The sequence below is a fragment of the Ammodytes marinus genome (genome assembly GCF_949987685.1).
Source record: "Ammodytes marinus genome assembly, chromosome: 11".
Taxonomy (NCBI): domain Eukaryota; kingdom Metazoa; phylum Chordata; class Actinopteri; order Uranoscopiformes; family Ammodytidae; genus Ammodytes; species Ammodytes marinus.
Window position 1 is genome coordinate 23,153,921 of NC_137215.1, and position 288,358 is coordinate 23,442,278.

Below are 288,358 nucleotides of genomic sequence, written 5' to 3' on the forward strand. Positions count from 1 at the left end.
GATGTCTGATCCACTGTCAGTGTGGGCAGCTGAGGATTTATATGATGCCACTTGTTTTGTGCACTGAATAGACTGATTAAATCAAATATACTGAGGTGGTACTTAACAAATTAGCCAGAGTGATTCCACTACACACCAGGCCAGCCATTATGAGCCCGTTGCCATGGCCACTCCTTCCTTTTCAGTGTGTGCGCGTGTGCCGGTACCATCTGCTGTCCGAGAGACAGTACTTTAATAGGGGTCAAGATGCCCGGTGCACAAAGGAGTGTCATTAATGGGACCGACACCTCTCGCACTCATTGTATTAGAAAATCAGGGAAATTACACAAATCCAATTCATCAGAGAGTTACGACGACCCCTCCCCTCCCCACCACCCTCCATTTTACATATTTAACACACACAGCTCCTTCCCTTATGAAACAGGGTTATTTTTACTCCAGGGTTGATGATATTTCCGCATGGTTGACAATCTCATTGATTTATGGATATTTTTGCAGAATGTAAACATGACACAGTATTGAAGATCATTGTGCCCGCAGCATCAGGTCAGGTGTGTAGATCATAAAATGACCATCTACTTAATGAAATGAAACAGCATGGTGCTCTTCTTTCAGAGGGAAATCATATTACACACTCCTCAGAAGCCATAACAGCATTGCGTGATATGGCGCAGTGGTTTCGGTAATTGTCTTTATGAACAGAAGTTGTTGTCTGAATCCCCGTGGGTACATCCTGCTTTCTTGAACAGGACTCTCAAGTCCATAATTGCTTTCCAAAACAACTGTGCCAGCAATGGAAACGCATTGCTGCATCTTTATGAGATGAAAATGGAATCGATACAGACTCATCACGGAGGTCTAAAGATATCTTTTGTCTATTTGCATGCAACGATAAAGCATTGTATTTAAGCATTTAGCTGACTCATTCTGAGTGATTACAGTAACTGCAGCAGCATGGTGAGCTCCAAGAAAAACTTAAACATCAAAAGTAGCTGTTGAGAAAAGGTTAAAAGGGTCAAATTTCAGAATGTCCACACTGTGGAGGTGATGCATATTGTGCTTATATTTCAGAGTGCTTTAAACTTCTTATTGCACAGAAGGAGCCCAGCAGATATAGCACTATGGCTCCACATATATCAGGACCATACCACCACATTCCCTTGCCTTTATTGATCCTCGTTGTGCCAATGTCTCAGGATACTTATGGTCTGTCATATGGAAACTATATCCCAGATACAATGTTCTCATGCCGACCGCTTGGCCTCTTATATTGCATAATGATCCACACGCGCTCCCTCGATGCAGCATTTACCCTCCTATAAAGTCTAAGTGAACATTTGAGTACAGTATCTGATAACGTATTAACATCAATTTCACATGTGCAGACAACAGGAAATCTTTAAGAACGTGACCATTTTCGGGTCTTTTTCTTGGATAATTTTAAGCAATATCATTTGTAAATATACAGATGAAAGTTAAATGAGTGTTGGGCATCTGAGACGACCAAAGAAATTGCATATAATGGCTAATATTTAGGCTTTCAAAGAGTATTTTTAACATAAGAGCATGTCCCAAATAAGCATGTATTAAGCAAGATAACCGGTAGAAAGTTACTAAGAACATGTATAAAGTATGGTATTTAAGTACTGTTTTGAGGTATGTGTACGTTGATTGTTTCAATTTTCTGCTAAATAATACTTTAAAACAACTCCACTTCAGAGAAAAGCATTGTACTTTTTACTCCAATACATGTATTTAAAACCTTTGCTTAGCAGTTATCATTTTGTACTTTTATCCTAGTAAAAATGGAATGTATGACTTTGACTTGTACCAGATTATCTATAGCCTACTGTTGAATTTGTACTTTTACTTCCTGTTGGTAAAATGTCTGAATAGTTATTCCACCATTGTTCAAGAATTTTACCAATAAACAAACTGACAAATGAATTCAAAATGTAGTTATTTCTTTCAGTTCTTGTTCATTTCTCCTTTTGGACTTCTTCCTCTTGGTAATCATTCTATGGTTCCCTCTAGCATGCTTCAGTCATGAACTGTAGCAAACTATTTTGTTTTAATCCATTTGATACAAATGAGTCAGACGGAGTAAACCAGTGACAGTAGGTACAAATCTAATAGCAGTGTTAATGTTTTCCTCCTCTTAATGAGAGTTCCTGGAGCCCTGTGAGAAGCCCCGCTGCCCCCTCTGCAGCCCACTGAGCCCCTGTGTTTTGGCTCCATGCGGAGACATTGATTGGAGAGAGATTGCTGTGTGAGTGACTGGTGTCCTGCCCCGAGGCTGCAGCAATGCATCACTCCACACTATCCAGTCACACAGAGATCCCTCACTGGAACGCAAGCCTTCAGAGCGGAAAGGTTCCATAGAGTTTGACCAGCTTCACATGGCTGCTCTTACAGTAGTGAGCTGATTTAGGTTCTGGCACTCAAAGTGTAACTCATGAGCAGATAGACTCATGTACAGTAGAACTCTGCTAGTTGGTAGTGCAGTGTCATTAATACATTGGCTATGATGTCTAGGGCTGTAGCTCAGAATTGAAATAGTTCATAATTTATCCAAATTTCAAACCCTGCTACCTCTTCACTGGCAGGTGTTTGTTTGATGCTGGGCCACTTCCTGGAACCTTGTTCTGAAAGGTTGTTAAACTAATATGATAAATGCTACTGGATGTGAAATAATGATTATTTCAAAATAAAATGATGCATAATATAAAAGTAGTGATTAAAATGAGCACACCTGGCACCCTTAAAAAAAACAGTGCCTGTAGCTTTAAAGTTCACCATTACATGTATAGCCTAATGATAATTGCTAATAATTTCCCCCCCGCAGAGTGTTAATGAGATGACTGACCTGCTGGTAAATTATGCTCTTAAATTTCCTGTAGATGCTGTGCTGCCTGCTGCTGCCGCGGAAGCAGCGGGGCAGTGAGCAGTGAAGCAGTGAACCTCCTCCCCCCGGTCAGCCAGTCAGCCCAGCAGCGTTCACCAGAGCCGCACACTGCACCCCGTCTATGGGACGCTGAGGACTTCATCCATCGCGCGCGCACAGGACACGCACACGGGCTTTATACATCGCCTTCGTTCATTTGATCGGTTTGACTTTTTTTCTCTCTTTTTTTTGAAATCGTCATTCGAAGGAACTTTTATTTTTTTATTTTTTGAACCACATTTTCATCCAGAAACTTTCACTTATGGTTCGCGAATATGGGGTCAAGTTGTGGTTTCTCTCGGGGAAACATCGTTGTGGTGGTGGTGATGATGATGATGATGCTGCTGTCGGAAGGTAAGGTTCATCACTAGCTTTACTGTTGCAGGAGGGGACTCAAATTGATTCTGATGAACATATGTTGCACTATGTCTCTGACCTATTCTAAAAGGATAAGGATATGTTGGCTAGGCTATGCAAAAATAAAAAAAAATAAGAAATTAAGAAATTCAAAATAGTCTTATGCACAACAGCACTAATTTCAATTGTGTGTTTTCTTTAAAGTTCTTCTCCTCTGCTCTGTTTGAGACATTATCTGTGAACCCGCATCGGTTTTTGTTTAAAGCATCATCCTCATCTCTTGCTCCCCCCACCAAGAACTAACCATTGTTTGGTTTGGGAAGCACTTAAAATTCAAAATTATTCATGATTCCCTGACCATCATTGTAAAAAAAAAAAAAAGATGAAGAGAAAAAGGAAGAGAGAGGAAAGATTGCTCCAAAACAAAGCCACTAGACCTGAAGTCTAGATGAGAAATGACACATACACATGGAATTGGCCGCTCATGTATAAAAGCTCAAATTGCTCTGCTAAATTGCAACATTTTGTTTGTTTGAGTGAGTTTTAAGGCTTTTGCAAGGACTATGTCTGAAATGGCATGAACACAATGCCGGCACTGTTCCATGCTGCAGAAAGTGATACTTGCATTGTGTGCCGCCGGTTGTTATGCGTGGTATGGCACATTGAAACCTAGAGGCAAATATCAGCCATATATCATAATATTATAATCCCATTCACAATCCCACAGCCCAACTGTACCAACACTGTCCTCACATGCAGGCTATATTTAAAGTGTCTCTCATTGCTCGGGAGAGTGCAAATCTCTGCGTGCAGCAAGCATGTCAGATGTGATGCTCGGACAAATATAGGGCCGTTGTGTGTGTGGAATTCCTGAATTTGTTTTTGGGACTTACAACGGGGTCTTAGCAGAGGTCACCGTCAGTGCTTTCATCCAGGGATGTCTAATGTAAAAGTGAGATCATCATCACAGCCTTTGAGAGGAATTGAGATGTGAAAAAGGTGTTAATTCTCGTATCAAAGGGTCAGTGCTATTTTATGCCTGCAAAAGTAGCAGGGAACTACAGAATTACGTCATTGCCACAAGGGAGCAGTTTTTCCTGCAGTGTTGTTAAATTGATTAATGAAAATGTTAAAGGTGACACAGTTGTATGTAATGCTCTCCAGTTATTGTTCATTGTGACAGACTATACAGTGTAGATCTCAGCAGTGCACAAGGCCTGAGAGCTCCACATCACTCCCCACAGTGGATGTGTTGCCGTTACATGCATTAACATCTCACTTCTGCTTTGTTCCACACATACTGCCCCACAAGCAGGCATTTCTCCTGATATTTATAGATGAACACGAATGTCAAGGTCGTGATGGTAATCAAGCGGGTGCTGAAATGTACACCCGTACGTAAACACAGAGCCCCCTCACCTGCCTGTTGGTTGCAACAAAAGACCTACACTTGATCAGGAAGGGAGGAGAGGCGAGCCGTGGGCAGGTGTGTAGCAGCTGCTCCTATCTCTGGGCAAACACTGGCTGTTTGTTTTCTTTAGGAAAATATCGCCTGTTATACAAGTGCACACAGCCAGCGCTCAGATTGCAGCTCGGACGCTAACTGCCCTCAACATGACACATCAGATTGATTTTGCTGTGCAAGTTCAAGCTGAGGCTTTTGTCTCACTTTTTGGAGGATGTTCTGTTGACATCTTGAGCTGAAAACCATTTTATTTTTATTTTTTAAAGTAATTAAATCAGCAAAAGTGAGTCAGACGGATTTTCCGATGTTATAGTGTCATGATGCACTTTTTGTATCTGTGTGAGTTTTCATCATCATACAAGTCATTTAATGTTTGTCAGAATCTAAGGAAAGGCTGCATTCTTTGTCTAAATGGTTTTAAATGGTAGCAAAACGATTTCATAGTTAGTGTTTGGTCATTCACAGCATCACTGCTCCAGGTTACAGGTTACTGGTTCGTTTAGTGTTTCTTGCTGAGGTAATCAGACAAAGGAAATTGGCAATCAGTGCTCACTATAAGAGTAATCAGCATTTCTAAATGTAGCTGCACTTCTGAGTAGAGTTAAGTAGAAAAAGTAAAGCAGTTCAAGACATGAGTTAGAGTGAATTCGAGGCTTCAGCTCCTCTTTGTGTAGTTAGATAGTGTGGCTGTTTGGATGTAAAAATGTTTTTGGGCGATCCTGTTTGAGATGATCTAAGGCACTGAGTTCATCCCTTCAGTTTTTGATGTGAAGGAGAAGAACACATACTTTGTTTAGCATCTTATTCTAGACGGCATTTTGAAATGACTTTTGTTTGTTATCATTTATTTACTTAAAGGTATGGCTAATGATATCTCATAAACTGGCAGCTCTGTGGTTGTGAACAAAACGTGCAGGGTTGAAACTCTAGAAGTACCTTTTGTGACTAAACCTGGTGAAAGCCTTTATCTAAATTAACCAAATCCTCTTAACAGACACTTCTGTGTAATCCATCAAGAGGAGCCACAGATGTTTTCACATAAAAGCATCGACCGGTTTATCTTCCACCGTGACCCTGCTACTGTAGCTTTGACCCCTCTTTGCCTTCTGACCTTAGAAACCTTAACCTAGAGCTAATGTCCAGCAATGACCCCGCCATCCCAGGGGAAGCCATGTTTGCAGCCTCTTCAGCTGCGTCTGCTTTCCATTGCATTTGAACGATCGTTTACTTTTTCAGCATCTTTTGCTTTTTGAGAAGGACCAGACCAATAAATCTCGTGCATTCTGCTATTTGATTTAGCCCCTTATTACATTATGTGATATAGTAAAGCTTCGGTCTTGTGCTGCTGCCTATATGGACGCGCTGTAAATCCTGTCAATTTTCCACTCTTGCTGTCACTGCCTCTCTTTTAGTATAATTGGGGGGAAAAACATCATAAAAACAAGTCGTTTGCTGCAGAGTTGATCTTATAAATGAAATTGTGTAAACAGTGACACTTCTCTTTGTGTTTTAGGAAGAAAAACTCTCATTCTCCGTGGCTTTGGGTCAAAGCTGTTATATGAGGAAAAGGAACAATTTGATTACTTGTGCGTGGCAAAGGCACAGGGGATGTGTTTATTGATTTGTTTTTTAAAATGTGCCTTACAACACATGTCTCAGCATGACGTGATCTAAAACTACAACCATCTGTCCTTAGTTTTCCTCCTCCAGTCACACCCCCCCCTCCCTCCCCCAGTCTCTGAAAGGACAAAAAGCCACAAATGGGAAGAAAATGTAAAGTTATTATATAACACAAATGCTGCTGATGCCTTTTTGGACACAATAAAAAAGTTGCTGCGTCTTCCAGGTTTCATTAGCATTAGAGCAGTGAGGCAGCAATTCCGTCTTCTCCAGGTCTGACATTTTGACTTTCAATTATAGCCCCTGCTTTTGCCAGCTTGTGCAATTTTTTAACGACCAAAACGTTGGCAAAGATGCATCATCCCATTAGGTTTCTGACCAAATTGAACCAACATTTTTTAAATATAATTTCTGATGTAGGGACACAACCACTTTATTATTGCTTCCATTGCTGATACTTTTTGTCCCAGGCTCCAGACTGTTGCTTCTGCTGCTACTGGCATTGCATAGATGGTGCTCCTACCTGTCAAAGCTCTCTGCCTGATCCTCTAGTCAGTTCAGGGTCACACTTCCCTCTCATGCACAGGATTGAATCTAATTTGCTGTGGTGAAAGGACAAGGAGACATTGATTGAAATGTCGCCCTCGGGGCATTTAGCCCTTTCGTTTCACATGGGTCTTGACAAGTTATTTTCCGGTCGCCCAGCCGCGCGCGCTGTGTTTGACCCATCATTTACAACAATAAACCAAACCAAGAACAAGCTCGTTTGACTCCACGTGGTCCTCCAGTGACAGAACTGGATGTGGGGGAAATGTTGTATTTTGCAGTTTCCAAGGTGTTAAAGCGTATCAGCTTTAGACATTATACTAGTTTGCAAATTCATTATAATTAGCCTACATGAAAAATTACACATTAGACTCAAAATTTAAACCCCATTTGAACCCTGCTGCATCTCTTCAGGAAGGAAATGCGCCAATCCCCAACCTTACATCACTGTTTCCATTAGTTTGATCCTTCTTCAAGACTGAAGTGGGCAAACATGTTGGAAATAGTTTTTCCTATACCAGAGGCTGCCAGTGGCAGAAACGTTAAACGCTGCACTTCCATTTGTACTCAAAGATCCGTGCCCTCCATTCTTTGCCATAAAGCAACGTCCCTCCCTATGTTTCCATAATCTAATCCATCATATTCATCAGTCTGAAGCTAATAGCTGGCCTATACCAGTAACCTCAACAGTGCTCTTTTAAGGTTACTGGCTGATAGCTCATTTTTTTAAATGGTAAAGATGGACTTATGTTCACATACAATACTAGCAGTGGGCCCTTGGGTTTCTCTGTTTGTCTGTCTATCGGTTGTCACTTTGGTCAGGACCAAAAATATCTCAATTAATATTGGATGAACCATCATTTTTCCTTTTATGATCCCTTGACTTTATATCTAGCACCATCATTTGACTTGTCCAACACTTTGGTTTTGTGATGGATACAAACTGACTATGATTCCATGAGCCCCAGGTGTAGGCTACTTTGCGTTTAGTTCTCATTAGCAAATGTTAGCATGCTACCACGCCAAGCTATTATTGTGGACATGGTAAACAATAAACCTGTCAAACATCATGGTGTTAGCATTATCATTTTGAGCTTGTTAGCATAATGCCGCCGACATTACCACAAAGTGATGCACACAAAGCACTGCTGGGCTTAAGTGCAGCCTCACAGTGCCACTGGCATGACTGCAGCCTTGTGAGAGGCCTGTTTCTCTTGGCAATGGTTAGTGCAGAATACTGTGTTTGGATGATGTCAGTGGGAGCGAAGATTTGAAAAGTAAATATTGTTCAGAAAGCAGTTAATTCTCTAAATCCGTCATGTAGTGATGAATATTTAATGAAACCCGTGAACGAAGCAAATACAACTATAACTTTGCAGTTTGGCCACAGGCAGGTCTAATGTTTTTGCCTGCTTCTGTGTAGGCATTGTTAGTGAGGCTAATGGCTTTTTACCACCAGACTGATAAGGATGGAGATGTTTTCTCAAAGCAGTCTAATGACCGCAGCATTAAAAACCCAGTCTGGAGCTCGATGAGGAACCACGTGGTCCATTTTTGATGCTACTGTCCTTCCCATAGGAATACTCCAACTGGATTTGTACTCACAGCTGATCCCTAAGGAGATGTTCTATTAGATTCCTTGATGACTGATGAACATGGTTCATTGGATCTCAGCTCTTGTATTCTCTGTGTGCTAATTGGATTACACTATGGGGGTAATTGATTATTATGTTACGGTATGCATCAAGTGAGTCATTTACCTGCAGCCCGACTAGCTCCTAAAAACTGAGATCAGATATCGTATTACTCTGATGAAAAGTCAGATGACTGTGCCTTCATGACAGGAAATGACTTTCTTTCAATTCCCAATTTCCCAAACAAATTCCCAATTGTTTTGAGATTTAAAGCATCACGTTTGGGACTATATTACTCAATACAGTATGATTTGACGAAGCAATCTTACGTATACCGACACAGGAAGCCGAGAGGGAGAGATTTTAAAACATTATTATCAATAATGGCTTTCAAAAGTGGAATTATAGCTCAACGTGCAGCTTTTAGTTAATTGAATCCTCGAAGAGAACCATTCCCATAACTGTTCCATCTTTGGAGTGTGATAGGGTTCAGGGGGGATTACGATATTAATGTACTTATACTACCATGATATAACCGGGCGAAATGCTCCTTAACGCCACTGGCTACAGCTACTTTGTAATAGAGACGATGGATTAATGGGGAAATGTGGATATTGATGGACTAAACTGTGGATTTGGCTGTGAAATTAATGTGTAATATGTATGTGGCACACGTAACACAGGAAAAAAACATTTGAGTCCATATTACGTGCGACGGAGATGATTGCACACATGTAGCCATCGGCCCTATTCTCCCCGTCGGTCTCATCAGTGAAAAACAATCAGCATCACTGTTGATTAGTACGGTTATTGATTGTTCTGCTGCCAGACACACAGCCTTTTCCAATGGGTCGTTACCAGGGACAGATGCAGCGCACGTTGACCTTGGGAGAGAAGAGGGCACCGGGGCTGAGCTCTCTCACTGCAGAAGCTCCAGTCTACGGACAATTCTAGTGAGGGAATAAATCACAGAGTTTTCTTGATCTGCCATGCTGTCGACAAGGATGCTCTCAGTAAGGATGTCTGGGTTGGTGGGGGGGAATCCAGATTTAGTCACGTTGAGACTGAGCGGCAGATCCACACACAGAGGTGGATTAGTAAGCCTGTGGGTCAGTGTAGCGCATGAGCTCATAGCTGGTAAATCTATCAGCCCAAGCACGCATTGAGCTAATTGAGTTCCTGTCTTTGTCTGGGACGACGGAGAAGGGCGTCCCATCCTATCCGCTCCTCCCGAGCAGTCCTAGACACTGGCTGTGATCTGTGGCTGACTGAGCACATGGTTTCAGATTCTGTGATGAGCTCGTGTCCTGTGTGTCCTTCCCCGGTTAAAATATGAGACGAAACGGACACACAGGCCATACTAGACTCAAGGCATCAACAAAAGGCTGCCAGGAAGAGCATACGTGTTTTTTCCATTGTTTTTCTCGTCAAATAAGTGACGTATGGGTTCAATTTGGCTATCCACTCAGCAGTACGTGATATCTTTAGTAAACACGGATTGCTACACGAGTCCTCCTGTTCAAACACTGGCTATGTTTGCAAATTTATTTACTCCAGCTTTTGAAGAAATGGTGGCATGTGTGGCAGCTCAGCATCAGTTTTATGGGCGTGTGAGGGCTGTAAAAAGCTCTGCTTATGATGGTAATGTTTACACACTTTGAGTTGTGGGAGGTCAAGTCCGCTTCAAAAACAGATTATTGTCCATATTTATATCATTATCTGAGGGGAACCATTTTCCAGTCCTACCAAGACAGAGACCTGCACCACATCTTTTATTTTGAAAATCATCAGCAGGCATGGCCATAAGAGGTGAAATGTCATTACTATCAGTGTTTTCATCATTTTTGTGCATCATTTAGGGAAGGTAATGAGTCATGCTTTTGGAAAAATCATCATCATGGCTTCACAGACCAAAAATGCCATTTGCTAAGAGAGGCCTGCTTGATCCATTCAATTAATTAGTTTTGATATAAACTGCTTGCTTTCTGTTGGCTTCAGTCCTAGAAAGAAATTGAATTTTGAATGTTATAAACAAATTGTGTTGCAGGTGGTCCAGCCATCGTGGCTTGGAGCCAAGGCCAGCATTCGTAAATGCTCCCACTGGTTAGCACGTTGTATTTTGTTGAGCTGCTGTCATCTGCTCTGTTTGATTCATGACACTGTCATGTGTAAGATATCTGTAGATTAAATTAATATTTGTTTATTCATCTAATTAAGGCCTGTGAAAAGTCAGAGTATTTTTCCAGCTCATTACAGATACAAATGAATCAAGGATCTTTAGCTTCTTAACAAATGAGTACAGGCACTAGTCTAATAATGTGGTATGACGATGATTAAGCTTCAATTGCGGCTCTTTTTGCGCCTGTCAGTAAGATAATAGCTCCCTCTAATGGCCGTATTAAGTATAAAAATTACACTTACATAAATTACATGAATTTCTACCATTGCACTTACTGTTTTTTCTCACACAAAAAGAGAGACAAGAAACAACTTGTTTAAACGGGTAGTTATCTTGCGTTAATCATGTCTCTTTCCTTGTTTTCTTCAAGTGTCTATTCTCAGAAATATTCCAGTGCCTGCTTTTGAAGTAAATTATAATTTTTTACATCCCTCTTCATTTGTCAATCATTCTTATGCCTTTAAGTTTTTGTTTATTGTTTCATTTTATGACGTTGCTGCCTGCCATTATTGCAATTTTTGAAACACTTTAATAATAAACTAAATGTGTGGCAAGCAGTTGTGAACTATGTTTGTGTTAGCGGCCAGTTAGGAAACCCATTTTGAGTGGAATCCAATAGATATCCAACAATGCTCCAATAGACTGGAAGATAAAAAGATATAACACATCTAGAATCCATTTTTTTGTTTGTGATAGATAGAGGAAATGGAAAATCCTCCATAAATCTAAGTCATGAAACTGACTCCCGACATCCCAACAGGATTAACAAACAAAGTGGCCCGCTGTTTGTTTTTGTCATTGGAACACTTTTAATAAAAGGGCCGCAGCCTCCCTGAGTGTATCTCCATCCGTCAGGAAGGAGGCCACATTTTATCCATCAGGCCGTCCTCCTGTCATCCAACCCCCGCGAAATTAAATCAATGTCTGAAACCAGAGCCGAGGCCCTCAACTGCACCACCAGAAATAGAAAATCTAGTTTTGCTGTCTGCTAATGACATTAGTGCGTTCCCTAAATGGTCGCCTGCCGTCGTCAAAGAGGAACACAACGGGGATATAATTACAGGAGGAACACTCACATCTCCATTTTCCTGTAAAACACACAGCCCCGCTATAGCTCTTTATGGATTGACCCAACACACACACACACACACACACACACACACACACACACACACACACACACACACACACACACACACACACACACAGCCCTCTGGCAGCTAATGATTCATTTCTGTAGCATATCATGTTCTCATCCCTTGTAATTAAACTTCTCAAGGTGAACACAAGGAGAATCGGAAACCACATGTTATTGACCATATGAGAAATTCATTAAAGGCCTGAATAAGTGTCATTTGAGCCCTCCTTTCAATTTCCGCTAGCAGGAGAGATGAGATGTATCAGACAATGGGGGGAAAAAATCCGGAACCTGTCCTGTTCCATGTATGTGTTAATTACATTCAGTGGCCGGACGGCATTGTCAGTGGAAATTGTTCCCACTGTTAAATATCAAGATAGAGATCTCTGATAACTGCTGTTTTCCTGCTCTGTAATAAGACAGGGACTCATCAGTAATGTCAGCCGGTATTTCTCAGTCTTCACAGGGTTGTAGGGGAGACCGGGGTAAGTAGGCACACTTTTTACTCTAGTGAGAATTGCTCATCACCTAAACATCTTTCAATAGTCATTCCTACATTAAATTTAAGCTTAAGGTGTTGGCTTGAAATGTGAACCCCTCACTTTTTCTAACGTATTGTAATAAAGAAGAAATTTACCATCAAAGACACTCTTAACACATTGTGACAACCAACCCCATCAAGGGGTCGGTTGTCTCACACTATAGGGTTGTTTGTCACAATTTTATCTTTATGGGAAAAATCTTAAAAAGAAGGCAAGAAAGCAGAACTACATTTGAAAGTTTAATTTCATTGTCAAGTTGAAAAATAGGCCTATAACTTTATGCATCTTAACACAAAATGAGCAAGGAATTAACAAAAAGGAAATCCATATTAAGACCAACCTACTGTATGTAACAACATAAAGAACAAAACAAATAGGTCTAACAATAATAGCCTACTCAACTAGGATACACACATTCACTATCTGAGTTACAGTGATGGCAAATGTAGAGTTTGCTCACTCTTAACTAAGCAGAGATTGTGTGCCCACTGGTTGCACATACAACACTTCTCCCTTACCTCCCCTGAACGGGTGCTGGAGAACGTTTCCATACAAACCAAACACAAACTATCCTCTTCATCTGATGAAGATTCCTCCTCCTACTGTCTCTTTCTCTTCTGTTTCTCTACTGCACCCCAGAGTGCACTGGGGTGCAGTAGCCTTGGCAACTGGTCTAGTTTGGGATGCACTGGGTCGTTTTGATTTTGTTGCCCTTTTTCTCTTTTGCATGCTCGCTGCCTTTCCTGCTCAATTATCTCCTTCTCTGGGGTGTCAGTGAGGATACAGCTTGACATTTTCTTTTGTTATTGGGTTCCTTTCCTGGCTGCACCATTTGGATAACATGTGACAACCAACCCCCCAAATAATGTGACGACCAACCCCAACTGGAATTTATTGCTAGCATCAAGGCCAACAACCATCTGACAACTAATTAGCTTGCTAACCACAATCCAAACTATAGTTTACCCTTCACACTTTTTTTGGGTAACAAGTGTTTTGTTATAAACCCATTGTGTAAAAGCCTAGAAGAAAAATACTGAGGAGCTAAATATTAACAGTCCTCTCACCTCAAATGCAGCAGTCTAACTCCAAGGAAGACTATGTAGGTGACCTCTGATCCCAGTTGTGGATATTTACATACCAAAATTTTACAGACAGCGCCTTCTGGTTCCGAGATATAACGATTGTGACAACCTACCCGTGTGACAAATTACCCCGTTCTCCCCTATCTAAACGGCAGTCTGCCGTATTGAGCTGGCAGGCAGTGCCTTTGCCCCCACGTGGCGTCTTAGCCAATGATTTAGCTAAAATGGAGCGTTTCAGACATAGGCTGAAAAGAGGAGATTCAGCAATGGCACTATGAGAAATATAAAGGGTTTTTTGGACGCTACAACATGAAAACTGTTTAAATTAGAAATCCAAATTACAGTTTTAACCTGGAAATGAGCATCATATGTGACTTTTAAAAGTGAATTTGACTAAATCCCCCTGTGACTTACTTAGCTGCCTGTTTTTTCTGCAGGAGCGACAGGGCTGTACTTCCCTCAGAATGAGTACATGGAGACGGTGTACGTGGGCCAGCCAGCAGGCACCCCGGTCCTCCAGGTCCACGCCATGCTGGACAGCGCCTCTGAGCGGCCTCACTTCTACCTGTGCTGGAACGTTATCAGACGGCCAGCCTACAGCTCCTGGTTCAGCCTGGACATCAGGACCGGCATCCTGTCCCTAAACAAAACCCTGGAGGAGAGCGACTTCGCCTTGCTACGTGAGTTGGATACGAGCGTTTTACTGTAATGGTAATGTAAAGTCCCGTTTCAGTGCCAGGTATCCTCGACACAAGAGAGTAAATGAGTCTCTTGACGTTCATGCTCCTTGCATACTAATAAGGGTTCTGCCTTCTGGATGATAATGTAATTGCATGCAGGCCAAACGAAAAAAACAGCACAGTCATCAAAAAGAGCACTGTCTGAGATTAAAATGCCTTTTGTTTTTGTTTTGGCTGTCTCAACAGTTCAAAAGTCGTGGTCTGTGAAGAAGCTATACCTGCATGCCATGGTGCTGCCTAGCTCCAAACAGTCCCCCTGCATCATCCGAAACTCCCCCCGGATCAGCCTGGACTTCGTCAACACCACCATGCCCCAGTGTGCTCAGACGGATATGAAGGAACTATGCTTCCCACACAGAGACACATCCAACCCACACATAATGGAGAACAGGTTCCCCGGTGCCCTGCGGCAACTCCGGCGTCTCACCAGACTCAACCTCTGCCCCAACTACACCATCTCTTACAATGTGGAATCAGGTTAGACATACAGTATTAATAAAGACAGACTTGAAAACAGTTTTAGGAAGAAATAACAAGTTCTTCCTCTTACATAATTATAACAAGTTCAATTCATAAACAATAAAATGCAACACTGCTGAATTAAATATATGCAGGGCTTATGCCACTAGCCTTTGTTGCTCTAGTATGACCATCGTGGGCTAATATTTACTCTGGGTAAATATTGTTGTAAAACCCACTATCTTGAGGCACTTTATAGAATGTATGACACTTTACTATTTTTGCTACTGTTACTTTAGTTTAGCATTTTAGTTAAAGTTGGTGTCAGCAAAAGCAGTTTTTGTCAAAATCGGTGAAAATAATTCAGTATTAATACATATAAACAGACATGAAGCTATTGCTACAGTGGGCACTTTTGTTTACACACCCTTTGTTTAAATACCCGTTTACAGAGCTTAGGATGTGAATTAACTCTACATTTTATCTTCAGTACACACACAGAACAGACAGATAGTGGATCGGTAGGAGATATTTTACTCATTTTGACAAAAGTGATTTTGGCAACAAGCATTTTTGAAAATCGCTTACTCCACCTTTAACTGATATTATTCCAGCACCGCCGCTTGTAGCCACAGTGACAGATATTTAGCAAAAGTTATTAGTCATGGACACCTGATTCATAATAAATCCTCTTGTCTACAGACACCCCAGCACCATTTGCTGTAAATGAGAGCACCACAGAGCTGGTGGTGACCGCTCCGTTGGACCGTGAGGAGAGTGAAAGCTACAGACTGCTGCTGGTGTGCACAGTCCGGACAGAAACACTCATCACCAAGGTGGAAACCTCACTGGATGTGTTTGTCAACGATGAGGACGATAACGCACCGTTTGTGAATGGAACAGACACGGCTGATATTATCATCAGCTTCAATCGGACAAAGGTGAGGAACACACTACTGTAACACTGATCTGATAGGCCTGAATGTTTTATAGACACAATGTTGCTTATTTGCTCCATACATTTGTTTCTTCTCTAGGGTGGATCTTTTGGCACTTTGTTCATCTTTGACAGGGATTTGACCCCCATCTATCCCATTGACAAAAGTCACAATAAGTATGTGGGAACCTTGCTCAGCAGTGACCCATGGATAAAGGAGACATTCGACATAAAAGGCACCTTCAGTGAAAAGAAAGCTGCTCATGGCATTCGAGAGACCGTCCACGACTACCGTAAGTACCACAAGACAGACTTAAATTCATACGTTTTTTTGTGAACCTTGTTATTTCTAAGCTAAATTTTCATGTCGTCGTCGTCGTCCCCCCCTTGGTTGTAGAGCTTGTCCTGAAGAGGAACCTGGTTGTGACCGAGAATCGCACCGTACAGATGGACTACCTGGTCAATGACACAACCTACCCCGGTCTAGAGGGAACAGTGTTGCTGCACTTCAACGTCACCATCTTGCCGGTCCACATTCGCTTCGCCAACGTCACACATATGTTCACGTTGGCACGCAGAGCTTCTGTTTATGCACAGGTACTCATGACTACCAACCGTAAAAATCTCCAACTCTATTAAGTCCGCTTTTGTCGTTAATAAAAAGTTTAGATGTTTTTTTCGATAACATTATTCACATGTCCATGTGTATTTTGAAAGATAAACAACAACAAACCTTCTACAAATTCTCCAGCCTAACACAATTTCTTTGTATTTTTTTTTATCTACACACTTTACCCCATCACAAACAACCCATTTACTCCCAAGATTAGCTCATACCAGCTTGTTTTGAGGGTGTGTCCCTGTCTGTAGAAAAATAAAGGGGAGGGGGGGGGGTGAATTTGTTGTCCTGGGTAAGTGAGTGGGTGCAAAATCCACGGTCCTTCTTCTGTGCATATTACATTTATCCTAAAGTTCAGGCAAAGCTGTTATAAGGCTTCAGCACTCACAGAAAATCATTGAGAAATCGACCAAAGTAACAGATGACTGTGTTCTTATTGTTGAACTGTGGTGGAAGCATAGTTAGAGAGAATATGTCATTCTTATAACAATTCAATTGTAGGTATTTGCTGCAATGTGGTGCCATACATTATGGAAATACCCACTTGTTTTGCTTAACTCTGCCATGGCCATGCACACAGTATAGATACAAAATACCATTTCTCATTAAAATACACTCAAGTTAAGCAGCACATGATCAAGCAAAACTGTTAAGACCACACATAAACATGACTTCACTTGAAAACATTACTTACTGACAATATAATAAATAATACGAATGAAGTTTTAAGCATTGAAGTGCACACAGTATCATCAAACGATCTCTGCTGGATGAGCCACATCAGCAATGGCATTGTGAAAGATTTTAAACCAGTCATTTCAGCAACATCTGGGCTAAGGCGCACCATGCTTCAGAGTTTTGATGCTGCAATGATTTTATGACTTATTGGGATAAATAAATTCTGAAATGATATACAATGTTTAATACATTCACTAAAGAAACCATTTTAATGGCTTAAAATATGACTTAGTGCTGACTCACTCTGAAATACACTGAGAGACTGCCATCTGCTGGCTCAGTAAAAAAAAACAAAAAAAAAACAATAACTCAATTCATTAATGAGTATCCCTATAATTATTACAGCAATCCATAATGGTGCTTGCATTATATCATCCTTCCACTTTAATTTCCTACTGTCGTTCAGATGTTCAATTGTCAATCCTTCTCAGGTTGGCAGAGTCTGTTTGGAGAACTGCCAGCAGTTCGATGGCTTCAGTGTCACATACCGGCTGGAGGTGCCAGATAGGAACGTGTCCGCTGAAGTGCAGTCGTGCTATGCGGCCGTCAGCATAGCCCAGGCCCCGGACGAGAATTGGGGACTTCTCTATGTGAACGACACAGAGGCACTGCGCAGGCCCGAGTGCCAGGACCTGCTGTACCTTGTGGTAGCCCAGGAGGAGCACACACAGCTGGAGGCAAGCACGCAGATTCACATCATACTAGATGGTGAAGGTGAGTCACCCCTAAAGTCGACCATACCATCTTAACCCATGCCTACCTCCCACCATTGCAGTGACTTTCTTGAACTCAGATTAAATAGATTAAAAGGCACAAATGGGTGCATACAAATTCACCAAACTGCAAAATGCAGGAAATGAAGTATTTGACACTCACGCATTTCTGGGGGAGAATCATCAGACCAAACCCCCCCCCCCCCCATTTAATATGTCCTCCCCCTAATGTTGAAATGAAACCTACGTCCGTGTCTCCATATCACACAAGGTTTTAGAAAGAAAGTGAGTTTAATTCTTTGCATCTGGACTTCAGTTTTTTTTAGTTTTCTCTGGATACATTTGATCATTTGCTGCTTTTTCTAAAACAGTTTGAGTTTCATTTCCTAACTAATTCCTCGCCACTGGACGAACACATGTGCAGACTCCTTTCAACAGTTTCCTTGTGTTTCTAACATCTGGTTGTGTGTGTGTCTTTGGCACTGTCGTATTAAGCAAAAAAGTCCAGTCGGGAGAGCCAGCAGTTCCTGTCCTGTGCGGAAAACAGACGGCGAGGAGACTGTGAGTCTGTCAGAGGCCTGGGAGCCACAACAGGGAGATGCCAGTGGAGGCAAGGCACTGAGAAAAGTAAGTTTTACTAAATGAACACTTAACATAAAGTGATATTAACTTTTTTTGTATTCTTAATCATATAACATTTTAACATTTGACAATGAATCATGTCCATATTGATAATAAGACCGTATAGTTGTTTAACTGGGACCAAACTCATCAAAGAGAACGTGTTTTCCCAACTAATGGTGGTACTGGAACAACTTAAAGGACCAGAACCAGCATATGAATTCATAGTGACATCCTGTTCGCATGTAAAAAAAAATGTGCTCCATTCTATTTTTTGGATAAGTAACGAATGGCACCATATGATAGCTAAGGCAATTCAACATAGTGATGTATTGTTGTTGAACTATTGATATATTTTTCACCTTTAATCAATCTAGTTTTCCCCCTTTTTCATTTTTCTCTTCTTTGTGTTTACGTTCCAGGAATATCTGAGAATTACTCCACCTGCTCCCCTGACCTGCAGACATGTCCGGATAGCTTTTGTGATGCAGTTGAAAGCAAAGATGCAACAATATGCCCACAAGACTGTACAAGTAAGAACAACACATGCTTTGTTTTCGTTTTTCGTTTTATCACGCTGAGGTTTTTCTGCAAAACATTTACAGATGTCAAACACATTCTGTATCACACATCTATAAATAAGAACATTCTGTGTCCACTTTTTTGCCTCTTGAAGAGGAGATTATCGGAGGTCACGAACGGGGCTTGAGGAGCGGGATCCAGGCTGGCTATGGAACCTGCTACTGCTACTCTGAGAGATGCTTCTGTGAGAAGGAAGACGTGGAGGGTGAGTCAAGTTGTCATAAATCGCCTGTCAACGGTCGGTACTGAAGTGAAACTACTGTCTCCATGAGGTCCTATACGTTATGTCTTCTCTGTAATGAAACCAAAAAATCGATCGCTGCTTTCTTGAAAAATGACTGTATCCTGCAACATTTTGTACTTCTCCTTCAGAGACGTTTTGCGACGACATGTGCAAGACCATCATTGCCACGGCCCTGCTCCTCTCCTTCATCGTGTCCATCCTCCTGTCCTCATACTTCATCCACCGCTACCACAAGAACTCTCCCAAGCCCCCGATAGCCTCCGCTGAGATGACTTTCCGCAGGCCGGCTCAGGCTTACCCCATCAGCTTCCCCGCCAACTTACGCCGGGGCTCGCAGGATTCCATCGAGCCCGACAACTTCAAAATACCCGTAAGCTGCTTCGTTCAGTCTGCAGAGTTTGTTGAACGGGTTAAAGGTGGAGTCAGCGATTCTGGAGAATGCTTGTTGTCAAAAAAAATTCCAAATTCAGTGGATATCTCCTCACAATCCACTATCTGTAGTTGAAGTGTGTAAACTGAAAAAAAAATCCAGCGTTAATACACAGCTTAGGCTCTGTAAACTGGCATGTTGCTAGCTACAGTGGGCCCGCTTGGTTTCCATATTACTTTGTTTGCATACCAGTTTACAGAGCCTAGGCTGTGTATTTACACTGGATTTCTTTTTCAGTGCACACATAGGAGAAACAGGTGGCAAATCTTGAGGAGATTTTCAGTGATTTTGACAAAAAGTGATTTTGACAACAAAACATTCTTCAGAATCGCTGACTCCACCTTGAACGAGTCAAAAACTGTTCATACCTTTGTGTTCTACAGGAGGATCCTAAATGGGAGTTTCCTCGTAAAAACCTTGTACTGGGCAAGACGTTGGGAGAAGGAGAGTTTGGGAAAGTTGTCAAGGCAACTGCTTTCAGGCTGAAAGGAAAGGCCGGTTACACCACTGTGGCTGTGAAAATGCTCAAAGGTAAGACAAGCCAGACAGGGAACAGATGAGTCGGGGTATTAATAGTGACACACACATTAGGAGTGAACTGTCTGAAGAGATGAATGGTTTCATCATGGCTCTTTTCTTCCATAACAGAAAACGCCTCGCACAGTGAGCTGCGAGACCTGCTGTCAGAATTCACCTTACTGAAGCAAGTCAACCATCCGCACGTCATAAAGATGTATGGAGCATGCAGCCAGGACGGTAAGGACCCCAGCACTCCGGACATCATTTCTCAGGGCATGTGTGTTACCCAGTAGAGTGTAAGTCATGCATTTGTTTTGCTCTGAATAGGTCCATTGCATCTGATCGTGGAGTACGCCAAGTTCGGCTCGCTCCGTAACTTCCTGCGTGAGAGTCGGAAAGTTGGCCCCAGCTACATGGGCAGGGACGCCAACCGAAACTCCAGCTACCTGGAGAACCCCGACGACAGGGCCCTCACCATGGGCGACCTCATCTCCTTCGCCTGGCAGATCTCCAGAGGCATGCAATACCTGGCTGAAATGAAGGTATTGTACAATAGTAGAAAAGGCTGCATATTCTAACGGAACTTGATGTAAAAGTAAGCAGTTTAACGTTTGAAAAAATACTTAATCAGTTATAGCAGCAGTCAAGTTATACAACCTGAAAGAAACTGGAATAGCAGTTTAAATGAAATGGATGAAATTATTGGTAGATCCAGTGGAAGTCTAGGCGTTAAAAGCAGGTAAATCAAGACAAAGAGAAAAATAAAGTCAAAATCCAAGTTGAAGAATAAGAAAAAATTAAAGAGTGACATGTCAGTTGAGGAGTAAAAGATGAATGTAGCTGATGTGGAAGAGCTGAAGCCATTTCAAGTGTGCACTGTAAGCAGTTGAAATGTGTCATTCGGTTGTGTAAGCAACACAAAAGGCGCTTTAAATGAGCACTTTGTTCTGACAGCTCGTGCACAGGGACCTTGCAGCACGAAATGTCCTTGTAGCTGAAGGACGGAAGATGAAGATCTCAGACTTTGGCCTTTCCAGAGATGTGTACGAAGAGGACTCGTATGTAAAGAGGAGCAAGGTAAAGAATTTTTTTTTTTTTTTAAAGTGTATTTACAACACTCTTTAAAATATGTAAATTAACAAGGTCTCTCTCTGTTTTCCAGGGCCGTATACCTGTTAAATGGATGGCTATAGAGTCCTTGTTCGATCACATTTACACAACACAAAGCGACGTGTGAGTACAATGGTCATTTGAAGGGAATACCTTGTCATGTTGGGAAATACACTCTTTCACTTTGCCAATTTATGATATCTTAGCTTAGCATAAAGAATGGAAACAATGGGAAACAGCTAGCCTTGCCCTGTCCAAAGAAAGCACAATCTGCTTTCACATCGAAAGCTTAACAAACATTTTGTCTCGTTTCTTGAATCTCCACAATAGGCGAAGTGTACAATACGTGTTCAGTTTTTGAGAAGTTACTGCTCTTGTTAAATCGCAATGTTTCCTTTAAAAAAAATTAAATGGTTAGATTATAGCTTAAGAGATGCTTGTATACAGTTTTTGTTATGCTCAGACAAAGACGGGTTAGCTGTTTCCTCTTGTTTCTGGTCTATATGCTAAGCTAAACTAAGCGCTTGTTGCCCGTGTATTCATATTCAACAGACAGATACTAGACTGGAATCCATCTTCTTCTCCAACTCTCATCAAGAAAGCAAATACGATTATGTCCCAAAATATTGAACTACTCCTCCAAGCAATTACCCGATAATTCCTTTCGTTTAATTGACATCTTCTTATGAGCTCCTGCATGTGTTTTTTCCTCCAGCTGGTCCTTTGGTGTGCTGTTATGGGAGATAGTGACACTGGGAGGAAACCCATACCCAGGTATCGCTCCTGAACGCCTCTTCAACCTGCTCAAGACTGGCTACAGGATGGAAAGACCAGAGAACTGCTCCGAGGAAATGTGAGCGCTCCACTCTCTTACTCCACACAGCATCACCTCATTTCTACCGGGTGCAATAAGTCCCTTCCACCTCATTTATGAACCAGTCATGGATGAAATAATACTGATTTCACCCACTGTAAAACTATTCCCCCCCCTCTGCAGGTATAACCTAATGCTTCGATGCTGGAAACAGGAAGCAGAGAAGAGGCAGACATTCTCAGACATCAGCAAAGAACTGGAAAAGATGATGGTGAAAAGTCGGGTATGGTGAAGCTATATCGTACATTATAATAAGTTATTGATATTCCTCCACAGGAAAGAAGTGAGGGGGAGCTATTAATCAGCATCCTTCCGTGCATTACTGGCGCAATTTTGACAAAACTTCCGTAATGCATCATTGAGTTCTGACAGTCAGGAGTTAGTATTTTGCTTTCCACTGCTTTTGGACTGGCTATAGCTGGCCCCAGAATGAGCACTATATATCATCTGTGCTGGACAACATGTACTGTTGGCTTGCCCTTAGAGTCACATACACACCGATGCATGCTGTCTTACACTGCTTCACTGTATTATCCTTAACTATGCCCCAAATGCTTTGGATACCATAATTAGTGTTCCAAGAGCAATCCTAAAATGTGGTCTCGTAATCACAGAGCATACCAGTCAGGCTCCTGCTGTTTACTTGAGGCTAAATATAGAGCATTTAAGGCGAGGCACTGCAGGCAATATTGTTTTTATAACATATCTTTGTTCATACTAGTATTAATAAAAGTTCCATAATTTACATTTACGTGTTTATTTTACCAAACCTTAAAGCACTTATACCAGTAAAGATTTTAACTCTGGCTTTATTCAACCCCTAGATTTTAGTGGTGCAAATGTACATACAACATTAGAATATGTATTCAAACATTTCTGAACATTTCTGTACAAGAACATGTTGTGTTAATGTAAGGAATCGACTGGCAAAGTTTCATGATGATATCTATAAGTTCAAAATGTTTACCCTATTCATCTGCAGTGTCTCGCCTTAAGGACAAGGCAGTGCAGGCAAACCAGGATACAGCAGGCTAGTTCTTTACTGCTATCAGAAAAGGGCAGTGGATCAACTCAATTGATAGTAAGCGTTTCCCTAAGATCTATTTCAGTAGACGTAACGGCACTGTGTGTGACTGACGTTTATGTTGAGCACTCTTGGCCTTAAGGCTCCTCCCTCAGTAATCGGCCTAATCTCACCTTCATCTGCTCCTGTCAGGATTACCTGGACCTGGCTGCGTCCACGCCAGCCGATGCCCTGCTGTATGACGACGCCCTCTCTGAAGAGGACACGCCTCTAGTGGACTGTAATAACGCCCCTCTCCCTCGAACCCTCCCCTCCACATGGATTGAAAACAAGCTCTATGGTAGAATCTCCCACGCATTTACTCGATTTTAGAAACAGGACACACAACACAAGCTCTCTTTTTTTGGCAATGTGGTGATTGGCTTTCTTTCCGTAGTCAAGTGATGTGTGACTGTGATCTAGGCATGCCTTTGGCTGATTGACGCTGACACATCTCCCATTTCATCGTAAATGAGAGGCTCAGTGAAAAAAAGATCTTGTGTCTTTCTTGACTTTTTCCGTCTTACTTGGACCTGCTTCTAATGTACATGAAAGCTGACCACCAAAATGCAACATTTGTAAATACTGAATATATATAGTATATACCCTCCATTCTCATTTATATGGCAGCGCTCATACTCATGCTTCATCAGCATTTCTTTTGTAGATAGTTCATCGTTTCATTCCATGACATTTTCCATTGTCATTGTCATTTATTGGTTTGCATTGGAAGAGACAGTGTGTCACATTTGAAACAGGTCCTCGCTCAGTCAATCACTCGCTGTGTGTTTTTTTTAAATTCCAGATTGTCATACATTTCTTGACTTTCTAATGTATAGTAGCTTTTCATGTATGATTTCACAATGCTTAACAGAGAAACAGTGAGGCTCTCGAACTCAACTCTCCAGTGACACTGAAGTGAAGAACAACGTTAATTGTTGTCCATCTGTATTTCTGAACTGTTACAGAAAGGCAGCGATGGGTCAAATTTTTAAATTAAAACATTATAGCCCATTATAAAGAATTAATTGTGTGATATTTCCATTGATGTAGCATATGCAAATGAAGGAGTCAATCAGGACTTGTTTCAGAGACTGGCCCTACAGAATTTGACTTGAGAGCCTTACTGTCTGCACGCTGTCTATCTTTCACTGAGTGCAGAAAAATGATTTGTTCTCGTTTTTAGGCATGTCATACCCCAACTGGCCTGAGAAGAGCCCGGTACCACTCAGCAGACATGATGCCACTAATCCAGTCTTTACAAGATATGCCAATGATAGTGTTTATGCAAACTGGATGGCTTTGCCTTCACCCGCAAAAGCTGTGGACAAGCTTGATAGCTAAAGACAAACCAACACTGTAGAAAAGATGACAAATTGGTAGATGTGTATATTTCTATATGACTGTACATATACAATCTGATGCTAAAGTTGGTTCCCTTTTATTTCTGTTGCACGGGTATTCAGCATCTAAAACTGGGGTCTTTCTTTGCTGCAAAAGCACCTGGATCAATATAGACCATGCTTCATTCAGCTCTTCAGTATGTTATAATTACCTCACGGGTCATGTTGGCCAAGTTGTACCACTGCATGACTATTGTACCAGATTGTATGCCAGTGTCAATGTCTTTTAAGTGCCTGTGCCGCTTCTACAATAGCCTCCAATTATTAGTGTGCGACTGTGAAGATCTTATTCCAGCCCAGGAATTAAAGGGGACGTCTTTACCATCACCTGTTGTAGACAGCTGGGATTGGAGTGGACGAAAGCAAAAAATGCTGAAAATGTAAATTTTCTACTTTAGGGGATTGTGCTCCCCAAAATGTCCATTTTGTGTTACTCCCACAAGATGCTTCAAAACTGTTCTTGCCAAAGAAAAGTGACACAGACATGTTCAGTGAACAGTTCTCTTGCTTTTGTTCTTATTCTGTTTTTTTTTACATGGAAAATATCAACTAGTGAGCGCTCGTCCAGTGTAATGACATGAGACTTAATGTAGATTGTGACCATGTCCATGTCCCGTGTCAGCCTACAGTTCACTTTTTTGATTCACTGTAATGGCAATCTTTGTGGAAAAAGTACGATTATGTAAACTAATGAGTGTTATCATTGTTATGTTGATATGATTTGATTATGTTTCAATTATTAATAAACATAAAAAATGTGCAGTATGTCTGGTCACCTCATGTCTTTAAAAAGAGCATTTGTATATAGATGACCTTAATGTGATTGTTCCTTTTACAATATTCAAAATGCAATTATCTGTGGTGGTTCACATAAAATGATTACTTGCTATAACATCACACTATAATTTTAAGTCTCAGTCCGACTCCAGACATTTTGTTCATCATACACTGTAGCTTTAAGATATTTACACTGAATTTCAACTCTGCACCACCCTTGTTTTGATTGTACGCACATGATTAATATTGAGAAAGTGATGAAGGAGAGCAGGGAAGGAGAAAGCAAATATTTGTCTTTCTGTTGTTTAAATGAGACAAACTAGAGATTAAATTTGAAAAGATTTCTTAAGTAGGCTGGTAACTCTTTTGGGTTGACATATTGTTTTTAGGATGTAGCCTACGATTCAAGATTAAAATATACACAACACAAATGATACCTGTCACCCCCTCCTCCCTCATCTCTTCCAGCAGGACTTTCACCATGCCCTGTCATTTTTAATGTTCCCACAGCATATTTTAACTTTCAATCAAGTTAACAGAGGTTAAATCAACAGTGCACACATTTATAACATCAGTGTCTGGCAAAAAGAAACCCTGAAAAAGACAGATTATTTTGGTATTGATTAAAATATCTCAGTGACAGATTGGTGAGCTGTCTCTTGTGTGTCAGTCCTTTCCGCATAATGTGTGCTGGGATCAGAGTGGCTGTCACCAGACGCCTTAATGGGACTTAATAAAGGAAATAAATTAATGGCTAAAATAGAGCTTCATGGAAACTCTGTGCACCATGGTGATAATAACAGATCCCATGTTTAAACATTAAACAAATGATTTGTGTCTAGTAACAGCGGTAATTTAATTTACAGTTGTCAGCTAGTGTATCATCACTGATAAGAAGGTTTGTTTTATCTGATGGCACTGAGAAATACAAATCAGAATACAACTTGATAAAGCTTTCTTTCTCTCTTTTTTTACAATAGAATATAGATTGGCTATAATTTCGTTTGGTATTACGTTGTATGCATTTATGAAGACGTGGCATTGAAATATGGAGATTATAATGAATAATGTCGTTTTAATTATAATATAAACACGTTATTATTATAAACAAGAATCTTCAGCGTGTTTGATGACGAGACTCGTTAACAAAGCTCCTATTGGTTAGTTGTTCACCGGAAGCAGACTACAACCCACTCTTTTCTCTTTGCTCCGTGGCATTTTGCAACAGAAGCTGCGAGCGGCTGGTGGTTTCCTACCAAGACCACGACTGAAAACAAAGACAGGGATGGTCAAAGGCGGGAATAGGTGAGTAGTTGTTTTTTAAACTATTATAAATGCTTAGTAGGCTCTCTAACGGATATAAAATAACCTTAAAGCGTAGCGGAGCTCAGAATTTCGCTAAGCTAGCGGCACAACCGTGTCAATATCCGGTTTTGATGTTTCAAAGTAAGTGTGTGCGAAATGCATGATATCACAATTTCCACAGGGACACTGACAGAATATGTGAATGACACAATTTAAATGCTAAATCTCAATTATAACTCATAACGCTGCACTTTAGAAAAGTTAGGCTTACGTTTTTATTTAAAAAAATAAATCATCATTTTAATGCCATGTTGAAATATATCAGGCAGATATATATATAGAGATAGATCTATCTATCTATCTATCTATCTATCTATCTATCTATCTATCTATCTATCTATCTATCTATCTATCTATCTATATCACTGCCTATGAGTTCCTTGGAGATTTATGAATGTGTTGAGGCCTATACGTCAGACAATTTGATGGTGATATTGTGAAACTTGAGCTGACGGCTTCAGGCCATATTGTCTTTATCTTTATCCAAGTCCTTGACAGCTGGAAAGCAGACAATTTGAGGCAATGTTTGCAAAGCCTTGAGCTTATGTCAAGGTTTAGACTAGCAGTAGTCTTGTGTGAATTTTTCTTTGTTTGTGAGTGTTATTACACACAAACCAAGTTGTATTGTTGAGTGAGCCGATCCTACAAATTTACAAATTATCTTTTTACCTTTTATAAGTGGCCAGCCAAATACACCTTTAAGGAGGAAGGGGACCCATTGTCTAGCAAGCCGTAAAGGAAACACAGAATACTCCCTATTTGCAGTATATTGGATCCTCATTATACGTGCCGCAGACCAGCGCCTGCCATCTTAACGTATACAGAAAACTAGATAAAGCCTTGGCACTCTGTAGTGTCTCCTCCACTGCTAAAGGCAAACCCTTGCCTAGCGAGCAGTGCTCCTGTTCAGGAACCAAGCCACCAGCTTCCACTTATGCGTGGAAGGGTGGAAAGTCTCCCCTTCCTGCCTGGGTTAATAGGTCTGCGCGCATCGGTAGTGCCCAACGAGTCCCATTGTTATTGTGCACAGGTCGGCGAACCACGTCCAGGATGGCCAATACTGAGCTGAATCTGCTGGATCAGCAATATGGGGGAAACGAGTCTAGCCTGTCACATATCATTAACCTTCCAGCAATGATTAATTCGGATACTGCCCAGATTATTTAAATTGGTAAAATGGGGGCCTCACGTTTGAGCCTTGGGGGCCATATTTTGCCCTTGGCTGGGTCCCCTCAGTAACCATCAGTACACCCTGGGCCATTGGTCATGGGTCAGAGACCTGACATGCTGTGCTTTTTCTTTCTCATGACACACTGAGGGAATGTCTGCATGACCATACATACGGACACATATACACATCTCGCAAAATATGACATGAAGTGAAAAGGCAGTTGTCAAAGTATATATTTGTATTCAGCGGAATCGCTCCTTGGTAAATAGTTTAATGCCAAGTTATGTTTCTGAAAACGTCCTTGTCAGTTTTAATTAAAAAATTTACATTTGCTGCCTGCCTGGCAAGTTATGATTAAACTGCCGGATATCAGTGTTTATTTTCTCTCTCATTTTAAAAAGGGAAATAAAAAAGTGACAACCAGAAGGAAAACACTTCTGTACTTTGGACAAAAAAGGGAAGTGGTGGTAAAGGGAGGGGGGGGGGACTGTTGGACTGGGAAGCCTGCTGGTTTTCATTAAAGTGATTTACACCTGCCAGGCCAGGTGAAGAGCATGGCTGTCTGGATTGAAAAACAGCATTGCTTAGTGAGCCGAGGGCTGGAGCTGCAGGTTTGACTGCTGTGACCTTCAAGAAACAATTGTGCCTGGCATGTGGGAGATGATATGAGGTGTAAAAGCACCACAAGGCGAGATACTGGATGTCCTGCCTGGTATCAGAACTGAAGCAGCCTCTCAGAACACAGATGTTCACAAGACTTCAGACTGGCTGGCCTTGTATTATAAGATCTTTTTAGTCGCAAGATAATCAGGAGAAACAAACTTGAATACTTTGGTTGTTTAATAATACGATGGACTGTTAAAGCCACGCAGAGGGAAAAATAAATACATAAAATGACCAGAAATGAATAATAATTCGGTTAAACAAAATCCTGGTTACCTACAAAACGATTCGGAAACAGTCTAGTGGCGGCATACATGTGTTGGGCAGTGCAAAATCAACAGAAATGTATGATAACATAACATGGTGCTGATTTGCCAAAAGATTAAGCATTTCCTTATTTCTGAAGGAAGATGCTCCAAGTAACGCACAAAGACTATGACTTTGTTCCAATGTAACTACTTTGTTCATATAATATTGAGATTTGACTTTTATATTACGACTATACAATTACTGCTTTATTATTATTATTATTTTTCCCTTAACATGGCCCTGTATCTTGTCCCCTTGTTGCATGTTTATCATAGATAGTACATAAAATGATGATTTATACAGTTGATTGTATATATGCTTTTATTTTGAAGAGAAAGCAATTGTACCGGAAGTCGCTCTTTAGTAGTTTACTGTACAGCTCATCCACCACTTTACCTCTCGTCTGTTGTTGCCGTGAGAGCTAGCTGCCGTGTGCTAGCTCTCCAGGTGTAGCTAATTCCCCGATAATTCAGGTTGAAAGAAAATCCTTAAAATGTCAAATCCTCGTACAATTTGGACACACAAATGATGATGTTGATGAGGAAAAATATTGTATTCATTGACTGTATTAAATCGTCCCTGGCAGGTTGGTACATTACCATGGCTGCATGAGTGTGTGTTGTATTATCATGTGTTCTTGTCGGATTATCTGCTGATCCCCATTTTTTAAATCTGAACCATTACTTTTTATTGTAAAGTAGCCTATTCTCAAATTGTTCCCTGTATAGTAAACTGTCTATGTCTTATTGTTTATCTGTGATTATTCCTAGGTGATCATCGGATGGATTTACTCAGGTCCAATGTATGAAGACACTGAAACGTTGGAGCCAAGAAACAAGACCTTCACAGCACAATGACATAATCTCCCATGCAGAACTCTAAAGAAGACGTGCAGGTGCATATTGCAACTTGAGTAATGTGATCTGAGGGGGGGGGGAAAGGTAATGCAGACCTGCCAGCTCTAGCTTGTGTGTGAGCGCCATGGCCAGGCGGGGGTTGCCGCTGCAGGGCCGGGTCCGCTGGCTCTTCCTGGGCCTCTTCCTGCTGCTGGTGCTGCTGCTGTTTGCCTACCTGCTGGAGTGCACCCCTCCAGCAGACGCCAGCCTGCCTCTGCCCGGCGTAGTGGGGGAGGCCTACGGGAAGGAATACTACCAGGCCCTGATGCAGGAGCAGGAGGAGCGCCACCTCAGCCGCGCCGCCAGCCTCAAGCGGCAGATCGCCCAGCTCAAGCAGGAGCTGCAGGAGATGAACGAGAAGCTGAAGCTCCTGCAGGACAAGAAGGAGCCGCCCGGGGTGCAGGGCCTGGCCGAGACTAAAGACCAGGAGCCGGGGGATCTGCTGGAGTACCTGCACTCTCAGATAGACAAGGCGGAGGTCAACACGGGGGCGCGTCTACCCAGCGAGTACGCCCTGGTGCCCTTTGAGAGCTTCACCTCCTCCAAGGTGTACCAGCTGGAGATGGGGCTGACACGCCACCCGGAGGAGAAACCTGTCCGCAAAGACCGCAGGGACGAGCTGGTGGAGGTGATGGAGGCAGCGCTGGACATCATCAACAACCCAGACGAGGAGGACGGTGTGGAGGAAGACGTGCCCATGCAGAGGCAAACATACACGGAGGGTCACTTTTCTGAAGGTAAGACTGATGACTGTAACCAGGCCAGCCCACACAAATGTCTGGACCCCAAACACACTGTACATGAAAGACTAACATAAAAACGGCATTTAATCAACAATGCAAGCTTTACCTGAAAAAAACTGTCTGCATGTATAGTACAGGTTGAAGTCACATTTATATTAGAAGCATTAGCAAGGCACCAGACGCACATACATAGCGATAGAATGCTAGTTTGGTTGACATTTTGACTTTACACGAAAATGCTACGAGGGGAAAAAACAACTCATGCTATTTTTAGGTTTTCAAGAGGAAATAGGATATATTTTACTCAAGTAATAATAGACCATGGGCCCCCCTCTATTGGCTGGGCCCTACAAAGCTTTCTCCCCTTATGGGCAGCCTTGACTGTAACTGACAGTAATTCTCAGCTTTTGGTTTTTAATGTTCATTTCTTTTGCAGGACTGTACAGGACGGAGCGGGACAAGGGGACACTGTACGAGCTCTTCTTTGCCAAAGAGGATTCCAGCAGCTTCCGCCACGTCACGCTCTTCAGGCCTTTTGGTCCGCTAATGAAAGTCAGGAGCACATCTGTGGAAACATCAGGACTGATTATTAACATCATTGTGCCACTGGCGGGCCGAGTAGAAACCTTCTATCAGTTCTTACACAATTTCAGGTGAGAATAAAGCGCCTGCCCAACACGCCTCAGCACGTTTAATTCAAATGTGCATTCAGTAGACATGTTGGTCCGGTTTTCAGGATTGTTGTGACATAAGGTAATACCTTACTGTTATTGTTTTAATTTCACAAATTCAACAATTGATCTTTTTTAAGGGAGGTGTGCATACAGCAGGACAGACGAGTACATCTCACAGTGGTTTATTTTGGGAAGGAAGGCCTTGAGGAGGTGCAGTCTTCTTTGGAAAAATTGTCAAGGTTTGTCCTTCCACTCTCTTTGATTGTCTTGTGCTAGTGTTGCGTATAATCAGGGGTATTTAAATCTAATGCCTTTGTTTTGTTCCAGGGAGGAGAGCTTCTCCAATTACACCCTGATCCCAGTGGACGAGGAGTTTTCCAGAGGGCGGGGTCTGGATATCGGAGCCCACGCCTGGAAGAGAGGCGACGTCTTAATGTTCTTCTGTGACGTGGACATCCACTTCACTCTGGAGTTCCTCAACACCTGTCGTCTCCACTCTGCTCCAAGTAGGCCATTACATGATTCACTGTATTAACTGTTTGGTTTCAGGTTAAGTGTAACACAATATACTAAGTTGTACTTAACTGTTTGTATTATAGATAAGAAAGTCTTCTATCCAGTGGTGTTCAGTTTGTACAATCCTGCCATAGTCTATGGAAATTTGGAGCTGGCTCCAGCTGTCGAACTCCAACTGGTAAGGGCTGAAAGTTCACATTTAGCTCCCTCAAATGTATTATTTGTAGAAAGATCATTTTAATCTGTGTACTTTTAAGACCTCCTCCAGACATGTTTTAAGAACAAAAAAGCAAATCACCTGATTTAAGGGGAAAATTTAATTTCAAAGTGAACAGCGTCCGTACGACCAGGAAAACGTTTTGCATTTCAATATGTGGGGTGAGACTATGGAACAGTTTGAGTGGGGAGATCAAGGAATGTCCAAACATTAACCAGTTTAAAATAAAATACAAAGAATTGATTTTCACAAGGTACAGGGATGAAGATTAACATAGTGTATATGTTTACATGTATGTATATTTGTATATATTTGACGGTATTTATATAATATTGAATGTTTAATCAGATATTATTATTATTATTATAAGATTACTTGACAATATTATTAGATAAATACGACGATATTATTAGATAAATATGCAATTGGTAACAAATTGTATCATATTGAAAATTAATATATATTAATATGTATTATTATTTTTGAAATATTATTATATCACTAATAAGGAAGCCAATAGTCATTATAGATATATAAATCAGGGAGAAGGGGTGAGATTAAATAAGTTTTCTTCTTCTCACCCCTTTTCGAACAGGTAAAGCAAGTGTAAGACAGTTTATTTTCATTTGTGGTTTTCATTGTGTGTAAATATTACTTTATTGTAACTGTCCACTTGTTTAATTTATTTTATTGTTTATTATTGCTTTTTTGTCTTTTATTGTTTACTTGTTCGAAATAAAAACATTTTCAATTCAATTCAATTCAATTTAAAGTAGCCACGAGGAACTTTTAAATATTTTTTAAAATGTCAAATTCTTCCTCTGATGATCATAAATGACATTTTACAGCAAACGAGACCATCAGTGCAAAACATGCTATTTATCTATAGTTTTTCTTAATGCCTTTTGTCCAGGTACACTCACCCAATGCCTTTGTCCAGGTTAGGTCCAGGCTAGAATTAACACAAACTAAAAGTTCCTTATAGCCACTTTAAGTGACTTATAAACAAAACACAGTTTTGAGTGGATGGGGACTTCATAACATTATTTATATGACCTATAAAAAATGTCAATTCAACTAATGTGCCTTTCCCTTTATTTGTAAATGAAAATCTCTATTCCAATAGATTCACAAAAAAGATGCTGGATTCTGGAGAGATTTTGGTTTTGGAATGACATGTCAGTATCGCTCAGATTTCCTTAATATTGGTAAGCACAGACCACTTCATATGTAATATTTAATATATCAACTGGATGACGTTGATATCAATTTAAGATATTGATACATGTATCAAAATGTTACAACTTGTAAATTGACACCTTATAAATGTATTGTTATTGTTGCAGGTGGATTTGATCTTGAGGTCAAAGGCTGGGGCGTGGAAGATGTCCACTTGTACAGGAAGTATCTTCGGAGTGAGCTGATTGTGATCCGGACACCAGTGTCAGGTCTCTTCCACATGTGGCACGAGAAACGGTGTGCAGACGAGCTGACCCCAGAGCAGTACCGCATGTGTATCCAGTCCAAAGCCATGAACGAGGCCTCACACTCTCACCTGGGCATGTTGGTGTTCCGCGAGGAGATCGAGTCTCACCTACGCAAGCAGGCCTTCAAGACTCAGAGCAAAACCGAGGCTTGAAGGCCTCCACCTATCCAACGTCATTCCAACATTAAGACTGTGAGGTGCTGATATTATTCAAACGCTACTGCAGCAAAGACTTGTTTACATGGATCCTCCTGCATTTCACCGCACAGCTGTAGACAAATGAATGTACAAAAACAAACAGTGAACAATGTGAAACTGGGATCAACTTTTATCGAAGAGCTACAGCAGTATCAGAAACATACAAACAATTAATATTTAAACTATTCAAGGTACACAGAACAAGTTATGGAACTCATGGGTTTAGGTTGTATTTGACGTGTGGAAAACTATTTGAAAAGCATGCCTTTAGTATCTTGGGAAACCTCATTTAGCCATCGGACCTGCTTCTAACTCCACAGCTGACTTGCAAACAGTTTCTTCACCACTGTACCTGCTGCTTAAATACCTTTCATTGCTGAATGTGACATTGGCCTGTAGATTTCAGCTGATCTCTGCATTCCAGAGAGGTTTTATTTTTAATAAAAAAGCAGTTACAAAAGGGTAACAAGTCCAGCTATGAAGCTATTTATTTAATGTTGACAAAAGCAAAAATAGGAAATGGCTTCTTCTTAAAATAGAAGGTAAGATAAAAAAATGCAGGTGGACTACACAAGAACCAGCAAGTTCTTCCTGATACCAACTGTAAGGATCAAAGCAATTTACAATCTGTCACTTTTGACAGTGATGTATGGAGCCATACTGCTCCGATAGTATTATATTTATAGGTTTGTTTGAGACTGGCCATGTGGTACAAAAGGGACCTTTTTGTGTTTTATGTGACAGCGTGTCACAATCTTCCTTTGCTGTTGACAGCTTCCGAGTAATCACTTTAACAGGGAGGCAAGTTGAATAAATACTTCAAGAGCCATGAGCAAAGATGTGCTTATAGCATGCATAGCTATAATACCAGGTCAGTGTGGACCAGTATGACTGTATAAGTAACAAAGATTTGTCATTGATGTCCAGTGAGAATCACTCACAGCACTATGATTCCTATGACTGGACTGCGATTGAATGTTACGGTCACTCTTGTAAAAAGTTTTGTAACGTTTCCTTGTTGAATACCTTTGTCGTTCGTGCCTACATATGCTTAGTGATATGAAATATTGAAGTGATTGTATTGAAGCTGTGTCAACAGCTGTTGACCTGATCATTTTACTCCATCTCATAATGAGAGGACGTTACAGCTAAACTGCTCAGTCAGAGGTTAGCGATAACCCTAAGTAGAGCCTGCAATAAGTGCTTTATTTTTCTCACAATGACAGCAGGTCATTCTCGCATCTCATCCTGTAATTATTTTTAATCCCATGTTTTTGCAAATATAACAGCTTTTTGTAGATAGTTATGTCTCCTTGCCCTGCAGGAGAAATGTTACAGATCATCCTCTCAGCGGTTCACAACAATTCAAACAGACTGAAGCTGTGCAAGGAAATGATTTATTTTGAATTTTGGCAATGGAATAAAACTTACAGAAAGCTACATTAACAGCTGCTATGTCATTTCCTTCCACTGTTAGCATTTGATTGAACGATACATGTTTTCAGTAAACTTGACCAGTCCTATAATTTATACTATAAAAATGTAATAACAAACATGTCAAGTGTCTCTGAATCTACAGGCTCATTTGTATGTTTCTTAATTTAAGACAAATGGCATAATACAATTGTATTATTCATCTGGATACAATAAACTACATTAATAGAAAATGAGAGAAAAAAAGCATATTCAATATCCAGGAGAGAATGTAAACTGCCAAGATAAAAACTAAATGGCAAAAGTTTCCATCAGGCTTTTTTTCATCTCGGGTACTTCATTGTATTAATGTGCTATTTGCTCTGGATGGATCCCCGTGGTCTTGTAGATCTCTTTGAGAAGAAGCAGAGCCGTGTCTTCAGATTGCCTAGAAAACAACAGCAGTGTTAATAGAAAGTATCTTACCTTCATATGCTCACAGGTCCTTTAAAAAGGGTCGATATTTAGTTTATTATGTAAGATGAGGAATAACAGCAGTTCCTTATTTTAGAAGCTGGAACCATTACATTTAGCTTGAAAAATAATTTGTATGATGACTTGATCGTCAAAATGGTCCGTCGGCCTGTAGTCTGATTTGAACTGTTAGATGAAGGAACAACATCATTAACTTGAACATGAATGAAATGTAGTATTGTGTACCAGTAGCAGAGATGACTCTGGAGGGCAAACAGATACTCGTTGAAGCTTTCGATGGGCTTCTCCTGCAGGACGTAGTCGATGCGGTTCCCTCCGTTCAGCATCCCGATCTTCACCTGCGGCTCCTCTTCTTTTGGTGGCTCGGGGCTCTCTGGGATCTTGTGTTCTTTGAGGAAAAAGCAGTGGGATTTTTTTTTAAAACCTCAGTCAAAGCAGAAATGACTTGATTGAAGCGTCACAAAAAGGAGAGATACTCACCCTCCTGTGCTCGCTTCTCCTGCTCTTCGATCTGATTGGCTACCATGGCCAGCTCGGCCTGTAGCTGGGCGGTCGTCGTGTGAGCGCGAGCAAAGTCGTTGAGTGTCTGCCAGGCGCTCCTCAGGGAGCTGATGAAACCATGCTTCAGGTCAGAGCCCATCCTGGTCAGACTTTCCTTCAGTTCTGAAACACAGAAAGAAATATCAATTACTCAACCCAGACATGGGATTATTTAAGCTTTTTTTACAATCAGAAATTGGTTTTGGTTCATAAGGGGCAGAGAGGCCTGAGTTAAGGACACAACATACGGTGACACTAAACAACAAGGTCAGTCTAGTCACTTGCAGTTGTGACAGCTTTTAGTATTTATATATAAAAAAATGTAGTATGGTAGTCAAAACAGTAGTCTAGTAATCTGGGGTGATGAAAGAAACCCAAATGTAGGAGCACATAATCAGTGAAGGTCGTACCGAGATGAAGCCTCTTCCTCCCTTTGTGATGTGGGATCAGAACAGGCTTCAAGTCCATGTCTGGAAGTATCAGGGGCTCAATCCTGTATGCCACTGGGTCCAACTGAAAGAAAATAAATTAATTGATGAAGCCTTCGGATAAGTTAGCAAGCAAGCAAATCCATTTTGATGAACTGTATCTTAATTAACAGTAATCTCTTCAGGGTGTACAGGTTGGGAGAGCAGCATACCGGATGGTAAATATTGAAGAATCCCTTGCACGTGGGCAGCTGGTACGTCTCTTCGATCTTCTCCAGACCTCGGACTGTCAGGAACATGCCGATTGGAGAACCCAAGGCAAAGAAATTCACTGGCTCAAAGTTCAGAGAGCGGTAGATCACTGACACCTGCGGAACAAAACAGTAATAAAGATGTTTTTATTGAATGTCAAGTCAAAATCAGCTTTCCACAGCTTGAGCACTATCCCTCAGTCCCATTCACCTGTCCGGTGCCAACTTCAAAGTAATTGTAGTCGACGTGGATGGAGGAGACGGTGTTGCCCGCTGAGAGCGTCTTCATAGAGGGATGAGGGAGAGCTTCAGCTGCTGGTGGGGGCGCCTCCTCTTTGACCTCTGATCTCTGCTCCTGGGCGGCCTGCCGTGCTGCCTGAGCACACAAAACCAAGACAAAGAGTGAGTCAGTCTTCGCCATCTGTTTGCATGTCCATGCAGGTCCTCGGGAGACAACACGTACCTGCTTGTTCAGCCTTTCCTTGACAAACTTGGCGATCTTCTTCCTGGGACCCAGTGGGATTCCCATCTCTTTCAGGTCCTCGATTGTGCACATAAGCTGAAAAAACGTGAGAGGGAGAGAGTTATCAACTAGCAACATATGGTAAATGTGCCTGCAGGACCTTTACCATATCTATTTCTCAGTCCATTGACTTTTTGTTTTTGTTGACCTTTTTGTACACTGCGCAGACCCTTCTGGACTTGCTGATTTTAAGCAACATTTCTGATTAGCAAAGGAGTCTTGTTGACTTACAAAAGATTCTATGTCGATCCTCTCCTCATCAAAGGTGCTCTTGTACTCAGACAAGCCCAGATGTTCCAGCATAGCAGACAGATCCTCAAACTCCTCCCCGTCCTCCTCTTCCACAGCTGGAGGGGGGGCCGCATTATTTCCCTGTGTGACCGGGGCCGTCACCTGATGCGAGAGGCAGAATTTACAATTATGTCTTGCAACATTATTTTTGAAAATACTTACATCATTCAGCAAAAGCAGGACAATAGATGTCACGTTAATGTATATGTTTGATTAACTGGTGTATGACCTGTTTGGTGTCTCCATTAGTAGTGGGTTTGATTGGCATGGCCAGTGGGGAAGAGCCATTCTTCTGATTTGACAAAAGGTCAAAAAGAATCAGGGAACCTGCAAATATTAAAGAACAAACGATACAATATAGGTGAATAACAGAAGGAAAAACAAAGCCAGTGGCCAATGTTTTTTTTTTTTTTTTTTTTTTTTTAAAGTTTGTTTATTTATCATATGCACAACAAATACATTGGCATTGGTCGTTGGCAATGATATTCCTAAATATTTTGCTCCCTCCAACACTGCAACATACAAAAAGAATAAAACACAAAAGAGAATCGAAGACATAATAAAATGACTTATTATTTTATTACCTAAGCTATGTCCGGACACTGATGAGCCCCCTCTGTAGTCTGGGTTCCTCTCCATGAACAGGGCATGAAGTCGGTTAATCTCCTGGGCAACTGTGTCCATGATGGTCTGGCAGTAAGTGGGACTGTTGTAGAAAAGCACGTCTAACAAAGTCTCATTTGTAAAGTGACGTAAGCGTCCAGTGCTGGGCAAGGTGATCTTCTTTATCCTCCTACCATGAGAAATAAGAAAGGATAAGTCTGGTGATATATTTTAACAATAATAACAAGAGGTTTGGCTTCTAACAAGTACTGCCTGTGTAGCAAAAGCCTGATATATCTTATTATTCTGTCTCCATTGTGTCGCTAGTGGTGTAGTGGTTAGATCGTCGCCCACGTGTGCCAATGGGCTTTATAAATATAAATCCACTTTATTAAGCTTGAATAAGTCTAACGTTTCCATAAAATACCCTTCTTTTTCTGTAACATTAATGGATAACGGAATTGGGATGCCTGGACCCAAGTGGACGACACTGACATTTTCAAACAGTATTTCAATCATTGTGAGGTTGAAGTTCAATGCATTTCTAATTTTGAGCTCAGAATCATTTCCATCACAGTCCTTCATTATCTGGATAGACTGTGATGGAAAGCTCCCACGGTCCAGGGGTAAAGCTGCCTCTCCTCACCTGTCCACCCCTGTGGCATCTCCATGCAGAGCCGTGTGCCACTGCACAGGGAGGAACTCCACCCTGCTGATGGCATGCTCATCCACCGGCTTCTTAAAGTGACTGTGCAGCAGTTTCAGTGACACGCTGCGGAAGTCGTCCACTGAAAAACACAACCATTTGTACAGTTTTATTTCATAGATAGCGTCACCATGGATGGAGGGTACAACAATACCGTCAAATGGCCCGATTGTGTGGTACTCACCACACTCCACCATGCTCCTAAACCTCAGGTCACACACGGGACCGATTCCATGAACCATGAACACCAGATGATCCACCGTAGGAAGCTCACCTGGAAAAGGGGAACAGGATGGAAATGTTGGATTCTACTTTTTAATTGTATCTTAAGAAGAGGAGAAAGTCTTATCTGTGCTGAATTGTAATCAAGCTGCATTACATTTACAACCAGCTATTATAATATGAATATTGTATTTAAAGATATAATTTCCCCTCATAAATCAGATTATGATGGCTAATTCTTCCTGTATTGCCCTTTGACATGACTCATCTGACTTTATAGAGTCATAAAAATACTCAGGGACTATCAGAGTTTCCAGACACGCCTACACCTTTTAAATGATTAATTACAACAGATTAAATGAACTTGGGTACAGAGGAGCTTGCCTACCATCGGGCACTTCGTCATGGTCATCATCGATCCCTCTCTTCACCACCCTAGGCCTGGTCTGCCCGTCCTGAGTCGTGCCCCACTCATCTGGTATGGAGGAGGGCTGAAACTGCACAATCACCTGCAGGGGGAGACAGAACTCATTAAATCAAACTAATAGGATTAATCATCAATAGAGCACCACCTCACAAATCGGACAAGAGTGTGTACCTTTGGATTGTGCATGACAATGGTCTCTCCTGAGGGGAACTCCAGTCTACGGTGCCACTGGTTGGTGGACACGGCTTTCTTATATTCGGCCTGTTAGTTAGAGACACAAGTTTACACACTGCTTTACAATACAAACATTGCAAGTCATGGTCAATGCTTAACTAGTTTAAAGATATATTTTTTTTGTGGAAGTGCTACAAAATAAATCTAATCTGTAAACCCAGGAGTGAGACAAACCTCCAGCTTGTCACTAAACTCCTCGGAGTAAGGAGTAAAGCGACTGTCTGTGTCCCCTTTGTAGAACCAGGAGCAGCGGCGGACCTCTGTGGGCTCCTCCTCCCAGTAGACTGCGGTGCGTATGCGGTCATATAGCTGCACGTCGTAGCGCCCTCCATCTGTACGCACGATCACATTTTCTGGGTCTGGTTGAACTGGGAAAAACAAAAAGCTCCAGGTAAACGTTGGAACGGATCAGAGTTTTCACCATGTTTCAAAATGATTTATGAGCGTGTGCAGTGTGTCGTCGCACCTGAGTTATAGGTCTCCTCTAGCTGGAGGGAGTCAATGAAGCTGAAAGGAAGCCACACGCTCTTTGATTCCACTTGCTTGCAGTAGAACCAGTGAGGATGCACGGCCTCATAGACGTTGTAGTTGTACGGCATCATGGGACCAGCAGGAACTACGGCTCCAGCAGTGGAGGCTTGAGGTGGAGGCCCATGAATGTGCATAGGTGGAGGCTGAAGGGAGAAGGGGAACAAATCCCAATTATAAATACCACTTCATCAGTGATGATTGCATTAAAAAGACATTTAGCTGGTGCACTCAATTGTCATTTCTTTAACTTAAAAGGTGGAGTCAGCCATTCTGGAGAATGCTTGTTGTCAAAATCACTTTTTGTCAAAATAAGTGGATATCTGCCACACAATCAGCTACCTGTCCTTACTATGTGTGTTAATACACAGCCTGGGCTCTGTAAACGGGCATGTTGCTAGCTTTGTTGAAAACACCCTTTGTTTAAATACCAGTTTACATAGCCTAGGCTGTGTATTATCAGGTTCTTTTCAGCACGTACACAGTGCATACAGGTAGTGGGTCATGAGGAGACATTCCCTGTTTTGGGCAAAAAGTGATTTTGACAACCAGTTTTCTCCAGAATCACTGACACCTTTAGTGAGTTAAACACAGTCACTCTACCATTGTGTATGCGGGTCCTGGCGGTGGGAATGTCTGTGGCGGAGAGTTGAGGGAGTATGGGTTGTGCTGAGGTGTGTGCGTGGTTGGTGGCAGGACCTCTGGAGCTGGCATATAAGGGCTGGCTCTGCTGCTGAGGGGGGTGTGCCGGTATGGGTTATGGCTCTGTTGCTGCATCTGGGGAGGAGGAGGCGGGGTCATTGTGGCGGGGGGAGGAGTGTGACGCCCCATAGGGCTCTGGTAAAGTGCGCCGCCAAACGCAGGGGGAGCAGCGTTCATTTGTGAGGCCGGATGTGGCGGTGGGGGCGGAGCCATGCTGACACAGCTGGGGACAGAAACCGGGCCCGTTGTCATAGAGGCTGCTGACAGGGCCGGCGGCGGGCATGGCGACTGGCCGATGGAGGCGAACGGGTCACTGCTGGTTACGGGGCTGGAGAAGTAACTGAATGTAGAGGGGGCTGGCCCGTTCCCAGCCGTCTGACCTAGAAAGCTGTCTTCTTCTCCAACATCAGTGGAATCCTCTAACCAAATGGAAACAAGAGGAAAACAGTGAGAACTTTGGTTGGTGACTCTGCAAGAGACGACAGATAACACTTGACATGTTGGATCATAACAGGGGAAGCGGGCATGTGTAATTTATCTAAAAGAGTTAGCATGCAGCTAGACTCAAGATTGTTTATTCGTCATAAGCACAGCAATTACAGGAGCAGTCATTGTCAATGAAATTCTTGAGTGTCAGGGCTCCATTCAAAAATGTAAAGTGAAAGAAGAAAAACATCAAGAGGAACAAACAAGTGAGAGCCACCTGAGAAATAAATAAACACAAAAATGCTGCAAAGACATAGCGCAAATACAACTTCAAGGTATAATATTATATATGAAGTTAACTGTAAAAATCGTTGTAAATGAAATAAAAAACCAACATGGAAATGTGTTTGCACCTCTATTACCAAATACTAAATCTCTAAAATGTCAAAACATATGGGAAATGGCCATCAATAATACACCAGAGCCAAAGGTGACATTCTAAACATCTAGGTGTGTCCTTCTAATACACAAAGGTGATAAATGGTATAAAACAGAGAAGCAACAAATCATTTGTGAAACTGAAATCCAAGATTCATTACAAAAATTAATCATTGTTTTTCTGTCAACAAACTGAGAATAAACCAATAATTTCAGCTCAGTGTCAGTATTCAGTACAAGAAACACCAGCGATAGAGGCTGACATGAAAGTGGAAATACTACAGCTCCGTTTGAACTACAACCCAGATTACAGAAATATGCACCTTTTTAAAGGGACTCATTTGTCAGCTAACTCGGACAGCAGGATGTGGACATGTTTTGAATACGAGTCGTCAAACTAACTTTACATTCTCTTCCAGTATAGTAAGGGACAGTCTGACCAAAACACATTGTAGATATCATTAACTTGTCTGACAGACGTCTCACAGCTCACAGACCGTTTTCCTTTTCTTTTCAAATGTCTTTTTACACTAAATATCAGCTGACAGCAGCACAGTGAACCAGTTAGCCTGCTAGCTTAGCCTACTAAGGACACCGCTAATGTTCAGACGTTTCCTCAGTCGGTTTTAGTCTTACCTCCTGACAGCACCGCCGGACCAGTGGCCTGACTCACTGGCATGAAGGGCAGGTTGAAGTTAAACTCCGGAGCGCCACTAAACAGCAAATTTGCACTGCTGTTTTGGGCATTATTATTTTTTCTATCTGCCATTTTCCCCTAGAATTACACGTAGCCACAACCGGAGCAGGCAGGGGTGTGCAAGCGCAGGTCTCCGCCACATCGATTTCCCTGCCCTCAAAGGAATAATGATCTCTAAAACATCAACAGTAGGTCAACAGACAGCGAGACCGTTCAGCACATTGTTTGTAGATCTGCTGAAACCACGCAGGCCATCTGAGTGTATACCCTATGAGCGAAGCTCGTTGGTTGTAGAAAAACAGACACGTTCTCTCACTACCGCCGCCTTTAGACCATATAGATTACTTACACCGAGTCATTTAATTATTTCATATTCAAATAAAAATGCACACCTTTTAATGGACTCTGGAAAGTAATTTTATACGGATAGTGAATCTATTTTAATCCTCACTAGACCATTAACCTCAAATTAAAAAGCATGCAGCCAGCCGGTTATTACCATATGTTATGGTTTTAATATCCAGTAGCCAGCAAGATAGCTCCGAGCTCCGGGTCGTCTCTGTGGCCAAAACAATCCAACCCCACTCTTCGACTGGTGACGACACTTTCCCGCCCTCACTTCTGCCAGCCTGACTGTGCCTGTGCGAAAGTTACCAAAATAGTGTTTTCGCAGGGATTTTAATTTGATATATTTTACATACTTTGGACCTCTGTCGCCGGCTAATGATGCCTTCCACACACGACTGGATTAACAACCCTCTAGGAGTTGTTGAAGGGATGTTCGGTAAGACTCACCGGAACTTCACTCTTTGACAGCAGCAGCTAACGCGTGAACCTAGCCTGTTAGCTTCACGGCTACGGGAAATGCTAACTATCGCTCATCACTTGTCACTTTGCTCTTTCCAATCTATCAGGAAAAAGGGCACATGAGTTTATGAAGTGTCTATGGGCTGTCATTTCCAACTCAGCATATCTACTTTTAGTTCAAGAAAGAAGCACCGGGTGTGCAGTTTGGTCTGAACACCAAACTTAAAACCCACCACATGGGGCATTCACGTCTCCTCAATGCGTTTCAATATAGACTTTTCTGAATCCACTGAATCAGCATTTATGTCATCAGCTGTGCCATTTCTATGTAAACAAAACACATAAATGATTTTCATTTTTACATAAACACATTTCTTTTTTAAAGTAGGGAGTAGTTTAGGAGGTACTTTAAGATGCAAAGATCTGTTCTCTAAAAATCACCAATATGGAGTGTTTTCTTGCTTAAAAAAAAGTAACTACTGATAAGTTAGTCAGTTGTAGGCTAGTGTCAAAGCGTTTAAGGTAGCTCGAAGAGAGCAACTCTACATATATGACTCATGGAATACATATTTTTACTTATTTTATTTCTGTTTGTGATTGACACATAGGCTACACAAAGACAAAGTTATAATTCACATTACAAACAATTATTGGGCTGATTTTTTTCTTTATGATTTTTAAGTTAATGTATCTCTTGTTAGAAACTCCTTCCCCTGAAATGCTTTTTTTATCCTATTCTTACTTTATATGTGACCTATAATCTAATGATTGGAATTCTGAAAGCCAAAAGTCTTGCTATAAAATGACCAATGTATTTTTCTGTTACTTTTAAATGAAAAAAAAAACAATCACACTTTTTTTCTCTTGTTGGTATTTTAGCTGCTTCCCATAACAATCCAAACTCTGGCTGGGAGGCGAAGGCAACTGAGTTCTTTAAGGACAAGCTGAGGGAGAAGGATGCTCATACCTGGGTAATGTTAATGCCTGTAAACGCCAACATCGCGGCTTGCTTCCGCACACTTGCCATTTTAAATGACTTTCTGCCTTTGGTTTTTGGTGCAGATCCCGTCTTTAAACGACGTCCCTCTGCACTACCTGAAGCCAAACAGCCTGGTGAAGTTTCGCTGTTTAATCCAAGACATGTTCGATCCCGAGTTCTACATGGGGGTGTACGAGACTGTGGATCCATCTACACAGGCTAAAGTAAGAGCCTCCTTGTCCTCTCCTGTGCTGCTATTTGCATGCACAGCCCTCTCATTTGATTAGTGCATGCTCTTTGCATTCGATAAAGTGTTTCATTTCATCGTGTTATCATCTTATTTGACTGTCCTCAGGTGTTACGATGTGGGAAATACAAAGATGTGACAGAATGTGGGGTAAGTCTGCCTCTCCATAAAATGCTTAAAAGTGCACCATGCAATTTCAGAGCATTTGTTAAATACATTTATTCTACATCAATTCTTAGTATTGAATAATTCTATCATCGTAAATTAAATGAAAGTACGTTCGAACACCTTGAACCAAATGTATAAGACTAGACGTATGTCTGTATACAAAACTGTGGACCCTGCTGCTGTAAACAACAATAGTGAAACGGTAATGTTTCAGGTAGCTTTCTAACTTCAAACAGTGTTCCAGGGATCCATTTCTGCTGTGAGGAAAGCTTGTTTATTCAGTTATGAGAATACCATTTCTCTGACACACCCTCAAGTTATACAGTGCACCCTTTTAATTAAGCTTCAGCTCTGTTAATTGCGATGTGTGTTTACCTCCCAGGTGAATTTTGACTCCAGAAACACCGTGCCTGCAGACAGACAGACTTTCTACTGTGTGCCAATCCCTGGAGAAAACCCCTGGGTCAAAGTCATATCCTCTTCTCGTCCACAATATGTCATAGTACCTACCCGACCCGGAAATGCTCCTCAAACAGGATTTTTTTTGCAGTCGTCCTTTTTGTTGTTGAACACTGCTCCCTAGTTCTCCTTAATTCTGTCACACAGCTATGCCGGCTCCAGCCAAGCCAGGGTGGTCCCCTCAACCTCCTACACACCCACCAGACAGAAACGAAGCTATGAAGAAGACGATGACATGGACGCCATGGATACGCAGCCACTGAAGCAGAGGGAGCCACACACTGGTATGAGAGATGATGGACTTGGTTTATTCATCTTGATAATAAAAAATAAAAAAAAATCTGTAATAGAGAATTACTGCAGAACATTTTTAAAAGATCCATCTTTCAACAAGAAATAGTTTAACTTTGTTGGTCAGAATCCATTTGGAGATTATGTTTGCGCTGGAGAGATCTTGGTGCTGCTGGGATTATTTTCTCGACAGCTGTTTCCAAGGACAGGAATGAACTGTTTGTATCAGTTCAATAGTAACTCATAGAGAAAATTCCTCCACAGACGCCCAATGTAGCGTTTTGACGAAGCAGTTTGACTTTACCGCACAGTTGAATGCAAGAATGTCTGTTGAATGCACATTCTGTTTGAGTGGACACTGGGCCCTCTGTTAAATGTAGGAAGCCACTAACTATTTACAGACAGGCTGATATAAAGTTGTAAAAGTTGGTGAAATGCATTTTTAAAACACCTGGGAAGTATTTGACAGCGTAGATTCTCTGGTGGCAGGTTGTCAAGGTGCCACCGAGCAGCACGGCAATGGTGACTGTAAGCGCCAGGAGACCGAAGCTCCTTCCAGCCAGACCACATCTGCCTCCCACCTGGACCTCAACTTCCCCCTCCCAGGAGAGAAAGGCCCCTCCTGCCTCGTCAAGGTGTGTTACTATATATTATTACTGGATGATTCAGAGATGACAACACCACTTACGTTACAGTCTGTCAGCTGAGCAGGAGACAATTAACTCCTGTGTTTTGGCCGCTATGTTACATCAGCTACATTTATAAATGCAACTTTAATAATTGAACTTCTGCACGACATCACTACCCACAATATCTGTCCAGTGTGAAGAACGTCAGGTACAAGCTAAATGGGGCTGTATATCGTAACTATACCCATTGTTATTGATATCATTGAATTGAATCATGTTTCAATTTCAGATGAGTGAAATTTGTGAAAGAAAAGAGGACGATGAATCATCTGAATCCGAATCAATTCTTCTCGTGTATATATTTTTTGCACCAAGTTATGTAAAGCAGTATCGAAACAAATACCCGAAAAGTATCGCCAGTACTGGTGTCGGAAAAAAAAAATCCTAACAATACCCAACATCCCTGTTTATCAGTGTAGAGCAGAAGCTGAAAGGTGCGTGTTGTCTGCAGGTGTACGAGAACGGGGCCGGCTTCAAACTGAACGACACGCTAGAAGTCTACGGGATCCTCTCCGTCAGCCCTGCTCTCAGCGCTCTGGCAGACCAAAAGTAAGACACTTGGTTTTGTGAGTTTAGTATCAAGTACTATATGTTTTTTATTTTTTTTCTCTATTACATAATGAACATATTAAAAATATCTAGGCAGAGGCTTCAAATAAGCCCGCTGTTTTTTTTGTCCCCTCCCTCTTGTTATCTATGTCGTTCTGTACATTTTAAATTGTGCAAATAAAAAAAAAAACTATTAAAAACCATTAAAAAATAAATACAATAAAAAACTATTTGAAAGCCCCACCGGTAGGGATTTGCTCATTGGTTATTCATTGCTGGCATGTCTATCCACACAGAGAAGCCTCTTCGTCCCTCCTGGACCCAGCAGAGTGTATGGAGACAGCGGAGGAGCAGAGAGTGCACAGTCCGCCGGCCTCACTCGTCCCTCGCCTCCACATGCTCTACGCCAAGCCACTGCCACACTACAACCCCCTGCTGCCCTCCGATACCTTGCAAGACAACAGTGCCTGTAAGGACAACCGTAAAACAGCGCGAATGCTACTAAATAACCAAATCTTTTCTTTTCTCCGTGTGTCTCTGTGTGCAATTATAAATCCGTCAGCACTGCTATGGAGTTATTTCCCCCATCTTTACTCAAAAGCGTGGGTTTGAGAGCATGATTAATTGATTTCATAAAAAATTTTTTTGCAGAAGTGTAGTAAATCTAATACTGTAGCAAGCTGGAGTCATTTGAGTACAAGGGCAGAGTTTGAGGGAAATAATTACAAAATCTGAACGTGAAATCAATAAATCATGCACTCAGACCGAAAGAACACTCTCCACAATGAAGATTGGAAAATAAAATAACAACATACACTGGGGACACCAGGGACAAAGACTGCAAATTAGCTGAAGCTAGACGTCTTGTATGCATCACATTTTCCCATTTTTTTGTGGCAATGTTGTATGTATTGTCCCTGTCAAATAAAATTTTATTATTATTACTGTAAAAAAAAATTTAGGAAATATCAGCTGAGTCAATGTTAATTGTCTATCTCTTGCTGTATTACACACTGAAGGTGGTAAACAAAAAAAACAAGCTTGTCATCTTCAGCAAAATACATTACACTACAAATAAATTAATAACCGGCAGTTGTTGACAAAACAATCGTCTTGTATGTCATTTGATACTAATGTTAACTGTGCACAGTTTGAGTTCAGCTCTTGACATATTTAAAAAGCAGAGACATCCATTTTAGCCAATTGCATAGTCTGTCTGGAGAAAATGCAGATGAGTGCAAGTAGTTTAATTTATTAACCAACATTGCTAAATATTTACTGTTTTTTTTTTTGTGAAAATGTCCCTTTTTTCACTTGTATATAAATGAAATACCTTTTGATACTATCAGACTGTTGGTCAAATACAAAAAGAAATCTTCAAATTGCTGTCGGAATGATTGTAAACAAACATTGAAAGTAATCATTGGTTGCAAGTCTGATTGATTGTATGTCTTATGTGCTGCCTTTTCCGCTCTTGTGCTTTCTGTGTGTCACTCTGAATGCAGTGGTTTTGAAATACGTAGGCATTTGTGACCTTTGTTACAGTCACATTATCCTGTCAGTCTGGGGGGGGGGGGGAAGCAGTAAAAAGGAGACGTAGTGTTCCAGTTCAATCTGTCTTGTAAAGATTTTAAAGGGCACATGTCTTGTCTTTAACTCTTTGTCCCTTTCTCCTCAGTTTTATCTTCCACCCTGAGCGAGATGGCCTCCGTCAGGGAGGAGCTGCTGGCATACTTCACTCACGTTCTCCTTGGAGATGCCCTGGCTGCTGAGTTCCTCATTCTGCATCTCATTTCAAACGTGTATGTCCAGTTCAGTCCATAGCAGGAGCCTTCCTGTCTTTGTTTGTGTTGTTGTCTGATGCTAAAGCCAAATGAGCTCCTTTCTTTAATAATTAAAGGTGCACTATGCAGTTTCAGGGGATTGGGGTTTGTTAACATTTGCAGAGTGAGCTTACAAAACATAATTTCTCTACACATGACTCATGCACATGGAACCAAACGTAAGACTAGAGTGTGTTTGTAAACAACTGTGGGCACTGCTGCTGGAAATATTTTCCTGTGAGTTATTAGAACATACCTTTAGAAAATGTTCACTTCTCTGACACACCCAAAGTCACAAAATGCACCTTTTAAGAATGTGGTGGATTGTCTTGCAGGTACACTAGACGGGATGTTCTCCCTCTGGGCAAGTTCACATTGAACCTGAGTGGCTGTCCCACTGTCGCCTCGTACACTGAACGCCTCTACCAGATCATCCAGCAGCTAGTGCCTTCTGTGAGTGACAAAAGCAACTGTTTTCGCTGTATTTATTTACTTATCTTTGGCTAAAATGAAAGGCACTGACCAGCATTCCCCTCCTGCAGTCGTACTATCTGGGCATGAGCCTCCAGAACATGAACCAGATGCGGTTGGTGCCAAAGAAGGACTACGTGGCCAATCGGCTACTGAGTGGAGCCCTGCAGCTGGCCAAAAACACTTCCCTCTTCCTGGATGAAATCCAGCTGGAGCAGGGACAACTGGACCCAACAGGTGAGGCTTCTACATAACCACGAGGAGACGACAAACTCCACAGTTAATGCCCTCCCTGCGGCCTGATTTGACAGTGCTGACACTAACTAGGTTTTTGATCTCCCTGTGTGTGTGTGTGTGTGTGTGTGTGTGTGTGTGTGTGTGTGTGTGTGTGTGTGTGTGTGTGTGTGTGTGTGTGTGTGTGTGTGTGTGTGTGTGTGTGTGTGTGTGTGTGTGTGTGTGTGTGTGTGTGTGTGTGTGTGTGTGTGTGTGTGTGTGTGTGTGTGTGTGTGGTGTAGGCGTGCGGAACGTAACGGCCCTGGGGAACGTGATCTCGTGGCAGAAGGTTGATTATGACTTTAACTACCACCAGATGGAATTCCCCTGCAATATTAACGTGCTGGTCGCGTCGGAGGCCCGCTCGCTGCTACCGGTGAGGACAATGAGTGATGAGGCGTGAAACTCAGCCCTAGCCCACTGCCCTCCCTCCCCTAGCACGGCCAGGGAGGGGTTAGGTTTCCTTTAGCCTCTCGTGAGACCGGCCCCGTGTCTGACGCCGGAGGTTGTTTCCAGCCGGCGTTAGCGCTGTCATCTCAGCTGCCATTGGTCAGCCAGCAGCTTTAGCCCCCGGGTCTCGCTCTGTTGCGAACTGCCCCGAGGAATGTGCCGTGTGCTATTCCTGTGCGTTGGTCTAACGGGTTGCCATGGCGGCAGCTGTGTGCCACAGGAACAATCCAGGGAGAGGCGTCAGGCTCGGGCCATCTATTAGTCCTGTAGCAGGGGAAGGGCAGCGCCTTGTAAACAAGTCCCCCAGTTGACCACAAGTCAGGGGAGCACACAGCTATCGGCTGACCAGCAGCTGGAGAGGGCTGGGCTGATCAGATTGCTCACAGTCAGCTCGCCAAGGCCTCGCTCCTCTCTGGCGTGCTTTGGGGTTTTGACAATATGCCAAACTGGGCATGCACACAGCAGGCAGAGGCCACTTCTGCATAGTAACACCTGTGAAAGAAACTACATATAGATTAAGTGTTTTTATGTTCCAAAGTTCTTCACTGAATCGGCATCAATATTCCTCTCTCTCTCTCTCTCTCTGTAATTCCACAGTCAGACTGTCAGATACACATAGAGTCTCAGGTCAACCCAGCAAACCTGGAGGAGTATCTGGGCATCCACCTGCATCCACAGGCTTCATCACAGCTCAACAAGTTCAGGATCTACCTGAGTGTGGCTCGCCTGCTAGACTACAGTATCTCTGAAGAAATGACAAAGGTCAGACATGATGTCCTAATTCATTTAATTACAGACTTTCGGTCAACATCAATGAATCACTCCTCATGATCAACTACCTGTCTGTTTCGTGTCTGAAAAGAATCCAGTGTTTTTAACACAGCCTAGGCTCTGTAAACTGGCATGTAGCTAGCTACGGTGAGTCCCTTTTGTTTACATACCGATTTACAGAGCCGAGGCTGTGTATTAACAACAGCAGATTTTCTTTCAGTGCACACAGTACAGACAGGTAGGGGATCGTGGGGAGATATTCATATTTTTTCAAAAAGCGTTGTTCAGAATGTGACTCCACCTGGAATCACATGTTGAGCTTTGATGTAAAATATAATCAGTGTAATAACTTTGAAGTATTTGCTTGAAGAGAAGTTGTTAAACCCCATGTTTAATGAGCAGGGTGTCTGTCTAGTGTGTGTTTGTGAACTGATTGTTCTCTCCTTGTGTCCTCAGTCAGTTGAGGATGACTTTGTAGACATGAGGAAGGACGACCCCCAGAGTGTGTCTGCCGAGGATCTCCACAGGATGCTCGTTGTGGCCAGGTGGGCTGCCATTCAGTTTATAGATTTCTTTTACTTGGCATTTCTGTCTTTTTCTCCACTCTTTAAAAGTGTTAATTTAACACAAGATTACAAATGCCAGATATATCTGGAGTATTGATTTATCCAGGCTATGTTGTTTTGAGTGGGATGTCTGACTGTCTGCAGGTTGCTGTCTCTGAGCCTGGGACAGACGTCTCTGTGCACTGACAGCTGGTTGAGAGCCAAACACATTGAGACTCTGCGGAGGAGCCGGATGGAGCAGCACAAGACTGTCAATGGCAATGAGCCGTGATCACACAGACACATGAGGGGGACCATAGTTTTTCTTTTTTGATACCTTAAAAGTTTGTAATAAAGATGTTTTTCATATGTCAAATAGTTAACGTGTTCAAATTTTTTTTTACCACGCAGTTACAGATAAGATTAAGATATGTTTACTTAATGGGGTTCAGTTTGTTCTTACAGTAACACCATTATGTGTATAACTCCTCTCATCTTTCAGACCAAAAAATCAGTTTACAAAACCCTCAACCTCATATGTAAATAAAGCAACAAGGTCTTGAGGATTATATCTTGAGTTTTTACCTATGGTTTTACACATGAAGCTAGTTACCAGCGTGTATAAAGCCCAAAGTGTTGGATGTGCTGGCATGGAGACTTCCTGTTCATGGAATTGTCAATAAACCTCATGCAACACTCGTTCACGCATATACTTTTTATTCCAATGGAATATCTTCCTAAACAAAGTCTACAGTGCACTTTGTTATCAAGTAACACACCCAAAGAGGATAAGAATAAATAGGATACTTTAATATACAATACAATCTCAGTACACCTTGGAAAACAAACAGGTCAGTTGGAAAGGAGGGAAGAGAGGACCACAGACATTCAGGTGGAATGGTGCTAATGCCAGAAAATGTGTTTAAACCAGTGCAAATCAAATGCTTTAAGACCTCTAGGCGTGTGATAACGTGTCATGTTCTTGGGTCTTAATGGGACGGTGGAGGACAACCACAGATGACAAACCAAGACGTGGTTGCAAAAGCACTTGGTGTAAAACAAGGGGAAAGGAGAAAAATCTCACCCAGAATATATAGGATCAAATATAACTGCCAGCATTTGCATATAAAAACCAGACACATTGTGGTCTCTTAAGAGGAATGTGGAGGATTACTGGTACTTTGAGCTTCATACAGCCAGTGTAGGACAATAAGTGTCTGCTCTGCTTGACAACTAACGTTGAAAGTTAAAAAAAAAACACCCCTTACCCTCTGCATTAAAACTTTGCATTACAGCGCTTTCCTCAAGGCTTTGGCAGCACCGCTTGCTATCGGCAGGTTCAATAACTAGAATGTAGCACATACGGCCACGGTCTCTCTTAACATAGTTACAGTCAGATCAAATATACAAGTAAATCCCACACGTCTTATCTGCTGATGAGCAAGCTAAATGCAGAAAACAGGCAAACGTAAAATATGAAATGTGAAATGAGTGACCGTTTATCTTGGGATATTTCAGATTGAAGCAAACCAGATTATTGTTTTATCATAAATAGACCCCGATATACACAGCAGCGGGACATGACTTGGTTCATTGTAATGTCTTCTGGAGGCTGATGACATGGTTGGCTTCCACTGAATGACAATAAAAGTAAAAACAGGTGACTAATGAGGCAAAACCTCATTTCTGTAGGTTAACGCTAGACAAAAATAAAATGTACGATATGACAATGTTTACAGCTTCCTAACAAATAAATAGAACTTGGGCTCTGAGACGAGCACTCCTTAATACCAGCAGCAGCAGGGATACTCTGACACGCAAACTCACACATACTAAGTAGTACACAGACACACAGAGCCAGCACACGGGTTTACAAAACCTGCTCATTTCCATGGAGAACAGCAGGAGAATGAGATATCCCAAGATAAAGCCTAATGAAATACAGTAACCCTGAACACGATTGTTTATACAGTACACCAAATGTAACATGTTAAAATGGATTTTAAAAAGGTAGATTTTGCCATAAATACCTGATATACATAATCCCACTTCCATTCCCTGTTAAGGCAAATATGCTTTCAGTTTAGGGAGTGCATAAAGCGTCAGTGTTTCTTATTATAATTGGATGGGTGCAATTGCATATATACCTTACTATATGCTACTCTCCTATCTTTGTCAAACATGCAACGTCAATGTACAACGCCGGACAAACCCTCATTAGTTCTTTAGAACCACCATTAGCACAATAGCTGATGCGATACATATATCTTTCAAAAACAAACTCCAACCAGTAGTTTTCTGGTTATTCATGGTTAGCAATGACAGTACTGGGCATTCTTTTTCAAAATATAATGCTCATATCTCGTTGAGCTGCCACCCTAACATCAATATAAAAAGCTTAAGGGAAGGCTGTACTTAGGAAACGGATGAACATAACAATACTCACTGTACATATCGACAACCAGGATACTCTCACCAACGTATTGTGTAGGCATTATTTCTAAAACGGTATATCTTCTACGTTACACTTGACAACGTTGATATTACATAGGTTAACTACGTACGAACAGTTTGTCGCCTGGCTAGTTTCTGACAGCTACTCAATAGTTTTCAACAACCACAGTATCGTCCTTTTGGAATCAGAAAAGATATTTGGTCGGATTCTACAACAACTGTTGGAAATTAAAGGGACATAAAGAGGTCTGTATCACAAACGCCAATAAGTGGCCTGCATGTACAGGAGGAGGTACAGTACAAGTACATGCTGGAGTCATAGTTGGACTTTCAACGTGCAGTTGATGTTTACCTGCCCTATCCTTTTGAGTTGTTGTCATTACACTCACAGGCAAGCACTTTGGGTCCAGTCACTTTTCAGAAGGATAGTGACGTGTTTACATGCACACACTACTCCGCACACCACTCTGGCAGTACATGAGTTCAAAAAAAGTATTTTTGTTCCTTAATCATTTCTCTCTTAAGATAAGAAAACTGTACATATAGAATACATTACTTCAACTGCAGAAGTATTCTTGGGGTTGTTTAGGATTTTACACTCACATGTTTGTACTAACACAACAGGAACTATACCAGATTCCCCAAATAGCCTCGGAACCATGGACCCATAAAGAGCTAGGTACTAAGTATTGGTATTCTTAGACATTTACATCACAAATGTCATGGCATCAACATTATTGCAATTTCCATAGGGAGAGATTAAACTGATGACAACTGATTATTAAAGGAAGGAAGCTAAACATCCCTTGTTAAAACTAAAGTGAACCAGACAATCAGATCTTTCTTAAGAGTAAGTGAATTCACAATTATGTGCATGTAAACATGGTCAGTCATGTTGGGCTTAAGTATATATTTGTAAATTCTGTACAAATTAACAAGTTTAACTAAAGGGGCAAATTTAAGAGTGCGTTTCTTGGCCGAGTGGTGGCGCTATGTGCAAGCTTTTGCTACAGCTACCAAAACAGGACATTTTTCTACACAACGTACGACTACAAAATCCTGCTACAAGGTAAGCACTAGATCTGGATGATCCTGGTCTGGCACTGTGTAAACATTGCCTTCAGCTCGCTCTCTTGGGCCTCATTGGTGACAGTATCTGGTTCCGGGCTCTTCTGTACCTTAGCCACTGCAAAGTTGATGCCCTGGGTGAGTCCCGCCTGGGTGAGGCTGGCCACCTGGACCATGGAGCTCTTGATCTTGGCAAAGGGGGACACCACTCGGCTGCCGTTGCTGTCGGCAGGCGAAGGGCCCAGGCTGCCCTCCAACTGTGAGCCCAGACTCCTCATGGAGCCTCCTGAGGCTGCAGAGCTGGCCTTCTGGACGGTGAGGAGGTTGGTACTGGAGGTAGTGGACTCCACGTCTAGCTGGGACGGCCTGGGAAGCTGGGGCTCCTCCTGCTGAGGCTCAGAGCTTGGCCCCTTGTCCGAGTCTGCTGGGGTCTTATTCTGCACAGGCACCACAGGGTTGAGCTTAGGGACAGCAGCTGGAAGCGGCTGCTCTCCAAACACCTCAACAGGTTTGGTCTGTGCGTCTTGAACAAACTGGTGGCAGTAGGCATCAATGGGAGTTCCAAAGTCTATCAGAATGGCTTCTTCGGCCACCGAGGCGGACCCTGGGGATTTGTCGTCACTGATTTGAGAGGGGCTTTCCTGCTTCCCATCACAGCCAGTCACCCGGATAACAGAGGGGATATTTAGCTCCACGCTACCAATAGACTGGGAGCGACTTCCTAGTCGCGGGTTTGATGCTACAATGCCGCAGCTTGGCAGCACATAGTCCACGTTTTCTAAAGAACCAGAACACAGGTTCTCCGGGTCAGAATTATAGGAGTCAGAGTCGGACATTTCAGAGTGCTCGTCACAAATATTTTTCAGGGCCCCTGTGCCGGGGTTGTTCTCCAGGCTACTGTCAGACTTCCACATGTTGACATGCATAGTTGGCTTTAGGAAATTGACCGTTACATCAGGCTTGGAGAAGTTGCCTAGCCTCCCGAGGGGCTTGAAGTTGTTTACGTTGGTCTTGGTCTGTTTCACTTTCTGATTGAGAGAGGAGAACTTGTTGAGGAGGAAACTTTTGCCCTGTGCCAGACCAGAGCTTTCCTGCACCTGGTCTGCAGGTTTGTTCTGGATGCCCATTATATCCTCATGAGGTTTACTCTGCCTCCTGCAACACAGAGACAAACAACATAAGTGGTTGACACACTAATCCTTTCATTGGTTAAAAACACTCCTATGATGGCAGCATAGTTTTATTAGGATGAATGGTAATTATCTTAGTGACGACAAATTAGTACTCACCTCTCCAGTTTCTTTTCAACCACAAGCAGGTCCAGCCCTGTGGCCTGTTTAGTTATACGTAGCATCTCGGCTATGCATTGTAATGTGTCTGAAAGGTAACACAATGTAAGTCATAACCAGCATAAGCAGTTTTGAGAGTTTATGAACTAAAAAGTTTTAGTTTTCTGTAGGGCTGTCAAATGTAAAAATTAAATGAAAATAAGGTTTTATAACGATTAATTGCTGAATTTCAATTGTTATTCACGATTAATCGAATTGTTTTATATAGTTACATAAAATATGATCTGGCTTCAACACGAGTGTTTTATTCTGAAAATGTACTGGATGTTTAAATGTTGTGTTGGTATCTGACTTCCTGTCTCGCTTGATCTGTTCTGTGCTCCGGCATATGGCAAAATAGAAGCCTTGTATCTGCTGCAGAGGGCTCCGGACTGCCAGAGCTGCAAAGAAGTAGATACTTTTATATACAGTCTATGGTGGAATTACACACATTGACTACAGTTAAACTTATCAGATTCACTGCCGTGGGTGGCGGAGACAGATCGGTAAGGGAGCGTTGAATGGACAAAACACGTGATCAACACGTTAGGCCCTGACTTTAATTAACCACGATTAACGCATTAACGCTGACAGCCCTAGTTTTTTAGCCATTTGAAGACTTAAAGAGCAACATCTTACCTTTTCCATCATCCTCAGGATTGCGTGTTGCTGCTCTTAGCGTGTGGAAGTATCCACTCGTCTCTTCGTTCTTGTAATGCAAACGCATACAGCAGAACTTTGGCTTCCCAAACAGAGTAGGCTCTGGACCTGCAAAAGGAAACACAACCTATAACTTCCAGTTTCAGTGATGTACTTTCTCTGCATGAATCATTCTCAGTGCAGATATTGCTGAGAGGTAACTCAGAAACTGTTAAGCACACTTTTAGGAAGCGTTGAGTGACTCAGAACTGTCACTTCTCCTTTGAGTCTTGCTTCTTCTTACCAATTTCGATCTTTTCCAAACCCTCTAAATTGAGGCGCTGGTATTGGTCGACTTTATCTGCTTCCTCATCGTAGCTACAAGAAAATGAATGCAAACATAAGTGAATCTTGAAGACCAATTTTTGAATCCATACGACCAATTCCTAAATAACTTTTTGGGGAGAATTTAAAATCAGACTTACTAAGCAATGTAATAGGCTTTTTCAGAGAGAAGCAGCAGCACGTCCACGTCTTTGTTGGATGCATCGACAAGGCTTGAGGGAAACAAGAGAATGGTATCATGAAAAGAGAACAGAAACTGGTATAAATAGCCCAAAAGCGGATCATCATCTATACACCTGATGGCATAAAGATAACAAATAATAAGACAAGACAGCTAGCCACTAACCTCATGTCACAATTGATGAGGGCCCAACCTCCGTGAAACTTCTCGTCATCCGGCAGCAGAAGCTGCATGTAGGTCTGCAGCAGGAGGCTGACCTGCTCCTGCGCTCCCCTCTGGCTCTCTATCTCTTTCTCTTCGTGCTCCTTCTCCTTACTGAAGATGGAGTAGAGGTCCTCTGTCACTGGATGGCCCATCATCAAGTCTGCAGGCAGAGGCACAGGGTTCACAAGGGTCAATCCAGGAGTGGTTTTCAGGACACCGGTACAAAAACACACACACACACACACACACACACACACACACACACACACACACACACACACACACACACACACACACACAAAGCTGCAATATCTTTATTTCTTTCCATACCAATGACTGCTTGTCTGTAAGCATCCCTAAAGCGGTTCAGATAGTAGCGGTTGGCTGAGTTCACCCCGTCCTTCATAACACCAGCCAGTTTCCTCTCCCCCGTCCTGGTGAAATCTCCCTAAAATAGATCAAACCGTTTTTTGTTGTTGTTAAAGATACATTTTGACTTACCTTTGAATTTTAAGTTTTTACAAGTCCAAAAGACTTGGTCAATATAAGCTATTCTGATGTGTTAATCTAGGAAATACTGGGTGCTTTGTTGATTCATGAGAAGGCTTATGTATCGATAGCTTAAACTATTCACCAAACAACTGTCTGTGACAAAAGAAAATGACACACTTCACTACTGTTTGCAGCAAAGCTAAGCTGACTCAGACGTGACCGGTGTCAAAACACATGTTGTTACCTTAAGCGCCGCCGTGCCTGCGTACTGTCTGCTGATGGTGTCTCCATTGTTGGCCCACATGATCTGATAAATCCTGTAGCATTTGGCAGGCAGAGGCTGCTCTGGAGGCATCACGCCCAATTTCTTCAGCTGCAGGAAGAGAAGAGGTACATTTGTCCATAAGTGTTTGTCCACTGCTCATTTGATATCTGTATTTACGTGTAATACATGTAATCCAAGATGAATATGGTACAGTAACTGGATTTGTTTCAAAGATGTTAGATGTATAACATGTGATTGTGTTTGTGCGCACTGAAGATCTGTCCCTCTAACTTTGCTGTCTAGTGATATAAGAACATCAAAGGTCTGCCACTAGTGTCTGTGATCGTATGAGCAAATACATGTAGACGTCTCAGTTATCTCTTGTACAAACACAGAGTAAATTGCCGGAAAACAAGAGACAAGATTTGTGTTGAATCAGTTTATAATGCAATAACAAAATAAGTCTATGAAGATTTTGACAATGTTGGTTATGCCGTTTTATGACTGCCTGTATTATTAATAGAGCATACTATATTCACACAGCATACTTTAAAATAAAAAAAACGCATTGATCAGGTCGTAATCGTTTGCTGTGTATTTCCACCAAATAGCTATTTTACTATTGCAATCCCTTACATTCTTGATCAGGGTATCTGCAGGTTTCAGCAAGTCAAATTTAAGACTTTTTAAGACTCCGCGGACACCCTGTTGATGAGCTCCCGGGTGAATGAAGTTTCTTTTTACGGACACTATAGAGCAGTTCCGTTTATTTAGTCACACACACGTTTTATAAGGAACAATGTCACTTTCAATTTAAGAAGGACACTGCTACAGGAAATAGTCAATTCAATTGAGAAAGCACCACCTACACGAGGCATATAGCAGACCAGACCTACATAATAATAACAAATGTTTTTTTCATTTGCCTGAGTCAAGATCTCACCTGTGATTCCATCACCACCCGACCAACAGCAGCCTGGACCACATTGGTCCTGTCCAGACAGTCCATACAGTTGACTCTGAAGATGTACTCCTGCTGGCAAATGACTCCAGCCTGGTCCACCCTGTTGGAGGAAGATACATGCATGACAGGGTGCCTTCATACAATTACAACCTTTAATGCCAATAATTCAAAGGGGTCCCTAACATAAAAGGATAAGGATAACATTATAAGGATAATATTTTTTATCAGCGTTTCTCTGAAAATGACAAATAATGAAATGACACTTACCAAGCCCATTTCATGTCAGTGATGATATCAGAGATGGCATCCGTCAGTATTTGCACATTCTCAAACTTCATACCTCGGCTGTGAAACAGGACATAAGAAGCATAGTGGGGAAGTCAACGTATTGTGGTGCAAAATAGTTTTGTTACGACATTATCTATGAGTAGTAAGTTACACTGCTGAGCAAAGCGTTTCTCTCACCAGTGCTCGTGGAAGTCGAATGAAACATATGTGAGGTTGGGGTTGTTGTAAAGCAGAACTTGCTTTAGGAATGCGTCGCCAATTATCTTTTCCCGTCCACCTTGATCCACTAAGTTGATGATGACCTGAAAAGGAAAATACAAGATTTTAAAATGCCTCTATAAGCCTTTCCTGTTGTGCATTCTTTAAAATGGCAATAGTGTAGCTCATGCATACCAGCATCAACCTTCTCTTGGAACCTCAACAGCAACAATTTTTAAAACACAACCCTAAAACTTGTCTAAATACATTTTCAAGCTGACTCCTAAGTATGGTAAAAGATGATTCCGCCAGGCTGGTTGCAAAAATGACACCAAATCTAGTCAGTAATAACTACAAAATAAATACAGCCACAGAATAGCCACAATCATTTACAATAACAATCCTAACACAATGACAAACGGTTACAAGTATTTAATAGCAATGCTGAGCATGCCATATAGCTAAGCAAACCCACCTGCTTCTTGTAGAGTTTAAGCTGTTCATCAAAATGAGAAGCAAAGTAAGACATGGTCTCCTTCTCTCCTGAAACACCAGAAAAAAGTTGACACAAATTACTTCCATATAACTGAATCTGGCTAAAAGACATAAAGAGATATAGACTACATTTTTACATAGTTGTAACAGGAGTGCTGTTTCCTAGAGAACGGTTTTAAAATCACCTGAAGAAGCAGCAAATGCCCTGTGTCCAATTTATAATTTTTCCAAATCCCAGTTGAAAATTAAAATGTTTACAGACAACTGGAGTAGAGACCAATGACTATATTAAGTTAATAGACAAGAAATAACTATAGAAAAAACCTGGAAGTAAAAGGCCCACTACACCCAAAGACAAAGCCTCTGAAGAACCCTGTATGTAAGATAATGCAGCTGTAGTGACCTTTCTCCAAGCGTGGCCGGGGATTGTAGCGGTATCCCGCCTGGCTCCAAAAGACGGGAACGGAGCCACGAGTCTGCACAAAGGACAGAGTGTGGCTGTGCACGTGGATCAACTGCTCCGTCTCCACATAGTTGGCCACATGGCCGTCGGTATCCACTCCTCTGCGTTTGTACCGCATCCCTTCAGGCAAGGAGAATGGAGAATCAACTCTATCCACATTATTTATATCACACATTATGCTTCCCTGGAGGGGCCTAACAAACAGCAAGTTATTTAAATCCTTCTGTGCAAGAAACCCTATTTAGAGGTACAGAGGTACAGAGGAGCAGTTCAGGCATGACCTTCATTTAAAGGTGAAGTCAGTGAGAATGTTCAAAATCAGTGAACAGCACCTCAAAATCAGCTACCTGTCCGTAACATGTGTGCGCTGAAAATAAATCCAGTGTTAATACACAGCCTAGGCTCTGTAAACGGGCATGTTGGTAGCTATGGTGGGCCCCCTTTGTTTAAATACCTGTTTACAGAGCCTAGGCTGTGTATTAACACCAGATTTCTTTCAGCGCAGACACACAGCATGTTCAGGTAGCGACAACAAGCGCTCTCCAGAATCACTAACTTTAAAGCAAGAGGACAGTAACCAGAGCTAGCTCTACCTGCGCGGTGGCGGCTACGTCTGGAGATCAGCGCCACAGTGAAGCGGGGATGGATGTCATCGACACAGGTGACTTCCTGTGGTGGGGTCTCAGGGCTGCTCCTCTCATCATCCGGTGTCTCGTTGTAGTTTACCACCAGTTCCTCCACCTGTACAAAGCCCTGGATGATGGGTATTACCCAGAAATCCACCTCTGGCACCTGGAGCATTAAAAAAAAAAAAAAAGATTAAAATAATACAATAGGTTTGCCAGCTTGATAAGGAAGCACTTTGCATTCACAAAGTATTCAAAGTAGATTATATTTCATAACTGAGAGCCGTTACTCCTTTTATCCACCGACTATTTGCATACCTATCTGATGATGCTCTGGTTATTACCCAGCAACTTACAACTGCCATAGTTACGCACAAGGGTCAGCTACGCAATTTTAGCTGACAACCTGATAAAACACACTAGGATTATGTCAGCAGTTGTGAAAGAATTAAATCTAAATGTGAAAAAAAACATAGTGCTATATGGACAAATCTTTTACCTGAAGGTCAATAAGGTCTTGGATCATGTGTTTGTTCCAGAAGAAACGGTCATCCACCTTTGACAAATAAGGAAAAAAATGACTTTTAACCAAATGTATGTTTTTTTTAACCCCTGATATACATATGTAAAAAAAAATAGGACAACAAGCTATGAGACATGTTTCTCTACAAACCTTTTTCCAGAGGGGTAGGCCGGACTTCTCTGCGTCTCCCTGCCGCTGCACACTGTTGGTCAGGTCGTAGGTCATGCTGTAGTAGAAGGAGTCCGAGTCCATGAATACCTTGTACAGCTCATCCAGCAGCCGCCTCTCCAGACGCTCCTTCTCTTTGTTTTCCTTGACCTGGAAGGCAGGGGAATACTGGATTGGGCGGGTGGATAGAAAGGAGCGATAAGCTGACAAAATAAAAGAAAGGCAAAATCATATGAGAACTGCAAAGAGATAGGAAGTTGTAAAACAAAACAAAACAAAAAACCTTTTTCTTGATGGGCACAGCCACGTTAGATTTGATCTGACTGAAAGTTTTCATCAAGAACTTGGACTCGTCGGGAGACTGGGTCACTTTCTCCGGTTTGTCGATTCCAAAGTGATGCTTCTTGCACAGCTGAAAAAGAGGGTCCTATGTCAAATGTGTGCACTTTTACAAATCTCATAAACGTGACATTAAACAACTACCCACTACAAACAACCAACAACAACAAAAAGGACAACAATACAGTACTCTATATGTTATTAATTTACCTTAACTAACTCACTAACGAGTCTAACAGCTTTGTTCTTCTAGGTAATGGGGGGGTCGGGGGATACTCCTTCTGCAGTACAAACACACTGTACAACAGGATGGGCTCTAAATGTCTATACACAAACAATCCTCCTCTGTATTTACTCACTTGAAAAAATTCTGTCTCATCGTCCATGAAGCTCCCCTGAAAGACTGAAAACTTAGCAATATTCAACCTCCTTGGCAACCTATTACACTGATTTTATGTCTGCATTTCATTTTCACTGCAAAAAATGTGTGGTTTAAAATAAAACTGATCCTTTCATAAAAATTAAAATAAACATTCACAGCTCATTTCGCAGCACTGTCATCCCTTGAGAGAGATGAATCATAAGCTGACGCGCACGGGGTATTCTAAGGTACGTCAAATAAACAATGACGGGCGGTCATAATGGATTATCAAGGGGGTGGGGGGGTGAATGCAATAATTGAAACACAATACACAAGCATGTTTCATTACAGTATTAATAGCAACACACCTCCAACTCTAGCTCCAGAGGCTCTTCGTCAGATAAGGGAATGACAGCTATCTTGGTGATTTTGTAGACAGTGTGGTTGCCGGGTAAATGGCCCACCACCGCTTTCTGGCGGATTAACACGAGGCCGAGAGGAAGATCTGCCGAGAGGAGAGAGAAGAAGGGGGGGAGCTGCGTCATGGGTGCAGAATTCCTCACATTCTGAAAGGTGTGAAGACAGCAACTGCGCGCCAATCATTACAGTAACTGTAGATTTTGCTTGAATAAAGGTAACACAAGACATCTGGCAAATAAATATTTAAAGTATATTATCATAGGCCTACATCTGAATTCCTGAGATATATCTATGTTGTTATGTTGTTTTCTACCCTGCTAGGGCCCACAGAGGCACGCCATCAACAAAATCTGATTTATCATCAATTGAATCATCACCATCAGCTCACTCCTCCCTTCATAGCTGTGCACACATTCCAAAGTGCTTGGACACACTCATTTTTCACACCATTCCTTGTGAGTAAAACACCTACCGAGCCCTAGATGATTTGGTAACTCCAGTGTGTAGTGCGCGCAGATGGAAAATACTGGAAAATTGGAGAACGGTTGAAAGACAATTGTTCAAATGTTTTTCATTCTGCACTCACCTGTGTGAAGTTGTATCTTTCCAATGACACCTTCCACCAGACCCAGACACACTGGATTCCAAGCTAACAACAGGTCTGTTGCTGAAACAAAAACATGAAGATGAAACTTTAGAACCTAAGGATGTTGTTAGACAGCACAGCGGAGGGTGTTATAGGCCGGAGTCAGTGCCAAATGTATTCACACTGAGATTAGATCTTAAACTATGACTCAACCAAACAGAAAGTAGCTCAAAACAGTCACAGTTGTGTGATTTCCTGTTACCACGCTATAACTGGTTTATAAAACCCATTAAACATTAGTCCAAAACCTCAAAGACTTTGACACTTGGTCTACAGATTGCTTTGGTAATTGCAGTAAAACCACATACATCAATGCAGGGATAATCTGATAATCTCGCTAAAGCTCTACCAATCTTGTAGGTCTCTGTGTCTGGCTTCATTTGAGTGGAGAGGGTGTAATGTTATCGAAGAAAAGATGAAGAATAGCTACCGTTTACTTTCAGATTTTCTAACACAGGGCCAAGTTTGAAGTCAGTTATTATGGCTGAGTACAAACTCTGTGACTAAAAGGAAAGGCGGAATGCCTAGCATTGGTGACGGATAAAACATCATAGTATGGAAAATTGGAAAAATGTGACGGGTGTGGCTAAGCGTGGGGTAACATCCACACAATGACTCTTCCTGTTCCACCAGCCAGAGCACTTCATGTACAGGGGAGCAGGTTGTGAGTGGAAAAGGTCTGGCAGAAATAATGATAATATGAGGACAAAAAACTGACTGAGAATGTGTTACTTTGTGGAAATACATCACAGTGTGCTTGACAGTGGAGTGGAAACACAGTGAGGAGAGGAAAGCCTTTTTCCAATTAAATAATGAAACAGCGGTGCAACTGAAAACCTGTTCAGGATGGCTGCACACTCACAGCCATACCTCTTCAACACACAGAGCGTAACAGGCACAGCCTTCTGGAGAATAGTGAAACTTTTATTTCACTTTGGCTGGGAATGTGTCATTCTCAAAGTCCACAGGATGTCATTCAACACCAAAGAGTGACATTTAATTGTTGTCACAGCTATGAGCCACAGCAGCAGTATTCATCCCTTCTGCACAATGTGACCAAAGTGTAATGCCAGGGGCTGCTACACAGACTACAATGGTTTGGACTGGTTTTGAGCTTCCATGTTCTTATACATAACGTTATGGCTCTTAAAAAAGTACATCTGTTCGGCTGTAATTCCAGCCCATCAAATAGAAGCAACAATTATTTTAATATCAGCTTCTCAAAGTCCTGTAGTAGCCTTTGTCTGTTTGCTCTAAAGAACAACTCAAGAGTCACATAGCCTTTAGTGTGTAGCCTACTGTGTACATTAGAAGCAAATTGTTCTGTATGGGGTGTTGGCACTCCAGGAAAGAAAAGCAAGGCGATGTTTATAAGACGTAGGAGTGGCACATCCAACCATTTCTATATTTTCTATAACAAACGCCAGTTTTGCTGAAGCCAGTTCAGAGCGCAGAAATGATCACGGTAACGTTGACTTCAGAGACGAACGAGAATAAGGCTAGAGAGACCCATAGAGAGAGAAAACACAGTTATATTGGCTAATGTTCGTCATGTCCGGACAAGCCATGAAATACGTAGTTTACATTTGTCTCTAGGCTACTACTACGTAATAATACAACATTAGTTAGTGTCGCTAAATGGCTCGGCTACAACCGAGAAAGCTGTCATTCAGTACTGTACGTAACGTACCAGGTCTGATTGTCATGGTCCCGTCTTTTCGGCTGCACCACAGAGCACGGTCCCCACTCTGAAGAATGTATTCGTCTTTGGCTTGGAACAGCTCCATCTTGTCCCTTTATGGTACACAACAACAGTGGGTAACTAGCTGGCTCGGCAGCCAGGTACAGGTTATTAAAAACTTCCACGTTTCGGAGGTGAACTGACTGGCTAGCTGCGGTTATGGTTAGCTCGTCCCCCCTCAGGCAGGCTGCTGTGCTGCGGTAGCTAGCTTCCTAGCGAGCTAGCACGGGCAGCTGGATGCGTGTCGGATTTGTTTATTCCGCTTCTAATCATACTGATAATCGATTTCCCTTTCTGCCAGAGAAGCATCCCATTCCCGCCCCACGGTCATGCCGGACACAGTAGAGAGAGGCAAAGACACATCAATGGGTGAGAATGAGCAGCTGATGACTGCCGTTCAGGAACACCTAACCGACAGTTTCCTGTTCTAAACAATAGCACGTGATCTGTGCCGTCATCACCGGTGTACAGGTGATGTGCATAATGACGAAAGTAGCCTAATTATTGACGCTTAATAAATCATATTGACATGTGGACTTATTCTGACAGTGAAAACTTGTCAGAATTAAGAATGGCTTTCTTTGACCAGCCATTATAGGCATAGCCATTATTTTTTATATTAGCCTAATTAATTGATCATGTGATATTATGGCAATAAGTAACAGTCCATCACAGCTAAAGCACATCTTGTTTAGTGACAACCCATAAGAGTGATGTTATGGGAAAGGGTCATACATAAGCACAATACGCACCACTTACACACATTTCGGGTGTCCCCACCCTTCTTGGAATATGGGGCAACATGTTCTTATATGACTCACTGAGCCAGGCAGCAGCTGACCTCAGACTGAAAACAGCTGAAGTCTGGATCAGACAGGGACAGCCTTCAGATCCTTGGAAGGAAAAAATAACAACTCCTTCTATCCAGTATAAGGTATAATGTACACAATTACAGAAAGTATCATACCAATGTGGTAGAGAAAGATACAGAAAAGAGCTGTCATAATACAGTAACAGGAATACTCATATGCTCTTAATATATTCGAAAATAAATCAGTCTCTGATTTTGCAGAATCAGTGGGGATCAATGTCAAATACATTTTATTTTAAAACATACTAACGTGACTTGCTTTCAACAATACAACAGCCTCCTACTCATTAACTGTGATCAACACTAAACCACAATCCATCATTTGTTCAAAAGTGTTAAGCAGCGGCTCTGCCTTACAGATGGCACATGATCATCTTATAGCGACAGGCTACTACACAAACAATTGTGTTGTCCAAAAAGTCATCATGAACCTTTTTGAATAACAGACTGGAGATGATCTGTTTATGAAGTTGGTATTTTAAAGGCCTTTTACGGCCGTTTCTCTCGCAGTGTTTTTACAGATTGTGGCTTTGGTGTTAATAGAAGAACATTCTGACAAATTTAAATTGTGATTCCTTATTCGCACCAAGTGCTGATTGTCTCACATCTCAAGTAAGATCGGCATCTCACTGCATTTGTCATTACACATTCATAAATGTACCAAAATACTATTTAGTGATATAAATACTGATATAATGTTTTGAAATAAACAAGTAAACCAACACACATACAAACACTCAAACACATCAATCAAAACGTGTGTAACTTATACATTTCAGATGAAGTGTTGCTGATCTTTCAGCATGATACATTTCAATGATGGCAGAGTGCAAAGACGGCAAAAACAGTAATGCACCAAAAAAGCAGCATCTAACGGACATAATCACTGTGTTCTGTGACAAATCAGCTCCAACATGGCTATGTGGCTACAAAGGGAAAAATACTTTTTTCTGTTGACTGAGTTTTGCAGTGTATTATGCTAGCCCCGATATTTGCACTTGTGCACTAGCTAATGTGCTGACTGGATTAAGAAAAGATTCATAAAATATTCGGTCAAGACGGGAAGGCAACTACATAGAACACCTCTTAAGAAAATACTTTTCTTCCATTTATTGATAAAGGCCTCTTATTCAAACTTTAATATGACTAGATATTGTTGTCAACAGCTTGATCATGACATCTGTCTTATTATGAAGACATTGGCACAACATAGAAGGCAACAACATTGGCTTGGAAAACATGATTGCACTGAGTTACCATCAATAATGTGCTTAATGGCAGAAAATACCAAACACTGTTTATCAATGCATGCAACTTCCACATATGCTGTAGATACAGGAGGCGTGTTAGCCGGAGCAGACTTGTTCACTATCAGAAAATACAGCAGTTAATCCTTCCTTCCCTTTGATTATGAGGTGTGCAGTCATTACGATATCTCCTTTGCCAGCTGAACATTCTCTTTGGCGATCATGGTGGGCTCTCCTTTCTGTGTCAGGCTGTCTCCCTCCATGGAGGTCTCACTGGTAGGCCTGGACGGCCGCTCCTCCATTTGCTCCAATTCATCCAGTATGTTCTGAACACGGCGGACTCCATCCCGCCTCGCCTGTCGTACGTCTACGCAGCCGTCTGGGTCTACCGAGTCCAGGGCTAAGAGCTCTTTGGTCAGCAGCTCCTCCAATAGCAAGTATCTCTTATCATTCTTCTTTCCATCGAAACATTTGACCTCCCGTTCCAGTTTAGTGACCCGTTCCACTATCCTGTGTACCTTAGCCAAGCCTGGGTGGGTTGGGCACTGAGATGCCGGTTCGGCCTCTACCTTTGCAGGTTGGACCTCTTCTGGGGGAACAACCGTCATGTCCTCCTGGGCCTCTGGTTTTGGAGGTATTTGAACAGTGATATCTGCAGTATGTTGTGGTGGTTGCTCTGGTTTCTGGGGCTGCGGAAAGTGCATGGACTCTTCGTGAGGCTGAGGCTGCGGAGATGTTTGAGGTGGGGACTGCTGGAACTGTTGAGGGTGCTGCTGTGGAGAAGGTTGGAACATTTGAGTGTGCTGAGGTGGAGCCTGTGGGAACTGTTGAGGCTGCTGTGGTGGGGGCTGTTGGAACTGTTGAGGCTGCTGTGGTGGGGGCTGTTGGAACGGTTGAGGCTGCTGTGGTGGGGGCTGTTGGAACGGTTGAGGGTGCTGTGGTGGGGGCTGTTGGGACGGTTGAGGGTGCTGCGGTAGAGGTGGAGGTTGTTGAAACGGTTGAGGGTGCTGCGATTGGGTCTGTGGGATCTGTTGACTTTGCTGCAAATGAGGTTGATGGAACATTTGAGGGTGCTGCAGTGGAGGTTGTTGGAACGGTTGAGGGTGCTGCTGCGTTGGTGACTGTTGGATCTGTTGAGGTTGCAGAGGCTTTTGGACAACAACTTCTGCGTGCAATGGCTGAGGGATCTGCACATTCTCAGGTTTCTGCTGGATGCTAGGTTGTTCCTGCTCCGTTCTCTGGGGCGGGTCTCTTGTGAGGACGTGCTGCTGAGTCTTAGAAGTAAAAAAGAAGGGATTAGGATCCATCACAATCCAGTCCAACACATACTCATCGTTGTCAAGACACTAATGTTAAGAAAAGCTGTGTTTGAAAACCCCAGTAAGATTTCTCTCCCTATATGATACCAATATACAGTAACATAGTACTACCTCCAAAATTGATAAGCACATTCCTAGATACCCCTGAATCTAACTGCCAGTAAGCGAATCAGAGCAGACTGGGCTTTTTGGAAGGTGGGGCTTTAAGAGACAGGCGCTTAAACGGAGCATTTCAGACTGAGGCTTAAAAGAGGAGATTTAGCAATGGCAATGTCAAGAATATAAGGGATTTGTGGACACTACACCATGAAAAGAGTTTCTAGTAGAAACCCAAATTACAATGTTGAACCTAAAAATTAGCATAATATTGGACATTTAAGAATCCAAGTGAAAATACACAAAAATAAAACATTACCTGTGGCCTTTCTCCCAGCACCTGCGTAACGATGGGTGACTGGCTTCTAATATGAGGTGGGAGGTGAATGGAAGAGGAGTCACGATGCTGGGGAAATGTTGTTGGAGAAGCCCTTTCCCGGGGAGTCTGCATTACTGCAGAGTAGCCAGGCCATTCGTCAGTCTGGACACGATAGTAGGGCTGCTGGTGCTCTGCGTAGGGGACGCGCTGAGCGTAGACGGAGGGATTCAACTGGGCCTGTGATTGTGTTTGTGTTTGGCCTCCTCCACCCTCATGGATCACCGGGATGGGGATGTACCCTGCTTGAAGACCAGTGCCGCTAGACCGTCTGGGTTGGTGATGCGGGATAGTGTAAACCTTGAAAAATAGATCAAATTCAAACTTAAGTTAAAAAAATCAATATTGGTACTTTAACTTAACTTAAAAACATAACTTATCAGTTACTGGCAAATTAGACAGTGTTGTAGCATGCGTAGACTTATGTTATTACATGTATCACTTAAGTCCCACCTCTGCTGTTTGAGAAACAGGTGAGTTGGCCTTTCCAGGCTCAGGGGAGCAGCTGTCAGGAGGTGCATGTAAAGGCGACCTGGGCCTGCAGTGCAGTCCTGGCGTCGGGGAAGGTGTACGACCATCCGTCCGGATATTCTGTGCAGTGCTAGGCTGGATGTAGGAATAACACGGATGCTGTTGCTGCCTCAGTTCTGTGCCGTCATGGAAGACAGGGATAGGAACATAACCTGGGCGAAGAATGGGGTGCTTCATCTCCCTCAAAAAGGTCTTCTGTGTCTCCTGAGGGCTTGGTTCTGGTGGTATGTTGGGTCCATTCGCTGACACATCTCTGACCTGGGACACAAAAGCCAAAAGTGGATAGATATTATTCTAAATGTTGAATTGCCACTAATTATTTATTCAAAACCATAATCATCACAAATCCTGTAATTTATTCTATTGCATGTTCCAGCAAAGGTGACAAACAACTGTACTTAGAAAACCTTTCTATAACACTATTTAAGGCAACATTGATGTTGGTTCCTTTTACTTATTTAACAACAAAAAATTGTTGAGACATTATTCACGAGTAAGACTAAAGACATTGGCAGACATTATGATCCCTAAACCTTAAAATAAATATTAATTGTATTGTATCAACAGACTTTTTCTATAGTGATTGTATTTTTAACCAAGTTATTCTAGCTATCATGACTTGTATGTACTAAATCATTAAGGTTCTTACTCCTCCACTAAGAGTTTTCAATCTTACATTCTTATCCGAATATCGGCAGCTAAACATGTAGTCTTAAAAAATTTATAAAAGACAATCGAAGAGGTATTTCTCACAGGAAAGTGCTCTATGTCCTGAGGTTACTGCAAAGGTAACAGGTTAAAATGTGACATTTCCACAGGGGGATGTCAAAAGTATCACCTCTTTGAGTATTTGATAAACCAAATTAACTTTAGCCAAATTCCAGCCGGACAACTGCTGTGTTTGTGTTTGATTTCAGAGTGCCATCATTCACCTGGCTGAATCGCTAACATTATTCCACTCATAATAGATTGGCACACCCTCTAAACTAACATGTTATTCGCTAGTCATCATTATGTCATACAGACACAAAGAAGAAAGACAATATTTTACAACTACTGTATAATTTTGCAGCCATTTGCCATGAACCTCCTGCGACCACACCTACTGGTCTAGTCTTAAGAAGAAGAACACAAATCGTCCAATAATACATTTGTACGCAAACAATAGTCCTGCTATTAAACAATAATAAGTAGGACCTTGTTGGGGACATACTATGGCATGAAAACAATTATAAAATCTAAATTGTACAAAGAAAGTGCAAAAACACCACCCACACAATTTTGGATGTTGGAAAATTGAAACAATGTTATAAAGTTCAATAGTCAAGGTTGTATTTTTTTCCTTCTCTCTTTCTTTTTTAAATTATTTTAGAATAAGTGAAATCCTGACAGCTATGGAGGAATAAAAGCAACAGGTAGGCTACCCTATAGTTTACTCTGTCAATGATATAATATAGGCCTAAATAATGAGTAACGCTTTACCAAACTACATATCACAGAACTACAAAGAAAATTTCATAAATGTGTAAGCCATTGGCCTTTTTTCCTTGAACACAAACGTTAGAAAATAGCTGTGAACGACCCTTTGCCCTCTGCCATTTCAGTATAGGACACAGCACACTGCCAGCACCAATGCACCAATTTTATCCCCGGCCGACAGCTGTGTCTTTCTAGCAGATTCTTCGGGACACTAACTTTGGACAACAGCGTCTATCTCCGAGACGAAAGATCACCAACTGGCAGCCGGTGAAGCTCCCTTCAGCCCACGGGTTTTCTCTGCAGACCTGAATGTTTCCACAACACGTTATTAAATAGGCTAGCCTACTGCCGAATATGATATGCAGGGCAGCCAGCGCCTCTTTCACACATGTAGCCTACTCCACAGGCCAAAGTGAACTGGACCTGCCTCAATCCTTGTAAGGGAAAAAGTTTAATAGCAGGCGAGCTGGACGTCGCAGCGTTTTCCAGCATGAAAGAAACCTTATCAAAACACTGGAGGCTCATCATAGGTGGCCTTAACATACTGCAGGGTGAGTCATCGGGTAAGAATAGGGTTAGATCATGGCACAGGGACATCACAGGGGTTGATCACCCGTTATAATAGGCGTATGATCTGTCTTTGAGGGGGAGGCGGCGGTGCCAAACAAGGCCTACGGTCATCAAGATTAATATAGCATAACAGTGATGTAGCAATACGCGTTTGCTGATCGGACAGCGTACCGAACCGAGGCACGCGCCGACAACGAAAACATGTCTTTACACGGATTTAACCAACTTTATCCCTCCGCTCTTAATTAATTGATTAGGCTGTTTACCTTTTTCGTGTCGTGCCTCGGGTCATTCCAGGTTGTCGTGCGGTTATTGTGATCCACAAAAAAGGGCCATCCAGTCTGAGGGTCAATTTTGACTTCCCATCCGAGGGGGAGAGGGTCGCTGTCATTATTTGCCATTGCCGGCGAGTGCGTCTTCATGCCGTTCATGCTGCCGTCTGTCGGGTTACTGAAACATTTTATGCGGGCGACGGACGCTTTAAAGATTCCTTGAAGTGACGTGGAAAAGTGGGCTGGAAGTTTCTCGAAATAGCAGGGTTAACGTCGGGGGCGGACAGCGCTAGATAGATACGAGTGGCATCATGGGTTCCCAAAACCTGTTGTGTCGCTCGCAGCCAGACACCCCCTCAATAGACATAAAGTGGGCTATAGGCTATCTCTAATCTGTTTACTTTTTTTGCTGCAGCTGTGGAGATAGTGGCTGCTGTGATCATGGCAGCCATCTCTCCTGCTGACTGGGAAATCACCATCACCTTATTATTCTAGGGATTTCCGGAGGCACCACCCTCGGGGACACCTGTGCGACTTGAGAACAATTATCTATGCCTGCTAAACAAGGGAATCCCAAGATAAAACAAATAAAAAAATAGCCTACATGTAGCCTAAGCCTACTCAAAACTCCCACCCGCGAAATCATGTCTGTGGGAACTCAGTCTGGGTTTGCTATGATTTGATACACAATTAGGCTACATAACTGTGGTGGTGTGAGAGAGTTGGGGCACAGTGACACTGCCATTGACATATGTTCTCCAATCCAGCCTCATAGCCTATGAGGGAAATACTTTGCCAGGAAATCCAGACCCTAGCTGAGCAGCCACAGGTCTGGATTTCCAGGCTAGGAAATAGGCTACTAGTAAATCAAAAAACAAAACAAAACAAAAAACAAACAAACAAAAAACAGAAGAAATGTATCCTCACTTTGCTGGAGATTGTCTGAAACCCTCACATGGATTTTTGTGTTTATTTATATAGATGCTAAAACACAGTTTGGACCCAGCAATTATATTAGGCTTATTGGTTTCTGTATTACTGAAAACAGTGAGAAGACTGTCCCTAACAAAATAAGTATAGCCTGTGGACGTGGACCCAGTTCCTCTAAATGGTCGTTTAGCAGTGCGAACAATTAGGCCTGCATTATCTTTCAAATATCAGGAATTTGTAAACATTTTAATATGAATATTATCATATTATATTGACACAATATAGAACTCCTTTATTGTGTCAATATAATAACCTAATTTTTTTTTTAAAGTATTCCTATTAAATTTTTTCTTTACAAATTCCTGATAAATGATATAAATGTAGCCATTTAATCTGTGTATAGTGCAGATCCTCTCTAGAATCCCACTGTGTTTTTGCTATAGTGGCACACACATAGGCCTATCATATCTTTTTGTTGGTTTGTTTGCTAGGGTAAAAAGTTCAGTACTACATTGTTCATCTGTGCGTGCCAAAATAACTACAATATCTGATGCATTGAGTCAGCGGAATCATTCATACACACAGTGATACATCACATTGACAAATGATTATCAGATTCTTCATCAGTGATGTTGTCTCCAGAACATTCCTTGACATGTTTACAGAATATATTAATGGTTGAATAAAGGGGCATCTCGGAATTTACCAAGTCCAAATACCAAATATGTTGGCCTATCTGGTAACTGACCACCACTTGTCCTGTCTTGACCTCCCTCTGAGCTGGCTTAATGGAATATATCTCAGTGTTGCTCAATACAAGTTGAACCTGCAAACCTTCATACGAGGAGTAACTGAAGAGAAACCTTCAGTGTTTTGGATGGAAAACATTGTCTGTTAATAATGTCACAGGAGAAATCATAGCTATGTTGGACATTTGATAAAATTACTTCACAATACAAGCACTGCCAGAAACTAATTGAAGCCATTCTTGAAAAAATATGTTTCTTTAGCTACATAGGCTAGACGGTAATAGGCCGCCTACTATCGACTCTACTTCTCCTTTGTAGCATTTAGAGTTAGAATCACTGATATACTTTATCAAACATGATTGTGTCATTCAAAATATGCTCAAGCCGTCTATTGCTCACACAGCCAATTAATCCTCCACGCTGAAACTTCAGCCTAGATTCCAGAAAGGTCTCGGAGGTTCGAGCCACTGGTGATTAAAACGAACGCATCCTTGCGTCCAGCTTCAAAATAAAAGTGTCAGAATTTGTGATACAATACAAAACTGAATGTGTTCGCTGTTAGGGTTTTTTGTCAATGAATGACCTCGAGAAACAACACTATATCAAAGACATGTATATTTGTCACTGTTTAAATGTAACAACTGTGTCCTCCCGTAAATCCCGTTACTTCATACTGACCTCGGGGCGCTTCACGAGCACGCACGCACGCTATCTGGAGAACCGTGGAGAACCAGCGTGACGTATGTTCTGGCACCCCCTGTCAGCTAGCTTCTAAGCTAGTTAGCTAGCTGCAGTAAACGACGTACACTGGTGTCGGTAAATTAACCAAGAACCGTACGTTCTCTGTCCTGGTAAATGTCGGCGTCGGACATGGACGACGAAAGCCACCCAAAAACCCTGTAAGTAATATTAGGTGTCAAACAGGACCGCTAAATATGGTTAGCTTCGTTGACGTCGGGAACCGGGGACCAATTTATCTACCCGCTGTCTCATGAAACCATGTGATTTCTGCCTACTACACAACTTGAACACGTAATGTTCACAAACACAAGTGATTTAATATATGGCTGAATAAAATAATAACATACGTGTGTGCCGTATGTAAGTGTTAATGGCGGAAACTGTTATGTCGCTTGAAACGCTGGGCTAGCTTGTAGGTTAAGCTAATGTAAATAACGTCACATTAGCAACTCCCCATCACTATTCACACACGGTTACACAGAAATAAGCTCTCGTTGCTCTCTCAGAACCACTATCACTATAGTTGTCTGCATTCCCTTACTGTTACCCGGGGTAAACTAACACCTTTTTTGTTTCCCTTCAGGTACGTGGGAAACCTCTCCAGGGATGTAACCGAAATTTTGATTCTGCAACTCTTCACTCAGATAGGGCCTTGCAAGAGTTGCAAAATGATCACAGAGGTAAGCAGGCAATAGGCTATTGCTTGGTTTTTGTTTATCTTCCTAACTTTAGGTTCCCTGTCATTCATAAACGTTATGAAGAATTTCAACCCAAACTTAAAAGTAATTTCATTTGTGGTCTCTTACTGTGGACATATGCCTCCCATGTTGGACAGTAGATCACAGTTTTCTACAAAGTAGCGGAACCAACGATTTGTCCTTGTTCCTTGCAGCATACAAGCAATGACCCTTATTGCTTTGTGGAGTTCTTTGAACACAGAGATGCTGCTGCAGCCCTCGCAGCCATGAACGGGAGGAAGATATTAGGAAAGGTAGGACAATGTGGATGGCCTAAAACGGACAGCAAGGGTAGGCAGCTCAATTGTTTCTGAATTCCCCTGTGGTCCTTGTGTGGAAAATATAAAATGTTCAGCTTCTCTTAAAGTCATGCCATAGTTTATAGTAATGCACTCTGTGAACTTTCTTCTTTTAGGAGGTCAAAGTAAACTGGGCCACCACTCCAACTAGCCAGAAGAAAGACACTTCCAGTAAGTGTCCACCAATGCATTTTTTTATCTGCTGAAATCAAAATTCACCGGAGAATAGTAAATGGTTTAATTCCTTTGTTGTTTTAAAAATAAAAATCTAGATCACTTCCATGTTTTTGTGGGCGATTTGAGTCCCGAGATTACCACCGAGGATGTCAAGGCTGCATTTGGACCGTTTGGGAAAATCTCGTAAGTTTTCACTGTGAAGGGTCTTTCTTTTAAATGGTTTATCTGAAATTGGGCAATATTTAGGGACTTGATGAGAAACCTCTTTAAGATTGTGTTTTGAACCATCTATAGCCATGTTTACATGCATACAACAATCCAATAGGTATAAACACCCCAACCAAAATAAACAATAGATCGATATACAAAGCACCAAAGAAATCAGAAGAATGAAAATTAAGAAACCGACTCACACTGTAAAAGCAATACTAAAGGGAATTGTATGCTTTTACTCTACAAGTGAAAAGCCAAATTATCTGTTGTGCTATGTTTAGGAGTCAACGATCTGTAGGAGGGACATAATGAGTAAAAGACACCAAATCCATGCATGTAAACATAGTTGATGAGGAGATGACATCATTTCAAGTTCAAACAAAAGTAAATATCGGAATATTCAATATACTCACATCATATGTATTGTTTTGTGGTGAGATGCAGTCCTATCCGTACAGCCTCATTTAAGTTATTTTTTACCGAAAGTATTTCTTCAAGATGTCTAAAGTACTAGATTGGAGTTTTGTCCTTGTGGTCTGTGTATTGTCTCTTTGTTTTTTATGACTGAAGTGTCAGCTTTTAGCCCACTCTTGTTTTTCTTTGCATATTTAGGGTGTGGTAAGTAAACTGTATGTCAGCAAAATGTAAGCTGTTTGTATGAACCTTAACCGCTTTTAGTTGTGGGTCTCAGTGAAGTAATAGCACTTTGGTTATTTTACAGAAATGCTCATAGGATTGGACAGGAGCTTGAAGGCTAACAGCAAGGAACTGTGCACTCTGGAGACTCAGATGTAGTTTTTTTTCTCTATTTATTCCATTCTTTCCATATGTCTTTATTTGTAGATGCTATGTGTTAAAATGATCTAGCATAGATGAACAAATTCCAATACTCAATGTATTCCTTTAAATCCATGTTTAAATTGTCTCAGTTTGATTTGCATAGTGTTGTTTGTGGTGCAATGATCCTCTTCCAAAATCTCTGAAATTGTCAATTTCTCAAAATTTGCAGCTCCCCAATCTCCATACTCCATATTGGCGGTAAAGAATTGACCAGGAAAAATAAAGAAATCTGTTAACAGGCCATGTATGCCTTTTAATTCCTTTTCTCTGTTAATATTTTCTATATATTTCTATTTGTAGGTAGAGCATCAAAAGCAGATTTAAAGAATGCATGGTAATCCATATATTCTGTTCCTTATTGTAAATTAAAATCAGTAACCTACTGTTGAGAAAACGGAAAGGTGGTGCTGTAGTGGCAAGGATCCATTTATACATCTTAAATGATTTAAATCGATACTGTAGGCTGCATGTATCTGTATCTGTTGTTCTGTTTTCAATTGTTGCTTTGAAGTTTTATTAGGAGTCAGTGGTCAAGGTCTTGATAGCTAATGTACATTAATATAGGACAGAGTAGAGGATTCACAGTTCAGTGTGTTTTGCGTGGTTCCTTTTTAGTTTGAAGCATTTAATGTGGAAATTGTACTAAAGTTGTTTTCACATTTCCCTCCAGGGATGCCCGTGTTGTGAAGGACATGACGACAGGCAAATCAAAGGGGTATGGATTTGTGTCCTTCTACAACAAACTGGTAAGGCTCCAGTGCAAGAACACAGACTGAAGGTTATTTCTATTTTCTGTTTATTATCCCACCTAAATGCATATACAGTAATTCAAATATAATAAATCATAGTTAAAACATTTGTCACAACATTTAAACAAATCTAACATAACATAGTTTCTTGTTTACTGTCACCAGTTTAAATGTTACTTAGATTAAAACCTCTAATTATATATATTGTATATTTTGAGAACTGATCATGGTCACTAATAAACTCTACACGACCATCACTTCCAAATGGGTAACTGTCTTTGATTTGTATTTCTAGGATGCAGAGAATGCCATCATTAACATGGGGGGACAGTGGCTTGGAGGACGCCAAATCAGGACAAACTGGGCAACACGTAAACCACCAGCTCCAAAGAGTGTCCTGGACAGTAAGTTTTTCATTAGTACATTTTGCCAGGCAGGTCTATGTCTGATTTTAGGTTATCTTCTTATCAATTTCATAAATCACATCTGAAATTGGTTTAATTTTAAGCATACACCTTTTCTTTTAAAATGTTTTTATTCCAGATGGCTCAAAGCAGTTGAGGTTCGATGATGTAGTATCTCAGTCCAGTCCACAGAACTGCACAGTGTACTGTGGAGGGATCCAGTCAGGACTATCAGGCATGTTATATGTTCTCTAATATTGCGTTGTTACATCCCTAAGCCACTCGGCAATACAACTCTTATTACTTACCATGCACTTTCCTCAGATCACCCAAGACCAACTCCTTTAACATCTTTTCTGATTGATTCTTTCAGAACACCTAATGCGACAGACCTTCTCACCGTTTGGTCAAATAATGGAAGTCAGAGTTTTCCCAGAGAAGGGATACTCCTTCATCAGGTAGTGCCTCCATCCATTGCAGCATTTGGCCTCTAGATGTCAATACAAGCACACCACATGATTCAATGGCAGGCCAGTCAGTACTTGACTCACTATCAGTGGCCTTTTCTGTTATGTTGTGACCCCCTTAATTGCTATTGGATATTTTAAGTATTATTACGTTTTAATACTGTGCATTTTCTGAATTGACTGATATTATGAGATTATGTGTGATATTTTTGATTGCTAACCTGCTGTTTTTCTTTTAAAGGTTTTCCTCTCATGACAGCGCTGCCCATGCCATTGTTTCAGTAAATGGCACCGCCATTGAAGGACACCTGGTGAAGTGTTTCTGGGGCAAAGAATCTCCCGACATGGCAAAAAGTCCACAGCAGGTAGGGAAAACGTCACTGAGAATTATATTTATTATTTAATAATTATATTTTTTAATAAAAAACTAAAAACGTATTGATGGTAGAACTATGACAGGAATTGAGGGGAGTGATCAGAAGAATTACGTGCAAACAAATCCTGTCAGACTGAAATGTCAATGGTGAAAAGGGTACATTTCTTTTTCTTTTACCCTTTTCTTGTAATATCTAATTGGGCAGTTCAGACATTGATTCACTTTCTCTCTCTGTTGGTGTCATTCAGGTTGAGTACAGTCAGTGGGGGCAGTGGAACCAGCTCTATGGGAATCCACAACAGCAATATGGACAGCAGCAGTATGTGACCAATGGGTGGCAAGTTCCCTCCTACAGCATGTACGGCCAGACGTTTAACCAGCAGGGATTTGGAGTAGAGTGAGTTTTACTCCATAGTATTTATTCAATTCATTCCTAAACCTTTTGTATGTTCAAACAAAAAAAACTAAAAAACTTACCACAGTCATTAGATACCTCTGAATTGTGATAAATTGTTATTAGACTTTCTGTCTAGGACAATTTTTCTTCAAGCCTAGGGTTGCGTTTATTTTATTTTACATTACTGATGCTCTTTTTACGATGTCCTAGTCACTGAGTATTTGTGGCGTCTTTGCAGGCAGTCCCAGTCACCAGCTTGGGTGGGAGGATTTGGATCTCCGTCAGCCCAGGCTTCAGCCGCGCCTGGCCCAGTCATGTCCAACCTGGCCAACTTCAACATGGCTGGCTATCAATCACAGTGAGCTGGATCTAACCTAAGTGTAATACCAAGAGGATTCTGTCAACCCTTTTAGACCACACAGCACTCTTTCATTTGGACAGCTGCTGTGGTAGGAGAAGGGCAGGGGCCATATTCACAAAGCCTTTGTAGCTTATAGTTGCTCCTAAAAAAAACTGTGTAACATATGTATTTTAATTTGTGTTCATTTCACCCAAATCTTTTTAAAAGTTTATTTGATGATATCCATATTTCTGTTATAAAAAAGTGCTCCTGATGCCTTTCCTCTTATCCCACACAGAGTAAGTTTACCATTGGGCCAAACCATCAAAAAATCCAGGGTAGTCCTTCAAAACCAATTGTTTCCCTCTCCAAATTCCAAATTGGAGCAAAAAGTATTGAGCTGTACAATAGCAGCTAAGTTATTTGTTATATTAGCTAGATAAGTGGAGCAAAAAGCACACTTACTACAAGCCATCATGTCACTGCAGCAGCTCACTGGAACATGGTAAAGAATACAATACTTTAACATTAATATTGAATTATCAAACTTTGCCAATATATCTTTTTAATATTTCAGTGAAAAATTGTTTGTTACAGACTTGTCAAAGATATTTACTTTTCATACTCTGGGCATTTTTCTGTCATTTTATACAACAGACAGAACTCCTCCCAAGTTTTCATGTATTGATTAAGTTAAGTTAAATTTGTCATATGGGTCAGTTTTTTAAAATGGCATAGAGTGATCTAAACATTTGACCGGGCTTAACTTCAGCTTATAGCTAGAGTTGTAGTGCTACTTTGATATAATATAGAAAAATGCTTTGTGAATAGAGGCCTTGGAATGTTAGGTAGTTTACCTTTTACAGTATATGTGAAGCAACCGTTTGTATAAACGACTGGCTTTCAAGGAAATTAAAGTGGGATGTGGTATCTCTTGGGCAAATTTGGTGTACGAAGTCAAGGTCACCTAAAGAGCTGTAAAAGCAAAAAAAATAGAAAAAAAAAAGTTTTTCATGTTTTGTATCTGAGTGAAAGCATGTTCTTTGCAGACTTTTGATTTACTTTATTTTAAAACTTAATGTTACCTAGAGTGGACAAATTTATAATCTTGTGTCTCAAAGGAAAGGCTAAATAGCACACGTGCGCACTATCCAATGAAAATGTTGTAAAATCCGCTTGAACCCCCAAACTTTGTGAAGTTAACTGATTCTGGGGCTGGTTTCCTAGAAAATATATGGAATCTTGTTTTCTCCCTTCATCCTTCCTCTTGATAACCTCAACTGATTTATAGTCATTTATTTGTAATGTTTGTTAGAGTTTTCGCGAGGTATTCAGAAGACTTAATCTAGCACAAAAAACCAGCCCCTAATCATATTGCATCATGTTTTGGTTCATTCAAATTGGAAGGTTTCCTAAATATGTCATTGATGTGTCAGGGCATCGAGAACCTTTTCTGACCTTAAAGGCCTTCTTCACCGGTTGGAATATGAAGGTGTATTGAACTCGGAGATCCTATGAAGTATAAATGTGCAAAAAAATATTTAATCGGATCATCCTAGCCTGAGAAAGGGCAGAAAGAGTGTTTTATGGTCTCACTGTCTAACCCTACATTTCTCTTTCTGTGACATCACAGCGCATTCTCACTATTTGCATATTATTATTTTAAAATATTCCAGGTAAACTATTAAAAAAATCACCGACAAATTGTGACATGAGGATCTCTCAAATACGTCCTGCCATTTGGATTTTATTCGCAAATGTGCCATTCTGTACAGTGAATTACACTCATTGTGAGCTCACTTTTTTTTCCTGTTGTACTACCCAACGACTTGATAATGTTTTTGTTTATGTGTGCTGAGAGTGTAAATATATATACCTTGATCACAAACCTTCATGAAACTTCAGAAATAATGTACATACTGTAGGTAGAATGTTGTCAAAAGAAATGCCATTTAAATTGAAGCAATATAATTTATAAATAAGCCTTAATTGGTGTGCCAGTAAAATTCAAACTTTGTTACCTACAGAGGCTACATTACAAATGTATATTATGTTCCACTGTAGATCTTTCCCATTTTTAAGTTTTGTGTGCCATTTTCAGGAAGTAGCAGGAAACGGGTGATGTTTCAGCTTAAACTGCACGCTTATGAAATGTAATATATTTGTTGCTTAAAATTATGAATGTAACTGCAGTTTGCTTTTAAGACATGTAAGTTGAACAATAGAGGTGATGTTTGATGATAAAGGTTGACATACATTTTCCATTTAAAGGGAAAAACTCAATAGTCACTTCAAATAAAGAAACAATTGAAGCTGGTCATTCAGTACATTTATTAGACACCAATAAGTTGTGCTTTACACAGAAATTCTGACAGCAGAACATGTATAAGCTTGAAAATAGTTTATTTTTAGTTATTTTACCAGACACAGTAAAATACTTGCTATTAAACTGAGGTTCTTAATTTGTTCTTAATTTTAAATGCAATATGCAACTAGAGCTGCAACGATTAATCGATGAATCGATTATTAAAATAATCGCCAACTATTTTGATAATCGATTAATCGTTTTGAGAAATTTTTGAATAAAAAATGTCCAAATTCTGATTTCAGCTTCTCAAATGTGAATATTTTCTGGTTTCTTTAATCCTATTATGACAGAAAACTGAAATATCCGTATGTGTTGGACATTACAATACATTTGAGGACGTCAACATGGGCTTTGGAAAATGTATCAAAATTTTTCTCCATTTTCTGACATTTTACGGACCAAAACATTAATCGATTAATAATCGATCAATCGAAAAAATAATCGACAGATTAATCGATTATCAAAATAATCATTAGTTGCAGCCCTATATGCAACATGTATTTTCTATTAATTTGCTCAAAAAAGTTTTACCCTTTTGATTCCAGTAATGGAAGTATGAAACCTGAATAACGACATCAATAATTTAAAAACATTTTTTTTCATAAACATATAGTCCACTTGGACAATATGCCCCAAATCCAAATATTTTGTATTTAATGGAAATGTTGTTTTAATGAATGGCTGTGGCCATACCATCACTCATCACATGTTTATTACAACAGGAAGGTTCGGCAACTCAGGAGGTGGACAAGGGTGATAAATAATTATTGAAACATGTATCACTTAACATAAAGATATCCATATTTTTTTAAGATACATCTCACCAAACTGTGCAAACAAGGCCAGAGGTCAATAAACATTAATCAACATTAAATGACTTAAGCAAAGCAAACATTGATTTCGTCAGATGTTGACATTTACACTGATTATTCTCAGATTATATTGCATTACGGTACTTCATTTGTCTAACATACTTTTGAAATAGATGTTACATTTCAGGTCTCATCTACAACATACATTGTATATATGTGAGCTTGAACTTTAATCAGTTTATCATTTTAGCTCTAGTTCAGTTTCCTAGTAAGCAAATAATTTCAAAACATATTTATACAGTATTTACACATTTCCATAAAATGAGTGGATGCTATGTAAGGAAAGCTGAAGCAAAGCGTTTAATATCGCCATATAATTTTGTCAGTAGTGTATTGTTGATCTGTCTAATTTCTGTATTCCACGTTGAATAATTCCTTTCATTGAACAGACTCTGAACATTGGAACGCACCAACAATTGTTGGCGTGTGACCTGTTCATCCTCACCTGTCAAGTGGCTTCCAGATAACCCATGATTCTGTTTCTCCAAGGATATTCACATATGACAGTCGTACTTGGCGTTGGTGCGAACACTCCTTGATGAAATCTCCGCCTTCATCCCTCTGTCCACACAAAGCACGACACTCCCATCTGAGGCAGTCTCGGCACTCTGGGTAATCAAGAAAAGAAACATTTTGTATTTATAAGGATAAATCTAAGAAAGTCGAGTCTTATTTGCTAGAATTCTTTGATACAAAATATATTAAAGATACACTATGCAGTTGCAAGGGATGGGGATTATTTTTACATTTGTATAGCCTTCAGTAGGTTACAAAAACACATTTTCAGAAACACTGCGGTTACATAGCATCATATATCTTTCAGTCTACTCCATGAGTTGATAATATTGATGCACAAAATAATCCATACTCACATCTTTATTGGTCACATTAAGTTTCCCTGCCATTTTGTTCCCTTTAGCATTCTCTTGTAATCCCAGTTTCTCCATAATCAACTCAATCCTGGATGTGATGCCAGCCACAGAGCTTTCGAGGTGGAGAACCTGTTTGGCCAGTCTTTAATGTGAGGAGAAAGTAATTCAGTTATTGGTTAACGTCCATTGTAATAAAAGTAATTTCCAGTGCAAAGACAATTGGAGACATTTCATAGGTTAAATCTGACCTTTGAAACTGTTCCTGACCCACAGAGGTATGACTAGAGTGATTATTTTGCTCATTGGATGTAGCAGGAGGCTTCTCCAGTAAGTCTTTCCCATAAGTCATTCCAAGATTGTTGAGTTCGGCGCAAAGAGCATCCTGAGAAGAATGGGAAATCAGTCATGAAAACAGCCTTTGTTTTTATATTGTTGTATGTTAAGCAGTAGAGACTTAAAGGTTGGCAACATTTTCATTAACTGAAATTATAGTCGCACAAAAGTAATCTGACTCAACGATCACTTCTGCCTCAATTGAATGTGTGGTGGTGTGTTTACCTGCACAGCTCTCCCAGCTCTCTCTCTCTCCCTTCTGTTTGTGCCCCCCCTCCCCCCACATATTCTTATGGGGCAGAGGTGATCATTGAGTGGGATTATTTTTGTTTGACTCTATATTTTTTTTTTCATTAAAATGTTGCATAGTGTGCCTTTAATAAACAAACCCTCTTTTCCTCCAGCTCCTTTTTCATCCTCTCTTGTTCATCTTCATCAAGAATTTGGTTCCCGTCACAGTCAAACCGTGAAAATGCAGCAGAAATTTCATGATCAGCATGTCCCATCCTACAAGATCATCAGATTGGTGAGGGTTACAGTATGTTTAAGACTAAAATTAGCGTATGCTTTTCTCTTTGATGTTTTTCCACTTACTCTTTGAGTGTTTCCCTGAAGTCCTTGAATTCAATTTCTCCTGATCCAGATCGCAGCGCCTTTTGAACATCTGATATCTTCTCCTTTTTAAGTTTCAACTTTGTAAATGTCCTCATGTAGCTCTGAGTTACAAGAGAAAATCATTCTGTCTGTAAAACTTTATCCATAGATTTATTTACATTATTTTTTACATGAATATGACTGCCTTTACCTGTTTGATTATATCAGTAATCTGTAGCTCATCTTTCTGGGATGAGAGCTCCTCCTTAACCTCAGAATATGTGTCGTTTATGATAGCCAGAAACATGTTCTGAGACCAGACAAAAAGAAAAGGAGAATGCTAATCTTGATCCTTTAAAAATGAAACATCCAGTGTGTGGCAGCATGACTCACCAGTAAAACAAAGAACACAAAGAATACATAGGTGACAAAGTAGATCGGCCCAAGAACTCTGTTAGCACGGTCGATGGCATTGTAATCGAAGTCTCCGAGAATAATCCTGAACTGTGTGAAGCTGAAGGAAGAAGGAAGCACAGGGAAAAAGATAATTTTATTCATTTTCAATCACACTTTTAAAATATTTCCTGCAGAGACACTTCTTACATGCACTTGACGAAGGTGCTGAAAGATTCAACCTCTGTCCCGAAAAGCAAATATCCAAGTTGAGCATAGGCGAAGAACACGATGAAGAACATTATGGCGAAGCCCAAGATATCTTTAGCACACCGGCCCAGTGTAGAGGACAGTTGAGTCATGGTTTTGTTAAAACTGATGTACTTGAAAACCTAAATCACAAGAAGAAACATACAATATTTTGGATGAAGCTAGCACTAAATAGTTAGTTATTAAAACGAGTAATGTGTTGGAGTGGAAAGTGTCAGTGCTTTACCTTGATCCACGCAAAGAACAAGTTCACCGCGTTCATGTTGTTGTACTGTGTTTGCCAGAAGGCCAGAAATTCAAAATCAGCGTATATTTCAGGTTGTTCCAGGAGTTTGCCAAGCAATTTGTCCACTTTGACGGTTCGGAAAACGTTGAATACAATGGCGACGATGGCCAGCTGGGAAGGAGAATAGTTTTACTTCTTTAACCAGGCAAAATGACACCATCAGACATGTTTGAATCAAATAAGAGGTTAATCTTCTTACCATGATGACAATAATATCCAGTATGTTCCAGATACTGTTGAAATAGGAGAACTTGTGAATCCGCAGCTCAAGAATCTCCTCCACCACATAGTAGAGGATGAATAAACAGAAAACCATCTCGCAGCCGAGGATGAAGTAGTCCCAGTTGGTGATGTAGCGAATCAGTTTGACTGTTCTGATCTGGTAGGAAGAGATTGCTCCGCCCGTCGCTGGGAATTCAACAACCAACCTGAAAGAAGCAGTCAAAACTTTGGTCAACCAAAATATGAGTACCAACTAACGGGTAACATTACTAATGTCATTGGTTCTCCTTACCTGATGACACAGAACATGTTTATGTTAGCATTGTAAGTGGAGAAGTCGACAAAGGCTGCTCTAGTGCCTCGGTCGAGCCATAGGCTGTTGACCAGTTCCGTTAGTATGATGCTGCTCTCCTCTTTGGTCCGGGCCAAGTCCTGGAAGTATCCTGCTCCACTGTATGTGGTCAGCAAACCCCAGTGAGAGGACCCCTTGATTTCTTTCTCTGTGTGGTAGGTCCAGCTGCAAAGGAAGAAGAACAATTTGCTGTAGTTCTTTAATCAAACTGAATGCCTAAAGTAACACTAAGGAAAACGCAGAGCAGCTTACGCTGTGCCATTGATGAGGCCGAAGTTTAGGTCATCCTCCTTTTTCTCGTCGTAAACATCGAAACATCCCTGGATTTCATCTTGAAAGTCTCCGTGGACCTTGCACGAGTTGTTCATGACCTTAATCTGCCTCATTCTGGGGACTCCCAGCAGCATGTTCTCATAGTAGATGAAGGACTGCTCTCCGCTGTCAAGGGATTGGTTATTGTACCATTTAGTCCAGTAGAGGCCGTCCAGTAATGGGCCCTGGGTGTACTTGTCATATAAAGAAAGGAGAGGGTAGATGAAGTTGGAATTGCGAACAGAATACATTTCATACTCTCATTTCCAAGTGATTTAGCAAACATTCAGGAAATGTATATGGATCTGAACTTACTGTCCAGAAGTCAGCCATGGTGCCAATGGACTGAAACCTAACCCCACTTTCACCGGCCGTGTTCACAAACAGGTCCGTCATGGCTTTAGTGTAGTAGTAGGTGCTTGAGCTGGTCATCCCGTATGTCACTGAAAGGCAACGTCATCAAATTGTTAACGCCCAATCATTAATTCCTATCTGGCATTGCCCAGCTTGGGCTCTAAATGTCGCTCTATTCAACAGTCTAAGATAAGACCACTTTCAAGCAGACACGCAAGGCCTGATTGAGGATTCGTGTTTTTTGTTTGTGTTTATGTCACTGCGGTCAAATGGATCCAGATTGGAGGCAGTAATTTGTTTGAAGAGAGAGCACGCTGGCCTGACTCAAATAGCATCACCAAACAATGTAAATCTACCCCAGACAATGCAACAATGGATGAGGCCAAATGCTCTTATCTCATAAGAGAGCGGTGCCCATGTCCCTTTCACTCCTAATGCTCAAGCTGGACAATGACTTCCAGGCAGAGGGATGGGGAAGGCATTTGTGATATGCATTCAAGCAGGGGAAAAGCTTTTGATGGTAAATCAACAATACCCTTTACAGTAACATCCTGCCAAATGGCGAGCACTTCCAATAGGTGATCATCATTACTCAAACTAATAGTTGAATGAAATATGCTTGCCAACCTCGAACATAAGGCACAAGAATACAGGAACACCATTGTGTGAAAATCATATATTGGTTTAACAAGTTTTAGAAGGAAATGACATGCATGCACTTGAAATTCAATTTAACAGGTTTCATTACATGTATAAATCTGTGCAAGTAGGTGTAAACAATTTATAATACATTTTTAATTTTTAAGTTTGATCCTATAAGAGAAGTGCTAAGTATTACTTGCAAATAATATTTGACTATGTATTATTTTTTTATTAGAATTTTGAGACTAGTGCCACAAGTGCCAGGAATAGGAATTCATATTGTAAATACAAAAATCTGGGCGGTAGAAAAAGTCAAATAAGATACTCACAGAGGCATATGTCCACCAGGAACACCAGATAAACCATTAACTCCCGTAGTGTGGTGCGGACAAAGAGTTCTCTGTTGTTTGAGGTGTTTTCAGTCAATGTTGTACCCCACAAACCTAGAGAGAAATTACAGTGTAAGATTCATTGTATGTCATTATCTATCATGCAACATTTTTTAGAGAGACAAGGACTGTTTTGAGAGACCTTTCATGCAGATGGTGTATTAACTTTGATCCTGCATTGAGATGATGTAGCTGACGTTCCAAAGTTGAAAATATTGAGACATACCAGCAGATTGTACAGGCCCAGACTGAATCCCCCCCAAAACAAACCCCCAGTGAGATAGATATTTTTGTTGAGATCTTGTGCAAGGTTTCTTCCATACTAAACTAGCTGTACAGATGACAGTAAGAGAAGAAATTTGCTTTTACTCAGCTCAATAGGTTCCTACCTTTGATAAAAGAGCAGCAGCCTCTTTGTTTCTTCACCGAGTTTTGTTTGGTGGATGGCGGTTGCTCTGGGAAAGGGCCGGGGGTATCCAGTCTGTACATGTCGTTCATGGACATGGAGCTCTGGAAGACGGGCTGGGGGTTGTAGATGGTGCTGACAGCTCGGGGCAGGGGCGGAGGGGAGCCACAGAATCCCTGGTTTACCCAGGCACCGTTACCCACGGCATCCAACTCGCATTCCACCTGTCCAGTCAGGTGGCTCTCGGCCCGGTTGTTGAGGCGTTTCATGCTGCAGTTCTCGTATGGACTGCTGACGTTTAGAAGACAGAGGAAAGTGAAGAAGAGCAGTGAAGGCAGCACTGCAACACCTGCTGGAGAGGTGATTATAAAGAGTGGATGACATCAGCTTTGCTGAGGGAGGAGCTGCTGGTCCTTTGCTGGGGCTTTTGTTGACAACCACTTAATACGAACCGAGGTTATACAACTGTTGCACTCACGCAACATTGATACTTGTCTCCGGTTTTCCATGGATACTTGAGCAAGTTTCAAACACTTATGATTTAACCATTGGTCTGTAGTATGATACACTAATAAGAGCTCATGTGGGTTTTTCTACATTTAATTATACTTGTAGTTGTAGTAAGCCTGTGATACTAATAAATAATAATTATGATGTTTTCAAAAGCAGTGCATTTGGTCAAAATTTAATTATATCATGTAAAATTAGCGTAAGGCACCTCCCTCCCTTTCACTTAAAACCTTCCTTCAAACTGCCAGTGAAGAGCTGAAATAATATAAATACCTTTTCAAAATGAATTCATATTATAATCAGAATCTCTACAGTACGACATCCCCCACCTATTAATTAGCTGGAAATCTTTTCTTAAAAAAATAAAAGAACATTCAGCCATCAGAAAGGCTAAATAATTAAGTAGTTAAAAGACAGTTTCATTTGTTTTGCCCTCTCAATTACTTCCATGCTGAGCACATTGTTGTCACTATTGATATACAACTCATCCAATAACGTGCTCCAATTGACAAAATCAATTCATTTCCCTTCGATTATTTCTTTTGTCACCAGCTGTGACTGAATTAATGATGAGCGTAATTGCAGTGTCACTGATGGTAGCGGCTTCATTAACGCCACGCACTTTTGACTATGCCTTCTATTCATTTTTGACATGCTTATTGCTAGAATGCATTTTATTAGATATGCATGCATTCAACATGTCATATTAATGATTATGACCATCTGTTTGGCAACTTATCTGTCAGCCAAGTTCCCTCTGCAAACCCAACAAAACCCCCTGAAACATATAGGCCTATTTAAGAGTTATTGGTCAAATTAAATAATTAGTTTAAACTATTGAATACTTTAGCTATATTTTACATTTGGTTTGTATAATTGTGTGTGCAATGACTATCGTAATTTTGTATGTCGTGTGTTTATTTTGTGCAGTTAAAGGCATTAAACCACCCATAATATGCGATAAACAACACATAATTCACAATATTACAACCCGTATCAGCTGCAAGCTTATAACGTCTATAATATGTCAGCAGTTGGAAAGTACAGTTATGCTTAATGCAGCTAGAGTTTGGGTCCAGCTACGGGTGTTCATGCCTCAGTGGCTCTGAACAGAGCGATTACACACAGCCATTATCACACAATAGAGTTTAATTTCTGCTCCCCCGCTGAAGCCGTGGCAGGTTCTGGCACACAGGCTTCCTTAATTTGCTGTGGCTTGTGCCACCATTCAAACTTTTTAAAATCTGGAACAATAACTTTTCAGTGGACGTTGATTGCCATTTAAATCTGTAGCTGTGGGCCTCCAGCAATGGGCAGTTGTTGATCATATGGTAACCTGGTTTCTCTCTGCATACATTAAACTATCCTCTAGCAGAGTTGAATCAGAATAATATTTTTGAACTCAGAGGGTGTTATTTTTATATAGAAAACAAAATGAGAATTTTAAAATTTAAAGGATTTTACGTAGTCTCCTCAAAATGAGTTTATTTTAAATGTTTAGATTTTGATTCCCCACTGACGTAAAAAGTGTCTTATCTCGGAACACAGGAGCTCAGGACAAAAGAATGATTTGTTCCCCGGGGTGCAGAGCGAGGCAGTGAGCGGACATGACCTGCCATTACTCCTACTGAGAACTTGACACACACAAAACAAAGGAGGTGCTGTAAATTAGTTCTCCTTGACAACCCTTGTTTTATTGCCTCACAAAGGAGACACAGTGATATTATTATTATAGATTATTTTAATATAACTACGTTTTTTTTTAATTAGAAAATTATGCAGTGAAACTTAAGTCTGTGTGAGTGAGTGTACTATTTAGGTTGCCAGTATGTCAGAGTAATTTTTTGCATTATATGAACCAACTCTATAGATGCGGTAGATAGTCTTATTTCACACTGAATTATTTTACGACTGAACCTTAGGGGAGAATACAATAAAGAAGAAGAGGAACATTTCATACAAAATAGTTTTTTTTATTTTTGATCAAAAAGTATAATTCAGCAAAATAGAGGTCTGCATGTGAAAAATAACAAATATTTTTCAACTCTACAAACATGTACGTAAACATTAACAAAACAGTTACATATTGACTTCAACAATGACCAATGATTTTCTCAGAATCCATTGAACATTGCACAAACATTTTAGGGCCATATCAAAACAAATGATACAAAAATATAGCATTGCCTGTGTCTTCAGTGCAATCTAGTTGTCATTGTAATGACTCTACATTTCTCTCATTGCTACACTTGAACAAAAGATGCTTTCTGATCTGGTCTTACAAAAGGTAGATAAATAAATAAACAAATTTAATGCAATACAAATGTATTTACGTTCTCCTAGATGGAAGGAAAAATATTCACATTGTCACTCACTCCCAACAACATGACTGATTGTCTACCGAGTGGCAGCCGTTTATGCGTGGACCTGATGGCTATCGAACTGATAGGAAAATGGCGACTGGATGTACTCCTGTCCAGTGGGAGAGTCGTACCTCATGAGGCAGGGGTAGTTTTCAGGCTGTGAACAGTCAAACTGCAGGTCCAGCCACTGCCTGTGAGGAGCGTTGTGCCTCCTTGCGTCGGTCAGGATCCGGTTAAGGGCCATGATGTAGCTGAGGGCCATCTGCAGTGTTTCGTACTTGGACAGTTGTTTGTCCTGGCCCCACTGGGGGACCACTTTACGTAAGCAATCAAAGGCTGTGTTCAAACCCTGCATCCTCTTCCTCTCTCTGGCATTGGCAGCGTTCCGTCGCCTGGTGACAGTCTCATATTTCTCTGGGCTCTTGCAGTCTGCTTCTGAGGACTCGGATCCAGAGTCAGTGCAGCTGGGTCGGCGCGACTTCATGACGTTTGGTTGAAGAATCAAAAAAAGATGCAAGTTCTCAGATGAGAGAGATTCAACCACCGGTCAAGTGTTTCAAGCTTCAAGGTCCCTCAGAGGTCTGCTGGCTGATGTCCAAGCCGTGTGTCCTTTGTGCGGAAATGGTTTGTAAGTCCAGATAGTGGCAGGCCTGAAGAGTCCAAGGTGTCTGTGATCCTGGAGACAGTGAGGGAGCAGCTTTTATAAGATGGAGGAGATAAACAGGTGGCAGCAGGTGGGGTCCCTGCCCCTCTCCCCCTCAATCTTCAATATTGCTCATATAGAGAAACACACCCATGCGGACTCATAAACACCCACACCCACTCTCAGCACACGCACACATGCACACACAAACAAAACCTTAATGAAATTCCAATTATCTTGGGCTGGGCTGGGCTCTCCGACCGTGGCTTCACTCAGAGCCATGTGTCCCAAACACCAAAAGTCTACCATCTGGTAGCACAACTCACCACAGCAAAACACACAACAAACTTTTAAAAGGCAAACATTGTGGTTATTTCCCAGTTACATTTCCAGCAGTTAATACAAATCTCATAAAAATAGCCATAATGGATTTAATTATTATACAGAATATTGACAAAATATTGTATATTACAACCGACAGGTATGCAGATGAATATAACTACATCACAAATAATGCTAAAACGGCAAGAGAACATGTGAGATATTTTAAGTATTCACTCTGCTGTGTCAGGATTTCAGAATTTCCTAAATTGTGCTATATAAATAAACTTGCCTTGACTTGCCTTGTATGACAACTTTTATATTTCTGATTCTATCATTATTTTAATTCAAATGTTTTCTCTTCCTAAAATGTAACATTTATGTTTGGAATTTGAAATACATCATTGATTGAGTATTTATTATATTTAGCCGCAGTGTATCTTAAAAATTAGTATGTAGGTATCACAATTTAAATCTAATTTATTTACTGAATTAAAATGGATCTTTGGAAGCACCTTGGACATAAATGAATTTGCATAAGCCCCCTTTCACTTCTCATGTATCTGGTCATTTGATAATAACCATAATCTGAGATTAGCCTGAGGCAACAGAAGTGGAAGTGTGGTTTGTAACCTGAGGGGTTTTTAACAGCATATCAGGGGATTATGTCTCTCAAACAATATGGGCCAAGATGGTGTACAGATTGCTGGACCATATGAGATTTGTTGTGCAGTTTTTGAACAGGTGAAATGCTGACATTTTCCAGAAGATTCTTCTGCTTTATGAATTAAATTGACATCAGTGGGACCGGTGTGCTGCGGTCTTAATGAATCGCAGTATGTGGGATGCATTAATGTCGCTTATGTACTTGGGACCACATGAGAAATAAATAATTGATCTGTGTAGTGGTCCGAGAAAATTGGACCGACAGAATAATTTGTCTGTCTGTCCTTCCCATCTGCCAACATTGTATTCTGTAACTCAGGAGGATAGTTCAGAGCACGTTCCTCCAATACAAGGATTCACCCAAACACACTGTTGACTGTCACAGAAAATACTAAAAATGATCCACTCTACTTTAACAGTACGCACTTTTTACGCTACATTATATTCAAATCATTGTTATGTCACACTTTAAATTGCATTGAACTGTGTGTTTATCTGAAAAAATCATGTGATTCGTTTCTAGTAAACAATAAAGTACAATTCTGGGTATTTAAATGTTATTTAACTTTCTGCTTCTATTCTACTCTTTGTTATTTTATTTTACAATACAATTATCTGTCATCTGCATCACTGTTACAATGCAGATTAATATTGTTATGCTTACAAAATAATGAGCTAGTAAAATATGATACCTTTTTGTAAACTACAAGTTCAAATTATTTTTAGTTTTTTTTTCACTTCAAAATGCCTCAATGATAGTTAATATTTATTTTACACAGTAAAAAGAAGCCATTATTCTTAATGAGTACTTTTGATACTAACAATCATTTTAGGTAATACCTATGTACTTTTAATTTAAGTACAATGGGAATCCAGCACTTTACTTCTAGTATAGTATTTAAACACAAGGGTATTGTAACTTTTACTTAAGTAAAGAATCAGAATATTTCTTCCGACTCTGCTGCTTTATGTTCTGGTGTCATCCTTTTGTCAGGAAGGACGTGTAGCTCCTGTCACTGTATTGACCAACTCAAAGCTTGGGTGTGAGGTAGGTTATGAATGATTAATCACTGTCAGAGGCCTGGAATAATGCCTCGTCTCTGGTTTTGGGTCATGGACACAAGCTGATGCTGTCTGGTCACTTTGGGATGGACTGGTTAGCTGTGCAATTAGGCATATAATCCTATCTACCAGTTGGTTCATTGATTACAGATTGAGGTAGTTTGCCAGCTGCTGCTTGTCTTGTCTGAGGGCCTCGTCTCAGACCCGGCCCGGCCCTTCCGTGTCTTCTCCTTCTTCTTTTTTTTTTTTGGTACAGCCTCTCACATGATTGGCTCATCCGAGCACCAAGGGCTGAGCCATGCCCTCTGTCAAAAGCCATATGTCACCACTGAGGAGAAACCCGTCTGCTCTTACAGAAACATGCACCCTCATAAATCCACCTCTCCTTATGGAGAAAATGGAGATTAAGACCAGAAGCGTATGTTTCGGAACAGGAGAAAGTGTAGGAAAGAGTTCCTACTGCATGTGTGAAGTGACCTGATAAATGTTATTATCATCACAGGATTACATTTAAATGAGCAGTGTGAATAAGCTCATTTTTGCCTTTAGTGGGCATAGAGAAACACATCACAAGTGTGCCAATACTGTTGCCTTTCAATTTGAACCTTTATTGCTGAATTTGTAACACACTTTAAGAATCTGGTCTGAAAACATTAGTTATTATTTTGTTGATACTTCAGTAATCCACTTTGAAAAAGTTTAAAAAAAAGATAAACATAAGAAACATCAAATGAAAAAACAAACAAAAAAACAACTAAATCAAATCCCACAGCCCATATTTACAAGTGCAACACATGCAGTGAACAACTAGGCCTGGCAGCTGGTCAGATGAGGCTCAGAGTATAATTAGGTCACGTTAGGTGAATGTAATTTTATGCCTATTTGAACTCTCTTCCCCTCTAATTGGACTGATTAGAAATGCTTAATTGGCTTCTAAGCTTTCCCAATGGTTTTGAATTTGGCATCAGTTTAAGGTAATAGGGCTCTGATTACAGCAAAGTCAAAACAAGCGCTCAGTAATGACAGTAAATATCTAATAATAATAATAATAATAATAATAAATTTTATTTATAATGCACTTTATATTCAAGAATCTCAAAGTGCTTAAAAAGGGGGGAACCTCAAAGAAAGTTTAGCCAAATGCTCTTTTAAAGAGATGAGTTTTGAGGTTCCGTTTAAAAAGAGCTGTAGTCTGTGGGGCCCTCAGTTGGTCAGGGAGAGCGTTCCATAGTCTAGGGGCTGCAGCAGAAAAGGCCTATATCTATATTTTAACCCACATCAGTGTCAGAGTAAACTACCCATTTAACCCTTTTAATAATATAATAATATATTGTTTTCATAGTGCTTTTCTAGAAACTCAAAGTCGCTTAATACACCCTACATACAATTCTGAATAAAAGGGATGAAAAAAAAAATATGTATCAACCATGTGATTCACTGCCAAAATGTAGCAGTGAATCAAAGGAAGCGCTGAAAATGGTGCAGAATGATTTCAGGTGCCGTCTAACCACCTGTTCCAGCAGAGTAAAACATAATCACTCATTTGAATAAATATAACTTTATTCCGAGAAGGACAAAACTATTTTACAATGTGCAACTTTACATCAGTTGAGTAATGTGCTTTCAAACTTTTCTTCAATGTGTTTTTCAAACGGACTCGAATTTGTTTTAAAGTTCCATTATAACCTTATTTGACTACATAGATTTGATTTGTTGGTTTCATTTTAAAGCAAAGCTAACAGTCCATATTTAAAGAAAACAAAAACAATGACACTTCTCTGATAGCTTTTAGTATAACCTGACTCCTTCCTCTGATATACATTTCTCCAACTGTAGATACAACTAAGATAAATCTTTGCCAATACAAAGATGAATTCAATCACCTGAAAACAAAACTACACCCAATAACTAACTATAAAAGAGACTTACTTAACAGCATTATTAATATTATAACTAAACAGACACTGTTTGTGTTTAGTTATACAATATTGCGGAGGTGCTCGTTCTCTGCATGTCATTCCCCTCTATACCCCATTTTATCTTTGTCTCTCTGCACTATCAATAAAAGTCTTGAAAATACAAAAAATATCTTTAAAAAAGAAAAGATATAACTATATTTGCGTCTTCATCAGCCATTGGCATGCATGCACATGAAACAAAATGGTGCAAAAATGTGAACTAGAGATGAACATCAAGAAATAATTTCATTGTAGAAAGAATCCCACCCTGGCGGAGCCATTTTAATACACTGATATAAATGGCACATTCAAATGTCTATTAATGTACTCTATTCTATCTAATTTATTAATAAACAATAACCTAGTAATATAACTATGTTTTAAATAAACTTTAAACTAAACAAATAGTTCTAGTACAGATACATTTAATTTCAGTACACATAAGTGGTTATCACTAACATTCAGCAACAGCTTCACTATCATAGCTAAGTATGAAGTAGAAAACAAACTTGATTCATTCAAACCCATCACAGAACACTATTTCACTGTACTAATTGCTCATGAGCTAAGACTTGGCAGATCTGTCTATTTCTGTATGGGAAACACTCTTCAAATGAGTAAATAGGAATGGTGACAAACCGACTATCAGTGCTGATAGCTTTAACCCAATCATTCGTTGACACTCTATTCTGAATGTTTTTCTTGAAATGCGTCACACAAATCCCAACAATCTGCTCAGATCATCATTCTGCTTTTTAGCCCCCTCCTCTGCCTGGGTGGCCTACGAGGGGTCTCCAAGCTGAAGTGTTTCGCAGTCCGCTCACAATTCGTCACTTTCCAGCATGGCCTCAGGAGGGGAGCTGGAAAACAGGAAGGGGCCGGTGTCTGACGTAGTGAAAGCCGAATTGATGTCAAGCCCCTGGCCTGTGAGGGCTGCGTAGCGGCTGCCCGTGCGTGGAGCCTTCTTCATTGGTGCGGGGACGCTCTGATGCCACTGTGCTGAAGGTGCAGCAGGTAGCCAGCATTACTACTTAAGTGACATGCCTAAAAATTGTCTTCACAAAGCTAATAGTTAAACTTCTATGCAAGATATTTACCATAAATATCAAGCCTGCAGGTGCAGGATGTAATTCCAGCCTCGTTCTTTGCTGACACCGTGTACCAGCCAGCATCGTCTTTCAATGTTGGCTGGATAAGGAGACACACATAACCTGTTGCATCCTGGGTCATGCTGAAAAAAAAGACAGATAATGGAGAACTTGTTCCAGTCCCAAATAGAGATTTTTTTTTTTAAATCTTGCAAAATGTGGGACTATAACAGCTATGTGGAGAGACTACCACTTACCTAAATCTAGCCCTAGTTCTAGGAATGGTGTCATTATCCTTCTTCCAGAAGATGACTGGAGGTGGCATACCCACCACACGACACTCCATCCTGACTGGACTTCCCTCAGGAATACCCATGTTCTGTAGTTTCTCCACAAACTGAGGAGGATGCTTCATCTCTTTCTCTAAAGTGGACATAACTTAGATTACTGGAACCTTCCTAACAGGGTGGGGGATATCACACCAAAGCCTTCTACTGATTTGCATACTTGTATTCAGTCCTTACCCACAACAGTCAGTTCTAGACTAAAGGAGCTCTGCCCCGCTTTGTTGCTTGCAATGCATGTGTACATGCCGGCGTCATTCTGTGTCACAGGGTCGATGACCAGAGAATGGATGCCATTCTCCCGCACCAACATCTTGTGCAAAAGGTCTGGATAGATTGGCCTCCCGTTGACCAACCACATGAGCTCTGGGTTGGGTAGGCCACTCACCTGGAAGAAAAATAGGGGTGAAAGTAAGGCAAAGCAATAATGCAATATTTTACCGACTGTATATTACATGCGTGCTGCCTACCTTACAGTCTAGCCTACATAGTTGTCCCTCGTGAGCCAGCATGTCCCCAGGTGCCTGGGCGAAATGAGGCTGAAAGAAGCGCTCCTGCGTTTGCTCACTTTCGACTTCCTGTATGCGGGCTCGTACCCTGAAAAGGGAGTATAGCAGAGCATGTTATCGAAAACTTTGTTGTGGTGCATGTTAGAATTTTTAGTCAGATGGATACACATGATCCCTAAGTATCATTATTTTCAGGAAGAAAAGTCAATAATTGGCTGGTTCTTCATGCTGCAGAGGATTTCTTCTTACCTCTGCAGATCACACTGCACACTCAGTCCTGCTCACCTCTGAGAGTGAATAGGTGTCATTCGGTTTCGGGGAGGTCCTGTTTGGATTATCAAGTGACCGGAGCAGCTAATTCGTCCCTGAAGGGTCATTAAATTGCAAATAGAAAATCATATTGTGAAGCTGAAGAGGAGAAGTTTTCAACAAGAACAGGGAGAGTAAAGTATTACCTGTGGATTAGCTGCCATGATGGTGTAGTTACCATCGTCATCGTTGGTCGTGGACTCTATATGTAGAGCGCAGGTCCCATCCCCCTCTCTTATCTTCTTGTAATGAATATTCTTTCTCAAAATTTGCTTGCCATCTTTGAACCAGTAAACCTGATGTCATTAAATGTATAGGATAAATGTTAGGGAGAAAAGTGACAGGTCATAATTTCACTGGGCTGGCACAGCGAGAGCCTCATAGGAGAGCACCTAGTATGCCACAGTCTTAAACCGCTCACCTTTGGAACAGGGATTCCAACGACTTTACAAGAGATAGTGACAGGCACACCTTCCATGGCCCTGAAGTTCTTCAGTTTCTTGTTGAATATGGGCGCAATGCATTTCCCTGTAGGGACGTCTTCATGCGTCACCTCATCATCCGACTCCTCCACCGGCGTCCGCTCCAAACGGAATTCAATCTCGCTCATTAGTCTCTGCTCAAAATTGGACACTTTGTACTCCTGGAAAAGGGAAACCACAACGTAAAAGTAATCTCCAAAGCCAACATCACTTTACTGCATGCATCATCTGTCTTTGTGCCAGATGTGACACATGGTATGCAATCCAACATGAGACACCGTGCATCTATTTTCCATGTTGCAGCAGTGAATTTAAAGTAACAATATAAAACTCAAATATCAGATTGATCATGCAGCGGAATTTGTCTGAATGAATACATATTGCTGTATAATATTTATTTAACTTTTATTTATCCTCGAGAGACCAATTGAGGGGTGACCCTCATTTACAATTGCGTCGAGTTCAAACAAATTCAAAGGAAAAACAACAATATGACAATATGTTTTCATTTTCATCACCCTCGGCTCCTGTGGATGTTGCAGTACAGCTCAGTTACTTGCCTAATTGCCGGGTTTTGTAATTGTATTAAAGTTTTGAATGAAATTCCAAACTAAATTTTTCCGCTGAATTATAGATATAATAGAATGTGATCTATAAAAACCACCCAGATCGTACACAGCAACTTGTATTTCAGCTCTTTTTCTTTTTTTTCTTACATTTTCAGTGAACTATGTGGAATATTGCAATATGCACAATATCATAATGTATCTTGATATATCATATCATGACCCATGTATCGTGATATGTATCATATCGTGAAGTCCTTGCCAATACTCAGACCTAGCTAGCTGGATATTTTTTTTTCCTGAAAGTGTTGTGAAGACAAAAATCTGAAAAGCAAGCAGCAAGAAAAGGGGGCTGCAAGCTTTGATGGGGCAAAATGTAAATTGAGTTAACAGCGTCAATACATTACGTTAACTTGATGAATTTGAACCTTTAAAAGGTTTTTCAGATTATACGTGCAGGTTATGTATTAGTTAACAGAAGCTTGAAAACTTGATAAAATATAATGATTAACCACAGTGTTTCAGTAAATATATGAGAATATCCCAAGTTTCTTAATCTCGCCTCGAGCAAAAGCAGTGCTTGGGATGGCAAGATCCTTGTACCTCATCATAGTTAATGACAGTAGCAGGAATGTTTGGTCCAAGGGGTCTGCTTGCTGTTTTCACCTCAATACTCGGCTTCTATGAGAGGATAGGGATGGATGATGAACACCAACAAAGACACACATACTGATACTGATGAAATGACACACACTACTGTTATTAGCATGCATTTGTTGCTATGGTAAATGGACACACACTGGGATGTATAACTGTGGATGACTGCGGAGGGAATAATGGCTTAGTTCCTTTCTGATTTTGGATTTTTAAATATTTGTTGAGGTACAGTCATCTCAAAATGAATACACAAGTAAAGATGGATATGGATGAGAATGCAGCACAGTCGTTGTTAATATTGCACAGTAAACTTCAATGTCAACAAATCTATCATTTATTGACATTAATACTCACACAGTAGTCCAATATCTAACTGAGCAGGGATGTAATGGAGTCAGAAATCAATCAAAAAATGTTTTTTAGTTATTTGAACTATGGTTCCTGATCACCACTACATCACTGCATTTAAACTAGTCAAAAAGGGAGAAATCAAGCACAGCTGCAGAGCTGGAAACTAATTGGTACCTGTTGATATGCAAATTGTAGAGTATCATCTTTCATTTGGAGCTTTTTTTCAATGTCACGGAGGAGAATTTCTCTGCTTCCACGAATGTCTTCTGCCGACGGGAGACGCGGTTTTGGTATGCTCTTTTTTAGCCTGAAGAGACAGGAGGAAAAGGTGTTAGTAGAGCATGTGAATGTTCAGCAATCCCATGAACATTATAGAAGATAAGTTAAGATAAGAACAGCTTTATTTATACAAAAATTCACCTTTGACAGGGCAAGCTCAAATGACATAAAAACATATAAGAAATGATAAACAAGACATAATGTACAGTATATTTCAAAGTTTAAAAAATTATTAAATCAAGACATTTCTCCCCCTTTGCTTATCTGTTGGTTTTAAGCAAAAATAGAGTGTCCCACTTTACCAATAATGAAAAAAAAATTAATTCACGTATTGTCAGTTGGGGTTTAAAGAGGCACAACTTTACAATCTGTGTGTGGTATTTTTTGAATTTGATTTTTAAATTGTGCAAAAGACAACCTCAGTTTAAAAAAAATCTATTAAATCGTAATATATGGGATGTATATTATAGTTTAAAGGGACATGAAAGATGACATGCCAAAACTATCCCACTTTACTAATATTCCCTCTACATTTACACATTGTAGTCCGTCAAAGGGAGAGGGGGTCGTACCCTAAAGGGGCTCCCCTGGGCAGGCCCATTGAGTTGGTGGGCTGACTCGGGCTCAGCGACGGCAGCACAGAGCTGAGGAAGGCCACAGGGTTTTGAATGGGGCTGGGGCTGGAGCCACTTGAGGTGGGCGAGGAGGCCTGGGGAGGCGACTGGGCTCGCAGGGCATACATGCTGTTCAGGTATGAGGCCGACCCCGGTGTAGGGGAGGACACGAGGGACGGAGGGCCTGTGGGAGACATGAGCTCTCTGGTGGGGAACATCCTGGGCGGTGGCGAAAACGGCGGGAGTGTAGGGGAGCTGGCCGTGGAGGAGTTGAGCTCGGCAGCCAGCTCCAGGAGCAAGGGGACAGGGGATTCCGTCGGGGAAGGACTCCTGACTGGGGAGAAGGTATGAGCGGCTAGGAACTCTTTAGGCCGGGCGTAGTTGAAGGTGTGGGAGGTGGCGGTGAGGTTCATGAGAGAGGAATGAGTGGTTCTCTGTAGAGAAGCAGCAGATGATGTGATCTGCTGAAAGGTCTGGTGTGGACCTGTGGGGCCTGTAATAAGCTTTGGTGCCGCAGGAGAAAAAACCTGGGATGTTGTTGGTGCAGTTCTGGCAAGAGCTGAGGGGGCCAGGTTGAGGTGGGAGGCATGGATGGTGTTCATTTGGGTAACAGGAGCTATGCTGTAGGGTGGAGGAGCTGTTTTCAGCTGTGGGGCTGGCGGAAGGGAGGTCACCTGTGATGAAAGAGTCTTTAGTTGAGGGATTGAAGGAAGGGAGCTAATCGGAGGGGTAGGGGAAGTGTTGAAAGGAGTCGAAAAGGGGATGTTGAGTGCTGCAACCGAGCTCAGAGAGGGAGAAGGGGTGGCGGAGGTCACTGGAGCTGCAGAGATGGAGGATGTCGGCTGCAGGGGTGTCGTGGCATTAAGGTTCGTCCGGAAAGGTGGCGGATTGGGTTCAAGAGGCATTCTTCTCTGGGACCACGGCGGACCTTCGTTGGAGCTTTGGACCTCAGGCTGGGTCCTGATCAGGAATGGGGGCTGGGGCTGGGGCTGAGGCTGGATGGGGGTTTGGGTCTGAGGTTCAGTGTCCTGTTGCTGCTCCATGAGGACCTGGTTGTGCAGAAGCTGGAGTTGGACTGGGTCCCTGGTTGATGAAAAGCAAACCAAAAAATTTAAGGACAACCGGAAAATGACACTATACATGGTGAAAATGAGAGCTGCTCGGCACACTGCTTCTCATAAATAATGTCCATGCAGTGAACCCCGACAGGAATGAGCCAAAGTCAGCATGAAGGATACTCTGCCCTTTTATGGACTAGCAACAAGTAGCCTACAAACAAAACACTGTCCATGCTCTACAGTGTAGAGAATAGACAGTAGAGCATGTATAATGAGAGCTAAAAGTATGTAGAGCCTACAGCTTTCGTTCTAAACAGTTCTATTTTATTTGTCATCAAATCAAATTTCTATAATTATAAATGTGCTCAGACAAAACAATAAAGGAAACATATTTATCTTAATGTTTAAAACCTATGACAAGATTTCATTAACAGCGTTATCGATTTATATAAATTTTGAGGAGTACACTCACAAATAGAAAACGCCATCCCTTGTTTTAGAAAGCTGGAAGGTCCACATTTGAAGTCCACATGCGTTCATTTATGAATTGCAACTGATTTCAGCTGCTATTTGAGCCAGTGGAGGAGGAACCTCCCACCTCTCAATACAGCCCACTTAATTCATTTTGACTAATTCCACAATACGGATAAACCATCTATACAATCCCTTTTCCTTACACTACATATTATACACAATTCTGACAGCCTTGTTTGGAACAGTTGTGACATTGAGATCCATCTACTCGTCTTTTAGTTGCTCAACTCACAGTTTGGGTTTAGTTAGCACTGGTGGTGGTCCTCTGTTGGCTGACGTCTCATTGTTGTCTTCATCGGACTGACTGGACCCTTTGCTCAGTTCTTCTTCCTCGTCCTCAGGCAGTCTGAAGTGCACACGGCGGCCGACTCTGGAGCTGGAGCGGGAGTCTTTGTGGTTGGTCAGGGCGCCTGTCTTTAGGCAGGAGTTCGGAGGGGGATCAGGGAGAGGCACCACAGCGGGGCTCCCGTTCTTGTGGTTTGGGGTCCCTTTGACTTGGAGGCTTGTGTCAGGCAGTGTCACTGAAGATCTGGACACTTCCTGCTCACCTGAAGTCTCAAAAGCAAATGAAGAAGTGAAGGGTTTTGGGCCGGAGAGCACATGTCCACGGCTATGTGGTTCTGGGCGTGCTCCACTGGACCCAAGAGGGCTCTGGTGGAGGTAGAAAGGGTCTAGGTTTGGGGTGCTGGTGCTGCGAGAGTTGAAAGAGGAGCTACTGCTGCTCAGGCTGGAGGGTTCCAGACTGGGTAGACTGGTGCGAAGGGGGTCTGGACGCAGCATGCTGGAGCTCTGGGGGTCCAGACGGAGCGTGCTGGTGTTCAAGGGGTCCAGGCGTAAGGTGCTGGAAATGAGAGGGTCTAGGCGAATGGTGCTAGAGTGGGGCTTGATGCTGTTGGTCGCGTTAACCTCTGGTTGAAGATTTACAGCGGGGGCTGACAGGGAAGGTGCTTGGATTTGACTTGGCACCATTGTTACACTGCTGAAGGGCCTCACATGGTTAATGTTACTGCCATTTGCTGAGGAGGATCAGAAAGATTGAGATGAGTAATTTCGAGGTGGAGTCAGCGATTCTGGAAAATGCTTGTCGTCAAAATTACTTTTTGTGAAAATCAGTAAACGATCACCTGTTCATACTCTGTGCGCTTAAAAAGAATCTGGTGTTAATACGGAGGTTAGGCTCTGTAAACAGGCATGTAGACAAAGGGTATGTTAAAAAGCGGCCCCAGCATAGCTAGCAAAGTGACTGTTTACAGAGTCTAGGTCATGTATAAACACTGTTTTTTCTTTCTTCAGTGTACTCACAGTACATATGGTAACTGATCATGAGGAGATGTTCACTGATTTTGACACATAGGGTTTTTGACAACAAGTGGTCTCCAGAATCGCTGATTCCACTTTTCAATAGCCTTTTATAAGAATACATGATAGTCGTTGATGTTTTTGTAGAACAGAAGTGTTACCTTTGACCCTTAACGCAGCAGTGCTGGACACGGTTCCATAATTGTTGCTTGCTGTACAAGTAAACACCCCTGAATCCTCAGGAAAGACTTCAGCAATGACCAGGGTGCATATTTCCTCTGGAGGTAAAATAATAGAATAAAAATAAAATGATGCTCATACAATCAAGATCACATCTCATTAATTTATAAACTAGAAGGGTCTTAACACACTGATAAGAGATACATTAATTATGTTTGAAATGCCCAGCAGTAGGGTTTCTTTGTGTCACTGGTGCTGAGTGTGTATCTGCAGCTAAGGCAGGTTGAAGTGATCTTCCATGATCTGCCATGGTGGTTTGACACGGGATGAGAGACTACCTTATATGGTCAAGAGTCAGGGAAAAACAGGCCTTGCTTATACACAGCGGAAGAGCAGAAGCCTCAGCCAAGGACTGTAAACACTTCAGCAGAGTAATTTGTACACAGTGCAGCATCATGTAAGAACAGGCAGCAACTTTGGTTCAGTCAACACTAACGTTGAGGACTGATGAGGATTTAATGCAACATTTACCTGATTCAGCTGGAGATCTGGGCTCTGAAATAGAATCAAGTATCAAAATTATTATGAAGCTGCAAAAAACATCATATGCCAAGACCATTGATTCAAGATGCCTTTTTTATTTGTCTCATTTTTAATTTCCGTCCAGAAAAAAAAACACATACATGTAGCTGTATGCAGGATTTATGCAGAAGACACAACCTTTTAAGTTACATAATTCTCATTTCTACTTCCCGTATGACAAAATAGTGGGGCAGTGGCGGGGCTTACTTTTCTGCAGAACTCTGAAATCAGGAGAGTCCTCTATGAGTTTTCCCTCTCTGTACCAGTCCACCCGAGGTGAAGGCACCCCTTTGACGCGACACTCTAGCACCACCAGCTGGCCTTGTGACGAAAGGAGGTCTTGCAGGTTCTAGTGTGACAAAGACAGGCTGCATGTCACATCAGTACACAGCACACACACACACACAGCACACAACACACAGACACACACACACACACACACACACACACACACACACACACACACACACACACACACACACACACACACACACACACACACACACACACACACACACACACACACACACACACACACACACACACACACACACACACACACACACACACACACACACACACACACACACACACACACACACACACTAGCAGTATGCGTCCTTCTCAAAGTGACTCTACCTTTGTGAATACAGGGGCAGCCATCATAGGTTGCCCATTCAACCCTTGAAGATAATTGTGGTTGGAGGTCTGACTCTAAAAAAGAAAATTGTTTGAAAAATTCAAACGTAAATAATTGAAGAATATTGAGAGTGGAAGAAAGAAGCTTTTCTACCTCGACTTGGGGCTGTTCTGTTGGAACCGCCGGGACAGGCAGCACAGATGAGACCACTAAGTCCAAAGGCAATGATGTAGCTATCACTGTAGCCTGAGCTGACGGTGGTGTTGATACGAACGATACAGAGGTGGACACCACATGGGCTTCTGAAAAGTCTGTGTAGCCGGGTGACAAAACAGGAGTTGGTATCTGGACAGGTGACTCTACCGTCTCCTCCTGAGCAGGGTATGCTGCGGATGCTAGAGACGTTTGAGAAGGCTCGGGGAATGGAAGAACGGTGGCCGATGTCTGGACTGGTTGAAATGGTTCTGGGATTATTTGGTAAACTGGTGGAGAGGACAGCTTCTCTGGTGGCCCCTCAGCAGCTGCTGCAGGCTGGGCTGACAGAGGGTCTTCCTCTTCATAAGAGAGAGTTTGGCTCGATGATGAAGGTAAAGGTTTCCCCTCCAGCCTTTAAAAAATCACAGAAGGAAGAAAGAAGTATGTGTTGTTTAGTGTTGCAATTAGGTAGCTAAATGTACATATAAATGTTTTTTATTATTAATTTTTTTATTAAATAACTCCACGCCAATAAACTCACTGGGCTAGGTGTTCAAAGTGCTGTTCCCCCTCAGAATCCGTGGAGGATGCACCTGTCAGTTTGAACAAGCAAGTACACACATTTCCTTAGGGTGAGACACGACGGGCAAAAACATAGTTTTTTCAAGCACCAGTCAATTTTGAGATTTTTTGGCTATTTTGCTTCCATAATATACTATATTCTTTCTATAAATAAAAGGTCCAAAATGTACATTTAGGTGTTTATTTTAATAAAAATAAACTAAAACTCTTTTTTTTCCTCCCATACAACGATCTTTAACAGCCATTATCTCAACATGAGTTTTTTTCAATAGGCATTCGAAAATAAATTTTTAGGACCTAAACAGTATTTTTTGATTTATAAAATGTTGGTTAGTTATTGCCAGATTTGCATATTTATTCAAACATTTCAGAAAAATCGGTATTAAAAAAAATAACTGCTTCAATGAAAGTAATCAACTGGGAAAGTTTCATAATGATATCTAGGTTAACATGTTTTACCCTATTCCCCTGCAGTGTCTTGCCTTAACTGTAAAAAGTGTCACCAAGAGAGAAAGTAAGAACGTAAGATTCACCTTCGACATAGATCTCAGCTGACGTGGAGTCAGTGCCATAGAAATTGGATGCGAAGCAGGAGTAGCGTCCCGTATCTTCCTCAAACGCCTCTGTGATGATCAGAGAGTGCAACTCGTCGTTGGTTACAATCTGAATGTCAGGGCTGTTCTCCAACTCCTTGCCCTCACAGAACCACCTAGGATTCAACACAGACCACAAACTGCTCAGCACAACGTAGCACTGGCCATAGACTGTATTTAAAAGAGAGCATTGAAAGAATCTTCCAGTGCTACAATTAAAAAAAAAAAAGATTTTCAATGCGTTACTGCCGTTATTGAAAGGTCATGGGTGTAAACAATGCATGATTTAAAACATTTAAAAAGTCTGCTTTGGAAGAAAATTAATTGAACATGTTTGTTTGACCTCAAGGATACACACAAAACATTTTTACTCTATGTAAACAGATTCCACAGGGAATCTTCAGTGTTGTTTTATTTATGTATTTTTATGAAAGAAATGCCAAAATAAGAGTTGGTGAAGGACCTAAATCACTCAATAATAAAAAAAAATGTGCATCAAAATAGATAGATATTGGAAACACTACACACCTATGGTCAATTTTCTGTAAATGAGAAGCTGTTTCATGTACTGTAGTTTTGGAAAGGCAAGTGTCCTATGATTAGAGGACAATCAGTGAGCTGCAGTGCAACTTGATGTGGATTAGTGGGTAGTGTGTATTCCAATGAAATTGTTACATTCAGGATGCATCATTGGTATTTTCAACCTGACCAACGAAGTCTCTGCTCAGAATCTGAAGTTGCTTAAGTATTTCAAACTGTACTTAGTTCTCCCTTTCCCTTCGATTAACCTTTGCCACTGTTTCTATGAGTCTGATACCATGCCATGTCTTTCATAGTTCCCTAATAGTGTATCTGGAGTGGTTCCAATCATTGGAGTTAAGCAGGCCAAAAGGAAAACTTTTGGATGATGAGCGCGCCAGATCCCTTTCCCTGTAAAACAAGAAGCACCACCAGCGGGCCGTGCCAGTTGAGAGGCCAATTCAACGCAGTGTTGATGTTATAGGGATGAGAAGCAAGCTCAAACCAACTTATGTCAGAACATCATCAAATCTTTTGCCAGAAAAACTTTCCTTCCTAGGTAAGATTAGGTACGTGGCAATAGTCCTACTTAGTAACATCTTGTACTGTACAGTTGTTGTTGGCAGCTGCCTATTTATTCATAAAACTATAATTGTAAACATTTAACTCTTCCTGTCCTGACCAGCAACATATGCAGCAGCTTCAGACGTCAAAGCACGTCTATTTTGAGCAGATGAGACCTGGGTGCTTTATAAAATCCAGCCAATAAACAAACAGGAATGAGGTCAAGTGTCACTCTCAAGAAGTCGTCATACAATCATAAATCATTATCCAGCGCTTTCACCAGCCTCTTGGGTAATGGAACACTTCTTTTAATAGATGTCCCAAAACTTCAAAAAGTGAACACAAAAAACTAGTCCTCAAAACACAAACAAAGCTCCCTGTGGCTTCTCTGCTGATCCGATCCATGGAGAGGAATTCATTTAAGCTTCCAAGTGAAAGCACGACACTGAAGATCTATTGCACGATACTTGGGTATACAACGCAGGCTGGAATGTGCTGCCAATGTTCTGTCCGGTCATTTCTAATGAGTAAGGGTCTAAATTGAAAGCGTGAGTAGTAGAGGAGGTGGCAGGCTGGTCTGTGAGGCAAAGACCCTGCTCTGCTGCACCTGTCGGGGGGCTATTTTCCCTCCGGACTTCAGAACCAGAGAGGAGATTCCCTCTGGAGCCTGCAAAGCTCTGACAGGCTGACCTGATCAAATACGCAGTATGCTAAACATAGACTCAGAATACACACACAACGCTGTAGAGTGACACACCAGAGACAGCGCACTGTTAGGAAATGTGAACCTGACAACACTATTTAGACTCCTTTAAGTTATAGTCTCAAACACAGTAGTAGCACGGGCAAGAGAAAACACTCTGACATCAGAATAATAAATCAGCTAAAGAGCTTTGTATAAACACAATAGGCTAAATAAGAGCCACGCTTGACAGTAAGATATTTTAAGTGGAAAGCACTGATACAGAACTCAAATATTCAGTTTTATAAGACGCTGAGACCAAAACCAAACCATATAGAGAGATCCACCTAAGCAAGAATTGTATAAATCATCTCACCTCAACTCTCCATGCTTCTGTCAAGAGCTCAGTCAGTTCCATTATCAGACGCAACTGCAGCTCGTAGAGCTGGTCCAGTCTAAAAATGGCAGAGAGCTACATTCTCCCCGGACAAGTATATGTTAGTGGCTCAACAATGTTCAGTTGGACTAACAAGCCCATGCCCCCTATAGTCTGACTCCACAGCTTCACTTTAGTTTTTGCTTTATTGAGAGGGAAAACTACAGTCAAGCCAGAGTTTTGAAATCTATCTAAAAAAGTATAATTAAAAAAAGCACAAGTCAAGCATAAGCAAGTATAAATAAGCAAGTTATGTGTATTTTCATTTTTAAATTCTGCTTTGCTCGGATATAAGAAATTACTTAATTGAATGTAATGAAAGGCATAACCTTCTCATATTATGCCACTTGACTGTTGATGCTCACTAAATAAATAGAACAACCCCCTAACAAGAATCTGAAGGTATTCTTCATCAGAGTGTGTCCCACAAAAAACCGTAACCACCAAAAGACATGCACAAAAGCAAAAGACATACACAAATGCAGTCTCATTCAGAATCAGCTGTTGGCTATCATCACATGTCACTTTTGTCTAGAAGGGCCAAGAAACTACAAAAGACATGCACCAATTCATCTCAACTCACTTATAAAAATTACTTTGGAATCATACGTTACAGACTGAAGCCCTGGCACAGACACAGCTTAACCTTCCAAACAATGAATACACCAGTCGGACTAATACAGGATTTCAGGGGTTTATACCGAAATTGATACTTGAGAGTATAAATCTCTGATAACAGTAAGCTGAACAGTACATATTTTCTAACATGAATGCATGAGACACATTAACAATAAACAAACAAACAGTTTTTTGGTCCCTAAGAGAATATAGACCAAGATATATCCCGATAGCCATAGGTACATTTTACTAGTGAAAATTAAACTAAACAGTGCTCCCTGCTGGACTAACTGTCTTTTTTTTCTCACGTAGGCCAATATATATATTTCTGTCAATACTTTTTTAATGTGCATTTTCTAAGTCAGCACACACAAAAAAGAACAAATTACATTTTTAGCGAATTTATTTAAAGTATTGAAAGTAAAAAACACTCATTATTTAGAAAATGGGGCCCTGTGACTGTTTTACTTAAAGATTATGGCATTGGAATACTATTATTGGTGTATTTTTTTGTAACTGTTGTTGTTGTTTTTTCTAGTTAGAAAACTTTTTATCAACTTTTGGGCAGTTAAAACTATAAATATGCATGATACGCTATAATACTATAAGATCATGTTATATCTTAATCTGTAAAGTTAAAGCATAGTGCTTCTTACATTCTGTCCCTGAGTAAAACTAATATGATGTCACCAGACCCTACTCCGACCTTTAACTCTTGTCCTCATTACATCTTCCCAAAACAAAAAGGTCATCCAAATGGACAGAAATCTTTTATTACTGCAACATCTCCACTGACTCAAGCTCGACATTGAGATGAATGTTCACTCAATTTGAAAGAGCATGGAAACATAAAATCGTACTCCTTTTCCCCTGCAAACTAAGAAATAAGGCACTTCTTTCCTTACCGGACTTCAGGCACAGGGAGCCCTCTTACGATGCAGTCTAACTGGACCTTGCTGCCCTCTGAAACCTCCCTGCTCTTTAGTTTCTGAATGAAGTGAGGAGGCTCACACACAGGATCCGTTGGGTATGGAGTTTCTGTCAAGGTACAGCTTCCAGCCTCTTCCACCTTCTCCTGCTGCTCCTCTACTACCTCCTGGGAAACTGAGTCGTACTGCTGCTGCGGGTCCTCTGCGATCCTGCAGTCTGGAAACACCACATGCCCAACCTCGGCCTCCATCTGAACCTCTGGTTGTAAGTTAACTGCTGGGCTGGGTCTCCCCATCTCCTCCTCCACGGGCCTGGGGGAACGCTCCCTGTCATCCGGACTGAGAGGAAACACCGTCCCATCCACCTGGCTCTTGTTCTGGGTCCTGCTCCTGTGGGCTTTGCAGGACCGCGGTCGAACCCGCTTGGTGCTGTTGGCCTTGAAGAGAGAGGAGAGCTCCTCGATGAAGTCCGCCGCCTTGTTGAGAAACTCCTTCTTGGACTGGTTCTCGGGGCCGTACGGGGCGTTCTTCGCAGACCCACTCTGGTCGTTAAACCCTTCGCTGGAGTCCCTGCTGTTCCTGGTCGCGTTCTCCTGACGTGCGGACGCTTTGAGCATCTTTCTGTCTGATGTAAGCGTTGCCTGTGCTGCTGGCAGTGCTTTGAAGTCAGGCTGGGTAGGCTGGGTGACTCTAGGCACAGGGGAGAGGGCGGCAACGGGAGGAGAACAGGGCTTAGCTAAGGGAACAGATAGGGGCTCAGAGGGGGTTATGTTGGAGGGGATTAATGGTGCGACCAAGGCCTTGACCTCTTGCCTCTCCTCACACGGCTCATGTCCGATGGCCTGACGGGCCAGGTTCACGCTCTCGTCCAGCTCCTCTTGGCTGAGGAAGGCTGACAGGTCTGGGAACTGGGGATCGTTGTGGCCCACAGAGTCCTCAGCTTTGCCTTTGAGCGAGCCGTAGATCTGAAGGCGTAGGGAAGAAGCGTCCGAGCGGCTCATCTCGCTGTGGCGCTGCTGGGCGTGGGCCTCTGCCAGGTAGCTCTCTCTCAAGAGCTGAGCCAGCGACGGCGGCTGGTCACTGCTGTCCTCTTGCATGCTGTTGGAATTAATCACAAGGGGTTCAGTTACATTAAAGTAAGTGTCTACAGAAAAACACTTCTCACTTTACTGCTGACTCATTTATGACACTTACAAAAGGTTTTAGATCTTCAATCTACAAACAAATGATATGATCATAATTCAAATAGACAGAAAAATCAATTTTTTCAGATTTATGTTATTCCTTGCCTTTCCTAACTGTAGACGGACTATCTTTGGCTTTTGGACTGTTTTTCAGTTCATAAAGCATTCATTATTTACTTTCTGAAATAGCAATGAATCAATAGTTTAATTTAGTTTAGTTTAGTATGGGGTGTTCTTCGCAGACCCGTACTAGTTTAATTCAGCAAACTAAATAAGTAGTTGCAGCCAAAACAAATGCATATTGAGTAAGCAACATTCAGTGAATACAAATAAAAGGACAATGAACACATGGTCCTTTAAGTCCCTGTGTTGTCTGTCCATCAGACCTTTAAATGACTACGGTAACTGAAAGGACTGAAAATAGTGGTTGGGAGTCGATTGAATAAATACATGAAAAGCAAAGATTTAGTTAAAAACACTATACTTATTTATCCGACACAAATATAGCTAATAAGATCATACACTGACATGTACCTTAGATGAAACTCCACTTTAAAATTACACTTAGTTATGTTCAAAGTATCCCATGTGAAATATTTGGCACAAAGATAGAGCAAGAATACAGTCTGTGGTTAAAAGCAAGGGATACGTGATAAAAATAGCTTTTTATTTTAGCCTAATTTCAACCTTCCTCCGGCCTCGGGCAGGGTATCAGGTTCAAGCCAACGAGACCAGTTCCACCTCAGACCGGCACGTATATGACGTTTAGCCTCTGTACAACTTTCTGACACTAGGCATGAGCAAGTTATTGAATCCAGACATGAGATAGGGTACACATATGCTACTGACACTCAAATCAGCGCAATTAAGAGAGGCACCAATGCCCTTCCAACAGACCTGAAGCTGCAGCTGTTGTGTACATTAATCCTTTGCAAACAGGCTCCAAGCCCACCAAGTCATATCTAATTATAGTGAGGGGGTCAGTTTACATGAAGAAAATCAACAAAATAAAACAGTCCCCCTCATCCTGTGTGCCCTTGTTATCGCAGGTTGAGCAGTCACAACAATCATTACTCAAATTGCACAAACAACTATAATTATCAGAAATGGGACACTGCTGGGTGACATGCACACTCACAGACACAGCCCGCACATACGGGCCCCACACATCCAGGCAAGTTAAGATAATTCAATTAAACTGTTCAAACTGAAAAAGACTTGAGGCTAAGAGATTTTCTCAGCCAATGCACAGTATATGAGGCTGATGACAAACGGCAGGCAACAGGTCAATGCGAACGTTGTGGTGTGTTTTACCTTCAGAATAAACCCAGCTGCCCCCCAGTGAAGGACTGGTATATCCTTCTTAGTGTGCACCTGTGCTCAAAGAGGGAGATTCCGGTCTTCTGTTTGCTGCCACCTGGGTAAATCTTGGGGACACAGGCAGCTGCCCAGCCTTCCCACTTTTGCCGGACAGTTAACCTTGGAGTTTACAGAAAATATGGAGCCGAGTAGCTAGGGTAACCTGTCACCATGCACAAGCAGCAACATTTGTCAGGGCAGTAGTCGCAGGTTATTTTGGGGAGGCCTGGCCCATGTGTCTGGGTGGTGTCCATGCTCATTGGCCAGGAGGGGGTGGGATGTGGGGGGGTGCATGTTGTAAAGGGATTCCTCTTTCTGTGGTCCGTCAGAATAGTCCACCCTACAGAATTGGAGGCCACCTTGTTGAGCCTCTCACACACACTGTCAACACAGCAGATTTACAGCAATCATTTCAAAGCAAGAATGTTGTGTGATCACTGCAGAAGGAAATATAGGTGTTAAAACATCTGGGAGTAGAGCGTATCTGGATTCAAGGATTTTATTGGTTTAAGAAGAAGAATTTTTTTTTTTCTTACAACAGATTTCTGAAACAGCATTTGAGCCAAGTGGAATTTTATTCACAGTCGTTTTAACATGGATTTGTTTTTGTTGTTGGAGCCTTAGAGAAAAGGGGATTTGATTCAGAACAAGTTAACAGTGTCCACTTCATTAGTCCACTTCATTAGGCGTTTATCAAAACCACTGTAATTTTTGTGTCCCATGATTAATTAAGTTAGTTTATTTGACAGACAATGGAGAACCAATTTCTAAGACCCATCGGTGGAAACCAAAGGCATGCCAGAGATTCTCTTTACACTTAAAACAGTGTAACACTTTAAATTAGATACTTCTATTCTAGTGATTCATTTAAACGTGGAGTCAGCAATTCTAGAAAAAGCTGGTGTAAATATACAGCCTAGGCTCTGTAAACGGGATTGTTAAAGGGGCTAGGACCAGCCCACCAGGTGTATTACCACTAGGGGTGTAACGATATATCAATAAAGATCGATATATTGATTAATTGGCGAAAGATGGAACCGTCGCGATGCATATCGCCGTCGTTAATATACAACTTTTTTTCTACAATCTCTCTGCACATCTGTGTGTGACAAAGCATTGGTTGTGTTTCATTGTAATATCTTGTTAAATCTTAAAATCATATTTTTGTTGTTTTTCTGAGATGATATAAATGTAACAGAATGTTAAATGATATCGTCTCATATCGACCACAGGCCGCTGAATAGAATTGAAAAAGGGGTTTTGACTACAAGCGTCCAGAATTGGTGACTGCACCTTTAACAACAATGAATCAGCGACGAAAGGCTAGTGTACTATGCAAAGACGAAAAGCGAAATCATGAACAGGCTATACATGTTATGAACCTTTAATGCACAAGAACGCCAAACAATATCTACATGTAATTAGTTTGTAAAATCCTTGGAGCATCAGGCTGGAAATATTTACAGCTTTAGGGACGTGTGAGTTGTCAAACAAACCGAAGAATAAGGAAATTGTCAAAAACCAACAAGTGGTTTTCTAATATTTCTGGCAAACAGTGTAATGTCCTGCATGGCAATCCCTGACAATCCTACAGGCAAGACTAAAACAGAAAAGTGGTATTTCAAGTTATAAGTTTGACTCAAACCTAACAAACCGGTCAACCAAAGCTAAAAACTTGTTACAAAAATTAAATGGCTCAATGACTCAGACAGCATACAACATTCTTAATGTAAGCTTGAATCCAAATGCAGTTATGTATTTATAAAAGAAACAATATCCTCTTTGGCGTAACGGGAAAATACAATCTGGTTTACCAACACAGTAAAGGCAACATGAAGAAGAGAATCCTAGTTGAGGTCAGTGACTTAAGTTCTCCTTGTTCTCATTTCATGCCACGCTGATTTGTGTTGGATGAAGTCGCTATGGTTAGAGACACTGTAGGTGAAACCGAGGAGTTTTGTAGTAAAATCACATGGACAGTATTATTAGCAGCAACGGAGAGTGTTGATTAGCCCAGTCAATCAAAAAAGACACTCCCCATGTTAAAGGTTAGGAATGAAATACCAAATCTCAGCCTATCCGTCGCTAGGATATCCGATCAGAACACCATGAAGGCACTCTTCAAATGAGGACAACGTGGAGAAAAATCCAGCTTAGCAGCATCGCACCAATATTGGAGCTGGATGCATCATTATCACAGAGGAGAGCACCATAATGGAAGTCTGTGTGCTTTTTTTCAGTGCAGTCAGTGAGATTAAGCGTCTGCTCAACAACTCTCTCCTTGTTGTTCACAGTGTTGTGTGACCTTGAGTCGAGGGAGATGAAGGGGACACGTTGCCAACCTTGTACCTAGTGCAGTGAGCCAGCTTGTGATAAAGAAGTGGGAGGCACAGTAGTAGTCCCGCAACGGGTCTGTTGTTGACGATGGCTCTTCTATCAGCAATCTTCGCTCGCACGCTTCCGAGACTGGTCCCCCCTGGAAAAAATAAAAACACATCACTGCTGGGATTTTTTTTCAAATGCATTTTTTTTTTTTATTGGTGATAATGTACACGACAGAACAAATATGTGCACACAAATGACAACAACATTAAACAACAACAAGGGACACAAAACATAGGGGATGGAGTGGTAAAAAAATACAGACAATAACACTAGGAGGATTAGACAAGGAACACTCACTAGCATGCGGTGATTTCAAGTGAAAGAGCAAAACGCAATATTAAAAGCTGTGTTTACATTCAGACCCTCAAGAGGGAAGCCCCAGAAAACTAACCGTGGAAACCCATTCATGGAGAGCTCCATCTGTAACTTCTGGTCATGAGCGGCGTAGTCAGGCAGCAGAGACTCCACGGTAGGAGGGTTGATTTGGGGAATAAACCCACAGAAGAGAGCCGGTGCTAACTGGGCCCACTCTGAAAGAGGAAAAACAAAAATCTAGCAAACAGAGGAATATTTGTAGTGCAGCTCAGTCTGATTGATGCAGTGGAGCAGTGCGGAATTATTGTATTTGCTTGTGTCAGTTACAGACACATTTAAGTGACAATAAAGCAGAAAATATAGACAAGCTTTGTGGCGGCAGAACAGGTCAACACAACATAGCTCACCGGGTCGGAGGCTGTAGAGGCCTTTAACCACACTGGCCATTGTAGAAGGCTGCACTTGGAAGGGCATGGAATGGGCTTTGATGAGAAGAGCTGAACGAGACAAAAATTAATAAAAACAAACACTTAAGGTAATCTGTGTTAGCAAGGAATCAAGTCGTCGGTAGGTGCAACAGGTTCACAGTTACAAGCGGCGGCACAATTTCCAAATGTGGTGGCAGCCATCAGGGATTCAAAAAATGCAGCAGTACACTTCACTCACGCATCAGTGTGTTCACATGCTTTTCTGCGACGTGATCAGCAAACAGCTTCATCAAATCCTCTCTTAGGTCTCTGTTCAGTTTGGACTCGATGTAGAACTTGTTCTGAAAACATTATAGATGAAACAATTGAGAAGTCTGTAAAAGACTCAAATCTGTGAAACACTAGAGTTGTAAGTATGCTGCGTCGACAACAGATATTAAGCCAAAAAGTTGCCTACCAAGTACATAAATACAGGAACTATACATTGAAGTGCAGCTGTGTATTGCGTAAGTGCAATGTTAAAGTTCTCGATGAAGTTCTCAGGTGGGCTGGCCTGGAAAACAGACATGAAAGTTTTAGACGTTTATACAGTAGTTCATTTACTACTATGTCATCTTTGCCTTGCAAGTGAATTTGCTTACTTGTAGATGGGTGGCAGCCTGTTGCAGATGACCTGTTATTTTTAAGATCAAGTCGTTGTAGAGCAGCTCAGAGTGCTGCTGACAAACACACTTGTAGACGTAACTTAGGGGGTAAAGCAAAGGAGAAAATCAGAAACCTTAAATTTGATATGAACTCCCATGACTGGTGATGTAGGCTACGTAACACAGTGACTTTATGGTTCTACTCAACAGAAACATAGCTGTACGCCTACTGTAGAACAATCAGAACCAACTCAATGTGTGTGGGCTATAGACTTACCTGTATATCTGTGCATAAGAAACAGAGATGTGGTCTGTGGGATTTTGAATCAGCAGGCGGTCAATTGCCTTCTCCAGGTTTGGCCAGTGATTTTTCCGGTAGTCCTCCACAGCCATCGCATTCAGAACTGAGAGAAGGGGAGAGCTGGTCAGGTTCAAAGTTATATCAGAAACCTATTCAGGTCCAAACTAGCAGGCCTGTCTGCTGCATAGAGCATCAGTACAACACATTTGTAACTCTGCAGCAGGCCAAGCTGCAGTGGAATCACAGTACCGCGGGCCCTGGTGACACAAAGCCTGCTTCAAGTGAACTTACGGAACTTAGAAGTAGTATCTAGGGCGAATTTCCCATCGACGGCGGCTGGCGGCGGAGCAGTGCAGTCAGTCTCGCTGACTTCGCTGCTGTCGCTACTGGAATCGGAGTCCATGCACTTTGACCCCCCGGAGCTGCCGGACCTCATCTTCCCTCGTCGAGCCTCCGCTTCTCCTCCCGGCACCGGCGGACAGGCAGGCTGCGGGACCGTTGTTGAATCCGACAGCTGGCTACTTAGATACGTGCAGACTTTCCTGCTACTGTTGCTGCTAGCACAATAGTTGTGGTTGTGGTCGTCTTTTTGGTCCAAACTGTCATCTTCCATGGCCTCCATTTTCACGACAGCTCCTGTGTGCCGAAACCTGGCGTCACTTGATAAACATTTCAGATATAATGATAAAGATAAAGACAGAAACTGTCAGGCGTCTTTGGTGGTATCCATCTCGGTTGTGCTGTTGTTAACTGAATTTTTGCGACATGTCGTATCGCAGGACCGCTGGGAGAAAACAGGGAAATGTAGTTCCAAAGACATTCGCTAAATAAATACAGTTCTCTTTCCTTCTTTCTGCAAACCAATTTTAGCTGACCCATGCACAACTAAAGACTAAAATGTTCATACACCCAGTGTTAATGGACTGACTATCTTATAATTACAATTAGGTAGAAACCTCATTTTAACCAACTACGCATGCGCAAATTAGAAATGCTAAGCGATAGCTAGCCTACTATTCAACAAACTTATTTTTCCAACTACGGTGCTATTAAAAAACTAATCACGTTTAATGCTTACATGCTGTACAGTTACTTTTTTTAATTAAAATACTTTTCTAAATATAAGAGTTGTAATTTCTGTCACTCAGTCGCTGTCTGCTGCAGAAACCATCTCACTCTTGCTCAAGACTCTTTGATAGCTCAGTAAGGAAAGACACTTTTAGGAAAGGCCCTATAGGTGGCGCACTACTAAAGTAATTGTCTGCACCATAACGGTGATGTTGCTGAGACCAAATACCTGGCAGGAGTGTGTGTGTGTGTGTGTGTGTGTGTGTGTGTGTGTGTGTGTGAAATAAGAGAAATGAATGGTCAGTTTTGTTCTTTCTTTTCTTTTTCTTTTACTGAGAACCCCAAAAGAGATAGCTATAATGATGTAGAAAAAAATCGTATTTCCATGAAACGTAAACAAAACATTACCTTGTAAATGGTATGTGAATTTTGTTGGTGATGACATTTACCCCTAGAATATGTCCATCTATCAACACTTATCTTCACAGGCAGCAGTCTCCTCTGTATAATGAACCAAACCGTTTTATCTTACAAGTCTGTAAAAAGTGATGCGGGCAACAAAACCAGCTTTATAAGAAGGAAAAAAGTGCAGTTTTCAATGTGAACTCATTGAATATATTCCTAAGGCTTAACATTACAACTTAGTAAACCTTTGCACAGATAAAAACCATTACCTACTCTTTGATGAGTATGTCTCACATCAGAGTATAAAAATAAGAGGCTTGACCATAAAAAGTAGCTGCCACATGTCAGAGGGAACACCTTGTCAATAGTTATATTTTTTCCAAAATTTTAACGACAGTTTAAACATACAAAGCTTATGACAACATAGTAGCGTGTTGATAAAGTGTTCTTTGGTCTAAAATTAAACAGGACTGTTAAATTTTCTAACATTAGTCCTCATAAAAGGGCAAAGATGGACTTTTTATATTGCAATAGATAGACAATGCGTAAATCTAAAGATTAATGTATGTGTCTGAAACTCATAGTACCCACTATTTAGCAGGCAGTAGGCTTACAAATATACACGTTTCCCAATGCCATCATGAACCAACTCTTAAACACATCTTTAAAGCACAGCTGACAACACACTATTAATCTAGTGTTGAATTCTTGGTACATCGCATTAAATGAGAGCATCAGCTCCATTTCTGAAAATGTGAATTCAAAATGAGATGGGCACAAAAAATATATATACTGCTGCATTCTATTTAGTAAGTAGTATACAGTATGAGGTTTCAGACACAATGTATATGACCAAACTGGGCACAGAAAAAAAAAAAAAAACTTGATGCATATTCACACAAAGTTGCCACGCAATATCAACTTTATGAAAAATAATAGTAAGGTTGATGAGTCAAAAATATACGAAACATATATATATATATATATAAAAAAAGACAAGTAGTGCTTTGTCGACTGGGTACTTTACATTTAAAGGGGTGTGGTGCTCTGAGTCTTTTCTGAAGTCTTGTCTGTCTGCACACTGGATGTGGCCTCATTGGCTAGAGTGTGTTGTATTGTGTCTCTGAGGCATGTCTCTCCATCCACTGACAGTGCGCCAGCTTCCTCCAGATCGCTGTCTTCTTCCACCTCGTCTTCGCTGCATTCAGACTCGTCGCTGTCGCTCTCACAGGAGCTCGACGTTTCGTCTTCAGAGTCGGAGTAAACCTCAGCCCCGTGGAAGATATAGTGATTTGGTGCTTGAAACAGGTACTGGCCTGCTGTTGGCGACAATTCAAACAATTAACAGTGCTGAAATCACTATTTTCAGCATATCTATCATTGTATGCTTATGTGTCATCTCCTCAATGTGTTTGGCATTTATGATTAAAAAGGTACTTACATGCTGTATCATGGTTAAAAAGAAAACGTGTATGTTGAGCAAGAATTTCATTCAAAGGTGGAGTCAGCGCATCTGGAGAAAGCTTGTTGTCAAAATCAATGAATTTCTCCTCACAATTCGCTAACTATACGTACTGTGTGCGCTGACAAGAAATCCAGTGTTTATACACAGTCTAGGCTCTGTAAACAGCATGTTGCTAGCTACGTACACCCCCTTTGTTTACATATAAGTTTACAGAACCTAGGCTGCATATTAACACCAGACTTTTTTTCAGTGCGCACACAGTACGGACAGGAAGCAGGCCGTGAGGAGATATTCACTGAATTTGACAAAAAGTCAACAAGCGTTCTCCAGAATCGCTGGCTTTACCTTTAATGGGATGAACGGGTTAATACCTGTGTTAAAACACACCCGTCTCACTTTCAAATAAATCTTTGTTTACTATTAAAACAGTTACTATCTCTCTGCTATGGTCTGAAACTTACTCTCAAGGCGTTTGCTGATTGGACTTCTGTTGATTCGATTCATCCAGCATCGTCTACGATATTCAAGGTTGGCGGTTTGGCTCTTTGCTTCAGCTGCCTCATCTTTTGGTGTGTGTTCTGCTGATAACTCGGAAGGCTCGGCCGTCTCATCACTTGGACTCTCAGCATTTGGACAAGGCTCTGGAGGTCTATCATTAATACAAGCAGTTTCTGTGACATTCAGGCTTTCTGTTTCCTCTGAAGGCTTTGTTAGGGAGTCTGTACTATTCTGCTGGTGCTCGTCCTGAGCTGCGTTGCTGGAAGCGTGCAAGGCCTCACTCGGTGGCTGTTCCGGTAGCCGAGGGGGCTTCTCTGTGATCTCATTGAGTCTTACAGTGTTGTAGCAGAGCTGCTCAAAGTCTCCACCCAAGCGATGACAGAGCTCGTTGACGATGACATCACAGTCCCCAAGCAGCTCCACGTCAAAGTTAAGGTGAGGCAGCTGCTCCCTATTGATCAGGACCTGAGGCACTTCATGAGGAATCGAGTCTGGATGGGATGGAGAGAAAGTTAAGTTTTGTGTGGATTTACTGTATGTGTGTGTGTGTGTGTGTGTGTATGTATGTATGTATGTAGGCTGTCAAATTAACGCGTTCATTTTGATTAATTGATCACAGAAAAATTAACGCGATTAAAAAAATTAACGCAGATTAATCGCACTTCTATATTGCCCTTTGACCCGGTGCAAAAGAGGTGAGGCTATAGCGGAGCTGCACCTGTAGCTTGCTGACACGGCCCGCACGGGATTAAAGAGTAAAGAAAGAAGCAGGGGAAAGGGGCCGAGGGCTCTATGGATGTGTTATGGGCTGCTCCGGGCACATAAGCATGAAGGTAGGAACACGTCTTGTGTTATTCTCCGCAGTGTCTGTGCATTATTGATTTAGTGGGTGCCTAATTAACAATGTAGGTTCAAAACAGTATCTCTCAATCTTCCTCCGTATCTCACTTTTGTTTGCTGGCTGCGATCGACACCCGCCCCCTCTCACTCTTCCTAGCATATGCCTGTCTTTTTTCCTCCTTTGTGTGTGTGTGTGTATATTTTTGGCTACGAGTATGATGGTGAATGAATCGGCATAGGCTATGCGCACTGCACCTGTGGCAGTGAAGTGTTGTCTGTTGTGGGAGATAGACAGTCGTCATTTAGCCTGCTTGTTTTTTTGTGTTTTTTTTCCCCGGCGCTAGTAGTTCCTAAACTTATTTCATGTAGAAACCTGGCTTATTTTCACCTGGCTGAGAGGAGGAGACAGAAGACAGAAGAGACGGGGGGAGAGAGAGAGACGAACGGTAGCCTACAGTTGTTTTTAAACAGGCATAAAAGTGTCATATAAGTATGCGATTAATTTAGATTAATTAATTACAGAGCCTGTAATTAATTAGATTAATTGTTTTAATCGCTTGACAGCCCTAGTATATGTGTGTGTGTATATATATATATATATACACACACACTATATTATATTATATATATATACACACACACGCCACTTTATTAGGTACAGCAGTTAATTTTCTTGTTAACACATATTCACATATCTCACAGCATCACCAATATTGGACAATAGAAGATTGAAAAATCATGCCTGGTCTGATGAGTCTCGATTTAAGTTGCGACATTTAGATGACAGGTTCAGCGTTTGGCGTAAACAACATGAAAGAATGGATCCATCCTGCCGTGCACCATCAACCATGCCACGTTCAAAGTCACATTAACCCCCTTTCTTCTCCATTCTGATGCTCGGTTTGCTTTGTCTTGACCACGTCTAAATGCCTAAATTGCTGCTATGTGATTGGCTGATTAGCTTTTTGTTTTTATAAGCCTCAGAACAGGTAATAAAGTGGCCGGTGGGTGGGTGGGTGGGTGGGTGGGTGGGTGTGAGAGAGAGAGAGAGAGAGAGAGAGAGAGAGAGAGAGAGAGAGAGAGAGAGAGAGAGAGAGAGAGAGAGAGAGAGAGAGAGAGAGAGAGAGAGAGAGAGAGAGAGAGAGAGAGAGAGAGAGAGAGAGAGAGAGAGAGAGAGAGAGAGTGTGAGTGTGTGTATATCAGTATATCAAAAAGACTGTTTATCTGAGCGAAACCTACTTGGGATGAGGGCAACTGGCCGAACTTTAAGTGAAGAGCCAATGACAATCAAGAGGTCCACCTCATCTTTGTCCTGCTTCATGGCTCTGTGAAACAGTTCTGGCAGATTCTCTCCGAAGAAGACAATGTCCGGTTTCATGATTGCCAGGGGAATATCTTGACACCGTGGACAATGAGGGACAACCTGCAGGAACCAGTGAATTCATAGCATTATAACAAAAAATATTTTGAGAAAGGCATTTTGTATTAATTTAGATGGGGGTTGCATGTCTGTATTATCCACAATAGCCAATGTCTTTAAAGCTGGAAAGCTGTACCACACTAATTTCCTTCCACAACTGATAGTCTTATATTCGCTATATCAAGGGGTATTACGATAGTCACTCAGTGCGTTTACATGCAGACTCATAATCAGGTAACTAAACGAATAAGACTTCAACAGGACTTTTAAACTGCATGTAAACACCTTTATCCGATCTACTTCGCACACAAATTGGATAAGAACACCTAGATAACTCGTTCATAGTCGGCATTCTCTCTGCATGTATACAGGTATCGGACATCGCATATCGGAGTTTGCTTCTGCGCCTGCTCGAGAATCCCTGCAGAGGATTTCACAAGGAAGTGGAAGGAGACAACGTAAAAAAATAGTAGGGTGATTGCATAGATAGTATATAAAAATTAGGGCTGTCAAATTAACGCATTAATTTCGATTAATTAATCACAGAAAAATTAATGCGATTAAAAAAATTAACGCAGATTAATCGCACTTCTATAATGCCCTTTGACCCGGTGCAAAAGTGGTGCGGAGCTGCACCTGTAGCTCGCCGGGCGCGTGGGTTAAAGGGAGAAAGGTAAAGAGAGAAGCAGGGGAAAGGGGCCGACTCGAGGGCTCTATGGACGGTTTATGGGATGCATGAAGGTAGGAAGACATCTTACTTAATTCTCCGCAGTGTCCGTGCATTATTGATTTAGTGGGTGCAACAATGTAGGCTAGGTTCAAAACAGTAGGCCTATCTCTCAATCTTCCTCCAATTTTGTTCGCTAGCCGTCTAGCCCCCGCCCCGTGTGTGTGTGTGTGTGTGTGTGTGTGTGTAGCCCCTTTTACACAGAGATTGCGGCATATTGACGGAACAACATCACTCCAAAATGCCGGCTTTGCTTGCTTCTGTGTTATTTACACAGAACCAAGCAACGCCGGCCTGCTGGCGCATCAGTAGTCTCTTTTACACAGCGCTCCGGAATGAAAGAGGTGCTTGTAAACAGCGTCAGGTGTGACGTAAACATTTAGCGCCGCGCCGGTCAGCTGCTTTACAACAACAACAATGGCCGGTGAATTGAGAGCAGAAGTGCTGGAGCTTGCAGTAAGAGGGCCGTATTTTACTGTCCCCACGATGTGCCAGTTGATCTCGCTACGCGCTGAGTCCAACATCACTGGGACAGTTAACCAAACTGACTAAATCAATCCGACCGCTTCACCTCTGTGTGTGTGTGTGTGTGTGTGTGTGTGTGTGTGTGTGTGTGACAGGTTGGTTGTGAGCGTGTCTCTTTGTGAGGGCAGCGATCTGCCAATCAGACATACACATACACACAGTGTGTGAAGTCACGTTACTGTAGACAGAAATAAAGTGTGGATATACGCTCAGACTTAGGATAATAATAGCGGCGGCGGAATGTGTTAGCAAAACAGTAGCTCTGTGGCTAACAGCTGAGCCGGAGCCTTCAGTCAGCTGAAGCAGACAGTCTAGCGGGGCGAGCAGACTATTCCCCCGTTACTAGGTCGACCTTCAAGCTGAACAAGAGCCCTCCGCTGCGCGTCGGGCTCCTGCTTCAGCTTGTCGGTCTTTATTTCTAGCAAGTGACCCGTTCGCTATACTTTATCCCTTACTTAGCCTAGCCTAGCTTTCCATTGTACAACTTCTCCTGGGCAGAAATAGACTCATACACTCTGCAAAATGAAGCGCGGGGGTTTGGATTGAGCAACGGACCTTATGATCAGCTAGATTATACACCGTTCCTTTTATTTGGTGATTTTTACGGGACATCAGGCCGCCGTGGTTAATGTTAAACACACGTCCTTCAACTGCTAACATGGTCGCATGTTTAGAACGTAGACTATGGAACGTCAAACGCCCCCCTGTTCCGCAACAACAAGCTGGAGCATTTAAACAGAGAGGCGGAACTGATCGTGTCGGGAATCTTACTACCCCCTGAGGTAGTAAAATTCCCGGAACGATCACTCGCACCTTTCTTCCCTCGTTCCGCAACTGTCGCATTTACACAGCTGGGGGGAGGGCCGAAAGGCCGGCATATTCCCGGCTTTCACTGGCTGTGTAAAAGGGGCTTGTGTCTCAATATTTTTGCCTATGAGTAGGCTACGAAATGGTGGCAGTGCAGCGCTGTCTGTTGTGGGAGATGGAAAGTCGTAATTTTGTCTGCTTGTTTTTTTGAGAAAATTCGGCGCTAGTTCATGTATAAAGCTGGCTGAGGGGAGGAGACAGAAGTTACGAGAGACGGAGAGCGAGCGCGCGCGCGAGAGAGAGACACAGAGAAACAAACTGTAGTAGGCTATACAGCTGTTTACAAACAGGTATAAAAGTGTCACATAAGTATGCGATTAATTTAGATTAATTAATCACAGAGCCTGTAATTAATTAGATTAATTTTTTTAATCGCTTGACAGCCCTAATAAAAATATATATAAATATATATATAAATTATTGCCGGAAGGGAACCGGACGTGGCTCTTAACCACTTGTTGAAAGGGCAACTACAGCGCCACCTAACATAGTGGTGAGCCATGCATCGGACATTTATCCAATTACTGAAGGGCCATGTATACTCAGACAAGTAACACGGTCCATTCGAGTGTCTAGTTCGGTATATGTCTTAATCCAATCTAGTTGTGCCATGGAAACGCACTGAGTGTGTGCTGGAACCGATAACCATGGCACATTTTAAAACATGATCAATTCCTTTTAAAAATTCACAAATAAGAAAAGTTAACAAAATAAGAAATAATCTAAAACCATATAGGGGAAAGTGGGGTGAGTTGTGCAACTTTTTACTCAAAGTGATTTTAAAGTGAGGCCTTGACAGTTATGTCTCCAACTCAAATATGTACATATATTTCAGGATGTTGTGCATCCCTGGCAATAAAAACTTTGGATCTGGAATAAACTGTTTAAGAAATATAGCTTTTCGGAAATTTGTGCATTTGGAGAAAATAAGGTGGGGTGAATTGTGCCAATTTATATATATCTCAAAAACTGTAATGCAAGACAAATCCATTAGACAATCACTTATTTAAGGTGTATTTAAAGTAAATAAAGTAAATAGTTGACAAAGATTGAAGGTACATTTTCTTAAACAAGGCCTAGCAGATCTAGGTGGTTTTGCCTGCAAAGCTCACAATGACAAAGTCACCATCATCATCTTTCTGGCCATCTGAACTCTCATCAGTGGTGTCGTTAAGTGGAATTGAGATGTCACTCTCTTCTGAGCTACTGTAGACAATCACTTTCTTTTGGTGACCAGCGTATACAGCCATGCCACTGGCACGACTCTCAGAAATGTACTTTGCACTAGTTGCACCGTGCTTGTGGAACCAACTGCCACCTGACAAATGTGATTCCCCCTACATTTCTGCCTTTAAATCAAGGCTCAAAACCCATATGTACACCCTGGTGTTTCCTCCCCATTAACCTCTGCACTACTTACTTACCTCTGCACTACTATCTGTGTTTATGTGGATGTATGGGCTTTACGTCTTTTATTTTGGTTATTGTTATTTTACCTTCATTGTTTACCTACTGAATGCACTATGTACAGCATTTTGGACAGTGTAAACTGTCATAAATGTGCTTTTCTAAATACATTTTACTTACTTACTTACTTATAACTCACCTAGGCCATTTGGCACAAATCACCCCATCCCCAGAATTTTGGATAATAGGCATGATGCAGCAATTTAGGGCTGACATCGTGCTAACTATATAGATTCAAAGTGTAGCATACCAAAGCACTAAAACACGTGTCAAATGTTTTCAAACGTGTCTATAATTGTTCAGACACAATAATCAAAAAACCTTGATCATGGAAATTTTACTTTGAAAGGCAAAACACAGTTTTTTGAGCTTAAATGTGCTTATATCTTATTCCTTGTGTCTCCCTTCTTTACAGGATGAGTCAAATGGATGGCTCTTCTTAAATATGTGGTCACATTTCCAATTTCTTCCACGGTTTTCTAGAAACAAGGGGTTTTGCAACTTCCAAAATGCACAACTCACCCCACTTTCCCCTACATTTCCTTTTTACTGTTGGTGTCTGTCTACTTTTTTTTTAAAATTAAGATGAAAGTACCAGCTTAAAGGAATTATTTACAGTCTGTTAAAGATAACAAGCCGTGTTCTTGAAACACTTTTTCACTAAAATAATTACAACACCACTTCTAGGAATTCTCATGTATTTTTTCCGCCTACAAAAAATCTTTCCAGCCCACATCTTGGTCATGGCCTTGCGCTTCTCTCAGCTTTGTCGTTTTCTTTTTTATAATTATTAAGTAAAAATGCGTTATCTTGGATCAGTTTGTAATGAATAAATACCTGGTTAAAGATGTCCTCCCTTACATCCTCACAATCCACTTTGTGTTTACAGAAGAGACAGGATGCAGTTGCAAAGGACCCTGAAATTAAAGTTATTAATAACCTCTCACCATCAACTAGAAAAAATAATTAGTGGAATCCTTTATTAGCTGTATCACTTACCATGACACTGGATAATCCGCTGAACTCCCGCCACTTGTTCTAGTGTGTCAATGTTTTGTGTGTAATTACGCAGCAGCTTCTTCTGCTTATCCAGCATGGATATGAATTTGTGACAGGGGGAGGGCTGGAACTGACCAGGGTAGATCTCCTGTAACAAAGAGGATGCATTCAACACTTATTAATTGGAGGGTTAGGGTTAAATCCAAAGCTTGCTACATTCATGCGATATCACTCTACACACCCCAAATTAATATTCTCTTCATGCAGAGGTGATGTCTCTCATATTTGCTAATGTGGAAGCCTCAGTATTTAAGCATGACTTTATCTCTTTAGCAACATGCAAAGATTTATGTGAGCATATTTACTTTTTGAATACGGAAATATATGTTTATTTTTCTCTAACACTAGGACTGTAGTTTGGGGGCCTTCAAATAATTTTTCGCTGTATTGATATCAACTCTGATTTGGACCAAAGTAAGTGGACACAATGAACAAACCTTGGCAAACTTGAAAAAGGGTCTCGGGTCTCGTCTGAAGTATTCGATGTCAAACATAGCTTGTGGGTCTGGAAGATCAGGAAAATCAACCGCAAGCCGTGCATATATTCCATCCCTGGAGCGAAAGTCTGGTATTCCACATGATACCGACACCTGTGAAAAGAAAAGCATACAATAAAGCATGAACACTGCTACTATGTATTCAGTCAATCACATTCAAATAGTACAACTGTAGAATGAGTCTGTATACATACCCCAGCACCAGTCAGCACAAGGATCCGTTTACTTTCTTTCAGCAGCCTGACCACATCTTCTAAGGTGTTGATATCCTTCCGCTTCTTCCTTTTTGGAGGTTCTGAGATGTTGATGATGATCTGCCACAATGTCATGTCATCTAAATCAGGTGGGAGGACGGTCTCGGGCAGCAATTCCCTCAGAATGGTCCTCGGATCGGTCTCTCTGATGTGTTGCTGGATGAAACTGTAGGAACCTGGCCAAGAATACAACAGCAGGACTTGTATTTTAAAATAGAAATACTATGCCACTGCTTGAAAGTATAAAGTAGTTCTAACAATCTTCAACTTTAGAATGCATAGTATCAGGGTAGAAATAAAAGCTGCTTCAGGCAAGTTTGTTTTAGCTGCTAAGGCTATTCAGATTCACCATGTTACCTATTTGCGGTTGAGGAGTCCAGTCGCTTGAGCTTGCATGTGAGGATCGGTCATCCTCCTCCTCGTTGTTGTCATCCGGTGTGACAGACAGACCGTTGGAGGGAAGACCATCATGTCCGAGGAAATCTATGCGCAGAGAAGTTTTGAAAATGAGCAAATGGAATCAGACATTGCCACTATGATCGACTACAACCAATTTCCATGACAACCACCACAGTGTGCTAACGTTAACTTCGGGAAAAGTGTTAAATAGACTGGCTAACAATTGCTAAGTTCCTAGTTAAATCGACAATTTCCTCTTTCCATTTTGGCGTTGACTTGCGAAAAGTTAAAGTTTACGACAGGAGCAGTAACACACCTCTAAACCACACACACACGTATGTGCTGTTCAACGTTAGCTTTTTCGAACTCGCCGGGTAAGTTAGTTTAACAAGCAATGGACACATAAATACAAAAAGCTTTGTTAATAAAACCGTTTAGGTACCAGAAGACTCCTCAGTGGTCCCAAGTACAGCGCTGTCGTCTAGTCTAGCCGCTGGTTTGTGCGGCTCGGAGCACAGCAGTCCCAGTCCATTGTTGTCTCCGCCTGGCGCTGCTGCGGCCTGCTCCACCGCCATCACCGGTTCTGCTTCCTTCTCCTCTGGTTGGGCACAGTTCACCGCCGCCTCTCGGCTCCCCGAATCTCCAGAGACACATAATAACTGGTGTGCTTTGGCGACTTTAAAAGCGTGGTTAGTAGACGGACTGATTTTCGACCTTTTCGCGGCAGGTTCTTCCATTTCGGAGGCGCCTGAAAAGGCCGCTCCGAGAGTGTTCTCTCCGTCCGCCATCTTCAGCCCACAGAGCCGCTGGGCAGATCCTTCCTCTCCGACAGCTGGCTAGTTTGCATCGAGCACGTGACTCCGTCTCCACCAGTAGACACGGCCCGAGCGTCGCCGCTTTACGTCGATGACGAAGAACCATAACAAAATATTGCTGCCTTCAATCTCCGTCTGACTAATTTGGAGCAAATGTAATTGTTCATTAATGATTGCTCAAAGTTTTGAGAAGGCTTAAACGCCACTTTTTTTTAGTAATAGGCCGTGAGTAATTTAAATAAACATAGGTTATATCATCATGTCCTCAATCACACGTACGCATCTGGCAAATGCATCCTTTTAATTTTTACTCACATGTCACATAATATGTAGCCAAGTCAGCAACAACAAAAGGTTATCAGTCATTTATTTTGGGTTCTAACAACTTTAAAAGCTACGTTTAATTTACTTCATGCCCCCTTGAAAGCTCGTCATTTGGTTCTGAGGGGGAGCTTTGGTCAGACACCTGAATGCATCATACGTCATGCTGAAAAAGGGTCTCACAACTTAGGAGAGATCTCCCTTGGCTAGTTTAACCATTTGGCAGTCTTGCCATTATTTAACCAAAGCTAGTTGACATAATTCCAAGATAAACTGTTGAGGACATTGTCAGGAAGTGATCTACAGCTGCAGCGAGGGTCAGCTCCATGGACCTATAAAGCTCCAACAGTCACTGAACCGAATTCTGGGATTCAGGATCGCAGAGTCAATCTGCTGCGCTTCAAGAACAACACACGTACATTTGATCACAGCTTTTTTTTATGGAGGCTATTTTGAACTGCAAACCAGAGGACTTGGTGGATTACTACGGTCTTTTAGGATGTGATGAATTGTCTTCAGTAAGTTCTGGCCAGTGGGTTTTAAGGATCTGCTAGGCTATAGCTTATTTGCTGGTGTGACGATGGTTATCCAGATCTACACAAACACCAAAACACAAGGGTTTAAGAGTTCAAATGTGGACTCAAAGCCGACTGTAGCCTACGCCAAAGATCAGAAACGTTGTTTTAAATGAATGATTTATCTACGTTTTTGCTAAGTGTTAACCATATGGAGTTGATGCATCAGCAAAAGAGGTCAAGTCGTGCGTCATCTCTTGTCTTATGGTAATTGCACTTGTGATGAGTTCTTCAACACATATATTAGGCCTACATGTGCAGCTGAATACGTAAACACATAGCAGCTCATACAAAAAAAGGCCTGAAATGTATGTTGTTTAAGATAGCCTAAAATAGAAACGGTTCAGACAACCACTGGGTGTTTCCGTTACATGTATTGTATGTAGAGGATAATGTGGCCTCTTTAAGACACACGTGATGAAATTATTCCTGACTTAGATTGTCAAAGTTATGCTATATTATTTTTTTCTTTACCCTTGCAGACGGAACAGATTCTCAATGAATACAAGATCCGAGCGTTGGCTTGTCACCCAGACAAACACCCAGACAACCCAACAGCAGGTACAAACCATTTCTGTAACACGTAACAACAAAGGATTTTTGAAATCTGGAAACATAACATTTTGTAAAATGTTTTAAACAGCCAGAAGTGTGAATTGAAGTTGGGGTGAACTCAACTTTTTATTTTTACTACCTTTTGTGATGGTCTTTTTTTTTTGCCATTTTATTAAACATTTTCTTACATTATATGAGTCAAAGCCTCTTTCTGATGTCTTGACTTCAAAGCAAATTATGTTAATATACTGCTTCTTACAAGTGCCTGCAAACAGAGGGTGATTATTTCTCCTTATTAGGTAAGCATATTGTTCCATCTTCGACCCTGATTTTTTTAATTCTTTTTGACAGTGGTCGATTTCCAAAAGCTGCAGGAAGCCAAAGAGGTTCTATGCAATGAAACCAAGAGAAAAAACTACGATCTTTGGAAAAGGAGTGGCATTATGATGACTTTTCACGACTGGCAAGCATTGAATGACTCTGTCAAAACTGTATGTATATTGTCTTAACTTTAGGCATTGATTTTTCAAATGATTGTATATCCGTTTAACTGAGAAAAGAAAACTGTCGTGTTTGGCCATCTGTTTTGCAGTCAATGCATTGGGCTGTGAGAAACAAGAAGGAACCGATGTTGGAGGCCTCAAAAGCAGAACTCCCTGCCGCTTCCCGAGCAGAGGACCTTCATTCTGAGCAAGAAGATCCGATGATCGCTTCATGTGATGCCATGCCATCCCAGAGTAAGCACATTTCAAAATGGTATCAAAATAATGAAGAGAGGGGGCGCTAGTGAGCAGGCCATGGAGTAGTTTGTGTTTTTACTCTGCTCCTCCACCTTCGCTTAATTTAAATAGAAATCGCTAATTTTTAAGCCTTTTGACAGTGGCAAATAACGCATAAAGCTCTTAAATATGGTGAGGACCAAGAAAAAAACACTGGACTATCTTTAGGGGAGTGAAAGTGACTTTTTGTTGAACGAGCTAGCTAGCAGTTCACCAAACTTGGCTAGCGCCAGTGATGACCTCTCTGCAACACTGATGGAGGACGACTCCCCGTCGTCTATCATACAGGCCATTAGATGAATGGAAAACTCTATCAACATATGGTTTGACAACCTAGAGTTGTCCCTCGCTGGGGTGAAAACAAGTTTGGCCACAAACTCCTCCCACATAACCAGCCTGGAAGAGACTTGAGACGACCACCTCACCGAGCTGGAAAAAAGTTGTGATGAGCTTTCTTCACAGAACAAAGAGTCTGAGGATCTCTCATCTCTAACCGAACTGTACTCTGGTGTTTCTCATCAGCACGTTAATTTGAATTTATTCTTGTATAAGCTGTTAGTGTCAGGGGTTTTAATAACATAATTGTAAATTGTTGTAATCGGAGCGATATAATAGCCTACTTAGCTCACTATGTGAAGGTGGTGTGGAACTGAAATTTAGTAGTTTACTAGGATTATGTGTAGGCCCATTGCAAAGTAGTTCCATTATAATGTTTTTTTAATATTATCCCTTAATTGGGAAAGGGGAAATGGGGAGGGTAGGGGATAGTTCATTCTTTTCTACTTTTGTGTGCGTTACTCACGACATTCTGTCAGTTTGTTATGGTTTCCAGCATTTGTGCAATGTGGAGTTGTCATGAGTGGTCCTACTAACAGTTCAAATGGAAATAGCATCATCAATCTAATGGCTTAGAATGTAAGAGGTTTAAATAATCCAGCTAAAACCAAGGTATTCTCTAATTTGCAAAGCGTTAATACTGATATTATGTTTTTACAAGAGACTCATATTAAACATGAAGATGCCCATTGAGATGCAATGTGATAGGACAAACTTTTCAGTCAACCTTCAGCTAAAGCATGTGGCGTGGCCGTACTAATTAAGAAGAATCTTCCTTTTCAACATTTGTTCACCAAAACTGACCCAAACGGCCAATTTATTATTGTGACAGGCATCATTTTGATGCTTCATGTCACCCTGCTAAATACAGTCATATGAAAAAGTTTGGGAACCCCTCTCAGCCGGCATTATAATTGACTCTGCTTTCACACAAAAAAGATAAAAGTGGTATGTCTTTAATTTACCAGGAACAGCTAAGTACTGGGATGTTTTCCAAACAAAGATTTTTTGAAAAGCAGTATTTAGTTTATGAAATTAAATCAAATGTGAAAAACTGGCCGTGCAAAAATATGGGAACCCTTGTGGTCTTGCTGATTTTAATGCATGTAACAGCATGTAAAACTGAGGACTTTAAACACAAAATTGGTTGGATTATGTTGTTAAGCCTTGAACCTCATATAAAGGTCTGTTTAATCATGATAAAAGGTATTTTAGGTGCCTAAATGCAAGTTCCACTTCTCTTTGACTCTGCAGAAGTGAGACAGAATGCGATCATCAAAACAGCTCCCAAAAGATCTTAAAAACAACGATTATTCATTGTCATGGTTTAGGGGAAGGCTACAAGAAGCTTTCCCAAAGGTTTCAATTGTCAATTTCTATTGTAAGGAACGTTGTCAGGAAATGGAAGGACACAGGCACAGTTGCAGTTAAACCCAGGTCTAGCAGACCAAGAAAAGTACAAGAGCGGCATATGCGGCGGATTGTGAGAATGGTTGCACACAACCCAAAGATCACCTCCAAAGACCTGCAAGAACATCTGGCTGCAGATTGTGTATCTGTACATGGTTCTACAATTCAGTGCAATTTGCACCAAAACATCTGTATGGCCGGGTGATGAGAAGGAAGCCCTTTCTGTGCCCACGCCACAGATACAGTTGCATGGAGTATGCAAAAGCTCATTTAGACAAGCCAGCTTCATATTGGAAGAAAATGCTTTGGACTGATGAGACAAAAATTAAGTTATTTGGTCTTTATAAAAAGCAGATGTTTTGGTGCAAATTGCGCTGAATTGTTGAACGATGTACAGATACACAATCTGCAGCCAGATGTTCTTGCAGGCCTTTGGAGGTGATCTGTGGGTTGTGTGCAACCATTCTCACAATCCTCCACCTATGCCGCTCCTGTTTTTTTCTTGGTCTTCCATGCCTGGGTTTAACTGCCACTATGCCTGTGTCCTTCCATTTCCTGACAACGTTCCCTACAGTCGAAATTGACAATTGAAACCTTTGGGAAAGCTTCTTGTAGCCTTCCCCTAAACCATGACAATGAACAATCTTTGTTTTTCAGATCTTTTGGGAGCTGTTTTGATGATCCCATTCTGTCTCACTTCAGCAGAGAGTCAAAGAGAAGTGCAACTTGCATTTAGGCACCTAAAATACATTTTCTCATGATTAAACAGACATTTCTATGAGGTTCAAGGCTTAACAACATAATTTAACCAACTTTGTGTTTAAAGTCATCAGTTGTACATGCTGTTACAGGCATTAAAATCAACAAAACCACAAGGGTTCCTATATTTTTGCACAGCCAGTTTTTCACATTTTATTTTATTTCATACAACCAAATACTGCTTTTCAAAAAATCTTTGTTTGGAAAACATCCCAGTACTTAGCTGTTCCTAGTAAATTAAAGACATACCACTTTTATATTTTTTTTGTGAAAGCAGAGTCAATTATAATGCCGGCTGAGAGGGGTTCCCAAACTTTTTCATATGACTGTATATATGCACCAAACTTTGATAATCCAGGCTTTTTCCGTAGTGTTTTCAGTCTCAATCTTTACAACCATCTTGATAGCAGGTGGAGACTAACTGCATTTTAGATACATTTATGGATAGATCTTCTTCTCGCCCAGTAAACCTTTTGGACTCCACAATTGTATTGAATAATCTGATGAAATCGCTAAACAATGTCGATATTTGGAGAATTCAGCATCCCGCCGAGAAAGAATACTCATTCTTTTCTCAAGTTCATGGCACCTATACAAGAATAGACAACTTTTTAGTGGATTCTAAATTTGCATCAGCAATCTCTGCATCAATACACCATTATTATATATTAATCTCAGACCATAGTCCTGGCACCATTGGGATCGATGTTGGATTAAAAAAGGCCCATTACAATTGCATAGTTATTGCATATTTAATTCTAACTTAAAACATCAATGAAGAATTCTGCAAAAAGCTTTCAAAGTAGTATTAAGAGGATTTGTGAAATTAAGCCGCGCATAAAAAACAAAGGAGACACATAGGCTGTCAGAATTAGATCAACAGCTCACTTTGCTTGAAAAACAGTGGAGAAAGTTTGTTTGTGTGTTTCTCTGAAAACATATAACTAATGAAGAGTATGGAGAACCGATTTCCTTTAATGCACAATGCTTTTGAAGTGTGTGTATGGGGGGGGGACAATTGCCAATTAGAGCATAAGAAATGTGTTTTTGAAAACCCAGAGGAGCAGTCTGTGGCTAGAGGAAAACTGTGTGCTGCTGAAGTGCCCCTCTGCTGTAAAGGAAAGCTCATTGACTATTAAAAATAGGGACATTTAGCAGCCATAATAAAAGGGGCTAAGTGCTGTCCCCCTTTTGAGTGAAGTGTTATGTTTTTGCACTTCAAGGCACATTGAAGCTTTGAAGTTTGAGCACCGGACAAAAAGTGGGTTGAAATGTGACACGAAGCAGTGTGTATGACTTTGTGTGTGTTTTTTGATAACAAATCTTTTCTCTATGAGCAAATAATTATCAAGTATTGTGTATTGCATGACGAATTCTAATAGTATGATCATTACACATTGCTTTCTGTATTACTTGAGCAGGTCTGAACTGTTTCATTCACATTCATAATTCACTATGTACTAGCTTGTAGTACCTTGGAGTGTGTTGTTCACACAGCATCGATATCAATTAACTGACTTTTTGTCATTGTTGCTTAGGTGATTACTGCCATCGGCGTTTCCGTTGGGCTGCTGACTCACCATCCAGTCTGCTGCGAAGGTTCAGAAATTATGAAATATAAATGTCGGATGATAAGTTTTTGTTGTCTTTATTCTGTTGGGGCCATGTGAGCTGCTGTGACAATTGTGAATATACTCTGGCTGTAGCTCAACTTTAAGCTCTAGATGTGTCCTTTGCAAGTGTAAATATTAAAGGTGGAGTCAGCGATTGTGGAGAAAGTTTGTAGTCAAAACCATCCCTTTTATGTCAAAAGGGATTTTGCTACGACGTACCTGTTTAGCTACATACCTGTTTACAGAGTCCAGGCTGTGTATTAACACTTACATTTTTTTAAACGCACACACAATACGGACACGTAGTTGATCACTAGGAGATATTTACTGATTCTGACAAAAAGTTCTCCAAAATCACTGACTCCACCTTTAATACTTTGTCAAGCAAAAATCTGACTATTGCGCATTAGATTATGTGAATAATGTACTTTGTTATTAGTCTTGCTCTGTTCACTCTCACGCAATGAATATATGATCAGGCCCAATACTGTGCTGTGTGTTTTTGTGTTGATGTTCAGTTTAATACTGATGGGAACATTAAATTGAAACGTTTGTGTACATTATTTGGCTCATCCCCATGATTTTATGTATTTTAAGTCAATGTATTTTAATTTGAAATGGAACATTGTTGTTGTGCATTTGTGTGGCATCAGTAGGGGAGATGTGGGGCGATTGTAGCACTTTTTAGTTTTTTCATCATTCTACATAGGATAAGGCAGCTCAGATTTTTATGTTTGTATGGAAGCAACATCCATGTGTCCTCTGTCAATACAAACAGCAATGGAGACCCGCAAATTAATACATCAAGCGTGATTGGGTTGCAAGCAAAAGGTGCGCAGTGCTACATTCAACCCGTGCTACATAAACTTCTAATTTTTATATGTATTACTGTTTTCTACTTATACTCAGTGTTGGGAAGTAGTGAACTGCGTTTCATTTTAAAATTGTTTAAATACATTTGGCAGGAGCTTGCTGGAAAACCTGCCCTGTCCCTGGCCATTGGGTTGGTAGACGGAAACCTGGCCTTGAACCTGGCCCTTGGGTTGCTAGTCAGAAACCTGGCCCTGGTAGCCAGAAAACCGGCTTTGGAGTTGGAAGCCGGAAACCACTAAATGCGGTGGCGCGCACCTGTAATCCAAGTTACCGGGAGGCTGAGGCTGGCGGATCGTTTGAGCTCAGGGGCCGTATTCACAAAACATTTTAAGGCTAAGAGTAGGTCCTAACGTGCTGATTTAGGAGTAACTCTCAAAAATAAGGGGCGTTTAACTCCTAATTTTAGGACTCCTAACTTTTTAAGATAAGTGTAATTCACAAAGCATTTTAGCGCTAAAACTAGCTCCTAAATCTATGAAAAGCTAGGAGTCCTCGAGAGGACTCCTATCACTAAGAGTAAATCACAGACAACCATTTGATGGCATTTTGGAGAGATTTAATGCTAGTGAGCTTTACAAAAGGAACCTTAATAGCTGTGAGGGTTTAATGATCTTAGTCATATTTAGAAAGTATAGACACATTTATATTTATTATATTTATATAAAAGAAAATTATTAAGTTCCTTTCCCTGCAGTTGCTTTGGGTTTACGATGCACTGAAAGTTACTGTTGGTGTCACGTTTGGGTTTAATTTCTAAATTGTGAATTTCCTGGTTTGTCGCTGTCTGACTATTGCTGCATAGTCCGCCGTTGAGAGAAATACAGTGAGAGTGCATGGCGTGCGGCTGTTCAATGAGGATATTTTTTCCAATTCAAATCATTGTAACATTTAAAATGAATAGACCTATGTGGCGCTATTGTAGGTTAATTGTGAACGAATGTAAGGGAAACTCTGCAGTATCTGGGTTACATGTTAAATCAGTGTCACTTGTCATTAATTGTATAACTCTTGACTTTAATACAGAAACACAATATGGATATCTCACACAGTGTTTCTGTCATAAATTCACTCTTAGCTCTCATTCCCTCTCAGCCAATCACTGTGGGCATAGAAGGTATGAACATGACATCATCCATAGCAACAAGGTCAACACCGCCCTCTAGACTTAGCTTAGGAGTCCCTCCCATTCCTTAGTAAAAGTTGGTCTTATCAGCTTTGTGAATTGGTTTTAAGAAATTAATCCTTACTAAGAACTTTTAGTGCTCCAGGAGTACGCTTAGCGCTAAGATAAAATGTTTTGTGAATATGGCCCCTGAGCTGCAGTGGGCTATGCCGATCGGGTGTCCGCACTAAGTTCGGTATCGATATGGTTCTCACTGTGATTCTGGGTCATCATGAGGCTCATTTTACAGTAATGACTTCATAGTGGGTTACAGTAGAACTATAGTGATGTCATAGTTGGTAACAGTAGAACTGTAGTGATGTCATGGTTGGTTACAGTAGAACACTTATGACGTCATTGTGAGTTATATTAGAACCCTAACCCAAAGTAGTTCCTTTTGAGTCATACGTGATTCCTTTAGGCCAAGATTGTGTTGAAGGATGAGGATGTTGTGATTAAAAAAGGAATTTATCATTATTAAAGTAAGGTGTTATAATTGAAAATGGTTTAGGAAAATTAGACAAACACTGATCAGCCTTTAAGTCTACAGGTGTTGTATTTTTCGGCTGTCTCAAGATGGCACCAGAGCTTTCTGCCTGATAACGTCACAGTTTTAAACCCCAAAATCTCCATGAATGAAGGCTTCTCTCGCCGGGTGTGGTGGCGCGCGCCTATAATCCAAGTTACCGGGAGGCTGAGGCTGGCGGATCGTTTGAGCTCAGGAGTTCTGAGCTGCAGTGGACTATGCCGATCGGGTGTCCGCACTAAGTTCGGTATCGATATGGTGCTCCTGGGGGAGCCCGGGACCACCAGGTCGTCTAAGGAGGGGTGCACCGGCCCAGGTCGGAAACGGAGCAGGTCAAAGCCCCCGTGCCGCTCAGTAGTGGGATCGCGCCTGTGAATAGACGCTGTAGTGCAGCCTGAGTAATACAGCGGGACCCAGTCTTTTCACACTCTTTCTACTGTTTAACCATCAGCTGGGACTACAACAATGTCTTAAAATAGGAAACAACAGCTTCAGCACTGCTGCTTTATTTTATTGTGTCCATGAAAAACTCGAGAAAGCAGTTGTTTTTCTTTGTCCTACACCGCCTCCACCTGGAGGAGAGGAGCAATGACCATCAACCACACTAGTCAAAATCAGAACTTCAAACATTTAAAGCTGTCTCACTGTAGCCCCTTTTACACAGCCAGTGAAAGCCGGGAATATGCCGGCCTTTCGGCCCTCCCCCCAGCTGTGTAAATGCGACAGTTGCGGAACGAGGGAAGAAAGGTGCGAGTGATCGTTCCGGGAATTTTACTACCTCGGGGGGTAGTAAGATTCCCGACACGATCAGTTCCGCCTCTCTGTTTAAATGCTCCAGCTTGTTGTTGCGGAACAGGGGGGCGTTTGACGTTCCATAGTCTACGTTCTAAACATGCGACCATGTTAGCAGTTGAAGGACGTGTGTTTAACATTAACCACGGCGGCCTGATGTCCCGTAAAAATCACCAAATAAAAGGAACGGTGTATAATCTAGCTGATCATAAGGTCCGTTGCTCAATCCAAACCCCCGCGCTTCATTTTGCAGAGTGTATGAGTCTATTTCTGCCCAGGAGAAGTTGTACAATGGAAAGCTAGGCTAGGCTAAGTAAGGGATAAAGTATAGCGAACGGGTCACTTGCTAGAAATAAAGACCGACAAGCTGAAGCAGGAGCCCGACGCGCAGCGGAGGGCTCTTGTTCAGTTTGAAGGTCGACCTAGTAACGGGGGAATAGTCTGCTCGCCCCGCTAGACTGTCTGCTTCAGCTGACTGAAGGCTCCGGCTCAGCTGTTAGCCACAGAGCTACTGTTTTGCTAACACATTCCGCCGCCACTATTATTATCCTAAGTCTGAGCGTATATCCACACTTTATTTCTGTCTACAGTAACGTGACTTCACACACTGTGTGTATGTCTGATTGGCAGATCGCTGCCCTCACAAAGAGACTCGCTCACAACCAACCTGTCACACACACACACACACACACACACACACACACACACACACACACACACACACACAGAGGTGAAGCGGTCGGATTGATTTAGTCAGTTTGGTTAACTGTCCCAGTGATGTTGCACTCAGCGCGTAGCGAGATCAACTGGCACATCGTGGGGACAGTAAAATACGGCCCTCTTACTGCAAGCTCCAGCACTTCTGCTCTCAATTCACCGGCCATTGTTGTTGTTGTAAAGCAGCTGACCGGCGCGGCGCTAAATGTTTACGTCACACCTGACGCTGTTTACAAGCACCTCTTTCGTTCCGGAGCGCTGTGTAAAAGGGGCTACTGATGCGCCAGCAGGCCGGCGTTGCTTGGTTCTGTGTAAATAACACAGAAGCAAGCAAAGCCGGCATATTGGAGTGATGTTGTTCCGTCAATATGCCGCAATCTCTGTGTAAAACGGGCTTGTGACTCTTCTGCCATGTTGTAAGATCATTAATAGCAACAAACCGTCCAGTGGACAGTTCAGACACTTACCTGGTGAAAAAGAACTGCAGAACATCCACACCAAATGTAGGCTAACAAAACAGACTTGATTGGTCTTTTTAACAGAAGATATTGATGTTTATACAGTATAATGAAATGTATGAAGTCTGACTACCACTGTCATGGCTTACTGGGACACTTGAATACAACACAGCCATCATCATTAAAGTTACCAGTTACACCTGAGCTTCTCCTTCTGTGACAGGTCAAAATGTCTGCTGTGAAAGAGACAATTGGCTCGTATAATGTGTGGGTCATCATGAGTGTCTCATTTTACAATAAGGACTTCAAAGTGGGTTACAGTAGAACTATAGTGATGTCATAGTTGGTAACAGTAGAACTTTAGTGAAGTCATACTTGGTCATAGTAGAACCCTAGTGACGTCATAGTGGGGTATTTTAGAACCGCAGTCACATCATAGTCCGTTACAGTAGAACTATAGTGTGTCATTGTTGGTCACAGTAGAACTGTAATGATGTCATAGTTGGTCACAGTTAGAACCCTAGTGATGTCATAATGGGTTATATTAGAACTGCAATGACGTCATAGTCCGTTACAGCAGAACTGCAGTGATGTTGGTATAATTTCTTGAGAAGGATGATTTTAGATAATATATGTCTCTACAAGCAAACACAAAGTAGTTCCTTTTGAGTCATACGTGATTCCTTTAGGCTAAGATTGTGTTGAAGGATGAGGATGTTGTGATTAAAAAAGGAATTTATCATTATTAAAGTAAGGTGTTATAATTGAAAATGTTTTAGGAAAATTAGACAAACACTGATCAGCCTTTAAGTCTACAGGTGTTGTATTTTTCGGCCGTCTCAAGATGGCACCAGAGCTTTCTGCCTGATAAAGTCACAGTTTTAAACCCCAAAATCTCCATGAATGAAGGCTTCTCTCGCCGGGTGTGGTGGCGCGCGCCTATAATCCAAGTTACCGGGAGGCTGAGGCTGGCGGATCGTTTGAGCTCAGGAGTTCTGAGCTGCAGTGGACTATGCCGATCGGGTGTCCGCACTAAGTTCGGTATCGATATGGTGCTCCTGGGGGAGCCCGGGACCACCAGGTCGTCTAAGGAGGGGTGCACCGGCCCAGGTCGGAAACGGAGCAGGTCAAAGCCCCCGTGCCGCTCAGTAGTGGGATCGCGCCTGTGAATAGACGCTGTAGTGCAGCCTGAGTAATACAGCGGGACCCAGTCTTTTCACACTCTTTCTACTGTTTAACCATCAGCTGGGACTACAACAATGTCTTAAAATAGGAAACAACAGCTTCAGCACTGCTGCTTTATTTTATTGTGTCCATGAAAAACTCGAGAAAGCAGTTGTTTTTCTTTGTCCTACACCGCCTCCACCTGGAGGAGAGGAGCAATGACCATCAACCACACTAGTCAAAATCAGAACTTCAAACATTTAAAGCTGTCTCACTTAGGCCTTTCACACCGCCGCAAAATCGGAGCTAGTTCTGGGCTTGTTCGGAGTTAGAGCCAGTGTTTTGGTTTCACACCGCCAGAGAGCCTGCTCCGGGCCGTAAAAACCGGGGGAACTCATACCCCAGGATTGAGCAGGGTTTGATAAGAACTGCTTGCGCGAACGGTTGGGGGAGGGATTATCCTGACCAACCAGAGCAACTCAAACCTCATGCCCGCCATATTTAAAAACACCGCTACTACGAGACGTAAACATAACATAATTACCGAACGTAGCGATCAAATTGACCGGCGAGAATACGCTGTATGGGTCCTGTTTGCTTAAGAAAGCAAAGCGAGAGCCAACAAGTGTAAAAATAAGATGTATTCGCCGCTGTTGTTGTGCTTAAAGCTAGCGGTAGCTTTAGCGTTAGCCACAAGAGCAGCGGCGTCGGGTGACGTACACACACGTTTACAGTGACGTCATGACGTTGCTCTCTTGCCGGCTCCATGGCTGTCTCCGGTCGATGTGAAACCAACCGGTTCAAAACTGGGATAAGGCTGTAACCAGTTTTGAACTGACCCCAACACCAGCCTGGAACTGACTCTTGGTTCATTTTGGTGTGAAAGGCCTAACTGTGACTCTTCTGCCATGTTGTAAGATCATTAATAGTAACAAACCGTCCAGTGGACAGTTCAGACACTTACCTGGTGAAAAAGAACTGCAGAACATCCACACCAAATGTAAGCTAACAAAACAGACTTGATTGGTCTTTTTAACAGAAGATATTGATGTTTATACAGTATGATGAAATGTATGAAGTCTGACTACCACTGTCATGGCTTACTGGGACACTTGAATACAACACAGCCATCATCATTAAAGTTACCAGTTACACCTGAGCTTCTCCTTCTGTGACAGGTCAAAATGTCTGCTGTGAAAGAGACAATTGGCTCGTATAATGTGTGGGTCATCATGAGTGTCTCATTTTACAATAAGGACTTCAAAGTTGGTAACAGTAGAACTTTAGTGAAGTCATACTTGGTCATAGTAGAACCCTAGTGACGTCATAGTGGGGTATTTTAGAACCGCAGTCACATCATAGTCCGTTACAGTAGAACTATAGTGATGTCATTGTTGGTCACAGTAGAACTGTAATGATGTCATAGTTGGTCACAGTTAGAACCCTAGTGATGTCATAATGGGTTATATTAGAACTGCAATGACGTCATAGTCCGTTACAGCAGAACTGCAGTCAGGTCACAGTCCATTACAGAATAACTATAGTGATGTCATAGTTGCTAACAGTGACATCATACAGGGAGGCTGAGGCTGGCGGCTCGTTTGAGCTCAGGAGTTCTTGGGCCGTACTCACAAAATATTTAAAGGCTAAGAGTTCAAGTCTTTGTATTTGAATTAATATGCAAATGTGGCTACACCTAACTAATTATGCGTACATTTGCATTTTTTTTAACTCAAAAAGGTGTTGGAAATTGCCAGATCGAGTTAAAGTCATTATTTAACTTTTACAACTTAAAGTGGCTACACGGAACTCTGTCGGCTGGCGGCCCCCTTGGACAAAACCGGTAGTATTTTTACGACGCCAGCTGTCATACAGATGTTCTCTAGTGCGTGCCGGCCGTGCGAGTCAAATGATTAGGACGCAATATAGTGCTTGTCCATGTTGAAAGTTTGAGGGCACGGAATCTTTTCGGCTCTGTGAGAGTTGTTAGTGATACTGCATCAACTAATGCCAGTAAGTGCTACACACACCTGATTGCAATGAGTTGATGCAGTGTCACTCACCACTCTCACATGTTTTATGTTTTAAATAATGACTATTTCAGATGAATAATGGTCATCTGATGACGGTGAAGCAAAGTAAACTTTGTTTTAGTGCAGTTCATTCACTTAGGAGTAAACATTGCATGACTAGTTCACTCCAGTAAAGTTGTTTACACGTTGCTTGGCAACGCCCTCCTCCCGCCCATCTATCACTCTCCCTTTTAGCTTTTAGTTGTTCTTCATTGAATTTTCTTTTTTTAATTTGATGGTCCTGCCCCGTTATCAGCCATTATGACGACAAATAACTGTCTCAAACAAGGCTCCCCTTCCCTTTCCTGGACTGATAGGATACCCAAATTGCATTGCTGCGCTATACCCTGAAATCTGTGACCAAAACGAATATGTGACTGGGTGTGCGACTAGCATTTATAAAAACTATATAAAAACAGATTTCTTTGCACTGATGGTCTCGTTTGCTGTTAAATGTAATTTATGATCATCAAAGGAAAAATTAGACTGTTTTAAAGATATTTAAAAGTTCCTCGTAGCCGCTTTAGAGGCTATGTATCCAACGTTTTTACAAAACAGAACATGGATACAGCCTTTTTTTTTTATAAATCAAAAATTACTATAAAAAAAAGAGTAGGCTTTGGGATATTGCTCTTTCAGTAGCATATGTTAAATGTAGCCTGGAATAATAACAAGATTTCAATGTGGAATACGCAGAATGGCGCGAAGGAAATGACCACCACCACTAGATGGCAGCAGCAGTCCAACGATAAAGATGTTGCCACGTGCAGAAGAAGAAGACTTCCGGTGCCAGGGTGTACTTCCTGTGTCACCATGCACATGTGGTAAACAAGCCTATGTATCCCCGGTTCGGCAAGCATGGACTTTTCAGAAAAGTGGAGTAACTTGCCCAAAGGTCCTTGTCTAAAGAATCTGACGGAGGGAGGATTTGGTGTCCTGAAAGACGCACAACATGCCGCCGTGCAGGATCTGACCAAAGCTCACATCGAGTCCTTTGACCAGGCTGTCACTGACGGACTCAATCGCGTTGTGCAGGTCAGTTGGACTCTGTTTGAGCCAAGAGAACGGCCAGCCACATAACATAATGTTTTCAACATATTCTAAAAACTCTAAAAATGTCACTAGAGCTCTTTATGGCCGTCACATTTTACTAAAAATACTCAAAACCTCAAACTGTACTACTAACATATAATGTTGATGTACAATTTAAATCTTTACTCAAATGCAAATTAAATCCTGGATCTATTTCACTTGGGTTTGCCATGTTACTGGCTTCAATATTCAGTGAATGCTTTTATACCTTTTTGTTTTTCTTTTATATTTACCCTTGTATTGTCTGTATCAGTGACCCTAGTTGCATTTGTCTATGCATGTATCTTCAAAAATTATTATAATTGTTTTCCATCCTCAGTCAATCCCCCCGTTGGAGTTCACATGGAAAAATGACAGGATCAGCCTTGCGTTTGTCGACGCTACCATCTACAGCCCCCTGGTCACCAAAGGGAGCATCTGCCGGGACATGAAGGTGTTTCCAGCAGAGTGCAGGGGCAGAAGATGTTCATACAAAGGAAAGATAGCGGTGAGATTGAGATGTGTGCAAAAGTGGAATAGCTCAATGAAATTAGCGGTTTGAGACTGCCTGATGACACTTTGGTCGGCTCTTTTAACCACTTGCGTTTTGCTTCATCTCAGGCCGACATCAGCTGGTCGATTAACGGAGTCGCCAAAGGCGTCATCAAACAGTCCCTGGGTCAGCTGCCGATCATGGTCAAGTCCAAGATGTGTAACCTGCATGGCATGTCCCCAAAAGAGCTGGTGGAACACCACGAGGAATCAGAGGTACGATACACATTCCTACCATGCGAGATGAGCAGAAATCCATTACATGCAATCCTTATTTATAATTGCAGTACAAACTCCCTATTTAACATCAACAGGAAATGGGAGGCTATTTCATCGTGAATGGAATTGAGAAGGTTATCCGTATGCTGATCATGCCGCGGAGGAACTATCCTATCGCCATGTCAAGACCCAAGTGGAAGAGCAGGGGCCAGGGATACACTCAGTACGGTGGGTGTATACTGTAATGTGCAAAAAATAACATAACCCTTTTGCAATGCATTGTAAAAATATTCTTTTCATAACAATTGGAGCTGCATGTATTTTATACTCGATGATGTCATCTTGTTGTCACAGGTATATCTATGCGTTGCGTGAAGGAAGAACACACGGCCATAAACATGAACCTGCATTATCTGGAGAACGGCACGGTGATGCTCAACTTTATCTACCAGAAAGAGCTCTTCTTCCTCCCACTAGGCTTTGCACTCAAGGTAGGAAATAATCTGGTTTAAATGTATTTAATAATGTATATAAAAACATAATAAAATATCAGGTATAAAACTCTTTTTGTGTGGTAAATCGGATGCTTCTTTTCCTCTGTGCTCTTCTCCAGGCCCTGGTGGACTTCACAGACTTCCAGATCTACCAGGAGCTGATCAAGGGCCGCGAGGACAACTCCTTCTACAAGAGCTGTGTGTCGGAGATGCTGCGCGTCGTCATGGAGGAGAGCTGCACCACCCGCAGCAGTGTGCTCAATTACCTGGGAGAGCGCTTCAGGGTCAAGATGAGCCTTCCAGAGTGGTACACAAACGAGCAGTGTGCCAACTTCCTGCTAGAGTACGTCAATTTTCGGACGGATTATTTTTTTCTCTCTCAGCAGCCGCAGAGAAACGACACACTTTCCCTGTGTTCCAAATCACATACTCTTTCTTTTTACTATGGCACATACTTAAGATTACCATTAAAAAGTATGTAGTTGGCATGTAGTTTGCACATAATTGGTACGTACTTATACGTATATATTTAGTCATGCCAGTTTGCAAAATGCAAATTGCGACAGCAAGTATTAGGACGTTCGGGTATTTTTCAGAATGCCTCATTTGACATTGTGTATTGGCACATCCAAAATCTTTTTTCTGCAATACTAAACGACATACTGGAAGTATGGGTATTTGAACGTGATGGAAGTATGGGTATTGGAACGCACGGTGTGTGTATTGTGTTGTTGAGGGCATTCAGTGAAACAAGTTCCTTTTTTGTTTGACCAGGGAATGCATCTGTATCCACTTGAAGTCAAACGCAGAGAAGTTCTACCTGCTGTGTCTGATGACCAGGAAGCTGTTTACGTTTGCCAAGCAGGAGTGCATGGAGGAGAACCCCGACAGCATCATGTGTCAGGAGGTGCTCACTCCCGGTCAGCTCTACCTCATGTTCCTGAAGGTGAGTGGGTGACCTGTTTGTTATGTCATCAAGAGGAAACCAGAGATTGTGCTCAAAACTGAGTGTGCACGGACTCACTGTGACATTTTTAAAACCAAAACAATATATCCCTCAGGAGAGAATGTTTGCCTGGTTGGTGTCTGTGAAGCTGTCCTTTGACAAGAGAGGCAACCGACTGAGTGGAGTGGTGACTCCGGAAAGCATGATGAGGGTCTTCAACATGGGCTCTGACCTGACCAAACCCTTTGAATATCTGCTGGCCACCGGCAACCTCAGCTCCAAGTCAGGTGAGGCCATTGAAGTTCAGCAGGAGTGCATAACAAGGTGGAGTAAGTGATTCGTTGAGAATGCTTGTTGTCAGTATCGCTTTTTGTTAAAAATCTTTTTTTAATTAAAAAATGAATACACAACCCAGAATATGTAAAAGTGCATGTTGCTAGCTATGGTGGCCCTTTTTTGTTTACATCAACTTTCTCTAAATTCCAGTTTACATAGCCTAGGCCTGTGTATTAACTCCAGATTTCTTTTGGAGCAGCCACCCGCAAGGAAATATTCTCTGATTTTTTTTACAACAAGCCTTCACCGGAATCGCTGACTCAACCTTTTCAAGTAAACAGGATGTAGTTGATGTACTCAGTATGGCTTCCCCCTCTCTGTCCACAGGTCTTGGCATGCTGCAGAACACCGGTCTGTGCGTCGTGGCAGACAAGCTCAACTTCATCCGCTACTTGTCCCACTTCCGCTGCGTGCACAGAGGGGCGGCGTTCGCCAAGATGAGGACCACGTCTGTCCGTAAGCTGCTGCCCGAGTCCTGGGGCTTCCTGTGCCCCGTCCACACTCCAGACGGAGAGCCGTGTGGACTCATGAACCACATGACGGCCAGCTGTGAGATCGTGGCCCCTACCTTGCCCACCGTTTCCCTGCCCGCTCTGCTCTGTTCCCTCGGTGAGGATTCTGTCTTTCAACGTTATCATTTTCAAGCTGTATTGCAAAGTTTCTGCTGCCCCCATGAGGAATTTCAAGTAATTACAACAACACTGTCAGCGTAATCAGAAGATAAGCCAGCAAGCAGTAAAAAGGCTTATTTTCAGCCAAACGGAACAAGCACAATGAACGAGATAACCAAAACTCAGTTCAGCAAAAAGATGTGTTCACAAAACAAAAGGGCGTAGAACGCAAGTCTGTGTATCTGATCTGGTGCACACAAATGTTTCTGGATTCCACCACATTAAAAATACTGCCATACTGAGAAATACAGAGTTTCTTTCAAGCTCATGTTATCAACATTCTATTACATGAAATAACTACGCACAATAGCCTTAAAGTACGTGACCATGTACAATCATGTTTCTGTCGCTGCTCCCTAAGGTGTTACTCCAGTGGATGGAACTCCGGGGCGAGCCTTTTCAGACTGCTACCCTGTGCTGCTGGATGGGGCTGTCGTAGGCTGGGTGGAGACTGACTTAGCCCCAGTTGTAGTTGACTCAATGCGCAGGTTTAAGGTATGTCCGCTTTATGAGATATAAAATGTTGACTGGCTGTAACTTGCAGATTACTTGTGCAGTTAACTGATATTTAAAACATTACACGAACAGGTGCTGAAAGAAAAGAAGATGCCCCCCTGGACTGAGATTGTTCTGGTTCCAAATACAGGCAAGGCCAGCTTGTACCCAGGCCTGTTCCTGTTCACAACTCCCTGTCGGATGGTGCGGCCCGTACGCAACCTGGCTCTTGGCAAGCAAGAGTTGATTGGCACCTTTGAACAAGTAAGTGTAAACTTTGCTTTTTAAAAAGATGCTCTGGTATTTGTATTACCACAGTAACTGAAGCAACAAAACTGTACTGCCCCCATGCGCCTTCAGCCTCACTAGTCATTCCTTAACACTGTGGCACTTTATTATTGTTTTTTACTTTTTATCTCCTTTTTACTATTCATCAATGTGCGGTTTGTATTGGTTATTTTATTCTGATGCCCCCCAAAAAATGTAAACGTGAAACTGTTTGACACTTTAACTTTTTAATGCTGCATTATGTCTGCTGCTATGTGTGCATGTGCACAAACATTGTAAAGGTTGATTGAAAAAAATATATATAAGATATACAGTGCCTTGCAAAAGTATTCATACCCCATGAACTTTTCCACATTTTGTCACGTTCCATGACAATTCCATTGTAGATATGGCTGTATGTTTATGGTAGTTGTCCTCCTTGAAGGTGAACCTCCACCCCAGTCTCAAGTCTTTTGCAGACCCTAACAGGTTTTCTGTCCTGTATTCGGCTCCATCTATTTTCCTATCAACTCTGACCAGCTTCCCTGTCACTGCTGAAGAAAAGGACCCCCACAGCATGATGCTGCCACCACCATGTTTCACAGTGGCGATGGTGTGTTCAGGGTGATGTGCAGTGTTTTTTTTCCGCCACACATAGCATATTGCATTAAGGCCAAAAACTTCAAGTTTGATCTCATCTGAATATGCTGTGTCCCCCGCATGGCATGTGGCAAGGGTTGGAGGAAGGTGCTCTGGTCAGATGAGACCAAAATTGAAGTTTTTGGCCTTAATGCAAAATGCAATGTGTGGTGGAAAACTAACACTGCACATCACCCTGAACCTACCATCCCCACCGTGAAACATGGTGGTGGCAGCATCATGCTGTGGAGATGCTTTTCTTCAGCAGTGACAGGGAAGCTGGTTAGAGTTGATGGGAAGATGGATGGAGCCAAATACAGGGCAGAACACCAGTTAGGCTGCAACAGACTTGAGAGTGGGGTGAAGGTTCACCTTCCAGCAGGACAACTACCCTAAACATACAGCCAGATCTACAATGGAATGGTTTAAATCAAAGCATATGCATGCGTTAGCCCAGTCAAAGTCCAGACCTAATTACAATCGAGAATACCTGGAAAGACTTAAACATTACTGTTGACAGACGCTCTCCACACAATCTGAAGCTCGAGCTATTTTGCAAAGACGAATGGGCAAAAATGTCGGTCTATAAATGTGCAAAACTAGTAGAGACATACCCCAAAAGACTTGCAGCTGTAATTGCAGTGATTGGTGGTTCGACAAAGAATTGAATCAGGGGGGCTGAATACTTGAGCACGCCACATTTTTCAGTTTTATATTTATAAAAAAAATGTAAAACCATGTCTCATTTTCATTCCACTTCACAATTATGCGCCGCTTTGTGTTGGTCTATCACATGAAATCCCAATAAAATACATTTACGTGTGTGGTTGTAATGTGACAATGTGGAAAAGTTAAAGGGGTATGAATACTTTTTCAAGCCACTGTATATAATTTTTTTCTAATCATGTTTTTCTAACTTTCTGCAGCTGTACATCAATGTGGGCATTATGGAGGATGAGATCGAGCCAGGAGTGACCACACACCAGGAGCTCTTCCCTCACACGATGCTCAGCGTCGTGGCTAACTTCATCCCCTACTCAGATCACAACCAGAGTCCTAGGAACATGTACCAGTGTCAGATGGGTAAGACCACCATTAGAGGCTCCAATCACCTACACAGGTGCACAGGCTGACAAGATTCATTAAGAGGTGCTTTGAATCATTTTAACTTGTACAGCCGTGAAGCACTCCTTCTATCAAACATTGACCTCATTCTCTAATCAGGTAAGCAGACTATGGGTTTCCCCCTGCACTCTTTCGCTGAACGCTCTGATAACAAGCTGTACCGGCTCCAGACCCCTCAGAGCCCGCTGGTCAGGCCCTACATGTACGACCACTACAACCTGGACAACTACCCCAGTGGCACCAACGCCATCGTGGCCGTCATATCCTACACAGGCTACGACATGGAAGATGCCATGGTGAGTCCAACACACACACAATAGTTGCTGTAAACACTTTTCACCTGGTGGAATTTAAGTGAAACCCTGACTCACTTTAATGCATTAGATTGTGAACAAGTCATCCTGGGAGAGAGGCTTTGCCCATGGAAGTATCTATAAGACTGAACTGGTGGACCTGGCAGACAAGGTGAGGGGAGACGACGGTGTGGTGTTTGGCGCCAAGCCTGGTGACCCAAAAGTCGATGGAAAACTAGACGCGGATGGACTTCCATACATTGGATCAATACTGGAGTATGGAGACCCCTTCTACAGCTATATGAACCTCAACACTGGCCAGACCTTTGTCAACTTTTACAAGTGAGTGTCAAGATTTGGGAAGTCATGTTTTTTCTAAATAAAACCATGCCATTTTCAAATCATGAAATTATTTTTACTTTATATATTCGATAGTTATTTTTTTCCAATACTTTACTACTTTTTTTTAGTTTTACTGTTAAAGATGCACTATGCAGTTTCAAGGGAGAGGATTTTGTTTACATTTGCAGAGCCTGCAGTTATTTTACAATCATTTTTTCACTGTTTCATGTAATTGTATCATAAATCAAAACTAAATAATTTTAGTTTTCTGAAAAGTTTAGCTTTTTTGAACTCGAAATGCTCGAAGCGGCAGCACAAAAAGGGCAAAACGCTTGAAAAAAAAATGCGCCTTTTCTCTGAGCCTTTTGCCGAGGCGTCCGCTTCTCATTGGGAACCAATTGAAAAAAGGCGGTAGGTGGACACGGGCCCTAAGATTACAAACAGCTCACGTGTTCTTTCCCCCCCCCATTTTTCTCCCAGGAGCCAAGAGGCCTGCGTTGTCGACAATATAAAGGTCTGCAGCAACGACACGGGCTCCGGCCGCTTCAAACGCGTGTGCATCACTGTACGAGTGCCCAGAAACCCCACCATCGGGGACAAGTTTGCCAGTCGCCACGGTCAGAAGGGCATCCTGAGCCGCCTGTGGCCCGCCGAAGACATGCCCTTCACAGAGAGCGGCATGAGTCCTGACATCCTGTTCAACCCCCACGGCTTCCCCTCGCGCATGACCATCGGGATGCTGATCGAGAGCATGGCGGGCAAGTCCGGCGCCCTGCACGGCCTGAGCCACGACGCCACGCCCTTCACCTTCTCGGAGGAGAACTCTGCCTTGGACTACTTTGGCCAAATGCTCCGGGCCGGTGGATACAACTACTACGGCACAGAGCGGCTGTACAGCGGAGTGAGCGGAGAGGAGCTGGAGGCGGACATCTTCATCGGAGTGGTCTACTACCAGCGGCTGCGTCACATGGTCTCAGACAAGTTCCAGGTGAGGACCACAGGCGCGCGAGACAAGGTGACCAACCAGCCGGTGGGAGGGAGGAACATCCAGGGAGGCATCCGCTTCGGGGAGATGGAGCGAGACGCGCTGCTGGCCCACGGCTCCTCCTTCCTGCTTCACGACCGCCTGTTCAACTGCTCGGACCGATCGGTGGCTCAGGTGTGCGTGGACTGCGGCAGCCTGCTCTCCCCGCTGTTAGAGAAGCCGCCCCCCTACTGGTCCAACATGCGCCACCGCAAGACTGTCTGCACCCTGTGTGGGAAAAGTGACTCCATCGACTCGGTGTCTGTTCCTTACGTCTTCCGCTACTTTGTGGCCGAGCTCGCAGCGATGAACATCAAAGTCAAATTGGATGTTAAGTAAATATCGCAGGACAACCAGTAAAACCACATGGTTTAAATATGACAGTAAACAGATATTAAGATAGTGTTTATAGTGATACTGCTCTTTGTGTTTAATTTACAGTGTATTTTTATATCATATGAAGATGCTGGAATGAACCATGCTAAACAAACTGTAAAGCCACGCTGTGTCAGAAGTGTATCTCCTTTGGCAAGTGTTTTAATTAGCCAAGACTTTGAGAAGATAACCACCAAGTAGCAGCATGTGGAGGAATGAAAGTGTTGACATCTGTTAAGGCATGTCAAAATAACCCAAAGGTCTTTTTGTACAGTCAATCTGAGAGTTGAATAAAAATTATGTTATGTACCAAGAATTCAGATCTGTCACTGCAAATATTTGTTTCAAATTCTATCAAGTATGTTATATAACAGACTAGAGCAACCAGAAAAATTGTACTAAATGAAAATGTAAAGTTCTCATTTCGTATGACATGGCCCCTGTGACTGATATGACATTTCTAGATTGACTGCAGCAAGTATTGTAGAAGTACATAGCAAGGAAAATGGATATACTCCACTACATTTTTGAATTACTTTTACTTTACCTAATTTCCGTGGTTGGTTACTTCCACTCTGGTTGTGAATAAAAAGGTTATACCTGAACCTGAGTGACCCTAAAAGTAGTCCTAAAAAAAGGACATTATCTGTGAATTTCCTGGCTAGATTCATAAAAAAAGTAATACAGTGAACAACAAATTAACATGACTTTTATCTTTGAAAAGTCCCATTTGAAGTGGACAGTCCTAATGAACTTGTTTCACCAGTTGTCCTTATTCCAGCTGTGCCAGAACGTCTGGCAGGTCCAGCACAGTAGGGACAGTGTAGTCTGGTCTAACGGAACCTTCCGGTGCTGCGTCTCCTGCACCGTGGATCCAAACTGTAGCCCGTACTCCGGCATTAAAGCCCCCCTGAATATCCGTGTCCAGAGAGTCACCCACCATAACACAGTGGTGGGCCTCCACCTCCAGCATGCTGAAACACAGTGTGAAGATGGAGACAAACGGTTTCTGTTGGGCGTGTTCTCCCCCGATCACGATGGCATCAAAGAACTCCTGGCACCCCACTGCCTCCACCTTCTCTCTCTGGGTCTGAGTTTCCCCGTTGGTCAGCAGCAGCAGCTTGTATCTGCTGCCAAGCTCTTTAAGGAGGTTGCATATTTCAGGGGACAGAGCGAGGACCTCCAGGCGACTGTTTTTCCACAGGTAGTAGCACTGAGCAGCCAGAGAAGGTGTGGCACTGCCTGCAGCGGCCTCCTGGATGCTCTCCTGCCAGTGATCCACACGCACTTCATCGATGGATCTGCCAGCTGAAGGGTCGAAGCTCTCGTGGAGAAGCTTCTGCTTGAACCTGTCACATATGCTGCTTATAGTCATGTTGTCAAGGCCCAGTGTGGTCTTCAGGAGTTCACTGGTCTATAAGATTCAAACACAAAAGATAGCCTCATTAATTGAAAGCATGTGCATTTTTTGCAGCAATAAAACACAAGAGGGCAGCCTTGAGATTGTTTTAGAAGTTAAGTGTAAAGTGCAATACACCAGTCATATCAGTTGGGAGGACAGTAGTAAATACTCTTACTATGGCATAGAAAATTGAGTAGGCCTATGTCAGATCCTCTTAAAGGCATTGGCCACGGATTAAAAATAAAAATAAAATCTGCCTATATGTCTATCTTCACATCCATACCTACATATAAGTGAAAGTCAAATATAAATAATTTTACTTAAAATAATAGTTCCTCAGCATTATCAACAAAATGTAATTCAATTATCGCAATTAAAAGTACTCTTTACACAAAATGCTCTGTTACATAGCCTAATATAGTAGGATATTGTATTATTGGAAAATGATTAGTTTAATGTTGAAATGTGAGAGTAGGCTATGTAACACATTCAGATTCTTTCCTACTGGGTGCTTTAATCTACAGCCTAACTCTGCACTATAATAGGCTATTTGAGCATGTTTGTAAAATCCTTAGCTCTGCAGTGAAAAATGCCCATCAATAAGGCTAAAAGTGTACACACAGTAGCCTAACCCAGAGAGAGGAGGTGCAATCAGACAAGCGAAAACAATTATGTTGGTGAACCATGTATATGCCTATCACATTCCTCGAAATTGTAATGAATGAACTCAAGTAGGCTAGGCTTGAGTTGAGTTTACATTCCACCACTGACAAAGGCAACACATCATTACACAAACAGTAAATTGAAACCGGTGAAATAACATTTCCAGGCTATATAAAAAAGAAATAAATGTAAGCTTAGCCTATTTGAGTGGTGGTCAACTTTATTCCCTCCCAGTGCCTATGAACTCCACTCAGCCAATCAGAGTAGAACACCGGCGGCTCCGACCAATCCCTTTAAAACACCAATGTAGCCCAATTACAGTTGAACACAACCTTGCACAGCCTGTAGCAACCTGCGTTAAATAGCCTACAGTCAACAATGACATTTAGGCTATCGTCCGGTTACGAGGGACAAGTCACTAGTCCACCCGCGTTTAGCCACGTTAATTGGGCACTCACGTTGGGCCGACTTTTAACAGCCAGATGGAAGTTATCTCTAAATGCTACATGAGGCAAATCCCCACATTATCACCTTTTGTATCGCTACTGCGCCTGCCCGGCTTGTCTCAATGAGCGTGTTGTCCAAGTCAAACAATATCGCCTTCACAGCCTTTCTGTCCATTATTGTCGGAGGAACTGTTCATTCCACGTTTACAGTAAAAGGTAAATACAGTGCTGGTCGTTGGAAGCACTACCGGGTAAACTGCACGCTGGAAGTTGTAGTTCTGATGTAACGTAGCATAGGCCTACTTGCGGGTTTCTTCCTCGAGAGGGCGCCACACGCGCAAAAGATTCTCAATGACCAGGCACGACCTTCAGCTGCTCCAGTTTGACCAAGCACGACTTTCAGCTGCTCCAGTTATGATATAATAACTTTAGGCAAACGTTTATTTGTATTTTTACTTTAAACATGTATAGCCTGAAGTGTAGCCTAAGCTACCACGGATAAAGGCTACTTAATTCAAATTATTAGGCTATTTAAGATTGAGAAAAAAAAATCCCAAATCCAAGGTTACGCCTACTTGAATCAACAGACTTTATTTAGTTTTATCCTGAGGCCTCTAGGCTACATTTTAAAACAAGACTGTAAAAAATAAACAAAAGGCTACAAGAAAATTCCTGTTTAAGGCTACAGACTACCACAAGGCCTACCCAAAGACATTTTTTTTAAAGAAAAAAACAAAACAAAAAAGTCCCAGATTGAGCACGTTGCCTTATTTGATACAATTGTACCGTGTTTCAGACAGCAGTTTCCCGTTTTCCACAATGGAGTCAAGTTTTCCGTTTGTAGGGCGGCTGAACGGTGGCCAAGTCTGCATTATGACACTGCAGACATATTTTAGAAAGGTGACAAAATCAGCGGGAAACAGCCATCGTCACTTGTCTAATCAAATGCCCTAGTAGGCCTACGTGACTCTGGACCACGCATATTGCAAAATTAAACACATATTCCGTGAGACACGCTCTTTTAAAATCAAAACATAACCTCATTTCTTATGCAACCTGTCTCTTAACTTGCTCTCTCATCTGGCAGCGGGCCAGAGGTTCACACGCAACAGTATGCAGCAGGCCTGTTGCACCAATCCAATCGGAAATCTCAACAACCCTTTCCCACAGAGCGTGTTCTGATAGCAGCTCAAGTGCTTGTGTCTTTAAGAGATACCTGACCTCAATATTTCAATTACCCTGTAGCCTACAAAGAAAAGAAAAGAAAAAAGACAAAGATAAACTATGAATCAAGAAATAGTGTGTGAGAGAGGACTTACCTGCAATTATGTTTCAGATCAAACAACACCTGCCTCTTGCATGCAAGGAGGAAAATGCTAAATGTTTAAATGACAGGCGTGCTGCAAATGAAGTCAAACTTTTTCTTATTGCCCTTAACCTTATAAAGGGAACATAAACATAAACATAAACAGTGGATGCGTGAAGAGTGAACCTTCAAGTGTAAGGATGGAATTTCCCCTCTGATGGGAAGAAAGAAAAAAATACTTCCCTAACACAGTCTGTGTGTGACTCTTCCAAGATAGTATACAGGCATCTGAAGGACCTTTGAGGCCTGGTGTCTTTGTCTGCACGACACCATTCCTCTTTTATCTGTGCAGGTGGCCGTGGCTGCACACACAGTCACACGCTATCTCTCAGCTGGCCACCAATCCCCTGCAGAGGCCAATTATTAAGGGTGTCATTCCGCCAAACACCTTACAGCCTCTCTCCACAGCAGGAAGATCACTTGAGTATATTTGATCTGTGTTATTTTTCCATTAGTTAAAAGGAATTACCTATGCCTTTGTTCTTGTGACCCACCCTCGGTTTAAAATTGTGGCCTCCATCTTGGCCATCTATGTTTCTGATGGGTGCCTCTGCAGGTGTTCGAGTGTGTGTGTGTGTGTGTGTGTGTGTGTGTGAGTGAGTGAGTGAGTGTGTGTGTGTGTGTGTGTGTGTGTGTGTGTGTGTGTGTGTGTGTGTGTGTGTGCATGGGGGGTAGTTTTGACTCAACTTAGTTAGTTGAGTCAAAAAATGAATTATTTACTGAATAAATGAATGATGTTTGGTAGCACATCATGTTATTGCTAAATGCTTATAAAAGCGTTGTAAGCATCTCATGAGCTCTACATGACAACTGACACGTGCGGTGCAAATCAGGATATGAGGATTCCCTCACGCAGATAAAGTCATGATTGCCACTCTTAAATTCTTCATCTACAATCACTGACTCACTCAGACATATCCAACATTCTTCAGATCTGAGCGATGGGGATCAATAATGCGTGCAATGCTGCTGTGATAGAAAAGAGCATCAACTGGAACTCAGCTGACTCTCTCTGTCAAGGTGCTCAAGCCGCCGTGCCTCTGATAGAGAAACAAACGCTCACGTAGATGTGAGATTGTATCGAGGCCGGGGGAATGTATGAACTACAGTCTAAATAGAGAAACACTAGTGTGCCTAATGACACTCGTCATAGTAACAAAGGGAGTCTGGAAACCTGCACGTACACACAAACAAAAACATGATCTGGGTCAGGATGGTGCCTCCTCTGACGGTGATGTAACGTTCTTCATGATCAAGGAGCGATATACTTTTCCGCCAAGCTTATGTAAATTGTGTGTCAGGCGCCTCCAGCTGACTCTCACTCGTAGAAATCAGTGTCATTCAAATCAGTATTATGCATCTGCTTCAATCAATTGTGTTGATTTGGGCTACTTCTTTCTCCCTTACATCAACATGAATTGAATTGGGCCATTTTCGTAGTGGGCTTTTGTGAGCAGTAAGTATTTTGCATCATTCAAAGTGAGTGTTCCTAGTGAAAAGACAGGACCTCCCATAGTGGCCTGGCAGGTTGCCACGGCTTCCAGTAGCCCCGTCTGTGTTCTGATACACCTGAGTTCTCCTGACCGGCCACTGAACCAGCGCAGCAGCAGGGAGGGAGACAAACGATGTGTGGTCACTGGAGTATAGCCCTGAGAGCCCGGACCGTGGAAAACCATCCAATCCCACTCCAGGCCTGGCTCAGACAAAGCCTGTTCAATAACCACAAGGGAATGTGTATGTGTTTGTAGCCTACTGCTCACTATGGGTACAAATGTATTTTCTTTTGGGACAGAAAATTGGCTACCCGAGAGGTTTTAAATTCAAGACTTGGTTTTTGGTTGCATTACGTTGAGGTTAAATATATACAAGAGCATGGAAAGGGGTAATACTGCATTTATACTGCACTTCCATGTCGGGGGATGTATTTGAATGGTCAACTTTAGTCCAAGTTTACTGTCAAGCTCCACTGTCTCAAAGAATAAATGTTAAATACCCAAAACTCACGAAAAAAATCTAAATCATAGCAGCAGCCAAGATATCCTGACTTTTATTATGGCGGAAGCTCCCCAAAACATAAATCCTCCAATATCCATAATACACCTCAACAGCATCTTTCATAAGACAATTCCTGCCTCCGAAATGGAGACTTCTTTCATACCCCAGACCTCCAATTTGTATCCAGGCTTTCTGTTGAATGTTTGAAGTTTTAAGATCAAGATTCAAGAGATAGAGCACCACAAAATAATTTATACAACACAGGCAAACTATTGTGCCTTTGACTGATCATAAAGTTAAGTGTTAATGACTTCAATTAAAATGCAAACGAAAAAACAGAAACCAGAAACAAATGTGGGGAGAACAACATGCAATCAAATCGTAATTGTAAAAAAGTCAAATAGACTTGCAGAGAGCCTTTGTCAGATTACAAGTTATTAACCACAGCAGGTTCTTGTGACAAAAATTCCCGCCAATAAATAGCTAAATAAAAGATTTGTTGTCCGTCTCATATTTATTGCTTAGGGATACATTCTAAATACAGTTGGAATGGTTACATTTGATGGACTCGGAGTGAATTCTTTTTGTTTAGGTCATAAAGAAACTTAGGACAATCAGCTTCCTTATATAACATATTCTGCGACGATGACTTTCTTTTTTGAGCTGACTCATTGTGAGGTATGAGTAGCCTGGAGTAAATCAATATGAATGTGTGTGTGTGTGTTTTGAGGAGTTAGTTCCACTCCACAATCTGCATCACGTCACTGTATCCCAAAGGTGCAATTTTCAGGCTGACTGGACGAGGACGAGACGGGACAGGCAGAGACAGGGGGCTGGACGAGGTGTATCAGAGGCTTTGATGCTTCTCTCTGACACACACGCGAGGCCAACCACAACACAGACACAACTTGCTGTTACCAAGCTGATGGTTACTGTATACTGTGAGAAGCAATGTAATCCTTTATCAAAACACATTAGTCAGGCTTTCTTAGGATCCAACATGGTTATATTGATAGCAATAGCAAAAGGTTCCACTTTAAGAAACGGTTGTGTCTTAAATAAAATGAGGGCTGAGACTTCAAAGCCAAGTTGTTGTAAGGTGCAGTAGGTTCACCTGAAATAAACACAGTTGACTTTGTGGCCAAGTACCATCTGATTTCTTTGAAATACCAATCTGTAGTTACTTCCCTGTGTGATTTTGAAACCCTGACATCATGGGTTTTGTACACATCCGTTGCCATGGAAAAACCCTGGAGGGACGTTTGGAAAGTTGAAACATTTCAATCACCTTACGACAGCTTTGCCCCATGGAGAGTCAGATGATTACTCATACCAGAACTCAGAGCGTGTCAATTGAAGGCGATCATTAAATTGGAACAAAATGTGTCAGACTTTAGAACCACAGTCTGATCACTTCTAGCTGCAGGTTGGGACTTCTAAAAAGGCGCAGACAAATCTGAGTGGTCTTGAGGGGATTCATGGGATAGGATACATTCTGAAATATGTTCGACTGAACTACAACACAACTTTTTTTTGGAACATTCCTGGTCCAACATCTAATATACATTTTAAGATGCTGCTACCAAGATTGTTCCAACAAAGTTTTGTTCAGGGAGTTGTGTTGAGTTTAATAACAGATTTCCCGAGGAACCCTCTTGACAAACGACTCCATTTAACAAAATAGACGGTCGTATTCAATTCATTATTGCAAACTTTATTCTTCATATATGTTAAATTGTTTGTTTGTCTATTACCAAATTGCACATTCCTGTATGTTAAGCTGATCTGGTCAATGAAGGAATTTGCTAAACTTTTAAAGTAATAGTCTGACGCATAGTAACTTCCTGGAATCTTGTTGGTGTTGCTAAGTTATCATGCAGCCATGTAACCAGTAACACCCCAATGTGTTAAATCAGCTTTAGTGCTGAAAAAATATACAGTGGTAATATAAAGCCCAAGCTCTGTAAACGGGCATGTTGCTGACTACTGTTAATACATATACATAGTATTAACACTGGATTTTTAGCAGATTGTGAGGAGGTACTCGCTGAGTTTGCCAAAAAGTGATTTTGTAAACAAGCGTTCTCCATATTCACTGACTCCACCTTTAAACCTGTAGGTCACAAGTACATATTAATCTGTTCTATGGAGACACAAGCGAAAAAGAACCACAGGTTTAGCTGGCCTTCTGAGTACATCACCTATTCTTCTCTTAACTCTTTCTTGCACCTTACTTACCTTGTTCATACCTTGCCATCTGTCCATGGTTTACACTGGATATGCAAGGTTCTGCTCAGGGATGAGAAATCAAACCCAGTCCGGTCCCCCTTGCCTTCCCTTGCACTCCCTGATTGGATCATGATGTGTGATGCAGGGATGCAGCACGGAGTGGAGAGAACAGCTGCTTGACTCTGACAGCACCGGGTGCTGACACTTTCCATTTGAAGGTTTTTCCCCCCCTTGATCAGAGAGGAGTGTTGATGACATGACATGCCCACTGTCAATTGCAAAGAGGCTTCCAGATGGAGGGTCTGGTGTTGACGCTTGGAGACATGGCTCCATATGGATTCTGTGTGTCATTCCTGCCCGTCCTTGTATATGGTTTCACTTTGACATAATACAGTCATCTCCAACTTTGGCTTAATAGGAAGAAAACAGTCTTCTGTTTCCATTTGAAAGTGCCCTTCACAGCAGGCATTTAAAGGCAGTCTTTGACCCCACATTTGGCTTCTCTGTATCTCCTCTCAGCCTAAATTCAATAAACTGGTTAAGATACAAAACAACTTGAAATGATTTTCATCAGTTTATCAGATTGGGAGAATAACCTACTGAATTTATATTGTTATGTAATGAACAGCTCAGTTTCTGTTCACTGTGCCAAATATTTGCAACATGGTATGGTACGTGCTACTTGTGAACTGTCAGCTGCTTTGATCATTTAAAAAAAGAGAAATAAACAGAAAGCAATGACGTTATACCCCCATACACTCACACACACTCTGCCTCTCACACATACACAGACACACGTACACACACACACACTCTGCCTCTCATACATACACAGACACACGTACACACACACACAGAGACAGCGTGACGTGCAGGCCCGGATCTAGGCATATGCATTCCTGGCACGTGCCTAGGGCCCATTTCCAGCAAGTGGAAAAAGTAAAAAAATAAATAATAATAATTTAAGTTTACATTTAAAAAAAAAATGTATTCATAATCTAAAACATCATCTAAGCTTGCTCACTAAATCAAAACAAAAAAAGTCGACTCCATTTGTGGGAAACCAGCACTGTTCTCTCTCTACAGCGCTGCAGGAAATCCATGGGAAACCAGACTGTGACCCCAGCATCGGGGGAGATGTAGCCGTGTGCATTCCAAACAACAAACTAAACGTTTGCTAGTTTACCAAAATGTTATAAAGCTCCCTGCTTAATTTAACCTTGGCTTGATTGCATGACGGACACATACAAAAAAAATGCACTATGCCTTTCCATTTAATCCGGCCCTGGTGATGTGTATTGTGTACTATCGATAAAATAAATATAGAGGAAGATGGAAACCCACTAGGTAGAGAATAATGAAACATTTTAAATTGAAATTCTGCAAGATGTCATATTATTCAAACTCCATTCTCTTACAGTTGATATTCATTTGCAAATATTTTATTCTATTATGTCTATGGTTCACAGGTTTGTATAGAGGTTGTGGTAATGTGGAGTATGCTTAGAGTCCTGTTTCTCAGGCATCCTTCACCTCAGGAAGTAAGAAACGTCTGCAAATATTTCATCACTGACTATATAGCTAATGTCGTTACATAATTGGATCAAGTGGATTTTGTTTCCAGGGCAATGGAAGCAAGCATGCTCAAAACTATACGAACCAGCTCTCGTTAACACAACACTGGTATGGACTGAGAACGCATGAATGACATCAAATATCGGATACTCTTACGTCTAATGGCTCTCTGGAAATAATCAAAGAGGTTTTCGGCAGTGCTGGTGAATTCCACACTGGAAAAACCTGGGGGTCTTTTGCAGGACTCTCTTATGAAGCAGGATCCCATGCTGATAAGGGCTGCTGACAGACGGGCCCTTGTGGAGACTGATAGCCGGACCCGGCTTTTATATCACCTGGCTGAGAGGGACAGGACCTCTGACCAGGCCCACAGAGGCTCAAGGGAACCTTTGTTTGTCAGCATGGCATGGCACCAATGCAATACAAAGAGGCCTTCTCTGTCTGACAACCACCTCCCCTTCTCATCAGCAACCTGTGCTCTGAGGACAGGTACACCTGTGTCTCTGCATGAGTCTGTCTATGATGTGGGTATAGCTGCAGTCTTTATCTGCTGTCATATGGCTGAGGTAGATCAATCCATCAGCCCTGCTATGGCTCACTGAGCTTTACACATCACAAAATGGTAATAATAATAAACTATTACACCACATAGACCTTGAAGCAGAGTGCGCAACCAACCTCACAAGGAAGGCATAAAGTAGAAGGGGATGATTCAACTAATAGTAAAATAATAAAAAATTAAATATAAAGATTATAGGATAGCTGGATGGCAAAAATCAAAAAGCACCGGAATGAAGGCAAATCCAGTGTGTTTTTGAACTATATTAAATAACTATAAAACATAAAAACTCTTCACTACCCCTTGCAGCTCACATTGTTGTGAGCCGCAACTGTACTGTTCTGGTCGATACTCAAGGCTCTAATCCTGTTTTCAGCAGATATTTCCCTCAAGAGTTGCTAGAGACCAGAGAACAGCTAAACAAAACTAAATTTAAAAAATGAATGCTTACTTTGTGCTGTGCCTTCAGGCGACTCTTTGCCAACATATTTGCAAATACAACTTGAAAGACAGACCAAAAAGGTAAGAAAGCCTCATTATAATAGGCTTTAACATTTTGTAATACACAAATTATTAAAATTGCTTTGTTCAACATATGTTGGTTTCATAGATTACTGTATGTCTATAAGAATGGCAAAAAAAATTATTGTATTATTTTATAATACGTTTTTTTATATGGGCATACTTTAAACATATATTATTTATTATTATTTGTCAGTGGTGAAGAGTCCTCAGCTGGACACAATTAAGTCCACAAGCAGACTGTTGCTGCTAATAGCAGCTTTTAATTCAGATAGAAAAAAAATTAGGGACAAACTTTGTTGAAGCTTTTAGGTAACAGAAATTTATGCTAAAAAAGTAGGAAGAGAGTGTTGGTGGATTTATCAAAGGAGCCAAGTTTTATTGAGTTATCCACACTTTCCTGTCGTTAATTTCATCAGAGCTGTTTTTTTTATGGTAGCAAACACTTGAAAGTAACATCTGTAGAAGATGTTATCTTAGAATGTGGATAATAAACCATGGGAATTTAGTTTTTCTTCAATTCAGAAAAAAATGCCAGTTGAAAGATTGCACAGAAGCTAGCGCAACAGCAGCGAGCCGTAAAGTGACGCCAGGACGTTGACTCTCTGTAAGGTAATACTATGTTCTTTGTACTCCTTGTTATGTTGCCAAACATATAAATGGTGCCTTCTTAAAATGAAAGCAAGGTTAAAATTTACCAAACAAAATGTACCATCAGCATAGCCGGTTTGACAGCAAATTCCTCTACCACCGGTGCTTTATTTGTGAGGTTACAACATTTACCACACAACCTTTTTCTCATCATTTGACTTAAGTTAGTCATATTCTGAAAGAGGGGTAAAAGAAAATGATGTCAACATCTTCATGAGCAATGAGTGTAATTTCAGAGAATTTCTGCCTGTTTTGTGAATGGTTTGACCCGAGGGCACATTAAGTACATGTTGAAAAATGATTCCAGGTCTTACATGGTTTTCCTTGACTGAGGAAAGGTGAGTAAGCTGATAATGATGTGTTGGGACTTGGGTTTGTAAAGGCTGGTGATGAACCACTCTCTGGTTACATTCCTGGAAAGATGTGTTAGTGACTCAAACTTGCTCGCAGGGGGAACAGCATGTTTGTGGCACACATAATTGTTGGTTGTTATTGCTTAACCCTGCAACTGGATTATGTTTCTCATGACATGTGACTGTGTGTTATGCAGTATATGTATGTCGTATCAGGTTGAATCCTCTAAATTTACACTATTACACCTGCAGTCCTGAATGAAATATATATTTTTTTTAATAAACAAAGCTGCAGGATCATAATAACGTATCTATACCTTATGTGTACATGAGCCCTTATTCACAACAGACCCCAGGTGATCTCTTCTAGTTTTGATAAAAGTAACAGAGGCAGTAGTTTCTTTGGCAGCCAACTAGTATTAGAATCTCTAATCTTTCATTTCTTCAGATTATGTTGATTACTTCCAACTGTATCTCCTTCTGTATACTGCAAGTTTTTTTTGTCAGATACATTTCACTACTAACCAGTGCTGGAGCATTACTTGTATAACTAAATGTATCAGTAGCGTGGTAGTAGCGTTGGTGTTTTTTAAGATAAATAGCTTTTCAGTAGCTTAGCTCCACCCACGCTACTTTTCCCCTGCATTTCGGAAGCTCAAGCGAAGCGGGTCTAGCTACTTGATGGAAAGATGGCGGAGAGGTTGAAGGCAGAGTAGGAGCTGCTGTGGCCGGACCTATAGAAATAAATTAGTTTACTTGAAACAACGGGAGAAAATGATATCTTCACATGATCACCAACCATGCTAGCCGTTATAGGCTAATTGAGTGTCATTTCCAATTTCAGCTAGCTTCTTTCTCAATGAAAATAGGTTAGGTTATTCCAAATTATCTAAATATAATGTAGGTAGCTACCACAACAAAGTAGGCCACTAACATAAATCCAAATACACAAACCGTGAAAGAAATATAATACAATGCAATTAAAGGCTGTATAATTATACAATACCTAAATAGATTAACTTAAATATTTAAAAAAATACATAGAAAAACTGAATAGAGCCTAAATAAAAGAACTACTATAACAATTATAATAACAAATTAAGTTAACATTCTCCGATTGCCTATCTGTTTGTCTGAGAGTCTTACTGATCTCTGAGATAGCATTGACCTAATTGTTTTCAATAAAATAAAATAAAATACTATTGCTATGTTGCTGTAGCTTAGCTTGCTAAATCTTTCTAGGGGTGGAATTCAGTGTAGCTAAGCCACCATTTAGAGTTACTTGATGCTTAGCTCAATAAACTTGCCAAGTAGCTTGTTAAACACTGCCAATAACCCAGTGCTGAAACACCCATGGATACGAATGCACACACACATACCCTCGGTGCATCAAGAGAAATGGAAATGATGTGATACACCGGTTGGAAGGGAAGGAAGGGTATTTTTTCCCCATCCCGCTTAATCAAAAACCAGGAAGTTTAATCTTTTTTTTTAATAAAAAGAGACAGACAAAATGGCACCACAGTCCTGTTTACTGTACCTGGACTGACAGTTATTTTCCAACCAAACATCAAAGCTACAAGACTCATTCTACTGCACAAACACAAAGGCATGCCACCAGCGAATACATCAGCGTTAAAATTAGAATTGGGCTAATATGACGTATTGCACAGGTAGACAATCACTTTTTTTATGGAAACATATCAACTATCCCACGGGGGTGGGCGGGATATGTAGACCATGAAACAGTGAGTTTAATTTGCCACCACCACCAAGGCGGTCTCTTCTCCCTCTTTCACAGCAGGTTCCAGTTGAGATGTGTTGCTGTATTCACCAGGGTGGGACACAAATCGCTTAAATACACCTCAATGCTTGTCAAAACATAACTATCCATGGTGATGACACTGTTGTATGAAGGTAAAATCACGTCATACTAAATAAAGTGAGCTCCACTCTAACCTATTGGTTACAGAGATGATTGAGATTTGCGATTAAACTAATACATCTAGAATATGTAAAATGAACTACCTTGTGCTTCTTGGTGAACTCTGAATGTATGGCCCTTGACCTTGGTTATTGCCAACGCCCTATGTTCTCCTATGTTCTCCTATGTTCTCCTATGTTCTCCTATGTTCTCCTATGTTTTCCTATGGTCTTTCTTACGTGTTTCACTCAACCTGTGTAGGAAGGAAAAGTAGGCGATGTTGACATCAATTAGCAACGGGCAAACACATGAAAACAAAGGTCTGTCACTAAGTTCAGCTGAAAGTGTTACATTCAGCACACATATGTCAACACCAAGAAGGACTGGTAGGGTTTACACAACACAATGAGAAGCTGTCAGGTGCCACAATCAACGCTACGGTAATTACTAAACACTCCCTGCAGTTCTACTGTTAGAGGAGTCAAGGCTCAAATCACTGAAAGCCACCATTAAAGAGAATACACTTAAAAGTGCAGTCAACGGTTCAGGAGAACACTTTTTGACCAAATCACTTTTTTTTTCATAATGTGTGAATATATCCTTCCAATTCGCTACCTGTCTGTACTGTGGCTGCACTAAAGAAATCTGGTGTTAATACACAACCTTAGCTCTGTAAACTGTTATGCAAAGAAAGGGGGCCAACCACAGCTAGCAACATGCCCATTTACAGTGTTTTTGACTACAAGCATTTTCAACAACCACTGACTCCACATTTAATCGTCAGCTCTCAACGAAGTGGCACAAATCTCGGCATTTGGAAACTAATTGAGGATGGATTATGGAATGGTTGTAATAGTGATGTAAATCCAGCAGGGAAATAAACACAAGTCAACAAATAGTTTTCCCTTGAGAACTACTTACATCAACAGGTCGTGTCTCGCAGTCGCAGGAGCATCATATTTTTATTTGAAGACAAGTTACCAGAAATTGTGAAATTAAAGTGGCTAAGAGGAACTTTCATTTTTTTTAATGCTAGTGGCCCCTAAGGACAAAAGCGATAGTCTTTTTACCACACCAGCTGTTGTTTTTTGCGTGAGTGTACCCACACAAAGGCATTAATAATAGATATATAAAAAAAGCATTCTTTGCACTGATGGTCTCGCTTGCTGTTACATGTAGTTTATGACCATCAGAAATATTTAAAGGTTCCTAGTGGCTACTTTAAGCTAAATCAACCAGCTTTTTGTGACTAATAGTACAGTTCACTATGTCCAAAAAAGGGATTTGTGGGAGTTTTTGTGGGATTTGGAAAACCATATATTTTAGAAAACTTAATTGAGAAACAAATCAGAAAATGCGTGATTCCATTTGCACAGATTCCAATATGGCAACCACTTTGGCTTTTCAAAAATGGCGACCTTCAAACACTTGTTTCTTAATATCTTGCCTACTAAATTATCTAGAATCATGATTCCAGTGGCTAACATACATTTTTGGGGGTAGAGGATTCAATGATGCTAACTACAAATTGGTATAGGTGATCAGTGGCATACATTTAGGTCAGTATCTTGGATTTTTAATCATTGCATAATTGAAGGTGACTGGAACTGGACCATAACGATTAATGGCATACAACCCCAATTCCAATTCAAAAATGTTCCCATTCTTGCTTGAAATACAACTTCAACATTCTGGGCTCTCCATTGTGATATTTTGGGCTTTATAATGCACCATATTTTTTATAATGGGAGAAAGGTCAGACAGGCCATTCTAGTACTCGCATTCTGTTCCTAAAAAGCCAAGCTGTTTGAAGACGTGCATAATGTGGCTCTGTATTGTATTGCTTAAATAAGAAGGCACATCCCTGAAATAGACATTGCATGGATGGCAGCATGTTGCTCCTAAACCTGTATGTACTTTTCAGCATTAATGTTGCACAAGTTACCCATTTTGTTTTTCTACTTTTAAATTTTGTATTGGTAACAATCTGGTTGGTCCTTTTCCTCTGGAGCCCGGAGGACACAACGTCCATGATTAACAAAAAACTATTTGAAATCGTCAGACCACAGCACACAGTTACACTTTGTGTCAGTCCATCTCAGATGAGCCCAGGCCCAGAGAAGTCTGCTGCGGTTTTCTGAAGTGTTCCGTGGCCCATGTAGTGGTATCCTTTATACATTCATGTAATCTTTTAATGCATTGCCACCTGAGGTCATTACAACATTTAATTTGGACCTTGCCCCTTACGTGCAAAGATTTCTTCAGATTCTCTAAACATTTCAATTAAATTATGGATTGTAGATGGTGAACTCCTTAAATTCCAACTGTTGGACTGTTTTCCTCTGCAGTTCTTCACAAATTGGTGAGCCTCAGCCCATTACAGCTTGTGAAGACTAAACCTTAACGGGAGGCTCCTTTATATCTATTTATGATTATTATATCCCCAGTTACCAGTTAACATGTTTATTTGAGTAATGTTCCAATCAGGTGTTTTTTTTAACATTCTGCAGCTTTCTCAATCTTTTAATGCTCCTGTCCCAACTTTTTTGAAATGCGTTGCAATTTTTAAATTGTATATTTGTGAATATCAACAAAAAACAATAAAGTTTATCAGTTTAAACAAATACATACAGTATGTAATTGTAGTGTTTTTTATTCAACACATGTCGAAAAAGGATTAAGAAATTATCACATTCTGTTTTATTCAAATCTTACATAACATCCCAACTTTTTCGGAATTGGGGTTGTACATGGCATTATCTTGTATCAGTATATCCAGTCTTTGTGTTCATATTGGCTGATGATACAATACTGTGTGGGTGTTTGGCTCCACTCAAGAAACCAGAGCATGCGTTCTGGCAAAGACCCACAACTAATGCTTGCCTTTTTTGTGTTTCTTTTGTGTAGTTGGTCCTCTTTCTGCATGGAGGAGAGGAAGTGTTTCCATACACAAGTACTATCTATTCATCTCTTACCGTCATGCAGTTACTTCCTTTATTGTTCTGTATATTCTGCACATGGAGGAGAGATTACTTTTTCACAGGAGTTTTTCCTTGACCGTTAAATGGGTCTGTGGAATTTAAATGTATTTGACTTTTGTAAACACAGTATTTCCCTTAACCATTAAAGTGCTTCAGTTGTCTACTTGAAACAATACCTTGTGTGCCATGGGCACATATTGCAAAAAAGAAGAAGAGGAAATGTGCTCTCTATTCTGATACTGAGAAATTGTAATATACATTGAACTAGTTAAGGTGTCCCTCTAATCCAACTTGACGTTTATACCGAGCACATCATTGAGTGAACTAGAGGTGTGTCTAGACTCTTACCTGAAAGCACTGTTGCATGAGATCTTTACAATTGACAAAAGGATTTGTGCCTTGTTAGACCTGTAGTGACATAATTGCCCAAAATCTAGACAGAAGTGTCCTGTGAGTCTTTTCAAATAAACGATACAACAATTTCCCTCTACTAGCACAGTGTGGTATTTCAAACACTGTCTCATTCATTGTCAACTGCACATTTACTTTGATATGCAATGTCACCGTGACCTGCCACAGGCTCCCTGCAAGTATTGACCCCCCCCCCCCCTCCAGCTCTCTCCCACCGAGCTGAGCTCAACTGAGGCTTTCAACAAAATCTTGATATCCACGCAAGCTCACCATTTTTATCTGATGCAACACACTGTTAATAGCTATACTTCTGAGAGATTCCTTGTTAGATACTGCACAGCCCTGAAGATCCTCCCCTCCCTCGCTCGATCTTTTCGTGAGAAGACGGTGCAACAGAGAGTTGTCAGGGCAGAGCCACCACACGTGATGGTTGCGCTGTAACAATAACTCGTCAAGAGCTCATCTTACCTCTGAACACCCCCATCTGCTCCCATCAAGGCCCGAGGACTGCTATTCATGAATCATACATAGTATGTAATAATGCAGCAGAAGGTGTGGATAAAAATGCAATTTAATTAGTGATCTTAAAAAAAAATCAAAACACTTGCAGTGCAGAATTTTGAGGTCATTTGAATGTTTGGGGCTGCAGGGTAAATCTCCCAGCAGGTGTGTCTGCGTGCACACATGTATGCCTGCAAGAGTCAGATGATTACAGAGCATCGCGTGCTTCTGCCGCCACAACCTTGTCCATCCAGTTTAGTGTGTTCCATTCAGTCTGACACACACACACACACACACACACAAACACACACACACACACACACACACACACACACACACACACACACACACACACACACACACACACACACACACACACACACACACACACACACACACACACACTCCATTACCTGGTTTACCAGGAATTACCAGGAATGTAAACTTCAAAGAATGTCAAAGCAAAAAAAAAAGAGAGAAGAGAAAACACTCAGACACACAGGGCAGAACACAGACTTTTATGAATGGAAAAGGCCTTTCTCACATACCATTCATAAATCCACCTCCTGAATGTACATGCATCATGTGTGCCTGAACAAACTGACTGCCTGCACAGAGGGAGTAATACAACAAACTGCGTCGTGTGAGTTCAAATGTTTTACTCTCATGGCCACTTCCATCCCTCAAGCTAAAACATGTACTTAAGCTCGCACAGACAATGAGCTAAAGCCACAAAAGAAGTTTTTTACCCCTCCTGGGAAAGTTTGCAATGCTACCTGCACTGCGAAAGCATTTGCCATTTGAATTAGTGCCCTGTCCGTGGGAGCCAATCCAAACACACACAGAGGAAGTGTTCCTCCTGCTTGTAAAAGTTATCTGAGACTGTCAGTGCACATCAAAGTCCTACTGAGACAGAAGTAATCCAGACTGACAGGCCAGCCTCTCTGCCAGAGTACCAAAGCCATGACAGCACTTTTTTTCTTTCTTTTTTTTTCAATCTTAAGTCAGAAAATCAAAACAATAGCACATGATCCTGGCAGTGATTTGTACACCTTGTTAGCCTTGTTAGGGCCTTGGCAACCATGGCTCTTAAAAATATATGGATTACGGTCTGGGTATTTGTGAATGGAGGGTTGCAAATCATTTGGTTCTACAGTGGACAGACCATGATGCATCAGGGCTGTGAGATCTTATCGCATCAAAAGCGACCAGTTAAGAGGTCCGTCTGTCAGTCCAGACGAGAGAGAGAGGGAGGGACCCAATCCAACCAAGTGGAGACCCACTAACGCTAGGATCTAATTAGAGTAAAGAGTCTGAGTTATTAGAGCATGTCTGTCTTTGTGCCGTGACCGTTAGACACACCCAAAACTCTGACCTCAATTTAACCTGTCAACATTTGTACTGTAAGTCTATCTAGACCATGACCATCATACATTGTGAACTTTTGGTCCTAAAAATACAGCATTTGATTTGTATTCAAATTCCCTAAGTGTGCCCACAGTCAGGCATCGGTAATTAAAGTTGGATTGAATTAAAATGTTCTCTCTGTTAAAGTTACAAAAAAGACAAATATCTTTGGAACCATATTTGTCTCCACTTTGGGGCTGCAGAAGAAACACAACATTTATTATCATCTGAGGGCGGCAGGGCGCACTCACACTATAGGTCATCTGTACCAAGTATGTTTACCCCTTAAGTCTAGTTTGTTTGACCAGTTGTTAGTGCTCCGTACCGTAGTCAAACATGGCTCCAGCACAGTCGGGAAAGGTTGGCTTGGGCACGGTACAGATGCTAATGAGCCAACACGCGCACGAGCAAGCACAATCGGCGATCCTGACTAAATTTATGAGACTGTTCCCCGCAATCCAATGTCCGCAACGGACATTTAAAAAGGTTTTGCCGAAAGGGTTGGTCTCATTTGTCCAATTATCTTTGACCAGTGCTGTTGATAAACTGCTTAACTCACTCAATCCCCCCCAATTTTTTTTTTCAGCTTTTCAGGTTGACCCCCCTGTGTCAACTTCGTGGGCAACATGAGCTGGGACATTCTGTTACATTCTTCTTCTTCTTCCTCTTCTGTCACAATGTTGTGGCAACACGATGAGAGAGTCATGCTTGACAGATCCGTCTCCGCCGCCTCACAGACAGTTTGGAATCCGTTTTGTTTGTGTGTGAACGTAGGGTGAGACCGCTTCCTCCCGACACAACAGGGGACCGCCACGCTTTATGGGTGACTTATTTAGCGGGGGTCGTCTTGTCGTATAGGCGCCAAATCACCACTACTCTATTATCATGTCAACTCCCGCAGCCATCTGGGGCCTTTAGAGTCTGAAGCCGAAATCTGCTTTAATGAAAAAGCTTTAATGATAAGACGGCAAATTAATTTGGATTTTGAAGTATTGAAACTTTAATTATTTAAGTCAGGTTTTACAAGTAAGTAAAGAAAAAATAAATGCTTTAATCACATACGTTCCGCGTATATATTGTTATAAGTGATAACAAATTAGGACAACTTCATAGACAAAGCAGGAAGTCTGATTAGAGCACAGCCCAGCATACATACACCATGACTAAACAGTGAGAGTGATCAGTCTTATCCTGAGATCTGGAGAATTGACATAGGAGGAAGCTGCTTGTTGCTAAATTTATCATAAGAGTTTTATATTATATACATGTATTTTCATGTTTTTTGATGATGAATTAAAAATTAGTATTATTTCTTCTAACATTCATCTAAAATTAGAATTAATTAAATTGAAGCATAAACTGTAAAATGAACAAGTTTGTCTCCTGCAGTCATATCATTTTTGATCATATTAAACAAATAAAAACTGTTTGTGTGTGTGTGTGTGTGTGTGTGTGTGTGCGCGTGCGTGCGTACATGCTGTTATTTTTTGGGTCAGGCGATAAGGTTTGTTTTGCTGTACTGCTTCATAGTCTTCCACCCTTCCTTCTCTCAATAGAATCAGATCCGCTGGGACTGAATTTTATTCCTGTGAGTTTTTTTTAGTCTTCAGGGGGGGAAGAGAAATGTGGTTGGAGAGGAAGTTTGTTTCCACTGTAAGTTACAGTATAGCCACATATTTCACATTGGTATTTATTCTTTATTTTTATTATTACAAAGGACCACCCATCTCCCTCACGCAACAATTTAGAAGTTTTTATTTTATATACTGTATTTTACATGCATTGATTTAATCCCAGGGCATATAAAACATTATGAAAACCCTTAGGAGCATTGGATTGAAAATGAATGATACCTGCAGGGTGTTCATATAGTGGTTAGAGTTCCTCCATAGAGGCTCAGTCCTCAGTAGCAGCCGACCAAGGGCTGGACTCGAGCCTGTGGTCGTTCTCTGCATGTCAATCCCCCTCTCTGCCCCACTTCATCTCTGTCTCTCCAAACTGTTCAGTAAAGCATAACAATGCCCCCCCCCCCAACTTAATGATACCTGACATATTTCATTGTTTTTTTTTTCCAACAAATACATTTATAGCCAGCAGATATGAATATGTTGGCATAATTTCAAGTGTTCAAATAAGAATCATTCAGAGTATTAACATTTTTCTTTTTGTTTGAGCATGTCAAAATGCATTTCTCTGCTTATTTTCCCAGACTCTGACTTCTGTTTATCTACACTCTCTGTGACAGCCATCCCCCACAACAGAGGGTATCCTTTGGTATATGTTAATGTAAATGAGGCTATTAACATCCAGTGCAAACTAATATTTGCATTGTGTTATCTGCATGATGCTCTGGTGCATATATTTAAAATCTAAACTTCTGTATTTATAAAATGAAGTTTAAGATTGAAAAGGTTACATGAGGTAAAGAGTCAAAGGAAAATAAATCCCAAGTCAACATTGTTGAGGGAGAGGTCTGGGTTTATTTTCAAAAACTGTTCTTTTAGGTTTTGCATGGATGAATGTTAACAGAATTGCCACCTTTAAGAGGTAGTTGGTAATTATAACATAATCCAAGGCTGTGTTTAACACAGAGGAAGCATTAGCACATTATGTTTTGTACTGGTTTGCTCGTCTTGATTTCTCAAATATTTACCCTAACCAGACATCAGGTCAATTTGAACTAAAAAGAGCAGAGGGAAAAAACAGAAATAAAATTGAAACACACCTTATTGCATGACGTGATCTCCCTCCCTATGACTCTGATGAACTGTGGACACCGTATCAGCAACGAACACAGGCACAAAGGAAATACCAATCCCCATGTGAAACAATAAGCTAAGAACATACAGTTCAGGGCCTGAATAGACTCTAGTATGGGCCCATTGGGGAGGGGGGATCTCGTGTGGCTTCCTCCTGCAATGCTCAGAGCCATGACATAACCTCCATGAACTGCACACAACTACATTTTGTATGAGCTGATTAAAAAAAAATGACATTATCATCTGTAAAAGCACTGTACTTTTTCTACCAGGGATCCATTGATTTTCATTTTACAATATGAAAATATCTTAAAATGAAAACTTGATTGAATACCTCAAATAAATGAACATAACATATCATCTGTACTTGGTAATGGAGTTTATTGCAGACGGATTTTTAGTTCAACAATAATGCAACTTTGACACAAATGAATGGAGACTTTATATTCACTTCAAAATGGTAATTGATGGTAAATATACAATATCTGTAAATCCAAATAATTTGAAAATGGTCAGCAAAAGGGTACAGTGTCATTTGTAAGTCACTAGCTAAAACTTTAAAAGATAGTATAAAAAGCCTCACTGATAAATCATATCCAATCCAATTTTTTTGACCACCTTCCTCACTCAAATGATTCAATTGTACAATGCAGAACAACAAATAAAAAACACGTGTTCATGCAACATCCTTTCAAGGATAAATATGCACTACTTTGCATTTATTGCAAACAGCTCATTTGATAATACAAATCCCAAATCTTGGACTAATGCAATCAACCAAACACAGTCTTACTTCCCTCTTACAGTGTCCATGGTGTTCCAGTGTAATAGCGGCATATTCAAAGTGTTTCAGTCGAACAGCAGAAGTCCACAGCAATGCATCGAAGGTCATAGAAATGCAATTCAAATAACTGCTAAATCGATTCATCGTGCCTGTTTCTTTCCCCATTGTTGTTCTCCAGGACATCTGGCATAAGAAGCATCTTAAAGAAAACCTCCGCTTAGTGTAGAAGAAGCGCTGAAGATCTAAGAGCAGCCGAAGAGCCTCTATGAATGGAGCCAAGGCAAGACAAAGCAGCTCAAAATACAGTATGAACCTCTAATCACACTCCTCATTACAATCTTCCCTCGAAAGAGCGGTCCCCGTGAGCAGCACCAAAACACTAATAAATAACTAAAAGAAAAAGGAACAACAGTCCACACGATCATCTCCATGTAAACAAATGCGCTGCCTGCAACCTCCTCTTTCTAACACACTAGAATCCAAATTGTCCAACTGTCCTGTCTGTGCATTTTGTACACACTTTGTTTTCACATGACTGGCGAATGAGTCACAGTTTAATGCTTCAGAGGACTGATGCTGGATTTGTTTGGGCTTTTCCAGCCATGAAAACACAAACATAAGACAACAATATGTAATGTGATACAGAGACTGAGAGCTCCAGTGTAACTGGGACGTCTGTGGGTTTTTAGTGTTCTACTGTTTGTAGAAACTACCCCTAATGATGTCATCAGGGTCCTCTTTGATTTGGCCTGGATACATTTTTATATCAGAGGGCCTATAGTACAAATAGGGGAAAAGTGGAGTCAGAAAGAATTGGGAGGTCACAAGGCCGGAAACCTATTACAAGATTACATTAAGTGACATTATGGAAAATGCAGTATCCAATGTTTCTGGAGCTTGACCCAAAAAGTTTTGATTTCTTAGCTATGTTTTTCATCATTTGAATTTAAAATCTGTGTGTGGTCGGCACTCCAACTTTTAACCTTTTTAAGGGACTTCTTTTAAAGATAATTTTAAGTGAGATCAAGGCTTATTATTCTTTTTTTTTACTGAATATCAGGTTGTAAAATCTAGAGAGGTTTAACTTCTTACTGCTCCTCACAGCACCCTACTTTATACTGTATGTCTTTGAAATGCTGGTGCTTGGGTTCATATGGCAGATATAAGAGCTAGGCCTGGGACAAGACGCAGCACCTCGCGTGACTTCCACCTCTGCAGCCCGCAGCCTATCCTGCATGACTGTCCGTCATCATTACTTTCTTGTAAAAACACCAAAGACAGACCCGGGGAGGGGGTCTGCGAAGAGAGGCCTAGCTCCCCTTTGAGCGCTGCCTAACCTTTGACATCTCACAGGGGTAAAGAGATAAACACGAGGGGGGAGAAAACTAAGCTTCAGTGACTTCAATGACATACTTAGTTTGGGTTAGAATAGCAACACTGTTGTCATGCAGAGACTAGATAAGGTTAGGCCTCGTCGGGCAAGGGCAGGAGAAGTGGCAGCCTCTGGTGCTCCCCAGCATTCTACTGCATGTGAGAGCAGTGAGCACAAATATGTGTTTTGTGTGTGAGGTGGAATTTTTATTTACATATGAAAATATGTAAATGTGTGCGCTAAAATCAAGTGTCAATTGTACCTCAGAGATCAAGCGGTTCAGCTTCCCGCAGTAAGCAACCATTTGTAAGCGCAACTCAGCTTGGAGCAGCATTTGTCTGTGCAGTTCAGGCAAATGTCTAAAAGAGTAAAAGAATGTGCCGGCACCAATTTTAAATCGGAGGCACTGATCAAACTTGTCATCGACATTCATTTCCACATAATCCTCACTTCATTCCTTTACAATACTAATCCGCAAAAACAAAACACCTCCGCCTTCATTAAAAGCTATTCACATTCTATTCATTGCTTGGTTTCCATGGGCTTCTTGTCAGACTCTTCAATTAGGCCAATAAAAACAAAGACCGATGACAACAGCTACCGGGTTGAAGGCGGGCACCGCTTTTTTTAGTTGGCGTGCATTTGAAAAGCGCACTCATGCGACTGAACACGTAATAAGCCTCCCATTCTTTCCAAAGAAGTAGCATCAGTTCAACTGGACTCCACAAACCCCTGAAAAGGGTTTAATTCCAGAAAGACAAAAAAATCCGACATGCATTGCGATTCAGAATTACGGGGTAAAATGCCCTTTTAGTGTGAGCATAGAGGGGAGACGCCTTCACGGGCTGCTGACTACGCTTTGGCCAGGGCCTCTGTAGCACTCGGCCAGACAAAAAAAAAAGACCATACAGATAGAGGTACCTCAAGGTCATTAGGATACTTGAAAAACTCATTAGCATCATTCTCGTGAACATAGATAGAGGGCTTTTTTTTCAGCGGCGGTAAAGAAAAAGAGTATTACAGGATTTGTCGACTTCTGGGAAGTATCGAAGTGGGCGTCGGAGTAAGGGGGGGATGTTGTGGGACAGTTTGACATTTGGAGTCAGTGGGGTCATTCAGTCGTAATGAGGCGCTTGCGGTCGGACCAAAGTAAAAGGGTTTGCCCCGGCGTTCAACTCTCCCTGATTCATCGCCAAGCTAGATGACAGTTTGGTTTGGTGGTAGTCAGACCAATCACACGGTGGCAGGTTGATCATCTCTAATGGATAGTAATTAACAAGGCGGGGAAACACGAAGAGCCCTGATGTGTGTGTGTGTGTGTGTGTCTGTGTGTGTGTCTTGTGTGTGCATGCACGTATCTATTTAGACATAGAGTTCACTGTATGTCACGCATAGTAAAATATGCTGCCGCAGTGGTGGGTCACATTAGGTTGAGGGCTGAGTAGCAATATATGTCAACTCATTAAATACCTGTCCATGTCCCTGATTGTTCAGTTTCATTTTGAAGTAGGCCTATCTGTTTTTTGGGATATGGTGTCATGGTTTGCAGTAACATTAAAGCAGTTTCAGTTGAAATGTTGGCCACTTAGGGGTGGCAGAACCAAGACGTTTTTTAATTAATGAATGAGTGTCCTGTTAGCATAGTATGCTATAGGGCTGTAACGATACAAAAACTCACGATTCAATTTGTATCACGATTTTTGACCCACAATTCGATAAATAGGGGAGAACGGGGTAATGTGAGACACTTTTTACATTTGCTCCCCTCTAAGGGAGCTAAAATGATTTATCAGTCAAATGTACACATTTCCTATTAATTCAGGATGTTTCCTAGAAAAGGGCATTAGCAGAATTTATTCATGACAAAGGGCAGTGCAAATATGATTGTTTAAAAAAAGTTGTCTTGTGTCTCAGTTTACCCTAGCTGTGGGGTAAACTGAGGCAGACCAGAGAGATCAAGGGGGTAAACTGATCCACTTACTTTTTCCCCTCTGAAACTACCATAACAACACATGTTGTAACAGTTAGAATCCTGACAGCTACGTAGATTGAAAACCAATTACCAACTAATGTCGGACTAGTAACAGAATCATGGGGTTTGGTCTATTAAGAAAAACATTTTCTAAATAATTGAAAGTAACTCTGATCAACTACACCATTTAACTCATATTCAGTAATTAACATTCAAATGACAGATAGAACCAACCAGTTAGATTAACACACAGTCTGGGGTTCAGAACACAGGACCCTTAGAGCCAGCCAGTGTCTGGGGGTCAGAGCAAAGAACAATCAGAACCAGCCTGGGACTCAGAGCACAGGACTAGACCCAGCTGTCATTTTCCATCTTTTGAGTCTTTGATTAATATTTTTCTGCATTTGTTTTATTGGGATCATTCATTGAATAAAGACATATTACTTAGAGGTCACTCTCCTGTCCCCCACATACATACGTGCCAAACCATGCCCTTGCTGACACCCCTTCAACCATCAACCCCCACCCCCAGCCCACATTGTCTTTTGTTTTATTCAAACTAGTCTCTTAGCTACCTCAAATGTAATGGATTAATTTCAAGAGGGCACAGACACTGTCTCACTTTACCCCACTGACACAATTTGAGAAAAAACTACATCTCTCAGCAAATCAGGCTAATCTTCAGTTATCATCATCACATGGTGTCATATGTTGGTAGTTCATCAACATGTATGATAGAAGTTTTTCTACCTGAATCAATTTGCTTTGGCACAACAATCGATTAAGATGACAAGAACATTTACATTTACTTTTACATGCAAAAAAGACATTTCTGTGAAAAAAACATGCTTACAACATCACCATGAGGTCCTCTCTTTCATGGCCAAGGGGAAATGAGAGGGGCTTGAAAACATATATCTCACATGACCAAAAATGTGTTCCATTGCCTAGATACAGGGGGTGGCTCACATTACCCGATGGCTCACATTCCCCCGTTCTACCCTACAACGATTTTTGAAATTTGAAAAGTATTTTATTTAAATAACAATTATAATAAGATTTAACTTAAAGGTGCTGTAAGCGGAATGGTTCTTTTAGCTAACTTCCTATCAGTTACTGCAGTTAGCAGTCCCCTCGCTCGTCCCTACGTCACCACATTAACGCGGTCTTCAAGCAGCAAGTTATCGAGCATCATCTCAGATCCATAAGTGTTTTAAAACATGATAAAAACCATCAAAACATACATTGGGAAGGATTTCTACCTGCTCCGCCATTGTAGGCGCATACACATTCACCCATCTGTTGCTCTGGCGTGCACCGGCAGTGAGACCATGGAGTGTATATACTATACAGTCAAGTGCGAAAGTTTGTGAACCCCTTGAACATTTTGGAATTTTATTTATTGTAACCATCATTAATTCATTTTTATCAATACCAGTATTTTTTATATGAAATAACAGATGTTTGTTTATCAATTCAACATTTTTCTTTTCCAGAAATCAATTGTTAAAACAGATAAAACAAATTATTTGACGAATGTTGTATGTGCAAAAGTTTGTGAACCCTGAGCTGCATTGCTTAAATGGAGCAGGTAAACACAATCAGATGGGCCAAATTGAGTCATGAAATGGACCAATGTAGTGAGAGATCTTTAGGGAAGAAATTGGGCGGCACTAGATACAACAGAGATAAAACCAGGTCAGTTTAGGCTCACCAAAGTGAACCCATACAGGTCAGACATGCTAAAAGGGGAAACAATCTCAGAGGATCTCAGGAATAGAGTTGTGATGCTGCACATTTGTCTGGGGACAGCTATAAATTATTTTAAAAAAAGTTTGAGCTCCATCGGTCCACCGTGAGGCAAATCATCTACAAATGAAGAGCTTTAAGAGTGACTGAACATCTGCCTAGAAGTGTACTTCCTTCAAAAATATCCACAAGCGCCACAAGATAAGTGATTTTTCAGTTAAAAGCCAACCCAAACATTACATCTGGTGATTTGCAGACCTCTCTTGCAGCATCTGGGACAGATGTGCATGGTTCCACAATAAGAAGAAAACTCAGTCAACATGGCTTTCATGGGATGGTTGCTGAAGAAGCCTCTGCTCTCAAAAAAGAACAAAACTGCTTGTCACAACTTTGCCAGAGAGCACCTGGAGATACCTGAAGTCTTATTCTGTGGACAGATTAGTCAAAAATTGAACTGTTTGGTCATAACCAAAACCGCCATGTTTGGGCAAAAACGCAATTCTGCCTACCACCTAGAGAACCTTCTCCCAAGTGAATAATGGTGGTTTCAAATTGTCTGCAAATCTCCAGGTGTAATGTTTGGGTTGGCTTTTACCTGAAAAATCACTTTTCTTGTGGCGCTTGAGGATATTTTTGAAGGAAGTCCACTTCTAGGCAGATGTTAAGTCACTCTTAAAGCTCTCCATTTGTAGATGATTTGCCTCACGGTGGACCGATTGAGCTCAAATTTTTTTTTATGAATTTATAACTGTCCCCAGACAAATGTGTAACATCAAAACTCTATTCCTGAGATCCTCTGAGATTTGTTTCCCTTTTAGCATGTCTGACCTGTATGGGTTCACTTTGGTGAGCCTAAACTGACCTGGTTTTATCTCTGTTTTATCTAGTGCCGCCCAATTTCTTTCCTAAAGATCTCTCATTACATTGGTCTATTTCATCAACCAATTTGGCCAACCTGATTGTGTTTACCTTGCTCGATTTAAGCAATGCAGCTCAGGGTTCACAAACTTTTGCACATACAACATTCGTCAAATAATTTGTTTTATCTGTTTTAACAATTGATTTCTGGAAAATAAAAATGTTGAATTGATAAACAAACATCTGTTATTTCATATAAAAAATACTGGTATTGATAAAAATGAATTAATAATGGTTAAAATAAATAAAATTCCAAAAGGCTCAAGGGGTTCACAAACTTTCGCACTTGACTGTATATGAGTGAGACGAGTGTCGGTTTGTAGCGTTCTCTCTTCTGATTGGATAAAAACTTTGGGATACTACAATATGTTTATTTGCCGATTACATGCAAAGCAGCTGACTGAGAGATCGGCTTTATGAAACGCGCACATTATGTAAGTGATCACTGTATGAATAAAGAGCGATTTTACACTTATATTAACATAAATAAACCGCTTACTTCACCTTTAATGTAACATTTAATAACAAATAACCTGAACAGACTTGAACACAAAAACCAAAATAAGCAACATGAATAAATAAATAAATAACCAAAGATATAACATTTCTCTCTGCTCTGTAATAAAATAACAATGTTGGAAAATAAAAAAATATTGAACTGTGCTGTAAACCAAAAATCAAGCCAGAAAAAAAATAAAAAATAAATAAATCGCGATTCTGCCTTCTCACACCGCAATGCATTTTTCTGGCCACCTAACAAACTACAGTATTCACTTTCCTGAGCTGGAAACCCAAAACAAACACAGCTGACATAGGCTCAAATATTTTGGGTTTGTTATTAAAAAAGTAACCCTTCACATTTCACTGAGTCAATTTCTATCCATTGAACATGGTCTATCTTGTCTTGAACATCAAGACATTTCAAATGTTTTGATGTTCAAATGTCGACCGGGTGTGATTCACATTTTTATGTTGTGTCAGAGTTGCAAAATTTAATTTGTCATCATTGTTGGCTCGATTGATCCATGGTTTATTATGGTTGTTTTTTATAAGGGTTTTACACAACATTTGCCCTGTTTGTAATTTTTTAAATATTTATTTTTAACTTTTTCTTGAACGTGGACTTATGAAAGTTAATTTTTTAAACTTGCCAAAGGTTGAGAAACACATCCTTGTTCCTTTAAGCACACTGTATAGTCACACTATGCACACAAATTATGTATTTTTTAGTTAAGTAATTTTGTCCTTCAATATGCACATTTGTCAAAATGTTTGATCAGTTCTGGTTGTCAAATTACAACCTCCTCCTTAGACTACCTAAGGGCCTCACCAGCAACTTCTCACATCAGCCTCAGCCTAAAAATCCTATCTGTATCGGGGTTAGCAGCTGTACTGTTCTGTGCCTAACCCTGACAAGCACAGCGAGGTAGAGCCGTGTTTAGTGAAGTTGTCAGTGGATTTGCCTTCAGTTGTCACCCCTATGATGAAGCACATGTGCGTGACTCCTCTGCACCTTAAGAATAGCCTTGGGCAGCCCCCTCTGTTACTCTGTTTTCCCCAGGAGTTCACTGCATTGATTCAGAGAGTAAGATAAGCCACGTAAGTGCTGTAGAAGGCGCACAGCTCTTCCGAGGTCCTTTGCATTCTGCTCCCACTGATTACAGACATAAATCATAGTAATGGCCAGTTTCATTTATCATTCCTGTTTGCAGATGATGATGTCACTTCCTGATATGGCTTAGTCAGATTTCCCCTCTCTACGAAACTATGCTCTGAATGTGAGCAATGTTGTTGGAATCAGACTGGATCGCGGCCCTGCTAGGCTGCAACTTAAGTGTAATCTAAGTGTACCCTTAGTGTCTGTGCAAATCCTCACCTGTACACACCTTCCTGAGCTCCTCCCTGACCTCCATGCTCACTCACACGCGATGAGCAATTGAGCTGTCAGTCAAGCGGGAAGGGAAACTGGTGTTAAAAATGAACTTGCTCGCAGTGAGGATCTTTGGGGGGCCCAAGGCAGAGGCCGCTGTGTGGGCCCATCTCCCCTACAGGTCGCTCTGAGCTCAAGTCACCTTGTTGCACCATTGAGGGGATTACCCAAAGGGCTCGGCATCCAAACACAAACAAATGGGAGATTAAAGGCTATATATTTAGTAGCCCTTCACACAAACAGATATTCAAATTGTAATCTATAATAACAAACTGCATCTATAAATGTTCCCGTTTGCAATACAGCATAAATACATTTGAAAAGACTAGTAGAAATGCCAAGAAAAAGAATGCTTGACATTCATTGGATATATGTCTAGATGAAAAAGTATTTACACAGTACCAAGGTGGTTCAAATGGGAATTTAATGAAAATCAAACGGAAGGGATTAATAATAAATATTTTTTTCTATATGTTTTTGACGTTTGAATCATAAAGGTGATATCCCCATTTTTATCACAAAATGCACTGGTTCCCAAACTTGTCCCTTACATTAATTAAAAGAACTGTGAGGTCTTGAGAATGACCTAACAAAGAACAGATTTCGAGCTGTTTTTGGATCACACTGAGGAGCAAATTCATTACCGCCACTCAAGCACAGAGTATGTTAAACCAAACAGACTTAGCGAGCAACAAAAAGTCTTATGACCATGGGATGTTCAGGATCACTAATCTGACCGACCGCACACACACACACACACACACACACACACACACACACACACACACACACACACACACACACACACACACACACACACACACACACACACACACACACACACACACACACACACACACACACACACACACACACACACACACACACACACACACACACACACACACAAAGAATAAACAGAAAGAAACAAGTGTAGATTGTAAGAAAAACTAATTGCAACTTTTAATGTATATTAGTTACAATTTGTTAGAATAAATGCAAGTTTACTATGCAATTATTAGGTCACATGAGCAAATCCTTTTTTACCCAAAGACCATGTAGCCCAAGAGGAAGGGGGACTAGCTGGGGTTTGGTCTACTAACTGAGTCCTGGCAGTATGAGGATGCTGGGAGCATGTTGTTCATTCACTAGCTTGTCTCCACCCTCATGGATCCCTTCACTGCTGGAATAAAGCAGGATCACCCAACACCACCTTGAGAGAGCTTCTTCCAACGGAGGGTCCTGACTCAGTAGGTGGCTGTCTGTTTTACATTCCCTTTACCTTAACAGATTTAATAGGATTAAAAACAGGTTCATAATGCTCTAATTAATTATTCATAAAATATATGGTTATATATACATTTTTATTAAATCAATTATAAGCTCTACCATTTTTGTCTTGATGAAAATAAAATTAGAATGGTTTAATATTAACTTTCAAAGCATGAGCCTGATTTAACAAGAATAGCCTGCATTTAAAGGAATAGTTTAGTAGTTTTGAAGTGGGGTTGTATGAAGTACATATGTAGCCTATAGTTAGTCTGTTTCCTGGAGATGGCGGTCAGCCGACCATTTTAAGAAGTTTGAGGGAGACGATTCTGTAGCAGAAGTCAGCCTTGTAGTGCTCTAGAGGGGGCCAGAAGAAAAACTTGTTTCGCTCCATATATAAATGATACCATTGAAAAATACATACTGTATCTGTGAAATTGAATGCTAAATTTAGGATTTTTTCACAGCTGATTTGTGGACTGATACGCTGCACTGCACCAGCAGAGAGCCGTTTATTTTTTTTTATATTTTTCAAGCGTAGTACGTGACCAGATATTTTGGGGTGATTTTACGTGGCATTTTATTGTAACATAAACATACGGTCCGAAAACCACACTTGTTCATACGCAGCTCTAGGTAACTTTATCAACAGTCACGTTTTACTCAGGACCACTTGAACCCCCTGAGGGGCTGCCCCTATGTGCCTGTGTGGCATCCCCATATCTTCTGACAATTTTCATTCTGTTTTAATTCCCTTAATTCTGCACGTAAGTATTCATTCACAGCTTAACTTAAAATAGATAAATAAACAACACCTAAAATAAAGTATAGGGGGGTACGTTTCCCGGCATTGGACAGTGCTCCTTTTTCTATATCGTCCAATACGATAAATCGTAAATCTACCAGTCCCATATGTTGTAAAACATGTTTTACTGTTGGTCACCTCTATGCTGACTTCTGCCACAGGGAAATCTCCCCCAAACTCCTTAAAATGACTGCGTTGATCACCATCTCCAATATGACACACACTAACTATGCAAAAGTACCTCATACAACCCCACTTCAAAAATACTGACCTAATAATTGTTCTCGGTAGACAAGTTAACTATAGCAATCCTATAATAGACAGTTTGAAAATATCACAGCAGTTTATAATGATATCATTGAAATCAAAGTCTCATTAAGAACAGAGGTCTGTATGTTCTCTGTATAGATCTTTATTTTATTTGATCCATTTTAAAATAAATGTATTCACCTTCTTTTTGTTCTTCCTTTAACTTAATTTTTTCATACCAATCATAACTTCAGTAGCATCATCCAAAGCGGTACTTTGTGCTCAAAACGAAAAGCTGCTAGAGCAGCGGCTCAGTGAGCAGAGCAGGGTCAGGGGGACGCTCCCACCGCCGGCTCTGTGAGCCGCTGTCCGCGGTGCTGATCCCCGATTTCCATCACAACCAGAGCGACCTGAGTAGGAAGGCACGAGCAGGGGACAGGACAGCGAACCCAAAAATCATCTGCACATTTGAACACATAAACTAAATATTTTCTAGAGGAGGAACACAGGAAATAATATTTATGATGAGTGATGACGCATGCACTTTTGCCAGGGAGCATCTAAACAATATCTTCATCTATCCGCCGTGATTAAGCCTTTGGTGCATTTACTTTAAAGCCTACAGTAGCCTGTGAGCAAGGAATAGGTCTACAGCAGGGTGCAGAGCCGTGCAGGTCAACTCTGCTATTCAGCGCATGTTTGTTAATTAGAGGGAATTAATGTTGAGCCTCAACACTGGGTTCCCCTCCTCCTGGTGGCTTGACGGAGAAGCGCACTCTCCATTGGGATTTCATTGAAACACCTTCAGAGCGTGGAATCCGAAGCGTCAGAGGAAACAAATGCCTTTCCATTAACACAAATTCTGAGGGGAATAAATTGCATGTTCCTGAATCAATGAAGGTACAAAATGCATATACAAAAAAAACAAAAAATAAAAACAAAAACAAATAAAGAATCATTATTAAAGATTCATTTATAAAGATCCATTATGCATGCGTTCACATGTACGTCAAAGCAGACATTATAATAGAATGTTTACATTGGATTAGAGCTCTATCATTTATTTTAAAAATGTTTTACTCCGTTTACTTGTGTCGCCTCAGGCTCTTTCACCAAGCCTTGTTTTCACACTGCTGTAGAAGCCATAACAGTCTTCATCTTGACAGGGTGCATACGAATCAAGAATATTATTATGTCATAATAATAGCTCATATAATTAATAATAATAATTATAGCAGTTTTTATATATTTAAAATTACGCTCACTAGCCTACTGGAAATATAGCCTATCACTGCCACCAACAGCAATAACGCCCTCCAACAACAACAAAGCAACAACAACAATAATAGCGATAATAATAGTGTTAATAATAATAATAATAATAATAATAATAATAATAATAACAATAATAATAATAATAATAATAATAATAATAATAATAACAATAATAATAATAACAATAATAATAATGATGATGATAATAATAATAATAATAATAATAATAATAATAATAATAATAATAATAATAATAATAATAATAATAATAATAATAATAATAATAATAATAATAATAATAATAATAATAATAATGATGATATCAATTATTATCCAGTTTACATGAACTTTTAAAGCTTTACATTTTAAATACAACATTAAAGACCTACTTCACCGGTGGAAATATGAAGGTGTATTGAACTATGTAGTATAAATGTAAAACATTTTAGAAATCGGTTCATTCTAGCCCGACAAAAGGCAGAAAGAGTGTTTTATGGTCTCACTGTCTAACGTTACATTTTCCCATGTGACATCACACATGGTAAAATGTAGGGTTAGGATTAACAGGACAGTTGAGCCAAAGGAAGACTGTGGAAAGACTGAGGGAAGAAACACCTCATTCATTATATTATAATAGCGAGTTTACAATAATAGAACGCCGGTTCCGTATGGGTGAAGTAGGCTATTCCTTTAAGTTCAAGATGGACAAATATTGAAGTATAGCTGCGCATGCATAGCCCTACTGTATTTTTATATCACAGAGATTATCAAAACTCCTGAGTTCACGTAAACTCTTAACTTGGCACAAGTAAATTTGAATACTGCCATTTGTAAAGTTCAACTAAAACGCCAGCTGCCTGCGAGTAACACGGAGGGGGAGGGAGACAGAGAGACAGAGAGAGAGAGAGAGAGAGAGAGAGAGGGGGTGGAGATAGATAAACAGAGAGAGAGAGAGAGAGAGAGAGAGAGAGAGAGAGAGAGAGAGAGGTGGGTGGGTGGGTGGGTGAGGGTGACACCCATTGCAACAAACCTGCCCACTGTAACAAAGCCGTGGCACACACAGACGGGCCGTGATGCTGCGCCTGTTGGGGATAAATGACTTCACTTGGTGCTGCGGGGCTTCAAAGCATGGGCAGGCTGCAGACAGAGAGCACGGAGCGCGCGCGCACACACACACACCCAACACCCTGTCTGTGGATGCTCATCAGGCTGCACACTTTGTGAATGGCTGTTTATATCAGGCTGCTTTTGTAGATGGTGGATCTTTTGTGTATGGTAATAAGAACTGATCGTGCCTAAGGTTAAAATGTAGACTCTTTATCCATTGCAAGGATAAACACGTTTGAAGTGGGATTTGAAGTTTTCTGAAACTGCTTTTACTATTGTGGATCAATCGTATAGGCTCGTGCTATTTTGTTTTTGTTTTGTTTTTTCAATGAACCAAACCAGGTATTTAATCATCTCCTCCTAAATTCAATTTGACAAAATATATTTTCAGTGCATTTTAAACTTGAAAAATCGGATGTGCTTTAATACTTGTATTATGTGTCATATTGCTCCTGCAGGCTCCGCACCATGGATGTCACACTGGTGAGGATTGACCCGACGAATTTAAGAGAAGTGTTACTGACATGTGTGACTCTGTTGCTCTTCCTCTACTCGTGGCGGTGGCTCCAGAGGCGCTCGTTCCGCTGCCCGCCCGGGCCGCTCGCCTGGCCGATCATCGGGAACGCTGCGCAACTTGGCAACGCACCGCACTTGTACTTTATGCGCATGGCGCAAAAATACGGCAACGTCTTCCAGATCAAGCTCGGCTCTCGGGCTGTGGTGGTGCTGAACGGGGACTCTATAAAGCAGGCGCTGGTCAAGCAGGCCCCCGATTTTTCCGGCAGACCGGACTTCACCTCTTTCCAGTACATCTCCGGCGGGGACAGCATCGCGTTTGGCACCGTGACGGACTGGTGGAAGTCGCACCGCAAAGTGGCCCAATCCACTGTCCGCATGTTCTCCACCGGCAACACGGACACCAAGAAGACATTTGAGCACCACGTCCTCTGCGAGGTCAGGGAGCTGCTCCAGCTGTTTGTGGGGAAAACGCAGCAGCACCAGTACTTCCAGCCCTTGACTTATCTGGTGGTGTCCACGGCCAACATCATGAGCGCGGTGTGCTTTGGGAAGCGGTACTCCTACGAGGATGCGGAGTTCCAGCAGTTGGTGGGTAGGAACGACCAGTTCACCGAAACGGTGGGGGCAGGGAGCATGGTGGATGTGATGCCCTGGCTCCAGTACTTCCCCAACCCCATCAAAACCATGTTCGACAACTTCAAGAAGCTCAACCTGGAGTTCACCATGTTCATTCGAAATAAAGTCATGGAACACAGAAAGACAATCGAGTCCAGCACCATCAGGGACATGGCAGATGCTTTAATAGTGTCCATGGACCAAATGAGAGATAAAACAGGGCTTTCATATGAAAAGGACTACGTGCCCGGCGCATTGGGGGATATATTTGGAGCAAGTCAAGACACACTGTCAACTGCACTGCAGTGGATCATCATCATACTTGTCAAGTAAGAAACTTTTCCCTGTCCTGTTACTGAGATCAATTGAAGGTTTTGACCGTTTTAGATGCACAAACAGCAGATATAATACTTACAATAACACTATAGATAATAAGCCAGAGCTGTTCCTCATCCGGCAACTAATGCTGTAGAGACTTGAGGAAGTTCAGTAGCATTTTAGTTTATGTAACATCCCAGTGGGGGGGCTGAGACACAGCCAGGTACTGGCAGCATAACATAAGCAGATGAAACTGCACCAGAGAAGAGTGACTGAAGTGCCCAGTCAGCATTTTACTCAACAAGTAGAATGGCAACATTTTTGACAGATTTTATTTGTCGCTTGATTGTTTGATTCCAGTAGTAGCTGATGCCTCGCTCAGCAGGCTGACACCTCTAAGCCACTTTACATTTTAAAAATATTTTATCTATCTAGTTCATTTAGGGAACAATGTACTAGTACTCTAGGGATTACTGATCAAATGATTATCTTTTAATTATATGCTAATTTGCTTGTGATACATTAACGCCCCCCTAATTATATGTAAAAATGATAAGTAAAGGTAGAATCAGTGATTCTGGAGAATACTAGTTGTTAAAATCAGTGAATATCTCCTACCGATTCACCTGTATGCAATGTGTGTGCACGCTGAAAAAAAACTGGTGTTAATACACAGCCTATGCTCTGTAAACTGGTATGTAAACAAAGGGTATTTGAGCAAAGGGGGCCCCTGCCCGTTTACAGAGCATGTGTATTAAGACTGGATTTATTTTTCAGCCAAAACACAAAACAGACAGGTATCGGATCGTTAGGACATTCACTCATTTTGACAAAAAGTTATTTTAACAACAAGCTTTATCCAGAATTGCTGAATCCATCTTTGAATTAAGTGAAATACGTTTCGAAATGTTGTTTGCAGTCACCTAAACTAAGTCTCACCTGGTCTCACTAAGGTATCCCGAGATGCAGACGCGTCTCCAGAAGGAGGTGGACAAGGTGGTGGACCGCAGCCGGCTCCCGTCCATCGAGGACCAGCTGCAGCTGCCCTACGTCATGGCCTTCATCTACGAGGTCATGCGCTTCACCAGCTTCGTGCCGCTCACCATCCCACACTCCACCACCAGGGACACCTCGCTGATGGGCTACTTCATACCAAAGAACACCGTTGTCTTTGTCAACCAGTGGTCCATCAACCACGACCCGGCCCTGTGGTCCCACCCGGAGACCTTCGACCCGCTGCGCTTCCTGGAGCCGAGCGGAGCTCTGAACAAGGACCTGACCAGCAGTGTGCTGCTCTTCTCCCTGGGCAAGCGGCGCTGCATCGGAGAGGAGCTGTCCAAGATGCAGCTGTTCCTCTTCACCAGCCTGATGGCCCACCAATGCCACATCACAGCAGACCCAGCCAGGCCGCCCACTCTGGACTACAACTACGGTCTGACTCTCAAACCTCACAGCTTCTCCATAGCGCTGTCTCTGCGCCAAGATATGAGGCTGCTGGACGAGGCCACCAGGCAGAGCCAGCCCGCCGAGCCCACATCGGACTCATGAAAAACATGTCCAATCAAAACTGTAAAAATGAAGGCTGAAAGACAAAAATACTTATGAACTGTAGCTGACGTTTGTGGGGCGGAAATCTTTATGTATTTATAAGCTGAATCTCAGGCTGAATTCTTATCACTGTTCACTGACTGTTTAAAAAAAAAAGTATTATAGTGCCAGGCAGAAACATAACTTCACAGGGGGTTTTTCGCCAGGAGACGGGGTGTATCGCATACAAGACCACCACCTGGGAGGAATCTGGTCTCTCACAACATCAAACGCCATCTGACATGCCACTCAGCAATTAGCTTCTTCTTTTGATTCTAAGAGGGAGAGGCCTGCAGTCAGCTCCACAGAACTCAGTCCAGGCAACTCTGTGATTAAGGGAGTTTTGTGTAGCAGCCACATCAGACACCCTTGTGATTTAAGTGTGAATGTCAAGGCTGCAAGAAATGATTGACAATCAGAAACCATCTAGCTAACAGGGACGTCATATCGCTGTCATGCTTTCTATTTACATGTTTGCTGTCGGCTAGGGACATCTCGCTATATCTGTATACCTTCATTGTATCTCCAAAATGTCAGTTTAACCAAGAATCCCTTCAATTTGACTGTTCATTTTGTTGTATTTATGTGTTGATAAAACCCTGTCTGATGCAAAATTAAAATCTCAGAAGATACAAGGATACGTGACTAAAGGTGAACAATCCAAGCTGGAGTTACGATGTGTTTATGTGACAAAAGTGAAGTCAGACATTCTGACCACTCCAGTGATTCTGCATGAACAGGTGAATAAGCTTGTGGCCTTTAAGCCCCTAATGTCTGCTTAATTATAATGTCCAGTGCTAATGTGTAGTTTGCCATATATAGTATAAAAACGTAGTCACTCAGGAATAAGGCCAATGAAACGCCAAATGTTTTTTTGTTTTTTTAATTCAAATGCTTTTGAAAGTAATGTAATATATTCTGCAACCTGCTGTAGATGCTGTTTGACAAGGCAATGGAAGGGTACACTGAATGGACTTGCTGCATGTGTCTGTGAAGTGCTGTCCAATGCACATATGGTAAGACCAACATTAGACCAGTGTTATGTAGTCATTTATTCTTATGTTGTCATTCAAAAAGTTTTTTTTGGTCTTAGTTTGAATGTTGCAGAATGCTGCTCAATGGAAAACCTTTTGTCAATAAAGTTCCATGCTGAAGATGCCAGTGAGCGAGTTATTTCTTCCTCCTGTTGTTTTATATACTGTCAAGCATATCCATGCTGTCTATTAAGGCTGAGACTCTGCAGGTATACACCTTTTTTTGTAGACTTGTCTAATTGCTGACACTTTATTTTTTTAACACACACACATCACACACACAGATGGCAGGTAGTGGATCGTTAGGAGATATTCACTGATTTTGACAAGAAGTGATTTTGACAACAAATATTCTCCAGAATTGTGTGGCAGTATGTATTAAATGAAGGACAATTTTCCAAATGGCAGGTGACTTGTTTTCCAGGTATCGTATTAGTTATCGTGTCTCTTAGCCAGTCACCATGCACACACACAAACAAAAACACACACACACACACACACACACACACACATATATATAAAATAAAAAAAATCATGTGCACGGATGATGTTAAAGTTAGTCTCTTCAGAGCCTACTGTACTCCATTTTACACAGCTCACCTCTGGTGTAAATATAGAACAGCAAAACTGAAAAAGTTACAGGTGGCGTATAAAGATGCGTTTAGGATCCTCCTTAAAGATCTCCTATTATACTACTTTTCTTAATTTCTTGTCTTAATTTCTTGTTAAAAACTGCTATAGAGCAACCTGACACGAATCACATCACAAAAAACCATGTAGATCCGGGAAACTCTTCCTCTCATCTGAGCGCGCACTGCAGTCTCTCTCAACACTCAGCTTTGTGCTTCTCCACCCCCTCCCCCCCCTCCTGCAAACCCCAATCCGTTGTGATTGGTTACCTTCCTTCCGGAACACTTTCAGTGGCGCGAGGCAGACTTGAGCAGGAAGGTGGGGGCATGTTGCAGCATTACCATACATGGAAACATCCGCTTTTCGTGACGACAAGAATATCAGGAAATTCTGAAACGATTTGATCACGTGATTTCTCGACCGGCTGCCCTAGTGTTTAGACACCCCAGACGGTCAGCAGGGAATACGTCTTAATGCATGTACGTCATTATTTGATACGCTAGTATGGTTAAACATGACTATAAATAATTATAACAACGTTTATAGGTCATAAAAGTCAAAAACTATAATAGGTCCTCTTTAAGTTTCCTAGATGACAAGTGCTAGCTCTTTGTTTGTGACTAGTAATGTCCCCACCTTTCATGCTGTGTTGAGGAATTTAATGTATACATTTATGTGTCGACTTTTAGAGTAAAAAAACAAACTAATAATTGCACTCACTGAAACTAAACAGAGTGATACAAGGTTCTCCTCTTGGTTGTGGAAACATTGGAATCGATGCTTGTATGTATTTTAATTTGTGTTGTCATGCATTTGTATCGTCTTTTTATATGGAACTTTGAGTCCGGAATAAAGTATTAATTAATTCATTCATATATATATATATATATATATATATATATATATATATATACACACACATATAACACGTCTACATGCCTAAATGCATTGAGTTGCTGCCATGTGATTGGCTAATTAGCTATGTGTTTTTACAAGCAATTGAACAGGTGTACCTAATAATAAATAATAATAATAAGTGAAAGCATAATCTCCTTTTTGAAACTGTTCCACGGATGGCACAGTTCAGTTAGTAGCCTCTATCTCAAAATACTGCTTATGGTGAAGTCTGGTAGACTGTTTAAAACAGCTTTCATAACTAAAGAATAAATGAAAACATTCCCATTTGCTTCAAGGTGCCCTGTTATGAAAAGCTAATATTAAACACAGTCAATAAATACGTAAAATCAAATAAAAATGTACACCGTCCTTACCTCATTCTTCGTATATGTGCACCTAGAGCAATTAGCTGAGTGAAACTATAGCCATAAACCGAGTACAGTCACATAATAAACAGACACAACTCTTCTTTTGTTTCACAGTGATGTAGTTGTCCATCTGTAACATGTTGACGGTGCAACGATGGATGGACACAGGCATTTTAAAGCATTAGTGCGTGACTTGTTCGTAAATGAAAGTCACATTCAAGCCATTGCCAAATGAGTTGACACAACGTTGATTAAGCCAATCAGCTCCACAAAACTCTCTCTGCTTTTCTCAATATGGTAATGTTTACAAACTGGTGTCCCATCCCAACACTGGCGCAACGGCTGAAAATCCCAAGAAGTGCCCAAGAAATGTTCCAGTTGTTGATTCTACTGCTAAGAAAAAAACCTGGACGTACAGCAAAAGGTATAAAATCCAAAAAAGAAAGTGACCGACGGCCACCAAAGGCTTAGGCTACATCATGTATGTGCCGACAGGGTTGTTGTAATTACTCAGGATTCCTCATGGGACAGAAGTTATGCACAAAAGCTTTAAGCAGAGAAAGTGTGGTCCAATATTCAGCCAGTAGGCTTTCCCATTTTGTTAAACAACATGTACACATAAGTTTGTTTTAACTGTGTTGAAAAGATTTGACAACGGTGTAGATCGGGCAGAGCTGATTAACAGCTCACCCAGTCTCGCCATGAACTCTTGGCATCTTGCCACGTCAGGTGGGAATTAAAGGGAAGTGTTTGGGAGATCCCTTTCCCCTGCACTGTGTTTTATCTCGCCCTGCCAGAACATCCTGTACTTGCAGCCTGCCGGCCAGCCAGCTCTCCGGGTGCGTGACAAATTCAGATAAAACAACAGCAGATGATTACTGATAGGGTTCTCTCCCTTTTCTTTACGAGTACAAAATTAAATCCCGGAGACGAAATAGTGCCAGTGAAGTCATGTGTGGCAACGCTCCAAGCATAATCTTTACGAATAGGAAGGAAAACACCGAGCTTGCTTTTGTCAAGCATGAGCTGACAGATCATCAGACACGAAGGAGCTCAAAAAAGTGCGGAGATGCTGACAATGTCACGGTTAATATGCCCCTATTTAGTGGGATAAGGACTTGAGTTATAATAGCAGACAATATCCGCCTTCAGGGGTTATTGCTTGTGTTGTGTTTCCCTCCTTGCATTACAGGAAGCTGCAGAAAGAAGCAAATATTCCTGAAGGACATGTCAAATTCTGCAAATTGTAGCAAATAAACACAAAGAAAACATCTTAAATCTGAGGTAGACGTGGAGAAATGTCTTGCCCGGTGGAGCAGGTGTGTACGCGTTTGGCGGACGTGCATCATAAGTAGGGCTGTGGTGCTATAAGCCTGCTGAGAAAGATGGTATATGGGATGAAGTACTGGTAAGACACAGGCTATGTGATTACAGCTTAGATCTGTCAAGACTGCATTAGCCTGCATTGGCCCCAGGATACAGCATGAACACATGCAGCACATGCTCACAACAATGGTCCTTCTGCCGCTGACTGTAAGTTGTGTAACTTAGACATACCTGAGCTTAGACGGTGAAAGGAGGGATATATGGAGATCTGAGTGAATGTTAGCAAGATTGCACAGACGTGACGTCCAGAGAGAAGGCCGGTGGCTGCCAAGGGTGACTGATAGGAGCCCAGGAATGAAGGAACAATGGAGTTGATATGTTAGCGATATCTAGCCTACATCAAGACCAGGTCCAGGACAGCTGCGGTCAACACAACCCCACCTCCAAGGGTTGAGTTCAGGTCAAGACCACAGCAGACTGAGTAAGAAACAGTGATTGCCATCTTACATCTGAATAATCATGTGTAGACAAGTTTGAGAACTTTTAGCAAAGCAGGCAACTGTCCTAGGGCCCCAAGCCACAGAGAGCCAGAGGCAACAGATTTGGAGAGTGGCAATTAGTTTGTGGTAATTTGATTGATTGCATCTTTCCGGGGGGTAATCCTGTATGCATGCAACATTAAAACGTACTAAACAAACTGATATGAAGGGGACTGAAGCAGACACCTGCATTATAACATAACATTGCCATGAACTGATTATTAATACCATGAAATATGCACATAATGAACAGAGTGAGCAAGAGGAAAGTGGGGCGCCAGGAGGCCTCTGGCCTATTAGAATAAAAAATCACCCTTCGATCTGCTATCTTTATGTACTGTGCGCTGAAACAAAACATGTGGTGTTAATACACAGCCTAGGCTCTGTAAACAGACATGTTGCTAGCTAAAGTGGCAGCCTTTGTTAACCTACCCATTTTACAAAGCCTTGGCTGTGTATTAGCACCAGATTGGTTTTTCAGCATACACACAATACAGCCTATTGTGAGTTGAAAATCACTGAATTTTGATAAAAACTGATTTTGACAACTAGCGTTTGCCAGAATCTCTGACTCCACCTTTAAACTCATATAAGGCTTACTTTAGCATAAATGCTGGAAACAGCCAGTTTAGCTTGGTTCAACGTACTTTGTAGAAATGTATTAAAGGTGCTGTAAGCGGAATGGGTCTTTTAGCTAACTTCCTGTCAGTTACTGCAGTTAGCAGTCCCCTCGCTCGTCCCTACATTAATGCACTGCGGTCTTCAAGCAGCAAGTTATCTAGCATCATCTCAGATCCATAAGTGTGATAAAACATGATAAAAACCATCAAAACAGACATTGGGAAGGATTTTTACTTGCTCCGCCATTGTAGGCGCATACACATTCACCCATCTGTTGCTCTGGCATGCACCGGCAGTGAGACCATGGAGTGTATACTATATATGAGTGAGACGACTGTCCAGTGGCAGACTCAGGGGGGGGGGGGGGCGTTGTGGGGGCGACCGTGCCCCCTCGTGGCTCAATGGTTGAAAAAGCGCGCTAAAGTGCCCTCAAGAGTGGTGAAAACGAGAGGAAATGCCTTATTTGCTTCCCTTTTCACGTACAAAACATGATTGGGTGCCCTCTAGGATGCCCCTTCATACAATAAATGATGATAACAAGAAAATTCGATGACGTGCCTTAATGAGTGCCTTTATAGTCCACTTCTGCCCGTCTGGTGCCCCTCTAGTGCCCTTCTAGTACCCTGATAGTGCCCTTCTAGTACCCTGATAGTGCCCTTCTAGTGCCCTTCTGCCCGTCTGGTCGTTCTAGTGCCCTTCTGCCCGTCTGGTCGTTCTAGTGCCTTGATAGTGCCCTTCTGGTCCTTCTAGTGCCCTTCTCCCCATCTGGTGCCCCCATGGTTGAAAAAGTGTTGCTAAAGTGCCCTCTATGGTGGTGAAAATTAGAGAAAGTGCCTTATTGGCTGCCCTTTACATGTGAACAAAAATTATTGAGTGCCCTAGGTTGCGCCTCCATACAATAGGCCTAAATGATGATGATGAGCCCTCTGGAGCAAGAATACGGCAAACCGAAAAGATATGTTGCGGTACTCTAATGAGGTGCAGACGTTCCTCTCTTTGGTAGCCGACGAACGGGGAATGCGAAAGAGGCGTTGCTTTCATGTGGCGTCGCTATGACAAACAGCTACATCGAGTGGTATTTAAATCTCCACTGGATAACAAAGCAAAAAGCGGATTAAGAGTATGTCTGTCCGTACCCATAGTGGAAAAGCGCAATTAGATGCCAAGTTAGAAAAACTTAATATTTTCAGTTTGCATAATCCATTTAAAATGTATAACCAAGATCCGGTCCTCATTCAAGTGTAGGTCATTTCATGCAAGAGAGACGATAATAGTCAGCTATCACCTCAACATGAAGGAAAACTTCCTTCAATATTTCCGTAGCTGGCTGTCAGCGGTCAAAGACTGTATGGTAGCGTAGCGTCACATTGATTTTTCTCCAGTCTAATTTACTTAAATGTTAGTAAAGATGAAAGCAGCAAGGCATTCTCCCTTCTTTGGCTAAAATGTGAAAGTGCACAATGATGTGAACAACTCATTTTAGTGTTTATAAAGTCGCTAGAATTAGGGGAAACAGTGTCTTTGAAGCACATTTTTTTCTGGGGGGGGGGGGGGGGGACGACCCCCAGACCCCCCGTTTAATTGTATGAGCCCAACAGTTTTTTTTAACATCTACAAACACAGTGTTTGGTGTTTCGTTACATTACATTCTGTTTAGCTGATGCTTTTATCCTAAGCGACTTCCATTAAGTGCATTCAACAATGAAGGTACAAACTCAGAACAACAAGAATCACGTCAGTACTATAGCTGCAAATAAACCAAACTACAAAGTGCCACAAGTAAGTGCTACATGGAGATGTAACAAGTGCCCCGAATGGGGCCTTCCAGGCAGCGCTGCCTTTAAGGCTCCGCTGGGGGAACAAAACACCATCGAGTTACAAACGCCACTGTGTGTCCACATGGTGCCCTTTTTATTTTTTCGCCCCTGCCCTTCAAACAGTCCGAGTCCGCCACTGCGACTGTCGGTTAGTAGCGTTCGCTCTTCTGATTGGATAAAAATGTTGGGATACCACATTAAGTTTATTTGCCGATTACATGCAAAGCAGCCGACTGAGAGATCGGCTTTATGAAACGCGCACATTATGTATTTATTTATTTATTATTCTTTCGGACAATTCCACCAATACACAATTTTCTCTTTCATATCTTCATACATCTTACTTTGTGTTGTCCGAAGGGTGACGGAAGAAGCCAAAGGCTTATCAGGTCCCGCCCCCATATGTAAGTGATCACTGTATGAATAAAGAGCGATTTTACACTTATATTAACATAAATAAACTGCTTACTTCACCTTTAACATGTTAGTTTTTTTTTGGTAAATCTGTGGGAAAAATTTAATCATTTGGCATTTATTAATTTTTTAAAGATTATATTTGGGGGATTTTAAATGCTTTTTTGACAGTATGGAGAGACAGAGATGAAATGGGGCAGAGAGGGAATGACATGCAGAGAACGACCCGGGCTGGACTCAAACACAGGTCTGCTGTGAAGAGGACTGAGCCTAATGGAGTCATGATGGACAGCAGTCCTCTACGTACATCATCTTGTCTCTTCTGTCTGAATATCATGAGAAATGAGACGCGAGATCTGCGGCCTCTAAATTCTTATTATATCCGTTTTTTTCAGACCAGAATGTACAGCATGCAAGATGGCAAGATTAGATGCAATCACACACACACAGACTATATAATGCATGTGAATGAGTAGAAAAACATCAAAAAGTGCTGTAAGTGAATTCTGCAGCTGTCTCAACTGATGCTTTTAAAAGTGAGTGCACAGGAGGCTAATACAATCAGTCAAGTTCATGACTGTGTAAACAAACACCTGTGCTCGCGTGGGAGGAACCCATTGAGGGGAGCTCTTCCATGGAGGAAAATAATGCTGAAACAAGACTAGACCGGTGGGAAGTTGGCCTGAATCTGATCCAGTAACAAATTCCCATTTGCCGTAGCACAAAATGTACAGGGTGAGGAGAAGAGAGGCCTTAACACTCCACTATCATAGATTGTTGCATTTATAGGTCTGTTTGGATTAAAATCAATTTAATTCATGCCAAAACGTCACGTAACCTTTCAATAATAAATGACAGACACCATAATTTACTGCAATCATAAACCAATAAAACAGGTGAGCACATAAACAAGATCATGAAGTTATACAAGCAAGACAAATGACAAATCGGCATGTCAGGATTGCACAGATTTAATTATAGTCTCCAGTACCATTAACCATTCAGTTCATCACCACACTGCCTGTGATACCATACAGCTTAATCTCTATGTAGTGGATCAAATTTCAATATAACCTCAAGCAATATTGCATTCACGTTGGCATTTGAAAAAAAAAATAAGAAAGTAGTAATACATTCGTAGCCCCCGTGTTCAAAATATGTTAAGTGACAAAATAATTACTTATGTTTTCACATTTTAGGTCGACCTTACAACATACAATTAAATGAATTCGACTCTTAATCCACATGCTCTTCCAAAAACAAATCGGTCTCATATTACGCGTCTAAAATGCATTAACAAGTGTAAAATAATTTGGAAAGCATATGACAGTAATCAAATGACACATTTAAAAACATTTATTCAGATTAGATCTCATTTTAGTGGCATTATTTAACATGGAATGCCGAGTCTTATACACCAGGGTGCATACAGCGTAAATAGGTGATGTACAGTATATGTCCATTGTCACAGGAGCCATCTAAACACATTAATTTTTTGTTTTACCTGACATACCAAGTTCTAGCGGTGCCCTTAAGATGCCTCTCCACAAGTTTATAATAGACCATGTCTCCGTAAAATTGAGTTTAGATAACCCAGATTTAAAAACAATGTGACCAATTAAACATAAGCGTCACGTCTTCATGTTGGATGTCACTTTTACTGCCAAAGATTCTCATTAAAAAGAACATATGAAAGAGCATATTGGTCTTTAATCATTTTGCGAAGTGAGCATGGAAATGTAGCCGCAGAGCACTGCTGCTGTTCTCAATGACGGCCGAGTGAGGAGGGCAGGAGGTCGTCCAGTGGTCACAGCATTCCGACATCTTTGTTTGGGTGCGCCATTGTCTGATGTGCTTTTGTTATTGCCTCCTGAATGTGTGGCTGGAGACGCAACACAAAACAGGACGGAACTGGAAGGAACAACGAGTCCTGTGTGGGTCACTTTCCCAAAAAGTGGCAGGCCTTTGTTGTCAAGGAAACTTGGTATCCCAGAGACACACTGAAGTGACACTCGCTTTCAGAACAATCAAATCAGACACACTGCTGTAGACATAGACACTAGGTATCTACCAATAACTTATGATTCATTAAATATATCTATCAATCCTATTAAGAAAAATCCAACTCATACTTAACAATAGACTTGATTATTTTGAAAAAGGAAAAAACTAATATCACACTGATTTGATGCAACCAGCGATGACAAGTTTGTTTTCTATGGATAAATAAAAAACACCATTCAGAACACAAGTCTAATTTCAAAACAAATTAGGACGGATTTGACTATTTTAACCCATTGCTCCCTTTGATGATATAATGCTACAGCACACCTCCCCCCACTCACAGAGTGAATTAACAGAATGCACATCCACACTCACTCACACCCCGACCACCCATAGCACATGGAAAATACATTTCCAAAATAATGTGGTGTCACACTCCAAGAGCCGGGCACAGTAAGTCCAGCTCCTTTTGTGCCTCTTCCTCCTAAAAAATAAAAAGATTAAAAAGTATTCAGATTCCTGATGTAGAGACAAGAAAAGGCAAAATGAAGAACCAAGTGAGATGGATATAACTATTGCCTTGTTTCCACTCAGCAGCACAGTTCGGTTTGGCACAGAACGGTTTGGTGCAGAACGGTAAGCCTAGATCATGGGGAACCTTTGGGACGGCTTGATACCCCATTTAAAAAGGTTGACAAAAATAGGTAAAGCACAGGTCGCCTATTTTCGTACCCTTCCCAACTCTAGCAAATGAAAATGCAAAATAAATGCGTGCTGAGCCATATGGAACGGAACCGCTCAGTGGAAACTAGGCTTATAGCACTGCAATGGGACAGTGACAAGCTGTACCTCTTTGGACGCAGCCTTCACTGAACATGCAGCTTCACACATCTTCCTAGCCTTCTCCCTCTGCCCCAGGTCTCTGAAGCACTGCCAAAGCAAAGAACAAAAACCGTTAACAGTGTGCCCCCCCCCAAAAAAAAATAGCAATGTTGTTTCATCTACTGGTACTTACCTTAGCGAGGAACACATAGTTGAGTTTGGAATACGCTGGTTGGAGATCCTCAACCTGAACACAGAAAAAATAAAAGTTTTCTTTCAGCCTTTAAATACAATACTACTCCAGGACACTAGGCACTGATCTCCACCCAGGCATGGGCAACAGTTATCTCTGGATCATTATAAAAGGCCAAGAACAACAGCCATTTCCTGTGACCTCTCACAATGTATCCGTCAAAGCTCAACAGCCTCACCGCAGGCGCTACCCCAGGTCAGTAAGGGACGTGTCCTAACAGGGACCTCTTCAATCAAATTGATGGCTGAGATACACAACACAAGAGGAAGAGGCCTGCACAGGTATATTAGCCAGGAGCAAACATGTATTTCTACATTATATAAGCAATTGAGACAGTGGGAATACTGATTAAGCCTTTCTAAATACGGAGCGTTTGGTCTTTGAAGAACTGGGTACAGGAGGGACCCGGAGGCAAGCTGCATATAAATGCTACACAAACAGGCGTACGTAACATTTCATTACTCATGAAGCTCAGGGGAGAATTTGTAATCAATGAAACCCCATAAAAAATTACAAAACCAAAGTGGAAGCATTTCTAAAGGCCCAAGTATGTTTAAAGGTGATATATTAAATGCTCATGTTCAGGTTTCAATAGTTATTTGGTGTATTCATGGTGTAGTGTCCAATAAACACTTTATACTTCTCACAGTGCAATTGCTAAATCTCTTTTCAGCCTCTGTCTGCTGTAGTCTGCTCTGATAGGCCCTGGATCTAACTGTTGGTTTGAACCCAAATGCTTGTTAGATTTAGGGGTAACTGGTGGTGTGCTTATCACAGATGGATGTAGTGCTAAGTGAGGTTTGTAAATGTGGGGGCTCTAACCACTACACCACAAGCCCCCACTTCAGTACATTTTTCTGCATAAGAAATGTTCAGTAATGTTTCCCTGGGGTTTCACGTGAGCAGTTGTTGATGGGCGTATAGAGAGTCATCTTGGGCACACACCAGATGCCAATCTAATTTAGTTGCAGGGGTATCTGGGGTGTGCTGATCACAGGTGCAGGTAGAGCTAAGTTAGTTTGGTCACAGGGGTGTGTCTTTAAAAAGGAGCATGAAGATTGATTTCCGAATGACTCATGGTACCTTAAGAAAGTTCTTCAGTGCGTCTTCAACTGTGGCACTTGGAGGCTCTCCAAATAATGTTGCAGCCACTTTCCTCTCGATCCACGACAACTGAGCCACCTGCAAAAACAAAACGATCACCTCAAGGTAAATAACAGCTCTGCACATTGGGTAACGCAAACGGCAGGCTAAAAGGCAGAGTATCACTACCCTCTCCTGTTGGAAGTTTAAAGCATGCTGCCTGGCTGTGATCACATCCTGGAGTCCACTTACACATCTTCTGAAGCATGGTGACATGCTTGACCACTGGAGGTCAACAAAAGGATTTTCAGGGGATGTTTAATGTTATTTTTTATTACCTTAGACATTTTATAACGACATCAAGTCAGAATGCTACACTCAATATTTGCTGACGCAGCAAACAGGGAAATGAAGGCCCTTAACAAGAAATGGACCAAAAACATCCTCCCGGCTTGGTTACATAATATTTTTTTAAACTATTACAGAGCAGAGAAACACCCGATCAGTTCCATGACCACAGGTACCGTGTAGCACTGATACTTTTCTACTGACACTTTCTACAGAGGATGACAATGGCAGGAAAAGCCTGGGTCAAACATGTAATGCTCCTGCCTCGCACCATTCATTGGAGCAACGTCTAATTGCAGGTGTAGCGTTGCTTCGCCGTCACCAGAGGACCTTTCAAACACGTCCGCTGGCTGAATACAAACAGTAGATCATTGTTGAACATGAACGCACCACAGACAACCAATAAAACACAATCCCTGAAGATATCAGGTGTTGCTGCCCCATTAAATGTGCCCAGTCTCAGTCAGTGTGGGCAGGTGTTATACAACTTGTATCAGAGCAATCTCTGTCTTAGCTTCCTTCTTTTCAGGCAGTTAGTTTGCCAGCTGGCACTATTACCTCCTGAAACAATAGGAATACACAGCAGAGCGTCTGCATACCTTAATATCTTGTCAGGAATTCAACATTGCACATTATTTTCAAAAATACTGGAAGTGATTAAAGGGATAGTTTAGTATTTTTGAAGTTTGGTTGTGTGAGGTACTTCTGCATAGTTAGTGTGTTACATTATGGACATGGCGGTCAGAGCAGTCATTTTGAGGAGTTTAGGGGAGAAGTCAATGTAGCAGAAGTCGGCATTGTACTGTTGCAGAGGCGGCTAGCCGAAAAACTTTTCCCCCACGTATACAAATGTTTACCTAAAAACTAAATAGCCATTTCATTGTACACTACATTTAGGATTTTTTCACTGATGATTTGCATCAGTCCACAAATCAGCAGTGAAAAAAAAACACTTAAAGTACAATTGAACCAGTTGTATACAAAATGTTGTGAATCTGTGGGGGGGGGGGGGGGGGGGACTCCAGACCAACTAGGGGGGTCCGGGGGCATGCACACCCGGAGGAAAATGTGGTACCTTTTGAACTAGAATGCATCAATCTGGTGCACTTTGAAAGGAAAATGTAGAGCTGTGATACTGTGTACTATTTTCTGGAATAATTTGAAGACACACGCTATTGAAGAATAAGCTATTATCTTTTATTAAAATATTTGTAAAAATAAATGAATTATATATTATCGATCAAATGAGTGTGTTCATGGCATGCCCCCCTGGAATATTTTTTTTTTACCATTCAAAGTAAAATGCATCAATCTGGTGCACTTTGAGATGAAGAGGCTGATTCAACTGTGTCCTATGTTCGCTGTTCAGTACTATTTTCTGAAATAATTTAGAGACATTGGGTCACATGACGAGGAAGCTATTGAAGAAAAAAAAAATTTAAATATTTGTATTACATATTATCAATGGATGTGAGTAGAGCCGTTTCTTTCAGCAGCTCTCAAACAACTTGGTCCCTGGCTGTGCTTTATGCAGCCTGCTGTCTGTCTATGTAATGTGAGCTTGGAGAGTGTGCGTACCTACATGCACAATGATTGACTCAGGGTGAAGGGAGACTTCAGGGGAGATGCTTTGCTGAGGCAACAACACTAAACACAGTGTAGAGATTTACTGTCTACAGTAGAGACCTATTATAGTGACTTTTAAATTATGATTTTTTTAAATGTATATTTTTGCCATGCCTCTGAGTGAATCTATAGAATGGCATTTATTTTGTGTTCTACACACAAGAATAAATGGATACATGTGTGTTTTCATCCCATATGTGAATGACAGACAATGGCTCTCCTCCTGTTGCTTCCAACAACAACTGCCGCCCATGAAACAGACGTGGCCATTAGCAGGTCAAAACAAAGTGTGCTGCTATGTTTGGCTGCATGAAGCTGCCCACTGCTTTCATATCCAGTGCTGATCCTGGGTCAGCCATAAAGTGAGAGCGCATCGCGGCGCACCGCTATCATTCACAGTGCAGATCCTGGGTCAGCCACAACGTTAGAGCGACTATAGTGCAGAGCAGGTGGGATATAAGGGGCGGGTCATTCTGCTCATGCGTTAAAAAAATTAATGCATGATTTCCAGAACTTACTCATCCTGCACCTTTAAAAGGCGCAGTCTATGATTCTGAAGAATGCTTGTTGTCAAAATCAGTGATATCTCCTCACGATCCGCTACCTGTCGGTACTGTGTGTGAGCTGAAAAGCTAGCTACAGTGGAACCCTTATTTAACATACTCTTCGCTTACATACCAGCAGTGTTGCCACAGTTACTTTGAAAAAGTAATCTGATTACTGATTACTAGTTACTCCTTGAAATAGTAACTTAGTTACTTTACTGATTACTTGATGTTAAAAGTAACTAAATTAGATTACAAGTTACTTTAAACGTTACTTTACAGGTTTTGAAACCCATCTCAATTTAAAACATGCACATATTAAGAATCATTGAAAATATATAAAATAAAGCTTGTAGGCTAGTAGCCTGTAGGCATACTGTTTTCAAAATAATAAAAATTATGGTTTGAAAAATTTAATAAAAAAAAAAACCTTTTTCCCCCCATGAAAATAAATGCATTCCTCCAAAGTGCAAAGACAGTAGCAGTGTCTTTAAACTTAACGTGATTGGCCCTTCACTCTCATGCATTAACTCTCATGCATTAATTTGACTTTTCTCTACGATGTCTCATGTGTGATAGACTGTGTGCGGCCACCGGTCGCCACGTGACTATAAGTTTCCAAGTTTTAAACACTTCTATCTCTTCAACGTCACCGTACCCGAATCCTAAATATCCCCATAGCAGACGCTATATTTCATGGGGGGGGGGGAAACGTTTGTTTTGCGCCACAGTTCAGCTTAGACTCGGCCGTAATGCTACTGCAAACACACACACACACGCTGCAAGTCAGAGACGAGGGGCGCTACCAAAAAGACGAGAGGAGCGGTTGGAGCGTTTAGAGACACATGCGCGCACATTTATTTACATTAAATCGCAATCGCAGTCATTTGTGCATTTATGTAAAATGTTTCACCAAGGAAAATGACAGAAAAAGTAACGCACAGTGACTTTGATGAGTAACTTTAATCTGATTACTGGTTTGGAGATAGTAACGCGTTAGATTACTCGTTACTGAAAAAAGAGGTCCGATGCCGGTAACACGTTACTCAGTAACGCGTTACCGGCATCACTGCATACCAGTTAATAGAGCCTAGGCTGTGTATTTCCACTGTACTTTTTTCAGAGCACACACAGTACAGACAGGTAGCGGATCGTGAGGAGATCTTCACTGATCTTGACAAAAAGTTATTATGACAACAAGCGTTCTCCAGAACTGTGACTCCACCTTTACATGATTGACAGTAAGACACGGTGGATATTAAAACAATCAAGTGCTGCATCAAAAACAACCTCCTGCACCGAAAGAACGGGAGCCACATAAAAAAAAGGATGAAAATGAGTCTGGTACAATCTGATTTAAAGCTAAAGTAGTCTGGTGTTCAGCTCCTGGAGCGCTTTCTGCAAATATCACAGAGGGAAAAAAAACAACCTTAGGGAAAGCGAAACAGTGGGAATGAAAAAGGGGAAACCGTGGGAGGGTTGGCAAAGAGTGCTTATGCAGACATGTCAGCCTCCATAAAATTCACTGTTTGTGTATGTAAGGAGAGATGGGAGGGATATGTGTGTTGCGCAGTGTGTCGGGAGGGTAACATACAGCGTAGCACCAGCGGCCCAGCAGGTAGTAGGACATGGGGTCCTGTGGCTTCAGCTCTATGGCTTTATCCAGATGATCCTGGGAGGAGACACACACACAGAGAGAGAGAGAAGATTTTCACTGTTGATTCATGACACGGCTGCTATTTCCACTGCCTTCTGTTCTGACCTGATCTGTCCTGCTTCACCAACCCACAAGTATTTCACAAACACCTCTCACACACGCGATCTCGCAGAACGACCACACACTCCCTGCTGTCACAAACACACCCTCCCTCGTTCTTTTCCATTCTGCCCCTTTCTCTGATTCAGGCTTTTTATTCTTTATTATCTTCCCACTCTGGTGCTCTATCCCTCTCTTTTTCACCTGTCAAAGAGTTTTGCAGGTACACAGTGTTTGGGGGGGGAAGCGGCTGACAGAAGATAAAAAGCTACGTGCCCTTGTTCCACACTGCCTCTTATGGAGCTGAATGGCTGTAGGAGGGGCTTATTGCTTTAAAGGATATAAGACGGGCAATCCACTCTACAATAGAGTACATGGGAGAAGTAATGTCCAAATGTACACACATAATACTGTGAGCATTTCATCAAGTAGTCATAATACATTTCCCTGTGTGAACAGTCCCAGACATAACATTACATGAGGACTGTGTGTAAACAACTTACCTTAAAGATGATTCCGTTCTTTATCTTGTTCTGTACTGTGTCATATTCGGCCATGATTCCACACATGATGGCATACCTGTGAAGAAACAACATTATGTTGATCAGTTGAGCATCAGTCGTGAACAGGTTCTCAGTTGTATCAGTTTTCTAAATCTATGAAAAACTAAAACATATTACGTATTAAAAAAGGGAAAATGGGGTTTCACGTGTGCTGTTGTTGGTGGGTGTAAAAGCAGTCGCCTTAGATTGATGAGCATGACCGTCTCACAATAAGAAGGACGGCATGAATTTTAAAAACCACTAAATTTTGGGTTAGAGGCGCTACAAATAATGTATATCCAATTGCATCCTTTGCCATATGCAAATCGGATTCATTCAAATCGCAATTTTTGATTTGCGATCAAATCGTCGCTCTGCCCTCAACACGCCACACAGTTTGTTTTGAGGGTAGCCTTGCCTAAAGACAGTTGGGGATCAAGTGTCCTACACAAGGGCAACTTAACACCATCACTTCTTAATCCAGCCACCCAGTTGGTCCTGTAATGTGAGACTTTGACGTTCCTTTACAAGATCACCTCTGTCCTCACTATGTCCGTCTTCATTCTCATAATGAGCACAGGATCAGTGAAATTCATTTAAATTAAACAGACAGAATAATACAGATGCAATTGAAAGGATCTAAAATGTCAATCAATGAGCTTGAAGAATTACAACATAAGCAACAGACAGTCTATGTTTGCCTAATCCTGACTGACTACAATACAGAAGCCAAGCAGTGAAGTTTTGGCATTTCTTTGACATTTTCTCTGGTTCACTAAAAATAAGAAACCAGGGGCACTGAAAAAATTAACACTTAGGGTGTATTCACACATGCCGTGTTTAGTTCGGTTGAAACGAACTCAGGTGCACTTCCGCCTTCGGTGCGCATCTTTCAGGCAGGTGTGAATACAGCAATCGCACTCGGGGGCGGACCAAACGAACGCTCCGAGACCCAGCTGAAGAGGTAGTCTCGGTGCGTTTCCAAACGCACTCTGCTGCAGTTCGTTTGTGGTGTGAATTTGTCCGGACTCGATCCGACCCAATTGCAGGAAGCACTGTGCCTTTTCTTTTTTAATAAATTGCCGTCAGCTTCACATTATGGGAAAGTGTTGTTGTCGCCATTGTTAGGACGATAAGTTGTGATTTGACCGGGAGCCCAGAACATATTACATTTACATTACATTACAGAGGACGCGTAAAAATGCTGAATGTGTTCAGCGATCAGATGAAGGAGAGGGGAGCGTCTCTCGCACAGTGCCAACAGGTTCACGCTGCGCAAGAAGTGTGTGTTTTTATTTTGCTTCCAATGTACGGGTCCGTCAATACTATCCCCGTGTCAGTTTGGAGCTGAACTGCGCCGAACTGACACCCAGCTGATACACAGCTTAATCAAGTGAACTAGCGGACTTTCCCTGTGTGAATACACCCTTAGACTCGGTCTCATTATTACACAACATCAGCAGAGATAAGCTGCTTCACCTTCTTCCTTCACTCACCAATGAATACACTGACTTGGAGCAGTGGGCAGGCGGAGGGGAAACAAAGGGCGATTTCAGCTCTGGGATGCTGAGTGTTTGGAGAGGCGAGAGCTGATCAAAGTCATTTTACCACGAGTGCTGCTTCAATCCTGCTGGTACTCTGTCAAACACTATGCAGCCACAAACACCTTCTTATGTGAAGGTTCAGCGGATAAAGAGGTCATCTGACAGCATCCTCTGACATGGTGGTGCTGATGGTGGTAGATGGAATCTCTGTGTGTGTGTGTGTGTGCACACTAAGGTGTCTTTTAAACCAGGCATGATTTGGCATTGGGTTACTGTTCTCTGTAGTAGTACTCAGTCTTTCTGTCTGGGCCTCTGGATTGCAATAGATAAGAGATAACAGAAAAAAAGTGTTGCTGAGTGCAAATAGTACAAAGTTATTAGCAGGTCATTACTCAATTACAATAAGGAATGTACCAGGATCTTTGTCACTAGTAAGTAAGAAACAGGGTGGTTTGACTTCAGGACAAACTGATACATTTACAAAAAAATTATATATACGTACTTCAGGTGTTGAGTGATAATGGTTTCAGATGAAACCATTATCACTCCTACTCCTACCACTGTGGGTGGTGTACAATTTGAAGTTATAGGCATGTGCCAACCACAGCACTTCTAAGTGCCTTTAAATATTCTCCACAAAGCAAACAAAGGCGATTTATTTCGTGTAACTGTTAGCAGAATAGGGTCTGTTTATTTTCTTAAGGTAGCGCAGGGTGCGGCCGAGCCGCTGGTAGGCGCTTGATGAGTGGAGAGCTCCGCCACATCCCAGCAGCAGAGACGTTGTGCTGCCTACTAGCTTCCAATGAAAACACACTGCTGGATGCTCAGGGTAAATCCATCACTGGAGACTAAATATCTGCAACAATATTGAAGTCCAATTTTGAATGCCTGTCATAAAAGTAATGGTTCTAAGATCTGGCTGCAAGATTTGAATTCAGACAAATTAGAGAATCTAAGCAAAAGTGTTTTAAAAATAATTTGAGAAGTGTGTACAATTCTCATTTATTGAGGAGCATTTGTTTCCCACCATGGTCCAAAATGAAAAATTCTAAACGACTTTTTGATGGATTGCAATGACATTTGGAAAAGGGATTCATAATCAATCATTATTGGTGGTGTTGATTGGAATTTCTTAACTATAAGGTGGATGAAGAAAAGGAAGCACTGGGGCTTACTCCAGGTACACTCGCTCACTAGGTGGATGACTCTTACATTTGGTACAGATTTGTATGCCCCCCCTCTGGATCAACTGTAAAAACTTACACTTTTTTATAGAGCGCCATCATCTGGCCAAACTTTTACTTGGTCAATACTTTATTATGACCTGCAGAGTGAATGTCATTCAGCATCAGAAACAGCATTTTCCGATCTTCATGTCAGGATGCCAACTAATAAATGTTAGTATGCTGACATGATGAACTGAGATGGTAAACCATTAGCATTACCTTCAAAAGATCACTGTTAGCATTTTCATTGTGAGCACGATGGCAGGCCGACAAGAAGCAGCCTCACTCCTCAAATATCACCCACAATGCACTCTGAATAAAATAAAAAAAAAACAGATGAGCTCAGCTAACTGCAATCTTCCTTCAGGAGTTAGGCTAACCAGTTCGCCACTCCTCTCTTTCTAAGCTTGTTGTTATATGCTGTGATTAAATGCAATGGATCTGACTGGCGGTGTGAGATGAACTCTGCGACCAGAGCATCATACCACAGAGGAATAGTAATCCTAACTGAGATCCAGCAGTGCCCAGGTGAGGTGCTGTGGGAGAGATTGCTCAACATCCAGACTATCGCATCATATGACCGGCCTCCGACTTGACTGGCTCACTTAACATTATTCAGCATGTGGCAATTTGCCAGTGGTAGAACTGCATGTGATTGGAACAGTACTTGATAGTTAGGGCTGGTGAAAAAAAAATCTATTTATGTTAAAAGCACGATTACTATCTCCTGCGATTTTGCCAAGATACATTTTTAAAAATATATATATTTTTTTAAATGTAATTATTAATTAATTGTTTTTTTTATATGTATTTTGCTGCCGCCGTCAATGTTGACTTGCCTTAAAAACAAATGCATTACAAGCTTAGACTTCAATGACGATAAATAAGACAAGGACTTTAATTTGCATTCATGCCATAATTTTGCTTCTTAGAACGCAGTGGACTGGAGTAGATCGCCAAATCCTCTTTTGAACTGATCGAGAAATTGATTTTGAATCGTGACCCCAGAAACTGGAAACACATTCGGGGATTCCAAATTATTCACAGCCCTAGTTATAATGTAGGCTCACTTCAATACCTTGACTTTCCTGCATTAATTAGACTGCCTTAAATATGTATAATTTCCAAAAAATTAACATCTAAGAAACTGAAGATCAAATTTCCTGCACTGTGCAGGATATGGAGTTGGTGTTTTTTCTGTGTGTGTTATGCAACATTTCTACTGTCATTGTGTGAAACGGCAGCAGGCCTTCAGGGGAGAGGCACAGACAGGTAAGGGGAGGAAGTGTATAGAGTGATTGGATGTGAAGGTGTAGAGAGGCGTGTCTGGCCTCGGGTTCCAGCCTGCGTGTTGTTTATCCTTTCTCTTCTGAATTGAAATACTATCTCTCCTCGACTGTCCAAGGCAAGAAAAGGGAAATATCACAAGGAGGAGGAGACGTGGGCTGTGGCATAATATGACAGAGGAAAGATGAGAGAGACACTTAATTGCGCAAGGTTAGTCAATGTTTTTTTAATCGCGGATCAGTGAAATCCCCCACTCTGCTGGGCAAAAACAAAAGGGCCTAAGTGTCAGCTGCATGGCGGAAACAGCAGATTGATTTCAGCCTTCAAATCCAAACATAGAGAGCTCATTCAAGAGACACAGAGGGCCAAGCGGGACTCCAGGCCAAAACTTGTACCGAAACAGGAGGAGGAACTCAAGGAATTCAAGGACAACCTGTATGAGACAATGTGCGATAGTGTTTGAAGTGCGCTCACACACTTAGGCCACGACAGAATGAGCTGGTAGTGTTTTCTCTGCTATTGAAGGTGGGAGTGTGTCAAATGTTCCCACAGTGAAAGACCAGAGAGAGTCTGAAGTTTACGTACACACAGCGTTTCAACGGCTCGCGGAAACATAAGCATAAGGCTGCAGCACTGACACCAACGATGACCGCCGAGGAACAGAGGCACATGGTTTGAAATTAAAGTTGTCTTTGCAGAGGTCAAAGTGAGCCCATTCTACCGCCCTCCCTCCTCTGACTGGCACTGCCGCAGGCTCCCTGCTTAATCCGCTGGTCTTTGTACCATCAGAGAGGCCCTTTAGTCAGGGACTTACATGGGCTGAATTCACACAGCGGCATCATTGAAAAACGCACCTACGAACAAAGCCGGCGATACAAGAATGCAATAACATCTCGCAGCCGTCAGCCCGCTGAGATTATACAAATAGGATTCACACTCAGTCACGAAAAGCCCCCCCGGTGTAACCCAATGCATGCACACTGTACGCTCACTCACACACCCGCCAACAAAACCATATCTGAACACAGTGCGTCCCCACTAGTGGACAACCCATGAGCTCTCCCTCATAAAAGTGGTTTACTAGAAAGCTCTATGGCAGATGGCTGCATGTTACTATAGTGCTGTTTGAAACACGAGAGGAGATGTGGAGGCGTCTCCTCTGACACGCACAAGAATGAACCAAAATGTGGAGAGCAGTGGAGATGCTGATAGATCGGCCTCAATGCTGCTCTTTGACTGCAGTGCTTCAATACGCGTCACACTTCAAAAGAGTCCCCAATCATCCAGCCCCCCCTGGGAAAAAAGGCTGAGTGGGAAAGTATGCGTAATCTCTTGTGAAGTGATGTCTGTGGCACGGACATGACATTCATTCATCACTTCAGCTCTTCAAACGGCCAATGTACAGGCTCAGAAAGGATGTGGCAGGATCCGGACTGTGTGAGGTTGACAAATCGTCTTGCAACTTGTAGTTTCACGTCAACAGTTTTTAGGTTAAAAGCTTCTGGTTGTTTAGTGTAATCCCTGGCTGTATAATAACAGTGAGATCTTTCACCATTGGCATCAACATGGTGCCACAGGAAGGCATATACCTTGATAGCCTGGGTCCCTGAACATAGGCAATAGAAGGCTGCAGAGCAGGAACCAGGCCCTTTAGTGGTGCACACTGCACAGCTAGAGTGTTTGACCCTCTCACAGAGACAGTGTGTTCACTACCATTTGTGATTAGCTACAGATACAACATGGCAGGTTTTATGAGATAGTCCTCAGAGATGTGCATACATATAAGGGTTACTGCTGTTTACCAGCTGCAATTTCTGGATATACTGCATCTCCCAAAAACTTCAAAAGGGAAAATAATGTTAACACTTAATTTGGTGTTAATCTAACTGCATACTTTGCTGTATACAAAAAAGTATAGGTCATTAACAGGTTACCTAACACTCTGTTATAAGAGATGTGCAACACAGTCTGTACGTCATCAATCTTAGAGCGGTTATGGAAGTTTGTGTGAACATCCAATTATACCTTCCCCACTAAGATTCCAGCCAACTTTGTGGTACTGTACCATGAAGACTAAACATGAGTCAGCTGGCCTTGTTTTAGGTATTGTAACACAATGAACTCCACTGCTGAGGGTGAAAACAAATTTGCTTAACTGGGAAAAATTGCACATTGTTTATAGTGGCCTTTTTGTGAGAGATTGTAAGCCACTATAGGAGCGGGGTAGATGACGCGCAATCCAAAATCAAAACGAAGTAATCGCTGAATTGAAGTTCAAACAAAAGTGCTTTATTAGGCAAAGCTTCAAACAAAAGTATTCTTCTTAAACTCTGAAACAAACATTTGCGGTATTCAATTTGCGATGTTCAATTTGCGATGTTCAATTTGCGGTCAAAAAACTGTCCCGCTTCCCCGTCTCACTCTCATCTGTTTCACATACAACCAGGTGATTTAAATCCCTTCATTAGGTGAAGGAATACAATAATGACCCTGGTCTACAGGGGGAGCCAGACAGAATACCAACTCAACTTTATCATAGCTGTATCAATTATTATTTCCATTTAATTATTTCTATATTCCCATTATGGCTCCGACATACCGGCCCCTAATTGTTGACGTGGTAGCAAGACAATTAATCAATAAAATAAGGAGCCAAAAGCAAACAATTTCATAAATTGACAAACATGCCATATTTCACAGTCTCATCAGTGTCCATAGATAATAATTCCTTATAAACCATAGTTCATTATAATCCAATCCTTGGAAAAAAGGTAATCCTTTAGGAAAAAGGTAATCCTTGGAACAAAAGTAATCCTCAGAAAAAAAAGTAATCCATGGGGAATGAGGAGTTCAAAAGTCAAGGAGATGTATGGGAAATGAGAATCTTTTGGGGGGAATGTGTGCATGTGTGCAGGTGTGTGTGTGTGTGTTTCTGTTAACAGCCACGACTCCATCACATTCAATCTCCTGCTTCCAGGAGCAGGCAGAGCTTGTCAATAGGTCTCTGCAGGATGCTACTCTTGGTTTTCACTATGACGCTCCGAACAAGCCCTCCTGGCCCAGGCAGTGCCTTCACCACCCGGCCCATGAGCCAAGAGCTCCTTGGTGCTGTGTCGTCGACTATGATGACCAGATCATCAGGGCGAAGGTTCCGCTTAGGACTGTGCCATTTACTTCGCTGCTGCATGATGGGGAGATACTCTCTTACCCATCTTTTCCAAAAGAGGTCAGCGAGGTACTGTGCCTGTTTCCATCTCCGCCGAGAATACAGATCGTCCTTCTTAGATAGTCCCGGTGGCATAACTGGTTTGGCCTTCAGCTGAAGGAGGTGGTTTGGGGTGAGGGGTTCCAGATCATTAGGATCACTGGATACTGTTGTTAGCGGTCTGTCGTTCATGATAGACTCAACCTCACACAAAGCAGTCTGCAGAGTCTCATCATCCAACACTTGCTCCTTTAGGACAGAATGCAGAATCTTCTTTACCGGCTTAATCAGCCTTTCCCAAACTCCACCGAAGTGGGCTCCAAATGGGGGGTTGAATGTCCATTTTACTCCCTCTTTCAGCAATGCATTTTGAATCCTGTGGTGACACATTTCCTTAAGAGATTTCTGCAGCTCTTTCTGCGCTCCAACAAAGTTGGTCCCATTGTCTGTGCGTATGCTGGTGACTGGTCCTCTGCGGCATATGAACCTGCGCAGCGCATTAATGCACGAGTCTGTGTCCAAGTAATCTGCTACTTCCAAATGCACAGCCCGGCTCACCAGGCAAGTGAAGATCACTCCCCAGCGTTTCACATGTGCCCGGCCACGCTTTACATTTATGGGTCCAAAATAGTCAATCCCAACATGCGTAAAGGGTGGGAGGTCTGGAGATACACGATCCTTCGGAAGATCGGCCATTTTCTGCTCTCCAGCTGCTGCTTGCATCCGCCGGCAGAAGACACAGCTCTTGATGATCTTTCTGGCGGAGGAGTTGGCGCTAGGCAACCAATATCTTTGGTTCAGTGTGGAGAGCATATGACTTCTTCCAGAGTGCCCAACTCTCTGATGAATGTCGAGTAGGACTAGCATGGATATGCGAGAACCTTTGGGCAGGATAATTGGATTCTTCATCTCTAGCGGCATTGCCAATCTGCTTATCCGCCCTCCCACTCTCAACATGCCCTCATCCAGAGTTGGATTCAGTTTACAAATGGAGCTGCTTGCTTTCACTTGCATACTTTTCTCCAAGTGAGCAAACTCCTGAGGTAGGAAGCGTCTTTGCTCGAAGCGAATGATGGATTTTTCCGCTTCTCTGATGTCTTCCACAGACAGCTCCTGTGCTCTAGCTTCCATCTTAAGATGCTTCATCTTTTCTTTCAAGGACTTGAATTTGGTCAACTCTGGGCTCCGGTCACGAAATAGAATGAGAAGTGCCCGTATCCTTAACATCCATGCAATCCCTCGTTTCAGTCTGTTCCATGATGAGTAATACTCAATCAACATGCTGGTTGGATTAGTGTCCACACTAACAATGTTTACAGAGACTTCCTTTTTGACCTCGGGATCGTCTGGAGGGAGTTGTCCTAGTCTCTCTGGGATTTCAGGCCAATCAGTTTCCTCCTTCTCTAGAAACTGAGGTCCCTTCAGCCATCTTACCGACTTCAAGAATGGCTCTATGTTCAACCCACGTGAAGCGTCGTCGGCTGGGTTGTCCTTAGAGTTAACATGTCTCCATTGTTTGTCTTGGGATAGTTCACAGATCAACGAAACTCTGTTGGCAACAAAGGTATGATATCTTCTTCTTTTGTTGTGGATATATCCCAATACCGCTGTGCTATCCGTCCAGAAAACAGAGTCCTCGAGGTCCTGTTGTAGCTCCCTCTTCAGCATCCGATCCATTTTCACTGCAAGCGTTGCTGCAGTCAGCTCCAGCCTGGGTATCGTGATCTGTTTGAGAGGAGTTACTCTTGACTTTCCCAACACGAATACAACGTGGATCCTTCCTGCTGTGTTGGTGAACCTGAGGTAGCTGACAGTGCCGTAACCTAGTTCACTTGCATCACTGAAATGATGAAGCTGTGCAGTCCTAATAGGGCCGAAATCCTCAGGTTTCATGCGCCTATCCACCTGAAATCTGCTGAGCTGCTCCAGTTCTGTGATCCATCTCTGCCATTGCTTGGAGAAGTCTTCTGGGATAATTTGGTCCCATCCAGACTTTACTTTGCAGAGTCCTTGGAGAATTTGTTTTGCTTTCAGGGTGAATGGAGAAAGGAACCCTAACGGATCATAGATTGAGCTAACCATTGAAAGGATGCCTCTTCTGGTAAGAGCTCTAACCTTGATGGCAACCTTGATGGCGAAAGAGTCACTTTCGGTGTTCCATTCAATCCCAAGAGCCCTTTCAATGGGTAATTTCTCCTTGTCCAAGTCCAGTTCCTTAAATTGCTTGGCTTTGTGATGTTCTGGAATACTTGCCAGTACTTCACGGCTATTACTGACCCATTTGGTCAATGAGAAGCCGCCTTGTGCACATGCCTCTCTGAGGTCACTGATAAGCTTGATAGCTTCTTCGCCTGTGGCTGTAGACATGAGGCAGTCGTCAACATAGAAGTTGTTCCTGATTGTCTGAGTTACTTCTTTGTCGTACCTGTGGCTGTTGTCTTCTGCAGTTTGCCTTAAAGCGAAATTAGCAATGCTAGGGGAAGACACAGCACCGAAAAGGTGGACATTCATCCTGTAGGACTCCAAGGGTTTGTTGGTGTCTCCTCCTGGCCACCATAGAAATCTGAGGAAGTCCCTGTGATGTTCTTGGACTTGCACTCGGTAGAACATTGATTCAATGTCAGCCATGAAGGCAATCTGTTCTTGGCGGAACCGGAGGAGGACTCCTAGGAGGGTGTTTGTTAGATTGGGCCCTTGGAGGAGTACTTGGTTTAGAGAGGTGCCTTTAAACGAAGCAGCACAATCGAACACAACTCTAAGTTTACCCTTCTGTTGATGGTAAACACCATGGTGTGGTATGTGCCATACCTGACCATCCTTGCGATGAAGCTGTTCCAGAGGCACCTTTTCTGCATAACCCTTTTCAAGCACATCAGTCATGAATCTTTTATACTCCATGGCATATCCGGCATCTCTCTTAAACTTCCTGAGGAGATTTAGAGTGCGTTGTTGGGCCAATGCATAGTTGTCTGGCATAACTGTGTCTGTGTTGCGAAAGGGTAAAGGCAGCTGGTAGTGTCCATTTTTGAGAACAAAGGAATTACGTGCCATTGTCATGAACCTTTTATCCTCATCTGATGTTTCTTCCTTTTCATCATACTCCTTTTCGCAGAAGTCGTGGTTATACTGCTTAAGGAGAAGATCCTTGAGATTGGAGACCGATATCCGATTGGCTGTCACCACACTGGGTCCAGGTTCCACAGCAGGACAAGAAGAGAGTGGACCATTTACCACCCATCCAAACAGTGTCTTGACTGCATATGGTCCATTGCCTTTGCTATTTATTATTTCCCAGGGTTCCATTGCCTTAGGAACATCGATTCCAATCAGCAGTTCGATATCGGCATCAATCTCGTCCAGCTGTATCCGGCTCAAGTAAGGCCATCTTTCGAGATCTTTTTTGGTGGGTATATTTTCTTTGGAGACAGGAATCTTGGCCTGTGTGTAAACCTTTGGTAGATCCAGATATGTGCTACCATCCAAGTGACTTATCTCCAATCCTGATATCTCGTAGGTCCTAACAGGCTTTTCCTGACCCATGGTTCTTAGGAGAATCGTTGTTCTGCGTGCCTTTGGACTCAGCTGCCTCATTAGATTCTCGGTGCAGAATGACGCTGAGCTGCCAGGGTCAAGGAAAGCGTAGGTAGAGATGAACTTGTTCCCTTTATCAACCTTGATTTTGACGGGAACAATGGCAAGTGCAAGGTCCCTACCGGCCCCAGTTGCTTCACCTGCTGATACAAGGGCACTGTTGACTGATCTTTCAGCTGGGCTGGAGGTAGGCTGATGGCTGATGTTGTTTGCGTTTTCGATGTATTCTACATGCAGTATAGTTGGGTGAGTCTTTTGACACCTGTCACATGTCAGCCGTCTCCTGCAGTTCTTGCTCATATGACCTCTTAGCAGACATCCAAAACAATAGCCATTTATTTTCAGGAAGTCAACCTTTTCTTTGTGTGGATGGGCTTTAAACTTTGGGCAGTCGACGAGTGCATGTTTGGCTTTGCAGAAATTGCATGAAGAAGCAGTGTTAATACGTTGTGGCTGTTGCTTAAAGGTCCAACCTGGAGTATTCAAAGGTACAGTGCTGTCTTCTTCATTAGATGGTCTCACTATGGTCGCAAAGCTGCTGCCTTTGTTCTTTGGTGACTTGAGAATTACTGCTTGGCTCTTTGTAACTATTCTCCTGTTAGGGGGGTTGTGGTCTTGTATATCCCCAAACAGTGGATCCAGGAGTATTTTTGCCTGCCTTTCCATGAATTCCACCAGGTGATGGAATCTAGCTCTGGCTTTCGTTCTCTGCAAAGTTTCATAGGCAGTCGTTCGCCATCTTTCTCGAAGCTTGTAGGGAAGTTTGGAAAGGATTGACCTTAGGTTTGATGGCATATCGAGCTCTTCCATATACTGTAAGCTTCTCATAGCGTTACAGCATCCTCTTAGATACAGTGCATAGGCATGGAGCCCTTTTCCATCATCAGCTCTGACTGATGTCCAATTTAAAGCCTTTTCCAAATAGGCGTTGGTTATTTTAATTTCATCCCCAAAGTGCTCCTTTAATAGCCGCTTAGCTTCAACATACCCATGATGTGCGTCCATGTGGAGACAGCTGCGCACAAGGCTCCTGGGCTGGCCTAATGTGTACTGCTCCAGAAAGTAGAGCCTGTCTTGACTGCTACTTGTTTTATCTTCAATAACATGTTCAAATGCCTTTATAAAAACTTGGTATTGTAACGGGTCACCATCAAACGCTGTGATGTCCCTAGCTGGTAGCAAGGATAGCTTTTGCTGCGTGATAATAAGGTCAGCAATATTTCCTTGACCTTTAATCACCGTGCTGAGGTTATCATGTGTTTCATGGCTGTGGCTTAATTGATCCGTGACGCGTACTCCTGAAGGCTTATATTGCTTTATGGGAGTATGAGGGCTAGGTTGGTTCTGCACATTTTTACCAAGGCTGAAGGTATCAACAGTGTGATGGAGGGGCGTTTTGGGTATTGCACCCATGTTCATGAACTCCACTGGTGAGACTTCAGGATCCATAAAGTCAATGGTCTTTATGTTGCTGGCTTCCATATAATCATTCATTGCATCCTGTTGGGTTTCCTCATCCATATCCATTTGCAGGACTTTTATTTTAGCAGCTGATGCTGCAATTTCTGTGTCCAACTCCATTTGTTCCAATCTTGCTTTAAGTTCAGCTTCTTGACGTTTTAGAGCGTGTTTTCCCTTTAATGCTGCCGCCCGGGCCAGCAGAGCGGCCTTCTCAGCAGCTGCTCTTTTACATGCAGATGACACTGAGGATTGAGCCTTTGATCCATTTGATTTTTGAGACACATTAGAAATGCTGTCAAGCGGATTGATTATTGATTGAGCCATTTGTTCACTTTTCCACACTTCAACCTCTTTCTCAAAATATTGGAAATTTGTTATTCGTGGCTCATACCAGTCCACATGATCCTCCTCTCTCTCCTCCTCTGATAGGAGCCTTTGCACAGAATGATGAACAGTTTTGAAATCATTGACAGCTTGATTAAATGTTTCCACACTTTCCTCCACAATATCCACATTTCCACCTTCCACAAGCAATGCTTTTATTTCATTCATTTTTCTTGTGCATGATCCCAGTTTCCCTCTGCGCGATGCTTTGAGGGCTTTTAACAATGCTTCTGCGTAAGCAGCAGTCTTGGGTATGTCCGACACAGCCTCGGGTATGTCCGACATATTTACACACTTTATTATGAAGTTTGTTGTTTTATGCACGTGTGTCACGGGCGCAGTGTGCGCTGTTCCTTTAATGCTTTTTATACAGCGCGACACAGTATCACTTTACACTGCTTGCATCCACAGATCGCCAGGAATTTAATTCATCTTTCCATTTTAACCACCGCAATCATCTTATTTATTCATCCCGACATCACGTTGTCAGCGTAGTGCACGGGTTCATTCATGAACTTATTAATTTACTCACGACCGGTCCAAGCTGCCCGCTCCGGTGTGCCTTTCCTTCCGATGCGGTGTTTATCCTCTCTTCGTCCTGGCGGAGTTTTTTGACTTGATATAGTGGCCTTTTTGTGAGAGATTGTAAGCCACTATAGGAGCGGGGTAGATGACGCGCAATCCAAAATCAAAACGAAGTAATCGCTGAATTGAAGTTCAAACAAAAGTGCTTTATTAGGCAAAGCTTCAAACAAAAGTATTCTTCTTAAACTCTGAAACAAACATTTGCGGTATTCAATTTGCGATGTTCAATTTGCGATGTTCAATTTGCGGTCAAAAAACTGTCCCGCTTCCCCGTCTCACTCTCATCTGTTTCACATACAACCAGGTGATTTAAATCCCTTCATTAGGTGAAGGAATACAATAATGACCCTGGTCTACAGGGGGAGCCAGACAGAATACCAACTCAACTTTATCATAGCTGTATCAATTATTATTTCCATTTAATTATTTCTATATTCCCATTATGGCTCCGACATTGTTTGTAACCTTTATTTAACCTCGAAAGATCAATTGAGGGGTGACCCTCTTTTACAATGACGTCGAGTACAGATACACAATATACAATGAGAATACATAACAAGTTTACACACACACACACACACACACACAACAACAATTTAAAACATTCAGATCAATTGAATGAAATAAATAATAGCCTAATTAAAACAGTTACAAGTGTGGAGGGGTTGATTCAAAATAATACTTTTAAATTGGTTAACAGATATGAGTGTATTTATTTTAATTGTATGTTGTAGGCTGTTCCAGGAGTCAGGGGCACTATAGCTAAAAGCGGTTTTACCAAGCTCAGACCGGGCATAGGGGACATATAACATGATCATGTCAGTTGAGCGGGTTTGATAAAGCCCATCTGAAATAAGCAGCATTTCTGTCAGATAGAGTGGTAGCTTTCCAGTCAGAGCTTTATATATAAAAATATGCCAATGTGCATCACGTCTCTCCTTAAGGGAGGACCACCCAACCTTTTCATATAAAACACAATGGTGTGTATCATAAGCATCTCCTGTAATGAATCTCAAAGCAGAGTGAAATACAGAGTCAAGGAGTTTAAGGCATGAACGAGATGCATGCCGATAAACCACATCACCGTAATCAAGGACAGACATAAAAACTGCCTCAATAATCCTTTTCCTACTAAACAACGGGAAGGTAGCTTTATTCCTATAAAAATATCCAATCTTTTGTCGCAGACGACAGACAAGATTTTTTATGTGAAATGTAAAAGAGAGTTTTTCATCTAGCCAGATACCAAGGTACTTATATTCAGAGACTCTCTCGATCAAAGAACCGTTCACAGCATAGATGCATGCACTATTGTCTAAATCTCTAGCCCTAGAGAACAACATGAATTTAGTTTTAGTCTGGTTAAGGACAAGTTTAAGTGAAATAAGAGCATTCTGAAGAGCATTAAAGGACAGTTGCAGGTTCTCAATAGCTGACTTTGCAGAGTCAGCAACACAATACAAGATGGTGTCATCAGCATATAAATGGATTTGACAACCACTGACAAGAGACACAATATCATTGATGTAGATGGTGAATAGTACCGGACCTAAAATTGAACCTTGTGGAACACCTTTGGTTATGGGTAAGAAACCAGATTGGATATTACCTAGCTTCACACATTGAGATCGGTCAGAAAGGTAATTACTGAACCAGCTACACGCATTTTCACTAATACCAATGTTAGCCAATTAATCTAATAGTAAAGAATGGTCTACTGTATCAAAGGCTTTACTGAGATCAATAAAGAGGGCAGCACAGTGATTACTATTATCTAAGGCAGAGACAATATTGTTAGTAACCAGAGTGATGGCAGAGATAGTGCTATGGTTAGTTCTAAAACCAGATTGGTGAACAGATAAAATAGTGTGACTTGAGAGAAATGTTTTCAATTGGTAATTAATAAGGGATTCCAGCGTTTTTGACAGACATGACAGTCTGGATATTGGCCTATAGTTATTAGGGTCAGTTTTTTCTCCCGCTTTATACAAAGGAAGGACACAAGCTGATTTCCAGATCCTTGGAATAACGCAGGAAGATATAGAAAGGTTAAAAATGTGGGTAATACACTCTGCAATTACAGGGGCTGAGAGTTGGAGAAAGAATGGGTCTAGGTTGTCTTCTCCAGTGGATTTCTTGGGGTCAATGCTTAAGAGAGCATCAAGAACCATACTGGAGGACACAGGAATAATAGAAAACTGAGGAACATCATTGGTGGTAGGCATATGAACCTGTTCAAGGGGTAGCTGGTTGTCTGCTAGAGAAGATCTAGAGTTGTCCTCTTTGAAGATATGGCCAGCAACATTAAAATGTCTATTAAAACCAGCGCAGATCTCGGTTTGATCGGTAATAAAACTATCATCAAATTTAACCTGAATTGGAATAGAAGCTGATGTAGCAGAGCTATTTTTGTTGGTTTTAACCACCTTCCAGAATTTTGCTGGGTTAGAATAGGTGTCTGTGATCAATTTTAAATAGTAGTCAGATACATTCTTCCTCACTAAGGATGTACATTTATTTCTTAAGGCTCTGAATGCAGTCCAATGTGAGGCGTTATTAGTACGTCTAGCAAGAGACCAGGCTTTGTTTCTAATTCGGAGAAGAGATGTAAGTTCTGGACTAACCCAAGGACTGGATCTATCCTTAACTCTATACTTCTTAAAGGGGGCATGTGTATTTAAAATAGATAGAAAGGTGGAAATGAAAAAGTCTAAAGCTAGTTCGACATCAGGAATAGCCAGGGTGTTGTGAATATCACTATTATAAAGGTCATGAAGAAAGGCTTGCTTATTAAAAATATTTAGGTTTCTCTTAATTAAAACCCTGGCTGAGGATTTTTTTATATGTGTATCACGGACACATACAATGGGACAATGGTCACTTATACCTAATTCAAGTACTCCAGATAAAGATATTTTATCACTCTTATTAGAGAAGATTAGGTCTATAAGTGTTGATCTTGAGGGTTCTTTCATGTTTGGCCTGGTTGGATTTATGATTAACTGTGACAAATTTAGGTTAGAAGATATTTCCTTTAAATGATCAGAGGCATTTGTCAACCAATCCAGATTAAAATCACCCATAACTAAAACTTCAGAATTAGAATAGTGGGAAAGTAGGTCAGCCAAACAATCAATAGACCCAGCGTCAGCTGATGGAGGTCTATATACTCCAACAACAATGAGAATTACTAAAACCACAATCAATTTTGAGAGCCAGAAATTCAAAACATTTGGGTATAGAGATTGAGAGTAAAACAGAAACAGAAAGACAGGACTTAACATAAATGGCCACACCACCACCTCTTTGAGGCCTGTCCGATCTAAAAATGTTGAAGTTAGGCAAGGCCACATCACTGTCATTTTGATGTTTTTTTAACCATGACTCAGTAATGATCAAAATATCGGGATCAGTTTGCAGGGCTAATATTTTCAAGTGATCCAATTTCTCAGATTGGAGTATACTCCTAATATTCCAATGAATCAGCTTCAATCCTTTTCTGCATCGAAGAGAAGAGTAGTTGACACAAGATGTTGATTCTATGGACATAGGGTCAAGCAGTACAGCATTATGCCTATCAGTAACTCTAATAGGAATATGGAAGCGAATAGGGGCAGAAATTAACATAGGGAAATGGGTCAGGGGATGAGCTATGGGTAATATAGCCACAGGAGAACAAGGTGGAGTAAGTACACTACAACAATTATTGTGTTACTCAAAACAACAACAGGTCCCTTCACGCCGGGACAGGTGGCCTCTTCTTTCATTTAATCTGTGAGCTTGTGGGTTGAAACGATTGAAAGCTCTGCCCTCCTCTTTAGCTGTAAAGTACACAGCACATTCAGTTGAAGTTCTACTACTGTTAATGTGTTGGTCATAAAATGTACCTGCACATATCTATTTGGCCAGTTCATTTTATTGCACCAAATATATACAGACATTTTGTCATAAAGCTACAGTCATATGAAAAAGTTTGGGAACCCCTCTCAGCCGGCATTATAATTGACTCTGCTTTCACAAAAAAAATATAAAAGTGGTATGTCTTTAATTTACCAGGAACAGCTAAGTACTGGGATGTTTTCCAAACAAAGATTTTTTGAAAAGCAGTATTTGGTTGTATGAAATAAAATAAAATGTGAAAAACTGGCTGTGCAAAAATATGGGTACCCTTGTGGTTTTGTTGATTTGAATGCCTGTAACAGCATGTAAAACTGATGAATTTAAACGCAAAGTTGGTTGGATTATGTTGTTAAGCCTTGAACCTCATAGAATTGTCTGTTTAATCATGAGAAAATGTATTTTAGGTGCCTAAATGCAAGTTGCACTTCTCTTTGACTCTCTGCTGAAGTGAGACAGAATGGGATCATCAAAACAGCTCCCAAAAGATCTTAAAAACAAAGATTATTTATTGCCATGGTTTAGGGGAAGGCTACAAGAAGGTTTCCCAAAGGTTTCAATTGTCAATTTCTACTGTAAGGAACGTTGTCAGGGAATGGAAGGACACAGGCACAGTTGCAGTTAAACCCAGGTCTAGCAGACCAAGAAAAGTACAAGAGCGGCATATGCGGCGGATTGTGAGAATGGTTGCAGACAACCCACAGATCACCTCCAAAGACCTGCAAGAACATCTGGCTGCAGATTGTGTATCTGTACATGGTTCTACAATTCAGTGCAATTTGCACCAAAACATCTGTATGGCCGGGTGATGAGAAGGAAGCCCTTTCTGCGCCCACGCCACAGATACAGTTGCATGAGTATGCTAAAGATCATTTAGACAAGCCAGCTTCATATTGGAAGAAAATGCTTTGGACTGATGAGACAAAAATTAAGTTATTTGGTCTTTATAAAAAGCAGGTGTCTTGGTGCAAATTGCGCTGAATTGTTGAACGATGTACAGATACACAATCTGCAGCCAGATGTTCTTGTAGGTCTTTGGAGGTGATCTGTGGGTTGTGTGCAACCATTCTCACAATCCTCCACCTATGCCGCTCCTGTTTTTTTCTTGGTCTGCCATGCCTGGGTTTAACTGCCACTATGCCTGTGTCCTTCCATTTCCTGACAACGTTCCCTACAGTCGAAATTGACAATTGAAACCTTTGGGAAAGCTTCTTGTAGCCTTCCCCTAAACCATGACAATGAACAATCTTTGTTTTTCAGATCTTTTGGGAGCTGTTTTGATGATCCCATTCTGTTTCACTTCAGCAGAGAGTCAAAGAGAAGTGCAACTTGCATTTATGCACCTAAAATACATTTTCTCATGATTAAACAGACAATTATATGAGGTTCAAGGCTTAACAACATAATCCAACCAACTTTGCGTTTAAAGTCATCAGTTTTACATGCTGTTACAGGCATTAAAATCAACAAAACCACAAGGGTACCCATATTTTTGCACAGCCAGTTTTTCACATTTTATTTTATTTCATACAACCAAATACTGCTTTTCAAAAAATCTTTGTTTGGAAAAGATCCCAGTACTTAGCTGTTCCTGGTAAATTAAAGACATACCACTTTTATCTTTTTTTTGTGAAAGCAGAGTCAATTATAATGCCGGCTGAGAGGGGTTCCCAAACTTTTTCATATGACTGTATAATTCATAGATATTTCACTTTAACAACAAAAAAAATGCAGCATTCAAATGAATCCATTTCCACACCTTAATATAGTTAAATTAGGTAAAATGGCAATGGAAAGGTTCAAAAAGCCACCCATTCACTACTGTTATGTAAATAAGTCTCTATAAGTAGCTTCAGTGGCAGAGCAGGAACTGACTGGCTGCATGCGCGTCTAAACAACGTGCCAAATTATAACGAGCTGGGCGGCATTCAGGAAAATAGGTGACAAGTTTTCTCACGGCATCGCTAAACTAAGTAAACAGTTACCTCAGACATAAACTTCCTTGCAACACTGCCTGGCACCGTCCCCAGTCTCTGCCTCCTCCCTTCTCAGTGCAGCTTTAGCTACTTTGCCCTGTCCATTCAAATTATGACAGCATTTCTGCTCGGTTTAAGAACCTTAACAAAATTCCATTAGTGGATATAGGATTAAGCATTAAGCTTTTTTAAAGCTGTTGCTCTTAATTAACTAAACAAACACAGCCTTCTATTTCACTTAACATCTTAAGTCCTGCGGTATGTGCATGAGCTAATGCTAATTATTCCCTAACGAACCGGGCAAACAGAGCTGCTGGTCCAAGCAGGAAGTTTGGGTTTGTTTTCCATGAGAACTTACATACATGTGTATACATAAAGTAACCACATGCTCTCATTACATATGACACTAATTCAGATAATGTAATTAAATGGTAACAAATACGTACACTGTTGGTACTTATATATAAGAAAACACACCGTTTACTGTAGGTAATCCTTACATGTTCAATGTTTGAATGAGTTTTTTTCGATTGCTAAACCACAGTGGGCACAACTGGAGCGACATGTGCAAAACTCTAACAACATGCAACGCAGCAGTTCATGTGGACCAAACTCTATCTTGTTTTTCATTGCTTAAACACAATTCTCAAAACTCTACACACTTATCTCATGGCTTAACCACAACCTGCACAACACTGTATTTCCAGCACTTTTTTCAAATGGTAACACACTGCTGTCACAACTGTAAACCACACATTCAAAACAGAATGGATTTCAGCTTGGTGCATTTCAAACACTGCGGATTGCAATTTCAACTGAAACACTAAGAAGGTGTCTTGTTTTAGACTTGTTAGTGAACATACTGTATATACAGTATAGGGAAAGCTCAAAAATATTTTTGGAAATGGACCAATGAAGACATGTTGGAGGGAGAAGAGTGGCAGTGATAGTGTGAATGTGCGGAGGAAGACCGAGAAAATATAGAGCTGTAATTTCTGATGAAATACAGTAAGGGCTACACTGAGACCCTGTTGTGAATCATGTCTCATTAAGAGAGGCACGGTTGAGGCGCAACCCAATCCGCAAAAATCTAAAGTTGCATCTGTAACACGAATTTTCCAGCAAACAAAACGTAAGAGTTACATCCTTACAGTAAATGACAACATTTCAGGCATTTGTTTCTGTATTACAATTATAGCATATTTACACACATAAATATTACATTTGGAAATGTTATCGATAAAATATAAAATAAAAAGATCTATTGAAGCAAACTTCTGATTTTCATTTACCTAAACATAACTGGTATGTTATAAAATAAACAATTTTATGTGAAATAATTTCACTCTTTCATCGAAGAAAATATTACATTATTTTTGTGAAGTAACTCAAATTATTCAAACTATAAAGATTAAAAGTTTGTAATTTGTGTATTGGGGTTTGATGCTAGTGTTGATACTCTGAGTGTGTTCTGAGTGACAGTGTGTGTTATTTTGTAGGTGAAGTGAACTGTTCAGCTCCAGTGACTGTTGGTAGTGCAGACTGTAGTTAGAGTTTTGCACATTGAGCTACAGTTGTGCCCACTGTGGGTTAGCGATCGAAAACAACTGTAAGCCATGCTAAACAAAAGGGACTTTTTATCATGTTATTGTGGCTGCTTCAGAAGCAGACTTTGCAGCTTTTGTCAAAACCCCGGGAGTTGCAAGCTGATCTCAGAGCTGCATCTGCAATCTTTCTATTACAGCCATGGATTCCATGTGTGATCGGCAGTCAAGTTTTGACATGAGCAGTGTTTCAAATGAGGAATGCACCACTGAGGCCTGCACAAACACACATGGGATCCATAACTGCACAACTAATTAAAGCAAGGGGATTTTTCCTTGAGTCTCAAAGCAACTGGGGAGGTATACAGGGGGAGAAGAGGCTCTCCTGATGTCCTTTATCCAAGAAAGTCCCCATAACTTACTGTTACGTTAAGAACCATTCAAAAAGAGAATGATTGAACATTTTGAAATGTGCACTTGCAAACTGAAAAAGTTTTAAGATATACATTGTTTTTATAGCAAAATCTGTGGGACAAGTCAGACAAGAATACATGCAGACAAATGTTATGAGCTGGACACAAAGCCACCATTCCATGGCGCCTCATGCACCACCAGCATAACCCCAAGCACTAAATATGCACAGCTGTAAATATGTACAGCTTGTGCTGTGAAGCAACCGCCAACATACAGGAACAGCAACTGCAATAACATAAGACCATTTATCACACGAGCGTGGCCGTCAGTCTATCAGAGCAAAGCTAGCCGGGGCTGTGTTTACATTCCTAAAACTGGATGTGATGCTATCAAGTGGCTGAGGGGGGTGATGCAGGAAGGAGATGTTTGGAAAGTAAACTGCTATTATCCCACAAACATGCGTGTCTGCAAAGCATGCAGCAATGCTCTGCTGGAAATCACTAGTGGACTTATTCATTTGTCAAATGATGAACTTTTTCTTTGCATATTCTAGCCTGCTTTGGTAATTCCCATCGAGGTCACCCTGTTCTTTAACCCATGGGGACTTTTCTGAAATGCTCCTCTGAATTCATTCAAGTAACATTTGTTAAAATTGTCCAAAGAGATGTCTGGGCCAAACATCCATTCCAATACAGAGAAATAAGCTGCTCCGGGCTGGCATAACATGTCACTCAAAAGCCCCCCCTTCCTCAACACCTCTCATCTGGGAAAGTACCTGTGTTTATGCTTTCAATCTGTCTCATCGCATTGACTGAAAAAGTTGAGATGGATTGCAATTCAACCATAGTTGAGTCACACCATGAGGCACATGCCGTCAAAATGCTTCTGTAAAGACTTTATTGAACAGAACACAAACGATAAAATGGAAGGAAACAACTCAAACCTACCACTGATGACTTTCAGCACACGTAGGGTTCAGTCTCACTGCCTCCGCACCAACACCCTTCCCTAAGAAGACAGAACAAACAGACACAACAGATTAGAATTCTCCACTGGAACACAAATTCTACACATACAATTTGGGCTGGGTATCGAAGTTCAATACTTTTTCGGCGCCGAATGAAATGCCTCTATAACATTGCATATTGTAAAATGTCGAGTATTGTAAAAGGTCTTGTCGTTCCATGTTAGTGAGCCAATAAGCATGGATGATGAGTCATTCAGGAAAAATACATTAGGTTACATCAGTGAGCCTTACATAGACTAGCACTTTTTTGCACTGATCCATTGCATTATTTCCATTGTGTTCCTTTTTGCTGGTATATTTTGTTGGAGCTGCAGTGGCTTAGGAGATGGGGCATTTTGTACTAATCTGAAGGAAATTGAAACATTTTGAATGATACCCAGCCCTTCATACAATTGAACCCCGGACATATTTTTGTCCACACGACGAAAGAAGAGAGCGTGTGGGTGAGAAGACTGGAGGGGTCTGTTGACTGAGAAAACACAACAGGATATAGATACATCAAGAAACATCAAAAGAAGGGCGCTGGATTAGAACAGTTAAAACGGAAGCCATATGCAATGCAATAAGGGAAGGAGAGCTCAGCTTTAAACCCTTCATCACTCAGTGGAAAAGTGTCTCATTCCATCTGGTCTATTAATATCCACATGAATGTCAAATATGATGCCGTGTTGCTTTAAATAGCCAAGTGCCTGACACTGTCAAATGACCAGCTCTGATTCTTAGAGGCACATTAATGAGAAGGATGCCAGAGGAACAGGTCATTCCAGTCTCAACTTCTCTACATTCACAAAACAGCCTCGGTTGGCGAAAAACAAACAAACAGCCCAAAAGCATTTACTGACACATTGACGAGCGTGGGAAGTTCGAGATCAAACAAAAAACTTTTTGAAATCATGAAGATGACTTCAGGCGCGCAAGGTGTCCTTTTTGTTGAGTAGACATTCTGTATATCATGCACTGTGCGTGAACTTCTACAATGCTCAATGTATGTTACACTTTTTGAGATGTCTGTGAAAGAAACTTGGTCACAACCTGTGTCAAACTGTACGATATCAACTTTGAGCCATGTCGGATTTTTTTTTTGTGAAATCCCAACGCCAGTGTAATCAGAAAAAAAAAAAAATATAGAGATACATAGTAAAAAGAAAAAAAATATAGTAGTAAGCTTCGTCCTTAGCGTTGAAGTAGATAGTGAACATGTAAACATTAAGCCCTTGGTGCGGTTCATTTAGGTTGGTTTGAAGGCAGTCTGAGACTCTGGTGCACACTAAGCGGAGAAGCACAATGCCGAGTTTAGAGAGAGACTGCTGTGCTCGCTGAGATGAGAGGAAGAGTTTCCCGAAAATCTACATGGTTTTTTGTGATTCGTATCAGGTTGCTCTATAGCAGTTTTTAACAAGACATTAAGACCAGAAAAGTAGTATAATAGATCTTTAAATGCACGTGTTAGTTATTTAGTGCACGTTGTCAGAGCATACACCCATATGCTCCGCCTGCTTCAGTCTGCTGATATTGTAACGTGGGCTGACAGGAAAGTAGCACTACATTTAATAGATTCTGGCTGTTACAATATACACTCCATATTAGGCATACAATTTACTGGCTGATGCTCTGTGAAGGAGGCGGTGGTAGATGGCATTTTTACTCGCCGAACTGTCTGACAGCAATTCAGTGCACGTGACTTTTGTTTACAATGTATAGTCCGTTTGAGTTTTGCCTTTGTGAACGCGAACCGAAACATCTAAAGAAACAAAACAATGTATCCGCTCTAAACTGGTGCGCACCAAGGAAGAAAACTATTCGGCGTGAACATGACCTAAGATAAACAGATGTTTTGTAGCAGTTATGTCAGCTCAGAGTTTTCTCTGTCATTGTATTACGATAGGTTGGCTTGTGCATGTGGATAGTAGCATCAGTCACATTGTGAGATGTGGTCCTAAACTGCTGACACTATAAAAGATGTTGATGCGTTCTGTTTTTGGTTACCAAATTGTTAACTGCCGCCAGTGGTCTAAAACAAAAACCTACGTTTGTCTCATGACAGCTTTCCTAAATTGACACACCATTCAAATCAGACGTTTCACTTAATTGTAAAGACACATATAACCTATAGTAGTGTTTTTGTATAGGGAATATAATGAAACCAATAGAGCACAACGTACTTGCACAAATACAGATCTTTTGAGTGATATCTACTAAAATGGATGACTGAAAAAAAACTTCTGTGATAACACTTCTGGTTAACACTATCAATGACGCTGACGGGACAAACTGACATGGATTGGGGTTTTCAAGATGAATGGCTTGACATTTAGGGTTGGGTCATTATCTAAGCTTTGGATACGACATTTAGAGTAACTAACATCAAGAGAGGGATGCTTGGCAAATGGCAAATGAGGTATACAACACAAAAGTTTAGTAGATTACCAGTTGCTGCATGTCCCTTCTTCTCCTCCAGAGTGGGGCTGATGTCATGAACATCACAGTAGGCTCTGGTTAGCCGCCAAAGAAACGGGGAGTTCTGTCCAAACTACAGAAGTACAACACAGTGTTAAAGGAATAGTTCAACATATTATTTTAGCTTTTTGCCTTACACTCCAGCTCAAGAAAAGGCAACAGAAACCGTTCCCGTCACTGTGCGTGCATTTTTTTATATAGAAATGGGCAAAGGATGCTCATCCAGGTTAGCTTAGCTCAAACACTGGTAGTCAAGAGGAGCAAGTCAAAAGATACACTTTACAACATCACTATACACTTCTGTATGCTTGTTGGGACTTGTTTATTTACCACCTTATGTTGCACTCGTTTGGCATATTGGCATATTGGTATATTTTTACACTTTGTCATTTTAGAATCAAATACATATCATAAAGAAACCAGGAAGTGCCTTGGTCACGTATGTATTTGATTCTAAAATGACATAACGTTTAGTGATCTTGTAAAGATTATCTTTTGACCTACTCCCCTTTACTACCAGTGTTTGACCTAAGCTTACCTGGATGAGCGACCTTTTCCCAATTCTAAATCAAAAATGCACGCAGTGTTAAGACACACTGCTGGGTATTGAGCGACAGGATTATTAACATGTATGGATTGAATGTATGCAAGCGGGGTTCACATCCATTCTACACACCTCCTCTCTCTGCTCCAAAAGGAGGTTGAGACTTTCCCTTTTGTCAGAGTCAGTGCCCAGACGCAAATGCTCGACCCGCTCTAGAAGGACGGACAGTTTGTCTGCGGGTCGCTCTTCAAGCCTCTGTTCCACCTCACCCAGCTCTTCTTCATCATCATCAGAGTCCGTCAGTGCCGTCATATACCTATACAAATTAAGACATAAGAATATATTGAGATTGCATTCGAGAGATTATAAAACAAAAATACTGAAACCAGGCAGAATTTTTTTTTAAATAAATGAAAATAAAAGTGAATAAAAAAAAGTAACAGGTTAAAAAGGAACACTAGGTGTTTCCAATCACAAAGGCCAGTCTGTCCACTTGGCCCCAGGAAGGCACCATTAAACTGCCTTAATTATTGCCTCTCCCTGAGCTACAAATATCCAGCCTGCATCACGCTACCTCAATCTTAAACCATCGTCTACTGGTGGGGGTTGAATGAAAACACCTCAGCAGAGGATTTTTCAGATCAATTAAAATCCTGTCTTAACGAGCAGTCTAACAATCACTGTTCTGCCAGCTGCTGATTATAAAAAAGGGATTTATCTTCACTGCCTGTTTACACACAAATGGTTTACATAAGTGGGTCGCTTAATTGTTTATGAATACTGGCTGTTAAGAAACTCTTGACGCCTTAACATGGATACCTGAAGGCTGTTCCACGAACACAGGCAGACTTGTTTGTCGGAGTGAGGCACGCAACACTCGCATTAAGATGTTTTTATGGTGCCCCCTTTCAACTACTGTAAGTATGTACAAACACCCCAAGCCAACACTTGAGGAGCAGCAGTAATAAAATAGCTATATTAACCGGTATACGTGAAAAATGAAAGACATAAGACAAGGGTGAAAATATGAAAAGCCACTATTAAGTGTTGGCAGCTGCCGCATGTGCGTCATTGGCGGTTAGGGGAATATTTTGGGCAGCGAGCCATGGTTCTGGAGGGATGTGTCAGAGCGGGCCACAGACAGAAACACCGTGGACTCAACAGGTGCCTCGTGCCGCAGGCTGCTTCCTGACTCCACCCCACAAGACACACACACAACTTCAATAAGGAATGATTACAGGAGTAACATGAGGGCATTAAAGCTACAGAGATTTGATTCAGTTAAAAAAAAAAAAAAAAAGCGCACCACGGATGACAAGTCAACAACAAATGCAATGGTTTTTCTGGGATAAAAGGAGATTTGTCCTAATTTAGAACAATACAATGAAATGCAGCTGTATTCAAGATTACCATGTAAATAATTGATCACATGGCTTCATGTATGATAAAGGGATATTATAACCCGACTCCGTGCTTCACCTCTCAGCTCTGCAGAGCAATTCTCCTGATTTCAGCTCATTGTGATTTCATGGCCCGTGACTTTACTGCTTTGATTCACTCATGTCATTTCCCGCTGCAGACAGATGCTATTCAGCAAAGTAGCTCTAACTCTTGGAAGAATACAGTGGAGCATTGAGCAGCTAAGCAGCCTGATATTTCAGAGTTGGAGGAGGGCAAAACAGTTAGTGCTAGGGTTACGGAAACTGTTTGCTATCAAGGTTGAGATGAGCCACACCGTCTCATAGCTGAGTAATGCAAGTTACACGCCATACGCAGCAATATTTATTTCAAGTTTGCAAACATAGCAATATTTAGCAACCATAAGCTGCTCATACAAGAGTGAATAAGTCAGTGGCAAGGCTGACTTAAACTGGGCAAGGGGGTGTTCTTTTGCTTCTAAATTTAACTTTTTATTTGTGAAAGGATGATTGTGTACGTGTCTTTTTTAAGACCAATTTATGTGAGTTTGTGCTTTATTCAAATCCGGTAGCTTAGCAGAAAATGGAGAATCACTGTAGCCTTGACAGCAACCAGACTTTACAGTATCTTTATTTTAATCTCCATCTGTTTTTATACCATCACTTTGAGATGGTGTGCAAAGCCTTTCTTCAATCCCCCTCTCTGCACTAACCCTTGAGTAAACGCGTAAACCTGCACGTGAGGCTCAAACCATTTATTGGCCAATACACACCAGCTCAAAAACATCTGAAGGAGTGTGTTTTTTCTGGGTTTACTCCCGACTGCCGTGGTCTGCTCGCACCACACATTAGAGAGCTCTGCCTTGCACCAAACAGGCCTGGCTTTTAACTCCAGCAGAACAGTCACATTATTCCTTCATTAATTGCCTAATTCATTCATTCTTTTGTCCATTTCTTCATTCAGGAGTCCGTTGTCCCACCCTGCCTGACAGGCAGCAGAGTATATAGTGATCAGCGCATTCCTGTCACGCCATTCCACGGCTCATGAATCACTTGAGTTGAAAGAAAGAAAAGAAGCCAAGGATCTATTTGTATTACTGCGTGTTTATGTAGTGTCTATATGTTTGTGCAGGAACCATTATTACCCTTGTAGTGTTACTAGCAGTGCAGAGCTGCGAAAGAACCAGTCTAAATATTGTCACCAGCGTGTCAACACTGAAAATGCCTTGATGATGTCAGAGGTCAGAGGAGGATGGGCAGACTGGTTTGAGATGATAGAAAAGGCAAAAGTAACTCAAAAAAACCACTTGTTACAACCAAGGTATGCAGAATACCATCTCAGAATGCACAACACGTCCAACCTTGAAGCAGATGGGCTACAGCAGCAGAAGACCCCACTCACACACAGACACTAATATGTATTTTAATTAATAAAACACTATTATAAAACGATAACTGAATTACCAAAATGGAATAGAGGATTAGTGCTAATCACTCATTTAAATACACCTGACGGGGTCCTGATAACTTGGGATGGGAACATCCTCATTACACCAGGTCAGTACCAGAATCGGTATACAATAAAAGCAGTATAATATATCTAGCCATGATGCGTCCGACCTCTGTGTTATGTAATGTTGAAGACTGGAAAGCACCTTCATTTTCAGCAGGCTGTGTGCTCACTAGACCAGAGCAGCCATTCAGAGTACAGACCCCAAGGGGCATTGAAGGGATCTCTCAATAGAGCTTAGCAATGGAGGTCTCCGCGGTTACGCCGTTCAAAACAAAGCAGAGTTACCATCCCAACATGATGAACACGGGGCCCTGGAACATGCAGCCTAGCTTATTCAGTCTGTAGCTGTGGTGACAGGACTAATGAAAGCCTGTTCTCTACACCACTGGAGAGGGTCCAGTTATTTATTCTCTACCACCCCCAAAGGCCTGGCATGGATTGACTCATTACATGTTACCTCACACTTTCTCACTGATGAGCGGCTCAACCACCTCTGGGTTTTAAACTATGCTCCCTTTGTTGTGGTAAATAAAAAAAGGCGGAAAAAGAAAATGTAATTCTTCTGTCACAGACAAACGATGACACTGCTCGTCAATTATGAACACAATATACTACATCACGGGAGTTCAAATCGTAAACCGCACTCCGAGGACGATGTCGTAACAATTTGTTCCTAAAATAGCAGGAGGAAACAAGTTTGGAAAGTTTTTTTTGGTACATAACTGAACACAGTAAATGTTAGGTTTGTGACTGTGCCAAAAGGCAACCAGGCAAGAAATACATCTTAACAGGAGGCACCATGACACCTAGAACCAAACTGAAGAACTGAGTCAGGAACAGAAAAGACCCAATATGAAAGAATATCGATAGTTGGCGAGAATGACCTCAATGGAAAGGTGATTATTCTTACGTTCCTCACTTAGTTACCCAATCCTGTAGCCAATGTAGTCGTCTGTTTTTAATACACACATTGATTACAGCTGCTTCAATGTATCATAAATCAGAGAGCCAGACCCACCTTTAATTGATCCTAATATTTGCATTTCAATCGAGGTTTTTAAGATCATAGAGATGAAGATCACTAGAGAAAACGTGACTGGGAGATATGGGTGGTCAGGGTAAGACTTGGGTGCAAACAGGGTGACAGACAGCCACACGTGTCTGCTCTGACTGCTCTTTGTATACATTGTACGCAATTCAATAATTGCGCTTGTTTGCCAAAAGAAAAAAAAAAAATCATTGAAGTATGAATCTGAGGATATAGATGTGAATGTCTTGGATACATCGCAACACGTTACCATGACGTCACAGGGAAGTTAGACTAAAGCTTTTAATCACAAAGCAGACAATGAGCTCCATTTTCTCTTTCTAAACATCTCGCTGCGTGTGTTGATCGGGCTTGCCCGTCAATAAACATGACTCCTGCTTAAGTCTGCTTAAATCAACAACTATCCAATATCATAAATGCTGTGTTTTTTTTTTTGGAAAAGGAAAAGAGAAGCGGTAAATGTCCTTGAGCTACAGCAACGTGATGTGAATAAACTTAGTGGGAACTGTTCAAGGTATTACAAGTTCCTACAAGACACTTTGAAATGAGGCCTCTGACAGCTTGGAACACAGACAAGGAGATTGATGGCTCTCCTTACCTGCAGAGAGGTAGCTCTGAGGAAGCAGTTGTGACAAAGTGAATGGAATAGACTACTGGAGCTTTCAACCTCTCAGTGGCTGGGTCTACGTGTTCCCCTGTTTTGATCGACACTACCGTGCTCCCATGGTTGACATTATGTCACATTAATAGCTCTGTTCTGAACATTTCTGCAGAGGTAGTATGCATCGTTGCACAGGCTCAGGCTGGAGCTAGGCTGTCTTATCGAACAATTTGCCAACACTGGTCACACTTGAAGTATTTTGCGTATGTACAAGAGAAAAGCTGGTTTATGAAAATATTATTTTTCAACTACAAATCACGAAAAGCATATAAACAGAAACTTTAGAAAACGATTAGGTGTGCAAAAGCAATTAGGTGCAGAATTGTATAAACACAACAAGCTTTTAGCTTATTGCTGATAAGCATCCATCATGTTTTGCTACATTGTTTGTCAAAGGCCCTGTTCATACTTGCATGATGCCACCTGTTGGAAATCTGCTACCCAACTAAACCCATTATTTACATAGATTTAGTAAACCAGTAAATGTGTTTCTCTAATTTATTAAATCAGTGACTGATTGTAACCAACACTGACAGCATGCCCCACCTGAACATGGATGCTTCTTCAGGCAAATGTTATAAACAACTAACATTTTGCTGCAAGCAATACATGTACTAATCTTTAATGTTTTAAGACTTTTGATTTCAACAAACATGCAATAACTATATCAGAACCTCTTAACATTACGCCTCTAGTGGGGATATCACGGGGGAGATCTTGTGCGCCAACGATTCTAAGCCCGCCGAACAGACATGAGGAGCCCTTTAAATGGCTGTGAGGATTCGGGTGTAACTGGCTACTCTGGGGGGGAACTCGCTGTACACATTCCCTAAGGGGCTGCACTTTCTTCACTGCACCCTTACCACTAACCCCCACACCCTCTGCTCATACAAATCACAAAGCGTCAGGAAAGGGCTCTTTAATTATGGGATGCGTGTGCGTGATGTGATTTCTTTTAAAAAAGGGATAATAACCAGGGCTGTAATTACGAGCATTTGATGCTGCCGACGACTGTCACTCAAAAGCTGTGGAGCACATATGCTAGAGGCCAGTCCTATACTTCCACATGCTCCTCTAGCCTCTAGTTGAAGCAGCTCTCTATGTTTATCCAAAATGAAAAACCACTCACACCATGTGATATGGGGTTATTACCCGTCTATGCACCTTCTTACTTCCAATGCCAACAACCAAACATGACCTGAAATATTATTGGGATGATATCAGCACTTCACCTTGCCGGTTCTATACAAGTAAAGTTAAGCACTTGGTGCCGTTTTCTAAACGTAGCACTCAAGAATGGTCACCATATTTGATGAAGTTAATGTGCTTTTGAGCTTGTATCCACATAGGTGAATGGCCGTAATGTAATTCGCTTTAGATAAAAGCAGCAACTACATTAATGTAGGTTAATGTAATGACTCAAGTTGCATCTGAATTATCTCAAGTAATATGAAACTTCCAGTCACTGAATGGATTTGAACTATAAACAAGCAATGACATACATCATAATTTCAGCTCACAGATGCTGTTCTGCACACTCTTTTGCTCTGTGTGCGCATTGATCAAACATACTATATTGAGGGTCATTTTCATTCACAAAGAGATAACACAAAGTGCTTTACACGATATAAGCATAGCTATGACCCCCCCCCCTCCTCAACCCATCCACAAACAGAGTGTTGCAGTTTTGCACCATAACCGTTCTTAGGATACCTCTATAATATGTGAAATATATCGTGACAAGAGTACAATAATAGTTGCTGTAGCAGTGTTTTACCCCATCAGAAGCATTTATGTAGAAGTGTTTAAGATATACCGTTACCGTCTATGCTTCAAATGATAGCGTGACATTTTTTTTTACCATAATGCCAAGCCTGATATTAAATATACAATATAAAAACTGACATTTTCGTTCCTCATCAAAGAAATAAACCGCCTAGACCCAACCTTTGCAAGGAATGTGATTCTTAAAAGGACGGTGTAAAACGTATCATTGATTTATTATCCCAGTGATCTGGATGCTCACATGGTCTACATCACGTTGTTGTAGTTGTAAAAAAATGTCTCCAAGGCAATTAATTAATCATTGCCAGGACAGTAACAGAGATGAGGAGGAGCCGTAAGGCTCACTGCACACCTAAAAACAGTGTGGTTAGGTTGTGAATGCAGCCGCACTCAGCCCTATGAAGTCATCATCTTGGCACATCACACACTCCAACTTCCTACACAATTGAAGCTTAGGTCAATCCAGGTTAAGTACTCGAGCAACGTACTAAATGTCAATCAAAAGCCTGTGTGAAGATCTTGATGTACTAAAATATCCAAACTCGGCATTCTCTGGATTTGATACAATTCCCAAAATTGCGTGTTTGAAAGGAATTCAGTCGTCTCCAAGAGAGTCTGCCTGACAGCTGAAAACATTGAAGTCTTGGCTTAATCATCACCTTTTATCAGGTGATATATATATATATATATATTTTTTTTTTAATATAAGATGGGATTCAAAATGATAGTCCATTCAAAAGAAACACATCTGTTGTTTATGTTGTCTGAGGCTGGCATGGGTTCAAGGCATTTTGGCTGAGGATGGAGGTGGTTGACTGGGCATGTGGTGCTTGATTAGTCTGCTCTTCTCGGCAGCACCCGAGGCAAATGTTCATACTGTCATAATTATAATTTAGTACATAAAAATCAGCAAGCGAGTTTAGGGTACAGTAGGAGGGCCTCTTTTTTTTTTTTTTTTTTTTTAATTCACATACTGATCAACGGATAAGGGGTAAATAACGGGTTAAATGTAAATTAACCTGAAATCAATTTAACGTTTACCACTTGTATTACTGTGTTTATCTACAGGATAAACATTATGAATTATTTACATTGAAAGTGGCTGAAGCTGACATTAAGCTGTTATGATATGCCGGCTCGTGAGCAGCAGCTAAGCATTGTAAAACAGTGGAGACTGCTGGACAAACTGTGTAATGAATCCATTAAAAATAGACTTGATTAAAGTAAAAATGTTAAGCATGTAAAAAGGGGCATTTCATGAGTCATTACAATTTAATCTTAAATCCAAGTTCAAATCTCAGGAATTTATGGGTAAAAGTTAACAGAAACCCACAAACTCCTCTTTGACGAAGATTAGCCTTTGTGGACAAAAAAAAACCCACCAACACCAGTTCCTTTGACTGACTGACACACTCGCCCTCAATTATTAATTTATTACCCCAGATGTTCACACATGGGTATCAAATCATTATTAGTCAGAGAAACTTCATAATTTAATATTCAGAATAAAATTATTTAATTGTCTTCTATTTAAATTAAGAAGCCTACACTGCTAGTGATAACCTTATTCTTCATCATGTTAGTTACTCAGGGAGAGCATTGCCAGACGCTCTACTCTGTTTCCTTACTGCACGACAGGTGCATCTCATTAGTAGAATATCAAAGGAAAACCTAATTATTTTCTGCAATTGAATTAAAAAGTGAAAGTTCCATATATTCAAGATTCATTAGACGTACATTGATATATTTCAGGCATTTTTGTTTAATTGTCAGGATTCCAGTTTACAGCTCATGAAAATCCAGCATCTCAAAATATTAGAATATTACATATGGCCAATCAAAAAATAAAGAAATGTCGACCTTTTGATAAGTATTTTCATTCGTCCACTCAATACTGGGTCTGGGATCTAATTTTACATGAAATAAATGCATTAATGCAGCATGGTGACGATCACCACGCACCAGTTATTAATACCGGTATTCCTTTTATTTGTCAGTTCACTGAATGCCAACATGTACTGTGCCATACTGAAGCAGAGCATGATCCCCTCCCTTCGTAAACTGGGCCGCAGGAGGAGGAGCGCAAGGTCTCTAATATCCACCAGCTCCTTGATGTCGTCATGAATGAGTGGAAGAGGATTCCAGTGGCAACCTGTGAAGCTCAGGGGCCTCATTTATAAAGCTTTGCGTGGGATTCACGTGGAAGCTGGCGTACGGAAGAAATGTAGGATGTACGTGCAAACAAAAATATTCAGATTTATAAAACAGTGCGCACTCACGTCCTACGCCCGTTTCCCTTTATAAATCACAATCAACTCTAAGTGTGGCGCAGCCTTTGCGGGCTTCACGTACCGCCCATATTTACCCATACATAGTCATCGACACGCCCGAATTAATATAATTTACTGAGTGCATGAAGGCGGTAGTGGCAATCGCCGACTGAAAGGGAAATGGAAAAATAGACTCCACACGGTGTGGATCACTGCGGTCACGCTGAAGTGCCCGTTGGAGAAGTGGCGAACAGGGAAAATATAGTTTGGTGGCAGTGTGAGCGTAAAGGCGTCAGAGTGCAGCCTGTGGCGATCTCTGTGAACGCTGTGGCCAAAATAAAAAGAAGTGATCCGACATAAAAGTGGACGCAAACAAGTGCATATCCTCACACAACAGTGTTTGTGCCACGAGCTGGGGGCACTGAGACCCCCCATGAGATACAGATTCGGAGAATTCATCCCGGGGCAGTGACGGGCGGCGGAGGGTTAATAATAAACTTCACAGTCCCTTTCAAAACACAAATGCGACGTGCTTAAACACAAAGAAAAACACATAGATAAAACGGACTAAAAGCCGTGAAAAAAATCACAGTAGCCTATGTGATGTACAGTAGGCTTATCATTAGTGTATGAAAAGGTGCACTCCTGTCTGCCTGATTGAGGCATCGAGAACAGCGTCAGTGTAAAAGTAATAGGCTGTATTCCACCTCAATATTATCAGAATTAATTCCACAACATGCAGATAGGTTATTCTTTAATAACTGCAGAGCTTATTCGAACGTTGCTATTTTGTTTTTATTTGCACTCATATATCTCCGTTTGTAGGCTATTTAAGATCCTAATTCGTTTTGTTTTTTGTTGGTATCACTCCATGGAAAAATCCGTGGAGGCATTTGTTCATTAGTTGTAAGAATGGCTTCATCCGTTTTGCAAAGGAACTCCCAATATATGATAGACCTACATGGCTTATAATAGGCCTATCTGGATTAATTTTACACAAACACATTCGTTCTCGCACTTTATACATGTGCCGACGGAGTCGCCGTTTCTCCTTTCTCCACTTTCTGTGCGTACGCATGGGTCAGAGTTTGCGTGGAGGACCGCACATCTCCCGTCAAGTTTGGTTTTTATAAATCCCAATATTTGCTTAGAAATTGGCGTGCGCCCTCTTCTGGGCGTACGCAACGTTTATAAATGAGGCCCCTGGTGAACTCCATGCCCAAGAGGGTTAAGGCAGTGCTGGAAAATAATGCTGGCCACACAAAATATTGACACTTAGGGGTGTACTCACTTTTGTTGCCAGCAGTTTAGACATTAATGGGTGTGTGTTGAGTTATTTTGAGGGGACAGTAAATGTACACTGTTATACAAGCTGTACACTGACTACTTTACATTGTATTAAAGTGTAATTTCTTCAGTGTTGTCCCATGAAAAGATATAATGAAATATTTGAAGAAATGTGAGGGGTGTACTCACTTTTGTGAGATACTGTATGTGAAGTATGTAAACTTGAATGCAACTGGGGGGTTCAAATGAAGATTTAAATACATGTATGTCATTGTTAGGAGGTTAGGAAAAGGGGGGCAGACTTAGATAAAGTGAGTTCAAAGTATGAAGACTTTGATGTGAGCATGGAGAGGCAAGACCTGGCGGGAATATACACTTTAAAGAATGTATAATCATGACCGATTATAAAGCTGGAATACAGAATCTCCTGGCGTGTGCGGTACTCACCCTCCCTCGCTCTCTGCCTCCTCTGAGCTCAGAGCCCCGGCCCTGGCCTCACAGACGGTCCCTGCAGGCCTTTTCCTTCGTGTTGGCGTGGTCCTCTGGAGCGGGCTGGCTCTGTGTGCCTCATGGCGGCCCCTAAGCTCCTCCCTCACCTAATAATAATAATAATAATAATAATAATAATAATAATAATACAATTTGTTTGAGAGCGCCTTTCAAGTCACCCAAGGACACTTGACATTCACAGATAAAAATAAACAACATTAAATAATACACAAATGATAAGTAAGACACAAAAGATGAATAAGGCCTATGAATAGACAGAGACATAAGATTAATGACAATATCAAGAGGAACATTAGAAGCATAAAATTCAAAGTAATCAATGAAGTAAAATGTGTTAAAAGAATATCACAGAAAGCAGATGGAATCAGGAATGCTTTACCTGGTCCTGCAGTGCGGGCAGAGCGTTCTTCAGCGACTTCATCTCATCCTTCAGCTCTGACACACACTGGATGAGGGCCTCCAGACGCTGCAGCACGGCAGCCTGACTGTGGGGCAGACCTGGCCCGTCCATCAGCATGGTGCCGCTCCCCTGTGGTCCTGTGTCATTGCTGTTGTGGTGGTAACCGGCCCACGAGCCTCTTCTCCCTCTTTTCGACCTGAAGCCCCGGTACCACACCACCGCCAGGCCGACGCCAGCCAGTCCAGCCAACGCTCCCAGAACCAGCACCTTGCTATCTGCCTGGGCCATCCTGCAGGCCTGCCACCAAAAGAGACAGAAATAACAAGTTTTTAAAGATTACCCATTTCAAGCATTTTGCTGGAATTGCATGATGTAAAGATGGAATTTTTTGTAATTGATTAGTTTATTTTTGCAGCTGATCAAAACTAATTTTGGATGGGAATTTTTAAATAGTGAAAAATTAATTCCAATCACAATTTCACAGAGTCCAAGAACAAGATCTTCAATTTGCATGTTTTGTTTCTGAACATCAATATGAAAACCCAATGATATCAATTTGCAATGATAAAACAAATAATGAATAGACGCAAATCCATTTACGAAGCCTGAAAAAGTAAATATTTGAAAATTGCGCTCGACACATGACTGGAAAAAAAACAAAAAACATGACAAATTGTCATCTATTAACTTTACTTCAATCAATTATGCAACTATAAGAGTGACTTCTGATGTTAATATTTAACCGAGTATCAAGTAAACCGATAACCAGTTATGAGATTGGTTTAACAATTGTTATCATTTGGTGTTAGAGTTGGTTACCACTGTGCTGTGCTCATGGTTCCCTTGTAGTCAATAGCCCTTACCATAGCGTGTCACAGTCCGATACTAAGGATGTATCAACAGTGACACATTAAAAAAAAAGTCTACTCCTAGTAAGCAGAAGCCTGTATTATTGATGCTATTCCAAATACCAGAGAAGTGTCCATCTTTTAGATTTGTACTGACAAAAAACAGCTTACAAAAAGATGCTTGGCAGGGAGTGACCTTTCACCCTTATCACAGGTGTTACTTATGATCTAAAATTAATATCTCAATGGCTGCCCGGAGCAGAGTATGCCGGGTACATTAGATACAGAAATCTCTTTCTTCAAACACTATATACCTGAAGATAATATTACTTTTCTTTAAAAGATATTTTCTCTGCATTTTAACCTTTTTTGACAGTTTGAAGTAGATAGTAGTGACAGAGTGGAAATGGGGAGAGAGAGGAGGATGACATGCAGTAAAGGTCCACAGGTCGGATTCGAAACCCGCGACAAGGACTGAGCCTTTATGGTATGTACGAGGGCTGTGAATATTTTGGAATCCCACAATTTGATTAGATTGCGATTCCTGGTGTCACGATTCCATTCAAAAATCGATTTCTGGATTCAGTTCAAAAGAGGATTTCAGGAGCTACTCCAGTCCACTGTGTGTGTGCCAAGAGGCATTGTGGCAAATTATGGCATGATATCAAATTAGATCCATCCGTCTTATTTATCTTCATTTAGGTCTATTTTAATGTGAAGCTTGTAATGCATTTGGCAAGTCAAAACTACCATCAACAGCAAAATACACATTTTAACGATTTTGGTAAATTATGAATCGATTTAAAAATCGCAGGAGATAGGAATCGCGATTTTTTACATGAATGGATTTTTCTCACCACCCCTAGTATGCGCTCTACCCACTACGCCACCGGAGAGCCCCGACAACACAGCAACATGCGGTATCCTAAAACAAAACACTCTGGTTGCGTTCCGAATCGCATACTTTCTACTATATAGTATGTAGAAAGAAGATTTAGGATGTCCCGATTCTTGTGGCCAGATTTAGGAAGGTTAGAAGTACCCGGATGTCCTACTTCATGCGGCCAAGATTGTTAGTGTTGAAAAGTGCATCCTATTTGGGCGATTCTGACCCACAATCCAGTGCGCACGTGAAGTGACGTAACATTGACGAAGCCTCCATATGAAAACAAACAGGGATGCGACGGATATAAAAGCAAGAGGCAAGATCAAGGCGCAATGTTATGATGAAATAAGAGAGTAAAGTATGTCCCAATAGTATGCCTACTGCATCCTAACTAGATTCTTTTTATCGTCGGATGTAGTATGTAGAATAGAAAAAAGAAAGAGTATGCGACTCGGAACGCAACCACATTCTCTTATCATTGTTTTGACATCAGGCTTCCTGTGTGCGTCCTTAAAAATGTCCCTCCTGTCATCAAAACGTACTGCGTCATAACTAAAACCTTCACAGCAGGAGATAAAGGGACGCAATGGAAGGTTGAATGACAACTTTTAAAACCATTATAAGATGTTATCTCCACCTTCATGTATTGTCTTATATCAAATCACATTGGATTTAAATTTGACTTCTCTTATGACACAGTTCAACAGAAAAATGTTGTTTGAATTCTAATTGATAAGAGTTCTCTGCAAAATCTGTATTGGATAAAATGTTACAACCAATAATGTATTGCGTATATCACCCCGTTAAAAAGGATACACCTAAATAGTCACTGGTGCATGCAATAGTTTTTCTTTTTCTTTTTTCAAATATATTTTTTGGGCATTTTTATGCTGTATTGATAGTGCAGAGAGACAGAGGTGAAATGGGGCAGAGAGGGCAGTGACATGCAGAGAACGACCGCGGGCGGGAATCGAACCCGGGTCTGCTGCTGGCCCTACCAACCGAGCTAAGGGCGCCGCCTGCAATTGTTTTTAAAAGTCACCTAATTGGTCAAATGGAGATCACATGAATGTGCAGTAGTCTGGTAGTTTCAATTGATTGTAGATTAAAAACAGGTTTATCTAGAAAGTCCCATTTCTGGTTTGTCAGTGCAGCAACAAAAACCAAAAAAGACTCCAGGAAACCCGTGAAATGGTAATGCCAAAGCACCAGTTGAGAATGGATATGTGGAAATGGCAAAGTTACTGGATATGCCCTACTTGTAGCAGACCGTCCAGGAATTACAAGCTTCCATGGCGACTGAAGAAACTGTTATACTTTTGCACAGGTCGTGTTAAACTATGTTAAAAGAATATTTTTCTGTTGATTACAGAAAACAAAAGTTCACAGTGAGATAATAAAACAAAACATTACATTTTAAAATGGGGGGGGGGGGGGGGAATACGCACTCTAGGCACAGTTAGGAAAATACATTTTCTAATATTAATGAGTTAATACTAATCATGTAATATTAACCTTTGTTTTTATATAATAAGAAATCACCATTATAATTAACGTGCAAGCAAATATATAATAGTTACTTCAATTTCTTACAGTCACAGCTTTACATGTTAAGATATGTGAGAAAATCTTAGCCTTGGGAGAAATAAATCTTCTCGGTACAAAGAACTTATAGAAGTAACCATTTCACAAGAGAAGATCAGATAAAACATGACCATCTCATGACGCGACGCGAGCTACAACTAAAGTAGCAGAACAATAGCACCCTTCTTTTCCGTATAGAGCAGGACACTGGCTCATGTTATTGGACCAAAAACATGAGCCAGCCTCTCCTCCAATACAACCACAGATCACACTGCAACACATATGGACCAATCAGATAGATTCACATTTCCTATAATAACTTTTGTATAAGGATAAGTTAGCATTCTTGTCTGGGAAGTTCTTCTGAACAGACATTAATCCATGTACATGATCATGCTAACCTGCCTTTTCAATTTACATAAAACTACAGTTTTTAAATTATAAGCTTGAACTAGATCATTTTCTCTTGTGATTATTCCTTCAACATTTTTGAATTAAAGAACACGTTTTTCTAACAGCACTCTGAATGGCAAGTGTGTGTCTGGAAAACGACCTTACAGCTCATTACAGACTACATTAAGAAACCTGCCGACTGTCTTAGATAATTGGATTAACACAACAACGTGACACGTAACAGCATGCACAACAGTCTGAGAGTACCGTAAACGTAAAGAATGAACAGACCACTAATTCATGCCTGCCGGGGTATCAAGTATGCTTCATATCATATTTGAATTACGAATGTCAATAAGCCAGTGTCAATGACGAGTCCAGCTGCTAGCTAAAATTCGCCAGTCCCCAGATGTTGAGCTAGCAATCAAAAACAAAGTTACTAGCCAAGGTTAAGCGGCTACAACGCATTCAGCTGCTCGCTATCTGCAACAACAACCCGTTTTATAAAACATTTCTATTTAAATAAAGATAAAACGCATAATAATAAAGCGCTTACTGCTCAAGTTAAAGGACACCCACTTCTGTCAGCTTGTCAGTCCACTAGTGTAACCGTCAAAACATTCCGTGCGGGCTCATGCGCCACCGGAAAGAAACGTTCCGGGCTTCGACTGCGTCAATCTCAGTTAAAAGTAACAAAGTTAATCAGGCAATGTCAATCTTTGACACTATATCTACAATCTGTCACCATATGACCTCCAACTTTGGAAAAGTCGTCACTGTTGCCTCAAGGGGAGGGGCACTAGTAGCCCATTCTTTTTTAGATCAGTCTGTCCAGTTTCTCCCCTGGCAACAGAACTGAGAGCTAGACAGCTACATGCGGAGTCTGAGCTTTCACCATCCCACCAGCGATTTTGGGCTCCATGAAAAGACATTTGACCCCGCCACCAAAGGCCACACCAACCCTGCACAAGCCCTGTAACCAAACCTCCAGAATAATATAATTAAAACATATCAATTAATTGTAATGAATGTAGCCTAACTTGAATGTAGGCTACTTAAATTAAAATTAGGCTAATTAACATTATCAACAATATAATGATGGACAAACAAGTAGAAACAGAAGGTGGAAAAACAAAATGGAAATTAATGGAGGAAAGGTCAAGTCAAGGTCAAACAACAAATCAACAGGTTTCTACCACTTTCAGTCTTGACTGTGCACACTAAGGTTGCGTTCCGAATCGCATACTTTCTACTATATAGTATGTAGAAAAAAGATTTAGGATGTCCCGATTCTTGTGGCCAGATTTAGGATGGTTAGAATACCCGGATGGTCTACTTCATGCGGCCAAGATTGTTAGTGTTGAAAAGTGCATCCTATTTGGGCGATTCTGACCCACAATCCAGTGCGCACGTGAAGTGACGTAACATCGACGAAGCCTATAGGTCCATGTTATGAAAACAAACGGGGATGCGACGGATATAAAAGCAAGAGGCAAGATCAAGGCGCAATGTTATGATGAAATAAGAGAGTAAAGTATGTCCCAATAGTATGCCTACTGCATCCTAACTAGATTCTTTTTATCGTCGGATGTAGTATGTAGAATAGAAAAAAGAAAGAGTATGCGATTCGGAACGCAACCTAAATGTTATGGCAATCCAGCCTTTTACAGAGGAACCATAACACTCTCTGAATCCTTATCATTGAAAAGGATTGATTAAAAAAAGGAAAAGTTTTACGTTGATAAAAAAGAAGGGGAAGACATTCTCACCTCCTTCCTCGTGTGGGAGTAGAGCTGGGTCATTAGAGGTTTGGGGGATGGGAGACTGCACCTGTTGGGCCTTGCACTGTGTAGGGACAACTGGTTTACTTTGAATTGTGTAGAAAAGAGCCACACCACTCAGCCATCCTCCATCTACACCTGTTGAGTAGATCCAACCAGTCCCACCTGATTTCATTCAGCACAAATCAGTGAGCTGTCTCTCTATTCCACCCATCCTTTGTTCTGGCTGTCAGCAACAACACACCTCATGTGAGTGCCCTAACCTGTTCCTGTAATTTGGAACAAGCCTGTGGTTGTATGTGAGTTTGCCTTTCCATATGTTGCCTTTCCTGGTTATTGTAAATGGTAAATAATACATTTAGAATATATGGAACTTTCACTTTTTAAATTAGATCGCATAAAAAAGATGTTGCATGTTGTAAACTAATGGTATAATGCTAATAATTGTTATGCTACAAAGGGAGGCTCAAAGAAAAACCTACCTCACCTCTACGATTCCCTCCTCACCGGTGTGTCCTGTAGTGAGCTTGGATGAAATGTGCACCAGGATTTAAAAAGTTACTGAACACACATCATTTATCAACCTTGCACCTTTCTTTTATTTGAGTTTTACAAATGGCATTCGCTGTGGGATCAGACTGGTTATCAAGTGATTCACTCCATATTTTTTTATACATAATGTATAACCCAACTTAAAATGCATCACACATTGACTTGACTATATTTTAGATTTTCTTACTGTTATTCTCTTATATTCTAAAACATTTGTCAGATGCTTGTGGGTTCTTTGTTCGTCTGCACATAGAGACACGTTCATGATTAATGGTTTCCATTTCACAAAAACCAACAACAGCAATGACCACGGTGACCTAGAGAGCTAGTTTCTCTCTAAATGGTTATTATTTCAGCCTTTAGAGAGGTAGAGAGCCGTACTTGCTTGGAAAACGGAGGTAACAGGCTGTTCCCTTGCATAATGTGATGTTAGGGGCGCTACGTGCAGTTTCTTCCCTGCTCTCTGAACACAGTATTGTTCCTTTGCCCACATCCTGCATTCTGCCTGCACAGGGAAACAAAAAGCCCACCTGAAACCAGGAGGCATGGCGGTGCCAGAAAAAAAGCAAAGAAGCTTGGCCAGCGGTTATGGGGTTGGCCCCGACAGATGTAGATAAGGGAGGCGCATCCAGCCATGGCCTTGCTCCAACAGATAAGCAGATATTGTCAACACTTTGTCGGTTTTATCCACCCACCACACATCAGCCCCAAGCTCTCAAGGCAGAAATAAAAGCAGCCTCAGATTTGCCTCTGTGCACACAAATAATCAAACGATACACAGGAGAAGAATCGGGGTGAAATAAGGCATCACTATCGGGCCTCTTGCTGGCAGACCAAGTGTGAAGCCCAATTGTTAACTGTCAGTAATAGTATTGTAGGAGTGTTTTCTCCTTGTGTGCACGAGAAGCTGTGGGAGGAAAAACTTCTGACTTCTGTATCAAATGTGTGCTGTGTGCTGTGTGAACAGATTTAGTTTAGAGACTCGTTCAGCCATAGAGATGTGGCAAGCGTTGTGTAACAGAAGGGCACAGCATTGCTGGGCTAGAGCATTGGTGAGACCTTTTACCAGTTTATCACAAAAGAAGAGTGTTTTATTTGTATTTTTGAATGGCATTCGGCATGAATAACAAGACTACATTTAAAATGAGTTCAAATGAGTCGGTTTGTGTAAGACCTAAATTGGCCTAAAATCCACTTTCAAGGATTGTAAGATTGTAAGAAAAACCTTCTTGCATAGATTCATCCACCCACATAAAGGCCTACACATTCGCTCCCGAAATGCAGCTCCGCAGCTGCTCGAGTATCAACAGAGGGGGCGTGGTACTATCGTTACTTTCGATACCATGGGACAAGTCAAGTTTCTGCTGTTGCGTGTACACTTACTGTACCTTAAGGAAGTGTCTTCAGAGAAAAAGAAGATAAACAAGAATTGTGAGAATACAGCTCATTACCATGTTGACAATGTGCTCTCTCACAGACAGACAGACAGACAGACAGACATCCATCTCGCTTACCTCATTAAAATCCTGTTTCCACTGTCTGACAGTCACTGGCAGACAGAAACAAACATATTGCAAGAATACTCACACAAACCATGTAATCCTTCTTACACTTAGTCATGCCATCACCTGCAGCTCAGACTCAGAAATGAAAATGTCTTTGAGGTGGAGCATATTTTTGTGTGTAAATAGCAGATTCATTGACTGTGCTGTAATGTGTTTGTTATTCAAAACAATGTTTTTTTTGTTTGTTTTTGTCCAAAGCATCATTAAAACACTTGCTGTATGAGTTCCATAAATGGCCTATACAATCAGTGCCAGTTACATCACATACAGAAGCAGTAAGGCTGCAGCCACACCCATGTATGTTTGTCAGGTTGTTGATTTAACTCATGTGACAGTAGTAACACTCCAGACTTGTACTGTACAAACACATTTTCCTAACATTTACTTCACGTTAGTCACATTGCAAGTAGTAAAAAAAAGAATTACAATTTACAAAGTAATAACTGCGTCATTCACAAATAATGTGCGTGCAGTTTTTACACAATGGAATAGGCCTAGAGACATGCTGTATACTCTGCAATACATGAAAAGGAAACATAACCAGCACATAATCTCATTCTCAGTAAAGGCCATTGAAAACCTAAATCTAGACATTTTAAAATGTTACAGAGCATAAAAATTCTTTGGGCAATTCTTATGGGAATTTTGGTAAAACAGGTTCTTAAAGTAGCTAAAATTCAAATTTTCAAGTCAGTTTTATCTACAATAAGCTCAATATCACGATTGACAGGGGCTTTACAGCCCTGCTCTGCCCTTAGACCATTGCTTCGGATAAGATAACCCCCCCCCCCCCCCCCCAACACAAACAAGCAAAACATAAATAGGAACAAAATGGAAGAAACCTCAGGAAGAGCAACATAGGATTGATCCCACACCCAGGACGGACAGACTTGTATTAGTCGCGTGTCAAAAGAGTGTTTCAAGTTATGAAAAATGTATTACTCCTGAAAACTGATGAATGCTGGGAAAAAGTAGCCCGATTGCATCAGAGCCCTCTCTAGGACTCTGTGGTCTGATGATTTCTTCCTTCCTTTCTGTCCTCCTCTGCTCCGGGGGCACAATCAGTCCTGATCATCAGACCTCAAGCATTCCTTCCTAGGGCAAGATACACATCACTTCACACATCGCAAACAAATGTGGCAGATTTTATGAGAGCACCCTGTCCTTCATCATAACATGGACATTTTTTTAATTTTCTCTCTAAAAGATGGAGTAGTAAGAACACATGGTTCCTCAACAAAACGTTCAGAAATAACATGAACTTTGATCAACCCTCCCTGTCCTCCCCCTACTAAGTAAATACACAAGCTAAAAAAACACATATTTGTTCTTAGAGATTTTTTTTACTTTACACACAAAATATCCTGGTTTGACCAATGAGTTGTCATTATGGGAAATTCTCCTATGCATGTTATCCTTATTTATGTGGCTAAATGTGACCTTAATGATGCCTCTCGTTAAAAGTATTCACATTTATGTAATTTAATTTAAGCGACAGAACAAGTTTTTTAAGAAATTGTGATTTATTTTTAGTTGCAGGCAGGACATGGCCAGCAGGTGGCGCCTAAAGAATTAGTATTGAGATGCTCCCGATGGTACAGGTAAGACTTATACACAGGCAGACATGCTACGCATTGTCATACTCAGAATATTCTGTATTGGTCCATCTGTGATTACATGAATTTCATCACTGGTCTACATTGACCGAGACACAACAGCAGTGTGTGGTTCAGGGTGGAATAAGCCCACAGATCGAGATAATCTGCTCTTAAACACAGTGTGTGCTTTGTTTGTACAGCTCCAGACACATTAGCCAGCCTGCATGGATGTACGTGAAGGTGAGGAAAGCCTGAGTCACGTCTATCTGGGGAGTTACATGATGTCTGCTCTCTTCAGCTGGACCAGAACGTGATAATTAGATGTTGCTAAATGCCCCCCCCAAAAAAACCCCACAGATTTGCAGAACATGAGTGCTTATGTAGGGATTAGTGTAAAATGTCTATTTTGAAACAAGTGGAATTAGTATATTAAACATATAAACAGTCTGGTTTACAGACAGACCGACTTTGCCTTCCAGAGCTTCTGCCTTTGTCTCTTCGTTCAAAACAACTGTTGCTTCTACACCGTAGAAAAGAGGACCAAGCATGAAAAAAAAACTAGAGAGAAACTAGCAATTCAGCCTCTGTAGTAGCCCTGTGTACATCCCTCAGCTTCAAATAGCATCTGAATTAGATGCTTTCTTCACTTACTTTTGATCAATGTTTAATGTTCAATGATTGCTGAAAGGTGTTACGGTGCATGCACAGCATATGAAGGCGAATTCACTGGTAAAGGAAGAAACACCACTAAGAGTGTGTATGCTTCCTCTGTCTATTTTCTAAGAAAGTAAGTTGTCACAGAATGCATGGCTATTAATACAGTCATAGTAAAAGAAAATTCTTCTCCATCCTGATGGGAAACGCAGGTGCACTCCAGAAGGGGATTTATTGTGGATTTGGCCGCAAATAGGACAGAGAAAGAGGAAGGCACTGTCACGAGGAACGCTGCCGAGGGCTCGTGTCACAAAGTTACAGGGAGTTCAGCCGGAGGTGGAGGAGATGTTTTATCGTCCATGACACAATGAAGCCCTCCAGCCCCCCTTGCACAGGCTTGTATTGTCTGAGTCCAGCGAGGCCTTACCGGAGGACATAAGGAAATCTTTGTGTTCCATCCAAAAAAAACGTGAGGTAGTAAGGAAGTTGTTGGAAGAGGTCACGGGGCTATTTTGTAGTAATGAGGGTACCAATCGGGTTTTGGAAATTGCAATATACATAGTAGCTCCCATTCATTGTTAAGTGGAAAATATCAGACATTACAATACAAGCATACGACTTTAGATCACTACGCTATCAAGCTTCAAGCATACATAGATACACCAGTAGTATCACTAATGAATTGCCACAAGTTTGATATCTTTTAATGCACAATTTCTTCATCAACTGAGCTCATCAAGAGGAACCTGAAGCTGGTGAAAATGGGTTAGAGGGAAGTGGATGCAGGCAGAGAGAAAGAGAGAGAGAGACCACTTGTTAACAGGCTACAGCTGATGCTTCTCTGATGCTATCACTCTTGGCGGTGTTGTACAGAAGAATAACCGAATAATTTCCCTATGCAAAGATTCCACAACTGACAAAGGAGCTTCATTCAGAGCTGGTATGAGTGGGACTATACTCTGTGTTGCTCTTTTACAGAGATGTGAGATGATGTGTAGTTTCTCCATTATTCTGATTTCTGAAGTTGACTGTTCTCTGATCCTGCACCTGCCTGCCTCTGTTCCGCAATTGGGCCCCATTTCCCTGACTCTGTCCTAGTGAAGCGCTGACTATTATAATTGTTTTCTTTTACTCTACTCTATCTGTATGTGTATTACTTTTGAAACAGAAAGAGAAATGATCATACAATACTTTCAAAATGTCCTTTAAAGGCCCAACGTCCCTGTCTAGATTTTATTTATGTATGTATAAAAAACTCATAAATATGCACAATAAGTTCTCAAAAAAGCCCCATCAAAAAATATGTGTTATCTCTGGTTATGTGTATGGGGTGGGAAATGAAACTTCGAAATTTAGATGGTTTTGGCATTGTGGCAACAGGCCAAGTCACCTTTTCCCCCCGTATATAAGCATTATTAAAAAGACTACTGTAAAACATTGAGTACATTTTCAAATACTCAGACGTAGTACGCTTTTTTCCGACATTCATGTCCGTGGGGAGTTAGGAAGGACTATAAGGCCCATGAAGAGTGAGTCTGGCTAGAAAGCCTTAATTTCAATATCTGAGGTTCCATCTTGGAACACAGTAGGCCTACCTTGTTCTCATAAAACGTCTAGGTAGATAAATCACTGCAGGTTAGGGGATACTCTAGTTTCACTTTTCATAATTTTTCAACTATAATATTTGATTTCCTCCTTCCCTATGGGCCAACGAGTGACCGCGCCACGTATTAGACTTTCTCTCATGCTATCATCTTGAGTGTTAAACATCCTAACCTAGGGGAAATTAAATACGTTTTCTTAAATATTGTAGCTTTTATTCGGTGTTTCCTCCTAATAGGATCAGGATTATTTCAAGTTGGGTCTTACTTGTATACATTTGGCCATCATTCATTTCCATTATGATATCAAAACACGTGATATGTTGCAGGTTTGCAATCAAACCATCAGGTTTTTTGGGAGAGAAAACATGGGACAAATTTAAACATTTACCAACTGCCAACTAATAGCAGCATTAGTCACAGTTTAACGACTGACTTGTTCAACTATTGGCATTATCTTGGGTGTGCACACAGGTTTCCTGTGCAAAGAGGGCTAGTATCGAATTTTTAAATATGATCACTTTCTGTTTAGTTGTGTGAAACCTGTTTCAACAGCTGACCACTCATATTTCATGCCCCTTTTTACTCTCAACACTTACTGTGGTGACTATAATGTTGTGACAGCAAAAACAGTAAAAGTAAGACCTAAATCATAATAAATCAGATTTGCCCCTTTAAACCTAGTGTGCTCGAGTGCTAGTGATGCCTTGGCCAACATATTGCACAGTGCAGCAGGATGTCTTTGTTAAGGCGATTGCCGCAGCTCCGTAAATCTGCTCGGAAACAATACGGTGGCAAGAGACGCCAAAACAACAGTAAACAATGCATCTCCTCCCTTCGTCGCCTGAAGCTATACAATTTCTCATGTGTTTCTTTCCTCATCCTCGCAGGCTTTATTTGTGTGGTTGCTGAGTGAGAGCCGCCACAGTGGCAGAGAGGCCCAGAATAGCCCAGGGTGTGGAAGGCCAGTGAGGCTTGCATGTGGCTGCCGCGCTGAGCTGTGTGCACTGTAGTGTCCCTCAACCATCCGCTGGCCTGTGGAATGGAGGCTGCTGCTGCTTCCTCATGCATGCCAGTGGTCAGAGCCGGGCCTACACACCCTCAACTATTTCTGTCCTCCTCTCTCGGTCTTGCTCTTTTTCATTTTCTCCCTCTCTTTCCCTTTTTCGCACACAGCTGCCTTACAGCGTAACACAAAGGCAGTGGAAGAGGCACACAGGAAGATGAAGAATGGTGGGAAAGGAAATTGTGTCTAAGAGGCAAAATGTATTCTCTTTGCCCTCTCAGCTAATTTCCACCTGCTCATACTCCACCAAAAAACGTAAAAGCCATAAGTGTGTTATTTCATTTAATTGACTGTTTGTTACATTCTAGCCACCGCCAAACAAGTTGACACAAAGTTGATTTGGCCTATCAGCTCCACATAACTCTCTGTATTTCTCAGTATGGCAGCATTTACAAACTGGTGTCGCTCAGAAAAATCCCCAAAAGTGCTCAAGAAATGTTTCAGTTGTTGATTCTACTGCTAAGAAAAAACCTGGACGTACAGCAGTAGGTATAAAATCCATACGTGATCACTGAAGGCTAACCTACATGTAAAGGCACCAACAGTGATGTTGTCAAGGCTCAGAATTCCTCATGGGTGCAACAGATGTTCGCACTATAGCTTCAATATATCTTATTCTACCCCTCTACTGCAACTATTCTTATTCTGTAATTTATCATAAGCTAAACATCTTTAAGGTACATTTATTTTAATTATTTATTCCACGTACTCCCTGTCTTGAGAAGTTCACGTCTTATTTTTGGCCGGTTTGCTGTAACATAATACTGGTGCCGCAAGAATATTTATCTATTTTCTTCCCGTGTCGTAAAACTGCCATGGTGAAAGGAAATGCTTAAATGTTATTGGTAGACATGAGATATGCAAGGAGTTACATTCATAATGCTATTTCTCTCTTTTTTTAATGTAAGCAGTACCAGGAAAAAAGGATAAACCGCACCCCATGGAGTTGTTAATCACTGCGTCGGTCATCAGAGTGAAACGCAGTTCAAAGCGATAACAGCGACATTCCTGAGGCGCTACTGTCGCCGATCGCACCGTCATGTGGAGCTGATTCAGTCTAATTCAGTGACTAATAAACGCTTTGCCGGGCTGTACAATCTGAAAGAAATGTGAAACATTCCTGTTGTCCGCTATATCTGTATGTGTCAGCGGGCAGTCAGCAGCTCTGGGGAAATACAGTTTAAATTCCAAACAACGTAAATGACAGGCTGTTGGGGAGCACTTTAGTCGTACAGAGAGTGGTATTGTTTTAGGCAGGCCTTAAGTTAACATTTGTCTCTCTTTCTCTCCAGCTTTCTTTGCTGACCTAACTGTGCAGTGTTCAGCAAGACAAAGGACCATAGGAGTGAAATATTGCCTGTTTTGTCCAGATGCATTCCAGGCACCTGGTGAAGCACAAACACACGGCCTCTCACTGTAGAAGAATGTGTCAGCAGAACACTGCATAAAAGCTTTAACCTCTGCTTTATCTCCCACTCAAATACTCTTACCCCCGCACTCGCACTTACCGCACTTTTGGCGGCCTGGAGACATGCCAACTGCAGTACAGGCCTACTGTATTTCTCCACAGTGCACTACATACATGACATCAAGTAGAGAGGACACCTCTTCCCACATGTTATGGTTTAATGACCTCAATGGCCCGCACTGTCAAACCCGACACCTTTCAGATGAGAGATGGAAAGAAATCTGCTTGCCATCCAGCCATCCCCCCACAATGCAATGCAACCCCAGTCTTGTCCACACATCTCTATACTCAAGACACTTCTGTCCGTATCAGGGGCTGAAGGCTCTGATTGACGGCTGGCCTTGGCTCCAGAAAGCAAGAGATAAGCAGGACCAGATGGGTTAAGTCGGATGTGTCTGCCCACATGATTTAGTCCTGAGTCTGGGACAGTGGAGAGGACCAGCGCGGACCCCCTCTCCCACCTCTCCCATGTCAAATCCATAGCACATGGGAGAGGTGTAGATCAGCGTTTGATCTGCCCTCTGGGGGGATAGGGATATCCAGGCGCGACTGCCATGCATCACTGTCCTCAGCCTCTGCATGGCCCAGCTACCGTGGGCCGGGCAGACAGGTTGGGTTAGTTTACTGTGCAGTCAATTGTGATGGATAAAATATATGGATGCAGATTATCCCACGTGAGAAACCTGACGGATCGATCTTAGACTTAAAGGTGGAGTGATTCTGGAGATCCACGATCCACTACCTGTCTGTACTGTGGGAGCGCACTGGGGGGAAAATACAGTGTTAATACACAGCCTATAGCTCTGTAAACGGGCATGCTGCTACTTGCTAGCTATGTTGGGTCCCGTTTGTTTGCATTCCCTTTGTTTAGGCAGTGTATACACAGTATGGACAGGTAGCAGATTGTGAGGAGATATTGACTGATAGTGACAAAAAGTGATCTTGACAATTCTCCAGAATCACTGACTCTTTGAGTTTCATAATTTCACATGTATTTTTGTCAATCTGCAGACTGGTCCGGTTGGGAGTAAAATAGATAACTAAAAATAAATGTTTCTGGCCTGGCCAAGACAAATGGCACGGTAGTTGTAAAAAATAATCATCCATTATTTTGTAGTAGGCTGTACACTATAATGGATAACAAGTCAGTGTCAGTGTTGATGGGGAGGCAAGTCTGGAGATGAATTTGATCCTTATCAGCTCTCTTTGAGACATAAACCAGCTTTTACAAAAACATCCCAAGCAAGTGTCTGCACATTTCATCATTCAGACTTTTCCCTCCTGAGTTACATAAATAAAGTAAATATATTAAGGACAGTTTAAGATAAGCCAAATGATTTAAGACAAACTGTATGCCCCTATCATTTCAATGCAATCTTAATATAGCTCGGTGATACTTGGGAACATTTACTCCTCCAGTACCTTTCAGCCTAACTGATGTTTAAGGAGTGACCTTCTAAAGTGCTGCATGCTACCATTATGGTTTACAGTAATTTATGCGTTGTTTTAACCAATGATTAACTCACAGGGTGGGAAAAGGACCAAAACATTATATTCAAGGGGAAAAACAACTTCTCGCCAAAGGTGAAGTCAAGCAGAAGGGGAAATTACTTGTTTTCAGAGTTTGGCAGAGGCATTAATACACTTTTTTTTAAAAACAAGACCAATAATCTACAGCCACGCTTGCTGCTCTGTGAGGCCTCTGTTCAACGGCAGTTCTTTGACCTCACAATGCTAACACACTCACAAGGCTGATGCTAAAATGCTGTTGTGAAGAAGATCGGGCTGTGTTCGAAAAGCCATACTAACGTCTTACTCATACTAATTTTGACATCAATTTGAGTATGTTGTGGTTGTGTATGCGAGCTTGTGTAGGCGAGAAATGCCCGGATGAGTACTTACCTCCGGGAAGATTTTGTGTATGGATCGATAGGTAACTTTTCCTACTCAACCGCCCCACAATGCATTGTGTCTTCTCAAATGACACAGAAGTTTTTTTTTTTTTTATTATTTATTGCTTCTGTATACTTCAGTGTAAACGGTCCGACGAACCTCGCATACACAATCGATCGTTAGGTAGACAGTATGTAGTATATGTTGAGTATGTAGGAGGGAGGACGTTAATAGGGCTTTTCGAACACAGCGATAGGCTTATATTCACCATGTTCACCATCTTGGCTTAGCGTGTTAGCATGCTAGCCTTTGCAGATTTTGCAGGTAGCCTCTGTTCATAAACCAAAGCATTGGTAAAAAAAAAGTACATTTAATAAAGGGAAGCCTAATGTAGATATTTTTAATTAAAAAATACAGTGCATTAAAGGTAGAGTCATCAATTATGGAAAACGCTTGTCTTCGAAGTCACTTTTGTCAAAATCAGTGAGGACATACCTTACGATCCGCTACCTGTCCGTAGTGTGTGCGCTGAAAAAAAAACCAGTGTTAATACACAGCTTAGGTTCTGTAAACAGGTATATAGATTAAGTGCATGTCAAAAAAGGCAGCACACCCTACCTAGCTACATGCCCGTTTACAGATCCTAGGCTGAGTATTAACACTGGATTTTACAGAGTACAAATAGGTAGAGGATCGCAATGATTTTGACAAAAAAATAATTTGACTACAAGCATTCTAGAGATTCGCTGACTCTCCCTTAATCAACACATCGGGCTTAATTAAGGGTTGACAGCTTTTTGATTCAATGCATTCTGTAACTCAAAAACATAAATGCTTGGCACAGCACAGGAAGAATGATGAGAGAATAAAAGTGCAGATACAAGAGCTTGCTGTTAAATTACAGCAACATTAGACTTTTTATTTCATTACTACCAGCTTTGAAATGATGTCCAACAGGTATTCTATTGGATCCGACGGGCTCTTAGCCTCCTAACCTTCCATTAACCTTCCTTTCATTAACCAAACCTTTTAATCCAGGACGTTGAATGTTTACTGGCAACATTAGATCATAACCTCAGTGGAATGATTCCGAAACTACTCATTTGTTAACTGAGAAGACTTTTGAAAGATGTATTTGTTGGTTATGATTAGCCGGTCTCTTGATCTCCATGTCCACGCGCTTTGTGTCCTGAGCCCTGAGCCCTCCAATACCCTTCATTTCACATGATCGGCTCTTTTGTGGCCTCTCTGAGCCTCTGTCGTTTGCACACGCTCAGTGTCACCGCACACGCTCGCTGTCTCAATCCTTCTGCGCACGCTGGCTGGCTCTGAATACAATAAAGCCTGAGGTATCCCTGGTATTTGTCTAGCCCCCGCAGCAGCAGCAGCTCCCTCTGCCTTTAACACATACTAGAGTTTTGAAAGGAACGGGGTCGTTATTACAGGCCTCCGCTCACAATCCTTTCTGGGATAATTTCTATGTTTGAGTTGAGAGATGCAGAGTGTGATAGTGTGTGTGTGTGTGTGTGTGTGTGTGTGTGTGTGTGTGTGTGTGTGTGTGTGTGTCGACATGCACTGATGTTCCATAAAGTGAAGGGTCAGTTTGGGAAGTTGTCCAGGTCAGCGGACTTCATTTGGTTAAGCAAAGTAAGCGAAGCGGTGTCAAGTTGAAATACCTGCAGCTTGTTGACAGGCTGGGACAGGACACCACCGCATTACCACACAGTCAGCTTTTACACTACAGTGTCAGTGTTTCACAAGACAGACCGTATGGCCGACTGTCTGCCGATACACATCTTCGTTTTCGTGGGGCAACATTTTCGAAATCTTAAATTGGTTTTCTTTGATTTAAAGGATCATACCATGAGTAACCTGCTAACCCTCACACAAACCCTGTTTGTATTTTTTGATATTATTATTATTATTATTTATTTATTTTTTGCTAAAGAGGCAGATATTTTCCTTTGTAGTTAGTGGAAAGTAAAGGGTTATTTCTGTGGTTGCTGGATGTGTGCTGTCTGCTAACATGTAATTTAAGTTTACCAGGCCAAATAAACAAACACTGAACTCAGCTTTCAAATATTTATTTCCTGTTTAATACAGTGCCGAGACTGTCAATACTAACTAACTCTTTCAACTTTATACAAAGTTTAACAAATGTTTAAAGGTCACATATTATGCTAAATGCACTTTTTAAATGTGTTCTAACATATCCATGGGTCCACGGTGTGCCTAGAGACTGCCAAAATATTTAAAAAAATAACAATCTCTCCTGTTCTCACTCTCCCCCTTTCTGAAACCCCCACCCCTCCCCCCCAATATACTCCAGTCAGAATGTTCCCCTTTTCTGACCTCACAAACTGGAAAGCCAGAAGCTTCCACTGTGCAGCCCACACCCCTATTTCTTATTGATCCACGGCCCTGACAGACAGAGGGCGAGGCGAATCTGGCTTCGCTTCTGGACAGGGGGCGGGGGCAGCTCAAAGATTGTATATTTACGAGGGGAGCTGCTGCTCTTTTTAAAAAATAGGCCATTGTGAGATTAGCTGAACATCAGCATAGTACAATAAATTATCTGAAAGTTTTTTTCAGCAAACAATTAAAGAAAAACGTATTAGGGACCACTAAGACCATATAATATGGTGTATAATAGAACCGAAAAGTGTATAATATGGGACCTTTAAGATTGTTGAGGCTGAGCTAAAAGGCATAAAGTAAATAAGTATTGGTGAGTGGTGCTTCCCTGCTTTCAACCCGAGGTGCAATAGATGCCATTGATGTCCTTAAATTAAACAAAGCTTTAAAGATATTTTTTGGGCATTTTTATGCTTTATTGATAGTGTAGCGACAGAGTTGAAATGGGGCAGAGAGGGGAGTGACATGCAGAGAACGACCGCGGGCTGGAATCGAACCCAGATCTGCTGCTGGCCGAGGCCCATGGGGGGGACGCCCTACCAACTGAGCTAAGGGCGCCCCAAATTAAACAAAGCTAACCTCATTACTATACACCTTTTTAAATTGATTACAGGAATAGAGATCTATGAGTTTCTGATTCTGGTTAAAAAGTTCATGTTGTCCAATTTCCCCAAAGCCTAAATGTCAAGTAAAGAAAATATTGAAAGGGAAACTTTGTTGAAATATTTGAGATTGTTAAAAGCGGGTGGCCTTTGAGTTTGATGTCATTTTGTTACAGATTGCTTACTGTTTAAATGGTGACGATGTACATGGTCAACTGTCACAAGGCTCTCAACAAAAGGACAGAGATTAATTGGTTGCGTTCAGAGGAGATAAGCATTACACACTGAGGTGGATTCACTGTTTACAAGATTGGAATTCTCAAATTTAAACTGTCGGGATAAAAAAGTATAGACAGCTGGCGTCTGGGTATCTTTAAAAACCCTGGCTCAAATCTGTCCGTGCCTCTTTGCCTTTGCCTTTTTCGTGCTCTGTGCTGTTTTGGAAACCAAATCATATGCTTTGTTGTGGGATGCGTGCCATACATACAGTAGATCCGCCACTACAATGAGCAAAAATGCCCGAGCAATCCTCAAGAATGCGTTTCCCTTTTCAAATTACACAATTAGGCCATTTTATAAGAAGCATGCAAGAATGCAATCAACTTAATCAAAGTTTTTCGAGGTCGACAGCTGGAAATCTCCAACGCTTCTAATGAACTGAGCTTTTGGAGATAATCTTGCCAGATGTTACGAAGCACATTGCTGTTGCTGGACGTAAAACCGCACATACTTTTATCTAAAAGCTGATGAAAAGAAGCCAAGACACACTCACCCTGATAATGTACAGCACAGCAAAACACTCTCCAAAGGGATCATAAAGTCTCATTATTATTATTGGCCGTATCAGTTCAGTTAAAGGAAATCAAAAGCATAACTATCTGTCATAGATTAAGGACTCTTCTCTTCAGCTGACGCCTCCAGTTGTAATCTAAAGTGCGTAACTTTTTCATATAAGTGAATGTCGGTAACAATCAAGTCATCGCCAAAAAAGTTGAGACAAAGTTGGTCAAGCCTATCCACAAAACTCTCTCTGTATTTCTCAGTATGGCAGCGTTTACGAACTGTCCCCCGCCCTAGACTGGCACAGGAGCTCAGAAAAATCCCAAAAAGTGCCTTTCTCCTGTGGATTATGCTGCTAAGAGAGAACCTGGACGTACAGCAGCAGGTATAACATCCCCAAAGCTTACCTCGTGCATGAGAGTGAAGTCGTAATTACTCAGAATTCCTCTGGGGGAAGGGGGCAACAGAAGTTACGTACTATAGCTTTAAAGTTTCAGATACAAACAGTAACTTGTTTTTTCTTTAGCCTCGGAATGTTATTTACTGACCAATCAGATAAGACTTCAACCAAACAAACTGGAGCGACACATGGATTCCCAGAAGACATCCAAGAAAAACAGGAAGCAATCCTTCGATCAGATCGGAATCAACGCGACAACGATGGTTTTCTGAGGTAATTCCTACTCCCACAGTTGTCATACAAGGGCCTTATACTAAACTCAAGGTTCAAAAATAGATCCAAGCAGCTATTGACTCAGTATCTCACTTGTATCTCACGAGGAATGCTGACCCCCCCCCCCACCCTTTTCCCATGTGACCCCACTAAAAACCTTACTATCTGACATGTTGCTCTCAATTATTGCATCCAAACGTAAAATGAACTGACATTTTCTCCTCACAGTCATACTCATTATGTAACCACTGCTGTGTACATTCTCAGAATACCTGCATGGTGGATGTTCTCAGAACCTGAAACACATTAGTAATGAGGAACAGACCTTGCCAGGGGCCACAGAAATAAATCCAAGATTTGCTAAGGACAGTGTATGTTCAGTACACTGTGTCCCTCAAGGCATCTATCTGAATGATCTCCAGTACCAGCTCAACAACAGACTGTATGTTGGTGCTTATATGTCCTCCTCCCAGCCAAGGAACACAGCTCAGGTTCAGGCCCTCCAGCTGGCCTCTGCCTGACTCCAGCCTGGTATCCTACTCCTCGTGCTCCTTACGATCTGTCCAAGGGCGGCCTGCCATTTCCCATCCAAATAATAGCGCTACGGTTGTGGATGGAGGAGCAGGATGTAGGCTGGTGGAAACGGACTACCGCAAACCTGATTGCAAGAGGGTGGCCTGTGGACCACAGCTACTGCTAGAATTCCAGAGGGAAGACTGGCTGCATATACCAAGTGAAGTATCACTTGCTCTCTTTCCAAGGATGTGAGCCAGACATGGACACACTGGCGTGGATGTGGTCAGATGGTCTATTGTAGAAAAGAGAGCGCCCCCCCACCTACCGGATACACTTACACTATCATCACCCTGAGATGTTTGAATTCATGGAAGGAGTTATTTCACGAACGAAGTGCTACATTAAGTTACATTTACCTGTTGTGACTTCTCCTTCCGCCAATGTGCGTCCTGTTTCCATATCCCATACAACAAGCCCCCAATTTGCTGCAATCAGTTGTGGTTTATACATGGACGTCATGTCGGAGTAAAGAGGCTCAGCAGTAACGATAGCAAGCAATAACATGTAATAATAAGAGTGTCTATTGGCAAGTTTTTCCCATTAAGAAAATTGAAGAGTCGTGGCGCTTGCTCCAAATGCAGCGTGACTGTGGCTGCAGTGCATTCTGGCTCTTTTTGAGGACGTCAGTGGTAAAGCGCCAAGGTTGGTATTTTTGCCTTGTTGGGATTATTTATCACGGATTTGCATTGTTTCATTGTGTAGTGCTGTTTCAGGCCACCTGACAAATGTAAGTCTAATATCCAGCCTCCTGTTAGCTCTGTTTTGGTGTCCACCAACTATTCACTAAGATACCTGGCTCCTCTCCTGCTGAAGATCTAATCACTAACTTTTCCAGTGAGCCATGCTGGAGCCGCTAATGTTCTGTGGTTTATCAGAGCATGTTTGTTAAAAACATCTGCCTGATGGAGTTCATTCTGGGGTTGAAGAGAGCAATGAGACAAAAATAAAATATGCAATTGATTATAAAGTATATATAGTCACAATGAAGGATCCCATTCACATTACACATAGACATTTGATTTATTGTTAATACAAAAGATTTGCTCCTCATTTGTAAGGAACTGAAACCCAAAACTCACAATGATATTTCGGATTGATTTGAAATGATGCAGTGGCTGCATTTGGCCTTTTTACACATTAAATGCCTCAATTTGTTAAATTATTAAAGGGTATGCAGTATTTTTAGGAAGGAAGTTAAATAAGGGTGCCCTCTTGAAATACACTGCACTCATACCTTGCTAATAAATACCAGCATTTTAAAACTTGATCTCTTGCTGTCCTCTCTGTTGAACCCCACCTTTCACCGTGCGCCAAGTTTTGTTCAGTTGCTAAAATAGGCACAAAAGCCGAAGGTGCTACCTCTGGCGTGTGTGGTCTGTTTTGATTTGGGACGGTGTGTGTCGCCCGCACGCACGCACACACAAACAAAAACATTTGGGGATACAGCCACAGAGCAAGACGGTGTTTAGACTACCCACAATCCCCTCCTGCACTTGGCTGCACATGTCCTGCACTCAGAACCTCGGCCGGTGCCCTCAGGACCCCTCCCTGTGTGCTGCCTGTAGGACGGGGTACATTGTGAAATGTTTGCTGTCGGGCTGACTATACATGTGCACGGGAGGAGCTACAGTGAAACAGTGCAGCTCTGAGAGGAAGCTTCGATAAGAACGTACATGCAGCATTTTTGACGAGGCTGTCGACGTGTGCTGTCAAGTACCCAACAGTTAACACGGTATAATGAACATGTGTGCCCAACATTTGTGTTAATTACAGCGTTGTTGAAAGTTGTGAGAAATGTCAAGGAATGCCATTGAAACCCCTCCAGAGTATAGTGTATGGGGGGTTGTTCTTATCGCTAAACATATCTTTATTATGTGAGAGTTCTTCTCTTTAGAATCACTCACACAAACCTATACAGTGAGATTAATAATAATCTAAACTTTATTCTGTGTCCACATATTTTTTCTCATATCCTCCCCAACGCATGATACGCTGGTTTTGTGATAGATGGATTACATGACATAAGGACTGGGGCAAAGGTCCATCACAATGAAACCAGTTTCTAATAACTGCATTGAAAAGCCACCCAGTGGAAGCAGCAACCTTATTGAAATAACAGCTTTAAATTCTTTGAGTCGATATTTCATATTCCCCCACCTTTCTCACTCTGCCTAACTCAGACAGCAAAGTGATAATGACTGCTAAACTCGCACCACAACGGGTGTGATCACACGTATTGCAGCAGTTGGAGGAGGAAGGGTGTAGTTGTCTGATGTGTCAGTGGAGTGAGGTGAAAACATGAGAATCAGACTGAATCTGCTCTTACTGTAAAGGCGCTGGTAACGCCTGGTGAAGTTACAACAGGCATGAAAGTGTGAGTATGCCTCTTCAAATCCTGCTTTGCTCAGTTGATGTATTGCTTATCTGACCTGAGATCAGTGCGTACATGGAGAAAAAGTAACTTCAGTGGAAGAGTTTAGACAGGACACCTCAGACTGCAGAGAAACCTCACTGAGAAAAGCTCTCCTTGTGTAAACAGCTAAAGACATGGCTGGGCCAAAGCCCACTGAGGCAAATTAGTTTCGAACTGGAAAGAAAAAAAAATGTGTGTAATTCCTCCCATAACACCACCCAAAGAACAACTTGTGATGGAAAAACAAAAACAAAGTGACAAGCATATTCCTGGCTAACAGTGTGTGTGTTCAACAGAATACATCATTTACAGCACCATGTACAGTTCATGCTGCTGTCTCTAGTTTTAGTGAAAGAAAATGTCAGTACTTCCTTAATCATGACTTTATAGATCAGTTATGAGCCTTTAATGATGAAAACCTTTGGTCTGAAAGGCTGAAATAAATCTGTTTGGTGTGTGTATATTATCCACAAGCACAACTACTGTAAGTTTTTATCTGATCTATATCCATTTTCTTACTTATCTTGTGATAATGGTCGTTTTCCTCTACGTATAATGGGCCACATCCACTACAAAGGATTGCGGTGCTTTTTCGGGCGCTAAACCGGTGCAAATGCGCAGTGTGCGGCAGATTGCGGGCGCTATTTCGCTGTAATTCATGAAGCTATTAGCACGTGCAATCCAGGAAAGCAAAGCTTGTTACCTCTCAATACTTCTACTATTATTAGAGTTCTCCATACGTAACTCATAATCTAGAGAAAAATAGCTTGTTTTTTTGTGATAACAAGTTAAATGTATTTTAATTTGATATAGCTAGGTGACACTTGTTGGTCAATAAGCTACATACATAATTATTCAGGCTCAAACTGCATTTTTTTTTAACACACTGGCTCTTGCGACTGGATCTTAAGTCTAACATTATTATTATTACAATATTTACGGTTTGGTTTCAATATAATCATGATTTATTGTTGTATACATTTTTCCCTCCATTTTGAATGCACACCTAAAGTGGCAGCAAAGATAGGTCAGCACAGTTGTTGCATTGATGCCATATGTTTGTCATTCTGCACTTCTCCTTTAATAAGCGTTTTCAATGGAAGGCCTTCTGACGTAACAGTAATGAATGTACGGATGTCGGTAATCAAATCAATGATGGCTGAAGCCCTGTTCTCGTGCCTGCTGACTGTCTGTCACACTGTTATGACTTCACTGGGGACGCAAAAATAGAACAGGACCATCGTTAATGTGATGAGTAACACCTGTGCTTCTCCTGCTACAACAATAGTCTAAATGTCTGCTGTGAAATGGGCCTGTTGGCTTTGGAACATCTTGCCCAAGGACTACAGTTGAAAGAATTAGCCAGCTGGCTAAACACATTCAGAGATATGTTGATTAATGCCAATTGTCCTTGTAAATTAGTAATTAAATGATTTATTAACCATTTATAAAGTCATTTTCAACAACTGCTACTTCACTGGCTGAAGTTGCCAATTTCTCTACTACTGAGCAATTTATCTTTCGGGGGTTGAATTACAAAGAGGTTCCTTTTTTCGATCCGTAGCCCGGGACTTTCCACGATTTAACTGTCTTTAAATGAGAAGACAGTGTTGTGTGTTCTACTTACAGATCATGTGCCGGCCACATGGATGCGGCGATGACATCACCCCAAGGCTGCGCGACAACACAGCGCTAAAAGGGCTCCATTCACAACTGCTGTTTAAACGGTGCTAAATAACGCCTGCCTAAGTTAAATAGAGAGTGTCTCAGTGAAGTAAGCCATCCACAAACACGCACAACCCTCATCAGTACATTTTAGTGTAAGCAAAGCCCTATGTATGGCCAAGTTATTACATTGGTTCATCCGTCGCATGTAATATAGCAGTGTGGAGGAAGCGGATTAAGGGAGAAAGAGACGGACAGGCCAGATTTACTGTGAAGGAGAGGCAGGAATTTGAGTTGTTTGCAGAAGGATGTGCTGTTTCACATGTTGGACGAGGCATGATTACTGTTGAAGGGCTGCTATGGCTTGTGAGGACCCGCTTTCACCCCTTTTCTTAACCACAGACACATGCACACAAGCACAAACACACACACACACACACACACACACACACACACACACACATAAACATGCACACACACGCACAAACCGTACACACACACACACACACACACACACACACACACACACACACACACATTGATTGAAATGCAAGCACCCCATCCCCCCGCATTTATCTTCTTTGCCCTTTTTTGTAATACACTGAACAAGCAGAAATACACACCTCTCCTACACCTTTCCCCAGACTCTTAGGTGAGGGGGGGGGGGGGGGGGGGGTTGCACCGGTTACCATGGTGATGAGATCTTTTTATTTTCTTGTCTGGGATGCGGCGGTGAGAATTGCCTTGCCCTTGACTTGAGGGCATCAGGTTAGAACTGTGGCGTCTCGTCGTGTCGCTGGTTGTCTTTGCATTTACAATCATCATCGAGAAACAATTCCCACTCAGGAAGTCTGCGTTTGCTGCAGCTCTACCTATGTGCTTTCCATTGGCCAATTTCTAAATGTCCAGAGCATGTGCTGCAGTGATGCAATATTCTGCAGCAATTCAACCATCCAAAGAGCCATGCTGCAGCTTTGATACAATACGGACTCCATCACCAAAACAGACATATAATCTGATACAATATGAAGTGATTTGTGGAGGGAAATAATGGGAGGGTATGGGTGTGTGCACAGTTGATAGACGGATAAGGAGAGAGAGAGGAGAGGCTTAGGGGAGTGACAGGAAGAGATCAGTCAAGTGTCTGCCGGCTGCATTTACAGAATAGCTCTTATCAGATTTTGGCAGTAGCAAAGTCAGACGGGTTGAGGCAGAAAGACAGACGAGAGCACACATTATGAAGAACGGTTTTAGAGAAGAGAGACAGCCAGACATCCCACGAGGCATGAGCCTGCCGCTCTCCACACACTGCTAATTTGTTCGAGCTGCCAGACCAGAGCTTGGTTGGGATCACTCATCATCGCAGGAAGCAGAGAGGATCCTCAAACAACCACAGAACTGCTTAAAAAAAAGAAATTCAGCTCTGTGTAGGAGGGAGGACAGACATGCACAGGTGCTGCTAGAAAGGGAGCGAGAACGCAGAGAGACACTAATGTAGAGAGAGAGAGAGAGAGGAAGAGAGAGAGAGGAAGAGAGAGGGGGTGAGGGAGGGGAGGAGACTTGACTTGCTTCAGAAGGGAATAGGAACCGGAGTGCAATTCCAAAACAGCTGTCCGGCAGACATCCCAGTCGACAGAAGTGCAGCCCCGGAGGCAGAGGCAGACAGGATAGAAGGGCAGTGTCAACATAACACAGGAGCAGCACAGCAGCCACTGAACTACCACACACACACACATACACATATATGCAGAGACCCACATCAACCTGAGGCTGCAGCATTCAGGAGAATACACCAGCGATACCTGGGAACCATCAACATCTCCCCCATCAGAATATATGAGGTGAGTGAGAGCGCGGACACGCTTTATTTCAAACTGTGCTGCTACAGTCATCTGAGTAAGTAGCCTAGATGGTGCGGTCTTTGGAGGTGCTGGTGTCATGGAGGTGTCTATAGGTTTTGCTGCAGCAGACAGAATGTGTTATTGCTTAGTAACGGTTAAAACGTGTGAAAGCGTGACTGCTGAAGTTCAGCTTGTACACGGGGCTTTCAGTCCGGCAACACATTTTACACAAGTGCTGAACTGTTCAGAGCAACGTGATATCCCTCTGGCATTGGAAGAGAGAAATGTCATGTCCGGCTTCACGCTAAAGGCATGTTTCTCTGAAGTGCAGAGCCTTTATCTCTGGACGGGGTCAGATTCTGAGGGGGAAAGGACTATTGTTCTGTTTTGCCAGTATACACTATGTTGACATTCCCCTTCATGTTTGGTATCCTTTGATTTGGGTTTCCTTTCTCATCTCCGCCAAGGATAACTCTGGCATGTGGTGACCATTGCTTGCGAGTGGCACAAGGATGGAGTGAGAAAGAAACACTGAACAAGCACTCCACCCTGCTTTTTGCGCCCTAGTCCCCCGCACCGCCACCATGCCCCCAAAAAGTAAGGCCTTTGCCTATAATTAAGGGTTTTCTTTATGTAACAAACAGTCTATTCTGTAAGGCTACCATTACCCTCTGTGGTATGTGCATTTGCTTTTTATAACTACCCCAACGAGGGGGTCTTTCTGCTATTCAAAAGGCGTGACACAAGTCAAGGCCATGGTTAGATGTCATGGAGGAGTGTTTGGAAAACTTCAAACTCCCACAAAAGTTGCTTTGAAGACACAGTGGGTGGAACACAAGTTTGTCTGATGATGTTACCCTGACCGCAACTACTACAGAAGTGCAGCAGAGTATGCTTTTTTATTTTTTTACAACAGCACCGATTGGAAATGACAGCACAGTATTCCCATCACAGTAGGAATTTTTAGATGATGCACGGTTTCTATTTTAAAGAATGGGGAAGTCATATGCAGGTCATAGTTTGAACAGCTGCTCTCCTTAGTCTCTCTCTCTCTCTCTCTCTCTCTCTCTCTGTATATGTCCCTCATCTCCAGCTCGGGAGCAATTCAGCGAACTGTAAAAAGCATCATCCAACTGTAGCATTTGTTTAGACTATACACACAGAGTTACATTGCCTCCAGGAATATACCGACCCAGTTGGATCACACGTGACTCTTTTAGGCGTCCAGAAATACGCAGACAAATCACATGCCGTTATTTTAATTACAAGATACCAACCCCACATTTATCTGGCCCCCACACTCAAACTTTCATCACCTCGCTCATTCTGCCCCCCCCCCCCCACCCCCCACCACCACCTTCACACTAATAAATAACCCCTACAAGCACCGAACGGATGAGGCAAAGCTCCATTTTTAAAGAATCTGGAGCGGCTCCAGATCACCTCATGCCCAGACTGATACTGTTGCTGTTGCTGACCCAATGACACAGTCACTGCTCAGGCAAGCACTTTTGAAAGGAAGGTGCCATCAGATCCCCCACTTCCCCAGAGGTGTAAATGAAACCGGCGACCAGCATTCTTCGGAGGTGGCGCCGCCAGGCTTGGACTGGTCAACACGTGCCATACTGCTCTTTGGATCACTTCCAAAAGGAGGGTGCAAATCTGGCCTTGGCTTTGAAATCTATGAAAATACACCTGCTCAACTAGGAACAGCTTGCAGAGACGTATATGGATTGATCGGGTCAGCAGGCCATGAGGGCTCCATCCTGGGATATCCGGAGCAATGTTGCAATTGATTCATTTCCTCTTGGGGCCAAGACAAGCTTAACTGACATTGATATGACAGTTGAGATTAACATAAACTACATAAGCATACACGCTAACCCAAGATCTCATTAAATGAACCCTCTGCTTACTGCATGTGGAGAAGATTCCTAAAAGAATTGATCATATTGTTCTCCTCATTCTTTACTGTTGGCCTCTAGAATTCCAGTGATGTTTGCCATATATACGCCATAACCCAGTCACCAGCAGGACGCTGAAGGGAAGGTCAGACTCCCAGGCTTTCACTATAGACCAGCTGACTGCTCACGGGGGCCACTAGTGTTGACCTTGGGTAAGATGCAAAGCAGATGTCCCCATGTGAGAGTTGCAAGAGGTGGATTGCTCTTCCGACAGAGGTTTTCCTATACGTTCTGTCCATGCAATTGATTTCCACTGACATCCATTATAATGCATGGCCTGTGCGTTTTTTCTTGAGCCACGGGAGAGCAAACGGTCCACCCCGACATTATAATTTCATCAGGGCTCGACCAATAATCAATATGTACGTTTGATAGGAAGTGTTGCGGTGCAGCAGTGAACATCAAATCTTGGGAATAGCGGTGCAAAACTTAACACAGATATTGATATGTGCACTCTGAGCCCACAGCAAGCAGCTCCTGTTGGCTTGTTTGGTGGTGCATTTGTTTCGCTTCCCATCCAAGCCTGATTTCCCACTGCAGTGAGCATCAGCTGTCAAGGTCAGACAGGATTGAGGAGCAGTAGCAGTGAAAAGTAGAGACACTTTAAAAAGAACAAACACGTGGGAGGAGGAGAAATGCAAGGGAAAAAAAGTGAGAAATACTGAAGATAAACAGGGATTTTGCTGTACCCCCCCTCGTCCCCCCCCCCCGCCCCTTCACCAAACACTGCAGCAGTCCTCTTCACCCTCCCCATTTCCCTTTCTCTCCCTCACTATTAGCAAACAAACACGCTCTCCTTCGCACACTATCAGTCTTGAGCGCGGTGGGACGACTCGCACATACACTAACACTCACACCAGCCCTCGAATACACAAGGACCCTCAGAAAGAGAAAGAGAGCTGCCTCGCTGTTCAACACGCTGGCACATGTTCCTTCATCCTTCAGTGTTTGTCATGGCTATACATAGCAGCATAGTGCTGGTTGGGGGACGGGTTTATTTGCGTTGTAATGGCATCCCCTAAAGTGAGGAGTCACTTCGTCGAGTCGTGGCTCTCACGGGGCAGATTTCAGTGCTACGGTGTATACAGCACTTCATCAAACAGGTTGGAGGCACAAGAATCCATGTTGTAAAATGGATGTTGGTGCAATGTTTTCCAGCCTGTTCTTTTGGATTCAAATACGTAGCAAGTGTCTTTCTGTCTTTCTGGCTCCACTCTAATGTGCCTGCTGAATAAACATAGCCCACTCAAAGTGTCTCTGATAAGGCTGATGTGCAGTGTGTCTCCATGGGGTCGGCTGCTGCAGGAATGTGGATGTTGTCCCAGTGAAACCTTTTTTTTTTTTTTTTTTTTCTGGGGTGGACTTGACCGCCCAGGCACTTTTTGTGCAGTAGAGCACTCTGTCAGACGGTCACCGCTGACAGATCTCTCATAAGTAAATATGTCTATAAATGGGCAAGCTCTCTCCTCACTGGCGCTCTCTCCCACCCACCTATCACACACACACACACACACACACACACACACACACACACACACACACACACACACACACACACACACACACACACACACACACACACACACACACACACACATACACACACACACACTTACATACACACACTGTCAACTCCCTTGCTCCAATGATTGCTTTCTCTCTTTCTCCTTAGTGGATGAGTCAATTCAAATAATTCTCATAATTCTCTGATAAAGATGAAAGATTAGAAGCAATGTGGATTCAGGTCCCTTCATAAAAGGCGGAGTCAGCGATTCTTGTTGTCCAAATCTCTTTTGTCAAAATCGGTGAGTATTTCCTCACAATCCGCTACCTTTCTGTACTGTGTGTGCTGGTGTTGATACACAGCATAAGCTCTGTAAACGAGCATGTAAACAAAGGGTATATAAACAAAGGGGGAAACCATAGCTAGCAACATGCCTGTTTTCATAGCTTAGGCTGTGTATTAACACTGGATTTTTACATACAGGTAGCCGATCGCATGAGATATTCACTGATTTGGACAACAAGCATTCTGCACAATCGCTGACTCCACCTTTTAAATCCAATATACCCTTAACATTATTTAGCCATTCTGATCTATTCTGTAACCTGGATGGTATTTCAGTCCTTATGAAAGTTGGAGCTGACCCTCAAAACAATTCACAATCTGCATCTCCTTCTCTCTTAAAACACACTCGCTCTGTAATCTCGTCACTCTATCTCTCCCTGACAGTCCCCCGTAACCCCTTTCCTCCCCTCATTCTCTCCATTAGTCCAACTCGTAGCTATCGCTGTGCGTGTCTGAGCAGTAGCTCCTTTCTTAAAACAGGCTGCCCCTGCTCTGATCCTACAGAAGTCCCGCTTTGCTTTTCCTCTCCAAATCTGCCGTCCAGCTGTTCCGCATTAGCACATCCACATTTATGGGGGCCAAAGGAGGCTCATGTGTAGAAATGTGAATAGAGAAACAGAAAGCCTTAGACTGAGGCCTCATCCTCCTCTGCTCTGGCTTCGAAGCTTGCCAGATGCGCGATTAGTAGTGTTTTTTTATTGCAGGATTCAGGGTTTGTTTTGGGACTTGGTGACCGGATTTCTTTTTCTGGAAGGCAGGACAGGAGTCATCAAAGTTACTTCAGGAAATTATTCAGTGCTGAGTTCATGTTTTCAAGAAATGCTGACATACTCTCTATTTGTCTCTGATTTCAGGAAAGTGGCCATTTGATCTTTGTACTCCATTGGACATCACCAGACCTGCTTGGAATCCCATGTCCTGATTGATGCTTCAATTGCTGAAATTATTCTTGGAGTCCTGTATGACAGGCGTGTTACTGAGAATGTAACTCGAGCTTCTCCCCTGGGGAACTATAACAACCAGAACCTATAGAGCATTTCCAACTTTCCTATCCTGCAAATCGGAGATCTCTTCCCACAGCTCCAGCCATGCCAGCCAAAGCCCCCATATACCTGAAACCCGTCAACAGTAAGAAGGGAAAGAAATTCCGCCTGAGAGACATTCTGTCCCCGGACATGATCAGTCCGCCGCTTGGAGACTTTCGCCACACCGTCCACATTGGCAAGGGCGGGGAGAGGGATGCCTTTGGGGACATGTCTTTTCTCCAGGGGAATTATCAACTCTTATCCGGGAAGAGAGACATCCACCACCCTCAATATGGCATCCAAAGTGAGTTCCTGAGAGCCCACAGCACTGGCGATGCTTCCCTTGCCGAGACCCCTTCCCCAGTGCTCAAGAACGCCATCTCCCTCCCAACTATTGGTGCCTGCCAAGCACTTACCCTTCCTCTCATCTCCTCCACTGTGTTCTCCATGCCCCCCAAGCCACTGGAGGACATCATTGGGCCTTCAACTCCCAAGAAAGCAGAAAGCACAGACCTGGTAGAGATCCTGCAGATGGACGCGCTGTTGCACTCGATGGACGTCTTCGGCAGCAAGCCTTCGTCTCCTTCTGCGGACGTCCAGTCCAAGCCTGACGTCCTCCTGGATCTGCTGGAAAAAAAGTCCACCGCCAAGGCAGTTGCCAAAGCTAACAAAATAAACAAGTGTGCGACCAGATTTGAAAAGCCGTCATCCTATTACATCAACGCTCACAGCAACAGCACCTTCAAAGCAACAAGCGGGAGCCTGAACAGCAACGCAAGCAGCGACAGCTTCGACAGCTTGAGCGACAAAGGGGACTTCCAGAGCAGCAAGATCTGCACCGGCAATGGGAGTCTCAACGGCAACGGGAACTGCAATGGGTACGGACACTTTAACAATGACATTACCCTGGGTCTCAAGCAGGAGCTGACGGCAAAGTGCAGTGGAGGAGAGTGGGTGGACAGGGACAGTGGGGTGGAGGAGGGCCGCATCTGTGATTTTGAGTTTGAGTTTCCCAAGCAGAAGAGCACGTCGCAGGATTCCCTGGCCCAGATCACGGGGTCATTCCTCTCCCTTGAGCTGGATCTGGGCCCATCCATCCTGGACGAAGTGCTCAACATAATGGATAAACCCGCAGTGAAGAGCAGGCCTTGAGCTGCGCCGAGCCCCCCCCCCCCCCCCACCCCCCGGGAGGACAAAGGGAATTATTAAACTATAACCATGAGGAGAGAAAGACTCAAAAAAAGCAATCAAAATGGTGTCTGGATATATCATTGAGATGAAAATGAGCTATAATAGACAGAGCTGCTTATGTTTTTATTGTCAAAACATATAACTATTCTAGCTTCTATGGAGTGTTGATTCTTCTTCTTCTTTCTTTTTTTGTCGCATGTTAAAGATGCATGTACCATTGACTTTCAGCTAAAACACAGCCATCGTGCCTTTGACTGTAAAAAGTGTTCTGTGATGTTTGTGTTCTGACGTTGACTTCCACGGTATGCGCCCGGTAACTTTCAGCTCCTTTACTTCTTTTTTTTTTACACAGTCTTGAAGGTATTGTATTTTGTTACTTTAAGTGTTTTTTAACAAAGCATTATTTTGTTTGTCACATAATTCATTTGCCACATGACTATTTTCAAACAACAGAACACTATGCATATTTGTGTTTTTAAAATTGCAACTCAAATAAATTCTTTTTTTGTCCTATGGTGGCTAATTTCTTGCAGGTAGGGTGTGCATACACCAGAATTGGGAATCGATTCTGAAAAAACTATTAAACAATAAAACACTTGAGAGAACTTATAAATCTGAAAGGAAAAGGAGTAGCCCAAGAGGGTGAAAGACAAACAAGAGAGATACCACGGGAAGAGAGAACTACAGATTGACAGAAAAAAGGATAGAAAGGATTTATTTTCTCGCCTCTGACATTCCTTACATTCTGCCTTCCTGCCCTGCAGTGGGAGCACTGGTGGGCCTTCAACTGCCCAACCAGGCGCCTGCTTCATTTGTTTGCGTGTGGACGGGACATGCAGAGGAGGGGTCTTTGAAATTCCCTGCATACCAGCCACGGAGCACAAGTGTCCAGGACCGGACATAAATCAGCTGTTTCAAGTGCTGAGGGAGGGCTATACGCTCTTAGAGGCACGCCATCGGCAGCCACAATGTATTGCACGATGAGGTTATAAAACACACACATTCAACCCCGTGAGGCACACTTTGCTCTGTGCTGAACGATAGATGAGTCCTCTCTCTCTCTCTCTCTCTCTCTCTCTCTCTCTCTCTCTCTCTCTCTCTATCTAGCTACAATAAAGATTTGTTGACGCAGTGGTTGTTGAAACAACACGCTGAACGAGCAGGGCAGCACTGATTAGCCGCACATGTAGCCTCTTGAACTCAGCCACCCCTCACCAGTGGCCTATAGCCTCTGATCCTCTGATCCTCTGTCCCTATGGGCCCTTCAGTGTAGACACATGAAGGTTAAGTAAGAACAAGAGCCTATGGAGGCTTATGGCAGGATTCCTCCAAAAACCCATGTGCCACTGTGTCATGCTTGTTTAGATAAAACAACACCACCTCCCAATTAACACATCCAGAGGAAAGCGGGCTTGTATTAGCAAGCTAATTTTACATGTAAATAATTAACTAGGTATATGACATTAACTAGGTAAATGTCATTAAGCGGGCCTGAGTGGCAAACCTCTCCCAATCCACCAAAGGCCTCAGAATGTCCGTAAACGACCGCAAACAGCCTAGCCGAGGCATCCATAGCTGCTGTATTACCAGATGTTACGGGTCACTTGAACGGTTCCCCAAGCAAGAAAATCTATGTCATGGCAGATTCCCCAGCCACTGGAAAATCCCAGCATTAGTGCTAAAGAGATTGCACATGCTGAGCCCAGGCAAGCAAAAAGCCTCCCGAGTATGAGTAATGAAAACTTTGCTGTCAAAGTAATCACTATGCTTAAACCTGCAATGGTACATCATTGACTTGATGACAGCCTTCATTTTGACAGGCACGGACCCCAAGCAAACACCCTTTGGTTTACAAAAAACTTTTGACCACAGCACTGCACGGAGTTGTGTAACACGCAAGGAGTATTACTGTAGAGGCGCCAAAGCACGTCGGACACAAAATACCCAGAAATACCAGTATTTTATGGAATCCAAAACAAACACTTGACATATGTTACATCCTCAACACTGCCTCCATGTTATCTGACTGAGTTCAGTGCTCTACACGAGCCTGTGTTTGTCTGAGCGACCAGTTGGCTTCATGCCATCATTTTTTATGAGCTTGTCTTATATAAGATTCAGGTTCCTTTCATTTCGAGCCTAAATAACAAATCACTTCATCTGTATTTGAATTGCACAACTTGGAACATGGCTACTGGCAGAAGCAGAGTGTCTAGTCTTGTTTTGGCTTTAGTCTTCTCTGGGAGCCTGAGGGCAGACAAGTAAATACCAGAGACTGAAGGTAGAAATAGTCCTGGTGGACTGATTCTTAATGCCACAGGGCCAATGTGTAAGTTTGACCTGAAGAGACCTTGCCTACAGCTGCCTCTGAACGTCCATGTTAACACCACAAAGATGTCAAACAACAACACCATCAGGCAACTCATTGTGACACCCACAAACTGACAAACCGAACAATATTCCACTTGTTTTACCAGCGAGCCACAGTTTGGCTCAGCTTGTTTTCATATTTTTCCACTTTGCTTGACACCGTTTAGATAAATTCACTGAAAAATGAATGTTACTTTTGTTCAAAGGTTTTTGTGGAGCCAAACTGGTGTTGCTGAAAACAGGGGAGCAACTGCTAAATTGGTAACATTGAGCGAGTGAGGGAGTGTTGCCACTACCTGCTGCCTTGTAATTTCCCGACCAGTTGCTCTCTTGAAAAAACTGGAAAGTCCTAATTGCTAAAATTCTGCGTCATTGACTTCTATGCCACAGTTTAGTGGGGCGGGGGAAAAAACTTGCGAAAAACTTGTATGTTCAGGTTTATGCTAACCAGAAAATACATGTTTAACACATTTTGTGAGGCATGATTCTTTCACATCAAATGTAAATCATCTAGACAACAAGATCTACAAAAGCTATTTCCTCCACACATTTGCCCTTACATTACAAGGTAGCTGGGGAACATTTCATCCAGCAGAACAGTGATCCAGGGGAGCCTCAGTTTCCTCGGCTAAGGTGAAGCTGTCAGTTCACAGATGAATAAGCTTTGGCATCAGAGGCCAAAGAAAGCAGTGCTCAGACCCAGCAAAACTTTCCACCCCAACCTCCACGACAGAGCTGGATAATGTGCACACTGTCTTTCACATAGAGGTGTTGCTGAAGGAGCCCCTCATAGCCGGACTGGAGTTGTGTCGGGCGGATTTGAGCGGACACTTTAATGAGATGTTTCCCTGCTCACTGGACCCAAGATGGAGACAGCAGAGACATGAGCAGCGTGCAGGATAAAGCTCCTCTTGTCTTCACCTGCTCTACATGTCCTACAGCACAGTATGAAGCCAAACACAGATACAGTATTCCTCCATCTAGCCAAAGATGTATGTATGGTACTTACAGTATGTACAAATATTGGAGAAATCGACCGTAAATAAAGTTGACCTGACTTGATTTGAGGGCTGCTTTTTCTTTGAAATGTTATCATTCACTATTTTCTCTTGCTTGCTGGAAAGATATCATTCACTGTTGATGCACATGACCCAAGTTATAATTCCATGACTATGATAATCGTTTAGTGGACTTTGCTTGGGAACATTTACTTTGGGATGCTGAGCGTGGAGCTTGGAATCAAGTGTTCTGTAGATCTGCTGATTTGAGCAGCTCCCTTTCAAAAGACAACAACGGGAGAGGGAAGCAGAGAGAATGTATCCTCAGGGGTGAATCCAATGAGCGTGAGCAGGGGCTTGAGGTAGTGCAGATACGAGCGAGCTCACATGTAGTTTGGTCTGGCAGGCAGCAGGCAATGGATAACTCAGGTTCACTGCACTGTTGACTCTTGTTTTGGCTGACAGTAACCATGGCGTTGTTGAGTTTGAATCTTCAGCAACAGGAGAAGGGCCAAAGCTGAAGGGAGAGCAGACAGAGGAAGAAAGTTATACAGAGCGGTGTCACCTCCAAGGCACCAGATATTATACTTCTGTGACAGAACACAGGCCCGCTTAATCGTGCTGCCACGCTATGTAGAGCAAAACAAGAGCCACTGTGCGCTTAATCGTATATACTTGATTTATCTCTAATGTGCATCTTAATTCCGGGGGAGGGGGGGAGGAGGGGGGGGGGGGGGTCATTTGCTCTGGGCCGTAAGTAGCACAACACCTGGTCTTGTGTAACTACAGTTGCAGCTTTTTTCAAAAGTTCATCACAATATTTAATGATGAATTGTTTTTTTACTTTATATACTTTATCAATTGGTATAATTTCAGATTTAGCATCGTCCACTGAGGTTTTATGTTTTTTAAAGATCAATATTGACTGCATTCTGAAGAGAATACCAGGGAATGTCTCAGTGTTCTAGTAGAGTCCAGAAAGAAGACAAGTATTTCACATATCCCTGGTTGGGATATTCACATTTTTTTTTATCACAGGAGCGCTGCACCAATAGTCCCAATTAAAGGTGATGAAAAAGAGAGACCAGATTTAAAGTGAACCTATATTACTTATATTAAAGAAAAAAATAACACAACCTTCCTATTCAAAATGAAACTTTGAATTCATAAAAAATAAAACATAATATGAACTGAAGTTTCGCTCTAAATTTGGTCCTTATTTAGCACTTTTCTTTACGTTGTACGTGTTCAACCGCTTATTAAATCAAAGAAATTTTTCACAAAATAATTGAGCTGAAGGCAAAAAAAAACTGTAATTAAACAAAGAAACACCTAAGAATGTACATTTAACCTATGAATTAGGTCCTATGAAGTCAGACACACCGGTTTACAATTGCATTACATTGTGTTCACTCATCTTCAGGTCGTTACAGTACAGAACATGTTTCCAGACTTAGATTAGATTACGTGCAATACTTTATTAGGTTCAACCTGACATTCGCTGTCTTCCTGTCATCTTCATGATAAATACTGCAAGCGTGCTCTGAGACTACGGGCTTAGCTATAAAGTCTCTACTATCCATTTTCCTTATCGTCCTAATTTACAACAACCCCCACACTGCAAATAACTCATGAATTATTCATACTCATTCATAGTAATCCCAGCCTGGAAAGAATGGTTCTGTGACTGAGCTCAGTAGGATGGGGACAGTAATCTACTGTATGCTCTCCTTCTAAGGCAAACCAAAGGCAGTGATCATGTGAGTCTTTCTAAGAACACCCTTCATCTATATTTTGTCTCTTTTCAAAGGGCATGCCCCCAACCCAGGCCAGCAACTGCCAATTTAGGTGCAACCTATAGTCACCCATAGGAGGTATATTTATATATTTGCTCTTTGCTGCATTTCCTCCAGACAGCCCTCTGAGAATCCCTTCAAGCCATGCAGAGAGAAGGGTGTGGAAGGGGGACTAGGCCAAGGGGGGGGGGGGGGTCTCCCCTTATAGATGTGGGTGACATCACCTACCATCTTTTCACTCTCACAGGTCAACAACATCTCTGTCACCCTGACGATATGACTGTACTCAGTCACCTTCTGATAATGAGGCCAGGTCGTTGAGTTGCCCTGGGAGTGGTGTTTATTGACGGATACATGCCACTCCCAAGAATAGATAGATACAACTTTTTTTTTGTCCGTAGCTGTGGGCTATGGGACTTTTCAATGTCACTGTTTCCTGTATCCCAGTGGTGTCAATCCTCAAGTTTTAGCTCTCAGCAAGAAACCAAATGAGCATACTTTCCGAAATGTTGAGCCTCTGCTTCAAAAATTGCGCCCTTTAGCTGCTCCACGTAAAATAAACAGGGGACTCACTGTGTCAATTCATGGGTTGTTACATCCTCATGAGCATGATTTACTGCTTTTAACTCTCAAAGGTTCTCTGTGAACTCTCAAAAAGCAAGTCTTCCCACATTGCTAGAAAACTACCTTGGTTAGCCTGCTGTTTATTTTCAGTTGAGTTTCCTCTTGATAACATCCTTGAATACCTGTCTGTCTTATACCAAAGAGATGACTTGGCACTGAACTGTCCAAGACCATCTAGCAGTGCTGGTTATTTACTCCTATTTAAATTCACATTAAGTCTATTTGTTAAGGATAATGTAAACTCCAACCTGTATTGGATTACACAGCTATAGAAAGTAGAGTGGATGGTACCTAGGCTACCGAGCGTTTAGGTCAGGGCACTACATTCCTGGCGTTATAGCCTACAGCCTTCAGGATTCTGCCTTTTAAGGTAAGACCCCACTCTGTTTCTGCTTATCCCCGTGCAAGCTTGATCCCTCTCCGTATCCCTCTGGACTCCCCCCAGTCGGTGCCCCAGGGTCTCTTTTTATAAGTTGTCACCAGCCAGTCATGCGATCACATCTGCAGGAAATTTTCCGAGCAGGTTCCCCTTTCCTACGGCCATAAAGAGCTACAGCAGCTGGCGGCCATTCATTTTACGCTTTGTTTGGAGGGAGATTTTACACGTCGGGGTTTGCACAGTTGAATTATGGTCAGGGCAGTAAAGCTGAACAACACACATCACAGAGACAAGACAGATAGAGAGCAAAACACAAGATCTCCAAACTTACAATTTTAGTGGGGGGTGGGGGGGGGAGAAAGAGTTATGAATGAGTGCTGATGATATTATCATAGTGCCGTGACCTCTGTCTGGCTCTCAAAGAGCTGCATTGTGCTTCCACCTGAAACACACCAAGCCCTGTCTGTGAAATTCATCTCATTTACATTAGAAACTGTGGGGAGTAAAGCAATATGAGCGCTTATAGTTTGTCTTTCTCACTGGATTGTCAATCATCTGTGAGGAGTGAGGAGCCCTGGCTCTCTTCATAACCCCCTGCAACATTCAGAATGTCTTGGACAGTGTCCTGGTATGCATCAGGATCAACATGAAAAGTACTAAAGAGTTTTACCACTGAACAATACAATAGGAGTCAATGTCTGGATGGCTTGATCATTCAAAGCCGCATGTCATATTTACTTCAAAAGATTCCCTGTAAAAATAGTACCTAATACATATACCTTTGAATCCCTTCCCCATAGGACTCTGCTTCAACTCATCAGTGCCTCTCTAAGCTGACAGAAGAAAAAGCAGTAACCCAGCTGAGCCCTCTATAGGCAAGCTGTGCCATAACACTGATTTAAACAGTGCACTACTTTTTTGGAGCGTTCACTTTCCCAGTTACCTCAACTTTCCTTTACTGATGGCGTGCCTTCTCCTACGTTGTTGCACAACAGACCAACCTCATCAATCTCACACACCAACTCTTACATAATTGACCTTTACCAGGGATCACAGGTCGCAGGGTCTTGTACGTGCGAAAGGGGAAAATACCAGCAATGAAGTCTCCCAGATGCCGTGGACATCAGTGATCATGGCCTTCTGGAGCTGCTCTGCTGTCCAGTTTTTTTGAAATATGGGAAATTGATAGTTAATCAGATAAGGAGCCCACACACAGAAGCAGCGAAAAGTTGTTACCAAGTACCACTGCCTCCACTGTTATAGTAGCAAGGTCTCAGCGATCACAAAGTTAGAAGCACATCAATCCAGGAAACAATCAAGAACCGGTCGGTTGTCCATATTAATGCAGAGTCAACTTTAACCAGATTTCCAGAAGTTCTGCTAAATGAAAGGCAAATGGTGGTACTAATGGTTCCACTGTTGATGGCAGTAATTCTTCAGTTGGGCGCCATTAAACCACTGCAGCGGAAGAGGACACAGTCAGACGGTGTAATTAAAAGAGCACATACAGTGGTAAACCCCTCTGGAAAACATGATGGAAATATGGCATTGATGTTTGTTTCTGGATTTCATTCAGTCTGCTCATCGCTCCTCACAAATCTATGCGTTCTGTCTGCTGCTTTAGTGAGGAAAAGGTCAGTGTACGTCATGATTTATTTACCAGTCTCTTTCAGATGCAGTGAGGCACGTTTTGCTTGTATGACTAAAGCAACTTTTCCACATCAGCCAAAAAACAGACTTGGCGTTGATCTGATTTTTTTTTCTTCCAGTGTTTACACACGTTCTCTGTATTCAATTATTTTTTCTACTGTGGAAACTGAAAATGTATATGAAAATGGGCTGAGGAAAGCACACGCACCGGAGGCACTGAGGTTGTGGAATAAACACATTTAATTGAGTTTATTTCCTTTAGAGAACTGTTGAACAAACATCAACAGATATGTACAGTACATTTACATTTGTGCAGAATATATCGTTGCATCAAACCTTTTTTCCCCCTGGTACATGAATAGATTTATTATGCTGGATGAATAGCAGCATTACCTTGAGATAATGTCACATTAGCGGTTAAATAGAAGTAATGAGTTTTTCAAATGCATAAAATCAGAATCATAAAAATGCTTTGTCCCAAAGTGAGATTAAGAAAAATATTTCCAATTTTTCCAATTAAGAGCGTAGGTACAGGTACATTCTCAGAGTTTCTTTGTATGCTGCAATATTGTCTGTGTGTGTGTGTGTGTGTGTGTGTGTGTGTGTGTGTGTGTGTGCGTGCGTGCGTGTGCGTGCGTGTGTGTGTGTGTGTGTGTGTGTGTGTGTGTGTGAGAAAGATCACTCACCTCTAGAGTCATGGGGATGTTCTGCTTGCGGTCTCTTTTGTCTCTTTTGTCTCTTCTTTTTTCTTCTGTCTCCTTTTACTTGCTTCTGTCATTGGACTGTTACACACACACACACACACACACACACACACACACACACACACACACACACACACACACACACACACACACACACATTGAATATCAACCCCTACTTGCTAAAAGGTACTTATCACAATCCCCCCCAAAAAACATGAAATCTCAGCCGAACCTTAAGGCTATAATTCTCAAAAAATGTCACACGCTCAAAGCTTCGGTGATATCACAGTCAGAAAGTGGTGAGCAGCGCCCTCTACTGTTCTAGTTCTGTCCATGTGTCTGCCACTCTGACTCTGCAGCCCCCATGCCCATTAAGAGAGAGGCACACCAAGAGAAAACCAAGGGCTTTAACAATCATAGCTTAACATTATTAAGAGGATTTCGATCTCCAGACCACCCACATCTATCTCAGCCTCTTGACTACTAGAACATTCCACGCTCATGAATGTCAAACACAATTAGAGACGGAGTTGCCAGGGCCCCAGACATTCTATTCTTTGTGATGGTGATTAAAATGTTGTTTTTGAGGATAATTCTGTCCGTCTTATATACAGGGATACATCTCCTCTTTAAGCTGAAATCTCCATATTGTCGTATTTGTTCTGTCATATAACCTGTAGCTGGACTGTCACAATATTGTGACTACTACTGAGTGGAAGTGTTTCAGCGATCAAAGCATGTGGATGACAAAACAGATCAACATTTTTGTAATCATTCTTTGTCAATCAATAGATGTTAAGATGATGGTGGCACCTCTGGGGTCATTCCACTTCAACCCATCAGGGTCAGGTCACCGGGTCACCAAAGAGCCATCGGGCTGAGCTCCATGGGTGAGCTGAGTTGCATTTGAAATAGGGAGATAAGACTGAACTGCATCACAGTGTGTTGTAAGTGAAGACAATGACACAAGGATGATACATTGATAGCTTTTAGAGGGAAAGTCGAATCTGCAATTTCTTTCTGCACTGGTATCAATTGTCCAGCTACCGAAAAATTTTCAATCCAGGGTTGCTCTAAAGCTCTTTAACAGAAGTTATGTTTTGCTAATGAGATTATCTCCACCCCCCCTTTTTGAGCTCAGGGGGGCTGGGGGGGAGTGGGTGAAAATGACTCAACGATTTTGTGGGTCTGGCCTGATCCCAAGTCCTTTGCATGCAACCTGCTAATTCGTCCGGCCGGCTAACGACCGGCTTGCGTGCCAGTCGATCATTAGCGCCCCGTCACCAAAAAAAAAAAAACCTGTCACATGCCCCTGGCCACTCTGTTCAGGGCAGAGCGCTGGGGGCCCCGGGCATGAAACACACAGCAAGGGATGCTTGGGGGAAGAAAGGAAAATATATAATTAGCAGTGAAAAGGCAGCTAAAGGCTATTAAAAGCAGCCATGGCAAATTTTTATGATTTCTGCCAGTTTTATTTATCCTGTCTCAAACAACTAGACCACTGTGATGCTATGTTCAAATCATCTGGTGGATTTATAAAAGACCGTTGTGTCAGACAGATTGAAGCCTTTCATTCTTCAGAGACTTGTGATTGATTGAATGAGAGTAGAAATGCACTTTGGATTTCCTATTGCAGGATTCAGAAAGCTGTATGATCCAACTGCACCACAATTATTACCTGATAGGGGTTGTTTTTAAGCTTATGAAATAAACAGTTTCACACTGTTCATACTTTTTTTTTAACCTTTATTTATACAGGTAAATCCCATTGAGACCGAAGACTCTTTTGCAAGGGAGACCTGTTTTCCTTTCCCACGTTACCATTCACACACACACATTTACACCGATAGCAGGCTAACTATTGACATTCACACGAGGCAAGGTGGGTGAAGTGTCTTGCCCAAGGACACAACAACTATGACACAGGTGGCAGGGCGGGGATCGAACCTCCAACCCTTTGATCATCGGCCGACCCGCTCTACCAACTGAGCCACAGTCGCCACGAAAATACTGTTCACAATGCAGTAAAACGGACTGGAGTATGTAATCTGAGCATGGAACATTGTAATCAAAGATCATTTTTTAGACAGAAGGATAGCCAATATCCTTTACTTTTAATACTCAGCTACATAGTTTTTATTTATTTTTTTCTTTACCGTGCATTCGGCTATCTCGTTAAATGTAATGACAGCTGGAATATAAAAATAGGAGCGGCAGCAGTCGCAAATTCAAATATAGCTTCAAAGGTGGCTCTTCAAGTGGCTAATGACCTCTCATTTCCTTTGCTGCAACAACTCTTTAGAGTCAACTCCAATTTAAGTAAGTTGTCATCAATCAACCTTAGCAGCTCCTCATAACCAACATGAGGAGCTGCTTTAAGTAAGGTGGAAGAAAGTAAATAAAGAGAAGAGTCAACGGCAGCAGGAAAAGAGTAACAATTTCAGAACACTGTGCCATGAGGCAACAGAGTAAGGAAGGTTGCAGTTTGATAGTTGCTACTGTTTGTGCAAATCTCCACTCTGACACTTATGCTGACTGGGTGCTGAATGTAATATGATGCTCTCCAAGAAAGGCACTGTGTGCAGCACAAGGCCTGTTGTTGATATGCAGGAAGAGAGAAAAAAATGATTACATTCTGTGAGTGACTATGAATCTAATTGTTACTGTTTCTAAACACATGTTTTACACATCTGGCCCTTGTCATGTGTGAAGTTAAACTGTGGTTGAGGTCGTAAATCATGTTACTCTGTGGTGATGGGTTGAACAGACACAGTATGTTTCTTCTTATCTACTGTGTTGTGTTTGCTTGTACTGCCTGGAACCACTGGGTGGCACCCTGCCATTGTGAAATTATCTTCAAAACTGACAACAGATGATCATTTCTCTGAGCTGTCATGAAGTCACCACATGGCACATTAAACAAAAACACTGATAGTTAATACATGTATAAGCACAGGTGGACTAGGTGGAGTATTTGTGGTCAAGTGGTTTTGTCAGTGTCCACTCAGGCACAATATTTAGAACACTGGGATGTCCCTTGTTTTAACCTCCCTGTCATAAGGTGCTTTTTCAAGAGCAATTAATTAAATTTTTTCATTTCATTTAACTTTTATTTATCCTCGAGAGACCAATTGAGGGGTGACCCTCATTTTCAATGGTGTCGAGTTCAAACAAACTCCAAGGAAAAACAACAATGCATACACAACATTCAATGCAAATACATCAAACACACAACAACAGGTGAAGAGAAGAAAAAACAAAAAACAAAAAAACAATTGAAACATTTACATAGTGGTGAAGAGTGGCAGCAATTAAAATTAAATTAAATGGGTGAAAGTACAATTAGCCTAATTAAAACAGTTACAGGTAGAGTTTGGCAGCAATACATTGAATGAAACTGCATTTTCTTATTATTCAAAAATGTGTTCAAACAGGTCACTCATTCATAATGCTGTGACTGAACTTAAAGCTGTAATTTAGAACAGAGGGCCCAACCTTGAGCTTGTGAAAAAACATTGTTATTTTTACATTCAGTGTGTGTTAGTCACTAAAACATACCGTTTGCATCCTTCAGGTTTAACAAACTTGTGCATATCCTTTCTAATAAAACATTTGCAAACATGGTCATTCTAAATATTCTTGCTAGCAGTCTTCTTCTTTCCTACCTTTGTTGGCAAAAAGGGGGGGGGGGGATCACGTATAACATCATTATTCCACAGCGCAGGGGTACAAATCTTAACACAATACCTTATAAAGCTGAACTGCAGGAAAAAAAAAAGTTCCCAACATTTTTGTCTTGTGAGCCATCACAATGAAGTAATAGCCACAGCTGTAGGACATGTCTGTGTACAAATGTCACCATCTTAAAGAGTGTCTACAACAGAAGCATAATTATCTCTTAAGATTTCCCCTGTTTGTCCTGAAGAAAACTGATAAGGAATCTTCTCCCCTCCACCGAGGAGGAGACAAAACATAAACATGAGGCGGATG

General features: G+C 41.6%; 18 protein-coding genes across 24 annotated transcripts; 8 read left to right on the forward strand and 10 right to left on the reverse strand.

The window, feature by feature from the left end:
- The first annotated feature begins 3,120 nt into the window (after positions 1-3,120).
- On the forward strand, positions 3,121-25,248 carry ret (ret proto-oncogene receptor tyrosine kinase). The gene is made up of 20 exons (XM_080036260.1): positions 3,121-3,298; positions 13,948-14,190; positions 14,437-14,727; positions 15,412-15,650; positions 15,747-15,939; positions 16,044-16,243; positions 17,435-17,717; positions 18,212-18,343; positions 18,760-18,870; positions 19,014-19,124; positions 19,292-19,533; positions 19,977-20,124; positions 20,242-20,349; positions 20,440-20,654; positions 21,067-21,189; positions 21,275-21,345; positions 21,938-22,075; positions 22,220-22,319; positions 23,313-23,460; positions 24,346-25,248. Exons 1-20 carry the CDS (start codon positions 3,220-3,222, stop codon positions 24,501-24,503), a joined length of 3,333 nt encoding a protein of 1,110 aa, XP_079892386.1. The 5' UTR covers positions 3,121-3,219; the 3' UTR covers positions 24,504-25,248.
- A 1,264-nt stretch (positions 25,249-26,512) lies between these two features.
- Positions 26,513-33,548, forward strand: csgalnact2 (chondroitin sulfate N-acetylgalactosaminyltransferase 2). The gene is made up of 8 exons (XM_080036674.1): positions 26,513-26,644; positions 29,618-30,480; positions 30,923-31,139; positions 31,298-31,399; positions 31,488-31,666; positions 31,760-31,854; positions 33,020-33,101; positions 33,240-33,548. The coding sequence occupies exons 2-8, from the start codon at positions 29,829-29,831 to the stop codon at positions 33,530-33,532; spliced, it is 1,620 nt and encodes a 539-aa protein (XP_079892800.1). The 5' UTR covers positions 26,513-26,644; positions 29,618-29,828; the 3' UTR covers positions 33,533-33,548.
- Positions 33,549-35,297: 1,749 nt separating this feature from the next.
- On the reverse strand, positions 35,298-42,600 carry sec23ip (SEC23 interacting protein). The gene is made up of 18 exons (XM_080036673.1): positions 42,441-42,600; positions 40,842-41,359; positions 40,177-40,384; positions 39,885-40,078; positions 39,648-39,737; positions 39,438-39,558; positions 39,012-39,101; positions 38,768-38,909; positions 38,103-38,311; positions 37,748-37,845; positions 37,459-37,620; positions 37,168-37,263; positions 36,916-37,080; positions 36,666-36,821; positions 36,436-36,538; positions 35,966-36,148; positions 35,711-35,873; positions 35,298-35,438 (listed from the first exon to the last, which is right to left on the reverse strand). The coding sequence occupies exons 1-18, from the start codon at positions 42,571-42,573 to the stop codon at positions 35,357-35,359; spliced, it is 2,913 nt and encodes a 970-aa protein (XP_079892799.1). The 5' UTR covers positions 42,574-42,600; the 3' UTR covers positions 35,298-35,356.
- A 508-nt stretch (positions 42,601-43,108) lies between these two features.
- On the forward strand, positions 43,109-51,650 carry mcmbp (minichromosome maintenance complex binding protein). Its single transcript, XM_080036684.1, has 16 exons — positions 43,109-43,285; positions 44,188-44,279; positions 44,371-44,511; positions 44,643-44,684; positions 45,085-45,173; positions 45,306-45,445; positions 45,942-46,087; positions 46,593-46,690; positions 46,987-47,159; positions 48,369-48,492; positions 48,849-48,966; positions 49,056-49,221; positions 49,500-49,633; positions 50,305-50,469; positions 50,935-51,023; positions 51,189-51,650. Exons 1-16 carry the CDS (start codon positions 43,225-43,227, stop codon positions 51,313-51,315), a joined length of 1,905 nt encoding a protein of 634 aa, XP_079892810.1. The 5' UTR covers positions 43,109-43,224; the 3' UTR covers positions 51,316-51,650.
- A 169-nt stretch (positions 51,651-51,819) lies between these two features.
- inpp5f (inositol polyphosphate-5-phosphatase F) lies at positions 51,820-65,641 on the reverse strand. 3 transcript variants are annotated; one of them, XM_080037135.1, is made up of 21 exons: positions 65,376-65,387; positions 65,181-65,284; positions 63,431-63,511; positions 62,793-62,929; positions 62,008-62,136; positions 61,707-61,892; positions 61,533-61,589; positions 61,001-61,199; positions 60,348-60,527; positions 59,925-59,992; positions 59,429-59,553; positions 59,231-59,308; positions 58,943-59,063; positions 57,979-58,107; positions 57,573-57,690; positions 57,204-57,402; positions 56,998-57,069; positions 56,817-56,890; positions 56,513-56,641; positions 55,835-55,922; positions 51,820-55,700 (listed from the first exon to the last, which is right to left on the reverse strand). In XM_080037135.1, exons 2-21 carry the CDS (start codon positions 65,275-65,277, stop codon positions 54,554-54,556), a joined length of 3,414 nt encoding a protein of 1,137 aa, XP_079893261.1. In that variant the 5' UTR covers positions 65,278-65,284; positions 65,376-65,387; the 3' UTR covers positions 51,820-54,553. The 3 variants fall into 3 exon arrangements, with proteins under 3 accessions (XP_079893261.1, XP_079893260.1, XP_079893259.1); XM_080037134.1 differs by having other exon boundaries at positions 51,821-55,700; positions 61,707-61,874; positions 65,181-65,641; XM_080037133.1 differs by having other exon boundaries at positions 51,821-55,700; positions 65,181-65,641.
- Positions 65,642-66,354: 713 nt separating this feature from the next.
- On the reverse strand, positions 66,355-72,151 carry bag3 (BCL2 associated athanogene 3; the record flags this gene model as incomplete). Its single annotated transcript, XM_080036454.1, has 4 exons — positions 66,355-68,623; positions 69,084-69,440; positions 69,594-69,929; positions 71,987-72,151. 4 exons carry the CDS (start codon positions 72,149-72,151, stop codon positions 67,529-67,531), a joined length of 1,953 nt encoding a protein of 650 aa, XP_079892580.1. The 3' UTR covers positions 66,355-67,528.
- Positions 72,152-74,404: 2,253 nt separating this feature from the next.
- Positions 74,405-79,450, forward strand: tial1 (TIA1 cytotoxic granule-associated RNA binding protein-like 1). 4 transcript variants are annotated; one of them, XM_080036733.1, is made up of 12 exons: positions 74,405-74,570; positions 74,996-75,092; positions 75,305-75,403; positions 75,565-75,619; positions 75,721-75,808; positions 77,349-77,424; positions 77,723-77,831; positions 77,971-78,066; positions 78,205-78,289; positions 78,540-78,663; positions 78,923-79,071; positions 79,310-79,450. In XM_080036733.1, the coding sequence occupies exons 1-12, from the start codon at positions 74,527-74,529 to the stop codon at positions 79,431-79,433; spliced, it is 1,146 nt and encodes a 381-aa protein (XP_079892859.1). In that variant the 5' UTR covers positions 74,405-74,526; the 3' UTR covers positions 79,434-79,450. The 4 variants fall into 4 exon arrangements, with proteins under 4 accessions (XP_079892859.1, XP_079892860.1, XP_079892862.1 ...); XM_080036734.1 differs by lacking the exons at positions 74,405-74,570; positions 74,996-75,092 and adding an exon at positions 76,560-76,629 and having other exon boundaries at positions 75,320-75,403; XM_080036736.1 differs by lacking the exons at positions 74,405-74,570; positions 74,996-75,092; positions 75,305-75,403; positions 75,565-75,619 and adding an exon at positions 76,848-76,922 and having other exon boundaries at positions 75,770-75,808.
- A 3,695-nt stretch (positions 79,451-83,145) lies between these two features.
- Positions 83,146-88,345, reverse strand: pkd2l1 (polycystic kidney disease 2-like 1; the record flags this gene model as incomplete). Its single annotated transcript, XM_080037256.1, has 15 exons — positions 83,146-83,259; positions 83,524-83,665; positions 83,772-83,905; positions 84,246-84,363; positions 84,451-84,572; positions 84,662-84,760; positions 84,844-84,964; positions 85,054-85,235; positions 85,340-85,510; positions 85,599-85,827; positions 85,914-86,138; positions 86,226-86,479; positions 86,601-86,728; positions 87,611-87,724; positions 88,060-88,345. 15 exons carry the CDS (start codon positions 88,343-88,345, stop codon positions 83,146-83,148), a joined length of 2,439 nt encoding a protein of 812 aa, XP_079893382.1.
- A 2,656-nt stretch (positions 88,346-91,001) lies between these two features.
- On the reverse strand, positions 91,002-91,433 carry atoh7 (atonal bHLH transcription factor 7; the record flags this gene model as incomplete). Its single annotated transcript, XM_080037350.1, has 1 exon — positions 91,002-91,433. The coding sequence occupies one exon, from the start codon at positions 91,431-91,433 to the stop codon at positions 91,002-91,004; it is 432 nt and encodes a 143-aa protein (XP_079893476.1).
- A 4,986-nt stretch (positions 91,434-96,419) lies between these two features.
- Positions 96,420-111,306, reverse strand: mypn (myopalladin; the record flags this gene model as incomplete). The annotated part of the gene is made up of 20 exons (XM_080037257.1): positions 96,420-96,598; positions 96,697-96,830; positions 96,945-97,110; positions 97,212-97,419; positions 97,502-97,628; positions 97,826-97,905; positions 97,996-98,145; positions 98,271-98,492; positions 99,501-99,578; positions 100,080-100,212; positions 100,757-101,881; positions 102,623-103,406; positions 103,851-103,967; positions 104,401-104,424; positions 104,659-104,800; positions 105,091-105,165; positions 105,245-105,698; positions 105,828-105,879; positions 106,402-106,577; positions 110,186-111,306. 20 exons carry the CDS (start codon positions 111,304-111,306, stop codon positions 96,420-96,422), a joined length of 5,547 nt encoding a protein of 1,848 aa, XP_079893383.1.
- A 2,124-nt stretch (positions 111,307-113,430) lies between these two features.
- Positions 113,431-117,560, reverse strand: cacul1 (CDK2 associated cullin domain 1). Its single transcript, XM_080037229.1, has 8 exons — positions 117,117-117,560; positions 116,802-116,928; positions 116,522-116,624; positions 116,338-116,433; positions 116,119-116,221; positions 115,860-115,949; positions 115,529-115,667; positions 113,431-115,228 (listed from the first exon to the last, which is right to left on the reverse strand). Exons 1-8 carry the CDS (start codon positions 117,445-117,447, stop codon positions 115,189-115,191), a joined length of 1,029 nt encoding a protein of 342 aa, XP_079893355.1. The 5' UTR covers positions 117,448-117,560; the 3' UTR covers positions 113,431-115,188.
- A 689-nt stretch (positions 117,561-118,249) lies between these two features.
- sirt1 (sirtuin 1) lies at positions 118,250-129,163 on the reverse strand (the record flags this gene model as incomplete). Its single annotated transcript, XM_080036417.1, is given in 10 exon segments — positions 118,250-119,617; positions 120,225-120,752; positions 122,341-122,524; positions 126,945-127,024; positions 127,107-127,254; positions 127,604-127,756; positions 127,858-128,093; positions 128,275-128,400; positions 128,759-129,133; positions 129,136-129,163. Coding segments are annotated over 10 exon segments (2,148 nt in total). The 3' UTR covers positions 118,250-119,327.
- A 474-nt stretch (positions 129,164-129,637) lies between these two features.
- On the forward strand, positions 129,638-136,006 carry dnajc12 (DnaJ (Hsp40) homolog, subfamily C, member 12). The gene is made up of 5 exons (XM_080037428.1): positions 129,638-129,970; positions 130,510-130,588; positions 130,934-131,073; positions 131,175-131,319; positions 135,405-136,006. Exons 1-5 carry the CDS (start codon positions 129,893-129,895, stop codon positions 135,485-135,487), a joined length of 525 nt encoding a protein of 174 aa, XP_079893554.1. The 5' UTR covers positions 129,638-129,892; the 3' UTR covers positions 135,488-136,006.
- Positions 136,007-144,042: 8,036 nt separating this feature from the next.
- Positions 144,043-152,765, forward strand: polr1b (RNA polymerase I subunit B). The gene is made up of 15 exons (XM_080037306.1): positions 144,043-144,278; positions 144,655-144,822; positions 144,936-145,082; positions 145,181-145,313; positions 145,440-145,576; positions 145,699-145,922; positions 146,354-146,525; positions 146,641-146,812; positions 147,189-147,470; positions 147,894-148,027; positions 148,121-148,291; positions 149,860-150,016; positions 150,158-150,354; positions 150,443-150,693; positions 151,174-152,765. The coding sequence occupies exons 1-15, from the start codon at positions 144,102-144,104 to the stop codon at positions 152,054-152,056; spliced, it is 3,405 nt and encodes a 1,134-aa protein (XP_079893432.1). The 5' UTR covers positions 144,043-144,101; the 3' UTR covers positions 152,057-152,765.
- nanp (N-acetylneuraminic acid phosphatase) lies at positions 152,110-154,821 on the reverse strand. The gene is made up of 2 exons (XM_080037307.1): positions 154,689-154,821; positions 152,110-153,506 (listed from the first exon to the last, which is right to left on the reverse strand). Exons 1-2 carry the CDS (start codon positions 154,776-154,778, stop codon positions 152,865-152,867), a joined length of 732 nt encoding a protein of 243 aa, XP_079893433.1. The 5' UTR covers positions 154,779-154,821; the 3' UTR covers positions 152,110-152,864.
- Positions 154,822-187,235: 32,414 nt separating this feature from the next.
- Positions 187,236-191,461, forward strand: cyp1b1 (cytochrome P450, family 1, subfamily B, polypeptide 1). Its single transcript, XM_080037324.1, has 3 exons — positions 187,236-187,608; positions 187,725-188,729; positions 189,672-191,461. The coding sequence occupies exons 1-3, from the start codon at positions 187,595-187,597 to the stop codon at positions 190,264-190,266; spliced, it is 1,614 nt and encodes a 537-aa protein (XP_079893450.1). The 5' UTR covers positions 187,236-187,594; the 3' UTR covers positions 190,267-191,461.
- Positions 191,462-198,959: 7,498 nt separating this feature from the next.
- On the reverse strand, positions 198,960-248,484 carry rmdn2 (regulator of microtubule dynamics 2). 2 transcript variants are annotated; one of them, XM_080037095.1, is made up of 12 exons: positions 248,445-248,484; positions 242,944-243,261; positions 242,502-242,650; positions 232,205-232,388; positions 231,499-231,601; positions 228,992-229,052; positions 206,892-206,967; positions 206,227-206,304; positions 202,114-202,212; positions 200,971-201,024; positions 200,805-200,885; positions 198,960-200,439 (listed from the first exon to the last, which is right to left on the reverse strand). In XM_080037095.1, exons 1-12 carry the CDS (start codon positions 248,475-248,477, stop codon positions 200,386-200,388), a joined length of 1,290 nt encoding a protein of 429 aa, XP_079893221.1. In that variant the 5' UTR covers positions 248,478-248,484; the 3' UTR covers positions 198,960-200,385. The 2 variants fall into 2 exon arrangements, with proteins under 2 accessions (XP_079893221.1, XP_079893222.1); XM_080037096.1 differs by lacking the exon at positions 248,445-248,484 and adding an exon at positions 247,232-247,279.
- Positions 248,485-269,158: 20,674 nt separating this feature from the next.
- Positions 269,159-276,321, forward strand: cdc42ep3 (CDC42 effector protein (Rho GTPase binding) 3). Its single transcript, XM_080037225.1, has 2 exons — positions 269,159-269,818; positions 274,486-276,321. Exon 2 carries the CDS (start codon positions 274,720-274,722, stop codon positions 275,806-275,808), a length of 1,089 nt encoding a protein of 362 aa, XP_079893351.1. The 5' UTR covers positions 269,159-269,818; positions 274,486-274,719; the 3' UTR covers positions 275,809-276,321.
- The last annotated feature ends 12,037 nt before the right edge of the window (positions 276,322-288,358 follow it).

Bases quoted from the DNA above. Each gene is read 5' to 3' on its own strand.
- polr1b (XM_080037306.1), top strand. From the start codon at position 144,102: ATGGACTTTTCAGAAAAGTGGAGTAACTTGCCCAAAGGTCCTTGTCTA. The intron at 145,577-145,698 runs GTAGGAAATAAT...GCTCTTCTCCAG, and splicing joins CACTAGGCTTTGCACTCAAG to GCCCTGGTGGACTTCACAGA. The intron at 145,923-146,353 runs GTACGTCAATTT...TTGTTTGACCAG, and splicing joins TGTGCCAACTTCCTGCTAGA to GGAATGCATCTGTATCCACT.
- dnajc12 (XM_080037428.1), top strand. From the start codon at position 129,893: ATGGAGGCTATTTTGAACTGCAAACCAGAGGACTTGGTGGATTACTAC. The intron at 129,971-130,509 runs GTAAGTTCTGGC...TTACCCTTGCAG, and splicing joins GATGTGATGAATTGTCTTCA to ACGGAACAGATTCTCAATGA. The intron at 130,589-130,933 runs GTACAAACCATT...TCTTTTTGACAG, and splicing joins CCCAGACAACCCAACAGCAG to TGGTCGATTTCCAAAAGCTG.
- ret (XM_080036260.1), top strand. From the start codon at position 3,220: ATGGGGTCAAGTTGTGGTTTCTCTCGGGGAAACATCGTTGTGGTGGTG. The intron at 14,728-15,411 runs GTTAGACATACA...TCTTGTCTACAG, and splicing joins CTCTTACAATGTGGAATCAG to ACACCCCAGCACCATTTGCT. The intron at 22,076-22,219 runs GTGAGCGCTCCA...CCCCCTCTGCAG, and splicing joins GAGAACTGCTCCGAGGAAAT to GTATAACCTAATGCTTCGAT.
- rmdn2 (XM_080037095.1), bottom strand. From the start codon at position 248,477: ATGACCCAGCTCTACTCCCACACGAGGAAGGAG. The intron at 243,262-248,444 runs GTGAGAATGTCT...TTTTGGTGGCAG, and splicing joins ACTCCCACACGAGGAAGGAG to GCCTGCAGGATGGCCCAGGC. The intron at 206,305-206,891 runs GTAAGTTGTTTA...GTCTCCTCCCAG, and splicing joins AGAACGGAATCATCTTTAAG to GATCATCTGGATAAAGCCAT.
- cacul1 (XM_080037229.1), bottom strand. From the start codon at position 117,447: ATGGAGGCCATGGAAGATGACAGTTTGGACCAAAAAGACGACCACAAC. The intron at 116,625-116,801 runs GTAAGTCTATAG...TTACCCCCTAAG, and splicing joins TCTTATGCACAGATATACAG to TTACGTCTACAAGTGTGTTT. The intron at 116,434-116,521 runs GTAAGCAAATTC...TCTGTTTTCCAG, and splicing joins AGGCTGCCACCCATCTACAA to GCCAGCCCACCTGAGAACTT.
- sec23ip (XM_080036673.1), bottom strand. From the start codon at position 42,573: ATGGCAGATAGAAAAAATAATAATGCCCAAAACAGCAGTGCAAATTTG. The intron at 36,822-36,915 runs GTGAATGGGACT...TTTGTTCCGCAG, and splicing joins TTGAAGTTGGCACCGGACAG to GTGTCAGTGATCTACCGCTC. The intron at 36,149-36,435 runs GTACGACCTTCA...TCTGTGTTTCAG, and splicing joins GAGGAAGAGGCTTCATCTCG to AACTGAAGGAAAGTCTGACC.
- nanp (XM_080037307.1), bottom strand. From the start codon at position 154,778: ATGGACAGAAAGGCTGTGAAGGCGATATTGTTTGACTTGGACAACACG. The intron at 153,507-154,688 runs GTGATAATGTGG...TGAATCTTATAG, and splicing joins GCGCAGTAGCGATACAAAAG to ACCAGTGAACTCCTGAAGAC.
- cdc42ep3 (XM_080037225.1), top strand. From the start codon at position 274,720: ATGCCAGCCAAAGCCCCCATATACCTGAAACCCGTCAACAGTAAGAAG.
- csgalnact2 (XM_080036674.1), top strand. From the start codon at position 29,829: ATGGCCAGGCGGGGGTTGCCGCTGCAGGGCCGGGTCCGCTGGCTCTTC. The intron at 30,481-30,922 runs GTAAGACTGATG...TTTCTTTTGCAG, and splicing joins GGAGGGTCACTTTTCTGAAG to GACTGTACAGGACGGAGCGG. The intron at 33,102-33,239 runs GTAAGCACAGAC...TTATTGTTGCAG, and splicing joins CTCAGATTTCCTTAATATTG to GTGGATTTGATCTTGAGGTC.
- tial1 (XM_080036733.1), top strand. From the start codon at position 74,527: ATGTCGGCGTCGGACATGGACGACGAAAGCCACCCAAAAACCCT. The intron at 75,809-77,348 runs GTAAGTTTTCAC...ATTTCCCTCCAG, and splicing joins GGACCGTTTGGGAAAATCTC to GGATGCCCGTGTTGTGAAGG. The intron at 78,290-78,539 runs GTAGTGCCTCCA...TTTCTTTTAAAG, and splicing joins AAGGGATACTCCTTCATCAG to GTTTTCCTCTCATGACAGCG.
- inpp5f (XM_080037135.1), bottom strand. From the start codon at position 65,277: ATGGAGCTGTTCCAAGCCAAAGACGAATACATTCTTCAGAGTGGGGAC. The intron at 57,070-57,203 runs GTTAGTGGCTAG...GTTTCCCTCAAG, and splicing joins CTCATCAATTGTGACATGAG to CCTTGTCGATGCATCCAACA. The intron at 56,642-56,816 runs GTAAGAAGAAGC...TTCCTTTTGCAG, and splicing joins TTTGGAAAAGATCGAAATTG to GTCCAGAGCCTACTCTGTTT.
- cyp1b1 (XM_080037324.1), top strand. The intron at 188,730-189,671 runs GTAAGAAACTTT...GGTCTCACTAAG, and splicing joins ATCATCATCATACTTGTCAA to GTATCCCGAGATGCAGACGC.
- mcmbp (XM_080036684.1), top strand. From the start codon at position 43,225: ATGATGCCTTCCACACACGACTGGATTAACAACCCTCTAGGAGTTGTT. The intron at 44,685-45,084 runs GTAAGTCTGCCT...TTTACCTCCCAG, and splicing joins AAGATGTGACAGAATGTGGG to GTGAATTTTGACTCCAGAAA. The intron at 45,446-45,941 runs GTATGAGAGATG...CTCTGGTGGCAG, and splicing joins GCAGAGGGAGCCACACACTG to GTTGTCAAGGTGCCACCGAG.